This window comes from Sciurus carolinensis, chromosome 11 (assembly GCF_902686445.1).
Source record: "Sciurus carolinensis chromosome 11, mSciCar1.2, whole genome shotgun sequence".
Lineage (NCBI taxonomy): Eukaryota > Metazoa > Chordata > Mammalia > Rodentia > Sciuridae > Sciurus > Sciurus carolinensis.
The window spans coordinates 121393585-121667728 of NC_062223.1; the positions used below are offsets into that span (position 1 = coordinate 121393585).

The 274144-nt window shown below is 41.9% G+C and overlaps 2 protein-coding genes and 1 non-coding gene across 4 annotated transcripts; all 3 read left to right on the forward strand.

Annotated features, from left to right (window-relative positions):
• Positions 1–72141: 72141 nt before the first annotated feature.
• Ubash3b (ubiquitin associated and SH3 domain containing B) lies at positions 72142–212170 on the forward strand. Of its 2 annotated transcripts, none has more exons than XM_047516592.1 (14): positions 72142–72682; positions 179228–179281; positions 180010–180196; positions 182323–182521; positions 186459–186628; positions 191685–191893; positions 196189–196321; positions 197973–198093; positions 199361–199483; positions 200753–200845; positions 201921–202065; positions 207395–207501; positions 210130–210239; positions 211799–212170. In XM_047516592.1, exons 1-14 carry the CDS (start codon positions 72522–72524, stop codon positions 211934–211936), a joined length of 1950 nt encoding a protein of 649 aa, XP_047372548.1. In that variant the 5' UTR covers positions 72142–72521; the 3' UTR covers positions 211937–212170. The 2 variants fall into 2 exon arrangements, with proteins under 2 accessions (XP_047372548.1, XP_047372546.1); XM_047516590.1 differs by lacking the exon at positions 72142–72682 and adding an exon at positions 111679–111965.
• On the forward strand, positions 75478–75551 carry Trnaa-agc (transfer RNA alanine (anticodon AGC)). Its single transcript has one exon. It is a non-coding gene; the product is annotated as a tRNA-Ala (tRNA).
• Positions 212171–223671: 11501 nt separating the features above from the next.
• Crtam (cytotoxic and regulatory T cell molecule) lies at positions 223672–256268 on the forward strand. Its single transcript, XM_047567667.1, has 10 exons — positions 223672–223846; positions 235122–235268; positions 237438–237590; positions 239378–239521; positions 242439–242600; positions 246799–246879; positions 250157–250240; positions 252041–252187; positions 253973–254059; positions 255883–256268. Exons 1-10 carry the CDS (start codon positions 223801–223803, stop codon positions 256011–256013), a joined length of 1182 nt encoding a protein of 393 aa, XP_047423623.1. The 5' UTR covers positions 223672–223800; the 3' UTR covers positions 256014–256268.
• Positions 256269–274144: the final 17876 nt, after the last annotated feature.

Below are 274144 nucleotides of genomic sequence, written 5' to 3' on the forward strand. Positions count from 1 at the left end.
TACTTGCCCAAGATCACATGGTTATCATGAAGTTATTAAGTTGGGTTTCAAACTTAAGAAATGTGACCTGTAGCTCACTTCTTTTTTATATTAATTTTTTGTTTGTTTGTTCTAATTGGTTATACATGACAGTAGAATGCATTTTGACACATTGTATACAAATGGAGCATAACTTCTCATTCCTCTGGCTGTACATGGTGCTGAGTCACACCAGTAGTGTAATCATACATGTATACAGGGTGATAATGTCTGTCTCATTCTACTGTCTTTCCCATCCCCACCGCCCCACCCCACTCCCCCACTCTCCTCTGCACAGTCCAAAGTTTCTTCATTCTTCCCTACTCCCCCCTCCCCACGCCCACTACAAATCAGCAACCACTTATCAGAGAAAACATCTGCCTTCGGTTTCTGGAGACTGTCTTATTTCACTTAGCATGATATTCTCTAATTCCATCCATTTACCTGCAAATGTCATAATTTCAGACATAGCTCACTTCTTAAATTTTATTTTTCAGTAAAAATATTGTAGTCATTTCCAAATAGGTCTTGCACATGGCTTATTAATTTTAATGTTGAGAGAGCTCATTTGAGGAGTTATTTTACGGCTGGAATTATCTTTCATTTTCATTTCCAAATTATGTTATACAGATGTATATCATTTGTACTTATTTAAAATACAATTAATTTATTCATGTATATTTATTTAAAATCCAATCACTTTACTAAATTTTCTTATTAGTGCTAACAATGTTTCTGATTTCCTTGGAGTTCCTAAGAAAACAAATGTTTTTTACCCTAATAAGAATTAGTCCATCACTTCCCTTCGAGCTATGAAGCTCCATATTTCTACTAACTATTTCATCTCCTCTACTACAGCCAGCATTTCCTCGGGCACTGCAGTGTTGTTCAAAATTTCCAACAGAATTCAAAGGGGAGACTGAGAAAGACCTTCTGTAACTCAGCAGTTTCCATCCCAAAGGAGGGGATCATTGAACTGGAGCTTGAAGAGGAAAGATGTGTCCATGTGACGGGGAAGCAGCTGAGTCAGGACTGGACCTGAGGGAGATGACAACTGACCCAAATATGAATACTCTAAGGTGGACCAGAGCTGATTCAAGTAAACTGAAAGAAGGTTCTGGAAGACCTGAAGTGCCATAGTGTGGAATTACACCTCCATATAGGGAAATGATTCATGAGTTTTGAGTAAAGAAATGAGAAAATATACATGTAAGATGGGCTCCAATGGGAAGCTCCAATGTGCACAAGAATCACAAAGGGAATGAGGTGGGGGAGAAAATGGAAACTTTGGTTAGTATTTTTTATGTTATATTTAATGCAATTCCATATTGTATGTTTATAATGCCCATAAAGCATATTAATACATTTTGCACTTCATAAATACACAGGTGCTCAGGCTCAATTTATAAAATCAACATTTAGAGAAACGAGCAAACCCCAGCAGCATACTGTGATAGCCCTGGTAGGGCTCAACTCACTCCCAAACCAAGGGAAGGGGGGACGAACACAGGAAGCCCACAAGAATCCCCAAGACTGAGAAACAAGGGAAATAACAACTTTTTTTTTTTTTTTTTGTACTGGAGATCGAACCTAGGGTGCTTTACCACTGAGCCAGTCTTACCACTGAGCCACATCTCCAGCCCTTTTTATATTTTTATTTTTGAGACAGGTCTTGCTAAGTTACTTAGGGCCTTGTTAAATTGCTGCGGCTGGCCTGGAACTTGTAACCTTCCTGCCTCAACTTCCCAAGTGGCTGGGATTTCAGGCATGAGCCACCAGGTCCTGTATTACAACCTTGTAAAAAGAAAATATTTGTTTGAAAAAGGACATTAAAAACAATTTTGAGTATGATCATTTAATTTCAATTCTCTTTACTGAAACATTTAAGAGTCCCCAGATATTTATGAAATATTTGTATGAAGCATTTTATGCCAGTATATCACACCGTCAACCCTTAGACCAGTATCAAACCTTGATAAATTTTCCATCTCTTTTGTAACAGACTTATAAAAATTAAAAAAAAAAATTAATGATGATGATTCCTCTAAACTAAATAGTTCATTAAAAGGGAGGGTCTTCTTTTCTGAGAAAATATTTTCTTTTTGGGAGTTGCTCTGGGGCTGGGGATGCTACCCAGTCCTAGAGTACTTACCTAGAATGCTTAAGGTCCTGAGTTCAATACCCAGCTCTGCAAAACAAAACAAAACAAAAGTTTAAGAAGTAAGACGTGGCAGACATGGATGCTATTTTTAAATATTTACTTCACAAAACATGAAACTGGCAACCACACATTGGCCTTATTTATTTATTCAGAATTTTTATAGAGTTTTGTTGTTTGCTTGTTCTCTTGTTTTGCTTTAAAATTCATAGAAGTCTGGAAATCTGAAATAGTTCACAGACTGTAGGTGCCACATCGCCCACCAGATGGCAGAGCAGTTCCATCCGCAACTTCTCGAAGCACCACCTTCCGGTTCTGCCTTTGTCCTGGCCAGAGCACCAGTTCATCTTTCAAGAGATATAGATCTATTTCTTCTTGTTAGGATGTTTCCCTCAGTGGAATATTTTGAGCAGAACTATTTTACATTTCAGCCTAAAAATGAAGTTCTTGGCGGTGCAGAGTTTAGGTTTGCTCTTTTTATTATCAGTTATTATGATAACTGTATTAATAAAACAAAGACTGTTTTATTAATATAAAGCTGTTCAGACATACGAAGAGACACAGAAGAGAAGGAGGAGACAGACTGATCCTAAAGGTTTATCACGCTCTTTTCCAAATCACCTCCAACTAATCGCGCGCGCACACACACACTCACACACACACACACAGTTGACTGTCCAAACGTGCAAGGACAGCAACACAGGGAGTGGAACAAAAAAGACAGGGTGACTGGACGGTCAGAGGAATATGATTCCTTAGGACCAGAAAACACTGCTGCTTAGGAGACCCAAAGAGGAGCGTCATACTGCCACCCAGTGGTGCGAACTGTTTATTTCTAGACTTCATGCAAACAACCTATTTATGCTTTTAATGGTGGTTGAGCCATCCTCTCAAAGGACTGTTACACTACTCTCTGTTCTCACCAGGACCTGATGCCCGCCGGTGCGAGGTCAAACCCAAGCGGTCAGTATATCCACAGACCTTAGTCAGAGGATCCTGGTCTTGTCTGATCCAGGGGCACATGAGCACTTGCTCTCTATCCTGGCCATCTCACAGTTCCAGGCAAAATCCCCACAGACCACTGGGAAATAATTACCCAAGGGCCTCACCCCTATTTGGACAAAAGACTCAGGATGACTTGGTCAATATTCTCTAAAATCCATTTCAAAAAACTTTAGTAAATCTGTGATAGTGTGATAGCTCCTCAAATGCTCTGTCTTAATAGAAACTGACTAGTTCCATAAAAAGTCTCAACTCTTCCAGCAGGCACTCCCCTGTCCTGGTCTCTGGGCCAAGAATGCAGAGCCTTGAAAAGAACTCAGGGACCCCCAGGGTTCAAAGAAGACAAAATGAAGGAACCATGCCTCCTCCTACTTTCACAGTTTGTCCAGGGAAAATGGTAAAGTGCTTGAACCTAGCTCCAAGCTCAAGCTTCCTTCCTTCCTTCTGTTTTTCTTCCACTTTCCAGAGCACCTGTCTTTTCAACTTTGGAATTTGATAGATGTGAGTTCAAATTCAGATGATCTTCCTTGGCTAGTTGGATGACATTATGAAGTATTTGGTGTGTGTGTGTGCGTGTGTGTGTGTGGTATGTTTGTTGTGCTGGGAATTGAACTCAGAACCTCGCACATGCTAGGCCAATGCCTCATCTACCACTGAGTTACATCCCTAGCCTGAAGTACTTGTTTCTTGACTTCATTTCTCATCCATGAAATGAAGATAAAAGAACCCCTCACCAACACCCTCCTGTGGGGCTCCAGCTAAGTCTAACTCTTCCTTAAGAAATACCTCTATGCTTCCAAACCATATGCTGTCTTCCTGCATGCAAAGCTCCTTTTTCTTAAATGTCAGGTTTTGTCAGTTTTGAAGAAAGCAATTTCAATGAACTAATTTACAATAATGGGAAAATGCTTCATAAAGAGCCACTCCTTCCTAGAGTCATATAATCCCACCAGAACTGTAGAACCACTGACTATCAGAAGGGGAGTGGTCTAAAGAGGTCATCTGGGTCAAATCTGTTATTTTTCAAAAGATCATCATCTGATCCCTGAAGTCATTAGCAGATGGCCTGAGATGCAGAATGGTTCATGGAAGAGTCTAGAGTAGAAGAAGACAGACCCAGGGTACAGGCCTCTGCAATACTTCACACTGCCTCTGGATTCTACTCCTGTCTGCCATTCTTGGCCTCTTCCAGCCGTCTACTCTGAACCCTTAAGTACAAGTCTCCTCTCTGCTCCCCTGTCCCTAATGATCACCATCTCACCCAGGGGTCAGGTGGGCTTCATTCAATTTCCAGTCTGCATTTAGAATGCCTTAGGGAGTGGTTCCAGTCACCACATCCAAGATCATTAAGTATGTAGTTATTTTGGAAGGACACGTAGAAGAAACTTCTGGAAGAGAGAAAACCACATGAGCAAAGGCAAATGGGTGTGGAAGGTTCACATCAATGAATCTAAGAGAGTAAAAATGACTTAACGACAAACCAAGGAAACAGAGCAGCAGCCTAAGTTTCAAGTGTGACAATGGCAAACTGGTGACGCAGGGAGGAAACCAAGTGGTTAAAAACTCAGCTGCGGGGTCTACTGAGTCTGTTGTGAGAGAGTAGCAGAAAACTAGGTAGCAGGTGGAAAGAAAGAATCCCCAGGAGGAAGTGAAGAGAAAACCACAGGACAACCGCTGGGCTTTATCAGGGGTTGTTTCTCACCACAGGCTTCCCTTCCCATCCCAACACCCTGGGGAGAGAGGGAGTGAAATGGAGTACAGATGCTCAGACCTTCTCTGGCAATTGGATCAGAACTTCTGGGGAGTGAAGCCTAGGCTTCACTGGTGATTTCTTCCCCAGCTCATTGTCATGAAATATTTCAAAGCTATAGTTGAGTTAAAGGAATTTCACAGCGAGTATGTTCATATCCACCATCTAACTTGCACTACTAATACTGTAATTTTATCAAATGGTAATATTGACTTCTTTGGGCACACAGGTCTTAGAATTTGAACCCATGCACACATGCATATAACCACCTCCTCAATCAGTAGACAGAACAGTTTCATATCCTGAAAATTCCCTCTTATAGCTTATCCTCTCTGCCCTTGCAACCTGACAACTGCTAACCTGTTCTTTATAACTATACTTTGTTTTTGAGAATGTCATATAAATAGCAATGTGCATTGCATAACCTTTTGAGACTGTTTTCATTCACATTTGAGATTCATTTGAGACTTGAGATTCATTTAAGCTGCTGCATATATTGCATTCCTTTCTATTGCTGAGTAATATTTCATCATATGCATGTACAATAATTTGTCCATTAACTTATTGAAGGAAATTTGAGTTGTTTCCAGTGTTTGATAATTGGAAATGAAGTTTCTATAAACATCTGTGTGCAAGTTTTATGAATGCATATATTTTCATTTCTCTTGAGTAAATAAATACTTTAGAATGAGACGCTAGGTCATATAGCAGGTATATATTAATTTTTTTATGTTATAAAGCTTTTTTATTTATTTCAATTTTTCACTTAAGCAATGACATCTCACATATATGATCAAACACACAGATACACAAAATCACCCAGAGATGTACAATCAGACCATCCAAAAACCAACTCCAGGCCTGGTCTTGTTCTTCTCTCTACTCAATGCTACAGATACTACTATGTCTAAGACCTGAGTTGACAACTGGAAAAAGGAGTTCATAATTCATCTTCAGGGCATTTTAAAACCTTTTCCTTTTTTTGAGTTATTGTTATAAAACATTTTATTTTTTTAATTCATTTTTATTGTAAACAAATGGGATACATCTTATTTCTCTGTACATGAAGTAGAGGCAAGGTATATATTAATTTTTAAGAAATTCCCAAAATTTTTTCTAGAGTGGTTGTAGCATTTTTCATTCCTAGCAGCAATGTGTGGGAGTAAAGTTCTTTTGGCACTTTAAACCTGTTCTGCCATTTCCATCTGCCTACATGGTTTCCAATGAGAAACTTGTAGTCATTTGAATCATTGTTTCTCTATTGTTAACATGCCATTTTCCTCTAGCTGATTTCAAAGATTTTTTTCTCAGGTTTTAGTTTTCAGGAGTTTGATCGTGGTGTGTTTCCACCGTGATTCTCTTTGGGCCTATCCTAATTTGAAGTTTACTGAGCTTTTTAATCTTTAGGTTTACATGTTTCACCATACTGCCGAAATTTTCAGCCATCGTTATGTCAAACATTTTTTCCATTCTGCAGTTTTTCCTCTCTTCTGAGACACAATGACATGAAAGTTAGACCGCTTGTTTTGTCCCACAGGTCCCTGAACTCTGTTAATTCTTTTTTATATCTTTTTAATATATATGTTGTTCAGATAGGCTCATTTATATTGATCTATCTTCAAGTTCTCTATTTTCTTTGTCATCTCCCTTCTGATATTGAGTCAATTCATTGTGTGTGTGTGTGTGTGTGTGTGTGTGTGTGCAGTTTTTACAATTTATTTGTTGTATTTTTCAGATCTAAAATTTCACCTTGTCTCTTCTTAATGTTTTCTATTTCTTAGCTGAAGGTTTTTATTTTCTTATTTGTTTCAAGGGTGTTCATGATTGTTTGTTGGAGTGCTTTTATGAAAACTACTTTAAAGTCTTTGTTCAGGTAAGTCCAATATTTGTGACATCTATCTCAGCATTAGCATCTGCTGCTTGCCTTTTTCATCTATGAGTTAAGATTTCCCTGGTTCTTCATAAGTCAGGTAATTTTAGATGTATCATAGACATTTTGGGTTTCATGGGCCAAATAACTGGTTAGATTCAGGTGGTAAGTTCCCAACTTCTTTATGTAGCCTATGGTTCCAACGTCAATTCTGTTTTCAAAGTCTTTATTTAATATATTCAGATCTGTCTTCTGTGGGTGCCACCTTGTCCTGAGGACCATAGCAATAATCAATCTCTTAGTTCCACTCAGAGTCATTGATCTGTTGTTGAGGATCAAAAACATGTATGCACAGACAATGAGCTCAAGATCTTATGAATAACTTCATGATGTCAATTTCCTGAGCTCCTATGATTTATCCAGTACTGCCTAGTTTTCTGGAGCTCCCTTCTCAGTCTTCTGTCCAGAAAGTTGGGATTTTAATTATCCCACCCAGCTGCATATTTTTGTGACTATGCTTATGTCTGGCAAATAGCAGGGGAAAGAAAAAGGTAACGGGGGTTTGCCTCCCTGTTTTGGGACCACAGCTCTACCAATCAGAGAAAGTCTTACTTCCTTAGAGTTTTGGTGGCTCCCATAGACTTCTGTCGCTGCCATTGTGACTGACAGAAAATTTCTTGGGATTTTGAACTTGAGAGAATAAAAATAAGAAGAAGAAATCAGGGTGGTATTTTTGCATTCTTTCTGATTTTTAAGTTGCCTGCTCTTCAAGCCAGAATCAAGATGCTGCTTCTGGAATCCTTTCTGTACTAGCTCATACTTCTGGATTGTGAGCTTTGTTACACTCAAGCCAAGAGCTACTGGAAGAAGAAACAAACAACAACAACAACAAAAAAAAAAAAAAAAAAAAAAAGGCAAATTCATTGCTAGTTCAGTGGTGCTTTAAATTCTGGTTTTCATGCTTGATCCACCTGCCACTCTTTACTTATCAGAATTCTCTAACAGCTGTCATGCATTCTATCCAGAATTTTAACACACATTCAGTGGGAGAGGTAGGGTAGAATGTGCTTGTTCCATCTTAAACAGAACCAGAACCCCTCCTGTTTTTTAAAATACTAGGCAATATTAATTTGCATTAAATTTGAAGTTGGAGGGGGAAGAGTGGGGTCTTCGTAGATCCCACAATTGTGTTGTACATGGTGGGGTATGTAGGATACACGTCCCCGTGATTGCTGTTCTTCACTTAATAAGACTCTATATCCTTAAGTGGTATGAGAGCCATCTAGGTTGGGACCCTTTGTAGGTGGGGTATTCACAGTATAACACAAGTTAATTACCCAATTTGCTGTAGGAGTGAATGTGCATGGGTGGGACTCGACATTACCACCCAGCTGTTCCTACCTGGGACCTGGTCATTGATGTTAAAAAAAAAAAAAAAAAAAAAATGGAGACAGTATTTGGAATAGAGGAAAACCTGAAAATGCCTGTAGAAGGTAGAGGGAAGAGACTCAGTAAGCAGCCTTCCACCTGTTGATCTCTTGATCCTGGAAACTTAAGACAGAAAGAACCCACAACAAGATGTTCTGAGGGGAGCCTCTAGGACAGAGACTCTTCATCTTCCACAGCGGATCTAAGAACTCATCTCAGGCAAAGATGAGCAACGACTGAAAAGAAGAAAGAAAATAAAACCAAGACAGATACTATAAGAAATTCTAAAAAGAAAAAAATGGTGAAACAACAGAAAATATCAACTAGGAGGGGGCTGGGGATATAGCTCAGTTGGTAGAGTGTTTGCCTCACAAGCCACAAGGCCCTGGGTTCTAATCCCCAGAATGGCAAAAAAAAAAAAAAAAAATCAACTAGGAAAAAGAAGATCCTACCCTCTTAACTCCTGGGTCAAAGATAATATAATTAACTGACAAAACTTTAAGAATAATTAAAATAACTATTAATAGAAATTAATAAATTAGAAAATGGGAAAATTTTGGAATTGATAAGTAAACCTAAGATCTAATTCTTTGAAAAACAATAAAAATAACAAAAAGTAGCTAATATAGTAGCTATATTTTAATAAATGGGCAACAAATATATAAAAACAGAAAATTATTGGAGAGAAATTTTCAACCTCACAGAGAAAATTAATATATTGTGGAGATTACTTTGCTCAAAACTATATGTATAATTTTAAGAAAATACATGAAATATTTGTTTTCCTGGGAATAGATTAATTGCTTAAACTAGCCTCATAAGAAATAAAAATCTGGGCCAAGTATGATGGCTCATGCCTGTAATCCCAGCGGCGCCACAGGCTAAGGCAGGAGGATTGCAAGTTCAAAGCCAGCCTCAGCAACAGTGAGGCGCTAAGCAACTCAGTGAGACCCTGTCTCTAAATAAAATACAAAATAGAACTGAGGATGTGGCACAGTGGTTGAGTGCCCCTGAGTTTAATCGCCGGTATCACCCCCCTCCAGGAAAAAAAAAAAAAAAGAAAAATCTGAACAGATCAGTTACCATTAAAAGATTAGAAATGTTTTAATATATAAACTCTAGATCTAGAGGTTTGATAGAAAACTTCATCAAAAATCTTGGGAAATCAAAGTTTAGTATGTAAAAGTGATATATTAAGAAATAACTGTGCAAGAATGTTACTTAGAAATATGGATGTCCATGACAGATGAGGCTACGGGTACAGTTTGGTGGTAGGACATGTGCTTATCATGCCCAAGGCCCTGGGTTCACTCCCCAGCACCTAAATAAATAAATAACAGAAGAAGGAACTAGAAGTGTTTGGTGACTGCTTCTTTGCAATGGACTCTCAAGGAAGGGCCTGGAGCTGAAGGTTTTCCAGTGGGAACTGGTCTTTTTTAACCTAGCTCTTTAGAATCATTTGATTTTTTTAAATACGAATATGCATTACTTGGGTACCTGCAATTAATTGTTCATTTGAAACAGGATAAGTACTTAGGTAACCTGTTATTCTGGAATCCAAACAAAAGGCCCTGGGGTGGGTCAGGTCCTCACTGTTTCAGGTTGAGCTGGCTCTCAGAGAGTAAGCAATGGACCAAGATCCTACAAAGATTCCCTTTGCTGAGAATATCCATGGAGCTGCTCTTGCAAGCCCTCTGATAGGCCTCACATAGCCTCCATTCTTTCCCACAGGCCACCTGCTTCAGCAAGGTTAATAATATGGTCTCTTTTCCTGCACATAATTTACCTACAACTTCAGGGTGTCTGAATAATGCCACTTTCTGAAATAACTTTCATGCCCATAACACTTCCCCCATTCACTTCTGTTCCAATAGAATCCAGAAGCCACTTTACCTAAGTGACTTCCCTGTGTGTCTTCACCTGTTTTATTGCTTTTCTCAGCACCTTATGAATGACTTCCTGCTATGCTTTGAATATGTTTTGTCTCCCCTTCACCCAACTCATTGCAGAAGTTTAATCCTCAAAGTCATATGTTAATGGTATAAAGAAACACTCTATTATTAAAAACTTAATCTGACTATTGTGTTTAGAAGTAAGGTCTTTGGAAAGTGATTGAGTTTAGATAAGGTCATTAAGGTGGAACCCCCACTATTAAATCCTGGTGACTTTATAAGGGACAGAGACCAAACACAGACACTCAAGCTATTCATCCCTTACATGTGGTGGTGTGTGTTGCCTCAGGATTTTGCCAGCAAGAAAGCCATCAACAGAAATGAGCAGATGCCAGCACCATGTCCTTGAAATTCCAAAACAGAGTCAATTAAACCCCTTTCTTTATAAAGTTAGTCTGCCTTGGATATTTTGTTATAGTAATGAAAAGCTGACTAGTACATTTATAGATGTATTCACGTATAGTGGATAAGTTTAACAGTTGGTAAAATATTAGGCAGCTCACTGGTACTTGGTAAATGTTTCTTGAATTTTTTTTCAATAAATATTCTTCTCAGGTGCTCAGTCTCACCATTTAGACTGTTGGAGCAGCTCAGGCATGGGCATCCTCTTGTTGCATCTGATCTACAAAGTTGCTCTGGCTGGTTTATTTAGATAGGATAAAAATGACCAATATGTTAATGCTATGGTCCTTCTGGGGGTACCTGGTGTCCCAGCTTTAATTTTCTCAAACTGTGAGTTACAGAACATTATTTTTGGAAATGTTAGTAGGTGTTCTCTAACATAAAAGGAAAACCATTTTGTAGAAGGCAGACTCTAATGTGACCCCAGTGATCCCTACAACTGGTACTCCTATCCTATGTGGTCTCCTACCATTGAATGCATCCTTGATTTTTTGATTGACACCTAAAGAATAGAACACAGCATATGTGATGTTATTTCCAAGATTAGGCTACAAAAATGCCATGTCATAAAAGAATAACAAAGCCAGAAAACTCACTTCTTGATTTCAGAACTTGCTACAAAGTTACAATAATCAAAACAGGGTAAGACTGGCATAAAGCAAGACATACTGGCAACCAGAAATAAACCTTCACATTTGTGATAAAATGATTTTCAAAAGAATGTTTTCTGTGATTGCATCCCCATTTTAGCTATTGTGAATAATACTATTAGGAACAGTATTCATAATGAGTAAAAAATAGTCTCTTTAACAAGTGGAGCTTGGAAAACTGGACATTCACATGCAAAAGAATGAGTCTATACCATTACTTTACAATATATACAAAAATTAACTCAAAATGAATCAAAGACCTAAACATAAGAACTAAAACTATAAAACTCCTACAGCGTAAGAAAAAATCTTCACAACACTTGATTAGGCAATGATATCTTGAATATAACACCAAAAATACAGGCAACAAAAGAAAAAAATAGGAGTAAAATTCAAATCCTTTTCAACCACTCTCCCAACAAGGTGAGAAAGTACTTGCAAATCATATATCTGGTAGAGAGGAATATTCAGAATATACAAAGAATTTACATAACTTAATAACCAAAAAAAAATTCAAAAATGGGCAAAGTTCTTAAATAGATATTTCTCCAAAGATACATAAATGACCAATAAGCACATGTAAAGATGCTCAGCATCACTAATCATTACAGAAATGTAAATAAAAACTACAATGAATACCACCTCATACCCATTAGGATGGCTATTACAAAACACACATATGCTGTTATGGTTTACATGTGAGTTGTCCCCCAAAAGCTCATGTGTGAGACAATGCAAGAAAGTTTAGAGGGGAAATGATTGGTTTCTGAGAGTCTTAACCCAATCAGTGAATTAATTCCCTGGTGGGATTAACTGAGTGGTAACTGAAGGTCAGGGTGTGACTGAAGGAGGTGGGTCATTGGGGGTCTGCCTTTGGGGTATATATTTTGTATCTGGTAAGTGAAGTCCCCCCACTTTCTGATCATCATGTGAGCTGCTTCCCTCTGCCACTCTATTCCACCATGATGTTGAACCTCAGCCTCAAGACCTGAGGAATGGAGCCATCTATGGACTGAGACTTTTGAAATGGTGAACCCCTAAGTAAACTCTTCCTCCTCTAAAATTGTTCTTTTCAGGTCTTTTGGCCACAGCAGCAGAAAAGCTGACTAAAACACATGCAAACAAACTAGAAAATAACAAGAGTTGACAAAGGTGTGGAGAAATTGGAATCCTTATTCGTTGTTGGTGGGAATGCAAAATGGAGCAAGCATTATGTAAAGTAGTATGAGAGGTCCTCAACAACTTAAAAGTAGAATTACCATGTGATCCAGCAATCCTACTTTTGGTTATACACTCTAAAGAATTGAAAGAAGGGACTCAAACAAATATTTGTGCATCCACATTCCTAGTAGCATTATTCACAAGAGCTAAAAGGGAAGCAAACCAGGTGCCCATTGATGAATGAATGGTGAACAAAATGTGGCATATACATACAATGGAGTATTGTTCAGTCTTTAAAAGGAAGGACCTGCTACGACATGGATGAACCTTGCGGACATTATGCTAAGTGACATAGGCCAGACACGAAAAGACAAACACTGTGTGATTCTCTATGAGATACCTTGAACGGTTAAGTTTAGAGGACAGAAATTGAATGATAATTGCTACCAGCTATGGGGGAGAATGGGAAGATATTGTTCAACAGGTACAGAGTTTTAGTTTTGAAATAACAAAAAGTGTTGGAGTCAGATAGTGGTGATTGCTGCACAACAATGTGAATGTACTTAAATCCACCAAACTAAAAATGATAAAAGTGGACAGTCTAGGCAACTTAAGAGACCTTGACTCAAAATGAGAATTTTTAAAGGTATGTGGGGGTAACTTAGTGATAGACCACTTGCCTAGCATGTGCCAGGCCCTGGGTTTAATCCCCAGTAACACACACACACACACACACACACATCTTCCATCTTGTGTGGCCTCCCTCCCCATCCGCCTCATCACCCACACTGGTAGAAGTCAACACAGATCCCTCCCAGTGAGGATTGAGTTTCTATAGCCTGGTAAGAGCCCCTGGGGAGAACCTCTTGATTAAATCACTCTCAAATTCTTGACTCACATTGTGAGACAATAAAAGTTTGTTGTTTTCAGTGTTCGATTTTAAGGTCAGTTGTTACAGCATAGATGGCGTGTTCAAGTAAATTTGGGAAATGTTCTAATATACCTCTTTTGTAGATCTACCAAGAACATTGACTTCTCTAAAAAGATTTTTCTGAAGAGCTAGCAAGATGGCAGAAGCAGCCGCAACCTTCCTTCTGCGAGTTTATGTATAACATGGACAGTGACCAGCTGCAGGACTCAACTGAAGAGCAGCTAGAGAAGCACACAGTGGTGGCCTTTGCACCTGTGGGGTGGGGGCTGCACTCGCTGCTGATGCATCTGTGAAAGACCAAGGAGGAGAAGCCAGGGGTGGCCAAGACCATGCACCTGTGGCATGTGGTCCTCTGCCAGAGGCGGTGCTCAGCTTGGTCAGCATCTACAACCCTTCAGTCAGATGGGGATCAAGCCCAAGTTGATGGCCACTATCTAGACAAGTTCTCCATCACCTACAAGCTGGTGAAGCACAACTGGTCCAGCATGGGGGTCGCTCATTCCTCCCACCTTACCTCCCCCAACCCCCAGAAGTAAACTGCCCAGCCAATAAAGGCACATGCAACTTAAAAAAAAAATGGTTTGAAGTCCTTCAACATAGTCATTAATTTCACTTACCCCACGTTACTCAAATTCACTTGAACATTGAATTCTTTTGGGGATACGTATCTGCAATTGAACTCATGGGCACTCAACCACTGAGTCACATCCCCAGCCCTAGTTTGTATTTTAGAGACAGGGTCTCACTGAGTTGCTTAGTGTCTCACTTTTGCTGAGGCTGGCTTTGAACTTGGGATCCTCCTGCCTCAGCCTCCCGAGCCACTGGGATTACAAGGGTGCACCTCCACGTCTGGCAACCGTGGAATTCTTTTACCATGGAATACCTCTTCACATTTCAACATCAAGCTATTCCAAGAATCATAAAATTGGGTTAAAAAAAATCTCATTTGCATTCAACTTGTAAATCCTTTCTGATTAATAAATCATTTGGGAGACCAGAAGAGAGGGTATTATATAAGAATCACTCACTTATAAAAACAAAACACTCAGATTTTAAATGATTCAATATAGGTTCATCTTTCTGATTTCACGAGAAATCTTGAGTGGGGCAGCTGCTGGCACTGGTTAGGAGTGTGATGGAGTCAGGGTCAGTCTCTGTGATCCTTCCTCTCTTTTTAGGGTTGTTGCCTCCGAGTGGCAAAGTGGATGCAGCAAATTAAAATAATTAATAATAATAATAGATGCGAGATCTGTAAAAAACAGAGCAAGTGAATCAGGGGAAGGGAGGAGAAGAAGGAAAGGAAAGGTACTGGGGAATGTGATCACTCAAACTGTTATGTGCACATATGAATGTTGCACAATAAATCCCACAGTTACGCTATTATGCATAATTATAAAGCACCAAAAAAAGATAAATTTTTTAAAATACAAATGGAAAAAAAGAAGGCTGTATGGATATATTAGTTTCAGGCATAATAACAATTGTAAACTTCAGGAAGAGACAAGTAACAGAGCAATGCCAGTTTTATTAACATCCCTTTGTATCACAAAAAGCAAACGTCTCCTGGGGAAGACTTTGACTTATTTTATTACCCAGAAATGTGTTGCCTGGCCACTAATATCTGCAGGAGAGGCTGGAAAAGTGACCATCTCCTGTGGAGCTGTGTGTATGTCTGTCTAGAACAATGGTGAAATATGTTAGCAGGCAAGAAGGGGTAAATGGATACTGCACAGGAAAATAATAGCGTCTGAGCAGAAAGCAGGGAGGAGCAGGAGAAGTCCACCCTTACTCCCAGAAGGACAATCCAAAGTTCCTGTGTCCTAGAGATGTATGGGCTCATGAAATATTTAAACTGCAAAACAGTAAAGAAGCAGAAATTAAAATATTTAAACCCAGCTGCTGTGGAATAGATATTTGAGAAGAGGACATAAGAAGTAATTGTGGGGTAAAGGGTTTGTGGTTGTAGGATAAAAATCTCTCAGGGATCACTCAGCTGGGAAATTGTCTTTTCCCTGCCAAAATTCCAACATTCAAAAAAATCCCTTCACTTAACAACCTCAGAGGGTATTAACAGGAAGCTGGAACAAATCCATTTGCATCTAAACAGAGTGTGCAATCAGAAGAACAGAAACTGCTGGCAAAAGGCAAACCCAGGTGGTGAGCTTGAACTTAAACAGTTTTGGGATGAATGACCAAGAACCTTTGTCATTAGTATGTCAGAGGTGAAGAGAAAAGTGAGGCAGGTCCTCTTGGAGCACACAGAAGGCAATCAGAGAAGCACCACAAAAGAGGAGGTTGGGTAAGAGGAACTTAACCAGAATCCAGACGGATTTCCCAGTCATCCCTGACCAAGAGATTTGTGAATGAAAACAGGTACCTGTATAAACACAGGGCAAGCATGTATGGGGCAAAATCAGTTCACGAAGCTATCATTGCAGAAGCTGTCTAGTAACAATCACTGAGCACATTGATTGACTAGAATGAGAATTGCATATTTCACTTACCGTCTTTGTTCTCACAGTGACTTTTGCACATAATACTATGTTTTTACAGTACACGATTGAAAATAATAATGTTCAGAAAAGTTTAGAAACTTGCTCAACATCACATCTAAGTGGCAGATGTAGGATTCTGACTAAAATTTATAGGTTGCCAAAGCCCAAGCATTTCCTTTCTACCACAGGGTCATCTTTTGTTACTATAATTCAGGAAATCTGTATCAATAATATTTTCTTATGTGCCGCTTATCTAATAGATTTTGACTGCTCAGTAAATTCAGTTCAAGCTAGTCTTCAACACTTTTCTATGTGGCCATTTTACTCTTTTAATTTTTTAAAAAAGTCTAATGGTATAAGAAATTATTAGAGATGTTAAGTAAGATCCTAAATAATCTATAGAGAGATTGTTTGTAGCACAGGCAATTGAATTCAGGAGCACTCTGTCACTGAGCGACATATATCTCCAACCCTTTCTATTTCTTATTTTGAGACAGGGTCTTCCTAAATTATCCAGGCTGACCTCAAATTAGCCATCCTCCTGACTCAACTTCCTGAATAGTAGGTATTATAGGCACGGGCTAGTTAGCAAGGTTTTCATTAGGTGATTATTAGAGATTATGCATTAACGTAGTCTAAACGTGCCCCCCTCTAAGTTCAAACACTGAAATTTTAATACCCCAGGGTAATGGTGTTAGAAGGTAGAGGTTTTGATAGGTAATTAGTTAATAATGACTCTGCCCTAATATAGAAGATTACTGCCCTTATTCCAAAGGCCCCTGTGAACTTCCTTATCCCTTTCACCATGTGAGGACATAACTAGGTTAGAAAAGATAAACCCTCATCAGACACTGAATCTGCCAGTACCTTGATCTTGGCCTTTCCAGCCTCTGGAACTGTGAGAAATAGATTTCTGTTGTTTTTAAGACACCCAGTTCATGGTGATTTGTTACAGTAACCAAAATGAACCAAGACATCCATCATCTTGTCTACCAAGACACATGACCAAAGTTTTGGTAGCTACAATACATTAGGGATGTTGAAAAGAGCTAAAAGACCAAAACCACTTGGTCAGACAATTTGTGGTATTGTATTTGCATAACACACCATGAATATTGGGTAAAATTTCCATTTCAGCCTAAGTCACATAGAAAGGCTTAAAGAAGTTTTACATTAACTTCCCCGTGCTCTCCTGTGGCACCTCCTATCTCCATGGAGAGCGAAAACCTCAGAGACCCACTGGTGCCATCTTGTAACAAGCTGCCATTTTAATGGGCTTCAGGCAAGATGAACAGACACAGAAAATTGCCTTGTTCTTAAGAAAAGTACTGGGAGTGTCTTGTGTGCCTTCCCAGGAGAGAAGCTGTAGATTTGCTACAAAGGAAAGAACATATTACATTTGCAAATTTCTTGTGAAAAGCTTGCCTTTGCCCAGAAGTCATACGTATTTGTTTTCTGGAGGTTTTTATTAAAGAATAGAAAGGAAAAGACTGTCAGTATCTAAATTAAATGCTTAACAAAGTTATCCCTATAAAACCTGCTCAGAATTATGTGAGATTTATGCTTGATTAATACAAGTGTCATGCAATTTCTGCACTGAGAAAAACAATAAAAGGGGTCAGAACACTTCTCTCCTTCAAGGTGGACACCTAGTTATAATGGCAGAAACATAGCTGCAGATAGCAGCCATCTCCTCTGTCATCTGCCTTCAAAGACCAAGTAAATTGAACCTATTCTAGGGCCCTGAACCATTTGGATGATCAAAGACAACCACCTTCAGAAGGAGGACAGAAACCATGCATAAATACAGAGGTATTTCCTGACACTGTATTTTGATGTCCTGATGTTTTCATCTCTTTATGATTAAAATAATCAAATTATGATTTGGACTAAACAGGATGCATCCCAAGTTTTGGTAGACCCCACACAAACTCACGTAAGAAAGTGACAGAAACTAGGTTTCTGTTTCCTTTTTGTCTAAGGGGTCTTACCGTGTCCCTTACTCTTCCAAAATGTATGAAGTCACCAATAAATTCATTTATTTCTCTAAAGAAAAAATAAAAACTAGCCCCAATATGTTATTATAGGTGAATCTGGTTATATTCAAGGAAATAACATTGGAGGGCAGAAAAGTAATATACAGGGAAAGGGAAAAGCACAAGAAGAACAAAAAAGTATATAATGCAAATGTCTAGTCATTCCTATCTTTTTTGCTGGAGGAGCTCAGTCTGAGAGTGTGAAGCAAGGTATGAAAGTTTCCTGCTTTGATAAATTATCAAGATTTTTTTCTGAATTATCAGATATTGTCAATTATATATCATTCTCTAATTAGTAATATGGCTCAATACTAATATAATGTATAATCAGGATGTTAGAACTTCAGATTCTCCCAGTCTAGCATATTAAAAATTTTGCTCAGCTATAAAGCTCATGAAGGAAGGAAGGAAGGAAGGAAGGAAGGAAGGAAGGAAGGAAGGAAGGAAGGAAGGAAAGAAAGAGGAAGGGAGATAAAGGGAGCAAGTGCAAGACTAAGTGGGAGAGAGAGGAGATAAAAGTAGTCAATACATAATACATAAAGCAGACAGAGGGGAACTGTTATCCCAAAGGAATGAAGGTAGCAGGGAGGAGAACTCAGTAAACTTATACCTTCTTCTCCATAAAAGCCTATGACAGTTCTAGAAAATTTCTTAGTCTTCTAGAACCAATCATTCTAATCCAACCTTCATTGACAGAGCAAAATTTGATTTGTGCAAAGCCAAAGCTAGAATTCAGATCTCCTGGCACCAAGTTCAGGACTATGAATACAAATTTTTCTCAATCTAACAGCCATGATGGAAGGATGATCCCCATAGGGTCTGCATTGAACCACGCAGACGTCTTGATAGAAAACATGAGATGAAGTCCAACCACAGAAGCAATCAGGCAAAGGATACTCATAGCAAGATAATAAGCAATAGAATGTGTGGCTAGAAGGTTCTGCTGACCACCCCACATTTTCTTGTCAGAAATGAGTTCCAGGAGGGATGGCAGTTACCCATTAACTTGCCTAAGTAGAATGTGAAACCATCTATAGCTCAGCCTAATACAGCCCTGCACTTGACACAGAAAACTTTCCCAAGTTTTTCCTCTGGGAGGAATGGTATTAGCACATAAAAACATAAGCTGTACTAGCATATAAAGAACAGGACTACACCACAGTCCTTTTGTGCTGTTTTTATGTTTGGGGAACTCAAAATGAGCCTACTGTGATTTATTTAAAAAGAATATTTTTGAAAGTTCAGCTGATAACCATGCAAGCTCATGGACTCTGGTGGTAGGTTACCACAACAGGTTTTCAGGGAATGGGGTGTGTTTGGGGTGAATTCCATACCTATCCATGGGACAAGAACTGTTTACAGTGATCACACACCAAGCACCTCCTAGAGTAGACCTCTAAGAGCACTTTCCATCAATGTGTGTAATTGTCACCACACACCCCTCATTTTCCTCACTTTTCAGATAAAGAAAAATAGAGCTGCTGAAGGTGAGCACATTTGCATATTTCTCAGAGGTAAATTAGAAAACCAGTATTCATTCATTTATTCATTCAACAAATAATGGGGGGGGGCAGTCAGGGACCTACTAGGGGCTAGAGTCATTATGGAACAAGGACAGCACATTCTACACTCGTAGAACTTGCAGTCCTGTGGGATACAGACAAGGGAATAATTACAAGAGTTTGAGAAGCTGACAGAGGCACCAGGGAGTGCCAGTGAGCCATAGGGGACCCCCAGGCAAAACGGTCACCAATGTGGCTTCCTGGTCCCAACAATGCTAAGCACTCTCAAAGAAAACCTGTGAAACCCAGGTAATCTCCCTAGAGCACCTAAGAGCCTTCTCTCTAGTCCTCTCAGCAAAAGAGCTTCAAGTTCAAGTTGTATGGGCTTTCAAGGAGAAAGGAGCAATTTTCTCCCTAGGCATGAGCAATAGATGCTCCTTGGAGAGGGCATAACCAAGCAGAAAGAATGCTTAAAATTTTATTTGAATAATAATTAAAGGATAAATTGTACCTAGTATATAAATTCCATGTGGGCAATTTGAACAATGTCACAGAAAGAATTCCCTTCTCTTAATTAGCTGTACAGAATGAGTCTCCCAACACAGAAATTCCCCAGAAGATCCCTACAGTGCAGCCACTGGTACTTTTACCTCACCCACCCACACTCCACCATATTTCTCAGGGATGCTATCTTCCTCCAAAACTTCCACCACCTTCTGGGGCATCCCAAGGCCCTTACCTCAAGAAACAAAAGCACCTTCTTCCAATAGGCACCTGTGAGGTGTCCCTCTTTCTTTTTCTTTTTTCTTCTCAGTCCTCCCCTCTGTGACTGGCTCTTTGCAGTGCCAAATCCGCGGGTATTAGTCACCGCCTGCAGCAACAATTGGCGCGGGTCTTTATCGGTGGTGGACTGGAAACGAACTGCTTCTATCTTTCTTTTAGTGGGCTGCTTTCTCGCTTATTCGCTTGTTCCCTGGGCTATTGAGGAAGAAAGGTTTTTCTTAGAGAGAGAGAGAGAGAGAGAGAGAGACTTTGCATAAGAGAGAGAGAGAGAGACTTTGTTTAAGAGAGAGACTACATTTTCAGAAATCTTTATCTTCTTAGTTCTGCTGCTTCTTCTTAAAGGTGCGTCCTGCATCCTGTGAACTAAGGGTGCGTCTATCTGAGGTGCTTTAGTGATGCGGCCCGCGTACTGCGATCTGCCTATCTGCAACCTAAAGATGTGTTCCCAGTTCTCCGCTCTGCGATCTGCCTTCCACCGCTGCCCCTACTCGCTGCTTCTATCTGCTTGCCGCTTCTTCTTCTTCCTTTCTGCTAATGGCTTCTCCGCTTCTTTCTGCTGGCTGCTGCTCTTACTTCTGCTCCTTACTCTCGCGCCCCCCGCCCACCGCCTGCTTATATTCCCTCCAGGAGGGGGAGGGTGGGGCCACGCCAGTTGCCATCAGGCGAGGAACCAGCTGCCCTATCACCTCAAGGGTCAAAACGAGCAGGCCCAAGCAGGCCCAAGCAGGCCCGAGCAGGCCCGAGCAGGCGAGCTCGGGAACACCGTGGACTTAACTGAATACGGCCAGTGATAAATCACCTGAGTGTGCTTATGTCAATTAACCTCCCCACCGCCGATGTGATCAGGCGCCCTTCTGGCTGGCACAGCCCCCAACACCCCTCACTCCGTCCTCTGTTACTCCTTCCTAATCATAGTCTTCTCCCTCTTTGTGCTTTCTTCACCTTGTATCTTTTACAGCTTTCTCCTCTTCATCATCCCCAATAAAATTAACCGAAAGGAAAGCAAAAAGAAAGGCCAACGATACCAATTAACTTTGCTCTATGTGCATGGGTCTCCCATCTCAGTGAATCACAAACCTGCTCCAGGCTGAAATTACTCAGAATCTTTAATAAACAATGGTACCAGTAGAGTAGAGGAAGTGGACCAGCGTCGGGGTGGGGAAGGGAGGTACTGGGGAGTGAAATGGAGTAAATTATGTGATGCACATGTATAAATATGTCACAATGAATCTCACTGTTATGTATAATTATAATGTATCAATAAAAATTAATTGAAAAAAGAGGAAAGAAACACCAGCACCTGTCCCCACCCAGACAAGCTTATCTAATGGAGCATCTGGATATCAGGATTTCTAGCCGCTCCTGGGTGATTCTCATATAGGGCAGACTTGATGGACTACTTACTGCACCATGTGGTTCTTTGTCTCAGGCATGACATGTAAGCACCCACACTAAATATGGCCTTCTGTCCAATGGCAGTTCTGAGGAATTTGGAGTAAAGAGGGATACATTTTTAATATTCACAACCAGGCCAATCCCTTCAGAACAGGCTCTTATCCCTTTTGCTAGTCTCAAATTTAGATTGTCATTCTGAAAAGAATATAAAAAAAAAATGGGATTAAGTGCAAGTTAGACAATAGCCTGAGATGATCAACAACAGGGGGGAAATGAGCTTGACTCATGATTATATCAGCCTGTCACGAACCATCCAAAAGACAATTTATTATATATACAGATGTCAGCTCCAACTAATCAAAATTGCATCATCCCGTATCATATCTTTCTCTCCTGGAAGGCAGCAGTGGAATATATACTCTGAAAGTGATCAGCCTGAAGTTCAGAAAGGTGAAAGACTATTCCATGGTTATTTGGTCAATTGATGGTAGATACAGATATAGGAGAACTCAGGTATCCTTTGAAAATGCGTAAGCAGTCAAAATTGCCATTGAATTTCTGCTAACATTATTATTACCACGTTAATAACTCAGTGCTAGAACTAACTTTGCAGTAATAATTTCATGTGACTCCAACACTGCCCATAACCAGAAAACAATGAAGATTTCCCCTCTCCTTATAGAGGCACTTACACTAACTTCCATCGATACCGCACCCCTTGTAATATCTGACTGCATTTCCTCTTGATACCACAGACCTCTCACTGGAAAGCAATGCATTATCCTGGTGACTGGGTGGTCCCTGAGAACAGGCACAAGGGCAGTCAAGGCCATTGTTTTCAAGCACAGAGGGAAGAGCCCTTCTGCTTACTTTTCCCAAGTTCCTGAACAGTGACTGACAACCTGGTGAGGAAAGAAACTGGTCAGGGGCCAGAAAAGAGCTGGAATTCTGGCTCTCCACTGACAAGCAGTGTGGTCTTGGCCAGCCATACCAGCTCCTCATCTGGAAAATGATGGTCTTGGACTAGACCATCTCAAAGGACACTTCCAGCTCTCAGATTCATGGATTTCATGATCTGACTCACAGAACAGTCATGCAACAAGCTGCAGAGCCAGGCAGATGTGGAAATTTGCAGTTCCCTGGAGTTACATAATCTTAACTGAATAAGCTTCTTGGAGCGAACTTGAAGTTGTGGGAATTCTATGCCTCGTTTGATGACAGGCAAACCTATGTGTGAGCAGAGGGGTGACTTAATTATAGAGAAACCAAAAGTTCAGATTTTCTAAGACATTTAAGATTTCAACCACTCGGTCTTATCATCCCCATAAAGACATCTTACATGTCAAACTGTTATCCCTGATACTTAGGCCAGAAAACACAGTCTTGTTAATAAATCTTTTATACCTGTGCGAGGCACTTGGATTCTCTGAATCTTCTGTGACACTCATGAAGCAATTTGCACATGCTTTCTTCTTTGGTTTTATTCTGCACAGATGAAAGTTTATGTATTTTGTCTCAAAATAATGCAACTTGATAGAGTATTTTCACATATAATGTTTCCATTTATGGATTTGGGATTTTTTAAATCCATCAACCCTTTAAGATTGGTGAGATTGTATGTTACCCTATTTTATAAATGCTAAAATTACAGCCCAGGAAAGCTAAATATTTTGCTAGCAAATGTCAAGCCCCTGCCAACTCAACTCTGGTCTTCCTACTTAATTTCTTGTTCATTTTAAATTCAGAACAAAAGCAACTCAGTTACTACTTGATTTTCCATCTCAGATTTATTTGTCAGGTATGAATTAGGCTTACTAGAATGAGGCAGGAAAAAATACTGGTTCATGGTCAAGGTCAATGACTACAGACTGCACTGGAAGGTTAAAGGTTTGACTTGGGTCTCAGCGAACAGGCTCGATGCACAAATAAATCCTGGGCCCACAGATACTGACCTTTCTGGACCTCTAATAGTTTACTAAGGAACCGAATGTGGCTATTGCTCATAGAAGCCAGGCCTTGGGTTTGGAAGCAGCAGTCCTTCAGAAGGACTCAAGATGGAATGGATCTATATTCGTGCTGTTCCTGAGTGTTCCAGCAGCATCAGTGTCACCTGAGAACTGTTAAAATGCAGAGTCTCTTCTCCATTCCAGATGCTCTGAATCGGAATCTGCATCTTAACAAGGGTCCTGGGTGGTTGGTGTGCACACTGGCGCTTGAGAAACACTTCTCTGAACTCCTTTCTATCCTTGGAGATATATGGGCAAGGGTTCTATAAGTTCAACTTCCTGTTCACGCTAGCCAATGGAGGCAATTAGTGCAAGTCCACCCCTGGCAATCTGGATATAGAGTGTGCACACACGAGTCAGCAGATGCCATCAGAACGACCGTAGAGCATCCAGCATGATGCAAACTGCCTGGACCACTCAGAAAGCGACTTGTTGGTCCACCTCATCCGGAGAACAGTGGAATTCCCAGGTCTTATAACTTTCCTGAACTCAAACATTAGAAGGTGAGGGGTGAGATTCAAAAGCTGATGACATTGAACTTTCCCCTCACTGCCTGGACTCAAAAAGGAAGCTGGTTTTCTGCCTCTGTCCGCCATTCTTCATTTCTGTTTCTCCCTTGCCTCTCTCTGTTTTTCTCTCTTCGCCAGCTGGCTCCCCAACCCCCAGTACACACCATATATACACACACACATACTCACAAAGTTGTATTTTCAAAGTTTAAGAAATGCAAAGATCATCTCTTCAGAGCAGGGCCCAGGAGAAAAGCTTCTGCAAAGACATTTGCATTAATTACCACATTAATTTCTTGTCCCAGGGAAAGCTCAGCAAACCAGAAAAGCTTCCTGCAGGCAAACACCTGTGAGACCTAGCAGTGGACTGGGGGCCCTGGGTTAGGGAGGTGGCAGTGAGAAGTCTGGAAAGGAGCCTGCTGACGGCTTCCGTGCAGGTGTTCAGCTTAATAGGGTGTTAATTGGGTAACAGGTGGAAGCACAGAGGGTGGAGGGAGCAGCAGAGTGAACAGGGCAGACTGACTGCCGTAACCTAATTTTAAACAGAGTGGAATTTTCCTTCTCCTTACTTCAATTTGAGCTCCAGAAGCTTGGTCACAATAGAACTGAACAGCAATCGTCATATATAACAACTAATATTTATAGCTGCTTGGGAGTGCCAGTCCTGTGCTAAGTACATTGCACACTATATCCCTAATCTTAAAAGCAATCCTGTAGGAGAGGTTTGAGAATCTTAATTTTAAATATTCAAGAAGTCAAGGCTCAAAAGGAGATGAATAATTGCTCAAGGGCACAATATAGTATGTGGCAGAGCTGGGATTCTCTGGCATGTGTCTATGCGTGAATCCACTGCATGGTGCTATCTTTCTTTATCTGTGTTCTTCTTTTTCTTCCCCACATTTAAATAATTTTTTTTAGTTGTAGATGGGCACATTACCTTTATCTTATTTACTTATTTATTTTATGTGGTGCTGAGGGTCAAACCCAGTGCCTCACACATGCTAGGCAAGCCCTCTACCACTGAACCCTCAGCCCCTTCTTTCCCACATTTTATGATGGGTACATTCTATTTGTGTTCTTATGAGAGGGGAGAAGCCAATTGGACTGTGTGTCATCACCCTCATCTGAAATGTTGTCCTCCAGATTGATCAACCTGATGAGAATCTAAAAGCACTTGAGAATTGGCTAAATCACAGATTAGCAAACTAGCACCCATCCATCCTCCTTTTGTAGATAAAGGTTTACTGGAACACATCTATGTATTTACACGTTGTTTGTGGCTCCTTTCATGCTCCTGTTGCAGAACTGAGTATGTTAAGTCCCCCTTAGCAGTGGGGGATAACACCTAAGACTCCCCAGTGGAGGCCTGATGATGTTCCTTTCATATACACCTTTGATAATGTTTAGTTCATAAGTTAGGGCCCTTAAGAGTTTAGCAATAATACCTAACAGTAAAATAAAATGGTTATAACTTTATACCAGAATAAAGATTATGAAAATGTGGACTCTCATGAAAAGATATTTAAAAAATAGTAACAATTTTGGACCACAGATGATCACAGGGAAGCACAACCATGGATAAGGGGAAACTATTGTAGTTGCACCGGAGACTGCGACCCGCAAAGCCTGAAGTACTTGCTATCCATCCATTTATGGTAAAAGTTGCTCACCACTGGGCTAAATAAACCATTGCCCCTGAGCCTAATTGCAGGGACTCTGTCCTGAATCACTACTTGATGCTGTCAAAGAAACTAGGGGCATTTTGCTTGAAACAAAGAAAATTCAAGAGTGCATACTTGATATTCTGAAATGGGACTGTTATGGGGCGCAACTTAAGAACAGACCGATCACCACTGAGAAGTCCAAATTTGAGTCTTTATTAAGCGGGTCGACTGACTGTCTCACACAATGTCCCCCAAAAATGGCTATTGGGAGAACAGCCCCGACCACAGGGTTGTAGGGGTTCTTATACCAAAAATCACATCAATCATAAGTGTCTGTTGCTATGATTCGAAATTACACATTAACATCATGAGATCATCCACAGAGGGGGAAGTGGGTCAAAATGACCCTTACCTAGGTATAAACTAAAGAATGGTTTCTAACATCCACACAATCACTGTTTACATGGTACATTGTTTAGGAGCAATAGGAATCAAAAGAGAGCAATTCTTTATTACATAGGAGTTGCCATTGTATATTATTAAACATGTCACATCAAGTAACTGATGATGGGCACAGAGGCGGGGTGTTCCCATAGGAGAAGCTTATTTCCTATATAACATGGAGTCTCAGAGCAAAATGGAGTCTGTTTAGCCATTTCCCTTACAGTCTGGCCTAGAACATTCTCATGGAGTCAGATCTGTCAGCCCATCACAGGCCCATGGTAGAAAATTTCAGGATCTGCCTTTTGACCCAAACTAAAGAACTTTCTGTTCCTAATGTTTATGAGTTAACTTGTCCATTAATGAGCTCTTCATTATCCCAAGTATTCAAATAGTCAGATGAACCTTCATCAGAGATGTCAGAGAGATCTTCCTACATGATCTCTATGTTCCTTTACAACTTCTATGATCATATAACTGTGCATTTCAATATCACTGAAGAGCCATGGGATACTTTCTTAATTCTCTGTGTCCTAGTCTGCTACTTCGTCATCTCCCCACCATCTTGGGCCATAAATACAGTAGCACATACTGTAAGGTGTCAAGCCTCAGTAGAGAAGCTATATCTGCACCCAGTTAACTGAAATTTGACCTGTGATCAGGATGCATTTACCCTTAAATGCTCTTTTGTTTTCCAAACTCAACAATGAAAAATTATTTTTAAAGTCAAAAAGACAGAGCTGCTCTCAAAACCAAGATTAATTAATTTAGCTATTTGATAAATATTTATTGAATAGGGCCAATATGAGCAGGGTCAGAAGTGTGGAAGCTGAAGCACAGGCCTCTGGGTCCTAGTCCAGAAACAGGCAGAGGTGGCTGGGGATCCAAACCCTGTGGGATAACAAGGAGGAGAGGGGACCGGAGTCAGGGTCAGCAGGAAAAGGAAACTGGAAAAGTTGTGCAGCCACCTGGGGCTGTGGCTTGTGTAAGATGTACCTGTGGTCAGGCCACAGGAAACAGAAGAGAGACTGAGAAGCACACAAAGAACATGGGCCAAGGTATCACAGGGCCTGAGATAATTCCCCTTCATCATCAATGGGGAGAAGCCCTGAGCCACCTGCACAAACCTGACCTGCAATCCAGGGTCCCACGGGCACTGTGCAGCAAATCACAAAACCACAATACAGGGACCAATGACAGCAGAAAACGGGGAAACTCTCACTCCAGTGCCCTCATCTTCAAATTATTCCAGGATTGTTCTTTTATTGACACTTTTTGAAAAGCGAATTCAGCTTCCTAATATTGATTTTGTTGGCCATTTTTCAAAGCAAAGGAGTAAAATCTACACTAAAGATGAAGAGCCCCCAAAATGAATCCTAATGAAATGTAAAGAATGGAAGCATCGTAACATGATTTTTACTTAAAACCTCAAAAACAATTGAAAGGAAACATTACTTTAAAAAAAAAAAGAATAAGAGATTTATTAAATGAAAGCATCAATGAAGTTTATCTTTTTGTGGGAGAGGGAAAAAAATAGATAAAGCTCATACGTGTTGCCTAAATGCTTCCTCCCATAATTGCTGAAGGTTTTGACTGAGTTCAGATGTATTTCCATTTTCCGCGGAGGCTCAGACCTGGCCAGACCCAGTAGACATTGTAATGCCAAAATGGACAAAAGGAGGTTAAACAGACAAAAGAAAAGTATAAGAATCTGCAGGGACCAAAGCTGGGGGGTAGAATAAAAAGGAGGGGCAAAATCTGCCTGAGGAAAGTTATATGAGGTTGGGAAGAAGTTTTTCTACAATCTACGTATTCACCATCATGTACATGAAAAATGGAAATGACATACTCTCATTTTAAAACTGTCATACTGGCTCTTGTGTATCTTTTGATCATAGAACTTCCCTGAGACTGGACCACAATGATTAGAGTATTATATGCATATAACCTTAATTTATTTATGTTTAAATTCATTTGGCAGAAATCTTTTGATATGTATTACAAATGTTCCTTTTATTAAACTAGATAGGTAATAACTTAACCTCTGTCCGTGACTCAGGTTATATTAGAAGTGTTTGCTCTTCAATAAGAGAACCTGTCTTCATGTTGGGGTTTTACCCTGTTTCCTCAGTCTATGCCATTTCTGAAAATCCCACTGTGGGTGACATTCCACTTCCATCTCTGCAACAAGACACCAGACAACCAAGCTGACACTTAGTTTACAAAAACAGTGTGGGTATCAACAGACCTGAAGGTGATTCTGTTGTCTGTTAAATCAAAAAGTAAAGCATCCAGGCATACCTTGTTTCATGGCAACCCTGTCTGTGGCAAGTCCACCAACACCATTTTTCAATGGATCAGATAATTGTTAGACTAGTTTAGCAATAAGTTATTTTTCAGTTAAGGTGTATACACTCTTTTCTTAGCTATAATGCAACTCCAGAGTTAGTAAGCCATAGTATAATATAAATTTAACTTTTAAATTCACTGGAAAACCAAAAGATTCATGTTACTCCCATTATTGCAATATTTTTTATTGCAGTAGTTTTCAATATGTTAGAGATAGAACTGCACAAACTTTCTTTTTCTTTCTTTCCTTTTTTTATAGCAGTACTGGACCTTGCACATGCTAGGCAAATGTTCTACCACTAAGCTACATCCCTGACCCTATACAAGCTTTTTGCAATCTATTTTCTCTCTGCTTTGCATTGCTTTCTTTTAAGTGCTTTCTTCTTTCACAGTTACACTATGAACATTGAATGTTACTATTTAGATATGAGATGTCCCTAAAAAGCTTTTGTGTTAATACAGGAATATTCAGAGGTGAAATGATTTGATTATGAGAGCAATAACCGGATCAGTCCATCCTAGCTTGAATGGATTAGCTTGGTGATCATTGTCGGCAGGTGGGGCATGGCTGGAGGAGGTGGGTCACTGGGCATGCCCTGGAAGGGTTCATTTTTCATCTTCCCTGCAGCCCCTCTCCTCCCTCTCTCTGCTTATTGGCTGCCATAAGCTAAGCAATTTTCTTCTACTCAACACTTCCACCATGATGCTCTGCTTCATCTTGGGCCCAGAACAATGACTTGGTGACCATGGACTGAACCTCTGAAACCAGGAGCCAAAATAAACTTCCCCTCCTCTGAGTTGTTCTTATCAGGTATTTTAGTCACATTAACAAAAACTAACTGGAGAAGGCGAGAAGTCAAAACTGGATAAAGGGAGCATTCCTATAATATAAGGAGCTAAGTATGAATTGCTGGTCAAAATTGACAGTTTCATTCTTTTGTAATGATGGCAAAATGAACACATTCAACACTTGAGAAAAGAGGAAAGTCCCCTGAACAATCTCCTCCAAATCTATTTCAGACCACAGCTGAAGCTCAACAGTGAACTAAACTGTTGAAGGAAAGGTGCACAGATTGATGCTGTAGGCACCCAGAGATTCCCTGGTGCATATGCATGGTACCCAAACAGAAGCTAAGCAGCCAGCAAGAATCACTTCATTTGGTCTGTGGAGTCTGACAGCTGAAACCCCCTTTACCTTCCACTGCCTCTCTTATTTCATCCTTCCTATGAAAATTCAATTTGTTGACATTTACTATGTGCCCATCACTTTAGTAGGCACTGAAGGAACATGATATGGAATGGGCACATTCAATTTTTTTCATCTGGGCACAGTGGCACACATCCATATTCCCAACTACTCAGGAGGCTAAGGCAGGAGGATCTCAAGTTCCAGGCCAATCTGGGCAACTTAGCAAGACCTTATTTCAAAATTTTAGAAGTAAACAAATAAATAAAAAGGACTGGGGATATAGCTCAGTAGCAAAGAACCCCTGAGTTCAATCCTCAGCATTGCCCTCCCCACAAAACACACACACACACACACACACACACACACACACACGCACTTTTTTTTTTCAAAGTACCCTCCATTGAGGAAAGGAATACTTAAAAGTAAGAAGATTACTAAAGGGTAAGACAGCAAAAGCAGCAATGGAGATGGAACAACCTGCTTTTGAATAGGAGACCAGGGAAGTCTCACAGAGGAGATGGCATTGGGGTCTGATCCTAAGGATTAGGGAAGATTCCAACTCACATTCAACAGGGAGAGAGTCATGGTGAACCAAGGAAGTGGCACAAATGGAAGCCAAGGGGTATGGAGCTGTGTGGACACATCCAGGACAGTGATTGTGGGCTGCAACCTCTGGCTCAGGGACAGCTGTAGAGACACAAGCAGTCGAGAGACTTGGGTGCTGCATGCTAAGCTCATGGGGGATCCTGAACTTGATTCTGAAACATCTAACTTATTCTCCAGTCAGTGGAATTCATGGCTCACCTTTATGGGGAAGGGGAGTATCAGCTCTCCTGACAGCCCAGCTGTGGCGACTGTACATGGAGCAGGGGAGAGGTGAGGCCTGTAGGGGTAGAAGGGGATTCTTTCAGGGGTCCTTACATGAGGAAATTCATTAAATACTGGAAACTTCCCTCTGCTTCTTCTATTAGATAAAAGCTCTTGAAAGAGTCACCCACCTAATAGGAAGCAATAAACAAATACAGCCTAGGAGCCATGCAGCCTTGACAAAGACCCACCCAGGCCTGCTTGCCCATGTCGGACCTTGCTCTGTTAATTCTGAACTCTTCGCTGCCTGGAATGAAGTTTGTTTCACATCATTCTAACCAATTCTGTTCACCTCTGTTGATCATCTCCTCATATATACAGTTTTCAGAACATAACCATAACCAGTGCTGCGTAAGGGACTATTGTCTGGATACATTCTAGATTCATTTTTGCCTCCTGTGCCTGAAAACCTGAGTCCCCAGTTATGGGCTGCAATATGCCAGTAAGTTCCCAGGCTAATCCAAATAGTCTCTGATCTATGGAGTCTATTGGCCCAATCATTTAGGCTCAGGGACCCTCAATGACTGGTTTTTCTTGCATTAAAATAGATTTTCAGTAAGCCCATAGATGGAACCACTCAGTAGATGAGTAGATGACTCTTATAGGACATGGAGACGCCCAAGTCAGGAAGAGGCAGTAGTTTGTCCAAGCAGCTTCCAAAGTCCCTTGGCTTGAGAGTTCGACATTTATTTCCCATATAGCTTGTGTAATTTAAAAAAAAAAAAAAAACCCTCAAAACCAACAATTTCAGTGTTCTATTGTTATTCCTCAGAGGGCTGGAAGTGAGCTGAGCTTAGCAGGACAGTTCCGTTTTGGGTCTTGCATGGATGCAGGCAGACAGTACCTGGGTCTGGGGTCATCTAAAAGCCTGCACACTCCCATGACCAGTTCCTGGACTGGGTCTCCTTGGGAGCTCTTCCTACCTTTCTGTGGTCTCTATTCCTGGTCCTCTGTATACCAGCTTCAAAACAGTCAGACTTCTTACATGGTGGCTTAGAGCTCCAAAGGGAAGAGTCCAAAAGAGAGCTAATGAGGAGCTACATTGCCCTTTGTAACCAAGCCTTGGCAAGCATTGCCATTTCTACCACTTTCTAGTCCATAGAAATGAGTCACTAAGTCCAGTCCACCTTTAAGAGGAGGAGAATTAGACTTCACCTATAGAAAAGAAGAGTGTAATAGACTTTGCAAACACACATGAAATGATGACATCGTTTCTTTACTAGCATGCTTCAACTGTCCCTATCCCCTTTCAAGATGAAACTCAAGCCATTTGCAGGTTTCTGGAGTCCTTCCTGATCTGGCCTTTTGCACTTCCATTTCCCTCTTCTCAACACCTTAAACCCAAGCTCTAGTCATGTCAAACATCACTCACGCCCCCAGTGAGTGTCCAAGACCTAGCTGCCTCCATACTTGTGTACGTGGGATCCCTCTGTCTGGGTGCTCCCATCTCCAGCAACTTCTACAGCTTAGTACAGCCAGGGACCCATGAAAAACAGGACCCCTTAGGCCTAAGGAATAAAATATCTCAGGGAAAATGGATGGCCAAGCTAGCTCCTGTCTTATGGGTTAACAGCCCTACTAAAAAATAAATAGGAATTTAAAGGTGAACTAGTCTTTGAGGCTATGGGAGTGACATAACCCACCAAAGGATGGGAGACAAAGAGTGTCACATCAGCCTTCTGAGACTATGTGCTCAGCAGAAATGCCAGCTAAAGCCAGACAAGACAGGGTCTATTCTGAAAATAATATTCCAGCACATAATAATGATGATAAGGGCAAATTTTTGATTTGCTAGAATAATTGCATAAATACCACAGTTACCCTTACCTTATTAGCATAGCAAAACTCACCCCGCTAGGTGAAGACCTAACATGGTGTGGGACATGCAATGCAGGAAGAAGCATGATGAAGAAGAGCGCTAAAGTCCCACCTCTATACGTGATGACATCAAGAGACACAGGTCCTGCCTTCCCCATAGGAAGTTATTCCCCTTTGTTCTTTGTCAGCCTGGAATTTCTCTCTCCCATGTGCTGCCTCCCTCTGGCTAGAGTTAAAACTCACTGACCCCCACCCCCCGCCCTTGCCTGTGCTTAAAATCTTCTGAGTCTGATGTTCGATTCTACAACTCTGGATCCAAGAACCCAAGTTCAGTAACGCGTTCATTAGTAATTGCTCAAGATGCAACTTTGGAGAAGCCTCTCAGGCATCATGCTGTCCACTGGGTTCAGGGCCTGCCCTAACTGCCCCATTATATAAGCACCTACGTCTACCCACACTGACTTCACTGCAACCTGTCTGCCCCATGTCTGTCCCCATCCTGTGCTACACCGTGGTCTCCTGGAGCATATGGAACAGGTTTTCTCACCATTGTCTTCCAGATCTTAGCAAATCCAGCATATAGGAAGCCCTCAATTCATGATTAGGGAATGAATAAATGTCAAGGACCTTCAAAAATTCCGCCAAAGCCCCTAAAATTTAGGCTTATCTTTGTATATTTATTCTTACATATGGAAAAATGCTTTCTGAAAGCTGCTCAGACATTCTAATATGTACACAGCAGAATTTAGTCAAGGTTCCCTAGAAGAAAGAGCCCAATGCTTTATTTGTGAGTTGCAAACCTAGGTCAAGAACAGTGAAGAAAGGAAAAAAAGATAAGGAAAGACTTAAGGCAATCTGAATGGGTCTCTGGCCAAGGACAGCAGGGGGTAGCCTCCCAGGCCAGTATCTGGATGGTCTGGAGGCATCCCACCCTGTGGGCCAGGCAGCTCAATATGAGAAGCAGATGGGGGAGAAGGATCCAGACTAGATGCCAAGGAAGTGTGCCGTGTGCATTGACAAGGAACTGCAAAGTGTGCAATAGAACAGGATTTCTTGAACATCTAGTGAAAGGACCAGTTTTTAAATTTTTTCCAGTCTATCATAGATTTGTTTCTGTAACATATAACAAAAATGAATTTTTTTGAAAAAAAGAATTTTTTAAAAAACAAATACTCTGAGTAGTATTGCTACAGAACATATGAGTCACTGTTGGTGGAGGCGGAAGGGTGTTTATGGCCAGATGAATTCGAAAAACACAGCGTGCATGCCGTCTGCTCCTCTCTGGGAGTCTCTGTCTCAAGTTCTGAGATATTCTGCAGTCAGGAAACATGTCCCCTTGCTTGAGCAGAATTTACAAAAATGTATTTGATCACAGAACACAACTCTTGTAAAATTAAGAATCCATTCTATTTTGTGGATTTCAGGCTTATGGCATCAATAGTCTAGAGATAGTAGTTTGTGAGGTATTTTCAAAGAGTCAGTTCAGACCATCTGCAAGTCAATGCTAAGCAGAGTAGAACGTGCCCAATCCTGGTGGGCACTGTAGTCATTATAGTCTAATTAGGAAAAAAGAGTGCTGTGTCTGAAAGGTTTTAACTAGGGCAGCTGGGCTGGGGATGTGGCTCAGTGGCAGAGTACTTGCCTAGCATGTGGAAGGCGCTGGGTTCCAACCCCAGCACTGAAAAAAGGGATGTGGGGCACAGGATATAGTGCCTTAAGAGGATTTAAAAGACAATAGAAAAAAATTGAACATTTTATCAGAGCTTCCCATTTACCAGTAAAAGGCATGAGATTAATAGATTGCTGAGAAAATCAATTAGTAAAGCCATTATGGAAAACTGTACGAAAGTTCTTCATAAAATCAAAAATAGAACTGTCACATGATCCAGCAATCCCACTTCTGGGTATTTTTCTAAAAGATTTGAAATCAGTATGTTAAAAAGATGTCCGCAACTCATTGCAACACTGTTCACAAAGGTTATAGAACTTCAGTGTTCACCAACAGATGCACGAGTAAAGAAAAGGTGGTGTATAGACACAATGGAATACTACTCAGCCTTTAAAAAAAGGAAGAAATTATGTTATTTGTAACAACCTGAATGGAACTGGATAAGTTTAATATAAGTGAAAGCCAGACATGGAAAGATGAGGGAAAGTTGTTTGCAGAGACAGAAGGAGAGGGAGGAATGAAGAGATGATGGTTAAATGGTACAAAATCCCAAACAAGAGGAATAAGTATTGTTTAGTTTGGGAGATCTACTGCACAATGTGCTGAATATAGTTAATAATAGTGTATTAAGCATTTCAAAGTTACCAAGAGAATAAATTTCAAATGGTCTCACCACACAGAAAAGTGGTAAGTATTTAAAGTGATGGAAAATGGATTAATTAGAATGATTTAATTATTCCACATGATTAATAAATCATGATATCCCTCTGTATCCCATAAATATGTACAACTGTAAGTTATCAACTTATAATAAAACTTTCACAATTTAAATAAATAGCACTAGAACCAAAACAATTGATTTTCATAAATGTTTAAGAAACAGAAAATTTCAATATTATTAAACTATTCCAGAATATTAAACAAAAAGAGAAAATTTCTGTAATATTTCTATGGAGTTATCATATATTGGTATTATACTTAACAAATATGTCACAGTAGTGTCAAAATGTACAGACTAATTCATGAATATGGATGCAAAACACCTAAGTAAAATCATTAATAAATATAACCCAGGAACTTCTTAAAATGAAATATACCAGGCCCAAATGGGATTTAAACCTGGAGTAAATGGCTAAATATTGAGAAATCTATTTACAAACTTAGCCTATTAATTGACCAAAGTAAGAAAGTGAGTTATATATTCAGAGATCCTACAAAATTAATTGATAAAATTAAGCATCCATTTTTTTAAATTTTTTTTTTTTTTTTGAAACAGGGTTTTCTATGTTGGTACCCAGGCTGGTCTTGAACTTTAGGATCCAAGCAATCCTCCTGGGAGCCAGGGATGTGGCTCCAGTGGTAGAGAGACTTGTCTACCTTGTATGAGATGCATGAGGCCCTGGGTTCAATTCCCAGAAGAACCAAAAAAAAAAAAAAAAAAAAAGCAATCCTCCTGCCTCTCAGCCTCCAAGTAGCTGAGACTGCAGGCATCTGACACCATAATCAGCTCTGTTCTTGATTTTATAATATCTCTATCTACCTTTACAGCTATATAAACTCTTAAGTTAAAGTTAAGTTTCCAGTTTAACAGTGAAATGCAAGTGTACAAATCCCATTATTATGTACAACCATAATGCACCAATATAAAAATATGGGGGAAAAAAGAAAAAGATATTCCTTAAAAATTTTTAAAAATTCAAAAGGGAATTCAATTAAAGTAGGAAACTAGATAAGGTTGTTTATTATAATTATTTCTATTTGACATATTTCTGGAGGTACTAGCTAAGGCAATTAGGTAAAAGAAACTATACATTGTCAAGAAAGAAGCAAATTCATTTTTTGCAGGTGATATGACTATGCATAATTTTATCAATAAGAACAGCTTTCTTATACAAACACATAACATATTTTTTCCTACCAAACAGCAATCATGTTTTATTCTACTTGCAAGCTAAAACTTTAGCCTGCCAGCTTCATGGATGCTGGCAGAAAATAAGAGACTCCTGAATCAGAGACAAAGAATTTTATTCCTCACAATAATCAAGTAGCCAGAGTACAGCATTTTCATATAACAACGTCCTGAGCTCTAGTTCCAACAGAGCAGGGCAAAAGAGAACCAGGTTCACGTGAATAGGTCCCATTATTGGAGAAGACACAGCTTAGGGAATCTGAATATTTTATAGCAGACATTGAGCATGCTTGCCTTTTGCTCCTAGAAAGACATCATTTCCAACTTTTAAGGCTGTTTGCTATACAAAAATCCTAGAACAAAGGCAGAAACACAAGACACACAGAAACCTGAGAGATCTGTATAGAATGGTCTCCCAGCACTCCTACAGAGAATTTTAAATGCTTCTTAAAGATATAAATAAAGATTTATACGAATTGAAATATTTGGTTAATACCATTAAATATAATGAAAAGTCTAGTAACTCCTAGGTCTAAATATCTAATGCTATTCTAAATACTAACAGGTGGAGCAAAAGGAATTCTCATTCATTGCTGATAGGAATAGAAAATGGTGCAGCTACTTTGGAAAACAATTGGGCAGTTTCTTAGAAAGCTAAACATAGTCATACCATATGATCCAATAATCATATTCCTAGGTATTTACCCAAATGAGTTGAAAACTTATGTTTACACAAAAACATGAGCACAAATGTTTATAGAAGTTTTACTCCTAATTGCAGAAAATTTGAAGCAATCAAAATGTTCTTCAATAGACGAATGCAAAAACAAAATGTGGTAGACCCACATAATGGAATATTATTCAGCAATAAAAAGAAATACGCTATCAAGCCACAGAAAGACCTGGAAGAAACTTAAATGCAGATTGCTAAGTGAAAGATGTCAGTAGGAAAAACTGTATACTATGATTCTAACTATATAATAAGCTAGAAATGGTAAAACCACAGAGATAATAGTAAAATCAGCTATTGCCAGGATATCAGTTGAGGACCAGGGAAGAAGGATGAGTGGTAAAGCACAAGAGTTATTAGGGCAGTGAAACTATTTATTCTGCACCATATTGTAAAGATAGATACATGCTATTATGCATTTGTCAAAACTCATAGCATACATAACACAAAAAGCGAATCTCTGCAGGGTATGGTGGTACACATCTGTAATCTCCACTACTTAGGAGACCCAGGCAGAATGATTGCAAGTTTGAGACCAGGCTGGGCAACTTATTAAGCCCCTGTCTCAAAACAAAAAAATTAAAACCTGAGGATGTAGCTCAGTGGTAGTGTGTTTGCCTAGTGTACAGGTGGCCCTGAGTTCAATTCCCAATACTAAAAAAGCAAAAATAAAACAAACAAAAAATCCTAATATAAATCATGGTGTTCAATTAATAATAATATATCAGTAGTATCAATTTTTAAAAATTCATGACATCAATATAGGATGTTAGTAATAGGGAAAACTGGGATGGGGAGGAGAAAGTATTATATGGGAATTCAGTACTTCGTGATCTAATTTTCTGTAAAATTAAAACTGCAATTAAACACATAGTTTCTTTAATCTCAAAAATGAAAAAAGTAACAGGCACAGTTGTTAGTATAACACAATCTGATTACAAAACTCAGATGAAAAAATATACATGCAAGAATAATCCTGCACCAGGCGTGGTGGTGCACACCTGTAATCCCAGCAGTTTGTGAGGCTAAGGCAGGAGGATCCCAAATTCAAGCCAGTCTCAGCAATTTAGTGAGGCTCTAAGCAACTTAGTGAGATCTTGTCTCAAAATAAAAAATAAGAGGCCTGGGGAATGTGGCTCAGGGGTTAAGTGCCCCTGGGTTTAATCCCTGGTACCAATAAATAAATAAATAAGAATAATTCTGCAACCCAGAGAAAGAAAATAATACCAGTGATTAAAATATATTACAAAACAACAGCAAATAACATAATTTAAGCATAAATACTGAAACAGGGAAACAAATCACTAGAATGTTATAGATTATAGAAATAGACTCCAATGTGTTTGATAACCTGATACCTGAGAAAGTAGCTCTTCTAATCAGTGGGGAAATGTCGCCATTGAACACAGCTAGTGTCTGGGGCAAAAGCAAGACGTATCCCTGTTTCCCACTGTACATAAAAATAAAACCCGGATGGACCACAGATTTAAATGTAAAATTGAAACATACAAAGTAGTATCTTAATCTTTCCAAGCAAGAACCTAGACCTAGAAATCGTAACATTTTATCAAAGTATTTTACTTTTTTTTTTTTTTTGTAACTGGGGATTGAATTCAGAGGTACTTAACCATTTAGCCACATACCCAGTCCTTTTTTATATTTTATTTAGAGACAGGGTCTCACTAAGTTACTTAGGTCCTCATTAAGTTGCTGATGCTGGCTTTGAACTCAAGATCCTCCTCTTCAGTCTTCAGAGCCTCTGAGATTACAGGCATGCACCACCATGCTGGACCGAAGTAATATATTTTACATTTTTTTAAAAATCTGCATTAAAGAACTCCTTAAAGTTGAAAGACAAAATACTCCTGGGGAAAAATATTTTCAACTCATATCATAAGCAAAGTTTAATTTATTTAATAGAAAATAGACATTGAATAAAAATGTAATTTACAGAAAAACTACAAATACCTGCTATATATTTTGAGGTATTTATATATCTTTATATATTTTTAATATATACAAAGTATTTTAAAAGTGCTTAAATAACTACAATTCCATTGCATTGTATTTTAAAATAGACTAAATACAAGTTAAAACTGTAAGAAACCATTTTTCATTTATCAGATTGGCAAATTTTTTTTTAATGGATATACAGTACAGTGGCAAAGAAACTGGACTTCATATACCTTGTTGAAAGGGTAAATTGATATAACCTCTTTAGAAAGAAATTTATGAATATCTAGCAAACATTAAAAATCATATATCCCTTGATCCAGTATTTCAATTCTAGGGTCTTACCCTTAGACATACATGTGCCCATCTATGTGTACAAGAATATTAAATCTTCTTTTACACCACAGAAGATTAGAAACGGTTACAAACACGGTGATAACACCATACAATGAAATATCACACTTTTTTTTTCTTTGCACTAGGGGAACGCCACTACTGATCTACACTCCCAGCCCTTTTTACTATGGTGATTATTTATTATTTTTATTATTATTCATTATTATTTTTATTTTATTTTGACACAGGGTCTTGCTATGTTGCCCAGGCTGTCCTTGAATTTGCCATCCTCCTGCCTCAGTCTCCCAGGTAACTGGGGTCACAGGTATGTGCTACCAACCCCAGTACTATACAATTTTTTAAAAGAATCAGACCAAGGTCTGGGGTTGTAGCAGCAGCAGGAATCAAGTTGTATCATCAGTATGACTGGAAAATTTTTAGAGATGCAATATTAAGGAAAAATCCAGAAATAGACTATGCAAGAAACCACCATTATTGTAAAAAATAAAAAAAAAAATAAAAAGAGGGAGGATGCATGCACATGCTCCTGCATAATCATAAGAAGTGTCCATGGAAAGAGAACTGGTGATAGTTCTTGGACCACACACTGTATGATGGCAGGACTTCTGTTTTCCTCTTCACCATTGCTTTCCACACCCTTGGGTACAGTAGACACTCAACATGAACTAAAATTAATGGAAAGAAATGAATAAGGAATAATTGAAGACTGAATGACTATTACCAATCAGACTTTCTCTGTAGGGAATGACCTTCCTTAGACCGAAACTCTATTTTCCTCTTCATTTTTCCTGTGTCCTCTGGACACAGCTTCTCTCTTCACCTGAATTTACAGAGTATGATAGTACCAGGCTTTGGAAATGCCACAGATGAGTTGGACAACCCTCTTCCACTAGCAAAATGACCTGCCCCTCTGTTTCCCATAGTGCACCTGTTCTTATTTTTGCTACAGTAAGTCTGAGACTGTCCCTCAGTCCCAGGTACGCCCCACACAATTCCCTAAGGGAATCCCTAGTAAGAACCTGCTTGCGGGGAATCTGACACCACTGACCCATCTCGGCCACCTTCTGAAACACAGGGTGAGAGCCACCTGCATCGTCTCACAGCCACAATCCTTCATCGAGGTGAGACCCTGAAACCAATGGGCTCACAGAGATTGTTTCTTCAGGTAGGGACAGAAAATTATCAAAAACAGCTGTCATTCTTTTGTGATGCTGGTGAGCTTTTCAGTTGAAACAACAACAACAAAAATCCAAATGCTTTTTACCATCATAACAAAGACAATTGTTTAAAGACAGACACAGAATCTTGATAATAGGGGAAATAATCTTACCAAGATATGAATTTGGATGATATATTCTCTAGAAGATACCTAATATCTGTCTTCAAGAGATGTGCTTATTTCACAAGTCAACCCAGAAAGAAGTTGGCCATAGCAATGCTCACTGGTGGAAAGATTGGAAATCCACTGGGCACCTACAGTCACTGCCAGTCATAGTACCCATGTTCATCCTTTCCCTAAAATATGCAACATTAAGCAGACATGAGCTCACTGCCCATCTGGCTGAAGCCTCAAGTGGCACAGAGAAGGCAGGACTAGGGAAAGAGCCAAGGAGTAACACCCTCTCCTGTGAAAGAAATGGGCTTTCCCTAGTAGATCTCTGGACAGTGACCTTTAAAATTCCATACACATCAACTGGTTTTTGCCTTGGGCAAAATTATAGATCATAGCACCAAGATTCATAAGTAACTCAAACAAAATACCAATATTTGTTTCCTAAACTCAAGAAGGGGACAAACCAAAAAATCAGAATCCAATAAAATACTTCTAACTTTTCTACATCACCTAGTCTAGTATAGTCCTTTGAATATAATAAATATGCAATACTTATTTGCTATGGGTTTCAGCTAAAGAGCTTCCCCTACCAATGAGCATTAATATGTCTGGTTTTGTACTTACAGCAGATCTCCTCAGTTAAAAGTCCTGGATGAAAATTCTTTGAAAATGTAAATAAACATCATTAAAATTTCACTCCATGGCTTTCAACTCTCTGAGGTCCATCCTGCCAATATTTTTCATCTTTAGTTAAAGTACAAATTAGCTCTTAGATCAGATGGCTGCTGAGGCCTGTGCTCTTCCTTTCCAGAAAAAAAGTCTTTTAACTGTGATTGGAATAAGCATAGAGGCTGCTACTGGAAGGGGCGGAGATGCAGAGAAAAGCTGTGAGGAGGCTTTGTGGGTTGGCAGATGCTCTGATTTTCCTCTCGGTGCCGCAGTTGTGTTGAGCTATATGTTTTTGCATAGACACATTCCTTTGGCAAACAGACTGTTCTTTTTGATTTATGCCTCCAACAGACTGGTGGCGTCATGTGCAGAAAAGGAGAAGCATGCTCCTTCAGGAAGAGGAAACCAAGGCTGCCTAGTCTAGTCAGAGCCAGCCACAGAGATGCAGCGCCTGAACGAAGCCACAAGGCGTCGCTCTTGTGCACCGGTGAAACCGTATTTAAAGACAAAATACCCCTGATAATGTATAGGCAAGAAGCCAGCTGGAAATTTGTGTCTCAAGATGTGAAAAGGAAAGACTGTTTGCTGTAAAGTGACTAAGCCAATGAGGCCATGCATATTGGCTAGGTCTTTTTTGAATAGAACATGGCCACTGAGGAACTTTAAAGAAGGAAAAAATTAACTGCCTCCTTGTAATATTGCTACCAGATTAAAATGAAAATAGCCTCCAATCAAAAACGTGTAAAAAATTATTAAACAACCGGTTACTAGAAAACTTTCAGAGAAAAGTTCATATAACTTGTTCTGTAATAGAACAATGAATGAATTCCCGGCTGTCTGGTTTGTTTTGTTTTGTTCTTCTGCCTAGAGAGAGGCATAACATTCCAAGAGATGGGTTCTGTTACCCTAAGAGTTAGTGGTGGGTAACCTGAAATCTTCCTGAACCCATGCTGGACATGGGCTCACAAAAGCATCAAGTCTTGCATGCCACTCCCCAGTGGTGCAGGCTCCAGAGCTCAGGGACTTGCTCAAAGTGTGTCTTATCTACCAGTGCTGAGACCATGAACTCTTTTAGAAAACAAACCTAGTCACATTCTCTCCCACTGTTGCAGCGTGTCTGCAAAGGTGGCCATCAGCATTTCCTGCTAGCCCACAAAGAGGTAGATTGTAGTTCCCATCCCCAGGCTCAGTTGGTCTCCAGTCATTTCAGTCACACCAGTTGGGGCAGCAGACCTGTGAGCAAGCCTAGCTTAGGTCCTGCAGACTTCCTTGAACTGTCCAGCAAATACCACAAGGAGTAGACATGAGCCATCCCTGCCAAGCAAGGCCCAAATTGCAGAATCGGGAATAAATTGTTGTTTCTACCCACTGAGTTTTAAGGTGGTTTATTTCACAGTAAGAGATAATTGAACATACCCTTTCCCACCCACCCCAGCACAGTGCCTGTCACATACATAGCAACAGAACAGGGGCTGCCTAAACGCATTACCTCCTCCCAGGAGCCTCCCCAGAATTCCATGCCCCTTCTTTAAAACGTGCTAACATCCTGTGCAGTGCTCTATCCTAATTCTTACAGCACTGTCTCATAATAACTGTGCTGCACATGTGTCTCTCCCAACCCATTTGACTCCAGGACAAGAAAAGTGTTATATTCATATATATATATATATATATATATATATATGTATATATTCAATGCCTTAAATTTTTATGCAAAGAATAAATAAATGGAAAATGAGATATAGGCCAGCATGCAGACACCTCCTGATACCACTATCCTACAAACCTTTAACTTTGTAAATCAACAACACAATCAGAAACAATAAAAATCCACGAGTAATCAAAACCAACAGCATCATTCTTCATTCCCCAAGAATCTGACTAGAGCCCTTCATCCACGGAGACTTGTGTTTCTATCTTCTTTCTCAGCTTTCCTCTCGGGAGGCAGCTAAAGAGCTGGGTGAAGACCAAGATGCACTGAAGGAAGACGTGAGCTGCGAGCAGGGGCCGTACAGGCTCAGGACAGTCAGCTCCTGGAGCTTGCTGGCCATGCTGGATCCAGACAGGCAGAAGTGATAACAGGGTCACAGCCAGGAACTGTGTCACCCATCTTTGTTGACCCAGATGGTGTCACTAGAACATGCCTCTGCTTGCTGACGGAACCTCAGTTGGTGGTAGGTACCTAAATCAGTATTATTCTGCCTCAAAAAATGTATTTCTGTAGGTGAATGGATAAACACAATGTGGTATATCCATACAGTGGAGTATTATTCAACCTCTAAAAGGAAGAAAAATTCTGATACATGCCACAATATGAATGAAACTTGAAAACATTATGCTAAGTGACATAAACCAAAAACAAGTACTGTATGATTCCACTTTACATTAGATACCTAGAGAAGTCAAATTCAAAAGACAGGAAGTAGTGACTGGAGATGAGGCAGTTATTCTTTAATGTTTCTAAATACAGAGGTTCAGACTGGGAAAATGAAAAAGTTCTGGAGACAGATGGTCATGATGTTCCCATAGCAATGTGAATGTATTTAATGCCAAAGAATTATATACTTAAAAATTATTAAAATGGAAAATTTCATGTTATATATATTTTGCTACAATTTTAAAAAGTGGCACATATTTGATAATTTAATGAAAGAATCTCCCTCTCTCTTTCTCTCTCTCTCTCTCTCTCTCTGTCACTATTATTTTCCTTTTCTTGCATCTCATCTCACATTTTCCTTTAAATCTGACCTTTGGCGTGTGGGTGCCACTTAAAGTACCAGATGTAGGTTAAAGATATCACTAAAAAGAAAATGAAAATCTCACTACTTCCCAGTATTTGCAAGGTGGCAACCCAATGATAAACTTTCTAGAACAATATACTTCCAGTAGAGAAGTCCCTGAGGTCAGCCTAACATTGGCAGAGGAGCAGGCTATTCCTGCCAAGTGAATCAGTTGGGTTGAAAAATGTTAATTATTTGAATAGGCATTTCAGGATAGCTCTGGAGGGGGAAAAATCTATGACTTAAAATAGGTCAAAAACAAAACCAAAAAAACCACTGATTCCGCTATTTTTATTTGGACTTGCCCAGTACCTTTAGATAATCAGATCGGACTCTGAGTGGGCAATTCTGCCCTAAAAATCAGAGTTTCTGTTACCCTTTCTTTGTGCACAGTCTCTTTCCCAAACCTCTCACTCAGACCCATTGAGTATTCTACTCCCAATCTCTCTGAAGGCAGACCTTGAAGTCTCATTTTCTCATTCCACCATTGGATAACACCATTGGATAACACCATTGGACAACACCATTGGACAACACCATTGGATAACACCATTGGACAACACCATTGGACAACACCATTGGATAACACCATTGGACAACACCATTGGATAACACCATTGGATAACACCATTGGCATCACTTTTATGGCTTTGGCATCACTTGTGGGGTTTGATTTGGGTTTCACCTTTTTGACCACAACTTAGTATTTCTCCCAGCATTTGGACACCACAGCCTAGACTTGACATTTCTGCCAAGGAACTCATAAGTAGCAGCCCGGTGGACACCCCCAACACTACAGACACCTTCTGGCTTCATGTATGTCTTTGGCCATAGCTATTCTTCCAGTATTTTCCTCTCCCTACATGAAGTTTCCATTGAGTAGTGGGTATTAAGGATGTGGAATAACCAAGATATGTTCTCATGAGCTTAAAGAGAGAGAAGGATGACAAATACATAATATAATTTAAGATACAGTTAGCAGAGAAGGAGAATGCCCTGTACCAAGTATGGAAGGACTTATGCAAAGATCATTTTTAGCTCAAAAATACCCCTCTGAAGGTGTGATATTTGTGCTAATACTGAAAACATCTGAGGAAAGAATATCCTTGGCAATGAGTGAAGAGACTTGAGGGCAGAATGTATTTGAGGAGTGTTAAGAAAGCAAGGAAGAGGAGAAGGGTTTGGGGAGAGTATAGGACCAATGTATGAATCAGCTTGCTGTCACTGTGATGAAATACCTGAGAAAATCAACTTAAAGGGAGGAAAGGTTTATTTTGTTTGGTTCATGATTTCAAAGGTTTCAGTCCTTGGTTTCTTGGTTCAGTCACTCTGGGCCTGTAGTGAGGCAGAACATCATGGTAGAGAACATGTGGTAGAGTAAAGCTGCTCATCTCATGGTGGCCAGAAAGTAGAGAGAAGCAAGTTGGGGGGGGGGGGGGGAGGCAGGATCCTAATCACCTCCCAACAGCAACTCAGGCTGGCAACTAAGCCTTTAGCACATGATCTCTGGGAGACTTTTGAGATCCAATAATAATAACCACGTTAAGGCTTTTGTTATTCTGGGAGACCACTGGCGGTTTGTGAATAGAGAGTGAAGTTTCCAGATTAACCTTTCTGAAGGACCCTTCTGCTGGTTATAAAATATAGACTTGGAGTAGGAGCAGTTTTAGAATAGAAGCAGTCTTGTTAAAAGGCTATCGCAATAGTCCATGGAAGAGATAATAGTGGTCTAGAGGGTGTTAGTAGGGCTGAAAATGGGGCTAATGACAAGAAATGGTCAGATTTGGAATGTATTTAAAGAGAGATGACACATATTTTAAAGGATCTGCTGATGGACTGTGAGTAGAAGATTGGGAAAAGAATAAAACCCACAATTCTAGGTCATTTTGACCTCAGAAACTAGAAAATGGTAGAGAGATGTGGTCCAGTTGGCATCCAATAGACAGTGATATAGACAATTGGCCTTGAGAGTCTGGTGATCAAGAGTGAAGTCCAGAACCTGTAATCCCAGTGACTCAGGAGGCTGAGGCAGGAGGATCACAAGTTGGAAGCCAGCATGGGCAAATTAATGATATCCCATATTAATATATATTAATATATTAAAATCTGTATAAATATTATATACACTCACACACAGGAGAGAAGTCAAATTGGTGATATAAATGTGGGGGGGTGGCCAATGGAAAGATCTCATTGAAGAGAAAGGAGCCCGAAGGAACCCAGATGAGCTTCCAGGTGGTATTTTTAAAGGGTGGAATTCAAGGGGATGGAGTATCCCTGAGGCCAAGTAAGAAAGAGTACAAAGTAGAGGGAATTGCAAACCCTGCTTTACAAGTTGTATTTATAAAGTAGAAGAAAAGTATTGCCAACTGTTTCAGTCTCCAAACCACCTGTGAGTTTACCAGAACACCTGGGATTTAAAGAGAATGCTAAGCCTCAGAGAATCAATCCAATTTCCCACACAAACGACAGACGTTCAGATCATCTCAGATCCAGAAATGCAAACGTAAATCATGTCAGGTTCACAAGCGTGAAGCCACAGCCACATCACCTTCAGGAGAGCCCTTCTAGGAATTCGAGAGCAAGTACTTCCAGAACCAACATTGGCTGAAGACAGTGAATAGTTCACTACCAAAGCAGGAGAGTATTTTTGTTTTGGGAACAAGTTTTTTTTTTTTTTTTTTTTTCTTTTTAACTCTAATAATTCTCTGAAATTTAATATAGGTTGTTCAACAACTTTGTGCTGAAGGCTTCACACAGGAGGAGACTGTGTGTAGTGAGTCTCAGGAGGAGGCCCTGGAGCTACGGGACAGCTGAGAAGAGGTGGAAGCCCACGTCCTTGTTCCTGCTGGTCTTAAGGTATATGAGGCATCTCAGTCCACAAAAGGCACTAGTATTGTGAACACAATTTCCCAACAAAGCATTTGAAACTGGGTTTACTTCTGAAACTTCAAACTGAAGTTTAAAGCTGAAGAAAATTAGTTGAAATATAGTTTTCAACAAGTTCTCACTGAAGGACTTGATTTTTTGTGTGTGGGGGGAGAAAGCTATAGCAACAAGTGGAATTTTCAATTGAGTTAAGGAGAGTATTTCTGAGAACACACTTTATTTTCCTCGTTGCCAAGGGAACTGGAATTCCAGTCCAACCAGCTGTAGGTACATGCTGTGTGGACTTTAAAGCCTGATCTTTTGTATATAAACATGCTTCCATCTGGTCTATCATGTAGCAATGACTGTGATGGGTAATATGTCCAGAGGTGACTTTAGCAAGTTGGACATGTCACCATGCAATCCTAAAAACAGTTTTTCTAAAAAGTTAAAGAACACAGAAGAGATGACCTCATACCAGATGGGGCAAGAAGAATGTCTAAAAGGGGGAAAATATCAATCAACATTATAAGTAAGTAGACTTCTTTACCCACAAGAAAGGAAATGGAACTTGGGGCAGTCAGGCAGAGTCCAGTCCAGATTATCAATAAACTTGGAACTAAACCAACTAAGCCAATTTAATTTGGGAAGGCAATATACCATAGTAGGTATATACATGGCTCTAGGAAGCAGACATTTCCAGATTCCAATCCTAGCTCTGCTGGTTACATTTTGGACAAAGTATTCATCCTCACTGAACCTCAGTTTGCTAATCTATGGTAGTAATACTCACCTTACCAGTTAAAGAAAACTAAAAGAGACAACAGAGAATTGTATGCAGAACTTTATGCATCATAGTACGCAGCAAACAGCAAATTTTCAATTAATGAAAATACTGATAATTAGAATTGACTCCAAGGAAGGAACCAAGTAAAAATTCAATAAGAGAGATTTGGATGACAGAAATTAAAATCATATCATATAATGAACTGAAGTTTTTATTGTAAAAAAAAATAGATTCAAGAGCTCTCTTTGATTATGTAATGAACCATCATGTGGAAAATGAGTTAGAAAGTGTTTTATTTTCCTTCACTGGGGAGATTTGAGATCACAGACAAAGGCTACATGGAGACAAACAGTAGTTCTGTCAACAGAGGACTTTGCCTGAAATGCCTGCTTGGTACGCAGAGCATCCCAGGGTGAGAAGTGCTCCTGCAAAGGGGGAGTGACATTTGCAGGGACCTTATCAGGGCCTGAACTAGATGCTGTTTGAGTTTCCTTGCAGCCTTGCAATCTTAGTCTGCTTTATACCATTGTTTACTATGAACATCATCATGTTTTTATTGATCATGTCTTGAATATCATAGTGAGATTAAAAGAGAGGAAAATGGGGTACAAAGAAGTAGAGACTAAAGTTCCTGTCTTTGAAATATTTCCAGTATACTTAAGAAAAGCAAAATCTTGGGGCTGGGGTTGTGATTCAGTGACAGGGCGCTTGCCTAGCATGTGCAAGGCACTGGGTTCGATTCTCAGCACCACATATAAATAAATAAATGAATAAAATAAAGTTCCATCGCCAACTAAAAACATTTAAAAAAAAAAAAAAAAGAAAGAAAAGCAAAATCTCAATTCACCCTAATTCAATAAATATTTATTAGAGCTGACTTTGTGGTAAAGCCTATGCTTGTCAATAGAAATTCAAAGAGGAGTTGGGATGGTCCCAGGAATCCCGGAGATACATGTATTAGAACAAGATGTATGCCAAGGGACAAGTTAAATTCTTAAAAATCTATACAAATTCAGAGTAAGGATAAATCTTTATTTTGAGAGAGAACATAATTATGTACAATCAGTAGTGAGGACTTTGTATCCAAGAACCTTCCTGACTAACCCCAATAAAATGTGTTTGCATTTTCAGCTGAGAGCTTGCAGCAAGCAAGGTTACGAGGCAGAAGAAGCAAGCACCTCCGGAAGGTCTCCAGCCTTCCTGAGTAGGGACAGTGACAGCAGGGAGATGCAAAAACAGGAAGCAAGGAAGGGGTCTTCTATGGTGCGTAATGGTGAGCTAAAACAACATCGATGACGAATGTTCCATTTCTTATTTGATTGCTTTGCAATGATGCAAGTAGCTGAGTGATTATTCAGTCCTTTTATAAGCTGACAGCACATCCGATTTGCCTCAGTTACATCTTTCTCTCTTTCTTTACAAGAAATTCTGCCTTAGAAAAAGAAGAAATGCAAAGGAGTTTAAGGCAGGAGGACGCAAGTAAGAGGCCAGCCTGGGCAACTTAGCAAGGCCCTGTCTCAAAAGAAAAAATAAAAAGGGCTGAGGATATAACTCAGTGGTAAAGGGCTTTGGGTTCAATCCCCAGTACAGGAAGAGAAGAAAGAAATGCAGGGAGGGAAGGAAAAAGAAAAGGAAAAGAAGAGGTGAATAAGAAGAGTAATATTTTTAACCTCTACATTAGAGATTTTGGATACATTATCCTTTCATCCTTTTATGTCCTGAAAATAATAATGTGAACATTAGTGTCACCTCCACTTAATCAATGAGGAAACTGACATTCAAAGGTGTAAACAACTTACCCCAGGTAATAGTGGGAAAGAAAGAATTCAAATTCAGATCTACCTCGCTTCACGGCACTTCGTTTGAACTAGCCTAGAGTTTTTCCACCGTGCTTTATTGCAGACGCACTGGGTGGGGATGGTGGTGATGCTGAGGAAGAGGATGTTTACAATGCACTGGTGAAGTCAATTACAGAATCACTTCCCGTGGATCTAAGAAAGGGAAGCCAGACAATGTTACCAACCAACACAAGAGGGACCTGTAACACCAGACTAAAGGAAAATAGTTTCTAAAGAAAGACAATCCACTCCTGAATCCCAGGAGAGAAGCGAACCTGGCAACACTGTTGCTACCTCCTATACAGCCCATTTGATATTGGGTTTCTGTCCTCAACTAATCTAAAAGTCAACTATTATCCTTTGGCTAAGTCTAAATGTGCCTATTAATAAGACTTTAAGATGGAGTTTTGTTACTGGCTTCAACAAAAATGATACTTGGCTTAATCAGCAATGATTTTGTTATTTTATCTAGATTGATTTGTTATTTAGATGACATACAGAATTTTCATAAAGAACCATTTTTATGTAAACAATCCAAGACATTTATTATGAATGGAAACGAGGTACTTTCTAGTTTAATCACAGGAAGAAAGTCAGCATTCTCATTGAAACAAAGTTAATCCAGGAAGGTCAAAAACTCCCCCATGAGCCATATGTTCTTAGGGGTGGGAAGAAGAGTAGGGAATATAGGAAACCAGCAAAGAGAAGGAAAGAGAATGAGAAACAGATGGTCTCAGATTTCCATACTGGAAAGTTTCTCTCTCTCTCTCTCTCTCTCTCTCTCTCCCTTTTTTTTTTTTTTTTTTTTTTTTTTTTTTTTTTTTGTTGTTGTTGTTGTTGATTGGTTCTTTACTGGTTGTAAGGTTGTAATCTGAACTGAAAACAGGGAACATATACAACTGACTTCAATGAACAACTCACAAAGCAATGGTTGGAAGTCATGCCAGCAATCTCCCCTGGGTTGGAGCCTTGGACCCTTTGCCCCACCCCATGTGGCCCTGGGTCCTGATGACCAGTGGAGCCTTCCAGTCCCAGGCTTGGTCCAGACTGGCAGAATCTCTGGTCCTAGAGAACCAACCCGCATTTGGGCTCTGCGTGTGGCTCTCATACTCAGTCCTGTCTTTAGTGGGATGGTGGCAGAGACCCCCATCTCCCACATGTCCTGGGGTGGATGTTCTGGTTCTGAAGGCCACAGCTAATGTCCTCCAAGACCCAACTTTGCATTTCCAGCTTGTTGCCACTCCATTTATTTAAAAGTGCAACAGATCCAAAATTAATTTAGCACCCCCACTCCCTCCTGCCCTAAAGCTTCTTTTCTTGAGTAAACAGTTTCTGAGAATGGAGTTTCTATTCCTCTAGGCTCAATTTCTCATTTACTTCCCATAGCTAAGTCATTCCTGATCCTACAGAAAGGACACATTTACTTCCAAAATATCTCTTGAATTGAATGTTTCATATTCAACTCTACGGCCAACATCCTACTCAGTTTCCCACCTGGGTTTTGGCAGCATCAAAATCAGTCCTTCTATATCCCTGAAAACAGCTTATGCTTTATACCAGAGTTTTCCTTGAGAAACAAGTGGATACAATTTAAAGAGGCAAAAATAAAAATAAAACAAATAAACAAACAATCTCTTTGGCCCTCCAGGATTGATGTAATTTTATTTTTTATTATGATCTTTTAAAATCCTCTTTCTAGATTGTAACTTTTTAAGGGAAAAGCTTTGAGAGTTTTTTGCTGTGTATTCCCTAGCAAATTTGGCACACAGAGCTTTGCACAATTACTTTCAATAAGTGTTTATTGATTAAGCAAGGCTAGGATAGGTTGGTGTTCTCTCTTTACCTTCTCTATTTTTCTCTCTGTCTCTCTCTCTCTCTTTCTCTCTCTCTCTCTCTCTCTCTCTGCTCCCCCCCACTCTCTGAAGGTCATAGTAAAGTCTGGTCCCTGCCTATCTCTAGTTTCATATCTTATTGTGTTAATCAGTTTTTTATTACTATAACAAAACACATGAGATAGTCAATTTGATAAAAAAAAGGAAAGGTTTATTTTGGCTCCCAGTTTGGGATGTTTTATTCCATGGTCAGTTGGCCCTCTTGCTTTTGGGCCTGTAGCAAGACAGCACATCAAGGGAGATGCATATGGTAAAGGAACCTGTTCACCTCATGACTGGGAACAAAGACGAGAAAGAGGAAGGGTCTGAGATTTCGCTACCCCATCAAGAGCACAACTCCAATCACTGGAAGACCTCTTACTAAGTCCCACCTCTTAAAGTTCTTACCACCTCCCAATAGCACCAAGCTGGGACTAAGTGCATGGAACCCTGGGTGATATTTCAGGTCCAAACTATAGAATTCCCCATCTCATCAGCCACTGCTTCATCCCCCGTTTTCTGATCCTTATTTTTCTCCTTCCTTTGCACATTCCTTTCCTTTTGCTAGAAACTGTCTCCTGCCCCTCTTGATCCCTTGTGATCATCTAGCTCTTCTCTCAGATACCACTCCTTTGGGGAAGCTTCCATTGATCTCCTAAATCTAGGTGTCCTTCCCATGAGTTCCTGTGACACCAAGAACTTCACTCTCATGCTGCTTCTTTCTCCGCACTGGAATTGCCTTTCTTTCTAATTGCACAGGCCTTGATGGCCGGAGTGGTGTGTCACTCACCACCATGTTGAACTGGAGCTTAGAGTGTGTGAGTTACTGCTGGTGATGGGGCTGTAGAGGAGGGACTGCAGGACGTGAGGTCGTAGTGTGGAACAGAGGCTGCAGTGAAGGGAGCCTTCAGCACCGCGTCAAGGAACTTCACTGCATCCTGCAGGCGATGGGGAACTCTAACAAAGCGCTTGTAGATGGAGAAAGGTGTCGCTACATTTATAGTCAGGCTTTAGATAGTGTACCTGACCTACAGTAGAGAAGAAGATCAAGACTAACTTGCCTACCGACCCCTATTTATCATTCTCACTAGTCTTGCCCTGCTCTTGGGAGCACTTCACAATCTAGATCTCTCCTGATCCCTAGCCCTTTGCGGAAGCTGCTTAGCCCTGCGACCTTAGGTTCTTGTTCTGTTACCGCGGTTCCATATCTAATCTGTTAAGTGTGCTGATAGGCCATAGACAGTTGAGTTAGTCCTACCAGGTAAAGACACAGGTGCAATGCACACGGTCTGGAATCAGGACCCTTTATATTAATTTTTATTTCAGATATAGCCAGCCATGGGACCTTCGGGGAGACACCTCTGGTACTGACCTCCAGAGAGGTTGAAATGAAGGTCTAAAGTAAAGTAACTTTAGGTTTCAGACAAAAGACAGGTTTTTTCAGCTGGGGAATGAGGAGAATTAGGAAAGGTTTCATGGCATAAATAGAATCTGAGCAGGGCAAAAGCTCAAGAAATTAGGGTGTTTCTTTTTGTCTTTTTCTTTTCTTTTCTTTTTTTCCAGTGCTGGGGATTGTCTCCATGGCCCCAAACATGCCAGGCAAGTGCTCAACCACTGAGCTACATCCCCAGCCTTCTTGTTCACACAGGGTCTTGCTAATTCACCCCAGCTGGCCTTGAACTTGCAATCTTCTTGCCTTAGACTATGGAATAACTGTCAGGCACATACCACCATGTCCAGCAAAACTGGGGTGTTTTTGAGGTTTTGTTTTCAGCAAACAGAAAATAAATATTATCTCAAGGATAGGCTTGGAGATCCAGGTGAACAAAATTGGATCTCAAATTTTGATCTCAAAGTATTTGTCCTGCAGTCCAGGATGTCCTGATCCCCAGAAAGGGCTCAATTTCTCTCAGCAGAATCCTTCTATGAATATACTATTATTTGCAAGACAATTCCTAATTTGATAGCACAATGTTCCTTTTAACATTAATAACCCTCCAGACTCTGGACCCATATTCTGTATTAGTACGCTTATCTTAAAGTGGACTGACTTGTGGGTTAAGCTGCCATTTGTTCTATTAGGTTCTAAGCCAGTGATAATGTTTTATAATTCTGTCCTTTTATTTGGGAGAGGGGAAGGCACTACCCCATTTTGAACTCATGGACCTTTACAAGTCTCATTCTCTGAATTGGGCTAAGTCTGAAAGTCAGACACCCTCATTTAACTTCACAAATAGTTTTTAAGTGTTTCCTTAAATACCAGAAGCAAGGAGGAAAGCTGTGTGATTTTTCCAACTGTGTGATTCTGAGTTCCCTTGAGAAACTAGTATTGGGCAGGGTTAGTGTATTGAAATTTGTCCACTATTTCATAGATAATTCCTATTTTAGTTCTGTTAAGGTGAAGCTTTCCTCAGAGAGTCATTCCCCTTGCCCCCTACACGTCCTCACCATGTTGATCCCCAGACAGACATAGAAGACAGAAGAAAGGTCCACGATTTGGTTGGGGTCCAATTCCAAGGATCAAGTTCCAAGTTCAGCACTTCCATGCTATATGTCTGTGAATCAATCAAGTAACCTCACTACTCCATAGTTTCCAGTTGTAAAATGATGTTACGAACAAAAGGAAATTCTCTGGAACAATCATGTGGTGTCATGGATCTGAAACAACTCCATAAATTACCATGTGGTATTCAAGTGCTCAGGAAGTTATTATTTTTTCCTTTTTCTCCTCTTGGTTTGCATAACTGAAGTGTAGCTGAGTTGAGAAGAAGAAAATAAAGGACTAGGAGCCCGGGGCAGCTCATGAGCGGAGGATGGAGGTGGGGTGCTCACCAAGAAGAACAAATAAAGCAGAGGCTACAGTAGGGCAAGTTAAAAGAAAATCAGCTTCTTCTTTGTTCCTTTCTTCCTCTCCATTGCCTCTCTTGAAGCCTTCTATTTAGCCTCACTTGAAGCAAGGTGTCACAAATGGAGTAGACCCTCTCTTGTCCTCCCGTGCCTTTCAGATAAGGAGAATTGGAGAAGATGTTTTGCAGAGAGGAGCAGAGCAGTGGATGGCCCTGCAGGTTGGCTGGCATTTTTGGAGAATCTGATGTCCATGGATCTGGAAATGGCTGGGAAATGCAGGTGGGCTGAAGGGCACAGGGGAAAGGTGACAAACCACATGTGCTGCACTGGAACACTGCCCTTCTGGAGTCCTCTTCCACTGTCATTCCTAGTAGTTCTTTCCAGAAAACCCCAAGATTGGCTCTATGTGTGCACCTTCCAGTCTACAAAGCATTTCAACTAGGTTGTCATTTCATTTTACAGGTGAGAAATCTGGGGACTAGTGCTTAAGTGACTTGCCCACAGTCACCTTACATGAAAACACTACAATAAAACCCCAAACACCAAACCTGGCAATTATTGCAGGATACTGGATCTTAAGAGTGATCTGAAACTCTTGGATTAGCAAATCCCTGAGGGGAGGGGAAGGCAGTCTGTCTTACTCATCCTACCATCTCCTTTGCTCTTTTCTTCCTCCCAACTTTTGCTGTCTCTCTCCAGAGTATCCATCAGCCCACACCATCTCCCGCCAGCTGCAGTTTTTCTTCTGACCACAAAACACTTCCCACTTCACATCCTGCCACAGATCTACAAGTGCAAACACCACTGCACCAAAAGGAAGCTGTTAAAGGAGCCCATTCCTGCCTTTTTTCTCTTCTCTCTTCTCTCACCTTTTCCCTCCCTCCCCATTGCTCTCCTCCGCTCCTGCCTGTGAATGCAGCAGGCCTTTGAAGCCACTTCAGACTAGTGCAAGGGACAGCTCTTAGGGGGCTTCTTGAACTGGCTTCTGTCCCCTCTGTTGAACCCAGAAGATTTGAAATTTCAAAGCATTTCAGGATATTTACTCATTTCTATTCCTTACAGATCATTCCTGCAAAACCTGCTTCAGCTCTCATTCCATAGTTGTTACCCCAGGGAGATTAGTAACAGGCAAAAGAACATCCTCCAGGTTTTAATGAATGGCTAGGTGCAGGAGAATGCAGGCATTTCAAGGTGGATGTGCCTGGACTATTCGTGTACCTGCACTTCTTTGTTTTCCCTTTCCCTGTCTTCCCTCCTGTTCTAATCCCAGTGTTAGAAAGTTCCTTGTCACAGGCCCTTCCACAGGGACGGATCCTCTTCACAGCACCATATGCTCTTTAGGGACTATCTGAATCTGAATACTGTGCCTTATTGTCAGACCATGTAGCTGACACTAGGTTCAGAAAATATGGTCACCTCATTTGTAGGTGGCTGCACACTGTCCCCAGGGGTATAGCAAGGCCTAATTCTCACCAGGTGTTTCTTGGGGAAGAAAGCCAAGTTGGCTGTCTACCTGGTCTTCATTCTTTTTTTTGGATGGGGGGAGGTGGTACTGGGGATTGAACTCAGGGGCACTAGACCACTGAGCCACACTCCCAGCCCTATTTTGTATATTATTTAGAGATGGTGTCACTGAGTTGCTTAGCACCTCGCTTTTGCTGAGGCTGGCTTTGAACTCTCCATCCTCCTGCCTCAGCCTCCTGAGCCTCTGGTATTATAGGCATGCACCACTATGCACATTCTTATGGTATGGACTGAACATCCCCTGTGAGTTTAAAGGACTTTTAGCAAAGAGGAGAGGCTAAGACACCTGCATGAACATCCACAACCTTGTCGACCTGGCAGTGGAAACAGTCACATTTAATATAAAGGGGAATCATTTGAGGTACATCATTAAAGGTGATTCCCAATTTCCTCATCTGAAAAAGGGCAACGATTCCCAATATTATTGTGAGACAATCTGATCCCTGAAAAAACCCATAGGAATGAATGAATGGATACACGCATGAATTCATGCAATGCTTTGTTTCTGGTAAGAACCGAGTGATAAGCTATGTCACTTTTGGTAGGGTATTCCAGTCTGCATCCCACTTTTATATACTACCTTCTTTAATCTTACATCCCAATATGTAGGATAGTTTGTTGACTTCCTGCTGAGTGCTCAAACCTGGGCTTAAATATCACCCCCACACCAAGGGCCTCCCTTGGCCAGTCAGCCATAGTGTCCTCTTCCCCTTCACTTTCTTTCCTTTTCACCTTTTTTTATTTTCTGCACCTCACTTAACATCATGATCTGATATCATCTTATTTGCTGTTGCTGTTTTTGAGTCTGTAAGCTGCTCTATGTGCCTTCTGTGCTGATTTGACGTCCATCATTGGATAAAATAATCACAACAGACTAATGAACACAGTATCACTTTTCTCTCTGTTTTCCCTATGCAGAAGCTGAAGTTTCTAGAGTTTAAGTAACTTTCCCAGTTGAATCAGTAGTAACAGTTAATCTAAGTGGAAGAGTTCAGATATCTGATTGTAATAGTCACACTTTCAAATACAGTCAGCTGTCTATATCCTTGGGTTCCAAATCCATGGATTCAACTAACTGAAGATCAAAACAATTTGGGGAAAAAGAAACTGTCTGTACTAAATAGATACAGACTTAATTCCCTGAACAATACAGTATAACAACTATTTACATAGCATTTACATTGTATCCAGTACTATAAGTAACCTAAAGATGGTGTAATGGTTAATTTGAATTGTCATCTTGATTGGATTAAGAGGTGCCAATGATTAAGAGGCTTCTGGGTGTGAGAAGTGCATCTAGGAATGATTGGCATGTGGGATAGTGAGCTAAAGTGGAGACCCTTCTAAGCCTGGGCAGCTCTGTCCAATAGGATGGTGTCTTGGGAGCAAAAACAAATTGGAAGAACAAGGAAGTAGCAGTAGATGCAAGTTTGATGCTTCTTGAATGGGTTCTTGGTTGCTGCTGTGATCACCTGAGGATATCAGACTCTTGTTCCTTCACTCTTCCAAAGTGGACTCTGCCAACTCCAAGGAGTTTCCAGAAGCCTTCCATCTCATATTGGGGTAGCACCATTGATCCCTCTTGTACTGAGGCTTTAGCCTCTTGGACTATGAAGCTCTCCAGCTTGCAGATGACCATTGTGGACTATCCAGCTTCAGGTCATGTAAGCCAGTCTAATGAATCCCTTTTTATAATCATACTTCCTGATGAGTCTGTTCCTCTAGAGAACCCTGACTAATACATATGGGTTAAAGTGTATAGGAGGATGTGAGTAGGATCTAGGCAAATATTATACCACTTTATATAAGGGACTTGAACATCCACAGATTGTGGTATCCAAGGAGGGGGTCTTAGACCAGATCCCCAAGGATACCAAAAAATGACTGTATTGTGCTAGCCTCCTAACAGTGCTATTTGATTATTTCTTAGGAGTATTAGTTTTATTTAAGAATTTTTTTTTTTTCAGAATCAATGTATGTGTAGCCATGTGCGGTGGCACACAACTGTAATCCCAGCAGCTCTGGAGGCTAAGGCAGAAGGGTTGCAAGCCCAAAGTTAGTCTCAGTAATTTAGGGAGACCCTAACCAACTTGGCGAGATGCTGTCTCGAATTAAAAAACAAAAAGGGATGGCGATATTGCTCAGTGGATAAGTGTCCCTGGATTCAAACCCTGGTACCAAAAAATTTGTAACATACTAGAATCTACGAATTTCTGAAGGATTGAGGTTTACTGAAATCAATAATTATAATTGATGGGTGCAATAAAGGAATGGTTCCAGTTTATTTTTCAGACTAATAAAAAACAAGCAGCAGTTGAGCCTTATTAATATTTGACTTGAAAATTTACATTCTCATTCTTCTCAACCGATTTTACAGAAAATCATTTTACCGAGAGCATACAATACCAGTCATGAGGAGAAAACCAGATGTGTATTGGGAATAAAAAGAAATTAACAGTTTAAAGTGTATGGCCATCACTTATCAAGCAAATAATAGCACTGAGTATGAATTACTGGAGATAATAAACCATAGTGGAAAAGGCTTAGATTTCATCTTTGGATACTAACAGTATGTTTAGGGCAAGTCTCAGAATACTAATACTAATACTAATACTAATACTAATACTAATACTTCTAAGAAATAATCAAATAGCAAGTCTCATTGAAATTTGCTTTTCTCATCTGTAAAATGAGGAGAAAAATTATTTTTTACAGGGATATTATAAGGATTCAATGAAACAATTCACATAAACTACCTGATGTGCAGTTGGTGACGAGCAACCTTTAGTCTCCTTCCACTATCCCTTGTCTAAAATTATTTATTAGTCCATATATGAGACATGATTATAAAATAAAGGTCAAGATCGAAATTGCAAGTTATCCACTAGAATGCAAACTTCGAAGTGAACGCTGGCCCCCGCATAGCAGCACGTCTTGGGAAGCTACCCACTTTGCCTAACTATGCTGTGTTTGCTCAAAACATTTTTGGAATGCTTGTCTCTACCAGTCAGACCCTCATACAGAAGCCATTGGCAGGAAATGAAATCAACTTGTTATTCATCCATCACAGACTATTACTCACCCCTAACAAGTAAATGAGTGATTCTTTTCAAAACAGACCCAGAAAGCCACAACACTAACACCCCTTTACAGAGTGGCCATTCAGCTCTGGGATCAAGTATCACTCAGCTCCACAGAACTTTTTCTAGATAAGCTCTGAGAAGCACTTGGCAACTTCACCAGGAGCCACTTTCTAAATGGGGAAGTGAACTGGCTGTGAAAAACAGGGAAAATTAGTCACAGGAGGTGAGGGACAGTGGCATTCCTGAAAACAGAGGGGACCAGAAATAGAATTACAAATATCTAGGGCATGCTTTTCTCTAGAGAGTGGTTTAAAAACACTAGCTTTAATAGTGATGGCTGTGCATATGTAATAGGGCGAATGTGGGAGGAGACAAACCCATTTCAGAGACACACACTGCCCCGGAGATGGTCTCAAGAGACCTCACTTGAGAAAAGTTTGCTTCAACTGTAAGCATCCTGAAGAAGAGCCACTTTATGTAGATTTCAAATGTCTACCATATTATGCTCTTACCTCATGATTACCAGCTGGATCTGTGGATTTATGAGATGCCCTTATGGTGATGTGAAAGAGGGTAAGTCCAAGAACCAGAAACCAAACTGCTCAAATGACTCTGGGGTCTTGAGGCACTTGCCACCTGGGCAAGACTCTCCTAAAAAGAAGACTCACATCCCTGATTTTAGTTCTAACTCAGAAGCCCTAGACTGTCCCCTGCTCAAGTTCAGCATCCTTTTCCCTGCAAATGCATCACTATTCCTGAAGAAGAATCTAAGGACCTTTGTCATTTGAAAGACTTAACTAAAATTCCTTCAAAAAAAAAAAAAAAAATCAAGCCAGGCGTGGTGGCACATAACCGTAATCCCAACAACTCAGGAGACTGAGGCAGGAGGATTGCAAGTTCAAGACCGGCCTCAGCAATTTAGCAAGGCCCTAAACACTTAAGTGAGACCCTGTCTCAAAGAATAAAAAGGGCTGGGGATGTGACTCAGCGGTAAAACACCTCCAGGCTCAATCCCCAGTTGCAATCTCCCAATCAAACATTTTCAAACCCATTGAAAAGTAAAAACAATAATATAATGAATATCCCTATGTATCCCCTCACCTGGATCACCAACTGACAAGTGCTTGCCACACCCACCTCACTTCACTCTCTCTGTATTCACACCCCATACTTTCCTAAACCATCCAAAAGTGGACTTCCAAGATCATGACATCTCACCCTTAAACATGTCAGCCAGGAGCCACTTTCTAAATGGGGAAGTGTTGGCTCTGAGAAACAGGCTCTGCATCTGCCAAGGACTAGAACAGTCTCTGACAACATCACAACACCATAATCACATCTAAGAAAATCAGTATTCATATAAAAATAACATCTGACATGGAATCCACATTCAAGTTTCCAAACTATCCCCAAAGTGTCCCTTATTGCTTTCTTCTGCCATTTCCTTTCTTTTTAATCCAATTGAGGTCAAAGCATCCCATTTGACTGTCTTTCTAGCTTTCCCTAAGGAAGAAAGCTCAGCCACTTCCTTCTGATATTCATGTCATGGCGTCCTTAACAGGGTCTGCACTAGTTGTTCAGCAGAATGTCACACATTCTGGATGAATGACTATTTCCCCTGTTAGCTTCAGGTAACATTTCTTTTTTTCTTTTTTGCGATGCTGGGGATTGAACCCAGGGACTCATGCTTGCAAGGCAAGCATTCTACCAACTGAGCTATATCCCCAGCCCTCAGGTAACATTTCCGACAAGAACATCACATAGACCATGATGGGTGCCTCCCCCTACACCTCAACTCAGAAGTCACACTTCAGGGCAGCCCTGTTGGCAATGCCAAGCCTGAGCTCCTGGTTAAGTTGGTGACCACCAGATTGTTGCCTGGTGAAGGCATTTCCCCTCTGTAATTAATAAGTAATTTGTGGGGTGATGCTTCAAAACAATGTGAATATCCTAGGCCCAACCATCCTTTTGCCAAAGGCTTTCATTTGGTGGCTCTTAATTGAATCTTCCCTTACATCAAGGGTTACAAAAATAGATATTTTCTAATTCTATTATTGTTTCTGTATTCATATTGGGGCTTTTTTGTGAAGAACAATTTTCCCTTTCCTCTCCCCCTTTTTCACTCTCTTTTATAATTTCAAATATCACTATGGGTGGGCATGGTGTCACGCACCTGTAATACCAGCGACTTAGGAGGATGAAGCAAGAGGATCAGAAGTTGAAGGCCAGTCTCAGCAATTTAGCAAGGCAGACCTTGACTCTAAATTTTTTTTTTTTTTGCAGTACTGGGGATCGAACTCAGGGCCTTGTGCTTGTGAGGCAAGCATTTTACCAGCTGAGCTATCTCCCCAGCCCCCTTGACTCTAAATTAATACATTCTAAATTAACACACACACACACACACACACACACACACACACACACACACATATATAGAGAGAGAGAGGTGTGGCTGGGGGATGTGGCTCAATGGTTAAGCACCCCTGCATTCAATCCTTGGTACAAAAAAAAGTATTCTCTGGATTTATGGAGGCTTTTTCATTTGACCTGTTATAACCCAATAAAATCATTTTATAGGAGGAGTTAGGGAGCTGTTTAAATTGAATGTGGCTATGGGAACTCTTTCAAGCTGGCTCCTGTGTCTCGTTTATATGATCTACTTATTCCTGGGGGCAATTCCCTACTTTCTGGCATGACAAATTGTTCAAATCTTGAACTTTCTTGCCTCAGTCCTGGAGCCAAAAACTCTTTGGGGGAGCCCTGGTTCTTTTTAGTAGGCTATAATATTAGAAATCAGAATCTAAGTGCTAAAGCGCTTGAAACTACTGTTTTTCAAGGCAACCTTAAGTCACTAAACTTCTCAACCTCTGTTCCTCATGCCTGGGATCACTGAGTCATGACAAGGGTGACCAACAAAGCAGCAGAGTCCAGAGGACAGTTTGCCCAGCATCCGGAAAGGCATTCAGATGCCTTTCAGAAGCCGAGGGCTTGAAGTCTTCACTTGACCTCGCCCAAGAGACTATGCTATCCAAGGAACCTGCCCTACCCTCGTTACAGTAACAAGTCATAACGCACTTTTGGACCTAGCCCCAAAAAGGGACAACATTACCAGTAGAGCTTTGATTTCTGAAAACTTGAACTTTTGAGTTTTTTTTGTTTGTTTTTACAAAGTAGGATTGAAACCAGGGCTTTGCATACTGAGTGACATCCCCAACGTTTTTTGTTTTATATTTTGACAGAGGGTCTTGCTAAATTGCTCAGTCCAGCCTCGAACTTGTGATCCTCCTCCTTCAGCCTCCTGAGTAGCTGCAATTATAGCTGTAGGCACCACAATGCCTGGATGAAAACCTGAGTTTAAATATTGACTTATTCTTCATCACTGTATTATCATGGGTAAGCCTCATGATCTTGCTGACCTTAGTCTTTGTGTTTCTTATTTGTTTTTGGTGTTTTTATTTTGTTCTGTTTGTCCTGAATAAGAATGTATTTAAAGTAACTTCCTCATATCATTTTGCATTCTTAAGGGGGTAATAATTAAATAAGATACTATGCCTGAAAGTGTTTGAAAATTATAAAAAAGCTGTGTGAACACTAAGCAGAACCAGAGGGTGACATTTTAGGTGGACAGAAGTCCTACAGCATCAAAGTCCCCAGCTTTTTAATTAAAGTCTCTAAGGGGCCAACTTGGGCTTGCTTTTCCTCTTCTCTCTTGATTTCCCTTTACAGGAGCTGCTAACAAATGAGCAGAGAACAGGACGTGAGGAAATTTCTAGGAGTGGTCTGGTGGCTTAGTGGTCTGGACCTTGCTCAAGGGGGACACTCAATGGAGGGACACCCACTCTCAGTCTAGTGGGAGAACAATGACTAATGTATAGTCAGAACAGAACAGCTGAAAGTACCGAGTCTCTTACCATCTAGGGACATATGTTGTTCAAACCACACTTCCCATTGAACAATGGAAATTAGCTAAAATGTCACCTCTCTTCCTGGTTCAAACCAGCCCTCTCTATGAGGGTCATTTTCCTTCTATATCCCCCAACCGGCTTCTAGACACTGTTTGTTGTTCCATTGCTAGTGCATGCCCTTTGGACAGACCTCTCAATGACTGGCTGTAAGGGGACCCACTTTGGGGTTCCTCCCAGCACTCTGTACATCACAGACAAGAGCAAGGACTGAAGATCTGCCTGGTCACCAAGGAAATTGAGAGAGTGAGACGAAAGATTCTCTGAACCTGTCCTGCCAGGGTGGAGATCGGGGATGGGAGAGAGAATATTGACTTAGATCTCAAAACCAGGGAGGAGAGGAATACAATTTCTTGACACCTCTCATCTCAGCTGAGATGCGATTTAAGTCCATTCAACAGACATTTATTAAGCACCTGCTGGGGGCACAGTTATGAGTAAAACTTATGAAAAGAAGGTTTACATGAAGCCTTACGGAGTACATTCTACCCTATAGATAAGCATTTAACTAAATGAAGTGCCTTCACTGTGTTAGGACTATGTTACAGGGGCACAGAATGCCAGGGGTTAGAGATTCCCTCCATGAAACATGATGTGGGCAATGTGAAATCAGTCCAAGCCTCTAAGAAGACGTCAGAAGAAGGAAGAGTTCTAGGCAGAGGTGACAGCATGAAGCGAGAATGACCTTTTCCAAACAGGGATGAGCAAGTGTGATTTCCTGAGTCATTTCCTGCCCCTCCCCATCATCTATCTTCTCCCCTTAATCCAAATCATGAGGTTAGAAAAGCTTCTAGACCATGAGCCTCTTCCAGGATGAAATTAACTGCTCTAAGGAATACTAGTGTAGTTGACCAACACGAGGTGGCAGATTGCAACCTGTAGAACTTGAAAATGTTACCTGGTAAGGAAAATAGGGATTTTGAAAATGTAATGAAATTAAGGCTCTTGAGATGAAGAGTATCTTGGATGATGTAGGTGAGTTCTAAATGCAATCACAAGTGTCGTTAAAAGGGGAAGACTAAAGGAGATTTCAGACAGACACAGAGGAGAAGGTGATGCGGATACAGAACAGAAAGACACTTGAAGATGCTGTCTTAAGATTGGAGTGATGTAGCCACAAGCAAAGGAATGTCAGCAGCCACCAGAAGCCACAAGAGACAGGACTAGATTGCTTCTAGGGCTTTTGAAAGAAGCCCAGAATTCCCAGCACCTTGACTTTAGCCCAGTGGTACTGATTTAGGGCTTTAGGCCTCCAGAACTGTGAAAGAACAAATGTTTGTTAATTCGAGTCACTTATTACAGCAGTCATAGGAAACTCATACAATCACATTCCTCCAAAGGGCAAGCCTATCTTTTGCCCAGGGGTCTTTGGAAGAGGGTAGAGAAGAGAGAAAGAGGATGATTTGTTCCTTGTTTTATTAATTTTGCTTTTATTTTTATATGACAATCTGGTCACCGATCCCCAAGAGAGAGGATGCTGGCCAACTCTGATGGTCTCCACTCTGAAGAGACACACTGTGGAAAGGTTTGGTCTAGGTTTTGAAACTTACCCAGTCAGAGCACAGACTTTTACAAGCAAACCTACCTCACCGTACTCCTGAGTCACATGCCCTGTTCCCAACCAGCTGAGAGTTCATAATCCATCGAGCCTGAACCTGAAGAATGGGCAATCAGAGTTTTGTCCTTGGACCTAAGTGGTTTGGGATTGCTTATCTCATTGGGCAGTGTTACATTTCTCAGCAAGGCTTGTGAAATTGGACAGACATGGTCAGGGAGACACGACCTGTACAGAAGTCTGGTTCTGCAACTACTCAAATCCTGCCACACTGTAGCAGTATCTGAATCTCCTTCTGCATTCCTGAGCCCTCCATGCTCCTACCACATGCGTCATCAGAAGTGACTTGGTCTCTCCAGTGTCTGGCCTTCACATGTGCTGTTTCCTCTGCCTGGAACTCGCTCACTCTCCTCTTCCTCCTCAATCTCTCCCAACTGTTTTCATCTAGTCGCCTTCTATTCATCTTCCAGTGTCCAGCTGAGACGTCCTCTGTCCTGGGGAAGTCTTCCTGTCATCTTCCCACCATTTGGCCTCTAGAGCAATTTGGGCACACCACAATGTCTCTCAAATATCATGTGCTATCATGTCCTGGTTACTCCTGTCTCCTGTTAGACATCTCGTGACTTCAAGTCACCCCTATCATTGAGCCCAATACCCAGAGATAGTAGTTTTCCAGTTATTGTAGAAGTAAAGTGTGGGAGGGGGTAGAATTTTATTTGTCATTTACTTGTTATTCATGGGAGGATTTGATGAGTTTAGTAAAGATCATTCACACATCTTCAGCAACAGTCTTGGCCTGTGGGTTCAAGAGTACTTTGGTTCACTAACTAGCATATCCAAACAAATTATCTACTGAAATGAGGTCCCTATTAAAATATTTTAAAATATTAATTAATTAAACTCCATTGCATAGTACTGTGTACCTGAATTCAAGTATCTTAGTTTCCAATGCTGTTCTACCACTTAGGAGCTGTGTGACCTGATCAGGTTTCATAACCTATCTGAACCTGAGAAGTTTTTTTTTTTCCCCCCTTTCTTTTCTATCTTTCTTTCTTTTCTTTTTTTTTTTTTTCTATAATGGGGATCAAACCCAGGTCCTTACACATGCTAGACAAGTGCTCTACCCCCGAGCCACACCCCAGCCCTTTTAAAAGTTTAAGACAGAGTCTTGCTAAATTGCCCAGACTGGCCATGAATTTGGGATCCTTGTGCCTTGTTCTCCCTAATATCTGGGATTATAGGTGTGCACCACCATGCCTGGCTCTCATAAAGTTTTCAGTAAATGGTTTGTGTAGATATCTGTTCGACAGTGTTGCTGATGGTATGAGATAATATGTGAAAGTCCTAATGTAGTGGCTGCTCCACATGTTTGTCCTTTTTCCTCCCAGGATTGCCATGAACAGGTTTGGAGGGAAGCTAGGGAAGGAATGCAAAAATTGGGAGAAGTAGGCAAATTCATTCTTCCCTAAGGATCCATCCTCTGCGTGGTGCTGTCCAAGTACCAACTCATTTAATTCTCATAGCTGCTCCCAGAGATCAGCTAACGCTGTCTCACCTTTCAACTGCATCTGTTCATTAGTGTGAGCCCCCTTCTCCCACCCCAGCTCCCAGGGCCAGAGGGAAGAAGCCATAAGGAAGCATTTGCCAATTTCCATGGTGTAAATATTTCCACCTCCACTGATTCCAACTGCTGACCCTCTAACAACCAGTTCTAGGTACTCTGAACTTTCACCCCTGGGCTCTCCCCAGTCACCCTAGCTGCCCAAGGCAAGCCTCCTGCCTGTCTTGTTCTCCCATCACTCACCGCTTCAGCTGCACTGGCCTGTTTTGTTCTTTTGAGCATTCTCTTCCTTGGATCCCTTGTACTGTCTGTGCTCTCTGCCGAAAATTCCCTCCCACTTGCCTCATTTGCCTGCCTCCTTATCATCCCCAACTTCATTTTCATGTTACCTCCAAACAGGGGGACCTTCCACCTTTGCTGAAGTAGCTCCCCATCCTCAGTTATCTTTAGCACACCAGCCTGTTCCTTTTCTTTGTAGCACTTATTGTATGATATCATATTTATTCTTTTACTGTCTGTCTCCCCCTACTAGAATGTAGGCTCCTAAGAAGCAGATACTTCATCTCATTCACTTCTGTGTTCCCAGCACAGAGTAGATGCTCACTGAATAACCGTTGAGTGAATAAGTGAATGTGTTCATGGTCACGTGGAAAAATAAAGAGGAAAATAGATGTCAAACATAGAAGCCCACACTCTTGAACTCAGTCCTCAAGTGGCCTATAGAAGAATCCAGATTGTATAGCTACATGCAACTATAATGCAGAGATCTCTTCTGTGCTGTTGGTGGGAATAAAAATTGGTATAACTACTTTGGTAAACCTTTTTTTATTCCTTTCTAACATGAGGGTGACCCACAGTCCTTCCAGGGACATACAAAAGAGTAATTCATTGCACATGTGCAGGTAAAGACATGTAAAGAATGTTCCTAACAGGATAGTCATAAAAGTAATAACTTGGAAATAATCCAAACTTGCATTAACAGGAAAAGTGAAATATTACATATCTAACAACGAGTGAACTACCCAATATTCAGCAGTATGGATACACCTTAACCACATACCATTAAGCAAAAAAAATGAGATCCCAAAAGATTACAAACAGCATTATATGCTTTTATGATATTGAAAGCATCTTTACAAGTTTGGTGTGTGTTTGAGGACTATGTATAAATTCAATATAACTATATAAAAAGAAAAACAGGATCGGGGAACATAGGGTACAGGATAGGATATCTGGAATGCTGGGATGCAGGGATGGACTTGGGGGAGGTATCATCTGGATAGATATTGGTTATTGTCAAGTACTTTTATGTAGGTGAAGTGTTTGTGGGTGCTTATTGTATTATTAAAAATGGACTGATTGAATAACTAGCTAAATAAGAATGAGTAAGTCATGTATGAATAATCTAATTCTGTGGCTACAAGTCCAAGGCAACAAAGAAACTGCACAAATATCACGAGAATGGGAAGATGAATGGTGTGTCCAGAAGAAAACCTCGCAAGGTCTTTGTTTGACACTTTCACATTCATGATTCATTTATCACAAAACCCTTATGAGGTAAGTATTGGTATCAATTTAAAGACAAGGAAACTGAGATGAATTATTTTGCTTATTTTCCCAAACCTATAATCCAACCCTAGAATGGAATTTGTCATTAAGAATGGGTGAACATTTTCTAGGGTGGTTTTTTGGGTAGGGGATTGAGAAGGCTGTGGATAAGGGAGGCAGTAACTGACACTTTTAATTTTTCAATTTCTAGAATGAAGATGGAAGAAATATCATTGGATAGAGTTCCCAGAAATTCTACCTATGGCTTGGCAGAAAGAAATGTTCCAATTCATGTTTTTATAGGCCAAATGTTATTTGTCTTCACATTATGTATATGATGAATTGGAAAACTATATCTAACTACAGTGTGCATGGTTGCATGGAGGTTCATTAAAATGCATTTTATAGCCTTTTAAAGTAAACTTAGATTTAAAAAAAATTGGATACTAGATCTTGCAACTCCAGAGACTACTCTAAAATTTTAAATGGTGAAAAATATTTTTACAAGTATCTTGTTCAGTGATTATTGTTCCAAGTCTTTTAAATGAAAGAGGGTTTGTGTTTGTTTGGTTGGTTGGTTTTTGTTTTGTTTTGTTTTGTTTGCCTCATCCTTAGATTTTTTTTTTATAGCTACTCAATTTTAATGTATTTCTTAAAAATAAAATTTACTCTTCCGTTGTCTATACATTTCCTTTTGTATACAAAAAGCAAATTGTATGAGAAAAGCAAATTTCCTCCCTTTTTAGCTTGTCCTGTTTATTTCACAACATATCTATTGTTATATGGCAAACTGTGGACAGAGACCCAGGCAGTGGCATTCAGGATGAGCCCTTTAGGAGGAGGAACGGGGACAATGCTGGTCTCCGACAAGGATTCCAAAGTAGATATGCTGGGGTTTTTGTTCAGAGATGGCAAAAGCCCAAAACAAAACAAAAAGTAAACAATAAAACAACAACAACAACAACAACAAAAAACTCCTCCTTCTTTCTTTTGCAATTAAGGGAATGATTTTAATTTTTCCCCTATATGAGAAAAATATAAGCTTTCTACTGGTTTAGACTGATGCTCCAAACTTTTTTTTTTCAACCTTGGCCTTTCCTACTGTGTAACTTGGCTTTGCAGATTAAACAAGCAATCGGTAATCAAACACAGGCCTCTGTGAACTTTCTACATGCTTAGCACTATGCTGAATCTTAGGGACAAATTTAAGAGATTGAACTGGCCACCAGTTCCAGGTCCTTAGGTCTGGTTCAGCTGTGCTTGGGGATAGCAGAGGACTGACCTGACTTTGTGCAGTCCACTTCACTCCAACACTCCCTGTGTGGCCCTTTTCTTCTCTCCTCAACCCAGTTTTCCCTTATCCTTCCTTCCTAGAAACCTCTTCCTCCCATGGCCAATCCCACTCCATTTCCTTTTGCTTTTCTTGTATTCAATCATGGTCTGTCAAAACTAAACTGGGCATTAAAAATTCTCTAGTTCTGTGCTTTAAAATTTATTTCTTCCAAACTCTTCTCACAGAAAATCTTACATGAAACTCCCAAGAAGGAAAAGTGAAAAAGTATCAGCTCTAAAAGAGCAAGAGAGGATGTCATGCTTTATCCACCTGACTTGCAATTGGGAAACCCCTGCAAAGTTCCTGAGTTCCAAAGTCCTAGTGATTGTCAGCCCAAGTGAACACCCTGATGCAGCAGGTGAGGTAAATGAGTGCCCTCATGTGGCAGGTGAGGAAACCTAGACACACAGAATGGTAGGACATGGCTTCAACATCCTCTGGCCATGAAGAAATCCGGGAGTTAAGGTCATTCCCAGAAGTTCAAAAACTGCCCTCCTTCACCAAGGAGAGACCCCAGTCTTCAGAACTGGAAACATCCTGTGGACTTTACTTTCTGTTCTTAATGCAATCACTTGACCTATTCTCAAGGAAAAGACACAGGACGCGCTTCAGAATGACAAGTTCAGTCAACTGGGTGCATGCTGGGCATCCTTGTCGTCATTTCAGAAGGGCTGCTATATCAAGAAAGTGTCTAGGGTCATTGGCATGAAGTTGAAGGGCGCTGAGATGAACAAAAGTGCTTTGTGGTCCAGGATGGATTCTGACATGAGTGGGCAGGGGACATGACAACTTGCTTTGCCTCCCTCTCAAGGAAGCAGTTTAATGCTGATGTGTCAGCGCCATTATTGTGTAAGGCTTCCCTCCCACCTCCTCCCTCTCCACTGCTGTAAGATATACTGTCCGATGAATAGTCATTCTTCTTCTGTCTTTGTAACATAACAATATGGATGTTTATAAAGCTTCTCCCAGTTTTTCCAAGTCAATAAATTAAAGCACAATGCATCTTAATTGCCAGCCCCTTAGCCCTTACAGAACAAAGGGTAGAAGTCCCAGGAAAACAAACTCTGGCACTGAACTGAAGAAGGGTGGGGAAGCCACGCTGGGATCTCTGTAAGAGTGCCCAAGACAAAATGGTTTGCATCTAAGATGGTTTCCCATAGTGCTTTTTCCAGGCCACCTAAAACTATTTTTATGCCCATAATTTCCTCTGTCTCACGGTGTGCCTGGAGGCAGGGACAAAGACAATTAATTCAATCTTTCTGGAGAAACAGAGCTTCAGCAATTTTATGTCAAGGGGCATAGGAGGAGTCAAAAAGGCAATCACAATCAGCTGTCTTAAAATTTGGCATTCTCTTTGTTATCCTAACAATGGCAACACTAGTTGTTTGGCCAAATGTTATAAATTCAAATCCTTACTGTCATTTGATCTTGGACAAGATACTGACCTCTGTCTGTTTCAGCATCTTCCTCTGTAAAGAGTCTGATAATATGGCAGTTGCTACCTCATAGCTTTGTCAAGGAATTAAATGAATTACACACATAAGAAGCCAAGAATGGCACTGGCATATAGTAAGTGCTCAGTAAATTTATGATTTGTGTAGTGCTTTGTGGTTCACTTCCACAGATATTATTTTCTCTTGATTAGATTCCAGACCATTTGACTCTCAGCCAAGACATTTGGAAAGACTTTAGAATACTGAGTAATGTTCAGCATGCTTTACCAAACACATCCAAAGAGGTTAGAATACCAGGTATGGTTTTCCCAGCTCCGGTCTTGTCTTTTTGTTCCATGACCTGCAAAAGTGTTCTGCAAGGTCTCCAGGGCATCCCCTCTGCTCTGGAAGAAATATGAACTGTCCCATCCAGGAAGTAAGAACTGTCCCTTACAGCACCAGAAAGAATTATGCACATTGTTGCTGAAGCACCATATGTCTTAGCTCCCCACTTCCAAAGACTGCTGGATATTTTGTAGAAAATCCATTGGTTGAGGGGGAGTCACTCAGGAAATGAAGCTGTATCTTTTCCCCCTGTCAAACCTTTTCCCTGGTCAAAGTGACATCAAAAAGCTAGTCCATGGGAGCTGGTCCCAGCACCCCAAGCAGGGAGGGGAAAGACTAGGGAGCTGCTGTTTCTGGACAATTCAGCCTGTACAATACTAGGTTATTATGATCCATACAGACAATGAGCCAATGGACTGTGGAAGGGAGAATAACTTGCCCCAGGCACCACAGCGGGTAAAAGTTCTAAGCTATGCACTTATGAGCTGCATGATCTTTCTTGGGTCTCAGGACTGAATTTTCTCATCTATAAAACTTGGGAAATAAAACTACACACCTCATAGGGCATTATAAAAATTCAATGAGTTAATTCACTCATTATACTTAGCACAATGATTAGCACATCCAAGAGTCCAATAAATGTTAAGTTTTATTATAATCCAGAAAAGAGGATCTGCTTGGGTTATTCCATGCCTCTTTCATTACACCAAGTGGAGCTCTGTCCCAGACTGAGGACAATGTCTGTATCCAGATGAAATAGCCCTGCTCCCTCAGCCAAATTCATGATGTGGGGCATGAAGCAAGGGTAATCATGACTTCCAACTGTGAGGTGGGTGGGAAGCATTTAGTCCAACCTGTGGTGCAACTCATTTGTGTTGCTGTGCAGCTCTGATTTTTTTTTTTTTTTTTTTTTTTTTTCTAGTACCGAGGATTGAATCAAGGGGCACTTAACCACTGGGCCATATCCCCAGCCTTTTTTATTTATTTAATTATTTAATTTTGAGAGATGGTCTTGCTAAGTGACTTAGGGCCTCCATACGTTGCTGAGGCTGACTTTGAACTTGCAATCCTCCTGCCTCAGCCTTCTGAGTTCCTGGGATTACAGGTGGGCCTTGCTATGCCCAGCTGATCCAGTCTTTCTTCAAATACTTTTATTGACAGGATACTCACTCCCTCGTGAGAATCAGACCGTTGGTATAATTTTCCCTCTCCCTCTATCCTCTTTAGCCTTCCTTCTCTCCTCCTCCTTCCTCCTGTCTTTTTTCCCTTCTCTCTTCTCCCTTTAACCCTGTCCTCTCCCCTCCCTGGTTCAGCCAGTTCCAAAAGCCCAAGGTTCCACTTTTCCCCAGAAGTCACTGTCCAATCACAGTTCACTCACGGAGATTGTGGTAGGTCTTCAGTGTAAGTAGACCTTGGCTAGCTGATGAGAACTCAGCCTCCAACGGTGGTAACAACTCTCTAGGTTTTGCAGGATCGTTTAGAGGCAAAACCTTTTACCTGGGCCTTACTGGTCTTGGCTTCTGGTCCATTAACGTCATTCCTCAGTGCATCCGATTTCCACTATTTAACCCCATCAAGAACCAAATGAAACTTAAAATGGGTTGATCTGGAGTCTGGAGACCCAGTAGGTCGATATTCAAGACAAGGTGGGCCGCTGAAGTGAAGCTCCGAACCAAAGCACACTGGCAACCTAGGTCGTTGGGACACTGTAACCAGAGGCCGACCTACTGAAGTCCCAAATCCAGCTGCGAGTAGCCTGGGACAGCGCTGCCGCTTTAAGAGAGGGGCGGGGCCCGGGTACAGGCCAGGCAGGGCCAGCCCACAAGGCTCCTTTTCCTTTTTGATCCATTCAAAAATTACTCATTGCAAATTCCCGGACTGCTTGCCGAGGAGAAGGAAAGGGGCGGAGTAGGGAGGGCTACCGCAGGCGCAGCGCTGGGAGCACCCGGGGCCCGCCTGGCTGACGGCTGGTCCCGCAGAAGCTTCTCGCCGGCGTCTGACTCGGGTGGCCTCACCAGGAAGCGTCAGAGTCTCGACACCAGGGAAGCTCGGAGCGCCGCCTCCGCTACCGCCGCCACCCGCCTGGCTCGCAGTCGCGGAGCCCCCTCCCCTGCTCCCCGGCCCGGCTCCCTCCTCCTTCCCGGACCACCGGCTCCGGAGCCTTCCCTGGCAATGGCTGGCCGCTAAGCCATGGCTCAGTACGGCCACCCCAGCCCGCTCGGCATGGCTGCGAGAGAGGAGCTGTACAGCAAAGTCACCCCCCGGAGGAACCGCCAGCAGCGCCCCGGCACCATCAAGCACGGATCGGCCCTGGACGTGCTCCTCTCCATGGGGTTCCCCAGAGCCCGCGCGTAAGTGACCGGCGCGCAGTCCCGGCGACCTCTCCCGCCCCGCACGGCGGGCCCTCGGCTTCGCTCCGGCTCGCCTCCCTGCGTCTGCCTGACGAGCGGCGCGCTCCCCGCTGCCCACGACCTGTTGGGGGCAGAATGGGCGCGCGAGCAGCCCCGGACTTCTCTCCGGGCCCTGGTACTGGAATAGCGGCGAAGGAGCCCTGGGTTGAGGGCTTGCTTTGGGATGTCTAAAGGTGGGAGGCACAGGTACCGTGTTCGAGTCCCGGGCAGGGTGCTCAGTACCCAGCGCGCGGGCCCTGCGCGTGGAGCTAAGCGGTTCTCAGGCGCGCTTCCCGAGGTCTCCTGCGTTGAGTCCCTGAAGAGTAGGGGCCCCTCGGAGGACTCGAGCAACCTCTCCATCCGGGATGCTGGACTGGCTTGAGACCCTCTGGTGACTGGGAAGGGGCAAGGGACTGCGGGACAGGGAAGCTGGCGCCCCCACTGTAGCGTCTTCCAGCTCCGGATGTCGGTCTCTGGTTCGGTCTCCCTCCGGAGTAGGAGGAGCGGGAACGTGGGTGTTGCTGCGTGTTCATTGATAGGGAGGATGGAATGAGGGGAAGTGATTCCTGCAGGAGACCTGGGTTCTCGTCAGTGGTGACAGCAGTGCAGAAATCTGTGGGTGCCTGAAAGTAAGGAGGGGGAGCTGTCCTCCTTTTTCCTTCTTCCTCCCAGGGTGGGCTAGGGAAGGGCAGAGAGAGCGCAGGTGGCTGCCGGGGCAGCCAGCTGGGTGAGAAGATGCCTGGTTGCCAGCACCTGGGCAGCAGCAGCAGGAGCTTTCTGAAGCTGGTCATCTCGAGTCTGAGGGCTGGAACTCTGCCTAAAAGGAAGCCAGACGCGGTGGCCAGATCCCTCTCCCCAGTTGGGGAGGTGGGGGCACAAAGCCTGGGCTCTTGTCCGTTGCTGTTCCTTTACATCTTTCAGTTACATCACCTGAACAGGAGAGTTGAGCAAACTTTATCAGAAAGGACCAAGTAAATGAAAATTCTTTCTTTGCTCCCGCTTTTTTCCCTCCAGGTCCACTCTAGGTCTCCCTTCCTTGTCCCTGGTGAACTTTATTCTTTACTAACTGGACTGTACCCTAACCTCTTCATCAAAGCAAACTCCTGGATTTCTCATTCCAGGTTGGAGTGCTGTTGACCGCATTTTGTGGAAGGTCACAACCTGGACCAAAGGTTTCTGCCTTCCATTGACTTCCAAGCATGAAGGCTCCAATTGTGGATGCCAGAATTGCAGGGAGAAGATGTGGTGGTCTCTGCTGGGGTGTGTCAGGTGTGAGTGCTGCAAGTTAGGTCCTTCCTAAGGACGGCAATGTGCATAACTCTTCTTTAGAGCTGGAGGTAGCATCTGAGAATGCTGCAGAATTAGCTTAATCCTAGCCTCACTCTTTTCTAAAATGAGGCCAGCATTAAAGACCTGAGTTGCTTAATTAAGGGAAAAAAATACTTAGCTGAACTCCTTACACTGTCATATTTGCTATTCAGCAGGCTTTAAGGGAACATTTTTTCCTGTACTGAATCCAGGAGGCCTTGCCCAGGTCCTTGATACATTAGTGTGATGGTCTAATTTTAACTGGTTCTACTCCGGGAAATCTCATAAGAGCTAGCATTTATTGGATACTTACTAGATACTATTCTGAAAACTTTTTCTTTATTACCTATTTCATTCCCTCACAAGTTAATGAGACAGGTACTATATGCCCATTTTATGAATTGGGAAACTGAGGCTTGCAGAGGTTATATAACTTGCTTAAGGTCACAATAGTAAGCCATGAAGCTGGAATTGAAACCCAGGCACTGTGTCTGCACTGCTAGGCCTCACATCTAGGGACAAAATGTGAATGATTAAATGTAGGTACAATGGTCAGAGTAGTTCCTGGTACATAGGAGACAGTCGCTAAATACTAGCCGCTGTTATTAGCTTCCTATGGCTACTATAAGAAGTGACTTAAAAATTGTGTAGCTTAAATCAACAGAAATGTATTCTGTCAGGAGTCCACAGTCAGTATCTCTGGGCTGAAATCAAGGTGTCAGCAAGACCATGCTTCTTCTGGAAGCTCTAGGGGAGAATTCATTTCATATTTCTTCCAGTTTCCGATGGCTGCCAGCGTTCCTTGGCTTGTGGCCACCTTATTCCAATCTCTGTTCTTATTGTTATATTGTCATCTCCTCTTTGTTCCAGGTCTCCCTTTGCATGTCTCTTAGAATTATGCATTACATTTAGTTCATATTAGGACTTGAACCCAGGCCTCCTGCATCCCAAGAAAGCACTGTACCACAAAGCTACATCCTCAGCAGTCCCCACCCACTTTTTTTTTTTTAAAGAGACAGTATCTTGTTAAGTTGCCCAGGCTGACTTTGAATTTGCAATCCTCCTGCCTCAGTCTCTTGAGAAGCTGTGCATGTGCCCCTGCACCTGACTGTATTTATTTGCTACTGGGGATTAGATCCAGGATGCTTTACTACTGAACCACATCCTCTACCCTTTTTGTTTTCTGTTTTGAGAGAGGGTCTTGCTAAGTTGCCTAGGGCCTCACTAAGTGGTTGAGGCTAGCCTTGAACTTGCTATCCTCCTGCCTCAGCCTTCAAAGTTGCTGGGATTACAGGTAGGTGCTGTTGCACCCAGCTATTTTTTTAACTGATACATAAAAACAAAAATTATGCATATTAATGGGGTAACATGTAATGTTTTGATACATGTATATGTTTAAATCAGGTTAAACATATCTATCACCTCAAACATTTATCATTGTGGGGGCTGGGGTTATAGCTCAGTTGGTAGAGTACTTGCCTAGCATGCACAGAGGCCCTGGGTTCAATCCCCAGCACCACCAAAAAAAAAATATATATATCATTTACCTATGGGAAAAATTTTAAAATCCTTTCTTCTAGTTTTTTGAAATATATGGTATATTATTGTTAGTTATAGTCATATATATACTATGCAATAATAGCACACTAGAGTTTCTTGCTCCTATGTAACTGTAACTTAGTACACATTGATCAATCTCTTCCTATTTCTTCATTCCTCTACTCTCCCTGGCCTCTGATAATTAATATTTTTCTTAACTCCTTTTTTTTTAACTTAAGTTACCCATGAACCTTTATTTTATTCATTTATTTATATGTGGTGCTGAGAATCGAACCCAGTGCCTCACACATGCGAGGCAAATACTCTACACTGAGCCACCACTCCAGCCCTTTTCTTGACTCTTATGAGATAACTTTTTAGATCTCACCTGCAGTACTTGTCTTTCTGTGCTTAACTTATTTCACTTAACATAATGATCTCCATTTCTATCCAAATGGCAGAATTTCATTCTTTTTTATGGCTGCATAGTATTCCATTATGTATAAGATGATATGTGTGTTTGCACTCAGCCTACTTGGGTAATCCAAAATAATCTCCCCATCTCAAGATGGTGAACTTAGTCATATTTGCAAAGTCCTTTCTTTACCATGTAAGGTAGCGTTCACAGGTTCTAAAGGTTAGGTTGTGGCTATCTTTTGGGGAGTCATTATTTAGTCTATCACAGCTACTATTATCCTTGTTCCTAGTGCTGCCTTTCTTTACCAAAGTTGACACAGAGAAGACCTGGTGGGAGGGAGGTGGGGTTTTCTGTTCTGTCTTTCTTAAATTCTGCGTCAACATACCCAGGACTCTTGGAGATCATCTGATCTAGCTCAATTCCCTGCACAGGCCTACATCTTCTCTACCTTACCCCAGAAAGGCCAGTGCAATTGACTTTCCCCCTCAATAACTTAACTCATATCCATAACATGAGGGGTCAGATTTCAGAGAGCAGACTTTTAACTTCATTCTGAAGAACTGAGAAGAAAGATTGCAAGGACATCAAGCTTCGCTGATGAGAAACTTCTTTCTCAAGCCTTCAGCTTTGAGGGAGGAGCAAGATGAAAATCCAAAGCAGGAAAGAACAGTGATGTCTCCCAGGCCCAGGAGGACATGGCTAGATGCCTTGGGAAGGGATGAGAATGATGTCCCAAGCATGGCCCTTGGAAGAGTGGTGGCAGCACAGCCCAGGGGTTTCCTGGAGGTGTAACTGGGTCTGGAGTCGTGAGAAGCAAGAAGGGACACCTTGGCTGGGCTCTGGGTGGGTTGCAGAGAGGCCTGGAAGGCCCGGTCCCATTTCAACCTATGCTGTGCTGTGCTGCAGGCTTGAAGAGCCACTTAACCCCTCTTGGGAACATGCTCCATGAGTGTATGCTTGTTAAGTGTTGACAGAGCTAAAGGGCAGGATTGCAGGACTGAGTGAGCCCAAGCAGGGTGACGTGGCGTGTGCTCTCTAGCTCATTACTCCTAAAGCTGGGCTTGGACTTTTTCATCCCATAAGAACTTCAAGCCAATGCAGACATCGTTGTAGAAGAAACTGCACGTGGAGAAAGGGGGACAGTGGCCATCTCATGGGATGCATGTGTGTGAGTGTGGGGCAAGGAGGTATTAGGGACGCACAACAGGAAGGAAACTTTCAAGGGGCCAAAATGGCCTATCCCTTCCTTTTTCTTTCTATACTCATTAGCACTTCCCTGTTCCAAAAGTTCTAAAAATAAAAGTCTAGCTTCCTCCAGGCGAGTGAGATTGTTGGAAGGAAAAGGTCGAGTGGACGCATGGGCAGAGGCCCCAGGAAGTGGAGGCCTCAGCCAGGAGAGGGGCTGAGTATGACGCCTGAGAAGGCAGGACAGGAACTCTGATAAGAGCTGTGTGGTGTGCACCCCGACTTCCTGCAGAGCACCAAGGTCCCCTCTGTCCTCTGTGGCCTTTGGGGGACAAAGGCTCTCATGCTTCTGTAGCCTGGGGCCAGCTGTGACCCTTAGAGCAAGACACTAAATAATTGAATCTTAGGAGTCTTTGCTGGTACAACCCTGACCTGTTTTCTTTTTTAATTTTTGAGGCTGCCTATGGCTGGAATTTTCTTTGACTATAGCAAATGACTTCGGTATGTTTCCTTAATGAATGGGAGATACTAATTTTGGGTGCTGGGGCTCTGGCTCAGTAGTAGAGTACTGGCTTAGCATGCAAAAGGCCCTGGGTCCCATCCCTGGCACTGCAAAAAAATAAACAAATAAAAATGAAAATGAAATAGTCATCTTGAGAAAGGAACCGGCAGAAGTTTGGGTTTCCCAAGTTCCAGTTCAGCTTGATACTTGAAAATTAGGTCTTGCATTTAACCTCTTTTTTCCTCAGTATCCTGATTAGCTTCTGTGTGTAGCAATACCTGCCCTGTTAATTCAGGAGGCTTTGCAAAGACAAAATGGGAAAATGGATAGGAAAGGCCTTGTAAATTTACAAAATAGAATCTGAACACTAAACATTATTATGCTAGACTGGAAGAAAATCAAGGAGGGGACATGGTAATGGAGGTGTCTGGTGAGGATTTACATGAATTATTGGATTGTCTTTTTGTTTTCCAACTGAGACTATTTGAACAATATTCAATGTTAAGGAGCAAAGCAGAAGGAAAGAGCTGGAATAAGCGCCTTCGACTTGGCTTTGGACAGTGAGCTCGGTTAGCTATGCCTCACTGCCCAAAGATAAAGGCAGCTCGAAACAAGCTCTAGGAGGAATTGAGAAGCAACCTGCAGGGCCCGGCAATTAAAGGATCTAGTTTCTCTGGCTTTCTCCAGGGTACCTGTTGGTTGACACTGGATCCTCCAAAAGCACTTGGTCAAACCAGCATCTCTGAAATGCCTCTGACTCTGGCCTAGGATCTGTGACCCCTTGTGACTCCAGTGGCTGTGTTGGTTAAAAAGAGAAGACAAACGGGGGCCCACGTGGGGATGAAAGGCAGGGCAGGGAAGTCTCTCGGTGGGCAGGTCCTATAGGAGGGCATGGCATGGAGTCTAATCTATCTGCCATAAAACCATATAAACATGCACACTTACATTTGTGTGTTTTTATGTAATTTAAAAATTGCTCTCATATGCATTAAATATCCCCCTCCATCAACACAACAGTCCCGAAAGTTTGATGGTTGAATACACTTTGTCTTAAAGATGAGGAGATTTGAGGCTCAGTGGAACTTAGGAACTTGCCCAGGGTCACACAGTTAGTACTCAGAGACTCTGTTGCCATTAACAGCCTCAGGCTAAAACTTCAAGTCCAGAGAACTTTCTAGGCTACACAGAGGTCCTGATTTAAAAGGAAAGACCCTTTATTTTACTTTCTTTCCTTTTTCTTTTTCATGGTACTGGGGATTGAATCCAGGGCCTTGCTCATGATAGACAAGCTCTCTAACACGGAGCTACACCCCCAGATCTCTTTATTTTTATTTTTTTAACTTTTGAGACAGAGTCTTGCTAAATTGCCCAGCCTGGCCTTGAACTTGCCATCCTCCTGCCTCAGCCTCCTGAGTAGCTGAGATGACAGGCATATGTCACTGTGCTTGGCTGAAAGGAAAGACCTGGACATGCTTTCTTTTTAAGTTTATTGAGGTAAAACTTATGCACAATAAGTTAAACCTACTTAAAATTGATGCATTTGGTCAAATGAGTGTACCACGTAATCACCAAAATAAGACACAGCACATTCTTTGCCCCTAAATGTTTTCTTGTATCCCTTTGCAGTCAGTCCTGGGTAACCTTCTGTCTGCTTTCCATCACTATAGATCACTTTGCATTTTCTAGGCTTGCAGGCAGGAGTCACACAATACAACACAGAACCACCTGGCTTCTTTCCTTCAACATTATTATTTTTTAAATTATTATTTTTTTGGTGCTGAGAATTGAACCTGGGTGCATTTTAGCACTGAGCTACATCCCCAGATCTTTTTATTTTGAGAGAGGGTCACTAAGTTGCTTAGGCCTCGCTAAGTTGCTGAGGCTGGTTTCAACTTAAAGTCCTCCTACCTCAGTCTCTCCAGTCATTGGGACGACAGCATAAAATTTTTGATCCATATTCCCCATGTATCAGAAGTTTGTCCCTTTTGATTGACTTTGAGGTTTCAGATGTGCTAGTAGCATAATTATAACCCCTTGCACACAGCTTCTATGAAAATTCCCTGTTACGCCCTAATTTCTAATAATACCACGTTAGAGATGACAGAGCGGATTCACATCCATAATCACTATCAAGTCTCACTCATAATTTAACGAGGAAATGGAGGGTCAGAAGATTAAGTGCCTTGAAGGTTGGAGAGCATCTTGTCTTCTGGCTCCCACCCCTGCCTCAGCTGCCTCAGGCTCCAGCTGCCTGTAGACAGTCTTTGCGTCCCAGAGGCAGCAAACCTAGGGAGTTTTATGTCCTGCCAACCCTGCTGCAGCTGGCCATGGCTTGGTGGTGCTGTCAGTACCTTCACCATCCTGGCAGGCATGGCATGTAGGGGCTGTCCCTCTACGGGAACATCTGGGAACTGAAGAGCCCCATCTTTATCTGTCCCATCCCTCTGCACAGAAGTCTAAACTCATGGCAGTGGTTCAGACAGTGGGTTTAAATCCTAGCTCTGCCCCTCACCAGCCGGGTAAGCCTGGGCAAGTTGCTGAACACACCAAGCTTCTGTTTTCCTGTCTATACATTTGTTTTTGAGATGGGGGTCTGTCTCACTATGTGGTCCAGACTGGCCTTGAACTCCTGGGCTCAAGTGATTCTCCTGCCTCAGCCCCCTGAGTAGCTGGGACTACAGGTGCCTGTCACCATGCTCAGCTCTATCTCTAAAATTCTGGCAATATCCATGCTGACCTCAGAGAATGTTTTGAGCATTCAGAGGGTCAGCTCATGCAAGCATTAGGGAGTGCCTGGGTTTCAGTATTGAGGGCAGCTTCTCCTGCCACTCAAGTGCTGATATCTTGCATGGCTTCCTTTGTGGCCTTGGCTGCCCTCTGCTTTTCCTCGGTCCTCTCTGAGCTGGGGACACAAAGTAGTGAGATGGGGTAGAGGCCAACATATGCATTTCCCCTTAGTACTGCATTCTGCTCCCATGTACCTCTCTCTCTCTACAGAGGGTCCTGACAGGGTGCCAGGCCTAAGCAGAAGCAGACCCAGAGTAGAGCCACCCTGCCCAAGCCACTGACTGTAATAAATAGCCAGGCTTGGGGACTCAAAGGGATACCATATGGTCGTCTTCTGATTACTCTCAAATGGAATCAGAGTCAAGGCCTGGAGAAAGAGAGAGAGAAGCACGCCCAAGAATAGATCGTTTGCACTGTGATGGGCACAGCCCCAAGCAGGACACAGAATCAGTGCCAGGAGAATGATGCCCGCGGCCCTCTTACGGACTGAAAGCCCTTGTTTACTTCTCTGAGGATTCTCCCAGGGGCCACTGGGATTTTGCCCAAAGACTTCCGGGAGAATCACTGGTTCTTCTCCTTTCCCTAGAGGATGGGCGGATGGATGTAACAGTGGCCAGAATCCTCTGCCAGGAGCTCAGGTCACGTGATAGGTGATCCCTTTCTTGTTCCATCTTGCTAACATCCCCATTTTCCTGGTGATGTTGCAGTCATGCTCTTTGCCATCAAACTTCTTCCCTAGTGGTCCTCTGAACAGTATGTTTTCTAGGTCTGAGGGAATACAGATTTCCAGAATGTCCAAGGCTCTGGACTCTGTCACACCCCACAGGGAGCTCAATGGTAACACACCATGAAGACAACCTAGGTTACCTTTCTTTCAGACCTTGACTTTGTGTCCTATTAGTTGTTTGGACTCATATACATCATTTTCCTTCCCAGGCCTCAGTAGTCCCAACTGTAAAAGGGATTGAAGTCAAGCACCTCCAAGATCCTTTGCAGTTGTGATTACACCAGGTGACAAGGACAAGGGTTTTTGGAAAGCAGGAGGATGTTTTCACTGCATCATATATTCTTTCTGTTCTGGAAATTTGGCCTTTCTGTATTTGTTTTTGTCTCGTTTTCCATGGTGCTTTACTATCAAATTCATCTTCTCGTCTTTTAAAGAAAGCTCTCAGGACTGTTGATATTCCAGAGAGTAAATAAATGGAAAGAAAGAAAGATATGGGGCAGTTACACCAGTAGGGAGTCATTTAACTAGCATGCATTAGAATAATTTTCAAATTGGTACATAATGTGCTTTCTTGCAAAATGCAACCAAAGGGCTGGTTAAATAAGAGAGGAGGTTAGTGCCTTAAACCCAGCACCTGTAGTAAATAAATTGCTCATGGACACCTTTTTAATTAAAGGGACATCTTTCCTTCCGTGGAGTCACCAGCTGTTTGTGTAACACTTCCCGTTGTGTTCCCTGGCCCCTCTGGAAACATAAACATTCTTGTACATAAAGCAACCATGGCGGTGAACTCCACCAGGGCCAGGGCTGTTCCCGCACAGAGTGGGAAGCTGAAAGAAACTCCAGCATAGCAGCTCACAGCAGTCCGGAAAATGCCACAGGGAAGCTGACAGCACAGATGGCCAGAGGCAGCCGAATGTTCTCCATTGCTTTCAGATTTTGTTAGAGGAACCCTTTCAGTGAATCAGGTATCAGGATTGTTTAGAATCCTACTTCTGTGTGGACTGTGCCCTGTTAAAAAATATTTACTGAGCACATTCGCTTTCTAAATGTTTATTCTTTGATCCTGGGTCGGAAGCTCTTAGAGAATGGGAAAGAAATCTGCCTCCATGCTGCCTTTGTGTACACTGTCTAACCACACACAGACTCGTGTGCAGCTACACAGGTTGCTAAGTCTCACACAGCGGCATCTGCAGTCTATTTCTCAATCAGCTTCTCCTTGAACTGCCTGCCTGTTCATCTTTTCTCTCTCTGTCATTTTTTTTTTTTCTAATCAGATTTTCTCCACCTTTGAGAACTAGTTCAGACATACCACATTTGGCTTCCCTTCGCTTTGCTTCCCCCTTCTCTCTTTTCTCCTTTTCTGTCTTTTCATCTCATCTCCCTCAAACCTCATTAAGCATCAATAATCCCCCGTGAAGCAAGCAAGACAAAGGGGATTATCCCTATATTACTACAAGGATACAAAGTGATCTGCTCAAGGTCCTCAGCCACTTTCTGCCTGAGAATTTCCCTGTGTAATGCCATTAAAAAAGAAAAAAAAAAAAATAGAGAGACATGTCACTACATATTCATTAGCAACTATTATAGCCTGTGAGTACAGGACTTGGGAGCCCGTAGGTAATAAGGTGTAGTCTCTGTCCTTGGGGAACTGACAACCCAGTGTGGAAGATGGAAAGTTGGGTTAAAGTGTGGTAAATGCAATGCAAGAAATAGAAGACACAACTGTATGAGAGGAGGAAGAAGAGAATATAACCAGACTGGGAGTGTTGAATTAAATCCGAAGTGCAAATACCACAGGATTAGTATTCTTCAGGTTGCAAGGAGGAGTTTGAAAAGACCAGTAGACAATTCAAACAATTTCATACTACAGGTCAAGCATCCTTAATCCAAAATTCCAAAATCAAAAATGCTCCAAAATTTGAAATTTTGAGCACTGACATGACACCACAAATGAAAAATTCCACACCTGACGTGGAACAGGTAACCATCAAAATCAGGCATACTGAAAACTGTATAAAATTACCTCCAACCTGTGTATATGAGGTTTATATGAAATATAAATGAATTTCATGTTTTGAAATATTCCAAAATCTGAAGAAAAAATAAATCTAAAATCCTAAGCACTTTTGGTCCCAAGCATTTTGGATAAGGGATACTCGACTTATATATGCAAGTATAAAATACTGCACTGGGAAAATCCTCGAGAGGTAGAATCTTGGACATAGAAGTACTATTAGAGCTTAGCTAATGCAACATGCTATTTTCAAATTTAAGTAAAATGAGACTAGCAAATGAAGTGAATTGCAAGATTTAATAACCAGTCTGTGGCCAAATGGAAGCGTGGGTTGCTGACCCACAGTGTAGACCATGATTTGTTTTTTCCATATCAGGCTACCCTGAGTTCAGGCTCTAAGAAATAGACTTATTTTAAGGTTTGACTCTGCTTTCTGAAAGCATGGACTGATCTGTTGTTTGGATTAGCCCTTTCTTATTCTTTCTTTGTCTTTTCTTTTCCCTTTGCTTCTTCACTACTGCTGGCTATTTGTGTGCATCTCAGCTGATAGAGGACAAAACTCATTTGCCCATAGGTCAGTTGGAATGGGTATGCCTGAGAGAGAGTGGGATGGTTAGGTGAGGAAGTACCTGTCACACAAGAGAGTGGAGGATGTGTTAGAGGGAGTCTATAGTTGTCTCAGTCACCTCCCAGGAAGGTAAGAACATGCTGCTATAGGGGAAAGAATATTGGCTGGAGAGACAAAAGACTGACTCTGTTACTTTCGAAGGGTGTGGTTTCGAGCAAGTCATTTCTACAGGTTGGATGAATCAAAATGAAGCATGGTATGAAAGTAAAACCTACAAAAAGTCATGCACACACAAAGTGATACTATTATTTGTTATCAGCAGTTGGGTCCTGGTACTTTCGGGCTCTCCTAAAAACCCTATGAGCTGTGGTTCTGTGTGATGCTGTGTGACCCTCACAAAGTGTGTTTGTTTCAGAGGCTAATCCCTTTGGGGTGAGGAGCCAGTTGCCCCAAAATGAACACTTCCTTCTGGAAGCTTCAGTTTTCATTTCATCTCTTTTGAGAACTAGAGACATGAATCATAAGAAGTTAGCAAGTGGTTTTTGTGAAATAGGAGAGGTTTTTTTGAACTACAGCAAGTATGAACAAAGTCATGTGTAATAGTATCTTTGTGCCACTATAAAAAAATTTCCACAAATTCAGTGACTAAACCAACACAGATTTATTCTCTTACAATTTGGGTATCAGAAATCCAAAATGGACTTTACAGACTAACATCAAGGTGTCCACAGAGCTGCATTCTATCTGGAGGATCCAGGAGGGACGGTGTCCTTGACTTTCCTAGCTTTTGGAGTCCCCTTTGTTCCTGGGTTAGGGGCCCATTCCTCCACCTTCCAAGAACATTGCTCCAACCTCTGCTTCAGTGGTCAACACTCCTATGCTGACTGTCCTGCCTCACTCCTTCCCTATGAGGACTCCTGTGATTGCATCTCCCCAGCTTAAGGACACTAGCTTCATCATATCTGCAAAGTCCCCCTTGCCATGTGAAGTGATATACTCACAAGTGCTAGGAATTATCACATGGACAGCTTCAGGAGGCTGTCATTCCATCAATCACAGCACGTGTGTGAGCAGTTAGCCTGCCTGTCTCCTTAGCGTGTGACACTTCTCACAGGAGACGAGTCTACTAGGCTCACCTTGTCTCATCACCCTTACTGTTCCCAACTCAAGCACTGCACATTTGCTGAGTGCCTATTGGATGCTGACAATATTTTAAACACTTCTTGTGTGTATTATTTTGTTTATTCTTAATAATAAACCTAGGAGATAGGAACAGCTATTATCCTCATTTTAAAGATGAAAAGACTAAAACACAGAGGTTTTAACTCTCCTGAGATCACACAGCTAGTAAGCAGTAGGAGCAGGATGCAAACCCCAGGCGGTCTGTCTCCAGAGTTGGAGTTCTTATCCAGCACCCACATTATTGACATGTGGCTTGTGTCTAGTGAAGCTTGATGAATAACAGAAGGAAGGGAACTTGAGGTCCAAAGAAGTGACGTGATGTCCCTAGATTACCCAGAACTGGGGTCAAGAGTGTAACCTGATTTGCCCCTTGGTTTGGTCTGTTTCTGGGCTGTAGTAACTGCAGTGTGGTTGGCTGTCTAGTGATGTGGTCTGGAATCAGGATGATGTTATCTCCCTTTCTGGAAGTCTGTCTGTGTGTGTGTGTGTATGTGTGTGTGTGTGTGTGTGTGTATACCATCCAATTCAGCTCCCAAATGTGGGAGGACTGGAACAGGGTTGTACTTGGGAATCACAGCTGGGCATCCCAGCTTCTGCCTGCTGCTGCCAATTGAAAGAGCATGGTAGAAACAGGAAGCATGCTCCCTCTTCCATGTCCTCAATGAGAGGTTCTGAGGGCAGAGTACATGGTGGTTTGTCTGGTACTTGAGTTTGTGCTCCGACTGATGTACATTCAAATGCCTACTCCTCTTTGGACAGCTTACAAAATTCTTCTAAGCCTCATATTTCTCATCTCTTAAATGACGGTGATGCTATCTGCCTCAAGGAATTGTCAAAATGACTAAAGGAGATGATGCATATAAAAACAGGGTAGGGCCTGACCTGTAAGTGCAGAATAAATGGTAGATGTGGGTGGGGAAGGTCCTGATCTTTGGAATCACTGTGTTGAGCAGGGTGCAGAAGGGAATTCTAAGTGTAACAAGTTATTTCCAATCTTTGGCAGGAGTGTGTTTCTAAGTTCCCTCTCCAACCTCTTTAAGGCCTGGGTATAAATTGTGTTCAGTCAATTTGATAGGCATGCGGGGGAGGGATGAGAGATGAGGGAGCTGGCTCAGGGCTGTGGAATGGCTGCCTTCCTCAATGTACCTGGGCGCCACACCCCGCTTTCTGCCTGGCCTCCCAAGTGCACAGAGCTGCTGTTCTCTTTATCAAGAAGAACCCATGACACATTGTAGTCTGGTAGTGATAATGACGAGGGGCCCTGTGGGAACCAGCTTGTAGGTAAACCTTGAAAATCAACTGATCCATTAAGATGAGCCTCCTGGAGACCCCAGACCTTCAGCAACTTTGGTGCATTTGGATCAAGGAAAATGTCTGATGTGCTTATCTTGATCCAAACTGAAGCTCATAGACCCTCCTGTGACAGGCTGAAAGATCGCATTGCCCCCTGGCCATCTGACCACGTCAGGCATCACAGAGCTCCCAGCATCACTTCATCCATCAAGCCTCGGCAGGATGGTGACAAGGATGGCTGTTCTGTTGTAGCCTGCAGCTGCCAACCCTGCAGACCAGTGGAGCAGAGAGGCAGCCTATATAGAAGGAGGGTCTGCACACCAGTAAAAGCACCCTAGCAAGATGGCCCATGTCCTGCTCAGTGAGTGCCAGAGGCTGTGGGGCAGGGTGACTCTCAGGGGACCTCAAGTAAACAGAGAAGTTTGCTCTTTGCTAGGCAGCTGGCTCTGAGGATGTGGAGGATGAAATCTCAGCATGTCAAGTTGTTTTGCTTTTTGTTTGGTTTCTAAAAATTTTTTCCTCTCCAACTGCTGTAGTCTGGGGAACTAGTCTCTGCTTTTCGGAGTTGTCCTGGGAAACAGTAATGTGGGGCTGCGTATGTTTAGTCTGGAGAAGACTCGATGAGGTAAGGAAGATGTTGAGGCAGGGCACAAAAGGGTTCGGTTTCGTCAACAGAAATTTGCTGAGAGATGACTGGACCAGGCACCCAGGAATTTGCTAATAAGTTTTAGAAGCACAGAGAGCAATAAGACCCAGTGCCTGACCACAAGGAGTTCTCTGCCTCTCGGGAAGACAGTCAAGCAGATGACTTTGACATAAGGTGCTAAGGTAGGGAGGGAAGTTATCTTCCACTAGTATCTGAAAGATTGTCATGTGAAAAGGGTATGATTATTCTGTGAACTCCAATAGGTGGGTATAATTGCTGAGGACAGGACCAGATTTGAGTTCATGTGGAAAAACAACTTTTGGAAATCAGCGACCCAACGCCACATTGCTCTGTGTCCTGAGGTCTTGTTTTCTCAGTCTTCTCATGATCAAACTCAGCTGAGCTTCTGGTCAGTGCCCCCAGAAAGTGTTCTATTTGGAGTTGGAAACATGTCTGATGTCACTGAAGATCAGGCTGGGACCTGAGGCCTATGAGAGAAGATGTGGCATTAAAGGGTATCTCATATGGATCAGCTTCTGGGTAGCTGCTTCCATGTGTATGATTCCCAGGGATTAGGAAGGGTTCAACCATGCAGCAGGGCTAAAGGGGTGGGTAGTGATAAGCAGATGGGAGTCCCCCAAGAGCCTCTGGAGAGGCCAGCTTTGACCATGCTCTTGCTGGGCAGCTCTTTACCAGTGTATACCAATCCCTGCTTGGGTTCTGAGCCTGTAACAGTGAGTCATGCCCATCATGTTGGTACTAGAGGGTTGGGAGTAGTATGGGTGGAAGTTTATAGAGGCATCAGAAAAAAGATGGCAAACCAATCCAGTGTAACCAAGTCAGAAAACAACAACCACCCAAAGAAGGAAGAAAAAGAACTCTGGAGCTGGACAGGAGAGGAATGTAGGCCCTGGGGCTTCTGAGCATAGCTCTGAATTTGTAATAGAGTTAGGAGGCTGGAATTTTTAGCTGTAGGTCAGCCCTAAAGGGCTGTAAGGGCTGATTCCTTACAATAGAAAATTCCAGAAGGGCCAATATTCTTTCTGTCATCACTGTAGTTTCTGGGATGAGGAGACTGTATATTGCAACACATCTTTTTTTTTTTTTTTTTTTGGCTAAGAACTCCAGTCTCTTTCCTTGTTTGGCCCTCTTGGCTCTGGAATGGCTTTTCTGTAAAGGGAGTTTTCCTCTCGCAAAGAGAAAGAAGAAGATCATGCTAAAGAAAGAAGAAAGCATTTGCTTATGTCCTCAACCTTCTCAGCATACACTGACTCCTGCCACAGTAGTGGAGTGTCACCTTAGAGATGCATGCCCAGGGTTAAGGATATGTCTCTTTCCTCTTTCTACTAATTTCCTGCTTAGTAGGTTCCTGTACTAGGATCAAAAGAAACAAATATGAATAAGAAATGACCTCTGCTACCTTGGCACTCCCTGTCTGATAGGGAAGACAAATGCAAAATAAGTTAAAATTATAAAAAGAAATGAAAAATAAATGAATAAGTAGAGCACACTTTATTAAGTGCCTAGAAATAAAGAGATATAAATGATGCTATGGAATCACACAGATTCTAGTTAATAACTCCACCTTGGCACTGTTAGTTCCACCAAAGAGCAGGAAGTGAATTCATACAAGGTCCTCAAAAGTGTTGGTAATAAATACCTTTTTTTTGCGGGGGGTAGGGTTTGCTGAGGATTCAACCCAGGATCTCATGCACGCCAACCATGCACTCTACTACCAAGCGACAACCCCAGCCTCATTTAATCACTTTTTTATGTACCAGTCACTAGCCATCGTGCCTTATAAACACGATTCTATCCTTCCCCGCAAACCTAGGCAGTTAGCATGAATAAACCCACCTACAAATGAGCAAACGGAAGTTGGAAAGAGTTGCCGCACATGCACTGTGGATTAGGGGCAGAACTGGTTTCTAACCCAAGTTCTCTTGACTCCAAAGGCTTTGTCACTGGACCTATGGATGGGATGCCTTGGTTTCTGCTTGCTGGTTTATTTTCATTCCTGGATTGCAGCTTTAAACTCACAAGCTGAGCTCTAGCACCCTGACTGGCAAATAAATGTTCCTGGCAACGAAGGCAGCTGCTGTTTCCTGTGTTTAGAGACCACACTGCAGGGAAGTGTTTTAAGAGTTGTTTTGAGTGTTGCGTCTGCTCCTCCATGCAAAAGTGTGGATGCTGCTTCTGAGAAAGAGGAAGGTGACGTGGGATGCTCAGTGTTCAGTGGCAGTTGCCATTTGCTGGGGGTTTGCAGAGGAATTCATATGTCACAGGATGAGATCTGAACCTTTGTTCTGTTTGGTCTGAGAGCATGTGGTCTATGAAATCAATGGACTGTGAGGTCAAAGTTCTAGTGTTAGCTCAGCTGTTGATGTGTCCTGGAACTTGGGGTGAGACAGTTTATGTCTGCCTTGCCCATCTGTGCAATTTAGTTCTCCAAAGTTGCAAGGAGCATTTCTAATGAGCCAAGCACAGTATAGGTCGGTGGACCCCAGAGATAAACAATGTGCCTCCTGGACACTGTAACCCCTGCAATTAGGAAAGACACAGACACATAAGTGGTAGTCACAGAAGAAAGTATGTTGAAAGAGGGGCTATTGGTCTGGTTTTCAAAGGACCAACTTGGAATGGCGGGAAATTTGGAACTTCTTAATTAACTAAAGACAGTGAAAGCTTGCTTACCCTTACTATGTTATTGTACTCTTCTCAATCCTGAGGAATATAGTAAGTAGTATTTCTGTTTTACAGACGAGAAAACTGAGACAGAGACATTAAAAGGGTTAACCAACTTGGAAGTAACTCCACAAATGTACTCAGATTTATCTGGGTTTACAGCCCATTGCCTTTTCACCTTACCCAAAAAGCCCTTTGAAGATTTCATTTTATTGGGGGAACTGAGTGTGTTCTGGTTGTTATTTTTTTTTTTCCCAGTGCCGAGGCTTGAACTGAGGTCACTGCTTGTATCCAAGGAGTGTACCACTGAGCAACACCTCCATCCCCTCAAGATTTCATTTTATTTGCTTATTTATTATTTTTTATGTTGCTGGGGATTAAACCCAGGGCCTCACACATACTAGGCAAGTGCTCTACCATTTAGCTCTGTCCCCAGTCCCTTTTATCTTATTTTGAGATAGGCTGGCTTTGAGCTTTGGACCCTTCTGCCTGTAGCTGGGATTACAGGCATGCATAGCTCAAGATTCCATTTTAGAGTTTCAAAATACTGACAATCTGACATTCCTCCGCTATAGAGTTGTCTTCCATTTCCTTCCCCAAGGCTCTTTTCTATGTGTCTGAGGATCATGATCGCTGTCAATCAGGAGTTAATCACAGTCTGGCTGCCACTTGCCTTTCCACCCCTTCTCCTCCACCCCCCACCCCCTGCAACCATACCCTCTGTGCAGCTCAGCCCCTTTGATTTCTTAAGTGGCATTTTCAGTACCTTTGGGTCTTGCTCAAGTTCATTTATCAATCAATGAATGTTTTCTCCCTGGGTGCATTTTTATCTCTCAGGTGAGATCTTTTTTTTTTTCCCTACTTTTTAAAAAGATTTTAATTTGTTCTTTTTAGTTATACATGACAGTAGAATGTATTTTGACATATGCATACGTGGAGTATAACCTCCCATGCTTGTGGTTGTACATGATGTAGAGTTACACTGGTCATGTATTCATATATGAACATAGGAGAGTTATATCCAGTTCATTCCACTGTCTTTCCCATTCCCACCCCCTCTCCCTCCCCGCCACTCCTCCCACCCCCATCCAACCCAGTGAACCTCCACTTCTCCCTTCCCCTTGCCTATTGTGCACCAGCATTCACATGTTGGAGAGAACATTTGGCCTCTGTTTTTTCTGGGATTGGCTTATTTCACTTAGAACGATAGTCTCCAGTTCCATCCATTTAATGACAAATGCCATAATTTCATTTTTCTTTATGGCTGAGTATTATCCCATTGTGTACCATATTAGGTAAGATCTTTTATATCCTTTTAAAATATTCTATCTTTTGAGAAAAATCTTCGGATTGCATTATTTATTTCTTACTTCTCTACCCACCTCTCTCTGCCCCCAGAACGTACGTGTGTGTGTGTGTGTGTGTGTGTGTGTGTGTGTGTGTTATACCAACACATTGTGTATACACCATACCACAACTCTGGTGCGCCACTTCTTGGATCACATTGTCACACTTGGCTTACATCTCTTTCTGGGACTAGGTTGTGACTCATGAAAGCAGTGTCGGAGAGTTTTCTATTTCCCTAGGCCTTCGCCTGCTGCTTAGTACATAGTAAGAACTCAGTTCATTCATTCATTCCTCTATTAACATATTATTAATGTTCATGATACATGGGTCCTTTGCTAGTGAAGCAATGGTAAGCAAAACTGGACTTGTCTTCATGAGCTTAATAAAAGTTTCCTTCATAAAGGGAAACTGAAATGTATCCACTCACTTGTAGAACAAAGCTACTGTCTTAGCAAGGGCTTTTACAACAAAGGACCACAAACTGAGATTTTGAACAACAGTCATTCATTTTCTAACAGTTCTGGAGGTTAGAAAGTCCAAGATCATAGTCTAGTAGGATTCAGGTTCTGGTGAGGGCTCTTTTTCTGACTTGCAGATGGCCACCTTTCTTTTTTTTCTTTTTTTTTTTGCGATGCTGGGGATTGAACCCAGGGCCTTGTGCCTGCAAGGCAAGCACTCTACCGACTGAACTATCTCCCCAGCCCTAATGGCCACCTTTTCATTGTGTTGTTAGAAAGTAGAAACAGTGAGAGTAAATGAGCTCTGGTTTCTCTACTGTCTTCTTATAAGGGCACTACTAATCCCACCATGAGGACCCTACCCTCACAACATCATCTAAACATAATTCCCCAGAAGGTCCCCTCTCCAAATACCATTGTATTGTGGGTTAGGGCTTCAGTCATGGATTTTAGGGTTACACAATTCAGTTCAGCCCACGGTGGCCATCAGTAGGCTTCTAGAGAGAATATTGACATGAATGTAATGGTAAGAATCTGATGTCATGTTGAGTGGGGGGCATTTTCAAGGCAGGATAGGACTTCTTCCACATGGGGCCTCCTACTCTCCCACCCCACCCTGCCCAGCTCTCTCAGCTAGCAGGGGGATGGTGGGGATCTTGCTCTCTGCTCTTCTTTCTACTGTGGCTCTTCTCAGCCTACATCTGCCTGGCTGACCCACATTCCTGTGAGTCCAGATGACCAGTAAGGAAATAGAAACCACAAGAAGTGAGAGGGAAGTGCCTGCAGCCTCTGGGAGCAATGCGGTGAAGGCTGATTCTGTTTCCCAGGCCTTCTCACTAACCACTTTGCACAGTGTCCGCGGTGGCTCCCATATGACTCACTGGTGTGGGTGCCCATCCTGCCACACCACCACCATCAGCTCCCCAGACCTGCTGCTGGGAGGCTGGGAAGCCCAGAGCTAGGCCTCAGGACCTGACCCACCCTGGGCTCAGGAGTTCCCTGTGCTCCACACAGTGCACAGCCCTGGAAGAGGCTGTTATTCCCAAACTTTCCAAGAGTCTCAGAGCACAGACTGAGCCTCCCCGTGAAATGCAGAAGGAATTCCGCTCAGGCAGGACAGAGGGTATGTGTTTTTAGGCACAGCCTGGAGAAAAGAAATCACACAACAGGCACAAAAAGTGTGGGCTCTACTTTGGGCTTTTCACTTACTTTGCTGGGTGATGCTGGGCAATCATTTGCTCCACTCCAAAGAGCATGCATTATCCCGTGTGGTGTTGTCAAGAACTGTGCTTGGCAAGTGGGCACATGGGAATAAACAAGGCAACACTGCCTTTGAGTATCTTCGTGTCTTAACCACATCATTCAGGCTACGAAGAAGGACATAAGGCACTAAGGGGCCTCAGGAAAGTCCACTTACCCCGTCTTGGTGACTCCAGGATAACTCCTTTCAAAGAGATACCCCATGAGCATACTGAGGGTGGAGAGGTGGGTTGAGGAAGGAAAATTCCAGACAGAAGTCATTATGTACATAGATACAATGAATGAAAAATCTACACCTTGGGGTGGGTGTGTTTGGTGTTATAAGCATGAGACTATTGGTGGAGTCTGAGTTTATTTTGAAAGCTCTTGAAAGACACCAAAGGATATATTGAGTGAGTTTGTGCCATAATCAGATCTGAGAGAGCCTACTCCTGCGACTCAAATTGTGGTCCTCAGACTGGCAAATTTGGTACCACTCAGGAGCTTATTAGAAACGTGCAAACTCAGCTCCACCTCAAATCTACTAAATTACAATACTCACTCTAGTGAGATCTCTGGGTGACTGGCATGGACAGTGGACCCCTTGTCTCTTAAGAGTTCTGCGTGCCATGGACTCAACCAACTATGGATCAAAAATATTCAGGAAAAAAAATGCATCTGCATTGAATATGTAGACTTTTTTTCTGGTTCTTATTCTCTAATCAATACAGTATAACAACTATTGACATAGTATTTATGCTAGACATTATACATAATGTAGAGGTGATATTAAGCATATGGGAGGATGTGAGTGGGTTTTATGCAAATCCTACACTATTTAACCTAAGCATCCACAAATATTGGTATGTCCAGGTCCCTTCAGATACTAAGAGACAACTATACACAAAATTTGAGACACCTTGACTTACAGTAAGGATCAGCAAACTGTAAAGAGCTAGTGAGTAAATATTTTAGGTTTGGCAAGCCATGCGGTCTCTGTGGTGACTATTCAACCCTGCCGTTGTAATGCAAAAGCAGACATGGGTGATATGTACACAAATGTGCATGCCTGTGTTCCAACCGAAGTTTATTTATGGACACTGAAGTTTGATTTCATGTTTCAAGTATCACAAACTATTATTCTTTGATGTTTAAAAAAACATTTAAAAATATAAAAACCAAGCTCACAGGTTGTTCAAGTGCAGGTAGTGGACTGGATTTTTAGTTTGCCAAGCCCTGAGCTATAGGATTCCAGATTCTCAGCTTTCAAATAATACCCCTTGACCTATATGCTTCAGAGAGTTATTGTGAAAATCCAGCAAGCTTGTCTGAAAAGATGAGGAAACCAAAGACTGCAGTGGGAACACAACTTGCTCAAAGTTATAAAGCTCATTACTGGCTAGGACTCAAACAGGCCTGCTGAATTCAAGCAGGCTCTCTGCCTTTCCTATGTGCAGTTGATTTGAAAAGAGAGCTAGAAACCGAGCAAGGTAACACGTGCCTATAATCCCAGTTATTTTGTAGGCTGAGGCAGGAGGATCACAAATTCGAGCCCAAACTGGGCAACTCCATGAGACACTGCCTCAAAACAAAAAGGGCTGGGGATGTAACTCAGTGATAGAGCATCCTTGGTTCAATGCCCCTGATGGTTAGTTAGGGGCTTTTTAATGTCAAAACTGCTTTGTGGAAGCCAGAATGCAGTGAGCAACCTGTCCTGGAAAAATGTATTGTGCAAAGCAAGACCCAGGTATCTCAACACCTGAAATAAGACACTAAAGCTCTTTTTTATTTAACGAAATAAACATTTAATTAGATGTTATTCTTCCAACAATTAGTTTTTCTATGAATTATTTAATTTATACCTGTTTTTTTGTTTTTTTTTTTTTACCACTTTTTAAAAATTGTAAACAAATGGGATACATGTTGTTTCTCTGTACATGGAGTCAAGGCATACCATTTGTTAATCATAAATTTACATAGGGTAATGTTGTTTGATTCATTCTGTTATTTTTTCCCTCCCCCCCCCCCCCACCTGTTGGTTTTTATTGAAAACTCAGGGACTGGGAATGTAGTTCAGTGATAGAGCATTTGCCTAGAAGGTAGGAGGCCCTGGGTTCTATCCCCAGCACTGCCAAAAAACAAAACAAAACAAAACAAAACAAAAAACAAACACGAAAATAACAAAAACTCCTGCCGGTGCAATGGTGCAAACCTGTAATCCCAGCAGCTCAGGAGGCTGAGGCAGGAGGTTCCCAAGTTCCAAGTTAGCCCCAGCAATTCAGGAGACCTGAAGTAACTTGGGGATACCCTGTCTCCAAATAAAATACTTAGAAAAAAGTAGGGAGCTGGGGTTGTGCCTCAGTGGTTGAGTGCCCCTGAGTTCAATCCCTGGTACCAAAAAGAACAAAACAAACTCCTTGCTTGTTTTTAGTAATTTATGTATAATCCATTGTAATATTTATTTAAAAGCATAATAGAATAAATCAATCATCCCACTTGTTTTCTCTTCTAAAACTATAGGGTATCTGAGTAATTATTTTAGCAAACTAAGGCAGTAGATTTTTGTTTTTAAATCCACCAAAAATTCCACATCCTCTATATATTATATACATCTCCAGCACTGACCCTTTTTGTCTTGTCCTAGTCCAATTCCTCAAACAGAAACACTTCCTCACAAGGAAATTTTCCTTCTTATACTTCTGCTTTGCTTTTCAACACAGAAAGTCAATGGGGAGATTGAGAACATAGAACATAAGCCAAAGTAAACAATGCTCTCTGAAATCACATACTCAAGAAGGACTTACTAAGTAAGAGTAGGTCTTGGGAATCAGGGTCTGGCCATCCACTATTTGGATGTCCTCCTTTATTCTTCCACTGTGCCACCCGGATGGCACACTGCCTACTGAGGTGATGGGTTTGGATGTGTATGCATTCTCCTGTACATGTATGCATACACAGGTACACACATATGCACGTGCTTGTGGACACACAGACACCCCTCTTAGTTGCTTGACTCCTGCAGGGTTTGAAAATAGTGTATTGCTTCCACTTGGAGGCTGGGAGAAACCCGTGAGGTTAGGAGTACCCTTGATGAGGGAACACAAAGAGACAAGTCATCAGTTGCTACCATAGAACAGCCCGTCAGTCGGGTCTGCCATGCTCTGCTTGGGCTTGGTAAGCCTTGTCTGCTGAGCACAACAGCAGCTAAGCTGACTCATCACTGCCACCTGGGTGGCCCAGATGTCAGAACAAGATTGGCCCATTCCTCTCTGTTCACACTGCTTTGTCAAAAAAGCTACCAGTTGTGAATCATCTGCCCATATAGAGCCAAGGGGGAATCTCAGAGGGTTAGTGGGGAGGATGGCAGAGTCAAATTCTTCTCCTGTGTAGGACCCTGCTGAGTCACTTTGAAGCCTTGAACAAATTGCTTTTTCCTAAATAATTGACTATGACAGTTTTCATTTATTTAGTAGTTGACGGTGTGCATGGTCCAGTGGAGCCGATAGACTCAAGTCTCATCCCCGACACCCCTCAGTCTCTCATCTTCCCTTATAAAATCTCCTAGCCTAGCAGTTCTGACATAAATGATAGTGATATGTCCATTTTGTAGATGAGAATATTGAGGCACAGGGAAGTTCACTTATCCGAGTTGAAGGAGTGCATCCAAACTGCCAACTCCAAGTTCCTTTTTCTTTCCTGGGCTTTTATTTTTCCATATGAAAAATTGAGAAATACTTCTTTCTACTTCCTTTGGTTTCCAGAGGCTGAGGTACACATCTTTGTAACCAAGAGTTTGTTAACCAGGACACCAGGGATGGGTTGTGTGTCTGTGTAGCTACCCTCCCACTCATCCTTCTCTGACTTCTATTTGTAACTTTCTTGTTGATAACTAAATCATGTGTCTATAAATTCCCATAATTTGGTTTATGCTGACTGCAGCCCCAGAAGGCGTGGGACATCAGTTTCCTATAGTTATTTATAAATTACTAGTTAGATGAAAAGCAAAATATCATTTGGATCAAAACCTCACCTAACCAAGATTCTTTCTAAGACATCACATCTTTTTAGGAGAAATAGGAAAATTATCATATAGGCTGAGATGAGGCATCTGACCTATAGGCCAGCTTGTACAGTATGTTTTGGAGTGTGGGTTCACATTAACCCATCTAGTAAGTCAATTCTTGAAATTAAGGCAGACCACTGAGAAATGATGTAATGAATAAGGATTTATTGATTATGTACTGTCACCATAATACTCAGTATTAGGGATTCAAAATCAAATAAGGCCCAGAGGATGCTCAACCTTGAACGAGGGACAAGCCAGTAAGTCGGAGGTGATGATACACAGTGAAAATGCTTTGTGCGTGAGTTCACAGATGCTAGAGCTGAGGGGAACAGACCCTATTAACAGGTCTCTAAGAACCGCTGGAGGAGATGACATTTCATGAAGAATTGAATATGAACAGTTTTAGAACTGAAAGGATTTGATCCAGTTTCCTGCATTTGGAAAAGTGGAGAGAAACTCAAAGCACTGCAGGCTTGAGTTCAGTTTTTAAGAAAGATTTTCAATGAGGATTACAAGCAGAGGCTTGAAATTTGCATAGAATTGGAAAATCATTTGTCCAGAACTCTCATTCTGTAACTTTTCTGGACCATCCACTTATTTTCATATGCCTGGGTCTGAAACTATGTTTCTTGTCTCAGTAAAGGGAAGCTAACATCTTTCTTTTACCAATTCTGGGTCTTCTCCTTGGATTAACAGTTTGCAACTATTTTAGTCAGAGTTTTTTTTTTGTCACTATGACCAAAAGGTTTATCAAGAACAATGTAGAGGAAGAAATTTTTATTTGGATCCATGGTTTCAGAACTTCAGTACATGGTTTGCTGACTTCATAACTCTGGGCCCATAAGGCAGGACATCACAGTGGAAGGGCTGGCAGAAGAATCAGCTCAGGACATGACAACAGGGAGAGAGAACTCCACTCACCAGGGGCAAAATATGGACCCCAAAGGCATGCCCCAGTAACCTACTTCCTCTAGCCTCACCCACCTGCTTTCAGTTACTGCCCAGTTAATTGGTATCAGTGGATTAATCCACTGGTTAGTTTACATCTCTCATAATCTAATGATTTCACCTCTTGAAAAGTCTTGCATTGTCCCACACATGAGCTTTTGGGGGACATCTCGTCCAACCCATAACAGTAGTCAGTATTCCTATAGCTTCAGAATAGCAAAATAGCGAAGGTAAAAGTCTATTGTGCCCACAGTGGAAGAACCTTGTCTGTCTCCTTCATCACTCAGATTCTCAGATTCTGGTCTAGAAGAGTGCTGCAGAGCAGATGCTCAAGAAATTCTGTAATTTGATTAATTTATTCACCTTGGTTCACTCCCTATCCTTACCTTGGCTAGAAGTTCCTTCTGAAACTTTCCTCATTTGAGTCTTCCAGTGCTAGGGTTTGAATATAGCTTGTCCCCAAGGGTTCATATGTTATAAACTTGGTCCCCAGTGTGGGACCCCAGGTTAAGATGTGGTGGAAATTTTAAGTTAGTGGGGGCTTGGTAGGAGGCCCTTAGATTATTGGGAACATGTTCTCCTGCGACCCTGAGTTCTTGAGAGAGTGAATTGTTAAGAACAAACTCAATCCCTAAATCACTTTGTTACTTCCTGCATAGTGATGCTATCTTTTATTCCTTTACACTTACTTCTACCATTTTGGTGTCATCCCTCATGAGGTGATATACTAAGAGGATCTACAGCTGGCACTATACTGTTTGACTTTCAGACTCCAAAACTGAACTAAAACTTTTTGCTTTATAAGTAACCTAACTCAGGTATTTTGTTATGATAATGAAAAGTAGCACATCCAGTTTATCAGCAGAGGTGGACTTACTACAATGCAAAGTGTTATAATAAAACAAAACCCCGTGATAATAACAGCACTTTCCATTTTTTAGCACATCACAGTTGACAAAGCACTTCCATTTCTATGGTCTTACTTGTACTTCACATTAGCCTTGTCAGGTTGAAATCTGAACAAATAGTGTTACCACCATTTGTTGATGAGGAAACTGAAGCTCTGAGAGGCTGAGTGAGTTGCATAAGGCAATACAGTGAGGCAGGAATAAAGAAGGCATTGAAACTAGCCTACCTGACACTCAAACCCTGGGCCTTGTTCCTTTGTCTGCTCATGGAAAATTAAGATCAAAATGGAGCAGATTTCATCCTGAAAAATCCTCTGAGGAGTCCTTTAGGGAACATAGTATTTAGGGCTTCTTAAGTGCCCAACAGAAAATCTGCCAGACAAAACCCAAGTGGATCCCACAGAAGCAGACTTTCTGTTCATTGAGCTGTCATGTCAAGGAAGAGACAGATGCCTAAGAAGGAAAAACATGTAAGTGAACCGGTCGACACATGGCCAAATGTGGAAACAGCAGGCTGGTGTCCAGCTCTTCAGTGAGAAAGTCTGACTTGGGGCTTGGCGCCGGTGGCATTGTCTCTACAACAGTCACACAAAGATGCTGTGGACTCTGAAGTGACAGATGTATAGGAAAGGTTGAAATGGTGCTGAGATGGTCTTAAATGTTAAGAAGGCAACTATAACACATGTCTGGGAGTTGGATCTATGAAGGGTGAATAAGGCCTTTGACCATGATGTGTAGGAAAAGAACAGGACCCTGGAGGAAGTCCTTTCAGGGTTGTGAGTAGAGCTCGGGAACAGCAGAAGGGAGGGAGACCAGAATGTACTATCTCTCTTACCTGTCCTGCCACAAATGGCTCATTTAAGTAGTTAACTCAGCCTTGACTCTCCTTTCCCTAATCCCACTTTTTTTCCACCTCCACTACAACTGATCTCAGACACATAGAAGGATCACTCTGAACCCCACTTTTTTCCTAATATGAGGCCATTTCTATTTTGTTATATCTCCAGTGAGGTGAGATGCAACATATATAAAAAGTTGAAGGTCTATCATAAGCCACACAAAGTGTAGATGGTTTTTATACCATTACCTTAGATACTTTAGGAGTGTCTAATGAATATAAGGTCATAGAATGTTCAGATATGCAAAAGATGGCAACTTGCCACCTGTTTGGGATCCTGCCTCATTCTCATTTAGCATGATGGCTGATGAATGGCTTGGCATTTGATTCACACCTGCCATTTTAGATGGACTCTCACAGCAGAGCTTCAAATGGGAGGTTTTATGCTACTCACCTGTGAAGAGAAAGGTTCTAGAACTTGAGGAAGATGGAGAACAGGTATGTTGTGTTGGGGGAGTACAATGGTTTGGATCTGAAATGTCCCTGAAAGTCCTTATGTTAAAGGATTGATCTCCAGCCTGTAGAGCTATTGGGAGATGGTGGAACCTTAGGGGGTGGGACCTAGAAGAAGGGGGTTAGGTCATTGGGAACTTGACCTAGAAGGGGATATTGGGAGCCAGGACCCTTTCTCCCTTTCTTTTTCCTTCCTGGCCTCCCTGAGGCAAAGACTCTTCCTCCACCTGCCCTCCTGCTGCCATGATATACTATACAGCCAAAGGCCCAAAGCAACAGGACCAAGTGACCATGAACTGAAACCTCTGAAACCAGGAATCAAAATAAACTTTTTCCTCTTTTAAGCTAGGTTTCTCAGTTATTCCATTATAGTGATGGAAAGCTGACTAACAGAGGATGGTTGGGGGGGGTGTGCTGGAAGGAAGTTATTGAGCACCTACTGCATGTACCTACTATGCCACATGTTTTACATGTCATTTTTATTTCCTTTAATAGCCTCCTTATACCCATTTTACAGATAAGAAAGTTAATTTGCACACTGCTGCTCACTCAGTAGATGAGATCAGCCTGCTAGCCCAGGTGTGCCTGAAGCTAGCTTACATTCTTTCCTCCACATTTGGTATCTTGCCACTTGTGTACTTCAGCTTCTCTTGTGCTCCAGTGCCTCTAAGTTTAGAGCATTTGTCAAGTCATGAAGCCACCTGGTGCTCTCTTCTTCCTAACCTGAATTTAACTAATAATGTTGATGATGACTTTGATATATAATGGAGATAGCGTGCTCATGAATTTTGTTTTGTTGCATTAGGCAAGTTTATTAACTTTCTGTCACAAAATAACTGAGATAACAAACCTTTGAGGAGGAAAGGTTCATTTTGGTTCACAGTTTCAGAGGTTTAATTCCCTGGTCACTTGGCTCTGTTGCTTTGGGCCTGTGGCAGCAAAGGGAAACATGTGGAGGAGGAGATCTGTTCATCTTGCAGCAGCAAGAAGCAAAGACAGAGAAAAGGAGGGGCTGGGATTCCAATAACCCCTTTCTTGGACATGCTGCCAATGACCTAACTTCCTCCCATTAGGCTCCACCTCCTAAAGGTTCCACCACTCCCAATGGCACTGTGGACTGGTGACCTAGCCTTTAGCATATGGGCCTTTTGTGGACACTTCAAATTCAAACTATTTGGGGTTCTCTGCCTGACTTCTTTAGGGCATAGAGGTCTGGGCCAGCTGGCATGATAGGTGTCCAACCCTCACAGAGACAACTGTTCATCTGCTTTTGAAATTCCATCCCATCTCTTGCTCATTCACTGCATACCTTAGGAATGAAGGAAGCAGCTGAGGGGGCCTCAGTTCTATTGGGGAGACATCAATTGTGTAGAATCTGAACACATTGTATCACCTCCTCCAGGATTCAGACACCAGGAGGGATGGACATGGGCTTTTGTTATTTCTGATGGGCCTTTATGTAGTTCCACAATTTAAAAAGTAATATATGCTTATTCTGTAAATTTTGGAAAATATTGAAAAACACAAGAATAAACAAATACTATACCTACCCAATTTCTATCTATCTATCTGTTAAACAAAGTTAGGGGTATTACTCAAAAATTTGTTTTAAACACTTTTCTGTTTCATAAATTATTCTCCTAACATAATTGCTCATGCATTCCTAGTGTGCATTGTATAATAATACCATTTAATCAGCTTCCTATTTTTAGAAATCTGGGTCATTTTGTTGAGATTAATATACTTACACATAAATTTTTGTGTACTGCCCAGCAGAGTGAGAATAAAAACCTTAGTGTTTTATAAAATGGAGATATAAAACTACTTCAGAGACCTGTGATAAGGATTATAGATAATAAGTCATATTAAGTACTTTGCACAGTTGTCTTGTGCACAGTCAGCTGTGTATGAATGGTAGCTATTGCTGTTAGCTTACTTTTTATGTCTGATTATTTCGTTAAGAAGTAGAATTATTTTCTCATGGCTGTTTTCCGTCACCCTGCTTCAATACTGGGGTTGAAACTCAGGACCTCTTGCATGCTAGGCAGATGCTCTATCATGAGCCACATTTTCAGCCCTATCTGTGATTTTTGAAGCATGTGTTAGCCTATCCAGAGGTCAGGTGAAATGGGAATCCTCAGCCATGACTTAAGCCAACCAGGTGTGGCAGCCCTGGGCCCAGAGATGGCAGATATACTGCTGCTGCCCTGAGCATCCCTGGAAGACCTTCTGGCCTTCAAATCCACTGTGTCACAGGCCCAGCAAATTTAAATACATAACCAAGAAAGCTAGGGAGAGAGCACAAAGCTGCCTTTCCCTCCAAACCTCATGCTAGTTCACATCTTTCTGCTTGATGATAGGAATGTTGGCTGAGGGTGGTGTGCTAGGCTCAGTGTGCTTATGGCTGCTACTGGGAGAGGATTCACCTTAGGCTGTGACCCTGGAAAAATGTTCAGATGTGCCATCTTGCTCTCTGCTATCATAGGATTTCAGAACTGGAAGGAAACCTAGGGATCTTTGGGTAATGGGCCTGGTCCCCTCCCTTCTCCTGTGAAAGGCTGAAACCAAGAGTGTTTAAACAGTTTGCCCACAGCCATGAAAGAAATAAGTGGCAAAGCCAGAACCAAACCCCAGTTCTTCCGGTTCCTTCCCCCTCTCCGGGGTTTCTCCCCCTGGATCATGTTCATTTCCAGAAATGAAAGGTCATGGTTAACTTGTCCAGATATGTTTGCCTCGCTCCAAAATGGAATGTTTTTCCTGAGAGTTTCATCACTGGAAAAATGAAACCACATGGTTGCGTGTCCCACCCTGGGCCTTCTGCTGGGCCTTTTAGAGCATTCTGGAATCATCATCAAGAAGCAGGATGTAAGGGCTGGGGATATAGGTCAGTAGAAGAATACTTGCCTACCATGTGCAAGTCCCTGGGTTCTATTCCCAGCACCACAAGATTAAGAAAGAAGAAAGAAGGAACTTTTATAAAGTGGCTCTTATTTCTTTTCTCCCCTCCCAAATTTCATCTGAATATTTGGAGATGGTTTTTACAGAATAAAGTCACTCTTTTCTGGAGAAAAGTTTCAGCAGCTAAGCAAGCAGCATTTCTCTCACTTCTTTGGGTGCAAGAAGAAACTGGCCTTCATTATTGCAGTTGCTTTCAACACAGACTCTGAGCAAAGAGCCCAGCTGCAACTCTTTTCCTTGTGCAGAGTAAAAATTTTATCAGTATTCTTTCTCCCTCTGGGGTGCTGCTAGACTCTCACAAAACTCCTCAGTCAATTTAAGGTTTAAAATCTTTTTGAAAAAGTGTTTTTATTCAGCTTTCAAAGACACTAGTTCATCTGTTATTGCTGTAGCTCCCCACCACTTGCAGGAAAATCCCAAAATGTCAAATGGTGGGTATTTTACAAATGAAAAAATACACTTCTAGAATCAATGAAAAGTCTACTTTGGTTTGCCTTCTGCTGGGTGAGCACCATGATTTTGCTGAGTCCCATGTCACTTAAGCAAGAGGCCATAATTGCCATGTGTGGCAGGGTCCTGTGCTTTGGGCTGGGTGTGCTTAGTGATTTAATTGTGCTCTCAAAGAGTACAATCAATGCCATCTGCCCAGGATTTTGCTTCTGATCATGAAGAAGAGCGGTAGATCAGACAAAATAAGTCATAGACCAGGCCAGAGGGTAGTTAAGCACACTGGAAGTTTTCAGGCCCAGGTCCATGCCCTGTGATGGAACCTTGGACACGTGGCATCATCTCGCTAAGCCCAGATTTCCTCATCTGCAAATTGGCAACAATAGAAGTACCTATCTTACAAAGGTCGGGATAATTAAATGAGATCATCTTCACAAATTACCTGGCAGGTAGTAAACACTCTATGAATGTCAGCAATCAATTTGATATTTTATGTTTTTCCTGAGCTCAAATCCAGGTGCTTTGGGGATTGATTAAAGAAGGAAAGTAAATAGCAAAAATATTTTTCTCTTTAATGTATCCTTCCTTCTTTTAGATAAATGATACTTATTGATTTCTCACTATATTCCAGGTACTTCCTAGACCTTGGGGACACAAAAAGGAGACACTCTTAGTATACCAAATCATAGCGACATAGAACAGAAGAACTGTACTGGGTGTGGTGGTGCATACCTGTAATCCCAGCTACTCAGGAGGCTATGGCAGGAGGTTCATAAGTTCAAGGCCAGTGAGACCCTGGACCACTTAGCAAGAACCCTGTCTCAATAAAATAAAATAAATTAATAAAAAGGGCTGTGAGTATAGCTCAGCAATAGAGTGCTTGCATAGCACTGGGTTCTATTCCCAGCACCACAAAAGAGAGACCAAAAGAAAAAGAAAAGAAGAAAAGGAAAATAAAGAACTGCATTGATATGGGATAAGGCCTATAATAAAAGTGATATATGAGTGTATGATGGGAATAGAAGGGGAAAATACTGCATTTAGCTTGAGGAATGGGCTTAAAAGACTTCTCATCAGGAACATGGAAGGGAGTTTGCATATCATCAAGGGCATTCCAGCAAAGACACAGTTTGTACAAAAGGGAAAGGCTGGGTGGTCTGGTACAATAAGAGCCTAAGGGGAAATATGTAGAGGTGCTTCCGTTTAACATCATTGATGGAGGATCAGCTAATGCCAGACACTGATGATGGAGGTGAAACAGTTCCTTCCCTCAGGGAGTCTAGAGACTGGATGAAGAGAAAGGACAAGCAAATTCATGGTTATAATGTGGTAAGTGCTATAACCAAGGTTCCTGTGTAGTGGGCAGATTGAGAAAGTTCTCTCTTCTCAGCCCGCAGTGATAAGGAGAAATCATTAAGGGAAGATGACAGAATCTAACACTTGAAGATGGTAGAGTTACCAGTTGGAGGAAGTGGAGGGAAAGGGAAAACATTCCATAGAGGGCACAAAGGCTTGCAGGGATATGTGGGCAGGGACCATATGAGGAAAAACTAGCCTATAAGTGTGACCAGCATAAAGAATGATGAGGCTAAGCTGCACACTCATTCACTCAACAGATACATGCCGAGTGCCTACAATTCTCCTACATGATATCCTAGAATCAGGATGCAGTGGTGGAGACCCAGTCATTCAGAGGACTAGGGAGCACATCTGGTGTTGGGGGACCATGGGCCTGATTCGGGTGATATGCAGACATGACTTAGGAAAACAGCGAATCACATAGTTAACCATGACTTCTTTTCCCATTCTGATTACAAAGCTGGGAGGGTCTCACTTCAGAGCTAGTTGGCCTACAGTACCTCTCTAATACTTGTTCACCTCTTTTTATCGAAAGGCTATTGGCTTTGGGCTCAGAACACTGACAGACCAGAGAATCTAACTAGAATTTGGTAAGAGTGCTTGGTGTCCAGGTTTTTTGTTTTGTTTTGTTTTGTTTTGTTTTTATGAGTTTTAATGAAAAATACATAAGTATCATACAGATGCAGAAAAAGCAAAACTAACAAACTGATATGGAAATGGCTGCTATTGATGTCCAGAGGCAGTGGAGAGAGGGTTTTAAGCACAAAGAATGAAGAAGACCTGGACAAGACTTCTTTGGGCTATGGGCTCCTTGAGTGCAAAGTTTAGTGTGTCCTGGTTTTTGAGACCCTTAACTCTTAGCATAGAGTTTGGCACTTAACATAAGCTTAATTTGGAGTATTCTAGAGCATGCCATTCACAATGGATCTGCTTTAAAACCTAAAACCTTGCATTTATTGATTCTACTTCTGTCATCACTCAATTGCATGGATGTTTCAAAGGAGCTGGAAACTGGCACTATCTGTCAAGAGCCTGTACATGGATGGAGGTTTCTAGTACCAAGGCCGACAAGTTGGTGCACATGCTCCCCTGGGACCTCTGCAAATGTGCTGAGTCCTCCCAACTCTGTGTTTCAAAAATCCTTCAACCTTTCCTGGGAATATCTCCGTGGCTCCTATGGTGGTCCCTCCATTATTCTCAGAGAGATGACAGTCCCAGATAGTGAATGCTGATAAGCTTCTGATACAATTACCATTTTAGTAGCTCTTGAGAGACTTTGTGGTCTCTCTTTTTATCACTCTTTTTGCTATTCACAAATATTTATGCATGACATGTTTCATGCATTATAATTCTCTAAGTGCCTTGGATATGTTGCTTAGACCCTCGTTTTTACTGTGCCTCACTCCCAAGAGGTCCTATAATGCTCAGAAAAGACAGAGAAGAATTGCTTGCAGGATTTTTACAGTAGCTCATTGGTTCCTGTGTCTAATCTATGCAAAAAAGAAAGTGTTTGTTTAGGGCTACTTGTGGTAAAGCCATTGGGAGCTTACTAAATAGGCACATTGAGCTTATGATTCCATCTAGTCTAATGTTTTTATAATTTCTGAATTCTAAACAGGCATAATTTTTTAATGATGATGTCTACAGGGCACCAAGTCACTAAATGTCAACATATTTTTAAAAACTTTTAGTAGAAAACAGAATCAGGAAGTTGCATGTATGTCCGAGCTGCTGCCCAACTTTCCTTGGGCCATGGTTAATACCAAATCCACATCAGAGCAGCCTTGCACGTGAGTGCATGGTCTTTGGCTTCCTGTCTGTGCAAAATGCTCACAAAGCAGCCTGACTATAGGGAAGGATCGGTGCTGTTGACAGACATATTTTCTTATCTTGTTTTCACATCGGTAGCAGCATGATTTCTGTTCAGAGCAAGCGTAGGTGGGGGTTCCTCCTGCCCTGCCCTGTGTTTAGCTGTTAAAATAAGAGGATACTTTATTGCATTATTTTTCAAATAAAGATCAGGCCACCAGGAGTTGGTGACTCCAATGGTTCACTAAAGTGATTTGTTTATAGCAAAGAAAAACCAGCCCAGCTCTTTTAGAGACACATTAACAATCCATGTAACAGCGATTGTAATTTGAAGATTAGGGTTTGGGGAAGTTTGAACTTTTGCTAAAGATAGAAAGATAGCTCCTAACACTTAAATTACACTTTCAAATTCAAATAGTTGGACTTTTCAAATCCAACACCAGGAATGGTACAAATTGACTGCTCGTATTCCCAATTGCACTTCCAGTTCACAAAAAAGTTTTTCTTGATTGTTCTCGTATGACGGATCAAAAAACCAAAGTTCAGAAATATTAAGAAAATTGTGTTTGCTGACCAGTATCTGACGGGGCTAGAATTTGAACCTGGCTCCACTGCCTCCCAATTCTGGGTCTTTTTCCCTCCATCATCTTACCCTTGCTTTTGTCTTCTTATCCAAATGGAATTGTCCATTGGCCACTTCAATGCCCAGATAAATGGGAGGACAGTGTAGTTAGTTGAGTTAAAGGAGATTGAGTCATTGTATTGCCCCAAAGTCATAGGTTTACAGCAACTTAAAGACAGAATAAAGGAAAGAGATGAGTACTGAGTAAGTAACTACTGTACTGGGAACTTCACAGACCCGACACTGCAAGGGGGAATCCTTATATACCTCAAAGTGCCTCTGGAGACACATTTTCTCATCCCCACCTGACAGATGAGAGGTCTGAAGTTTGGAGACATAAGACAACAAGTTCAATGTTGCATATTAAATAAGTGGTGGAGCCTGAACTTGAATCTGGGTTTGTTTGATTCCAAAGCCAACTCCCATGTTCTATTGATGAGGAAACCAGAATGGCAGGATAGCTGCTCTGTCACATATCAGGTCAAGGGCAAAACTGGGTCTCAGCAGTATGAACCCAGTGCTCTTGCCAGTGAACCTGGCAGACCAAACCTACTCTTACAGTCAGGATTCCCCTCTGCCTCAGCAGATGAAAAGTTGCTCCCCACCTTCCAGAATGTTCCCTGCCCCTCCTCTTGGCTCTGGCAAAAGTTGTTCACGTATCACCCCATTTAAACATTTGATTTTTGCATTTTCTTCCTAACTTGCAACAAGGTAGTATTGGATGACTCATGAGACTATAGAAAAACAGCGTGGCATAAAGCTGAAGTAGAGAAAGAAGATAGGGGCTCCCCTTAGTGAAAACTGCACTCACAGTATGGGAGAGCCTGGGTTGAATGCCAGGTAGACACAACTGAGCCGATATTAGACACCAGGCTCAGAATGCCTCCAGGGCCCTGTGTGGGGCTCACTGTGTTGCTATAAAGACCAGCGCCCCGATCCATTCCCACAAACCTCCACCTCCCACCTTCCTTAGACTCCTCACCCATCTGAAAGTCTGTCTGCCTCAGCACTGGCACTGATATTTGTTTTAACCTGAAGTTGTGTGTTTCAACATGTCATGTACGCTAGCCACGTGCTGGGATCAGCTCTAAATCTCTTGGTGCCTGTTGGGGCCCCAGGAACAGGGGAGGCAGAGCAGTAGCACCTATCAAGTGCCTGCTGTACACATGTTATTTCATTTCATCCTCAAGGCACCACTCTGAGGTGGGGGTTAATCTCATTTTACAGAGGGAAAGACTCAGAGGCTCACAGTGAGCTCAGAGGCTCAGGGTTTTCCAGCTAGCAGGTGGCAGACCAGGGTCAGTAATGGGGCATTCTCTCCAGAGCCCATACTATTTCCACTTTACCGAGAACCAGCTGTCACAGAGCACAGACATTCAACATCTTCCAGAGGGTAGAACAGCATCACCCCTGATTTCAAAGATCTCACAACTGAAGAGTGTGGCACACGGAGCCACAGAACCGGGTTTGCGTCATGACCTGGCAGTGCCCTGTGTGTTCTTGGCATTTCCTACAGCTTCCTCAGTGCCAGCTCCTCTTCTGTGAAATACCTACAGACAGCGGTGTCTGCCTTTCACACGCGGACTAGGTGAAACACACCAGATGACAGTGTTTTGTGATCTAATAAGCTCTACGTAAATGTGAATATTTACTTTTGGAAATCAATCAAGGAATTGACGGTAGCACCCCCAGGACGGCAGCAGAACCAGAGGCAGTGTTGTCCGTGGTTCCCTGTCAGGTCGCCCCCTCAGTAAGCAGGTTGCAGTGTGAGAAGTTAGAGGTGGGCAGAGAGAAGGCCCAGGGTGCTGTGCACCCGGGATGCCAGGAGAAGGTGACAGCCATCATCACCCTTACCAGAGCCTGCTGGGAGTGAGGGAAAGGTCATTCCCTGGTGATGAGGGTACGACCTAGAAGGTATTTTTTACAGATCTGGTTCAAGACTTTAAGCTGGAACACAGTTTCCAGAACTGAGTGGACTGGCTTAACATCCACAGCTTTGTCTCTTCCTTGGTTTGGGCTCTGACCTGAGTTATGGACACTGAGTGTATATTTTAAAAAATCATTTCCCAAATTTAGGATTTTGTTAAGCTCTATGTTTGGTGGATAAACTTAACATTTCTTTACTAAACACCATTACATTTTAATTTTTTTTAGTCTTAGTTTTTCATATTGTAGTTTCATGTGTTCATTTTGTTCATATCATAATTTACTTCTGGTCCTGATGGTAATAGTTTGGGTTGTTATTAAGAAAGGCTGTTAACCAACAGATGAGGGGACACTTCACCTGGGTAAACAAAGTGCCCCAGACAATGACCTGCAATGGAAGTCTATAGGTGCTCAGAATTCCAGGAGATTGGTCCACACTTAACTAGAATAACATGTTTCATCACAAAAAGCACATTAGCGCCGTGGGTCATGGTTTCTGTTTTGCATTAAGAATTCTCAGCCCCCAACCTTCTGATTCTGTCAAGCCTCTGGGCTGGTGCTAATTTGCATGGTTGTATGATTCTGCTTCATCTGCTTTGAATTTCTTGGCCTCTTTGTCAGAGGGTATTAACAGATCCAGTTGTTTCTTGGGAGGGTCCAAGGATCATATTGATTGATTTTTGGATAACAAAGAAAAAGACAGTGGGAAATGTTCTAATTGGGTCTTTTTATTGTGTGCCATGGCTGGAAGTCCCCCAGGGTAATTAGCTTGAAGTGCAGAAAGTTAAATATTCCAGTTGAAAAAGACCATGGGAGAAATTACATAGCATGGAAATGATAAAATGAACTCTTTATTAAGGAGAATGATGCACTCGCGGTAGCAAGTTCGGCTGGTCAGCCTGTTCAAGCCTCTTTTTGGATAATACTCATATTTTCCAACATCTGTGGGCTTTTCAAAATGAGCCTGTTCTTCCTCCAGACTCTCATGGCAAGGCCCTGAGCTACATGGTGAGCAAGGTCTGCTCAAGATCACAGGACCTTCAATTGCATTAACTGCTCATCAGCCCTCTACTTCTCACCAGGAACTAAGGGTATTCAGGGTAGAAGTGATGGAGGCCTGAGGATAGGACCAGTTCTCACCCCACTGTTTTTGTATTTTGGGGGGTAGAACACCGGAAATCCTTCCCTTTTGTCTCTCTCCTCAAGATGTCCTTGTTGTGGTCTGAAAATCTCTCCTGACAGCATTTGCCCACAACGAACCATCTACTTCCTCTGAACTCCTAGGCCATATATTGGCCACCTCCCCTTTGAGCCCTTGTACTGCCGTTGTTTTAACCTTGACTTCCAGTGGAAACTATAATTTCCTTGGGGACAGAGGTTGTGTCCTTTACTTCTGTGTGCCTACACTAGTTCTAATACATGCCTTTCAAGTACTATAGTGTGTGCTTCAGAAGGAGGGATGATCATCAAACACCCCATTAGAAGTGCCTTGGAAAACAGAATTATTTGTTTTAGCAACACATCCAAGTCCAAGATAGTTATGTGTAAAAAACCAAAAATACTGATGATGTCAGTGTGGCGAGAAATGTAAATCTTCTCAAAGTACTGAAAGGAAGGCAGAATATCATCACATAAAGTAGAATATAGGACTCCAACCCCCAAAGGCATAAAGACCCTTTTGCGTTCATCATTCAAGATCAGATTGGAGACCTCAGAGGACCTAGCTTGCAAGAGAGTCCAGAAATCAAAAACTGTTTTAGGGAACAGATGAACCATTTAACAGGACGAAAAATCATCAGATTTTTAACTCAGGAAAAATGTATGTTGTCCTCACTCTTCTTTGCAATTAAGTGAAGTGGAGCTCCTACAAAATTTACCACTAATCCTGAGTCTGCTTTCATTCATCGTTCATTTGTTTATTTATTTATTCACTCTTTGAGTGAGTCATGTGCTTTTCAAAGTCATACTGTGCCTGGATCATTTTGGGGATGTGCTTGTCTGTCACTCTGCCAAGCTCTACCCATGGCAGGTACTTAGTAGATGCTCATTGAATTAGGTTCATCGTAGACATGTCACATACATCTTGGAAATTTCTTTTTCAAAATAAATAGTAGTGAAATGATACTTTCCCCCTTAAGAATATGGAAAAATCTGCCTAAGAGTGACAGATTAGGCTTAGGAACATAGGTAATTTACTAATTTCAAAAACAAGTTCAGATCATGTCCAAAATAATAAGTGAGAATAAGTGAGTTGAACCCTCAAGGATTTTGCACTATAAATATATAAAGGCTATAAATGTGCAGTAGTGTCTTATTGTTCTTTTGAACCCCTTGTTTTGTGTGGATAAACATCCCACCTCCTGTGACACAGGAAATGATTGACTGAGGTTCTGAAAGAAAGAGAACATGGTGACCTGGCATTGGTTTAGTGGTTAGCTGAAAATGACATTTTTCTAGGGTAGAAAAGAGAATAATAATGACATGGGGCATGTACTCTAATGGTCTGGCATCCTTGAAATGTACCTGCAGACTTTGGAGTGGTTGTTCCTTCTTATCTTTTTGTAGACAAGAGGACCTCTTGGCTCTAGGACCACTGAACCCTCCCTGCAGTCAAGGCCTCAAAGATGACTCACTTGGACTTGGAAACCAGCTTGACTTGCTCAAGGTGCCTGTGGCTACAGGTCTCAGATAGGCCAATGCAGAGTTCTGCAAGTGCTTTGTAGGCTGCGTCGGAATGCAGAGAAACCAAAGCTGGTTGACCTTTTATTTATGGGCTGAGTCCTTGGCATGCCAGTTGAACGGTCATATGGAGCATCTGAATCACAGCCTCCCAGCATCCTCCTCTAAGAAGGCGTCTGGAAGAAGTTCACATTTCTCAGCTTTGAAACCACCTTCTGCTCTTTACCTTGGTGGGTCATGGCCTTGTGAAAGGTCACACGGGCCAGCCAGGTATGAGAATAGTTTCCAGGGAGATCTGAGCACAAGGGACTAAAGGGGACATTTGCAGTACACAAGTAGAGAATTCCCCGAGTCTAAGGCTGGGGGCATATTACAGAGTCATTTTCCTCAGAGAGGTTATAGATGGCTGACTCTGGAAATAATAATAATAATAATCATTATTATTTTTAATATAGAACTTCATTCCTGGATTTCATTAAGGCCTAAACTTTCTAGATTTGACAGTGGGTAGAAATAGGCAATTGTCTTATGTTTCCTTTATTTATGGGGTTAGAAGAAGAGAAAAGAAGGCCATCCATGTGAAAAACCTGGGGTTAATGAAGGATTTGTTTGGGGGATCTCTACCTCAGAACTTCAACTACAAAAGGGAGCTTGTCTGACCTGACCAAAATTACATGTCTGAACCAGATTTCAACCCTGTCTCTGCACAGAGAGATGCCACCTCCATGGACACAGGCTGCCTTCCTAGCTGCCACCCAGACTTATGAGTCCCAAAGGGAGGGGGCTATGACAACACTCCCTGAGCCCACAGTCCACTGCCTGAGGCCAGTGCCCTTCCTTTCCTTTACACATCACGCAATGTCTCAGAAAGTCTTGAAGCCAAGCCTGCTTTCTAGCCTGACTCAGGGGAGGCGACTTTCCCATCACAAATGTGCTTGTGACTCCTGGACTTCCTCACCAGGGACCTTGAATCTCACCACCCAGAGGGGCATCCCCTACTGCTGCACACCTCCTGTGTTAACTAGGAGGCAGTGAAGCGTTGTGAGCAGCTGAGTGAAGAGAAAATGACTGCAAATGAATTCCTTCCTGACCTTCTCCTCTTCACCACCCAACTTCATCCGGGGGCTTTGTTCCACCCTTGCTCTGCCTAACTCAGTCCTCAGAGGCTGATTTCCTCCTTTTCTGAGGAAAGTACTTGGCCAACCTTGAATCCTGTGATCCTAGTAAAGTGTGGCATCATTCTCCACGAGTCACACTGAGACTGTGGGTCACATAGCTAGTGGCTGACTGGGTCTAAATCTCAGGTCAGCTCATGCCCTAGTAGCTGCTCCTTAGGTGTCAAAATATCCAAGAGGAGATACAAAGCATACTGTCTTTATTTGCCAAAGCTTTGGTTGTTAATGCCATTGCTGGATTCAGATCTAAGGCTTAGGACCTTAGAAAGCACAGGTTGTTTGGAAGAATCAATATCCTGTTTTAAAAAAAAAAAAACATTTTTGAGAGCCTTCTCCTCAACTATATACTTATGGTGGCTTCTATAATCTGAGTACTCAGAAGGTATTCAGAGGTCTTGTTTGCACATCTGACTAACTGTGGGAAAGTTCCTCCCTTAAAGTTCTGGAGAATTGGCTTTGTTGCTAACAACTTGTGTTGTTAAGGTAGAAAGTGTACATTCTGCATTTTCCTCCAGTACCCGGGATACAGGATTCCCTTAGGGAGTTAGTGGTCTTGGTAACTCAGTGTATAATGGGAGGAGGGGGCCCATGGATAGCACCCTGAATAATGAGTTTGAAGCTTGTCACTCTCCTTATATTAGGATCTAAAATGGAATGAAAGACTTTTAAAGGAACTATATAGATGGATGATTATAGAAATTTTTGGTTAGAAGGGATACCAGGAATTTTCATATATGTATGTGAAATAATAACTTGTAGCTTGGTTCATACTTAAAAGGGAATGTAAGGCAGAGAATTTCAGGTACCCATTCCTGTATTATCACACGTATATACCAGCAGGAGATGGCACCATTTCAGGTGAAAATTCTCTCTATATCTATCTGCACTCATGGATTGTATTCTTCAGTTGTGACTTGGGCCCTAAATCCTGTCAACCTTATCATTAGTCCACAATGAAATGAAAAAAGTAAAAAGAAATACTGGCCCAAAATTGCCAGGTGATCCTCTTTGGAAGGAAGTATCCTTTATGCTGAGATTGTATTCTTCCTATCTTTTTCATATTAAAACATCCTTCTTTGATGGACTGATGGTGATAACTGGAAGTGGGGATTTGAGATTCAGATTCTGACTGGAGAAAATTAAAAGTTAACAAATCCATATGATCCACTGGCTCCTATTTTCACAGAGCATTAATCCATAGAATCCAAATAACTGGGACCAACTAGTCTACCCAGCTCTTTGTGTGCCATCAAACAGATGATACTCTCCTGCTGCTTTTCTCAAGAGAAGACTCTACAACACTACTCTGTCAGCTTTACCAATATTTTCCTCCTTCCCCTGACAGAAAAACCATAAATTTCTTCTTTTTGGGGGGCGGGTGGGTGCTGGGGATTGAACTCAGGGCCTTGTGCATCTGAGGCAAGCACTCTACCAACTGAGCTATATCCCCAGCTCCCACAAACTTCTTTCTAGCCGCACTTTCTCTGTCTGGTGCTCTCCTTCCTCATCTCTTTCCAATAAAGACTTCTAGATACCTTTGCAAGAGAACTAACTTGCTTCCTCCCCTTCTGGCCTGCCCAGGTACCTTGTCCATACTTTGTCATTAGCACTTAATGTGATTAAAGAGAATTATTTAAGTAAGCCTCTTTCTTACTGAACTATGAAGTCCCTGATAACTTTCCTTTTTTCTTTCTTTTTAACATAGTGCCTGCTACATTTGTTGCATGAATAAGTATCCTAAATCACAACTTGCAGTTAAAGCCTACTGTCTCCTTTGTCTCCCTCAGTAGCAGTAAGCAACTAATTCACAGAATAACTTACTATGCATGAATACTATGATGGAGTTCCTCTTTGGTCATCTCTTCCCTTGACGTAATAATACTAGTAGAAAAGCACTGGGTCAGAAATCTGCAAACTGCCCCAAGCCACTTATTTTTTGGAGACGCAGTTTTCTATCTGCAAAAGATAGTGATTGAGAGTGAGTATCTCGAAAGTTCTCACCATCTTCAACATCCTGTGTAGGAAAGTGGGGAGGGAGGGAACCTCAGAGGTGACATGCTGACTATTCTCCAGGGAGTTTCACTAAATTTTGAACTTTATTTTTGTTTGACTTTTGGTAACTTTTCTGGGGAGTGGAGGTACTGGAATCCAGGGTCTCACACATGCTAAGCATGGTACTTTGCCACTGGGCTATACTCCTAGCTAGTAGCTGGGAGTCGAACCCAGGGCCTCATGCTAGGCAAGCACCCTACCACTGAGCTATGGCTCCAGTCTTGGCATCTCCAAATTTGATATTAGTATGAGTCTTGGCTCTATCTTCTAGGAGCCATGGAATATGGAGCAAGTTCCCATTCTGGGCTTCAGTTTTTCTCAGCAGCTGAATGTTTATAAAATCCTTCTGTCATATTTATTGAGAAAATGAAATGAGAAAGTGCATGTAATGTATCTAGCCTGGTGCCTGGCATACAATAAGTGTTCAACACTTAGCCATTTCCCATCATTTCCCTTTATCACAGGGAGCAGTCCCATGACTACCCAAGACCCAGCCAACTTAAACAGGATAAACTCATTCATGCTGTGGTATGAGAGACTGGAAACTCTTCACCTTCCTTTCCCCAGTCCCACCTTTATGTCTGCTTTGTAAAAGAGTCTCAGAGGGAGGACCAATATCTATCCCACAATAAGCATTTGGTAATGAAGGAATTTCAAGAGCCAATTTTGGAGGAGAATGGAGAGTTCACCAATTTTAGACCAGTCCCCATAGAAGTCAACCAAACAAGTGTAAATGAGTGATAAATGAGCTTTAACTTTACTAAACATGAGGAGGGGAGGACATGCGTGGTGTTGGTATCCTAAATGGAACCATCTAGTCCAAGGATTTTTGCAAATGGGGAATTTCAGTCACCACCTAGCTCTTTCTCCTTAAGATCTGGGAGAGATTATCATAGAGTCCCAGAAACTAGAACTCTAAGCTGGTTTTGGTGTATGTGTTCATGGGTTCACTCATTCATTCATTGAGTTGCAAAGGATTGAAAGAATATTCTCAGCCATGGATTTAAAATAATGGATAAAAAACAACAGGACTTTGCTTCCAGGTTCCTGCAATAGGAGGAAGATAAAGCCAACAGAAGTAACTTAGAACTTATAATTAAATGCAATTTCCAATTTATAATAGGAAAGGCATTCAGGAGGAGGAGAAAGAACAAGTCCTGGAGTGTTCTGGTAGTTGGGGAGATGATGGGGCCAGTATTACTGTGCTTGTTTATTACATGCCAGGTGCTATACTGCCCTTTGCATATATTATCTCACTCTGCATAACAACAACACTGGGTGCAGGCCATATAGCCCATCTCGTAGAGTGCCTGCCTCTCATGCTGGAGGCCCGGGTTCGATTCCCCTGCACTCTGAGATTGTGGAAATAACAAACAAACAACAACACTGGCAGGCTGAGTCTCTTCCCATTTTTTTCTAGAAGGTACAGATCCATTAAGGACTATACCTGATGTCCCCCATCTGAAAAGTAGTGAAGGCAGAAGTCAAACCCACATCCATCTGATCACAGTATCCCCAGTGTTTCTTTCCAGAAGAATGTGATCTTGAGCTGCAATTAATGGTAGCTAATCCCAATGTGGCCAAAAATGAGAAAGTAAAGGTTCCAAAGCAGAACTTGTAGTGGGGGTGGAAGTTACCCAGGAAGGTCGTGCTGAGGAGAATTGATGGAGGTAGAATCGTTGGACTGTGGGAACACAGAAAACCTGTACTGCCATCACTTCCTTGGAATTTTGTACTCATCCCATGAGGAGAGAGACCCTAGGTTTGTAGTCTATGACCCAGGATGGATGGGGAGGTGGGTAGAGAGGTCATGGGAATAGCTAGGCTGGGTTTTCAGGGATAATTTTAATTTAAAAATCATCCATTTCATTGACAGGTCCTAGACAAAATACTGCTTTTGACTCTTGTTTTAGAAAACGAAGGTTTCCAGGAAAGTCATAGAGTTAGGAAGTATGGGAGCCCTGTTGCTGAAGATTGTTGGAAGCAAAGTTCATAGAAGGAAGTACCTCTGAATCCAGACAGGATCCTGTCAGCCATTTCCCCCAAAGGGACCTCCATTAAACTGTGGCAAGGAAGCTTCTCAGCCACGCAGTCCCAAGTACCCAAAATCTCTGCAGGAGATTTTTTTGGGGGACCCACATCCTCTGCCCAAACCCTGAAATTCTTACTTAAGAACTTCAGAAAAAGAGAGATGAGGCAATTAGATCCCATTCAAAAGTCTATTTCTTCCTTCCATTTTTCCTTTCTTTGCTCTGTAACCAGGCAGGTCCCATCCTAAGTCATTCATGACAAGAAGGTCACCCTCATCCTCTGAGTCCTAGGGAAGTTCACAATGCACAGTGGGTCTGAGTGCCAGCCAGGAAATGGAATTGGTGATCAGGTCTGAGTGGAAGGCAAGGAAGGTTGAACACCAGCAACCCCTGTGCCTTGCAAGGGCATGTTCTAAGAATAATTAAGCCTATAAATCTGTTGAGCATGCTTGCTGAGTACTTTGACCTAGGCTTAGCCTCATTTCTACTACCTTATTCTGTGTAATGGGCACAGATGCATTTGGGAAAAGAACTCAGGTTTCAGAGCCAGGCGTAATGGTGACACGCCTGTAATCCCAGCAACTGGGGAGGCTGATGCAGGAGGATTATGAGTTCAAACCCAGCCTCAGCAATTTATTGAGGCCCTAAGCAACTCAGTGAGACATTGTCTCTAATAAAATAAAAAAGGGCTGGGGATATATATGGCTCAGTGATTAAGTGTCCCTGGGTTCAATCCCTGGTACCCACCCCAAAAAAAAGAAGAACTCAGGTTTCCTAACAGAATTGCTATCCTATACTTAAATTTGAGCAAGTCAACTGCTGTCCTTGGCCCATCCTTTTTCTATCTTATGGAATACCAATCCTGCCTTTGATGTCCCCTGGTCCAAACCCCACCCCAAAGATACTGTGACAACAAGGGAGTAAAAGCAAAGAAAAACTCCAGGGTTCATTTTGTCCATTCCTCCACCTCCAGCCCAGTTCTCTACACAACAAAACCCATACCAGACAAAAGAATGTGCCAGGGCTTAAAGACCACCTAGGAAAGGGAACCCCCAGCTTCCCCTTGGTTTGAAGCCAAGTTGGAAGTTGTTTGCCAGTTTTTTTGTTTTGTTTTGTTTTGTTTTTTTGCCCCTGAATTTCTACTCATCAAGTAATTCAGGGCATTTGGGGGGAAAAATCTTCTCTGGAAATGAGGGAGTGATTTGCAGCATCTGTTCCTTCCTTTTTAATTGAATCTGTTCTCAGATACCAGGAGCAAGTGCCAAAGTCAGCAGTGGAATTCAGCTGTGTACATTTTGAAGGAGCTGGAAGATAAATTCATGTGCACTGTACGGATGCACATTGTGCAGAAACCAGATGGCCAGACTGTCCTCCAAGTCCTTGGGAGAGTGGTGGCCAATATAAAGCTCTGGGGTGAAGAGGTGGGAGGTCAGTTCACTTTCCTAAGGAGCTTCCTGGCAGATACTTACCCGGGTAAAGAACATTCCCTCCAGAAGGGAAGGGAGGTCACATGAGAGAGGCTGTCTCAGTAACCCAAATGGACCATAAGGCTCTCGTGCTTCCTTCCATCCTGCCCCTGAGGGACAGTTTGGCACTGCCAGGGTCTTGATGGCCTTAGCTTTTTTTCTCTTACATTCTGCAGCCTTATTGAGCACCAGGTGGGCTATCAAGGGAGGCTATGGAATTTCCCACCCCAAAAAGTATCCAGATAACCTGGACTAGAAGGATCTGAGTGCTGGAAGGCAAGGGGAAGACTCAATGGGCTTCACACGTACCTTCCGACCCATAGTGTTCAAAACTGAAATGCCCAGAAAGATAAAGTTCCACTGGTCCCAATGCAGCTTTATTATAAAAGCAATTAAGCTTCCTGGAGAAGTGGGAATTTTGCTCCAGGGTGAATGAGTGAGGGCAGCACATGGATGTGTGCTTCCAAACTGAGCCTAAAAGTTGACTGATGTTCATCTTTCTTCTCTGAGAGACCTTCTTTCTGAGCCTTCATAATAAGAACTTGGAGATTGTGTTGTACCAACTTCTCAACCTCTCTTGGCTTGACAAAGCAACCTGGTACTGGTTCCTCATCTTCAGGCAGGTAAGTTGAGGTTCAGAATGGGGACCAGACTTTGCTTAAGACACACGGACCCTCAGAGCAGTGTCACAAGAGAAAGAGAGGCCTTGATGAGGGAAGGGAAGATTCAGCTGACAGACTGACTGTGGCATCAGATGAATGCACAGGAAAACAGGGAATCCACCCACGGGAGGAGGGAAGGCATGGATCTTTCGTGAAAGCCCCTGGAAAGGAACATCTGAAGGAAGTGGAAGGAATATCTTAGCTTTAGCCTCTGAGGAGTACATGTGATTTGTCCAAGGGGAAGCTTTCTGTTAGGAGCTCTAAAGAAACTATGGGCATCTTGCATTTTTCTGAAGGTTGGACCCAAATTCCTAGTAAGAGTTTTCCAGAGAATCATAGTATTTTGTCTTGGAGATTTTAGAACATATTTATCCTTGTTGTTCCCAAATCTGGCTACATACCAGAACCTTCTGGGGAGTTTTTAAGAATAAGATTTTCAGGATGCACAGTGGAAGATTCTGACCCCATAGTTCCTGAGGAACCTGGAATATGCATTTTTCCTGTGCTCCACTAATAATTCAGATACATGGACCGTGTGAGAGCCCATTACTGTCCAGCCTTCTGTCAGAGGCTTGTGCCTCACATCAGAAACTACCTCTGGCTAAGTTAAGCAGAAAAAGATTTTAAGTAGCTCACAGAACTGACTAGAGCTTGGGGAACCAGACTCTGAAAACATGTGGGAAGTGGGGACACTACTCCCAACACTTGCCACACCCTCTGCACATTTGGTCACTGCCTTAAGGTTTCAGGTCCTAAATGGGAGCAGTTGGTTGACTTAATCCAGGTCATCTGCCTGGGCATTGTCTGCCAGGAAGCTGAAGAGAGAATTGCTTTTGTGGTGCACCCCTCTCACCCATATTGAGGTTCTGGAATATTCTCACCATATTCTCCAGATACTGGAGAGCCAAAACAGCATTTGCCCTCTACAGCATTGCTACTAAGTGTTGGTCAAGACTGCTTGACCTCTTCCATGGTTGGGGAGCTCACCTCGTTCCAAGGTGGTACATTGTCTCTCTTTGGACACCTCTAATGATTACTAGGAAGTTCTTCACATGCAACCTAAATCTGCCTTCCCAAAATTGCTTCGCATTGGCCATTAGGCTCAAGCCTTTTCCAAGTGCTAGCTAAACATACTTATGGTGCATTTAAGAAGAAAATCTTCTGAGCTTCCTCTTCTGTCTTTACTTTAAAATCTGAACCAACTGAGAGGAGACCCCTTCTTCCAAGAATTTGGTCCAGGGACAATGTGACTGTGCTGCTAATTAGTTGTGTGACTTTGGACAAATTGCTCAACAACTTGGGACCCTCTGTCGCCTCATCAGTCAAACTGGAGATACTACTACTGGTGGTGGGAAGTAAGCTTGAACACCTCACAGTTGTCACTTCCTCCTTCCATCCTTGCTCACAGCAAAGCAATGTTAGCTGATGATGGGAAGGCAGGGTAGCATGGTGGCTACAACAAGAGGTGTCAGGCAAACTTAAGTTGGAGCTTGGGTTGCACGTACTGTTAGCATAGCCTCATACAAATTATCACCTCCTCCTTTGCTCAGGGGTAAAGTCAGTACCATAATAGTACCTATATCACAGAGTTGTTCTAAAAGTAAATGAAGTACATTTTATTTATTTATTATTTTTTAAAAGTTTTTATTTTTAAAAATTATTGGTGCTTTTTAATATACATAATAATAGGATTTGTTATGCCATATTTGCACATGCATATAACATAATTTGATCTATCTCATTTCCTGGTACCTTCCTATTCTCCCTCCATTCTATTTGCTCTCCACCACTGATCTCCCCTCTATTATTATTATTTTTGTTGTTGTTGTCATTATTATTTTAATTAGTGCATTGTAATTATATATGTAAATATATGTAGGCAGAAATCATTGTGGTATATTGATACATGGGCATAGCATATTTTGGTAGATTTTGTTCACCAGTACTTCTCCATGCCCTCTATTCCTCCTTCCTTCTCGATCCCCTTCCAAGAAGATGTATTTTAAATGCTTACATAGTGCTTGGCACATAAATAACACTCAAGCAAGGTTATTTCTTGTGATTATTGACTGGCAGCTGGAGGTAGACCTCCATGGTCTGGACAGACCTTACATGGCTGCCCTTGAGGGGAGGTGGTTGCCTGGTTCAGAACAATCATAGTGCTGTTGTCAATGTCCATTAAGAATGTGGTTATACCTGTGCTGCTTTACTATGCATCTGCATATACCAGCTGGAAAGCTTCTGAATCAACAGAACCTCAATGACTCAATGGCATGTCTTTTAGGGTCATTGCTAAAATTGCACACAGAAATTGCTGGAGAAACACTAATGAGAAAGTCCCTAGTAATGACTGCTGCTCTCCTCTTTCTACTCTCCCCACCCCATCTGTTTCTCCTTCACCCTTTCAAAGCATACACACACAGCATACCCCTTTTTTCTTTCTCGAAATGGAATAATTACAAAACCAAAATCCAAACATCCAGCAGAAGTTTATGCTTAAGTCTCAGAACACAACATATGGCCATTACCAGGTTCTGCAAACCAGAAAGGGGTCGTGAGGCTCCCCTGTGACCCTTTGCCCTTGGGACCATTTGCTGACACAGGCAGCATCCTTCTCCCAAAGACTAGGGGGTCATGGAGTTCAGTTCCTTTAATTTTATTACATTTTCCTCCCTTGAAAATGTTCCAGAAATAGAAGAGATTCAAATGCTTCTTTTCCTTCTTCTCAACATCTCAGCACTCTCCTTTCAGCCTTGGATTTAGAAGCAATGATGACCATAGAGAGGACTTGGAGGTGAAATTTTCTAGTCATGTTTTCTTGTCCCTCTGTAGGGGCAGAAAAGTTATGTGGCTGCAAGCTGGGCCTGGTGAGAAACCCAGAGGACAGGGAATTTGGGAACAATAGTAGGGACTTGTTCTGTGTGGGGAATCTCTGTCCATTCTGCTGCTTAGGACATCTGGATATCCTTCATCTTATGTGACCAGTTTGCCTCTAGGGAACCTTGCTCAAAGCTTTGGTCTGATCTAGGAGGAGGTTTGAATTATAAATGTGGGCTCTTTCCATCTGTGACATAATATTGTCTATTAAGATAAAATTCCTGAGGAATCCAGTTTTCCAAATCTTGAGCACCAGGCCAGGCTGATGAGGGAAAGCCTCAGAGAGGTTTGCTGAAAGGAAGAGAGGGGGAAAATCCTTCCCTTTTCTCCCAGTAGAAGACCCTGAGCATGGCTACCCTGGCCTCATGATGTGTAGATCACAGAGAGACTCATAGATTATAGTCTCATCTCCCCTTCTCCTTCCCACTCAAGTATTGACACAGAGGGGCACCTGGATTTCCCACAGCACAGCCAAGGTCAAAGAATATCCAGCTGAATAAGACTTGACCAGCAGTTCAAGATCAAGGCTACTGGTCAAGCCCACTCTCCTGGGTTGCTTCAGGTCTTCCTCTCCGCCTAGGCTTGTCTGCTGCCATGTGGCAAAGACCCCTTCCTCCAGGTCTCAAAAAGTATCTCCAGACTCCCTGGAGTCTCAGCATAAGATAGCAAAGCCCAGGGACAGGGAGATTCACCCTTCCTCTTCCATCCAAGGCCTGTCATCCAAATCCTCCTTGACTGTCCCAAGAACTGCTACATCCTAGACTGGCGACAAGAGTGCCAAGTCCCCCTCTCTGCTCCGAGGGAAGTGATCCTAGCCTACAGTCCCACCAGAGAAGCATGCCAGCACATAATGGACCTATACCCGAGGAAAGAAATTTCCTGGCAATAGCCTAGATGGGTGTCCTTGCCACACCCAGGCTGCCTGGATCCTGTGGTTGCCACCACATGCATTAGGCGTGGTTGCAGCTATAGATCAAGAGAGGGAGAAATGCTTCAAGCAGCTAAGGCACTTGTCCAGGGCAGTTGCTCTCAGTGGGGGTTGGGGAGATGGGTGCTATAATTAGCTTCTCTGGTACCCTATGTTCTGCAAAGGAGGAAATAGCCCCTCGAGTGTACACATTTTCCACTGCTGTACCCATGCCATCACCACAGGTGCTTTCTGGCTGACCAAAGCTTCTCATTCTCCAGGAACTGCTGTGACTGTCGGTGGCTGCCGCTCTGAGAAGTTTCAGGGGGCTTGCTAATCAACCATCATATGACTTCCTGTTGCTTTCCCCTACTCTCCTCCACTGACCCGGCCCCCATGACACTGGGCTGGTGCTTGTATGGTGAGAATAAGCTCAACTGTCAGTGAATTTCTCACCCAAGTTATAAACACACCCAAGAAAGGAGAGGCACACATACCTGATCTAATATCGACCATAGGTTCAGATTGAGTTTTTCTTGTTCCCCAACTACCTAATGTAAAGACTGAGAGTCACAAATTCCTGGCAGATCACCAAGATTGTATGTGGCATCAGTGTTTAGTGCTGGGAGGATTTGTGTGGTGGCCACAGACCTGAATTTGAACCCCATTTCTGCCACCTCCAGCGGTATGACTGTGGGCAAGTCATTTAACCTTTGAGTGCCAGCTTCCTGATCCAGAAAATGGGACCGTTAATTTGCCCAAATGATTACCTCTCACAGCATGTGTAAATGCAAATTAACATAGTGCTCAAAAGGGTTTCCATTATATATTATATTAGTGGCAGTAGTATGGGAAATAAAGAATTCTTCTTTTCCTTCCCTCATCACAATTCTCTTTCCCTCCTTCTTTCTTCTCTTTTTTTCTTCCTTTCTTTTTGCCTTCTTACTGGCTTATGTGAAATTGTGGGAGTTGACATTAGTAATGGAAAACAAATGGTTTCAGAAACTTAACCAAAGTTCTACACTATTCGCTCCTTGTCTTTTCTCTTCCTCCTCTTGAAAATCAGTCTTTGAGAGGAAAAGCGTGTAGCCTTCTTTTTTTTTTTTTTCTTTTTTGTTCCAGGGATTGAATGTAAGGATGTTTAACCACTGAACCACCTCCTCAGCCCTTCCATCTTTATTTTGAGACAGGGTCTCGCTAAGCTGCTGAGGCTGACCTTGAACTTGTGATCCTGCTGTCTCAGCCTCCTGAGCTGCTGGGATTATAGGCGTGTGCCCCACATGCAGCAGTAGCATGACTTCTGAGTTGGCCAAACTCAAGCGTCTATCCCTCATACAAGCCTGGAATTGGCCACTGACGGTGGTGACAGACTTAATTTGAAGGATCATTTCAACTGTTTCTCTCCTTGCGAAACCTAAACCATTAAAACAACTTCTTTAACAATAAAACTTCTCAAAGAGAAGAGTCGTCTGTACTGGCTGTTTCCGCTTCCTCTCCCCTTCTCTCTTGAAGCCTAGTCAGGCTTTTGTCACCCCCTTCACCCAGACGGCTCTTGTTAAGGTTACCAGTGGCCATGGCACTGCGGTATCTGGTGGTCAACTCCAGCCTCCACCGTCAGCATTCGATGCAGGTCTTGGCACCTCCTCTCTTGAGGATTCCTTGAAGTCACCTCCCTTCCAGGAGTCTCTTCTCTCTTGGTCATGCTATTTCTGTAGCTGCATCTGCTCAGACTCCTTGGCAGGTCCCTCCTCTTCTCACCTCCAAATATCGGAGGGCTCCAGGCTGAAACCACAGACCCCTTCTCCTCTCTGTCCAAAGTCACTCCCATGGCCTTCGCATCTGGATTCCTGGCTCTCAGTAGCATCCATATGCCAATGACTCCTGCATTTATGTTCAGCCCAGTCCTTCCTCCTGTTTTCCAGTCTATTCAACGTCTCCCTATGGTTGTCCAACCAGCTTCTCAAACATAGCTCCTCCCGCTGATTTGTCACCCCCAGGTAGGATAACTCCATTCTCCCAGATGTTCAAGTCGAACACCTCGCAGTCATCCTTTTTCTCACATCAGCCCACCAGCAAATCTGTCAGCCTCTCTGTTTCCACCCAGTGCAAGTCACTAGTGTCTCACTACACACATCATGTGTGGCCCCCAACCTCGTGTGCTTGTTTGCGCTTTTGCTTTCCTGTAGTCTGTCGTTGTCAACCTATCCAAGAATCCTTTCACAATGCAAGGCAGATTGCCTTCCTACTCAAACTGCTCTAGTGTTTTTCTCATTACAAAGTAAACTCCAAAAGCCTTCAAGTCCCTACTAGTGTGTCCCTTGCTGCCTCTGTGGATCTCATTTCCTATTACCCTCCTCTGCTCAATCAATTGAAGCCACATGGTCTACTCATTGTTCCTTGAATACAATAAACATGCTTCTGCCTTGGGCCTTTAGTGCTTGCTGACCTTTAGGAATGCTCTTGACATTGATATCCATCAGCCTGCTCCCTCCCTGACTCATTTCTACCATATCTGATCTATGTAAAATATGAATCTCTTCCCATCTTTCTTGCTTTATTCTTTCCCAAAACACTTATTGTGAGATGCATATGTTTATTTATTATCCATAGTTTCCCCTTGAATATAAACCGCATGAGGATGAAGAGCTTTGTTAAGTTTTGTACACTGCTGTATTCCTAAAGCTAAAACAATATCTGGCACATAGTAGATGTTCAATTAAGATTTGTTAAAAGGATGAATGACTCTAGATGTGTTTTGACAATGGGTTCCAAAATACCAGCCAAGCTCTTTTTGGAATTTTGTTAGGTTAGAGTTAAGTGAATCTTAATACACACTATTAAAGATCGAATTGGGAGTGTCATGGCTGAGTGAACCACCAGAAATTACTTTTCCATATGATAGTATTTACCACACCAGAATTTCAGCTGTAGCTTAAAACTTGCCTGAGGATATTTGTGGGGGTGAACTTGCCTGAGAGTTCAGTGATTCCCAAGATGATTTCCCTGAAAGGATCCTTGTTGGAACATCATCTCTTTAAAATTCCTTAATCCAGACTGCCTGTTCTGCAGACATTCTCAGATGCATTATTTAAAGTTATTTCCAGTGGTGTGTGGGCGGGAGGTGGGAGCTACATTTGTTACTTAGTGGTTTCAAAAAACCTTCCAGGATCTCTTTCCTTTTCTCCCCAGTTTGCTCACTTTTTAACCCTTCTCCAAATCACCTAACATAACCTCACACTTGGTAGCTCATCAGCAGATCTCCAAGTGCACTTCATCTGCTGTGGGGTGAAATTTAAAGGCACACTACTCCTTTTTTTATTTTTTATTTTTATATTTTGGCACTGGGAATTGAACCCAAGGGTGTTCTACCCCTGAGTCATATCCGTAGTGGGTTTTATTTTATTTTATTTTATTTTTTTACTTTGAGACAGGGTCTCTTTAAGTTGCTGAGGCTGGGCTCAAATTTGCAGTCCTCCCGCTCCAGCCTCCCAAGTCACTGGGATTGTAGGCATGTGCCACCACATCTGACTTGCTGTTCTCTTCTCTTAGGAGAGGAAGCTTCTTTTCCCTGAGAAAGCAAAGAATGATATTCACAGAGTATACTGTTCATTGGATGAACCAGTCGCATAGACTTTTTTAATTCTTTGGAGAATGTTCTTTTCTGTGGTATGATGCACTGGCCATCATACTTTTGAAGAATAAAAATGTTTCATTGTATTTGCGTGGCCTTTCCCAGTGCCCTGCAACCATTCACATCTGTTATTTTTGTTTGATGCTTGGAATGCTTCCTGTAGTAAAGTTGTGACGACATTACAGATGAAAACAGAAGGGGTAGTGAAGGTGCTGGCTAGCTGAGGCCTCTCTTGGTTGGTGGCCCAGTCACATCTAGATCTCAGGACATCTGCTTTTACTTCCTGACCCTGAAGGACTTGCATTTCTGCATTTCACCTCCTCTAATGATGGATAGGTATCCCTTCGCTTCTCGCCTGCACTCCAGGAACCCAAGGACTGGCCTCAAATATTTGGTGATTGTCTTTTGCTGTGGATTCCATGTATGATTTGACATTTTGCTTCTGGTTTCCCTGCTGCCAGTTTCAGAAAGAGAGAAGGGAAGTGTCAGCATTTCTGTGTTTGGGGACTGTTCTTTCTCTAGGAAAATATTTAGTGGCAGAAGGAACTATTTATACCTCCATTGGAGAGCTACCATCCCTAAGCTCATGGTGTGTAAGCTCCAACTCCCTAGGGAATTGGGCTTCTTTTCTTGACATCCACAGTGAAGTTGACATCCCTTGGAAATTCTCCATTTGCAGGTCAGGCAGTTCTAGATGTTACCCTTTAAACATAATACTGGGGCTTGGTATGTCTTTCACCATGGAATCATAATAATACCAATTTTATACAGTGCTTTTGAATTGTGGCTGTGCTTTGGGAGCACCCAGAAGTTTCTGCAAATACAACCCCTTCCTCTGGAGATTTTAATTAAGTAAGCTTATGAAGGATCCAGAAATATATAATTAAAAAAGGAAATTCTTTGGCAATTCTGACAATTAACCAGGCTTGGAAACCACTGTTTAGATTACAAAGCCCTTTTGTACATAATATTTTATTTGTTCCTCACAGCACATGGGGAAGCTATTAACCTCCTTTGCAGATATGACTCAAATACGGTAAATAGCTTATTTTAAGTCTCCAAGTTAGTGAATAGCAGAGCCAAGTCTCCAGCCTAAGGCTCTTGTCTCCAAACCTGATTCCCTTTCCACTACAGTCTCCCTTGGAGACTCCATCTCTCAGTTATCCTAGGGCTGTTGATTTTCATATTCTGATTGTCCACCAGCAAAAAGCCAGGGCTCCAGGGGAGCATTTGAAGCTACACATCCATATCAGTTATCTGGAGCCACCAGGCAACCTTGACAGGTAGGCCCAGCCTCACGCTGGAGCAGGCACAGCCTTCAGACCATGGCTGGTCAGCCTGCATGCCCAAACAGATGTTTCAGCCCAGTTCCAAGAAAAAGTTCTGAAGAATAGAGAGCAGAAACCACTAGACACCAGTATGGAGAGTTAGTGGCAAATCATTCCTCCTTCCATATGCATCGCTTTGGAGCCAGATCATCACAAGAAACCTCAAAATCTCAAGTTGCATTATAAGAGGAAGGATGCAGGCTGGCTCTGGGAAATTGTGATGTTCTGGGGTTTTCTGGATGAGGCTGTCAGTATGCTCTTTTCTTCTAGCTGGTCCTAGGCCATAGAGAACTCCTAGGCTTGAAATGCTCATGGTGATTTTGGAGGGTGCCCTCTTCAGTCCAGGTTTCCCAGTGGCTGCTATTTGGGAATTAGTACCCAGAGAACCTTTGCCTTAGCAATGGCAGTTTGAATTCTAGTTATTTCATTCATTCATTTACTGGTAGATGCCATTATGAAGGTTTAAAAGCCTATACCCTGGAGAAACACTACCTGGATTCAAAGTCTGACTCTGCCACTTTCTAGCATTATAGTTCATGTTACTGTGCCTCAGTTACTTAGTTGTAAGATCAGAATAGCACTAGAATCTGCTTCCTGGGGTTTTGGTAAGCATTTGATGAATTATGAGTGGAGCACATAGAACCAGGCAGGCATGGAGAAGATGCTGTTTTTAGTACTGCCCCTACTATTTAGCAAACATGAAGTCCTGACTTGCAGGATCACAGTTAACAAGGAGACAGATCATTGCAGTGTAAAGCTGCAGTGTGCCTTGGGAACAGCAATCAGAAAGGAGCACTTGGGGTGCTGTGGGAGCTCAGACAATGGGCTGGTCGTGCACCTGAGCTGGAGGAGGTAGTGGCAGTTGATCTTAAAGTTGTCAGTAGGAATTCACTAGCTGGAGGCAAAGAAAAAGGCATTCCAAGGAGAGGCAACAGCACATGCAGGGCCAGAGAGGCATGCAAACTCTTGCATGTGCAGGAAATGATGCAGAGCATGTGATGCCCAAAGGGGAGATGGGAGGTGAGACCCCTCCGGTCAGCAAGCGTCATCAGAACTGTCCATGCTGAGCGATTTGAACTTCAGCTGAAGGGAGGGCACTGGGGACTCATGGGAGCATTTGTGCAACATCTTTGAGTTTGTATTTCAATAAAAATCACTGGCTGCTGTGAAGAGCATGGCACAATGAAAGAGAAAAGGAAACAAATGAAGCTGATAACTTGAGTCTCTCACCTCATTAAATGGGAATATAGGTCATGTACCATTTCAGAGAGAACCCAATACCACGCATGGCCAGGAGGCAAGACTTGAGAGAATCTGGTGCCAGTCTTCCCCGGGACATTCAGGATGACCTTGAGGGTCCAGACTCCCAGTTGTTCTGTAGATGCAAGGGGGACTGCATGCTGCCTCTCCTATATCCTCAGCTAATGGAGGAGCAACTGTTCTCCTTTCCCCCAGGTGCAGCCTACTTAGAAGTAAAAGTGGGGATCAGAAGAATTCATTTGCATTTAATCGACTGCTTAATAGGTTACATTCTTATGGTACAAAAGGCGAAATGATAGAAAAAGTCATTCTTCAACATAATTTTACTCCTCCATCCTGTTTTCCCCAGGCACTCATTCATTTCTTGCATATCCTCTAGCATTTCTTTGTGCAAATATGAAGAAATATAAATAGAGATTCTGACCATAACCCCTCCCTCATAAGAATGGCCACTTTGGGCAGGGTGCAGTGGCACATGCCTGTAATCCCAGCAGCTTGGGAGGCTGAGGCAGGAGGATCACGAATTCAAAGCCAGGCTCAGCAACTTAGCAAGAGCCTAAGCAACTCAGCAAAACCCTGTCCCTAAATTTGAAAATATTTTAAAAGGGCTGGGGATGTGCCTCAGTGGTTGAGCACCCCTGGGTTCTATCACTGGTACAAAAAAAAAAAAAAAAAAAAAAAAAAGAAAGAAAAATAGGCACTTTTGGAATATTATATCAGCTATATTGATACCAGTTATTACTTCTAGAATGAAACAAACACAGAATATTTGCAGTGATTTTTGTCTCCCTGTTCTGTATAATAGGGACAATGCTGTCTGCCTTGGCTTCCATGTGCGAAAGTTGTAAGCAATTTCACATTCATGCACTTCTTCCAGCTTTCCAACAGAAGGGATTCTCAGACTGGGGCCATTTTGATGATTTCTCAGCCAAATACTTCCCCCTTGTTCACTTGTCCCAGGACTTATTTTTAAAGAAAGCATTTAGACTGCTAATTGTTAACAAGTAGTTGGGTTTTTTTTTTTTCTTCCCTGAAGCTCTTCCTCCCTAAACTTTGGAACCTTAATTGGCTGCCTGATCTCTGCCAGGGCCATGTGTGTCTGATTTGAAGCTGCTTTCTGCTGGAGACTCCTGCTGTACACATGTGGCTACAAGTGCTTCCCCAGTATCTGTTACAAAGTTCTTTATTTTTTTCCGCCACATGTGCTGAGCTACACGGAAGCTTTAAGATTCCAAATCGCAGCAGTGAGCCAGGGCTGACTGTAATTAGCTAGAATTGCAAACTCCTTCTGATCATAAAGACATTGTGGTCTTTGCTTACTGTAGAGAATTTCCTGCATTCTCCAAGGGTCGTTGGAGAGGCTCAGAGGAAGGAAGTTGTGCATGAAACAGGGGAAGGGCTGGACTAGATGATCTCCAGGATGCCTTCAGTTCTAAAATTACACTTCTTTGGCATCTTCTTTGGGGACTGTCTATCACAACGTGAGGAGTTACCCATGACCCACCATAAGATGCACAGTGATGCTTTTGCCTGCAAAGCACAGAACCTGGTTAATATTTTGGAAGGGATTTGGGTTCTGTTTTACTGGGAAGCTTCCTGGAAGTCTTTTCTTGAGGCGGTGTGTCTTGGTTCTTGTAGAGCATGAGGCCATTTTCTCTCAGATGTGGGCTTGGCAATCAAGAGCTTAATTCTGTGCTGTGATTCAAAACTTTGCCAGCTTGGTAACCTCAAGAAATCCTTGTCCCACCCAAGGACCCCAAGAGACTTTGAACAGCCCTTCCACCCTCCCTGTACAACCCAGAAAGATGACCACCAGTGGCGTATTCCCCACCCTAAACTAGAGCAAGCACTTCTAAGTAGAGTCCCTCTCCTGCCCTGTAGTTTGGGCCCACTTTGAAGCGGAACTATGTGGTCATCTTAGGTGGATCTGCACACCATCTTCAGGAAGATGCAGTCACTGAGTTCACTTAAGGAACATGTAGCAGTCTCCTTTACTCTCATGGACTTTGCTTTGGACAACTCACCCTGGAAAGGACTCTGGATGCTAATTAGGAGATACTCCTCTTTGTGAATTGGCATCGGCATCTTTCTGCCCTTTCTTTTTGTTAAAGCCACTTTTTACGGTGTTGCTGTTGAAGTAATTGGGGCCAGGAATGTGGGGTGGGTGTGTGAAGCAGAGCTGATCTTGGGATTTCAACTTGAGGAGCAGAAAACCCATAGATTGAAGCCACCAACCCCATGTCTTCAAGTCTGAGCCGTTAAGACCCATAACCACTTCTCTTAAGTTTCGAGAACTTTCCTTTTCTACACTACAGCTCCCTATTTAAAGGTTAACCTCTCCGTGACCCCTAGACTAGCCCAGTGTCTGGCTCTTTGTGGATGCTCCAGAATTGGTTTTTGGATTAGAATATCATGCAGCAACATTTATGGAATGCCTACTATGTGTCACACTGTGGCAGAATCTGGCAAAATAAGAGAGAGCCCCTCTCCACATATAATTTTGGAGGAGAGGCATCTGTGAACTCCCAACACCTAGCATGATGGCAGAAACATCGTGGTCACTTGGTAGCTTTTGAGCTGAGATTCATACATTGTCAGAGCTGGAGGGTCCTTTAGGCATTGCTGAGTCCCTCCCTCTTACTTCAGAAATGAAGAAACTGAGTGGTAAGAGACTTGCTCAAGGCCACCCAGTCAGATGGGGGCAGAGAGTGTGTAGGTGCTGCTCTCTGATCTTTGTGTCACCCCATGCAGCTCCTGTTTGGCCTTTAACTGGAAGGATCAAATCGTGAAAAGTGGAGGCAGTACCAGACAGGGCAGGAGCCACTTTTATTTCAGGTCTACTGTGGCTCAGTGACCTAAATCCTGTGAGTACTGAGAAGCTCTGGACCGTGGTTCTGGGACTTGAAGTGCAGAGCGAGCTACTCACAGGCAGCAGGGGCCCAGCTGCCTGCAGTGGCCACTGGGACTTCATTCACAAGAGGAAAAATTCAAGCCAGATGCAGAAGCCTCATTGCTTTGACTCTGTGGCTCTGCTCTTCTTTAGGATGAGGTCTGTGAGAGGTTCTCATACTTGAACCACAGGCAATGACTTTCCGTCCTGCTAAAATCAGGCCAGGACATTAGTTGACATGAATTCAAATTAACTAAGTATTAAAAGACATCTTTTTTTTTTTTTTAAGAAAATCAGGAAAAAATAAATGTGAACTTGATATTCAATTGTATTGATGAATGAGGTTAGATATGATAATAGGAGTAATTATATTAGAAAATAGGCCTAACCAAGGAGAGATGTATACTGATGTCTGGATTATTTTAAAATACTCTCGACCAAAGGAAAAAAAAAATCATTATAAGTGTTTTGAATGAGAGGTATGATAGCTGGGATTTGCTTAAAATATTCCAGAAAAAAAAAAGTTGAAGAATACATGTACAATTCAACAAAAAATTAACTAATTTTTGAGGCAGGATGATGGGTATAGAGAGTTTATTATCCTGTACTCTCTATTTTGTATATGTTTGGAAAATTCCAAAATAAAAAGTTTAAAAAGATAGGGCTGGATCTGGTGTCTTGCCCTGTATACCTCCCAGAAACCCATCCAGGCAGGGTGGAGACTTGAACTGTAGTGACTGACCAGGTGAGGATGACGATGCTGAGGCCCCTGTGTCACTGACCTGAGTCCCTGTTTTCAAAGAGGGTATATGGAAGATCTGATATGCTGCATGTGAATATGTTTGTTTAAGGCCCTGTATGATGTTACCCAATGCCCTGTATCCCGTCCCTGTCATGTCTGTGGAAGCCACTTCCTCTGCAGCCAGATGGACTCAGCACCACCCTGGTGTTTTCCATGCACATTGCTGATCCATCTCTGTTTCAGGCCAGCCTCTCCGCACTCACCCAGAGAGGCCCATTCTCCGCCAGATCCACTGCATAGCTGTTCACAATGACTTTGCCAACGCCACACATCACCACACATCTCTCTCTGCAGAGCTTCTCTCTCTAGCCCACTTGGATACAAACATTTTCATCCTTAGTCACCCTCTATGTCTGTCTATTTCCCTCTGTTTTCTCCCTTCCTGATAGTGATACCATCACTACATTACCCCCTAACGGTTCTACAAATAGATAGCCACTGCAGTAGAGGGATATTACTATGACTAGTCCATTTCACTGAATATCTTACCATGCTCATTTGTGAGGTTTTTGTACCTAGCCAAACAAGGCCATGGCATGCCAACTAGGGCATTCCATTCTGGTTTTCTATGGCCCTGCCCTTTACACCTTTACAGAATGAAGAGTCCTCGAAGGTTTTTGTTTGTTTGTTTGTTATGAGAATGGTGGGGATGGTCTCACTTCATTGGCCTGGCTTTTCTCGAACTCCTGAGCTCAGATGAAGGTCCACCTGCCTTAACCTCCTGAGTAGCAGGTAGTACAGAAGTGCACCACCACACCCAGTGGAATGAGGAGTCCTTAAATTCAAAGATGTGTTCTGTCTGGAGCCTGCATTCCCTCTACCCCAACCCACCCCTAACACACACACACACACACACACACACACACACACACACACCATGTTCTGGATATTAGAAACCCAAATGACTAGGGATCTGCTTCCTGGGTCGCCCCTATCTCCAGCCTCCAGAAAACAGATACCCCTTACCTTGATCAAGGAGTAGCTACATGTGGGGGTGTGAACAGAACTTTGACATGTCCCTGGGGTATCACTACACATGCATGTTAGGGCTCCCTGGAACCCAAAGGAACCAGGATAGAGCGGATAGCAGATAGAACTGCCATTGGCTTTTCCCAAGCTGCCATATTCTAACACAGAACACCAAGGAGTCTGAGCATTATTATTATCCTGCTTTGTTTTTTTTTTTGTTCTTTTGTATTTTTTATTTTTGTTTTGTTTTGTTGGTGCTGGGTATTGAACCAGGTACACTTAACCACTGAGCCACAATCCCAGCCCTTTTTATTTTTTGTTTTGAGACAGGATCTTACTAAATTGCTGAGGATGGTCTTGAACTTGTGATCCTCCTGCCTCAGCCTCCTAAGTCACTGGGATTACAGGCCTGTGCCACCATACCCAGCAGGAGTCTGAGCATTCTTACCAGGTGTTTTAGTTAGTTTTTTCACTGCTGTGACTAAAAGACTGACCAGAACAATTTTGGAGGAGGAAAAGTTTATTTGGGGGCTCACAGTTTCAGAAGTGTCAGTCTATAGATGGCTGGCTCCTTTCTTTGGGTCTTGAGGTGAGGCAGAACATCACAGTGGAAGAGTATGGAAGAGGGAAGCGGTTCCCAGGACAATCAGGAAGCAGAGAGAGACTCGCCAGGTACCAAATAGATGCCCCAAAAGCTCACCCTTAGGAAGCTGCCTCCTCCAGCCACACCCTACATACCTTTAGTTACCACTCGGTTAATCCCCATCGGGGTATTAATCCACTGATTGGGTTAAGGGTCTCATGATCCAATCATTTCTCTAAATCCTCTTGCATTGTCTCACACATGAGCTATTGGAGGACACATCACATCCAGACCATAACACCAGGCCATTGTAAAGGCCCAGCAGTCAAAATGGGAGATGAGGACATATTCTACCACATCTATTTGGTTCACTCGACATATTATTTTTAGACATTTATGCATTGGGTATGTGGGTTCCCTTTATATTCTTGTCCAGGTGCTGTACATTTTAGGTATTCTGTTTCCTACTTGAGGCTCAGGAATTTTTCCCTCAGCTGGACTTTATCTTGCCTTAAGGAAGGCCTGTGTTCTTCCATGGAATTTCCTGCAACTTGTAAAATACAGCTTGTAAAGTCTTGTTGTAGTACCGCTTGTTTCCTGTGTTTATAAGGAGGTGAAATCATGGTTTGTCTTTCCATCTTCCCATACCCAGTGAGCCTCAAGTGCATAAACTAACAGGTTATTTAAATTAGCTTTAAGCAAAGGACATGTGTGTGCCACAGCTTTACCATGAATAGATTCCTCTGAAATTTCCTTTGCTCCAGGGGTCTTCTCTCTTCATTATATATTAACTATAAGACACCAAAACTGAGCTATTTTTGAAATTATAGTTTCCTAAAATGGCCTCTTCTGCTCAGATAGCAGAATCCCACCTTCCTTTCCTTCTTCCAGTGAAAAGTTTTCATCTATTTCAGTGAGTTCAATTGAAATTCCTGATTTATTATGGTGTGTTCATCACTATACATATATAATATTAAAGGTTTTGAAGACATTTTGGGGTATCAGAGCAGAGGTCTCCCGCCCCACATGGTTTATGTAATTGCTCCTCCTCTTTTTAAAGATACAAAGCCCTCCTGCTAAACAGAAATACAAGAGGACTTTGGATGAACAAATAAGTGGCTCCATATACAACAGAAAATGTGTTCCTGTTTTGCTGTAGATGACCAAGCTTAGCAGTTTCCTGCTTACTCCATCTCAAAACCCAATTAAATTTTAATCTCATCAGAAATACAAAGTGCTTGGTTCAAGCTCCATTATTTCTGGAACTCCCCGGTGCCCAGTTTAATAAATGCTTCAGGGAAAGATGTCTGGCAGTGACTTGGATGAGGGCATCGACTTTGTAAAGGGGAGTCTTCACTTCAACCAACATGTCAATGATAAGTCACTCAACTCAAATCCCATTCATTCAATTTGTTTGTTTATGTGGCTCAATTGCCTTGCACCCAAGCTTGGCCCAGATCCAAGTTTCACATTGGTAAGTCCTACCATTCCATGTTTTGATTTTTGTCTGTTAATTGGTGTTGACAGACAGAATCTACTTCCCACAGTCCTCCTCCTTTCTGACCTGCATTCATTCAGACATTCCATAAACCCATGTTATGTAGCTTGGGAGTCCTTGCCTTCCAAACACCCATGGGTGTGTCAACAGATGATCATAGCAATGACAAGACTGTGTGATAACAGAGATGTGAATAGGACTGGATAAATTCAGAAGAAGTAGTGTCTTGCCGCCTGGTTTAAGTATGATATCTTAGAGTCGGTTTCATGCAACTTGGATCATGAATGAATCACAGAAGTGATAACTGAATTGGGCAGTTGAAGTGTAATCTCTCTCTCCTGAGATTTGCACTTCAAAAGCTTTTGACTTTCAGGATTATAGAAGGAGGGCTGATGTCCTGGTGATCAACCGAAGGCCTTGTCAACAGTTATGGGTGAGGAGAGAGAAAATGGCAAAGAGCTTGGTATGACTGAACCAAATGAATGGGGGTTACCAGTAGAAAGGCTCAAAAGCTGTCCCACTGTCTTTGAACCCCCTCTTTGCCTGGACAGTGTTCATGGATTTACTAGTCATTGCTGCTTACCAATGTGCCGCTGGGGTGGGAACCAGCTGTCCAGAACGGCCAGCGTGGACAGTTGTCAGCACTGCTGCTTCGTCTCTGCTCAACATCCTAAAAGATGTGGCTGCTTCACATGCGAACCTCACTGCACCCTCAGCCTTGATTCACATCTTGAAATAACTCCTCATCACTGGATGGAGTATTTTAAGATGCAGCTTTCATCAAGAAGATTCCATTAAAGCAATTCCAGTAGAGTGAATAATCAACCCCCACCCCATCATCAGACATGCTTGTCTTATAGAATTATGATGAGCTCAATTCTTGCTTTTTTAGCCCTGTCTTTAAAAAAAAAAAAAAAAAAAAAAAAAAAGCCTCAAATAAATGATCCTGCATCTGTGTCAAAAAGTTTCCCTCTGCATTTTCAGATCCATCTTTTTCTGGGTCAGCATTTCTCTTTATGGCTTTTCTTATCATAGTTTTTCCTAATTTCCTGTTTCCTAGCAAGCTTTATATAAACTCATTTTGTCTTTCTTGAAGCCATTTGGGACTGAACTTTTCCCCTTTTTGGAGGTCAGTCCTTTCCTTACCTTCTTATGCACTGTGCACATGAAGGTCACAGTTATTCCAAATGTTTTGACAAGCTTCAATTATTTGCACTTAAGAGGTTGAGTAGAGAGTGGAACTGCATACATTACCAGCAAAATGGCATTAGAGCAATCACATGGATAATACCCAATAGCATCTCCCTCTTTGGTTTATCTGCCCTTGGAATGTACTTACAATCTTATTTTTAGCACACTAAACAGCTTCATTTGCAATTATTATGCATATAACAAATGGGCACAAAATTTACAGTGGATAGCTCAGCAACATGTCGGTAACAGAAAGCTAGAGTAATATAACCCTTCCCTAACAAGAACAGCTTTTTACAAAGACAGGCCAAAGGTACAATCTTCCAGTTAGGGAAAGAAATGAAAAGCTGGACAGACAGGAAGACCTGTTCCACCAACAAGACTCACATAGACCTAGACTTTATGCCTTTAGTTGTTCAATATTTATGGAGCACCTGGCTTGGGCGCCATCATAGAGCACCTTGGATGCTATATGAAAGGATTTTATACTGTAGGTTATAGGGGTCCCTGGAGGATTAAGCTGAGAGGATATGGCTAAATGTGAGTTCTGGAATAATAATTCCAACAGCAATGTGGATGGTGTATAAGAAGGAAGAAAAGATGGAAACCGAGTAGAATTGCTAGGTGAAAAATGAAAATATGCTGGTACAAGATAGTGGAGGGGCATTTGGAGCACAGGAGATATAGTCTCGCTCTACTTGCTTTGGTACCTGATAGAGGAATATAAGGAGGAAGGTGGGAAAGTTGAGAATCCTACATAATTTCTAGTTACTTCAATTAGCAGCCCATTTTTGAACAGCCCCTATAAAAACATCTACTGCTGAAATACAACTCCTGTTGTTTCTCAATGTTCCTCCATCTCCCATCAGAAATGGGTAACTCAGGGCTGGGGATGATATGGCTTGGTTGGTAGAGTGCTTGCTTTGCAAACACAAGGCCCTGGGTTCGATCCCCAGCACTACAAAAAAAAAAAAAAAAATAGAAATGGGTAACTCATTGAGTTTTTTTCAGAACACACTTCATTCTACAAAACAACTCTTTTAGGTCTTCTTTTTTTTTTTTATTTGTTTGTTTATTTTCTTTTTGTGGTATTGGGGCTTGAACCGAGGGGCAATTTACCACTCAGACACATCCCCAGCTCTTTTTATTTTGAGACAGGATCTCACTACATTGCTGAGGGTCTCATCAAGTTGCTGAGGCTGTCCTCAAACTTGTGATCCTCCTGCCTCAGCCTCCTGGGTGGCTGGGATGACAGTCAGGCACCACTGCACCTGGCTCCTTCTTTAATTTAGCATACCTCACTTGCATCATGCTAGAACATAAGGCGTGCGGAATGAAGACCTGGTCTTTTTCTCCAAGAAGTTCATAAGCTTATGGGAGAGAAAAACAGATACATTTTAAATACTAACCTGGGCAGTATGAATACACAGGGACCAGGGACCAAAGAGGGAAGGCTAGGAAGAATTCAGGTGTTACATTTCTAGAAGGGGGTGCTTGAACGAGGCTATTCATTTGTACTCAGCATTTGCCACACGTTCATGCCCTGTTCTACACTTGACTCTGGGAATAGCAGCCTAATATACACACAGTTAAGAAGGAAGACAAATATTAACTAAGTCATTAATTGCAAGCATAATGAATCCTGGAAAAGAGAAATGCAATTATGACAAGAATGTGAAACTGGGAAATTAGTGTCGGGGATGAGGGAAAATACACAGAAGATTTAAACTGAGATGGGAAAAGTGGGCAAAAACATTGGCATGGGGTAAGAGTATCCCTGAGGAGAGAACCGTGTTCCCGTGCTCCGTGTGAGAAAAACAGGAGATGTTCAAAAAATGAAAGAAATCTCATGTGGCCAGAACATATAGAAAAGGAATAGCAGCTACAGGAACAGGAAGAACCCTGAAAGTTGATCGCACAGATTTGTTAGCCTTGTTACCATTCAGGAACTTTATCCTGAAGGTCTAGGGAGCTACTGCTATGTTGATTATTGTGTAATTGGAGATGCGTTAGAAAAGCCAAAACTGAAAGCCAGGGATCAGGCAGGAAGCAGTGGGATAGTCAAGGTGACGGTGGTGGTGGCTTAGCAGAGGGAGGAGACAGGAGTGAAGGGAACTGATGCATGGGAGGCAGACACGGATTTAATGATCAATCAGAGGTAAGAGGTGAGAGAAAGAAAGAAATCAAGGATAGATCTTAAGTTTCTGACTTGGGAAATTGGTGTGCATTAACCAAGAGGAAAAGCATTAGGAAAGAAGCAGGTTTGGAGGAAAAGGAGTGAGTTAAGTCTTTTGGACCCATGAAATTTAGTGCAAGCAAGATAGTGGGGATTTCCAACAAGGAGTAGATTATGGAGACTGAAAGGTTGAGAGAAATCGATGGGACCTAAAGATTAGGACTTCGTTAGGTAGCGACTGAGATCTAGAAAGTGAGTAGGACATGAAGAGTAAGACTGGGCAGATCTCTGCAGAATACCAGCAATGAAAGGCCCGGTAGAAAGATTAGCATTTACAAAGGGAAACTGAGAAGGAACAGCCTGAGAAAATCCCAGAAGAAAAACCAACAGAGTATCATGTCAGGGAAGTAAAAGCCGAGAGCAAAGAGTGTCCATCATGGGAAATGCTGCAGAGAGGTCAGGTGAGGATGACTTTCAAAAAGCCCTTTGGAGAGAGTGCAGGGATTCGAATTCCCCCTGCAACTTGCTCGATGACCTTAGGCCTCATCTATAAATTGGAATGATTGATGGCATTTAGACCAGCATCTAAATATTCAGTAAATATTAGCAATTATCATTCAGTGACACGAGTAACTGTTAGGGGACTTTAGGAGAAGCACCAAATTAGTGAAGTACCAAATTAGGGCAACATTTTGTCAGAGGGAAAAGGGAGATTGAGTGTTTAGGAGAAAGTGTTTAAATGTAAAGGAGCAGTTCTCTGGGAGGAGGAGAGAGGAGATGTGGGGTGGCTTGGCCTGTAATGGCAGTGAAGAAAAGCATCACCAAAGGACAGGCTTGAGCCAAGGAGCCTGAAGTGCAGAATTAGACAGAAACATAAGGGCTATGTTCAAGTGATGGTGGGGAAGAGACAGAAAGAGGTGGGAGCTGAGCCCGTAAAGAAGGTCACATTAATGTCTGAATATTTGAAATTATCTTCTGTGAGTATAGAGGAGCTACTGGCAGTTCTAAAAGAGTAGAAAGTTTATCTTGATTGTTTTAGGAAAGCTAATCTTGGTAAAGAGAAGGATGGATGAGAGGGGAGAAAGATTTATGTCAGAGCTGTCCACTCTGTGGTTCCTGGAGAAGGAATTTTACTATAGAACAAAAAAGCACTTGTCACCATTTGACCTTGTCCAGTTCACTTACCTCATCAAGACTCAGTTTCCCATCAGTAAAAGGGGGCTAATAATATTTATCTCTGAGGTTCTTTTGAGTGTTACATTTTATCTTAAGTAACTAGGATGGAGCTTGGTATACAGCAAGTGCTTCAGTTAGTCCCATTCTCCATCATCACTGTCCTCCCACTCTATCTTGCTCTCCTAGGATTTTCAAGACATGTAAATTGGTTTCCCAACTCTGTTTTGCCAAAGGAAAACAACAATCTTCTCTTCCAAAAAAAAATTTCCTTTCAAGAGTAGGGATCAACTTTTATCTCTGCTCACTCTCTGGTTTTGCAACTTGACATCATTTTTTTCCTATGTATCAGATCATCTTAAGGCAAGGGTTTTGGGGTCTGGGACTGGACAGTGGCAAAAAAGCATCTCATTCCCATTAAACCTTTAAGGCAGGTAGATAACACATTTTTCCTGGAAAGAGCAAAATCTTGAAGCCATCCCCCCTCATTTCTTCTCCAACATTCTCCTTTCATTCTGTCTTCCACGATAGCTGATTTGGTGAAATTTTTTTTTTCCACCCAGAAATAACTGGTTTCTGGAAAAGCTATAAAATGGATTGTATTTCTGTAAAGCCATATGCTCCATACATCCCCACATTCTCGCAGATGCCATTTGATTCCATTTAGTTTTATTCATTCGATAAATATTTATCGAGTGTCTGCTTGGTGCCTGGCATCTTCCGTACAAAGAAGAATAACATTCAGGTCAGGCCAGCACTCTGAATGCTCCCATATTTTGTGGCAAATGATCCTAAAGACTGTGGCTAGGTTAAATAGGAGCTACCAACTAGCTTTAAAGTGGGTTGGGAAGACCCAAGGGAAAAAAAAATTCAGTAAATCTGGCATTCAGACTGTCTCAAAGTATGAGTTGGGTTTTTTCCCAGGTGAAGAAAATGGGGTGTTCTTGGGGAGGGGGTGTCTTTCCTGGTTCATTTCCTGAAGAAATAACACATACTGGAAAGAGAATGGCTGGCTCTAAATGAGTGAATCCTTCACTGGCCCAGCATTAGAATGCCAGCAGCTGTTTACTGGTAACACAGTACAGTCTTCCTAGTGTCCATGGCAAGCTGGTTCCAGGATGCCCCGCAGGCACCAAAATCCAAGGGTACTCAAGTTCCCTTTATAAAATGGTGTGGTATTTGCATATAACTTACACACATCCTCCCATATACTTTAAATCATCTCTTGGTTACTTGTAATTCCTGATACAATATAAATACTGTGTGACTAGTTGTTATACTATATTGTTTAGGGAATAATGACAATTGAAAAAACTACATGTTCTATACAGATGCAATATGTTTTGAGTATTTTTCCTTCGGCAGATGATTGAATGGAGAACAGGGAACCCGTGGATACAGAGAGCGACTGTCTTTGCCATGCTAGTGCTCAGTACTTCCTGTTTTACTTCATTTTATTCACTGAACAACTATGAGTTAGGTCCTATTATCATTCTTATTTTACATTGAACATAACTGATGCTTACAGGTGAAATAATTTGCCCATGATCACACAGCCATGAGCGAGGGTTTGAATATAAGCCATCCTATTACCTAGAATACGTGCTTGAGAGCCACCCCAGTATACTAGATGCATGGGAGCCATGCTCCAGTATGCCAGAGTGGGGGTGGGAAGTCAGCTGAAGGCAGAAAGGTAAACTGAGGCCAACTCAAAGCACTGAACACTAAGGCAAGGGTTGTTATGGATAAATATCTTTACGTTTATTTTTTTATAATCTTTAATTGTATTATTTGAAAGTGAGTTAGAACCCATTATTTAGATCATGTTTTAGCAGGTGTCATACATTTTGGGGGGATAATAATTGTGTAAATTAGACAAGGGGATAGTGATTAGTAATCTAACTTTAAAAATTGTTCTTACGGAATTTGATTACTGCTTAACTTTAGAATGCATCCTCACATATTAATGGATTTTCCGTCATCAAAGTAAACCCCTCACTCAAATGGGAAAGTACTTCCAAGTTATTAGTCCTTTTCACCTTAAAAATGGTGAAATTTATTTTCCATTAAAAAATTAAGGACTTCAGACTGACTTTAACTTCCAGATAGCTTAAGGACTGTGGTTGTGATATGATTCAGATTTCTACAGGAACCTGCAACAGAATAAGTTATCTATTCGATTTGCTTTCTATTCACAGAACAGTTCCATGGTCTGTTTTTTCAACAGCAAGTTGTAAAAATTTCCAAGTTGATCCTAGTACAAATAGATCCATGAAGTATTTCTACCAGTAAAAATAAATGCAAACAAGCAAAAAAGATACAAATCCACAACAGTGACACTCTTGTGTTGGTCTCCGAGTAAATGAACATTTGAGTGCTTATCAGAATTCAGCAAGGAGCCTAAGAATTACATCTGCTTTTTTTCTAGTCCCTCACTGTAAGACCTAAGTCAGTTCATGTAGTGGTTGTCCAATGTCCCACTCCATAGGACCTGCAGAAGTCATTGAATTTTGCAAATCGAATATCTTCTGGTAGGAATGCTGACCCATTTACACTGTGAAGCCCAGGATGCTTAGCTTGGAAAAACTCAAACCCATAAGCAAGGAGTCTGCTGCTCCCCTTCCCTTTCACAAGGCCCTAGAATCATGAACTCTCTGAACTTGGGTGGCCAGGCTGCTCAGAATCAATTCTGGAGTCAGCAGACCCATTTCCCTCTGCCTCTCTCCCTCCCACAGCTTCTATTTCCTGGACCCTTTTGCTGACCAACAAAACAAACCTTGAGCAATTCCTTGGTGTTTCACCCCAACTAAGCAGTACAACTCCCTTGGGACAGCCCTCTTCCCCTTTGCCAGGTCTCTTCAGGAACCTAGGCCACTTCTGCCTCCACAAGCCCGGAGTTAACCTCGCTAGTCTGCTAGACTGATGGTGGAATTGAATCCAGAGAACCCTTTCCCGGCCTCCCAACAAAAATAGTACAGCAACCACAGATGCTCCAGAGTGGAATGGGATGGGCTCCAAGGTCATCTCAGGCATCTGCTTCCTGCAGATTCTTCCTCTCTTGTCACTCAGCGAGACTCCATCATCACAGTCTCTGACCTCAGAGAGCATTCAGGCCTGAGGGGTCAGGAAGAGGCCTTTAAGAAAAGGGTCAGACTTGCAGAAAGAGGGAAGATGTGGACAGTATTCCAGATAGGAGGAGGAAAAACAAGCCAAGGAGAAGAGCAAGAAATTCCCCCAAGTGGAGGAGTCTCGGATTTCAGACCTGATCTCCAGGAAGGCAAATTCCCGGGCTTCCCCTGGGTCTAGCCTAACCCCTTTTCCTGTGATTTCTGCTGTCCCAGAAATCCTGGCTCTTAAATAAGTGAGAGCTAAAAGGAAGAGGTAGTAAAAAGAACTTATGGTTTGACAGGGGAAGTGCTAGCCTGGAGGAATAGTCCAGTCTGCTCTCGTTTTTCAGTCCCCCCCCGCCCCCGCCCCCACCCCATCTCCTTCCAGCCATGTGCATGGTATCCTGGGCTGCTTTGGGAGGGTGTCCTGCTGACACTCCTACTCCACCCTCCAGAACCCTCTTTGACCGGAAAACAGCAAAGGGGGATCCCTCTCAGCTTCAGAGCATGGAGGCCCATTTCCTTTGGAAGGTCACTGCTGACGGAAAATGATTTTAATAACTTTTCTCAGAGAGAGAGAGAAAGAGAGAAGTTCCAGAAATGTCATTCACCCCCAGAGATGTCATTTTACCTTGGCTGCCCCTCAACTTTTGTAGGTTGTAGAAATCAGTTCCAATTGCCTCAGGCATTCAAAGTACATAAATGGAGCAGCCAAACCTCCGGAATGCTAGCCAGGCCAGCCTCACTTAATTTTGTGTGTGTGTGTGTGTGTGTGTGTGTGTGTGTGTGCGCGCGCACATGCACATGCACGTAGTGGGGGTACAGGGTGGTATGGGATGAAAGCTACCTTTAGTCCTGTCTCCTTTTCAGCATCCCTATAGCTATCCATTTTTGCTTTGGCTATCCTGACGTACCTGGCCATCTTAGGCATGTCCTGTGTTCAGAACCAGGATGACAGACACAGATTGTGACAGTCTTAAAATGGAGACTTGGTCACTAAATTATGCTTCTTGAACCCTGGAAAAAGTGAGTTAATGTCTTTCTTCTCAACTTCCTCATCTGTAAAATGGGTATGCTATTATCATCACAGACAATCTTGTCTTAAGGATCAAAGGGGAGGCTGGTTATGAATAAACATCGTACAACACAAAATTCTGCAATATGAGAATGCAGGTCCCTGGTCAGGTTCATTTTGGAGCAGACAGGGGCAGGGAACAACGCAGAATGTTCCCATTGTGAGGGAGCACAGATGAGTAGGGAGGCCTGAGGGGCGAAGTGGAGCAGCCCCAGCAGTAGTCCAGGGGGGCTCTGGGAAGAGAGTTTCCAAAGGAGAGGTCTACCTAGTGGCAGATGGGAAGGCATAGGGTGTCCCCTTCTTCCTCACAGAAAACCCCCAGCTGAGGGACAGACAATTTGGCCTGGGTGGCTGCATCAGAAGAGCTAATCAGACAAGATGCTCCTGCACGAACCTGGGCCAAGCCAGGACTTCGCTCACCCAGCCTTTCTGTCTGTGTAAGATACAGGCACCAGTGAGACATCCCTTTAGAGTCCGGCCCATGCATCTGGGTCCCTCTCAGCAGCTCTCACTTCACCAACACCTCCCCTCCCCACTCGGGCTTCCTGTTTTGAAACCACCAATAGATGGAAAATGTGAGTGCTGCTGCTTTAACGACTCAGGCTGGGTCTGGGTGTGAGGGTGGGAGCTTGTGCTGTGTGAGTAAGCTTGTGCATGCATGAGTGTGCATGTGCAAGTGTGGGTTTGCCCGTGTGACAGCATGCATGTACACAGATGTGTGTTTGGGTACACATGAATGAACGTGTGCCTGTGGGTGACTATGAGTGCGTGTTGTGTGAGTATGTGGGCATGCATTGTGTGTGTATAAGTGGTATACGGTGCTGCTGTGTGTGTGTGCATGTGATCAAGTGTACTCAGCTGTGTGTTGTGTGACTGTGATGTGATTGTGTGTGACCTTGCATTGTGTGAATGTGATCACACGTGACTGTGTGATCCTGTGTGAGACTGAGCACGAGTGTGCTGCACAGCTGGGGAAGGGCAACTGAGGCCAAGAGCTTGCCCCTTCAGGGGAGGCGGGTTGCCTGGTGGGAAGCTGTGTCCTCCCAGGGACCTGTCTACCCAGTGGCACGAGGGAGGAACCTAGCTTAAAGATCAGCTGCAAGCAGGGCAGGAAGGCCGTCTCATGGATTGTTGAGGTTCTTGGGATTTAGTGTGGGTCCCAATAAAACCTTCCATCCTGGGTACTGTGCAGTATTGGGGGAAGACAATCACAATCCTGTATATACATGCAGAAATGTGTCAGGTACTGTTAATATTGGATGAAAATGAATTCTTTTTTTAGGCTCTTACCATAGCTTTTTAGTGGAGACTCACTATTTCTGGCTACCAGTAGAGGGAAGATCATAATCAATATATCTTTTCTTCTTTTACAAAGGAAATATTATTGGCCCACAGATTTTTGAAACAAAAATTTTTCCTTATTGAGAAAAATCTAAATGATGAGTGTCCTTCATCCTGCCATGTATCTCGGCCCCCACCGGCCACATCGTAGCTGCTTCTTGCACCTTTAGTCCCTGCCCACTCCATACCTGCTGTTCTTCTCTTGTCTTGTCTTGTTGGCAAAATTCCACTCACTTTGTCAAGGTCCAGCCCAAACCCTGCTGGCTCTGTGAGGAGCATCGACTCTCCTTTTGGTGATCCGCCTGTGTGCTTACGGTGGCCAGCAGAGTACATATCGCAAGTGCTGGGATCATCTACTCCATGTTTGTCTCCGTCTCAGCTGAGCTCTTAGAGGCCACAGACTCTGTTAGGTCTATTGCTGAATCTCCCAGAGCCTGGCACAAGGCCTCATCCTTAGATGCTAAGCGCGTGTGAGGTGGATGGATGAATGGATGGATGGGTGGGAGGGCAGGTGGATGATGAGTGTAATGTTCATTTGCCCACCTTTGTGGACTGAAACACACAAAAGAGGTGGCAGCCCAGGTTGAAACCATGCCAGGGATGGAATTTTAACAGTGGCTGATATTTAATCGGGGCTGCTTTTGCATTTTTATAAATGATCTGGAAGAGGAACCTCAGAGTGACACCCACATGTCTTTGGGTGACAGAGTTCTTTCAGTAGGGGAGTTCCACACCAATAGGGTAGACCCAGGAGGATCTAAGATCTGAGTGGGCTGACAAGTGGAAGGTGGCTGCAGAGTGGCTGAACTCAAACCACTGCTTTGAGGCAGCTGTCAAGATATTGCCTCTGGGTGACTGGCATTGGCAGAAAAGAGCAAGGACCTAGGAGTCGGTTCATTTAATCCATGAATTAAACACCTACTATGTGCTGGGGTTTGTGCTCAGGGCTCTTCTTCCTGCCCTTGCCGATCCCAGTGTGTGACGGAGAAGAATGTTCCCATGTAGTGGGGAAAATGGACCTAGAAGGAAATGATTGGGGATAAGACTGGCAAGGGCTAAGAGAAGAATATTCTAAAGTGCTGTGACTGCAGGCGGCAGCGGCTCTGCTATCTGGGGGTGGGGGGGGGAGGATTCATTCATTCCATCCTTACGCCACATCTCTTTCAGAGCATTTTACTGTGCTCTCAGTTCTGAAGGCACAAAGTTGAACAGACGTAGAGCCTTATCTCCAAGGAGCTTAAAGTCCATTGGGGGATGTAGATAAGCAAAATCTGGGAGGGGTGGTAGGGCAGATTTGTGATTAAGAAAGGAAGTTCTGGAAGTCTTCTGCTGAGGAGGTGAAGTCTTGACTTAAAGTCATCCTTTAATTTGATGAGACAGAAAAAAAGGGTGTGGACGATCCCAGCAGAAGAGGAAAGTGGACAGAAGCATAACAGTGAGAGCAGCAGGATATGAGTGGACAGTGGCAGAGGCTCCATGTTGGGGTGGGTGTCACAGCGAGAGAGGCAGCCAGGGATGTGGGAGCCTCTGAAGGATTTTAGGCAAGACTGTGGCATGATCCTCTGGCCCCAGTGGAGGATGGACTTGGGGTTGGAGCATGGGAGGGAGGGTGAAACCAAGCAGGAGCATGTGCCTGGGGAGTAAAATGAATAAGTGAATGGACCCAGAACCAGCAGGATGAGTCTGATGAGATCAGCCTGCAAGATCTGGGAAATGTCCTTGTTCTGCCATGCAGGGCACCCTGAGGGAACCAAGCAGAACTCAGGACCAAGAATCGATATTAGGGAGGAGGAAAGAAAAGTACCCTGGAGTCATGAGTCCTGAGCTGAGTGGTGACTCTGTGACCAGGAGCTATCCTCCGACCTGCCTGCTGGAACCTACATCAGGTCTGCTATGAGAATAAAATGAGATAATGCATTTTTTAAAGTTCTGTATAAGGATTAGGGTCAGAAGGCACCTGCAGGGATGTGGGGTCGTTTGAGTTCCTGCACAATAATAGAGAAAAACCAAGGCTAGAGAAGGTCCTGAGAAAGGCCCTGAAGCCATGACAAGATTGGAAAGATTTCTTTATGGAGACACAGGAAAATATGAGAGCAGGAAAGAGCAAAGGGAGGTTGCCCAAGTGTAGACTTTATAGCACAGGAGTGCAGAGGGACTCACTCAGGTCAGACTGCTGGCCTTCAAATCCTTAGTCTGCAACTTCAGAGTCACAAATTGCCTTAGGCAAGCAAGTAGCTTCTGAGCCTCAGTTTCCTCATTTGTGTAATGAGGGTGATACTAAGGAGCTGGCTGTGGTGAGGATTTAGCTGGCATAATAGTGATCTAATTGTTGCAAGGATGAAATGACATGATGCAAGTAAAGAGCCCAGTACAAGGTGACCCAGGGCTAAACAATCAGGCAGCAGGTATGGAATCATTAACTGGGAGGGAGGTCTCCATTCTTTGTCTCCTAATCCTGCAAAACTGGAAGCCAGTAGACCCGCCCCGTGTGTGAGGACATACAGGGCGGCAAAGAAAATGAAGAGCAGCCTCACACACTGACTGGAAACTGATGCACTCCCTTATTCCAAAAAAATCAGGATGGGCCTTTCCAGATTCTCATCCTGCATGTGAGCAGTAGGCTGGAGCTGAGTAGCAGCTGTCTCCTTTCTTTCATTGTCTTACTGTTTTATTGTGGAAATTATCAAATATTCACAGAAGTAGAGAGAATAGAATAATGAGCCCCTGTGCATCCTCATCCGGCTTCAGTAATCATCAACATATGGCCAGTCCTGCTTCATTCCAGCTGCCCCTCTAGATGGGGCCTTCACTGGCCCGACTCTGTGCAGCAGCCTAGTTCTCCATGCTTGTTCTTCTCTGGGTGAAAATGGACAGTGCCTCTTAGGTGTCATTTAATCTCGGTTTAGCTTTCTTTTCATTGCGCAAAATAATTTAAGCCTATACAACTTATTAGCACCAAGCATCTCTTGACATTTTTACATTCTCTGGAGTCTTCTTGGAATACTTCCATTTCCTCCCTGCCCATAGATTTTAAACCCAGAATGAGAGTCTTGTGAAAGGTCAAGCTAAGGATCACAGTGATGTGAAGGTGAAGGTAAAGTTAAGACCCACTCCCTACCTAACTACAAGCTCTTAGCAGCCCTGAATCATGTCCTTGTCCCTGGGCCCCTTGCACACAATAGTGTGCTTAATACTGATCTGCCGCTTAACAAGGCTCTGAGCTGTCAATCAGGGATCACACCTGGAGGAAAGGAAAAAATGGAGAGGAGATCCCTCAATTTTAATTGTGTTTATATGGAGAACATCTTCATGGTCAAGAGAGCCCAGGATGGTTATAATGTTCTCCAGGTCCCACCTGCAGTTTTCCTGCAGCGTGCACCCTAAACCACACATGGCAGTATGTCTGTTTTAACTGTGAGAGGAAGAGCCTTTTGCTGACACATGAAAGTACTCAGGTTGAGTCCCTTGTGGCTTTTGCTGTCATCAAAACTCCTCCCCTGAGATATAGCTGAATCATGCACTGCATGTCTTTAGTGGGTGTCTAATCTGTGGGGCTGGCAGCCTGGAAATTGCAAATGATACTAATCTCTGAACTGAATTCCAGAGTGCAACTACTTCTATGGATGCCATAATTATGCATAGCAGATAATTGTTATGCATTTGCTGTATGCAGAGCGTTTCATGTATTTGCAACACTTTCCCACAGTCTAGAAAATAATCACAATTGTTTGCATTTGCATTTCGTTTTGCATCTTTTTTTTTTTTTTTTCCCCTAGTACTGGGGATTGAACCCAGAGGGTCTCTACCATTGAGCATCCCCAGCCCTTTTTACTTTTAATTTTGACACAGGATTTTGTTAAATTGCCCAGGCTGCACTTGAACTTGTGATCCTCCTGCATCAGCCTCCTGAGTAGCTGGGATTATAGGGATGTGCCACTGCACCCAGCATGTGCTTTGCATCTTCTAGAATATTCACAAAGAAAGTTTATTGAGTGCCCTGTGCCCCAGGCATGGTGTCAGTAAAAACCTTCAGGTAACACTCTAGTGTTGTTATCACCCTCTGTGTGAGATGAGGAACTGAGGGTTAGCCAAGTTTAGTGAATTACCCAAAAGTCACACAACTTGTGAGCAGGGGAGTAATATTTAAACCTGGGCCCATGGGTTTGACCACCCTATCTTCTAACTCTAATGATAGTTTGTGAATAATCATTATTATTCATGTTTTACAGATGAGATTCCAATGGCCAAAGAGATTTTCCCTAAGTCCCAGTTAGTAAACAGCAGAGCCAAGGCTCAAAGTTCATTATTCAGTGCATTTGTTACTGCAGCTCCTGTCCCTCAGTCAGAGGCTTTCTGAGCTAAAGGAACAGGCTCACCAATATGGGTGCCCTTTGCTGAGCTGGGACCCCAATTGTAGGATGCCAGCCTTTCTTCTTTCCAGGCATATTATTCGGGCTGATTGGAGAGCAGGGTGCTTTCTATTTCACAGGATCTAAACCCCCAAAGCTACAGAGGCCTCCATTCAGCCAGTGCTATGTGGGTTAAGAGGTCCTGATTAATAATGGCATCATCCATGAGGTAAGGGGTCAAATCCATCATCCTTTTGTAGTGTCGAGAAAGAGAAAAAGCATTCTTCCCCAAGGACTTTCATGAAATGACTGAAGAAGCTGAGAATCCAGCTCTGCTGAGCTCCACTGGTGATGGCTCTCTTGGGTCTGCATTTCCGGACTATCCACTCTCAGCAGAGCCCTGAGATTCGCCCAGAGGGCTTCAGGAGGATGGCTATAATTGCTTGAATGTTCAGATCCTTGTCCAAGCTCTTCCTCTATTGTCTTAGGGGAGCTGGGGACAAGTCAGCTGAACATATTGCCCCTATGCCCCACCATTGTGATTCCAATGCTCACCCTTCTTGTCATTCTCTTAGGAAGGTCAAAGAAACAGACAACCATCTGACCCATGCTTTGAGGTCTTAGGGAGAAAGGTACAGAAACTCATTTCACTACTGGTGTCACTGAGAAAGATAAGTGCTGCCGGCGTGATGACTGAGGTAGAGTTCAGGGAACATCAGTAATTTCATGCCTGGCCAGAAGGATGAACACCTACAGGTACACAGGACTCTACGAGGAGCCTGGGTTTGGTGCCTTGTTGCTCACAATGTTTCCTTGCCTCTCAGTGTTTTTTGAAAATACATTGTCTATTTTGGTGCGTGGCCAACAGCAAAAAGCTTTTTTAAGTTTTGCCTGGCAAGCATTTATCATCATCATCCTATGAATTAGATATTATGACTCTCTGTAGATGAGGCAACCAGGTCCCCAAAAAAGTGAAATCCCAGTTCTCTTGCACCAAAGAGCATTGTCTCTCTGTAGTCTTCCCCAAAGCTGCCTGAGTTCCTTGGGAGAATGTTCCCCATAGCCCTAGGATAAGAAGCAGTGAGATGTGCCCAGCTGCTGTCTGCTGTCCAGAGCTTCTAGCATCTGTCCTCATGGGGCTTTTTCCAGTCTGAGATCAACTGTGGCTGGTCCGGGAGAAGCTGGCAGCCTGGCTATCTTCTGGTGTCAAGGCCACCAACAAGTCCCCTCCTGACTCCAGTCTGCCCTGAAATTAGGTGTTTTGATTGGGTAATCTGTTGTGCTGGCTGGGCCTCACATCAGCTGTGCTACCTGGCTGCAACCTGCTCTCCTGAGAAAATGGTGTTTATTATGAAGAGGATGGAGTTTGGCCATATACCAGGCCTTCTGCAGTGGATTAGGAGCCTGGGCTCATCTTTTTTGGATGATCTTGTCTAATAACTGTGCTTCCCATTTCCCTGGGATGCTATTTTTAAGTCACTGGGCTCCACATCACACACATCATTGCTGTAACTCATTCTAGACCCATCAGCCTTCTCCAGACAAGGTTGATGTTTAAATGAACAGTGAGGTCATAGAGGTTTGATCCAGGGTGAGACCAACTGCTGCAACCAATAGGAGTTCATTCTCTAAATTAAAGCCACAAGCAACTAAGACTTTGTGTTCCTTTAACTGGACTGGAATTATTGTCAACTTAAAGTATAAAAAAAAGGGAATGAATTCTTAATGAATTCATTAATAATAGTAATAATTATTATTAAATGCAAGTATTTGAAATTTTTATACTAAAACCTGGAATCCATTGAATGATAAGTATAGTCCACTTATACGAAGCTGTCTTTTCAAATCTAGTTTTCTTTCTAGTTTACGTCACTCCACATTTATCTGACCCCATTTAAAATGTCAATCTACAGGCCAATCACCCTGCCTCATCCCTAAGTTACCATCTTACTCTATTTTCTGGTGCTATAACGAAATACATGAGACTCGGAAATTTATTAAGAATAGAGGTTCATTTAGTTCATAATTCCAAAGGCTGGGAAGTCCAAGAGCATGATGGCAATATAGATGCTCAACATCTATGAGGATTTTCTTGCTGCATCATAACATGGTGGAGGGCTCACATGGTGAGGCAAAGCAAGATGCTAGCTGGAGGCCCCCCTTCTTATAAATTCACTAATGCTATCACGGGAGTTCCACCCTTTCATGTCTTAATCTAATCCTATTTACTTCCCAAAGACACCACTCCAAATACTATTAACATTTGAATTTGAGAATTAAGTTTCCAACTGCAGACTTTGGCAGGACACATTCAAACCATCACAGGTACACAGCACTACTTGAGAACCAATCCTGCCTTTGACTGTTGTTCAATGTTGCTAAGGAGGTAAGACACACAAAACAATCAGAGAACAAACCTGGCTGGGAGAACATGTTCTAATGTGCAGAGTTAGATGAGCATAAGAATGGTAGGGTTGTTGGGGGCTGGAGTTTCAGACAGGGCAAACTCAAGGGAGAGGGTACCATTTGGAGGCGTCAAGGAAGGAAAGGCCAGCATGGGACGGGAGCACATTTGTAACAGAAGCAAGGCTTCTTGCCTCAGGAAGGTCCTACCTCATCATCGTAAAATAGGAGCTTCCTAGTGTAAAGTACCGGAAGGAGGCTGGTCTTGATCTTTGAGGCACTGAGAAGCCATTTCAGCCTTTGACACATAGAGGCATGATGATAGTGGTCTTGTTGTTATCAGAAGTGCTTCCTTGGAGGGGTGAGTGATGGACTGGAGTAATCATCCCAAGGCAGGGAGAATGGTTGGAAGAGGCAGCAAAGTATCCTCAAGCATTATGACTGTGGAACACAAGAGCAACTTGAGGCCAAGGTCAATAACACAAACACCTATCCCTGTCTAGTCTGTCAAGTGCTTCATGTTATATTATCTCATGTGAGTCATACAAATATCCCCTTGTGGATGGTATCATTATTCCCATTGACTGAGACTCACAGGGACTTAACTGGCTCACTCTTTTTTTTTTTTTTTTAATTTTTTTACTTTAATTTTTTATTAAATTTTTTAATGTTTTTATTTCATTTGTTCTAACTAGTTGTACATGACAGTAGAATGCATTTATACATTTTGATAGATCTTACATAAGTAGAGTGTACTCTCTCATTTTTCTGATTATACATATTGCAGGATCACATGGGTCATGCAGTCATATATGTACATGAGGTAATCATGTGTTTCACTCTACTATCATTCCTTCCCCAATACCCCTTCCTCTCCCTTCACTCCCCTCTATCTAATATAAAGTAACTCTATCTTCCCTATCCATCCCTCCCATTGTGAATTAGCTTCCACATATCAAAGAAAACATTTGGTCTTTGGTTTTTTGGGTTTGGCTTATTTCACTTAGCGTGATATTTTCTAACTCCACCCATTTACCAGCAAATGCCAGAATTTCATTCCTTAAAGCTGAGTAATATTCCATCATATATATATATATATATATATATATATATATATATACACACACACACATATATACATATATATACCTACACACACACACATATATATAATATACACATACACACACACACACACACACACACACGCGCGCGCGCACTACATTTTCTTTATCCATTCATCTGTTGAAGGACATCTAGGTTGGTTCCATAGTTTAGCTATTCTGAATTGAACTGCTATAAACATTGATGTGGCTGTGTCACTGTAGTGTGTTGATTTTAAGTCCTTTGTGTATGAACCGAGGAGTGGGCTAACTAGGCTCACTCTTGCTTGCTCTTCTGTTTGGAGCCTGGTCTAGAACTGTGCCCTGGGTCTTCTCTTTCCCAATTCTCTGTCCCTTCCAATACATTTGATTGCTTCTTCCTTTATCATTTTTCTATGTCTTTTTTAGCACCCAGCCTAGGGAAGTGCCAGTGGATGCTCAAAAACTTTGAGAATGAACACCAGGGGCAAAAGCAGAACAAGATGAAGCCTGAGTTTCTTGGGAGAAACCTGCTGCATAATTCTATATTCTCTGCACGACTGGACTGATACTACAGTACTCTCTGCCCTAACTGCCGAGCCATGAATTCGATAAATGTATTGGCAAATTTAGAGCCAATTACATGCCAGCCATTGCACTAGGTACCTGATGAAGGCAAAGTCTCTGCCCTGTGGGACTTAGGTCTTAGCTTGTCACTGTCCAGCTGAGTGTTCTGCGGTAGTGGGGGGATGACCAGCGTGACAGCTGCTAGTATCAGAAGTCTGACTACCGTGATGAGGAACTGAACTTTTAGTTTTATTTAACTTGCGGCCAGTGATTAGTACACTGGCCGACACTGCTTTCATGGAGTGGTTTTGCAGATAAATAGTGAGAGGAATGCCAAAGTTTCCCTCACTTGCAAAGACAGACCAACCGCAGTGGGAAATGAGTCTTTTCCTGAGTATAATGGAGGCTGGCTTTCTAGCATATCACCACCACTGCAGAAGTGAAGAAGGGTCCTTGAGCCGTCTCGCTTCTCCTCCTCCGGCAAGTGATCTTCCTACTAAGCTAAAACTGGCACCTTGTTTTCCTGAAGAATCATTCTCCTAAACCCAAAAAAGTACAGTCAGCCCTCTGTGTCCACAGATATAAAGGATCTGTCCGTGGAGTCTATTGATCGTGGTTTGAAAATATTCAGGAAAAATAATGCACCTGTACTGAAAATGTACAGACTTTTTTCTTGATATTATTCCCTAAGCACTACAGTATGACAGTTATTTACATAACATTTACATTGTGTTAGGTGTTATAAGTCATTTGGGGGCGATTTAAAGTATTTGGGAGGATGTGCATAGGTTATATGCAAATACCATGCCATTTTCATTTTTATTTTTCCCCTTCTTTTTTGTAGTACTGGGATTGAACCAAGGTGCTCTGTCACTGAGTTACACCTTGCTTTCTTCCTTTCTTCCTCTTCTTATTCTCCTTCTCCTTCCTTTTTTCTTTTTGAGACAAGGTCTCTCTAAATTTCCCAGGCTATTCTCAAACTTGCTGTCCTCCTGCCTCAGCCTCTAGAATTACAGGCCCACAGCACTGCGCCAGGCTACAATGTCATTTTCCTTAAAGGACTTGAGCATCTGCATGTTTTAGTATCTGGGGCTGGAAGTCCTAGATCCAATCCCCTAAAGATAGAGGGATGACTGTAACTGGAGTAACCTAACCTGCGTTGCATCTGGGAGAACAGCTGGAAGGGTCAGACTGTGTACATAAGCAGTTTGGAGAGTTTGTGGTCCCTTCCAGCTGTGACAAAGCAGAGTGAGAGGCATGAAGCTATCACCTTGCAGAGGGGCCCAAATCTGAGGTGGCTGCTTTACCTAGACTTTGGTGCCACTTCCGCTTTGGAATCTGGCATCAGTTCCCACCAAGGATTCTCCATGACCCCCCTCACTTCCTGCAGCCTGCTTTTCATGATCAGGCTGCATCCGGCCCCCACCTCTGTTTTATCCATTCATTTCAGTCCAAGATTAAGGAAATAGCCCAACTTCCTCCCCCTGGTGGGTGGAAGGAGAAGAGAACCCATAGTGCACAGAAACTCACATACTATTAGAACAGGAAAGGGCCCTTGAGATCCATGGATTCATTTTCCACAATCCCTGGAAGGTTGGGGGACTCACTCAAGGTCACACTGTGAGTGAGTGACAGAGCTGGGACCAGAAACATGGGTGTATTACCGCTGTGCAGGAGTTGGCCATGGGAGGAAGAGAAGGCACAGGGTGGAGTGTTGCGGGGCCTGGGTTCTAGTGTCCACTCTGCAGTGACTCACCATGACCCGAAAGAAGTCATTCTTTTTCTCTAAGCCTAAGTTCCCTATGCTGTGCATTGGAGAAGTTAGATGACATGATTCTCCCCCTTCTGCTTCTCTGCAGGCTTCAGTGGTGCCCAACAGCTCTTAAGCATATTTAATAGAAGTTAACACCCATGGTCACTCAAGCCTCACACTCCATGGATTCAGCTTAATCCATCAGCAAAAGGACTCTATAGCTTTTCTCCCCACTCTCAGCTTCTCCACGTCCCCCCTGATCCATAATCAAGACTCAGATCACACCCAGGTAGCAGTTGGCCCTTTGGCTTACAGCCTTCTGTGGAAAGGACCAGAATATTTTAAGTGGCTGTGTTTTGTCATTTGGTGTTTCTGCGGTGCTGGCGATCAAACCCAAGACCTGGAGCATGCTAGGCAAGTGCTGTACTCCTGGGCCATGCCCCAGCCCAAACCCAGACATTTTGTACTTTTTAAAAAGGAGAGTGGAGGACTGGGAAGATAGCTCAGTCGGTAGAGTGCTTGCCTTGCAAGCACGAGGCCCTGGGTTCGATCCCCAGCACCGCCAAAAAAAAAAAAAAAAAAATTAAATAAAATAAAAATAAAAAGAAGAGTGGAAGTGAAGAAAGTGAAGATCATGTTATCAGTTGGGGAGGAGGGGCCCCTGTGGCATGAAGGTGTGCCACTTGGAGCGTCCATCTGGCCTGTGGGGCTTTACTCAGGATGCTTCAGAAAATCTTCCAATGTGAATGAAGATGTTTCTGCAGAGCAGGGCATGCCCTCTACTCCCAAATCCTACCCAAGTGGGTAGGGAGGCTTTATCAGCCAAGAGGAAGTGAGGCAGGAGGAAGTGAGTCATTAGGATCCTCCTCTGAACTAGGGACAGAACTCAACTTGGGCAGAACTCAACTCAGGCCCAAGGTCCTATAATTGTCAGACTGGATTTATATTTAGAAAAGAAAACAAGCCAGGCATAGTGGTGCACGCCTGTAATTCCAGCAACCTGAGAGGCTGAGGTAGGAAGATGGCAAGTTCAAGGCCAGCCTCAGCAACTAAGAGAGGCCCTAAGTAACTTAGTGAAACCCTATCTCAAAATAAAAAGTAAACTTAAAAAAAGGGCTGGGGAGTGGCTCAGTGGTGAAGTGCCTCAGGGTTCAATCCCCAGTACTGGGGGGTTGGGGGGATGGGAAGAGAAAGAGAGAGAGAGAAAGAGAGGGAGAGAAATAAATGAAGACAAACCAGAAAGTGCTTCTGGAAAAATCTCCTGGGTAAAGACAAACGTGGTAGAAACACAGGTCAGTTATAATCTGCTTTGCTTCTGGTCCTCACTAGTTAATTTGATTGTCTGTTTCCTGGAGCTTGGAGCTCATTACAGCAGTTTTGTATCCAAACATTGCAGTACCCTCTTTCTGCTTTATCATGGAGGGCACTGGGCCCAGGTGTTCCTGGGTAACTCATGTACTGACTAAAGAAGAGAGTCAATTAATTGAAACAGGCATACGCACCACCACGTGTTGGTCTAACCGGAATCTAGGCCCACTGCATTGAGGGGTGGCATTTGAATGCAGCAATAAGAATGAACTGTGTGGAAAATTCTCAAGAGCTTCTTGCCTTGAAACCCACACAAAGTCATCTAGAGCTGAGTCAGGTTCTCTTTGTACTCCAGAAATGTGGGACCTTATTTCCATAATTAAAGTCAGTGGCTAAGGTTGGATTGTGAAGCATGTACCTTTGTAAATTGAAGTCTAGTACTGCCTCTCTCTCTCTCTCTCTCCCTCTCTCTTTCTCTCTCTCTCTCTCTCAATGCCTATTTCCTCCTCTTTAAAAATCGCCTCAAAGCTCTGGCAGCAGAATTAAATCAGATATTATTACAAGAACAAAAGTGCCCACAATGTGTCCCTCACTTTTTTCTCCCATCCTTCTAGGGATCCTGGAAAATGGAAAGGGGCCGCTTACATGAAATCGCAAGGGTCCATTTCAGCTCTAATGTCCCTGTGTTTCTTTGTGCTGAAATTCTCTTCTCCTTCCACCCACCAAGGGGAGGAAGTAGGGCTGTTTCCTTAATCTCAGACTGTCCTTTCCTCTCTGCACCCCATTTATGTTCAGTGTCTTGTTCTTAAAACCAGGAAAAGGGCCATTTTGGGCTCTTTGCAGACTCAGATCCCTTCACATCCTAGATGGTCCTAGCTGCTCTGAAAGGTTATGGTGCCCCACTGTGGAGGGCTCTGGTAGGGCCTAGGGAGCCAACAACATGGAGGAAGTCAAAGGAGGAAGTTGGATCCCAGGCGGAAGTGCTATCTCTGAAGAAGGAACAATCCATCTGCCCAGCCATGACCACACGGGGAGCTGAGGGGTTTCTTGCTGCTCCTTATGAAGGGGGTCCCAAGGCCTGTCACTAAATTAGCACTTGCTCAGGAGCTCAGGAGGTTGCACTAAATCAAAAGGAAATGAAGCAGCATGATCCAAGAGGAAAAGACAGAGAGACAGCACTGTCATTCACAAAGAGACCAGTTCAGGGAGTTGGGAGACCTTGTTAGTCCACTTACCTCTATGGATCTTAGTTTCTTATCTATAACATGAGATAATTGAACTAAGGATTGAACTTAGTCTCCAAGTCCTGAAATTTTGTGAGCATTGTATCCTAAATATCTTAACACATTTACTATTATCAGATCCTAAATATCTTGGCCTACACACACACACACACACACACACACACTCACATTCAGGATACTGGGCCTTCATAGATGTCATGGTCTAAATGTGCCCCTCCACAAACTCATATATTGAAATCCTGACCCCCATTGGGATAGAATTTGAAAGTGGGCCTTTGGGAAGTGATTAGAATGTGAGGGTGGATCAGTGTCCTTATAAAAGACTCTAGAGAACTCCCTCACCCTCCTTCCACCAAGAGAGGATATAAGGAGAAGTGAACAGTCAGCAAATGGGAAGGCAGCCCTCACCGGGGCCCTGCTGGCACCCTGACCAGGACTTCCAGCCTTTACAACTGTGAAAAACAACTTTCTGTTGTTCATAAGCTGCCTCATTCTATGGTATATTGTCACAGCAGCCTGAACAAAGACAGTACATATCTGTTAAATCTAGAGAATCCAGGCTGTGTGTTTTATCCCAATGGAAAGACAAGACCTAAATAAAAACTCAGCCATTCCTCAGAGCCCCCAGTCTGCAAAGGACATTAGTGTGTTTACCACACACCGGAGCTCAAGATGCCTGCGTCCCAGAAGGAAGGAGAGGTTGTGGTAAGCGGGGGGTGGGGGGGAGCGGGGTAGTCCACTGGACTGGCCAAAAAATGGCTGCAAGGAGGGTTTGGACCCCTCTTATTTCCCGATGTGTTTGATAAGGTCCCGCTGATCAATACCAAGTGCCCCCATAAAGGGGGAAACTGCACATCATTTCAGGAAATTGAGGCTGACCTCCCTTAGCTCAGCAGTGTTAAAAGAGGCCAGGTGGAATTTCCTAGGGTTTCAGCTGGAGAGTAATCCTCCAAAGCATTCATTAAGAACTATTCTGTTGGCTGGGGATCTAGCTCAGTTGGTAGAGTGCTTGCCTTGCAAGCACAAGGCCCTGGGTTCTAATCCCAAGTACCACAAAAAAAAAAAAAAAAAAAAAAAAAAAAACAAAAAAAAAAAAAAAAAAAACAAAAAACAAAAAACTATTCTGTTAATGCACCAATAAAAAAAAAAAGTGTGGGGGGGAAAAAAATAACTATTTTGCTAAAGGGTTCCATCCAGGATTGTCCCAAAGCAGGCATAATCTTAGTCTGGAAAGTTGCGGAGGGCAGTGGTGGGCTGGGGGACAGCTGGGGTCTGTAGAACACAGGCCCTGTGCTAGGCTCTGAGCTAGCACCTCCTTACTGCATTCCACAGAACCATGACACTCTGTCCTCAACCTTAGTGTACACCTGTGGGCACCTAGCATAGAGAAGGTAGGTGGATAATTCTGAAGCCTGTGTCCTAGCCACTCTACTCTCTCCTCTTAAGTCACCAAGCTGTAACTCTTGGCCTAGAGTGACCTACATCAAGTTTTCACTGGTAGCGGGAATGGGATGAAAAGAGTTCATGATGAATAAATCAAAGCAGCAATTTCCATACAAACCAAGCACGGTGTCACTTGCCACTAATCCCAGGAACCTAGGATGCCAAGACAGGTGGATCACAAGTTCAAGGGCAGGCTCAGCAACATGGTGAGACCCTGTCTTAAAATGAAAATAAAAAGAACTGTTAGGGATAAAAGTAAAAGGACTGGGGGATGTACAGCTCAGTGGTACAGTGCTATGCATTGGGTCTGGGGTTGGGGTTTTTCAGATCCTGCATTAAATGCCTAATTTTCCTATAATATTGAACTTGGTCATACCAGCTCATACCAGCCAAGGATCAATCAAATGTTCTTTTTCTGCCCATTTCTCCTGCCTGAAACTCTAGGTGTATATGCATTTTCTATTACTCAGCACTAAACTTAGTTGCTAAAAACAAACCCATTTATTATTTCATAGGTGCTTAGGCCAAGAGATCAGGCATGGCTGAGATCTCTGCCTGCAATCTCCCAAAGTCCTAATCAAGGTGTCTGTCAACTGTGTTCTCACCTGGAAGCTCGATTAGGATCCATTTCCAAGCTACTTGATGATTAGGATTAATTTCCTTTTAGGTCCCAGCTTTTTGCTTAATGTTGACTAGAAGCTTCTCTTGGGTCCTACAGGCCACCTAGAGTCTGCCACGTGCGTCTCTGCAGAGGCAGTACACAATGTGCTGCTGCTGCAAGGCCAGCAGGAACATCAGTCACTTAGAGCCTCACGTGTGTCTTCTAATGGACTCACAGACCTACCATCACCTTTGCTATATTCTGTTGCATAGAAGTAACTCATGGTCTTACCTATGCTCACAGGAAGTCATGAGTGTCAGAAGGCAGGAAGTCATGAGTGTCAGAAGGCAGAATTACAAGGGTTCCACCTTAGGGGTCTGTTTGTCACGCTGGATACATAAACCTTTAACATCTTCGCGAAGGTCACATTTCTTAAAGCTATCACCTACAACCTACCCAATCCTGTGCCAGCTACTAGAACTACAAAGAAAATAAACAATGATCTCTTCTTCAACTAGTTCACAACTGTAACATTAAAACATTACATATGGGTGCAGCTACTGAATTTGGCAGGTCAGTGCCTATAGACAGTAAAGACATTCTCTTTATATAAGATAGCATTTATTTGAGTAATACTAGGGAAGGAAAGAGCAAAAGCAAAAATGATAGGTGAGAGAGAAAGAGAAAAAAATACATCACTAGATCAGGGGAAACACCAACACCTGAAGTCATGAAGCTGGGGAATCTTGGAGCAGCTTTTCAGGGTCCCAACTGGGAAGACCTGGTCAGAGCATCCTCCCCTCTCCATGAGTGAGACTCCAAAGTCTCCATGGGTTTCCTTAAATACAAGTTAGAACAAAGAAAGCTCTGTTCTAACAACCAGTGTGACCTAGTGATAGCCTTGAGATAAGTAAATGACTGAGTTCTCCTGAGTGAGCCAAATCCACTGAGAAGTCAGCATTCTTTAATGATCCATCAAGGATGTGCAAAGGTCACGGCAGGCACACGAACAGGGAAGATCTTCAGCATTTTCCTTATCCCTTTAACAACCCATTGCAGAAGACATCATTTTAATAGCTTTTGGAAGGGGCTAGGATACAACAGGGTGGTAGGAGTGCCCAGATCAATCAGGGACAGCTTCCTAGAAGGGATAAGACCCAAGTAAATATTCAAGGATGGACAGGAACTGGCCAGGTGAGTTGATCTTGCAGAAAAAGGAATCAAGAGGAGAAAGGTTTTCTGTATAAGACAAAGCCTAGGGGCAGAAGGCTTGAGGGTGAAGCTAAGGAGATAGACTAGAGTAAGGTCCTGGAGGACTCAGTGTGCCATTATGAGGAGTTTATACATGTTACATGTTTCCAGAGGTGACAGACTTCAAAAATAGGATCTGCTGAGCCAGGGAACACACTGTGATCCCAGCATTTCAAAGACTGAGACAGGAGGATCACAAATTTGAGACTAGCCTAGGCAACTTGCAGACCCTGTCTCAAATAAAATTTTTAAAAAGGGCTAAGAAGCTGGGCATGGTGGCACATGCCTATAATCCCAGCATCTTGGGAGGCTGAGGCAGGAGGATCACAAGTTCAAGGCCAGCCTCAACAACTTAGTGAGGCCCTAAGCAATTTAGCAAGAACCTGTCTCACAATGGGCTGAAATGTGGCTCACTGGTTAAGTTCCCCTGGGTTTAATCCCTGGTTACCTCCCCCCCAAAAAAAGGGATCAGGATATAGCTCAGTAGTAATGTGCCCTTGGGTTCAATCTCCAGTAGACTACCCCGCTTGAGTCCCCAAAAAGGACTTGATACTTGTTGTTATATCCTGGATGGCAGCAGGTGTCTAAACCAGCCTGTCTGCTTTACTTTGAATCCCTGCAACATGAATTCCTCTTTCTTGCTCCCTCATACCCACTCATTACTCTTCTGGTCATCTTTCCTACCATGAACTCAATGACTTTCCTTTTTTTTTTTTTTTTTGGCTAGCCTGGGTTTTATTCTTTATGATTAACTTTTGAGATAAATGACGAGCAGAGTGGGATTGATTGTACAAGAGTTTTTAACCATGCCAGTCAGTATTTCCTCTGGCAGAATTTGACTTACAGTTTGATTTGGAATAGTTTCAGTCTTTTCCAGAGTGTCACTTGGCAGGATTGAAGCGGTGGTGGATGGCCTCTCTTCAGTGGCATCTCCACTCTCCTTAAAGGCTCACCGAAGAATCTTAGGACTGTAGCTCAACCTCTTGCTAGAAACTCCTCATCTTAATTCTCCAAATTCAAGTTCACTTTTTTTTTTAAAATTAATATATCTTCTTTTGCTTTTATTTGTGCGTTATGGTTGTACGCAGTAGTTGGCTTCATTTTGACATAATTGTACAGGCATAGAATTTTATTTATTCCATTTCAGTCTCTGGTGCCCCTCCCCTTTTCCTTCTCTCCAACTTCTTCCTCTTCCTCTACTCTACTCACCCACTTTTCCTCTACCCCAGACTCACTTTTACTTACTCACATTGACTTCAATCATTCTGTAAAGAAAGGCGGGTCGGAGTGGGTGTGCCTGACAAGAACATGGGTTTAAAAGCCAGATCTGGTTTGACCCCAGATCCCTCGCTGACTAAAGACATTGCCTTGGACAGTGTTCTTGATCTTTTACCCACAGTTTGCATCATGTGTAAAACGAAGGCAGTAATACCTACCCCACAAAACTGGTTTAAGAATTGAGACAATACCCGTAAGTGGCCCAGCACACAACAGTCATCTCATTAATGTCAGCTCTTCTTCCTTCCTTGACCTGTTTAAGTGGTGTATGATGATTGCCCTTAAGGGGCAAGAGCCGCACATTTCCCTTGTCTGTACATTTGCAGCCCTTAACACAGTGTCTGGCAAAAGACGCTAGTTCAATACATGCTTGTCCAAGGAACGTGTAGTTGAATGAATGGGTGATTGGACGGTCTAGTGGTGGACTGAGAGGCAGCACCATCATGTTTTATAGAAAGTGCAATAGAAGAGCATCTCTTCACCTAATATTATCACCATTCAGAAACGAAGCAACCTCTGCCAGTACTGACATTTATCTGGCCCCCTGTCTCTGGAGGAAATGTGGCCCAGTGCCCAGTGGCTTGGCACACATAAGAGAGCATATCCTCCTCATTTTTTTTTTTTTTTTCCCCAGAACTAGGGATGGAACCCAGGGCCTCATGCATGCTAGGCAAGTGCTCTACCACTGAGCTACATCCCCAGCCCCACCCCTAGTCTTCTCTCTTGAACTGCGCCACCTGATCAGGTCACACATAATCTCTCCAGGCCTCTCTTTCCTTAAGAGTTCACTGACTGAGGGAAATAATGGCACCTTCTCAGAGCACTGAGTGTTTCATACAACGCCTGGCCCTAGTAAACTCCAGACGCGTTAGCCATGTGATGCAAGAGGTACGGTGACTTATTTATTGGGTAGAATTCCAGGAGCAGGACAGTGGCTCCGTCTGGTCTGTGTGTTTTCTCTGACCCACCAAAGCCATGAGTTAGACAGAGCCTCTTCTGCCACTCTGAGCTGAACCCAGTTCAGAAGCACTAAAAAAATGCTTTTAAAAAAGCGTTTAAGTATTTTTAGCTGATTCTAGTGGTTCAGAGAGTGATGGGGTGGAGACGGGAGAAGAAAAAAAAATTAGTCTCTATTGCCATCTGCAACCTGAAATGACTCCTCATTATCATGTGTTTCTCTCAGAACCTTTTATTTTTTTTTTTATTTTTTATTTTTTGGTGGGGTGGAGTGAGGTGGGGGCTATTCCCTCTCCCCTTTTCAATCCCCCTTGCCAATTGATGGTTGGTGTTGAGGTTAATTTCATGTGACTCCCTGGAGCCCTGTGCCTTCAGCCCAGTCAGATCTCAGACTCTGGACATGAGGGAACAGAATCCAGGCACACGCTTGTCCTACACTGAGAAAGACTGAGCAAGTCTCTTCACCTCTCTGTTGCCACTTTTTTCTCTTCTGTGCAATGAAAATACCCCCAATGCTCTACAGCTCGCGGGGCTGTTCTGAGGAGTCACCGGAGTGATTATATAAATGTCTTTAGTGCAGCTCCCACACTACCACAGCACTGGCGTGGCACTTGCTCATGAGTGAGCGCCATGCTCCTCCTGCCTCAGGGCAGCTACTGCTTTCCTGGTGTTCTTCTTCTTCCCCCAGAACATTTGCCACCTTTGCATCCCTGAGCCTTTCCCCCATTGAGCTGCTGGCCTTGGAAGGTGTCTGGGGATTTCCATGGCTCTGCATTAACCTCCCACCCTCCATAGTGCCCCACAGGGACACCTTTGCCCCCAAACCAGCTGAGCTGCCCTCCGGGAAGTTGCAGCAACTCTGCACAACAGATGCTGTTGCTCCAGGGGGCCTGATTTCCATGGTGTTCTCCAGAACCTGTAACCTAGAAACAGAATCTTCTGGACTGACAAGGAGTCAGAGCTGATGCCTCAAACGTAAAATTGAACCCAGTGACTTGTTAGAGGACTAACCCACGTTCTGCTCTCAGAGATCTCCCAGGAAAGCCTGCAGAAATGGTACAGTCCTGGGGGCTGGGGAGATAGCTCAGCTGGTAGAGTGCTTGTCTCAAAAGCACAAGGCCCTGAGTTCAATCCCCAGTACCGCAAAAAAAAAAAAAAAAAAAAAAAAAAAAGAAATGGTACAGTCCTGGAGAGGATATAGTCCTAAGAATATGAGCCATGGCCATATTTATGGGCAGGAGACTGTGCTATGAGAAAACATCCATGATCTCATCCTGGGAGCACCATACCCCTGGCTTGCTGGTGTCTTTGGGCAAGACAGAGGCAGCTTCTGACCCTCAGTTGCTCAGGCAACAATACTACTTCAACGTGTACAATTGATTGAACTTTTGAAACCTATATGCTATTCTGCTATTCCCTTGGGAAGTGAACTCTGCAGAGAATAAAGGTCCTACAGGGAACTCTAGTAACTTAGGATCTAAGATTTTAGGGAGGAGAGGCAGCCCTAGCAAGACTTTCCCCGTTGCCTGATGACTGTAGCCCCCCAGCTCACAGCCATGCTGCCTCTCTTTGGATCCTTTGCTGGGCAGAGATTCATATCCTCCAGTGGCAGCCTGGATGACTGTGGCCATGGTCCTGTTGTCCTTCCCCTGCTGCTTGCAGCTCCTCAGTCTCTCCCTACTTTCTTCCTGACCCAATCTAAATTTCCCTGCTTACTTACCAATAATCTGTGTCATCTGCCTTCCTCCAAGTAGACTTCCTGTGCCGCAGTCACCCTTCACTGACTAGTTTCCACCTCTGAGCCTTCCCTTGTGTAATTGCCTTATCTGGACATCTTTTCCTCTCTCCCCAAATCCTAAACACTCCTCAAGACCTTCCCAGATGGTCTTGGATGGCTTTAACAGAGAAGGAATCTGGGTCACTCACTGCCCAGTCTTGAAATATATTTGTTAGCATGGAACTTGTATTTATTCTAGGAAAACTGCAAAGATTGACTAGGTAATGTGCATAGGTATATGTGCAATATTCTGTTCAGTGCCTAATGTATGCCTGACACTGTGCCGAGCCGAGCCCTTCAAATACATTGTCTGCTATTAACCATCATTCTACCTTGCAAGGTAGGTGTATTATCCCCATTTAAGAGATTGGGAAAACAAAGTCTTAGGATAATTAATTTGTCCACAGCTTTACCATTAGAATTTGGCTCCAAAGAATGTACTTTTTTTACGCTGCAACACTCCCACCTGTGCCTCTGTGCAAAAACACATTGATCTTGTGAGGAGGAAAAGAATTGTCTAGATCTGAGAGAGACTTACAACCGAGGCAAAGAGAAATGTGTTTTATTATGTCACCACCCATGGTCTAATGGCTGGTTTCCCAATTACAAACTGCTGCCTCCCTGTAGCAGAGGCCAGAGCTCCAGCCCCTTTTTAGCAAGAACAAAACAAGGCCTCCCATATGGGCTGCTGGGCCCCACCACATAAAAACATCAGGGAACCTAAACAGCATTTTCCCTGCTAACCACCCCCTGAGGAGATCTGCTTAATAGGCCCTTTATGGTTGGAAGAGAGAGTCTTGTTGATAGGGATGGGGGTGGCTGCAGGTTGGAGTTCTTCATCTGGAAGACCTGCTTAAGCCCCCAAATAGCTCAGTAATTTTTTCTTCTCTGATTAGCTTTCTAAAATGCATTTTCCTTCCTGTTGGCTAGCCTTAGGGGTAGCGGCCCCGGCAGGCTTGCTATTCCATTGATTGTTAGATGTGCAGATCTCAAACAGGCCACAAAGGCTGAAAGCAGAGGCCATTAACCCCAACTCACTGAAAGGGTTCACCGCCAGGAGACTGATTCTGAAACTGGGACTTTAGGATCAATATATCTTTCTCCATTAGGTTCATTTCCTCCAAAGGAAATGGGTAGGACCATTATGGTGGATGCTTATTGACAGGCTTTGCCATGGCTGTCTCTCTGCCTCATGGGGAGAAGGCCGGGGATGGGAGCAAAATGTGGGAAATAAGGTAGTTAAAATGAACTCCTTGGACTCTTGGCAAGCCTATTTTACTGGCCTTGATGGCAAATTGTAGCTAGAATTCCTTGTGTGAAAGTGATAGAATAAATTGTTTTTATGACATCAGTATAGAAAATGGTGGCATGAATTTGAGTACACTTGGAAGGAATTTGGACCCATTGGCAGAATTTTCTGAGTGTGAGAGCCATTCAGTGATCAAAAACCTTTGTTGGGTCTCCTTCTCTCAACGTCTGTAAGAAAAGCAGAGGTTTCCTTCAAAAATCTAGGATGGTCTTAAATACAATTTTGTCTGGCCATAAGGAGGGATGGGAAGGATTGTCTCAAGATACTTTGTAGTCAAGGAATTGCTGTCTATCATGTAAGGTTCCTTCCGAGGACGTCAAAACACATTATAGATATTATATCTTTCTTTCTCAACCTCCCTTGTTCATCACCTCTTCTCTGATGACGAACAAACCTTTCCTTTGGAGAAAGGGCACCTGAAAACCAGTGTCCATGCTCTACACCTGGAAGGACCTGCTAGGGCCACAGTATTTTACTAATCCTAGATTTTACTGGGACTGGTTTGGCTAAATGACCACTGCTGCTCTCCTTGGTTTGTGTGGCTCTTAGCTCATCCTTAAATGCTTCTCCCACACTCTTATCATTAATTAAAAGTGGAACAGAATCTTATTGGCCACTGGCAGCTGAGGGTGACCATATCAGAAACTGAATTCTCAATGAATGGGCATTAATAGATGAGAGGAGCTGAAGAGCTTGAAGTTAAGGAATTAAGTTGGCTGCTTGGCAAGTGTTATGGTTTAGATACTAGGTGTCCCCCAAAAGCTCACGTGTGAGGCAATGCAAGAAAGCTTAGAGGTGTAATGATTGGGGTTTGAGAGCCTTAATCTAAGCAGTGCATTAATCCTCTAATAGGGATTAACTGGGTGGGAACTGTAGGCAGATAGGGTGTGGCTGGAGGAGATGGGTTGATGCGGGCATGCTCTTGGAGTTTATATTTTGTCCATGGTGAAGGGAGTCTCTTTCTCTACTTCCTGGTATGATGTCAATTGCTTACTTTTTGCTTCTTCCACCATGATGTTCTGCCTCACCTCTGGCCCCAAAGAATGGAGTCGGCCATCTTTGGACTAAGACCTCTGGAACCATGAGCCACAAAATAGACTTCTCCTCTTAATTGTTCTTGTCAGATTTTGGTCACAGTGGTGAAAAAGTTGACTAAAACAACAGGCTTCTCCTAGCATTGGCCACTGGAGTTCATGTGATCACATTGGCTCTGTATCTCATATGCACTTGCCCTTTCTCATAAACAGTTGCTCTGCACATAGGGGAAGTGCCATTCCTGGAACCAACCTAAACCAACAAGAGAGAAAAAGGAAGCATGCTGAATATAGTTTTGGGTGGTACTAAACCTTCATCCATGGACGAAGGTAAAATCCAGGAAGAATTGGCATGAAACAAAAGCCAGAGAAGCAAGTTAATTCCAATTCATAGAAAAAATGGTCATGAGATCTTCTCCCTTTTAGATAAGCTGAGTTTGTTTGTGTTTTAGTCATAAAAACCTTTTTCCTGTCTAGACTTGCTTTTACAGAGAATAGGTTTGGTTTTACCCACTCTTTTGGAAGATAAGAGAGAAGGCCTCTTCTGCTATGACTAAGATAAGTGTGGGGCACCAGCTTACAGACCAACCAACACTAAAGTTCTCCATATCCCCATCCCTCTGTTGCCAAGAAACCCTGATCCTACCTGGAAGTCATGGGCTGGGGATATAGCTCAGTTGGTAGAGTGCCTGCCCCGCAAGCACAAGGCCCTGGGTTCAATCCCCAGCACCGCAAAAAAAAAAAAAAAAAAAAAACCCTACCTGGAAGTCACCCCAGGAGTCTGAAGTAGGTCCCCATGATCACACACAATAAAAAATTTATTGACCATCTCTCCCCTGGGTTTCCAGAGAAGGGAGAACTGGGAGTCCATTAGCCAAGACACTTCCTAGGGTTTGGGCTCCGTACTTCCACACTGTTAAGTGGGGCTCTTGCATGGAGCTAAGACTCAAGGATGCCAGCTCATCCAAGTCCTTTTTTTTTTTTTATTAAAATATTTTTATTTTTACAGACACATTTTGATTCATTGTACACAAATGGGGTACAACTTTTCATTTCTATGGTTGTACAAAAAACAGTAGAATGAAACATATATATGTATGATTACATCAATGGCGTGAATATACATTGTGTACAATCATCCAAGTCCTTTCAGGGACAAAAGGGAGGAGAAAACTAGTGAGACTACTTGCTCATGACTCCAAGATTCCAGGACTCAGCATATCCAGTTTGAGTGTTCCTAATCCAAAATTTGAAAACCTGAAAAACTCCCCAAGTCAGAAACTTTCTGAGCTATCCACGACACTCAAAATTTGAGGAGTTTTGCAGCATTTGGGATTTCAGAAATTCAGATTCAGATGCTCAACCTGTTACTAAACCCAAGTTTACTTACTTGCTGCTAGAAAAGACCCTAATGAATAAAGGTAACATAGTTTCCTGCAAGGAAAAAGATTTAGTAAGCCAGCAAGACCCAGAAGATGGTGGAATGCTGTCCTAAAAGACCATTTTAGCACAACTTTTAAGCTCCTTTTACCTTTAGGAGGAAATGATTGATGAAACCTGGTAACTGACAGTCTGTTGACTTACATCAGTCTTGAAGCAGAAGGAATGAGACTAGAGAAGTTTCACATAAATCGACTTTATGCTGCTAGTTTAGATGATTAACAAGATTGCATACTCAGGGAGGAAAAGGTTTTTTCAAGCAAAGATGACCATGAAGCTAGCTACAAATGTAATATCTATGCAAATATCCCAAAAACCTAAAAAATAAATAAATAAATGTGAAACATTCTGGTCCCAAACATTTTAGATAAGGGATATTTGATTTTTATTTTAGAAGAGAAATGACAACTTTTCCACTTTAGAGGAGGAAGTTTATCAGACTAGAAGTGTTTGATAATTAACTAACCACTTTGGTGACCCCTGTTTGATATGGCAGCCCATTGAATTACAGCATTCTTCATCTGTAGACCTTATCTCCAAGGTCTGAGTCATTTGGAAACTCTGGGAGCTCACATATGTTTAAGTCCAGGATCTCACACCCAGGCTGCTCCTGGGCTAGTATGTGGCGTCAGTGTCTTTACCCTCACTTCATTTGGCTTCTCACAAGGTCACCTCACTCGCATGTCACCATCCGTCACCACACTAGACATCTTCTCCTTCTCCATTTAGAACCATAGCAGATCAGGCTTTATCTGCAGAGTGAAGACTCCCTTATTAAGCACCCCCTGTGGCTGGTACACTGTGGGAGGTGATGGCCTCTCGCTAAGACTTCCTGTCTTCTGTGGCGAAAGAGAAAAGTGAAAGTAGCACCTTTCATGGAGGGTGGTAGGTTTGCATAGGGTGTCTAGAGTCCTTCTCAGCAGAACTGAGAGGACAAGAAGCATCTCTGAGTGACACTGTAGCCTCAGAAGTCAAGAGCTATCATGAACTGTGGATCCTGGTCTGCCATGGATATAGAAGCAGGAGTCAGTTAGAAGAAACATGAGTGATATAAATAGCATATAGTAATAGGATGTTTTTAATTGGTACTGGCATGCATTTGCATGGGCTTATTTTAATTCCCTCTGGACTCAATCATGCTTCTACTCTCCCCACCCTCAACCCATGTCCCCAACCCCTTCCCTGAAACAATTCTGATGGTAGTCCAGGGTCAGAGTCAAATGTGAGTATGGAAGAGCAGAGACTTCTAGTAATCTTTGGCAGAAATAATTTTAAAACAAATTAGGAAATATCCTTTCCCCCACAGCTTTATTACTTGACAGATGCTAAGAGCTTTGTTCAAAGCCCCAGGATCCTTATGCTTTCTTTATATTTCAAGGCAGTTTGGGTGAGGTGGTGGAACTTGACAATAGAGAAGCAAATAACTTTCCCCGAGTCATGCAACATGGAAGGATGGAGAATGAGATTTTCAAAGCTCTGACTGTGATCAGGTCTCATTGGGCGGCAAAGGTGGTCTGCTGAAGAAAAGACCTGCCTGTGCTGTGGTGGCAAGAATCTGGTTCTGGAGTCGGTATAACTGAGCTCCCAATCTGGGGGGAGGGGAGGGGAGGCGGTGACTGTCTATTTTTTTGCTGATTCATGACTTTTAGTTATACCTCCAGAACCAACCTTTGGAATGGGACAGTCACAGATATAGATGCCTGGGCATCTGGCTCTCTGGGCCAAACCACCCAGGTGCAGTCAGGCCTAATAGTATGGGCTTCCAAGTTTGTGATGAGGGTTTATTATCTGTTAAGTCCAAGGTACATAAATATTTTCATCACTATGAATGTCTCCATTTTTCTTCTACTAGAGAAACAAATATGTGGAGGGTTACATACATGTTTGTCCTTGATGCTCAGGTGGCTGGAGCCTCAAGATGGTACAGATCAGCCTATGAAGATGGTCTATACTGAGCAGGCAATTCAGAGAGCACAGAAAAACCTCTGACATTTCTATCTAAAATTACCTTACAAAAAAGCATTGTTTTTCAAGTACACCCTAAAAGAATCCCTCAATTTTCCTTCATGATACCAGTGGCCTCTTTGTGTAGCTGGATGTGCCCACCATGAAAAACAGGAGTTGGGTTCTATCTAAGTCTCCCATCCCCCAGTCCGTTTCGTCCTGTTAAGAGCTGATTTTGAGGGAAGAAAATGAGTCATCTCATTAATTAGGCCATTTTAAAATTGAATTAAAAGTGTTAGGTGTGGAAAATTGCGCAACTGGCATCCTGAAGGTTGAGGTCTTTTTTTTTCTTAAATCCTATAGTTAGTATTAGAAATTCAAAATTTTGTGATGGTCTTGGCTACATAAAGGAAACACATAATTTAATTTTGGTTTCATAGGGAGTTTTATTCACTTGGAGGATTACGTACCTGACCCTATGTATTCTCTTTTCCTCACAAATAGGTCCTCGGTCACAGGGAACCAGTGCGTAGAGCAGATGGCATGCAAGAGGCCAGGAGTTAGCATCTGCCAATTCAAAACCAAAGATAATACAACTTCAAGTACAGGTTGAACATCCCTAATTCAAAAATCTGTGGTGCCCCAAAACTTTTTGAACACCGTGATGTCTTTCATTTTCAACCATGTCAGGCTTCAGATTTTCAGAGTAGGAATGCCCAAGAGGTAAAGTGTATGCAAATATTCCCAAACCCCCAAATCTTCAAAATCTGAAACCCTTCTGGTCCCAAGCACTTTGAATAAGGGATACTCATCCTGTAATTGGAAAGCTTAAAAAATTAGTTTTCTACTTAATTGCATCAAGGTCTCACTATTCTGAGAGAATATATGTCCATTTCCATATATATATATATATATATATATATATATTTTATATAGCCTATTATTTTTTACTACAGGTATCAGACATTGAAATTTTGTCAAATGGCAATAATATAAGGGAAGGACTCTCCTTCTGAAAGCACATGAAGGTTCATGCTAGAAAAGCAGGGGTCATACCCACCTGTGTCAGGGATGTCTTGAGTATTTATTGGTCTCAATATTAAATGAGTTGGGAGCAGATTCCTTAGAGAGAAAGTAGGAACTCAATGGTGGCCCAAAAGAAATGTTTGGATCGCAAAAAGAATGGGACAAGGATTCATAGTCAAGATAACATCCCAGGAAGGAGATGCCTAGCAACAAGGTGGATCTATTCGTCACACCTGAAGCAATAACTACCATCAGCCACCCAAACCTGCCCAAACCTGCACTCTCCCTCCTCTGAAATGTTCCAAAATCCAGAACTTCACCGTCCACACAGATAGCCAAGCTGCAGTCCCAGGACAGCCTGTAAATGTCACTCCATTCATGATCCAGACATCATTCCAACGTCCCCACCTCCACTGCTCTAGTGCACGCCCTTCAGGCGCCCTTCTGATCTGTAGTCAGGCCTTCTACAGTCTCCCGCCACAGACAGGCTTCAGGGAGCTTATCTCCCTTAAATTTATCCCTCAGTGCAAATCCAAGCATGCCACTCGGGCTGAACATCCTTCTCCATTGCCCACTGCAGATGCAATCAGGTGGAGCTCTCTAACAGAGCACGTGAGACCTTTGTGAGCTGACCCCAGCCTACCTCTTCAGCTTCATCTTTACCCACTTCCAGTGTTTCAGTTTTGCCCTAGTATCACCTCATTCTGATTTCCCTCTCCATACAGTACTGTCTCTGACCTTCCTTCATTTGCTTACAGCATTCTTGCTCCTTCAGAATCTCTCTTCTTCCCCTCTATCAAGCTAGCTGCATCATTTCTTCTAGGACAAATTCCAGAACTCTCAGGTCACAGCACAGTTCATGTGTCAGTAATTTTTACACAGAACCTGCAGTCCAACATAAATACCTAATGGTTCTATTTATTTAGTGAATTCAAACACCTTAGCAAGTATTTATGTCTGAATAACATAAGAGGAGTCATTTGAAAAAAATAACCCATAAATTGAAAAAAATAGTATTTTTTAATTCTTTAATAACCGCCACTATTTATTAATGGGATGGGTGTATTTGTTGGGCACTGTACAACTGCTCAAACCACTGCCACTCTCACTTTCTGTATCACATGGATTTTTGTTGAGTAATTGCTGCTTTATAATATAAATATATATACGTATATTTTTATAATATAAATATATATACGTATATATACATATATATGTACATATATATATTAATCATACATAATAGTGGAATTTGTTGTCACATTCTTGTACATGCTTTCTACTACTGCAATTACCAAAACCCTAGCTTTGCAAAATAGGAAATCAAGAGGAATGTAACACAATCAAATATTGAAATTTGAGCTGGTTCCAGTGAATGGTGACTATTGCATTGTTACCTCAAAAATTGAAAAGATCTGTGGAGCACGGTGGTGCACGCCTGTAATCCCAGCAACTCGGGAGGCTGAGGCAGGGGGATCTCGAGTTCAAAATTACCCTCGGCAAATTAGTGAGGCCCTAGGCAACTCAGCAAGACCCTGTCTCTAAATAAAATATTTATAAAGGGCTGGGAATGTGGTTCAGTATTTCAAAACTCCAGGAAAAAAAAAATTAATATATATATATATATATATATATATATATATTGGAAAGACCTGAAGGCACCTCTTTGTGTTTGCCTTGTTGTCCTGGCTGAGGGAGCATTGTATAAAATATGAGAAGCCCAGACCTAGAAACTCTCTACCATGGAGTTATAACCCCTATTCTGGGCTCTCTGGGCCCTCGTGCAGCTGACCTGGCCCTTCACATACTGCATTATAAGAAGCTGCTCATGTGTCTCTTCCTCTATGTGGACCCTCTCTGAGCAAGGCCCAAGCTGTCCTCTTTGTACACATGGCTGGTGTCTAACAGACAGGAACTCAACCAGCAGGAGGGCCAGAGCCACAGTGGAATGCCAGAGAACCAGGGTGGCTCGGAGGGACTCATCCTGCATGAGAGTTAAACAGGTGATTCTGTCAAGCTCAAAATCTGTGGTTCTGGTGGAGAAGAGAATCCTGCTGGACCTGGAAATAGCACCAGCCTAACTCAGGCAAAGACCGTGGCTCTTGTCTCTGAAGTGTGCCAGCCAATCAGAGTGCAACCCAACGAACTCATGATTTGGTTTTAGGCTTTCATTTGGTTTCCTGGTAAGAGTTTCTTAAGAGTAAATGAAAAAAGGAAGGAAAAAAGGAGGAAGAAGAAGGAAGGAAAGAAAAATAGAAGGGAGAGAAAGAAAGGGAGGGAGAAGGATTGGAGGAAGGGATGCTATTTATCTCTGGCAAACTCAGGGGAAAGGGATTTGTTCTTTCCAAACTGTGTTCAAAGGCACAGGATCATCTGTGTGACCCTGGGACAAGACCTACCTCCAGTACTAAGATCACTGGAGCTGAGAGATCATAGTGGGAGGAACCCCATCAAAGCCAACAAGGCCATCCATAAGTGTGGCTGGTTCCTCCCCCTTTGGCTAATTTCCTCAGTTACATGCCTGATTTTTTGACTAGCCATTGTTTTTGTCTTATTTGTGCTGTTTTTCCCATCCCTGGTAGAGATGAAAGTTTGTATTATTTTCTTCATAGTCTGCTACAAATGAACCCTAGACATAACTGAGAAAGTTAGGACCAGGATCAGAAGTCAAATTTGCATTGCATGTCAAAGAATTTACATGATTCACACAGCCCACTGATCTTAACCAAGGAGATCCCATTGAAATTGTCCATTACTTTAATCCCTTGCTGTAATCTGAGAGCAGGGCTCCTGGTATCTCAGTTTAAAGAGATGTCCTTCTAGCTAGACTCACTGACATATGCTTGTAATCCTGCTGACTGGAAAGACGGAGGCGGAAGAATTCCAAGTTTGAAGGCTGGGGAATTTACCAAGACACTATCTCAAAATAAAAAATAAATAGTGTTGGGGATGGCTAGGTGAGGTAGTGCATGACAGTAATCCCAGTGGTTCAGGAGGTGGAAGCAAAAGGTTTGCAAGTTCAAAGCCAGCCTCAGCAACCTTGAGAGACCCTGAGCAACTTAGCAAGACCCTATCTCAAAATAAAAAATAAAAAACAGACTGCAGATGGGGCTCAGTGGTTAAGCACCCCTGGGTTCAGTACCAGAGAAAGAATCTTTTACCTGCTTGAGGTCTCAGACAGTCTCTGAAAAGAATCCTCAGCCAATTTCTGAGTCACTCAGAGGGTAGCAGATGTTCTGGCTCGGCTTGGGGTCTGGGGTCCACCCCACACACTCCCACTCCTCTCCGCATGGCCCCAGTGGATGTCCGTGGAGGTGGTGCTCTATGGCAACAGTCTTTCTTCAGCTGGGTGGAGAGGAGGAGACTTGTGCTACTGATTCCAGTGTTGGGTCTGTTCTGTGGGCAGAGCTCTGGGAACAAACAACCCAAATCCTCGCCAACCCAATGGTGGGTGAAGAGGCTACAGGGTCTGCCTAGGGCTCGAGGGAGAAAGAAATTTTACCCTTCTTGCATCCTGTCTAGGAAATTTTATTCTCTTATTTCAGATTGGTAACTACTTTCTAGAAATTTACGTATACATTCAGAAACATTCAAGCATATGAGTTCCAGAAAGTTCTTTCTGGTAGCTAACTCAAGCCCTTTGTCCTGTAGCCAACACTTATTTTATTTTGGCTGATCCTCTCTAGAGCGGGTACATCGGATAAGATAACTCTCCACAAAATTAAGGCCCTTTCAGACTTGTCTTCTTTAGAAAGAATCTGGATTTCCTTAACCTTTTACCACAGCCTTATCACACCTAAACCTTTAATTATCTCTCAATTTTTTTCTTTGAACCCTCTCCAAAAACATGTCTTTTGAGTTACAAAGCTCATAACTTAATTAGATCTTTCATTTCAAGAGGATTCTCCTAGTTCCTCAGAAGAAATAAATTAAGTTTCAGTCAGATATATTTCATTGAGGAAAGGGCGTAGGAAAAAGAAATTGTATAGTTTATATAAATAGCACATTGCCTGTGCCACAAATGAGTTTTGCTTTTCCCAATTGTTTTTTAAACAATGGGTCCTTTTTTGGGTGAGTTTAATCCGGCGGAGATTCTAAACTTTAACAGATTGTAGTTGGCCTGCCTATGTGGCTTCTCTATTGACAGAAAGGAGGTCCCTGGCCTCTGACTGGTGCAGCTGGGCTGTAATGAAGCACCTTGTCAAGACGGGGGAGTGAGAGTGGGGGTCACTGTGCTGCTGTTCCAGGGTCTGTCTTGCTTTTGCATAACTTCATCTTACTGTGAAGCATTGCCTTTTACAATGCTGTTCAAACTCACTGTCCAGATGTCTTTATCCTGATCTCTGGGTATTTGCTCAGATTTTCATGGGGGCGAAGGAAGGTCTTTGAATGACTTTCAGCTGTGGAGCGGAGCTGCAGAGCCTGGCCTTCACCCAACTGTCACTTAACCAGGCTGCTTTTCAGCAAGTTTCTTCACTTCTTTCCACCTGAGTTTTTCCTTGTGTGAAATGAAGAAGCTGGACTCATAGATGATCTCTGAGGTCCTTCCCGCCTGACCCGGAGGTCTTCGCAGCCTCAGTCATTCTAATTGCTCCATAAAGGGTATGAAAAGGAAGGAGGGTTGAGTTCTAGAGCCAAATGGGAAAAGGAGGCTCCGAAGGAGTGTCAGTTTAATTTGGATTCACTCCCTGCTGTCTCCCTCCTGAGGACCCTGGGTCAGTAGAGTGTAAGGGGGCAAGAATGATGTTTGCCAATCACCCACGACATGTGGTCACTCCAAAGCTCCACATCCATTAGCTTGTTTCAACTTTCCGTCTCACCATAGGGTAGATGTACTAGGTGTCTTCCACCATCACAAACCAGCAAGCAACCCCACCCACCCTCACTCAGATGAATCTACATCCTTCAGGTCTCATTTGAAATGCCACTTCCTCAAAGTCACCTTCCCCAACCAGAGATGAGACAAGATCTCCCCATGGCTCTCTGTGCTTCCCCTCCATTGCATTTACCCACCCATGTTATTAAACAATTAACCATACAATGAATGTCTCATGCCTACTCAACTAAAATCTTCATGAGGGTAGATACCATATAAATCCCATTTCTTATTGTATTCCTAGCACCCAATATTGTCCCCACAAAAACAGTTGAGGCTAGGATGGAAGAAGAACAAAACTGGATCTGAACCCTAATACCTGACTCCTGCAGAAATGTCTAAAATTTCAGAAGACCCCATTTGTAAGCTTGTGCACAAGGGCCTCATTATTACAACCATCTTGTGACTACTGACCCACCTACTGGTGGTAGTAGGGCTTTTCGTTCTTCCTCCCAACGTGGGAATGTCAGTGTTGCTTTGTCCACACTCTTCCCCAGTGTAATACAAAGCTGCTTCCCTGCCCTTTCCATTGCATCACAACCTAGCTTGTCAGTCTAAAAGCTGCTCTCCCCGCCCTTTCTGCTGCACCCATTTTCCCCGCCTCCCAACCACTTGTCAGTCTGTGAACATCCTAGCTAGCTATTGTTTCATCAGTTAACTTGCAAGTATCCTTCTCCATTATTGGTCCCCTGTTAGCTCAGCGGAATTCAACTGCTTCAGAGTAGCTACCCCGCCATCTTTTCTCATGCTTTCTCTTCCCCCTGACTCACCTTCTTTCTCCTCCTCACTTTTCCACTCTCTCTAGCACTCTGCCCTTTCTCTTTCCTTTCTCTTTTCCTCTCATTTTCTCTCTTACCCTGCAGGGAGACACTGTTTGCTTAATAAACTCCCTTATGTGATTTCCCGTGTCCTGCGTGGTTTTCGTGGGTTTTCTTACACCCAGTGCTGTTTCCAAAAATGTCTGTAAAATAGTCCAAGGAGATGGATCAGGCTTTTGGTGGTGGTGGTGGTAGGAGAGGGATGAAAGTGGATAATGACTTTATCCAACCCAATTGTCCTGGTAGGCATTTAGCCCCACCCCCATACTAGGGATTGATCCCAGGGGAGCTCTACCACAGAGCTACAACCCCAGCCCTTTTTAAAAATGTTTTTTTAAATTATGGCAACAGGGTCTCACTGGGTTGCCAAGGCTGATCTCGAACTTATGATCCTCCTGCCTCAGCCTCCCAAGTAGCTGGGATTACAGGCATCTACCACCAAGCCTGGCATAGCCCAATGTCTGAATAACCTTCTAACCCATTCTGCCAATGGACTGCAAATAAGGATCTGCTCTGTAGGGGATTTGGGTCAGTAAAAAATGAGTGGGTGAAAAGGGAGGAGGAAAAACCAAGACATGACAACTTTTAGGAAGCAAAAATAAAACTCTAATGTGGAGACTGCTGAAAATAGACTGCTTGGGTGTCAGGCTGCATGCAAATCCAATGCTAATTACATGGAAATTAGTGACAAGTCCTAACTTCCATGGGCCTTGATGTGACCCTTGGGGAAAACCTGCCGCAGGTGTCTCCTGCACACCAGAGGATGGAGTGGGACGTGGGCTTTGATGTGGCCTCCTTCATCTGCTCTTGTCACTGCATTGAGGAAAACTGAGAGGTTGCTAAAAATACTAACAATAGATATTTGATTTCTTCTTCCAGACAAAAAGCCTTGGCATCCACGGGAGGAAGAAGCGTTCAGGCGGCATGTGACTGGTTGGTATGAAATAAATAAATTGAGAAAATAGCATATAATTAACTCTTAGTGTATGTGGATGAGTGGAGATGTGCAGGCTTTCTCTAAAAGACCCTTCCAGGGGGGAAATGAACCAGAATGCTGTGTGACAAGCCCATTTATCAAGTCAGTTGCCTCCTCTGCCCTGGCCTCAGGGTGTGATTCTCCTTGGAGCTGTTTAAAGACATCCAAAGTCTTTCCAAGTTAGTTCCCTCTCCCAACATCTGCCTTCCTCCAGCCACTTAAAGATTCACTTTTGGTGCATAGATGCTGGGCAAATAAATTTAGAAAAATATCCTTCTTACCTTCGGGATATCATTTCCCAGGGAAGACCCTACAAGGTGACCCTCCTGGCAGTTTCCTTGTTCCTGTGAGGCACTGTGGGCTCAGAGACTAAGAGACAGGATGCGTTGGAATGGTACTGGTGGAAAGGGAAAAGATTTGATGTTAATGCGAGAAAGCTTCCTGAAAGAGCAGCTTTAGGGTTTTTTTAGGGAGTTGTGGGGTAACATGCAGGAGAACAGAAGTTGATGCATCTAAGAGTTGGTCAGCGTGAGATTCGAGAAGTGTTTTTTCACAGCACAAATGAAAACCCTTCTCCTTGTGGTGCCCAGGGTGGGGAGCACCATGGAGGGGGGATCTGTCTCAGCTCTTTCTTCCCTTCCATTATTCTCGGGTGAGGCCTCCTGGGCTTTCTTCTCTCTTCCAGGTTGTTCTCCCACGTCGGTGACCCCTTCCTGGATGACCCCCTGCCCCGGGAGTACGTCCTCTACCTCCGCCCCACGGGCCCCCTGGCTCAGAAGCTTTCTGACTTCTGGCAGCAGTCGAAGCAGATCTGTGGGAAGAACAAGGCGCACAACATCTTCCCCCACATCACCCTCTGCCAGTTCTTTATGGTGAGCTGCCCCTCCTCCCTGGGGGAGCCTGGCTCCCAGTTTCCCAGCCAGTCCTTGAGGACTTGAAGAAAAAGTGGGAGTTGCTCAGGAAGATTGGAAATAGTCCTGACCTTCTGCACGGGGTGGAGCCCCCAGGGATCAGCAGGGCCCACCGCCAGGGTCGCGCCCCATTCCTCTTCCCTTACATCTGCTGAGGCCCAGGAGTACCCTGGGTTTGGAGTGGCTCCTCAAGACCCTAGGGACAAGCCTGACCCTCTGTGGATGACACACTGGCCTGGAAACCGGAGCGGTCACTGATACTGCTTCACTCTTGCTCCTTGTCAACCCTCTGCCTCCCATGACAAGGACGCAGAGCAGGGAGCAAGTAGTGTTGTCCACAGACTGGCAAAGCTATTTCAGCCTGTGGGCACTGCCACTGGATTTTTTCACTCAGTCTTTCTAGAGAAATCAGGGATAGCTTTCACCTGCCAGCGGACCTAGTCCATAATCCTAACCATCAAGAAGCTTATTCAATGATTCATTAAATCTCCATTACTATGATAGACTTTAAATACACGTATCTACTTCAGCTTTCCAGGGCAATGGAGAGCAGTTAACTCGTACACATATATTCAAGACAAAGCAGAATGGGAGCATTTCAAGACAATTTTTAGAAAATGTTTTTTGCTTTGTTTCTTCCAGATATTCTCTCTCTCTCTCTGAGGTAAAAAACATGTTCCTAACACCTTCCCTTTTACCATTTACTCTGAAAATTAAAGTAATTATCACTTCCTCTTAGTCATCCCAGGATCTTTCTTGAAAACATTCAGAGGTGCAGAGACACTCATTCTTCCTTCCAATGCTCTGAAGAGGGTAGGAGGAGGATGTCACAGCTCTCAGAGCCTCGCTCTTCCAACTACCATGGGGGTGGAGGGAGAGACTACTTTGATCATCTAAAAAGAACAGAAAAGGTACAGATGATACAAAAGAGTACAAATACACAATTTATCCTGGGATGCTGTACTCTTTCCTGTGATGTTCCTCCTGGGTTTTTTTTTTGTTGTTGTTGTTGTTTTGGTTTGGGGTTTTGGTTTTTTGTTTTTTTGTTTTTTTTTATTTTTGCTTTTGAGCAAAGGAAACTTGTTTTTGGTTCCAGGTACCAGGGATTGAACCTAGGGACTCTCTACCTCTGAGCTAAGTCCCCAGCCCCTTTTGTTTGTTTATTTATTTATTTATTTATGGTACTGGAGATTGAGCCTAGGGACACTTAACCACTGAGCCACATTCTACAGCCCATTTTATTTTTTAGTTTTGAGACAGGGTCTAACAAAGTTGCTTAGAGCCTTGCTAAGTTGGCTGGCCTTGAACTTATGATCCTCCTGCCTCAGCCTCCCAAGTTTCTGGGATTACAGGAGTATGCCACCACACCCAACAGAAAACTTTCCTTTTAGTTGACAAATAAAAGTTGTATATAGTCATGGAATATGGCATAGTGGCTTGATATATGTGTACATTGTGCAATAAATAGTTAAATCAAGCTAATTAATATATGTGTTACCTCACATACTTACTATTGGTGAAGCACTTAAAATCTGCCCCTCTATGTCTTTTTTCTTTTTTTTTTTTTTTTCCTTGCTATGCTGGGAATCAAACCCAGGGCTTTGTGCATGCCTGTCAAGCACTCTAACACTGAGCTACACCCAGCCCCAAAATCTACTCTCTTAACAATTTCCAAGTATACACTACATTGTTAATAACCACAGTCACCATGCTGTACAAAAGCTCTCTTGATTTTATTCCTTGCATCCAAATGAAATTTAGTGTCCTTTGGCCAAAATTTCTCCAATACTGACCCTCATTCTTGCTCTCTGCTTGACCAGTCCTGCTGCATTTTGGTGGAGTTGACAATGTCCAGTACAAAGCAAAGGAATGAGGATAGAGGTCACACCCTCCCCAGCTTAACTTGCTGGATAATCTGTGTCCAGATAATTGGGAGCCTGCAGTTCTTGTTCTGCCACACAGAAAAGAGTATGGTTGATTGCATTATCAGCCTCCCATCTCTGGGAAAAGGATATCCACCATCAAGTGGCAGCAGCCCTCTCTGTCCCCTAGACTCTGAACGAAGCCTGCTTGTTTTCCCCTTCCAGTGTGAGGACAGCAAGGTGGACGCCCTGGGGGAAGCCCTGCAGAATACTGTCAGCCGCTGGAAGTGCAAGTTCTCAGCTCCCTTACCCTTGGAGCTCTATACCTCCTCCAACTTCATCGGCCTCTTCGTGAAGGAAGACAGTGCAGAGGTCCTCAAAAAGTTTGCTGCCGACTTTGCTGCAGAGGCTGCTTCCAAAACTGGTGAGCACACACGACTGCCAGCCCAGCCCTGGCTGCTCATATGTAGAGTTGGGAAGGATAGGGATGGGAAATGATTATTAGGTTTTCATTGCTGTCACAAAATACCTGAGAAATCAATTTAAAAGGAGGAAAGATTAATTTTGATTCATGATTTCAGAGGTTGCTGTCCATGGTTGGTTGGCTGTGTTGCTTTTGGACCTGTGGCAAGACAGAACATTATGGCAGGGAGCACATGATAGAGTAAAGCTGTCCATTCAATGGCAGCCAGGAGGCAGAGGGAGAGGGATGACCAGAGTCCCTCTATCCCCTTCAACATGCTCCTAGATCTAAAACCTCCCACTAGGCTCTGCCTCTTAGAGGGTCCACCACTTCCCAAAAGAGGGGGACCAAACCTTCAACATATGATCTTTGGGGCACATTTAAGATCCAAACCATAATAGTCATAGAAAAGCAGGCTGGAATTAGGAAGGAGAAGGCTGTTCAGGAATGGTCACACATGGCAAAGATGCCCCACGACACTTTGTTCCCTTGTAAAAATGTCTACTTCAGTCTGCTAACCTCCTGGAGAGATCGTCCAATGCTTACTCCTGAACACCCAGGTTGAAGGTGCACAAATGACTACTCAATACTGAACTATAAATCATACTTCTGTACTATCCACCACCTCTTCCCGGTTCGGAAGTAAGGAAGCTTCCTTTCTTGCTCTGCCCTACAGGTGTTAATCTGGATCTCACCATTTACTCTGTAGCATAGGACATAGAGTAGACCCACTTCATAGTATACCATAATAAAGTCCACTGAGCCAATACCCATCAATAGGGTGAAACCTATTAGAGGAGCCCCTGAACCTCAAAAGTCTGTCCAAAACTGTAACCCCTTCAAGATGTTTCCTGATCTTTTCATGGAAGCTCCAAGTTAAAACCAATTGGTTTCCTGTGAAAAGATTTATCTTCTAGGGGTATTCAGGATGTTTATGGACAAGAGGGAGAAGTTCGCAAAGTTCTCCCGTCTGACCGCAGAGGCAGACAGACTCTCTTAGCCAAAGACAGTCTTTTGCAGTAGGGGATGGACAGACAATCCACAGTGGGAGGGGGCTCTTGGCTCCCCTCAGAATGAAATCACAGTCAGCAGATTTTTATTGGGCATGTGTTTTTATGCAACAGAGAAGAGAATAAGTAGTGGTTTTCCCTAGCCAGAAGCAGTAGCACCTGCCAATCCCAATGACTCAGGAGGCTGAGGCAGGAGGATCACAAGTTTGTGGCCAGCCTCAGCAACTTAGCAAGGCCCGAAGCAACTTAGTGATCCCCTATGTAAAAATGTTTAAAGGATCTGGGGAGTGTAGCTTAGTGGTAAAGTACTCAGTTCAATCCCCAATACTCCTCCCACCTCCCCCATAAAAAGTGGTTTTCCCTGAAAGAGACCCAGTCAGGAAACCTGATTCAGGCACTATGTGATACATGGGCACTGAGGAGAGAGCGACACTGCAGAAGAATGGTTCCATCTTCAGAGAAGAAAGGGAGCTGGGAAGATGTTGATCAGGAAAGTGAAGGAAGGGCCCTTCCAGGGGGCAGGTGGCCCAAGGGCTGGCGAGAAGGAGAAGGGTGAGGGGAGCAGAGTAGGGGGGGTGTAAATGGCACAACTGAATCCTCATGTTGAAGGCAAGCTGGAGAGACCAGAGCTTGCCAGCTCCCTCATCCTATGGAGGACCTGGAGGAAAAGGCCTCAGCAAAGCCACCAAGTGTCAGCCTCAACCCTGCACCATCCTCACCGGCCTCTGTTCCTTGATGCTTATTTTCATCACCAACTTGGGCCCTCTTGCTTGGTGTCCCTCTTTACCACAAAAGCCCCACATATGGCTTGGACCCTGGGAAGAGTGTGGTCAGGGGTCACTGCAGGATCTCAGTACATCTCTGCTATCAGAAGCAGCTCCAGGCCTTAAGACACTTTCTCAGGGCTCAGTGGTAGGGCATTTGGCTAGCATGAATGAGGCCCTGGGTTCGAGCCCCTGGGTTCGAGCCCCAGGGCCTCCTGTACTTTGGTATCAAGCCTCCTTAGGCTACCCCAACCTTCCCTCAGGCACTCCTTTCCTCCCAGGGACCAGCCTTGAGTTTCTAACTTCAATGTCTGACATTTCACAAAAGCTGGATATTTCAGAGAAACAGCATAACAGGGAGGCAAATTATTTCCTGCTTTTTCCCTTGACCTCAAGGAAATGTCTTTTTTTTTTTTTTTAATCCCACAGTAGCTATTGTCAGTACCACTAAATCCCCACAAAAACCTAAACTAATGTTGTACCACAAAACCTTAATCCTTCAGAAAAGCGGGCTTCAGCCAGGCCTGTGGCAAATTCTTAGAGTACATATGGAATGAGAGGCAGTCAAGGCCCTCACTTTCCACATGGGAATAGGGGAGCGCAGTCCCTCTCCAAGAATCTGCTGTCTCTCTAAGAACTTGGCCCCCTTCATTTCTCTGCCCTTGTGAGGCCTCCTGGTGGTGGTTGGGGGATCTGCATGTCCCTGCCCCACATGGCTGGTCCTGATCTTTAATAGCTGGTCTCTGGAAAGCAGGTCAGCATATCTTTGCCCAATAACCCGGCATCCTAGAGTTGTTGGCACACCTAGATTCCTTCAGCCAATGGATTGTCATTCTCCACTCTGGGTAGCTTAGGGAGGCTCACCAACAGGTACTGAGAAGGTGGATAGTACAGCAAGTGGAAATACAGAGTGGACAAGAGGCAAAACACCTTGTCTCATGGGGTTTACTCCACAGAAATATCATGCAGGCTGGACACGGTGCTGCATGCCTGTAACCCCAGTGTCTTGGGAGGCTGAGGCAAGAGGATTGCAAGTTCAATGCCAGCCTCAGCAACTTAGCCAGGCCCTAAGTGACTTAGCGGTCTATAAATAAATTCTTTTTTGAAAGGGCTGAGGATGTGGCTCAGTGGCTAAGTGCCCCTAGGTTCAATTCTCAGTACCAAAAAAAAAAGTAAGAAATGCCATGCAGTATAACAGGAAAAGCACATAAAACCTAAAGACAACCTCTATTTCTACCTTAGCTACGAATTCTCTGTGTGACTTGACCTAGCCCCTTATTTTTCCAATTCCCTAATTTCTTCCAGTTGCATCTTCTTCATTATTAAACTTGGAAAGTAGATGTATCTCCCTCAATGAAAGTACAAAAATAAATTAAACCATTCCCACATATATGTAGGCTTGTTTTGTTTTTAGGGTCTCTTAAAATGAGACATACTTTAAATTAGTGGTTTATCAACCAGGGGTGATTTTGCCCCCCAGAGGACAATTGGCCATGTGTGGAGTCATTTTCAGTTCAACTCAGGTGATGCTACTGGCATCTAGTGGGTAGATGCAAAACACTGTAATACACAGGATGCCCCCTAAGACAAAAAATTATTCTATTCAAAGTGCTAGAGAAACCCAACCTTAAACTGTAGAGGTGTCCTCCTCTTTTCCCCCGCAATTCTCCACAAGACTCACTCACTCAGAAGCTAAGAGACTTGATCCCAAAGTGAAGGCAATGCCGCCCTGGGAATCGCACAATTACAAAGCATGCTCTGTATTTCTACATAAATTATTGTATCCCTTTAGCTCTCCATTTCCTCATCAGAATGGCAGGGCTGGTGATAATCAGCTGGAATTGTGAGGAGAAACTGGCCAAAAGGATTGCCCCTCAGCCAATCCATAGCTCCTGCAGAAAACCCTTATCTCTTGATTAATGGGTCGATTCAGTCTGTGACCCCCTTCCCATTTACTCTGGTGTTTTGAAGGAAAGGAAAAAAATGGCTTTCTTCTCACCAAGGGACTCTCCATTATTTGGGAAGCAGAATTTATCAGGGTACTCATCTTTGTTCTTTCTTTGTTCTTGACCATTGCTAGGATCCCCACATTCTCCTCACTGACCTTTTTCCTCATTTTTCCAGAAGTACATGTGGAACCTCATAAGAAGCAGCTACACGTGACCCTGGCTTACCACTTCCAGGCGAGCCACCTATCCACTCTGGAGAAACTAGCACAGAACATTGATGTCAAGTTGGGTTGCGACTGGGTAGCTACCATATTCTCTCGGGACATCCGATTTGCTAATCATGAGGTAACGTCTCACTGCAGCTCCTGATGCTGCTGGGTACAGGGTTCTGATCAGAACCAGTCGCACTTGCTGCTGGCTACTTCAGGGAGCTGGGTGCCAAAGGGGAACAGGAAGCAAGCATCTGACCAACAACCAGTTGACCTCGGATTTTGTCCAGGCTCTGCAGACTCCTTGGGAGGCTTTGGGGATGCATCCCTCCCCTCGAGGTCCTAAGTGGTTCATCCAAGTAACATTCTCAGGGTTCTTTCTGCTTTGCCAAACATATTGGAGGAATATAGAAGTAAAATAGAGAACAGATAGAAGATTTGGGAAAAATTTTAGTTTTATATATAAATTCTTGATTTTGATAGAAGACAAAATGGACAGTTGTTTGCTGATGTCTATGGCCTGCAAGGTATCATGGAACATACCAGACTTTTAAATGTAGTCCTGCCCTCAAGGAGCTTTGAATTCAGCAGGGTAAAGAAAGACAAATATGAAAAAAAAAAAAAGTTGTAGGAGCATTTGTGTGTGTGGCAATGGGCAGTGAAAGTGGGACAGCTGATTTCTGTTCTAAACAGATCCTAGCATCCTTCTCCTGAGGAATCAGCATTGCTTTCCACTTAGACATGTGCCATGTAGAAGAATCATATTATCCTTTATGTCCTGAAGGAGAACACGACATACAGATCAAGTTTCTGATTCAAAGCTAAGGAGCAATTGAGAACCAGAGCTGAATTCAGAGCCCAATAAAAATAGGCAACCCATCCAGAAAAGATGCTACATACCGTAGTCCCCCTTCATCCTCTGTTTCCTTTTCTTTGGTTTCAGTTATCTGAGATCATTCGCAGTCTGAAGTCATCAAATGGAAAATTCCAGAATTAAACAATGTGTTTTAAATTACTTTTATGACAGCATATTGGTTGTGGTTTGGTTTGGTTTTAGTTTTTGTGACAGGGTCTTGCCATGTTGTCCAGGCTGGTCTCAAACTCCTAGGCTCACGCAGTCCTTGGTCTCATCTTCCTAAGTAGCAGGAATATGGTTGCAGGCCAGCATGCCCAGCTTACAGCGTATTGTTATAGTTGTTCGATTTCATGATTAGTTACAAGTATTGATCTCTTACTGTTCTAAGCTATGAATTGAACTTTATCACAGCTATGTAAGTATAAGAAAAAATAGAGTTGACATCAAGTTTGGTACTATCTGAAATTTCAGGCATCCACTGGGGGTGTTGGAATGGATCCCCCATGAATAATGGGGGATTCATCTAACTCTAGTTAAATGAAATATTTGTCTTCCAATTTAACATTTATTAAGCAGTGTTTACATTTTCTCCCAATTTTTCAACAGCAAAAAGAACTGAGGCTTTTGTTACTTTACATAAACTTTTAACATCTCTTAGGCTTTAAAAAAAAAAAAAAAAAAACGTGAAAAACAAAACATCAAGGTTGAAACCAGGCAACCTCTTTGTTTTGGAAGTATTGGGAAGAGCCTGATCCTTGAATCAAAGCTTCAGGGCAGGGTGTGGTGGCCCATGAGTGTCAGGGACTCGAAGTTCTGCCTGACTTTGCTGATCAGAATGTCATGTCCTCCTTTCCAGTCACTTGATGCAAGTTTCTGTAAAGATGAATTAAGCAGACTAGGTCTGATCCTCTTTAAGAATTCTGACATCTCTTGGGATCACTTAAGATCGGCCCTAAAGATGAAGAGAAAGGTGTGGCTGATTGGAGACTTCCCAAAGACAAAAAAAAGTCAAGGGTTGCCTGTGATGGCCTCTGAGAAGTCACCTTCCTGAGAGGAGAAGGTGGCAATGGAATTTTACAAGGCACATCCTCTAATCAACACTGCCCTCCAGTTAGCTCAAAGGGTAATTGCTTTTCTGCCTGACCCACATTCTGCCCAATTGGCATGAAAAGAAAGAGGCAGCAAGCGCCCACATGAATTATTTTCTAAAAATAACTTGGCCTCTTTTATCTCTTATTTGTAAAAGCTCATTTATTACTGTTCCTTCTGATAAAACACTCCTGGTCTCCTTTGACTGGACCCTCCCTTTGAAATCTTTTGGTTTTACCTGCAGACTTACCTGTGCCTTTCTGTGTATGCAAAGCTCTTGCCTTCCTCTTCCTTCACTCTGTCTCCAAGAGGCAGATTTGACTGACTGTTCCAATGAGCAAACAGATGCCTAAAGAAGGAGATCAGCTTAGCGAGGACACTTGGCAAGGCACAGTGAAGCTTAGGAAACTTGCAAGGTCTCATCCCTCTGCTATTTTAGATTTTCAACTGATTTAGTCTTACAAATACCTGTTTGTACTTCACATGGGTTCTTCTTCATTTGTGATGACATTGGACCATACAACTTATATGCACCACGTAATAGAAATTAGAGGAAGGACAGGGTTTTATAAATGCATTAATTTTAGAGCGTAGCATCCCTGGCTTCAAACCTGACTCCCTCATTTCATCGGTGGTTAGATTCACTTTGACAACTTATATAACCCTCCAGTCCTTGGTTTTCTCATCTGTAAAATGGTGATAATGTTTTGCTGAACTGTTGCAAGAACTAAATAAGAGGATGTATGGAAAGACCCTAAGGTAATACCTAACAGAGGGCAGATGCAACAAAGAAAGTGCTGCAGCTATTATTGTTCCTAAAAATAAAAAGAACTCCAAAGGCAATGCTGTTCAGTTTTTATTGTCACATGAAGCTGAGATGGCCCTTCAGTCAGCTAACTTGGGGTTTAATTTCAGCAAGGAAAGAAAAACATACCCAAGATAGACTGTAGAATTCTCAGAAGCAGATGTGAAGCATAAAAGAATTAGTATAATGTGGTACAAGCTAGGCATGTGTCCTAATATCTTACATTTAGACTGTTTTTGTGTCCTTTTGGAAAGTGGGAAAGGGCAGGGGGATATGGGTCCCAGTTGTTATTTTATTTTTTAATTTGATGATAATGATGATGGTGGTGGTGGTGCTGGAGATGGAACCCAGGAGCTAGCTTGTTAAGCACACATTCTACCACTGAGCTACATTCCTAGCTCCACAGTTAAAATTTTAGATTTGCTGCAGTACCTTAATTCTTATTTCATTCATTCCATAAACCAATATTGTTCAGCAACTGTACACTTTGGCTATATTGTCCCCAACCTTTCCTGTGCCTTGATTTTTCTGAGGAAATCCTACAGATAGAATACTCAGCCCTCTTCCTGATGGGACAAAGGAGGAGTTCTCTGAGTTTCTTCAAGCTTTTCTAAGGAAAGGCACTGCTGGGCTAAGAGGATTGCTAGCCATGCCTGTGCCGTGCTGAAACAAGAGAGGCTGAGTTTAGACTTGTCTCACTATGACTTGCCACCTCTCTCCACCATGGTTCAGGAAAAGGAATGTTGCTTTCTGAGGGGCCTCACATACCCAACTTTGAAATTTGATTTAAGAGATTCCTTATAAATTCTTCTTCCTTTTTTCTTCCCCCTAGTACTGGAAATTGAACCCAGGAGCTCTTTACCGCTGAGCTTTCTTATTATTTCTTATCTCCAGTCTTTCTTATTTTTATTTTGAGATAGGATCTCACTAACTTGCTGAGTCTGACCTCAGACTTGAGATCCTCCTGCCTCAGCCTTTTGAGTCACTAGGATTACAGGCTGTGCACCTCTATGCCCGACTTTAAAATAAATAAATAAACAGCCCAGCAGAAACCTTCCTGGTTTGTTTGGAAAAGCGGCTTGAGTATATATAAGGCAGAGGAAGCAGGAGAAGGAGAAAGGAGGCAATCTAGATGGAAGATCTAGCCCTGAAAGGAGCTAGAATGATACTTAGGGAAACAGGTGCCTTATGAAGAAAGCAGTGGTGCAAACAAGTTCCCTTCATCCTCAGAGACAAATCACTTTACTGGCTCTTTCTACTGGAGATTTCCAATAGAAAAATCTTTCTGCAGTACTTGTTCCAGTGACTCTTGTACCACTGAGCTAATCAGCTCACAGGCCTACCCAGTTAGGGCCCAGAGGCCAGGGTAGGCTGCAAGGAAGGGCACTACTTGGAAGATCAGGCTCATGGTCTAGTAGAAACAATTAGGCCCCTTCTGTGTACAAGGCTCCATCCTAAGGCATTTTTTTAGATTGTCTCATTTAACTTTTATAGTCCAGGTATTATTTTATAGATGAGAAAACCAAAGCCAGAGTTAAATGGGAACTAGAATACATGGTCTATCACTAACAGTGTTGGGACTGCTGGAGGGAAGGTGGGAAAGCATTTACCATCTTGCCATTCCCTGTGAAACAAACAGGATAGAGGATGTTTTCCTTACTATTGAGGTCTCCTGCTGTTAATTTAAAAAATCACTAATGTTTTCTAAAGTACCTTCAGGCCTATCCCTATGATGTTAATATGGCAGGAAAGGAAGGCCCCTAAAATAGAGTCAGCCAGCCACGTGGCATGACTCTGTGCTCAGAGAAGGAACATGTGGTCTCCAGCTGCTCCATGATGACAACTAGTTATACACCAAGCCACACACTGATGTCTATGAAGAATAGTTTCCTTTCAGGGTCTTTGTTAAAAATGTAGGTTTAAAGAAAGCTCTTTGAAGGCAGGAACCAGGTCTTGTTTGAACAGCTGAGTCGGGGAACCCTTCACTCCCAAGTCCTTCCTATAGGAGCAATTCCCCATCCAGCCCTTCTGTGATCCCCACTTGCTTTCTATGAGCTGAGTTTCACGTCTGCTGTAGTGTATCCCACAGCCGATGGAGCAGGAGAAACTGGATCCAAGTCCATTGGTACAGCCATTGACTGGAGAGCCTTCCAGCTTTCAGATAAATTTCCAGAAACCATGTCTGAATTCTGATGAGAAGTGAAGACATGCCTGAAGGAAAGTCTGGAACCATATAGGAGCACAAAGTGCCAAAAACATTTTGATGAAGTGCTTTCTGATTAGAATCTAGGTCTGCTCAGAGCCGGCCTGTCCCCGGGGTCTCCTGGACATATCCATACCCCGGGTGGTGTGTGCTGTTTATACAGAATGCTCAGGCTTGCCCTCCAGACACTCAAACAGTGGGGAGACATGGGTCTCACACACCCTCTCTTTCTCTTTCAGACATTACAGGTGATCTACCCCTACACCCCACAGAATGACGATGAGCTGGAGCTGGTCCCTGGAGACTTCATCTTCATGTCTCCCATGGAGCAGACCAGCACCAGCGAGGGCTGGATCTACGGCACCTCCCTAACCACTGGCTGCTCTGGCCTCCTGCCCGAGAACTACATCACCAAGGCTGACGAATGCAGCACCTGGATATTTCACGGGTAAGCAGACTCCAGGACCTCAGCCTGCTGTTTCTTGAAGAACGTTGCTATGGCAGACTCTAGGAAGTGGCAGGGAAATGGACTTGACCTTGGACCCATAGGGTGGCAGTGAGAGCAAATGGTGCCCTTGGGGAAAAAGACTCGTTTGTTCCACATTTCCAGGAAAGGAGCTGACATGGGACTTGAGAAAATGGAGAAGCGGATTGCTATGCTCACTCTCCTGCCCCTTTTGATGCCGATGAATCTCAGTCTGCCTAAGGATTCATCTCTCTAGCTAATCTAGTGCTATCTCTTCATTGCTTCATTCATTTGCTCTGTCTCCTTGTCCTGAGTCATTACCCAGGACAGCCAGGTAGATTCCTACTATGCCTACCAGACCAGTAGTGGAAGGGGATTCAAGGGTCTGGAGCCCTAACTATGCTTCTTACTTCCTAGGTGACCCTGAGCAAGTTCTCAGACTTGGCACATGCATTACCTAGGCAGCAGAGAACTGAAAAAGGGCACATTGCCTGCCTACCCCATTCTTCTTTATAGTGATGACTTCTACCCATCTCTCACTACCGCCCCTCCCCCATACTGGTCCCATGTTCCGAGTGGCCTGTGTTGTATGGCCAGCTTTGTCCTAATAGAGAAAAAAAAAAAAAAGGAACAAAAGTTACCTTCTCTTTGTTAACCCAAGCAGCTCAAAGGCAACCCTTCCCTGGCATGCCTGGGCATCCAGCCCAGAGTGTACATGCTGGTTTGTTGTTCTTCTGTGTTGTTTTTGCTGGGTGGTAACAGGGGCTGAGAAGCGGAAGCCCTGAGCGCCAGCTGCCTGGTGGCTAACACTATTATTACTGCCATTGGAAAAAAAAAAAAAAAAAAAAAAAAAAGGCAGAGAAGGGTGATTTCTCCAAGTGTTTTGCCTGGAGGGAAAAAAGAAAAGAAGGCGCCCTACCCTGGTGAGCAACAACCAGACAAACCACAAACCCAAAGATGAGAAAGAACATTTTCTTCCTCAATAATCCCCACCCAGCAATTCCTTCCTCTGCCTTACATTCTCTTCTTCCACCCCAGCCCATGAACATCGAGCCTTAGAAAGTCAAAGTTGTCTCATGTTCCCCAAAACATTTGCTTTTTCAGAAATGTTTCTGAAGATCAAAATACGTGAGTTGGGTTTCTAGAGTCACCATCTCATCTCTATAAAAACAGGGAAGGTAAAGTAGAGTCGGGCACCACATCATGTTTCAGCTAACGATGGTCTGCGGATACGACCTTGGTCCTGTAAAGTTATACAGTTTGTTCAGTGACACTGTAGCCTGCTTAGTTTAAATACACTCTGTGATGCTGCACAGAGACCAAGTCACCCAGAATGCATCTCAAAATGCATCCAGTGACACATGGCCTTATAGATGAATAAACTTGGAGCTGAGAGATTATTTGCTTGATAAAGCACAGTTCCCAGGTCTCTTTCTTCACAGTAGGGCTATGTGTGGGAAAAGAGTATATGTGAGAAGATCTGCTAACCTGTTTAAGATCCCTCCATTCAAACCCATTTTTCCCCCATTAGAGCTCAGGCCAAAGCCCAGGTGAACCCAGGTGACTTCAGGCAGTGGGTCACACCAACATCCATGTGTCATCATCTCCTTTTATTTTAAAGGTTACTAGTGATGTTATTTCCTAGGAACTGTGTCGGAAGGTCACCAATCATCATCCACAGCCAACCCTGCCAGAGTGGAGAAATATTAATGTTAGGCACAGAAACACTGTAATTAAGAATTCTGGCTTTAATTGCAATAGTCTTGGACTCCCTCTTACCAGCTCTGTGACCTTGGCTCTGTTACCTTACCTCTCTGAGCCTCTGTCTGCTCACCTATACCATGGGGATAATAATCACACTTACCTCATGGGGTTGTTGTGGAGAGTGGAAAGCACTTAGCTTGATACAGATCAGCACTGAATATAAAATAGCCATGAGAGTTATGATTATTCTTTTTTCTGTCTTATGTTTAAGATACTTATCAAATCTAATGCCTCTTCCACAAAGGTGATCCTCTAGACACAAACTTCTCTTTGCTATTTAACTCCAGAGGTGGAAATGACTCAAGGAGACAGAGCTCCATTCTAAGAGAGGCCTTCCCTGGCTCCTAACCAAAGACAGATTGGAGGAGGTGGAGCCACAAAGTGGAGGCTCCAGCACAACCTGGCTGGTTGGTGGGAAGTTACAGAGGGGATCCAGGCAGCAACTGGAGAGTTGGCATCACTATCTTTCTCACCCATCCCCACCAGGGGACTCAGTTCTCTGGGTCCCTCCTAAGGAAATGTTTTCTCACTCCTGTTGTGGGACTGTCTTACCTGGTTCTGAGTCCCCCTAGGGATTTTCCAGTTGATGAAGCACCAGGGTATCTTCTACAGTAGGCTAGCTGCCTGGCCCTTCTGAGCCTACCGCAGGCCCAGCGTATTCTAGAGAGGAGCCAGAGTTCCCTGGTGCTTCAGAAGAGGTACCAGGTGTCATGCCCAGGCCCCTCTCTACCCTGTTCTTAATATAAAGCATCTGTTATTCTTTTGGAATTGACAGCCCCACACCCATCTCAGAGAGAGTCAGGTCCTTTGGTTCCAGTGACAATTAAGAAGGGAAGAAGGCTGGCATTCTCCTTGGGAGAGAAGGGATCCTGTCCATGTCTTCCTAGGTACAGTAATTAGAGACTGGGACAGGCGAGATGTCAGCATGATTCCAGAGAGCCAGACATTTCAGGCCCTGAAGCTTTGATGAACCAGATAGGAAAACTGAATTTTCTTCAACTGCATAATGTTCAGGAGAGTCTCCATTTAAAATACAGGAGAGCAGCTGGCCTATTAGACTGTGTGAATGGCACAAGATATCCTTGAGCTACAGTTACTTAAGTTTCCCCATAACATGTTTCTTTTGACTGCACGTCAGTCTTACTGATACAACTTTGTTAAACTATAGGTTCCTGGTTCCCACCCCACGCCCACCAAGTCAGGTCACAATCTGTGAGGAGTAGGACCCAGGTGGGGGGCAGGGATACTTTTTCAAGATCCCCTGGTGATTCTATTATGCACAAGGTCTGAAAATTACTTCTTCAGGGCATGAGGTTTCTGAGACCTTTGCTTTTAAATAGAATGAATCTATCATTCCTGGTCTGCAAAGGACCACTTCTCAGAGTAAAAGGAGTCCCAAAGTATTTAAATCTTATAATTTTTTGAAAAATAAAATTGACTTAACACCTGGTTAGCTTAATGATATTGGGGAATATAACAAGTCCTTTTCAAAAATAAAATTTTCATAGTAATGCTATGCTAAAAATGAATAATCCTGAACAGGTACAAACCTGGACAGATTGCTGGGTCCACAGGCATCAATCAGGAGTCTACTGGACACAGGGGGGCATATTGCCACACACATTGTAAAGATGTGAGAAATCTGATTTAAATGCTCCTCCTTAACACTACCCCATGATACAGAGGGAGATGTTTGTTGGATTTGCCTAACCATACCTAAATAATAGTGTTTATTAGCTAAAGCTTTTGGAGTCTTACTAGCACAGTAATTTAAATGCTGCGTGTTTTGACAGGCTTCCCTTTAGCAAGATCTCTTTTGGGCCTCTGTAGTTACAGTGGTTCATGCAGAAAGGAAAGTTCTTGGCTCACAGTTCTAAACATCTGGTGAGAATGGTCTCCTCTGAAATACGACTATCCTTAATCATCTTGTCAGTTGAGGTGGGAATAGGGGTTGGAGACTGAAGAAGTTAGAATAGTACAGGATAATGGCCATAAAGTTTCATTGACCCTAAAGAGCTGCTGGCAAAGTGGTGGAGATGGTTAAAACTTTTGAAACAATTTTTCAAAAAATTCTCATTCTTTCCTTCAGATGGAAATTGCCATGGAAAAGATGAAGGGCAATGGGAATTGTTTATTTCATTTGAACTAGAAAAATAGCTGGAAACAGTGGTACATAATTGATACTCATTATTGTTTAACATGCCTTTGGTGCCAAGCATGCCTGTGGCATCCTGATAAGCACAAAATCACTGGACCCCATCCCTCACCAGGAGGATGGATGCATTTGTTCTGGGCACGAAAGTCCATCTGCTACAAATTTATTAACTGCAGGACTTCAGTATTTAAAAAAAAAAAGATCTCCTCCCCAGGGATGGGGGCCCTGTGCTCATGTTCCCCAGCCACTGTCCTACCCAGAGTGTGATGTGCTAATTCCCACTTCTCGTAGGCCCCCAGGTCAAGGGCCAATGACTCCTGGCCAAAGTAGTTAACATCTTCCTCATCTTCCTTTGCAGTTCTTATTCCATCTTAAATACATCATCGTCAAACTCGCTCACCTTTGGTGATGGAGTATTAGAGAGGCGGCAGTATGAAGACCAGGGACTGGGGGAGACCACACCTCTTACCATCATCTGTCAACCCATGCAGGTAAGGCCAGTAGTTATGGTTATATCCTCCAGGCTAGTCAGGATACACTGAGAACCTGTTTATTAAGTATGAGCATAGCCCTTGCTGCCCCAAAAGGGTCCCTAATCTCTTGAGGAGAAGCAGGTGCACAAGATTATAAAATATGGCCAGGTGTGGTGGCATGCATCCGTAATCCCAGCAACTGGGGAGGCTGAGGCAAAAGGATCGTAAGTTTGAGGCCAAACTCATCAACCTAATGAGATCCTAAGCAATTTAGTGAAACTGTCTCAAAATAAAAAAGATAAAAAGGACTGGGGATATGGCTCAGTGGTTAAGCACTCTGGGTTCAATTTCTGGTACCAAAAACAAACAAAGAAAAAAGATTATAAAATATATTCAGCAATTCAAGGCTGCAAGAGTCAGATGAGCGATGCTAACAGTGACCATCAGCATGTGAGTCTGGCCTATAGAGAGAAGAGGAGATTTTATCCCTAATACAGGAATAATACCCAAGTTGTATTAGCTTTGTAGATTGACATGAAGACCAAAGGAAATAATAAAATAAGACTCTTAGCACCATAATTGGCATATAGTGAGTGCTTAAAATATGGGAAGTTTTCCAAGAAAGTTTGGAGGTGACAGGAAAACAAGAGTTGTCATTCAGTATTACAGACAGAGTCCAGTGGAAAGGTCGAGCTTGCTGATCTTTGCAGTTTTTATTTGATCTTAAAAGAGATCAAGACAGTAGAGCACTTAGACTAGAGCCCAGAGTTTGAAAGAGGGAAGAATAGGAAAAGAGATGGGGAAGTCTTCATCTTCAATCCACATATTAACCTTGTTAGACCAACTAGAAGCTAATGAAAAGTGCTGGCTAATGTGAACCTGGCAGCACTGAGGAAACTGGGAACAGTGGATGATATCAGAAAGAAAGAGTATAGAAATATCTAGAAGGATCCACCAGCATTTATACAAACCAAAGTCACTTGGACATGCCATTGATGAGACTTGTCTATTTCATCATTGAGAAGTGACAACTGTCCTCCCTGAGCCATTTCTGAGAACACCAGATGACCCACATGGTCAGACCAGAGCCCACGTGATTACTGGAATAGATAAAGCAGGAATTTCCTGCTGGAGCACAGAGCACTGACTGTAAAACCGCATTGGCATTAGGACTCTTCCTTTTTCCTATGGGACAATGTGGTCACCACACATTTTAGATGTGAGATGGGCACATTTGTGACAAAAGAAGACTTTGCTCCCTGAAGAAGCTGATGAAGCATCCCTTTTCGGGAGAAAGTTGTCCTGGCTCTTCATTAATGGCTAGTTTCACCTCTAAGCTGTAACTGAAGTGACCTTGATGTTTCAGTAGCTGCCAAATGCTACTCCCACTAAAAATAGCACCAGCACCATGAAAATACCACTTTCATGACCCTTCTTATCTCACAAAGCACCTGCAATTTCTTTCATTTGAGCCTCAGAATAACTTGTGAGGTGTACAGAATGAGTCTTACTATCCTCATTTTACAGTCAGACCAACCTAAATCCAAGGCAGTTAAGAGGCTCGTCCAAGTTATGTGTTAACAGACTTGGCCTGGAGCTCAGTGCAGCTGACTCCATATACTCAATACTGTGCCATGTTTCCTCACTGTTCACTTCTCTTCCTCTGCAGCCCCTGCGGGTCAACAGCCAGCCTGGGCCTCAAAAACGATGCCTCTTTGTGTGTCGGCATGGGGAGAGGATGGATGTTGTGTTTGGGAAGTACTGGCTATCCCAGTGCTTTGACGCCAAAGGTGAGTCCATTGATCCCACTCCCCTTTTTCCACAGTTTCTCTTTCTTTGGTTTTAGTTGACCACAGTCAACCATGGTCTGAAAAGATCAAGTGGGAAATCCCAGAAATAAATAAGACATAAAATTTAAATTACACTCCATTCTGAATAGTATAATGAAATCCCAGTGTCCAGTTCCATCCTGCCTAGGTGAATTATCCTTTGTTCAGTGTATATACACTATATATGCTACCCACCTGTTAGTCACCTAGTAACTCACTTGATTTCCAAATCTACTGTCATAGTATCATAGTGCTTATGTTTGAGCATTTCTTACATACTAGCCTGATGCTAAGTCTCAACGGCCACATCTTTCACCTCACTTTACTTCATCACACAGCTATTGTACCATTTCACCTTATAAGAAGAAGGATTAATACAATACAGTATAATAATTTTATGAGAAACCACATTCATGTAACTTTGTTTACAGTATATTTTTACAACTATTCTACTTTATTATTAGTTATTGTGCTTGATTTATGAATTAAACTTTATCCTAGGCACGTTTGTGAAGGACATAACATAGGGTTCAGTACTATCTGTGATTTCAGGCATCCCCTGGGGGTCTTCTAACATCTCTTGCCTATAAGGTAGACTTGCTCTATGTAGTTGGTTGACCTGCTTAGCATTGGCATACCTATTACGGCCTCTAGGGGGCATAGTCAAGCTATGTAACTTATGTATATGGAGTTATGTATGGGTTTGGATACTATTGAAAAATGCATGTTATCCATAAGTCCTTCCTGATTCTTGAATTTTAGGAAAGAGGTAAGTGTTCTTGTCTCTACTCTACAAACGGAGACAAGAGTTCTAAAGAGTAAATGACTTGCCCATGGTCACATGGCAATGTCTGTTCAAGAAACATAGTGATTCCGCAGCCAGAGTTTCCTCCATTAAACTCTGCAAAGTGCAAAGTAGGTCTTTCTCTTCTGTTTCCGTTTTCATTTGAGTGACATTTTGAGTTAGGGACTTGCCTGTCAGAAAAGTCCACCTACTTAGAATGTCTAGTTGTTATCATCACTTAGAAACTATCTCTTGTCACTTCTGTTAACAGAATGGAAGAGTGGGTTCCAAGCCAGTTTAATGAAGAGAAAGTGTCAATGTTTTCCTTCAGCTCCAGAGAATTCAGAGTCTTTGACTTAGGAGGATGTACCAAGATCAACAAGGGAAGTCCTCAAGAAACAAGAAACTCATGTAGCCTTTATTTGACCTTTTTATTTTCCCCAGGCCGCTACATACGCACCAACCTAAACATGCCTCATAGCTTACCTCAGCGGAGTGGTGGCTTCCGGGATTATGAGAAAGATGCTCCCATCACTGTGTTTGGCTGCATGCAAGCAAGATTAGTAGGTAAGAGTCCTGGGGCGATACATAGTATTTCCTGACCCCTTCTTCAAAAGACTAGTACCAACTATATGCTAGGACACTTCCTGGGATTTTCTGTAACTTCCCTATATGTGATCTATTTCCTCAGTTCAAAAGGGATTTATTACATAACTCAGGATGCTGGCTTGATTTACCAAAGTGAAGAAGACATGGTCCTTACTGAGGAGCATAATAAGAAAGGTCAAGCTTGCTTTACTTACATCACTGGTGTGGCAGACAGGGCAGATTCTAGTTTAAGACAGCAGCATTTGCCAACATAGCTGTAAAAACAGGGTAATAGTGAGGAGGGAACCTTGGGGTTGCTGAATTTATAGGGGCCATTTGATGCTTTGAAGGCTGTTTGCAGGCCTATTCTGTACTGACTATGCAGAGGCAATGCTGTGTTCCGTTCTTTCCTTTAACAGACATTTATTATTTAATGAGCTAGGTGTTGGTGACCCATGTGTGAAAGTCCCTCACTCTAAGGGAAACCAACATATATGGATAAGCTATACATCAAGTATTGTGGGAGCTCACACACACACACACACACACACACAGAAAAGACATAAAAGAAGTGAGCTGTGATACAAAGTGGAAGTTGCCGAGTAAAGAATCAGCAGGAGGAAGAGAAGGACATTCTTGGTAGCCGGGACAGTGTAAACAAAGTCCCAGAGATTAATAGCATCCACAGTGTGGGGGAAACAAGCTGTCTTGTTTCCAGAGCATAAATTGAGAGGCAGGACGAGAAGTAGACTGGCAAGATTAATAAAGACAAGTTCACAGAAGACTTTTGACCATTGTATTAAAGTGTCTAGAGTTTGCCTAGAAGAGAAAAGAGGTGGTTTTCATGAGTAAAGAGTTAAAGCATCAGATGTACTTTATCCGTGGTGTGCAAGAACATGGCCAGTGGAGAGACTGGTTAACACAGAGTGACATGGAAGCAAGGGCAGTCCTCCCCCTGTATCACAAGGTAGAGGTTAGAGCACCATCCTGTTCATAGGTCTCTCCAAGGAGAACATTTTACAACTTGTTGGCATGAGGGAGAAGGAAAGGAAAGGCCAAGAAGGGGACAGCCTGTTGCTTAGCCTCTTCCACACAAACACTGATGAGGGGGTTTGTTGGAAACAGGGATGACGCTCCTGGATCTACGGGAGCCCCCACTAGGAAAGAGAGCTCTCTGGAGTCTTCCTAGCAACCAAGTGAAAGTCAAGTGACTCTGTCAGGCTGATTCTCCTCGGATTTTCTTTGCAGGTGAAGCCTTATTAGAAAGTAACACCATTATTGATCATGTCTATTGCTCCCCATCCCTACGCTGTGTTCAGACCGCACACAATATCTTGAAAGGTAAGACTCTGAGGTTGAAAGTCAACTAGTCCATCCTTCTGTCTCTAAGCACCTAATTATCAGAGGATAATTATCGTTATGGGATATTCACCAATTATAAGCTTTGAATCTGAAATTTTTAGCAAAGAATCTTTCACGAGATGACTGATCTTGCGCAAATCACAAAAATCAAACTGGGACAGCATAAACCAGATGAAACAAAGTTTACCAAAAATGTTTTTCCTGAGAATTTAAAGCTCTTTTGTTGTTGTTGTTGTTGTTGTTGTTTTGGTTTGGTTTTTGGTATCAGGGATTGAACCCAGGTACACTTAACCACTGAACCACATCCCCACACTTTCTATATTTAGAGACAGAATGGACTGTATACTTAAGCTAAACAAACAAATGAACCATAAATGGACAAGCCAACAAAGAATTTGACACTATATTTGAGTCTAATTCTTTAACCTAAGTAATCCTTCCCTGCACTGCCATGAAGCATTTATATATTAAGTTTGCATAGAAAAACTGGACTAAATGTAGTATAAAGAGAGCTAAGCTAATAAATAGGGACAATTCCTGAGAGTAATCACACTACAGGAAAATCCAAGACTTGTGTACAGGTACTTTTAAATATTCAATATTAGATTTTCTGATAGGAAAAATGAATAATTTACATGATCTTAAAATTCAATGGAAGCTATTGTATAGTAGGGGATGCTAAAAGAATATCTGCAGTTTTTAGTAACACAATCATGGAATTTATTTTGGAAAGAGGAATTACAGTAGTCACAGAATTGAACAAATTACATGGATAATGGCTTGTGGTTTTTGCTCTGAAATCAGACACCATACATCCTTAAAGCCAGCATACGTTCTGGAGGTGCAGCCAGAGCATTAAACTCATGTGTCATTAGAACACAAAATTTATAGGCCTTGCCTAAACCCACAGGCTTCCACTTCTTCAGCTACCTGTAACATCTGGGGAAAAGAACAGTTGCTTTAACAGAGTTGTGTGATAATTTGGCCTATAACTTATTTTTCCACTGAGAACATAATAGTACTTCCTTCATCTTCATTTTGTTTTACCTCCAAGGTTTACAACAAGAGAATCACTTGAAGATTCGCGTCGAGCCTGGTTTATTTGAATGGACAAAATGGGTTGCTGGGAACATGTTACCTGCATGGATACCTCCTTCAGAGTTAGCTGCAGCCAACCTGAGTGTTGATACAACCTACAGGTAACCCTCTAAAACTGCTGCTTCCTGAAGCCAGTGTGGAAACACTTTCCATGCTATCACCAGACCAGGCTAATCAAGCCGATGAAGGGCAGGCATAGCCTGCAGGTAGTTTGTTCATAATGGGGCAGACAAAGCTGTGAGTTGAGAAACCAAATCTGGAGAAAAGCCAGCATTCCCTTGCATTAGGTGTGTTCGTAATTTTCTTATCTCTGTGATTTAAATACCTGACAAGAACAACTTAGAAGAGGAAGTTTATTTTGAGCTTGTGGTTTCAGAGGTTTAATCCATGGTTGGCCAGTTCCATTACTCTGGGCCCCAGGTGAGGCATATCGTGGCAGAAGGGTGTGGTGAAGGAGAGCTGTTCAGTTCCTGGAAGCCAAGAAGCTGAGAGAGAGGAAGGGACCTTAGACAGATATAGTCCAGACCATGCCCCAGTGACCTGCTACCTCCAGTCATGCCCTCCTTCCTACAGTTACCACCCAGTAGTCCATTCAGTGGATTAATTCACTGATGAGGTTGCAAGTCATAATCTCATCATTGCATCTCTGAATATTTCTGCATTGCCTCTATTAAGAGGAGCTTTTCTAGGGACATTAATTCAAACCATTGCACTGGGGTTGTGGCTCAGTGGTAGAGCGCTTGCCTGGCGTTTGTGAGACATCAGATTTGATTCTCAGAACGGCATATGAATAAAAAAATAATGGTTGATTGATAACTTAAAGAGTATTTAAAAAAAAAAAGATTCAAACCACTAACATTAGGATAGTGTGAATTATAGTCTTCATCCCAACCCATGTTAGATTTTCCCGACTTTATTATGCTTATTTCAGTATAATAACAAAACCATTTTGCATTCCAGGAACATGTACCAGCTAATGGTAATGCAATTCAGAAGGTTGTTGGGAAATAAGGGAGGTGACAATGTCCCACCTTGGATTTTCACTTTTAACTTTCCAAAGCATTTATTATTCTCCCTCTTATGTTCACTTGTTAGGGATATCACCCTAGAAGGTTAGCAAGTCACTTTTTTCTTTTCTTTCCTATTTTTTACAGTTTTAGAAATGGAAGGAATCCAGACCTTCACACATGCTAAGCAAACCCTCCACCATTGAACTACATGCTGAGCCCAGCAAGCCACTCACATATGAAAGAGTTCAAGTGGCTTACCTAAAGTTATATATATAGTGACTGGCCACACATAAAAATAATGATGACAACTAACATTCACTGATGAAATTCTACATACCAAGTACTATGTACTCTTTGCAGTCATTCTTATTCCTATTCTGTTGCTTTTGCCATTAGTCTGGCTGTACTGAATTTTTTTTCCTTTAAAGTATTGACTGCTTCCAGCTGATAATTCACATGCACACTTAGGAATCAATCAGTGAGTCAGGCATGGTAGCACACGCCTTTAATCCCAGCAGCTCAGGAGGCTGAGGCAGGAGGATCATGGGTTCAAAGCCAGCCTCAGCAATTTAATGAGGCCCTAAGCAACTTTGTGAGACCCTGACTCTAAATAAAATATAAAAAAAGGCTGGGGATATGGCTCAGTGGCTAAATGCCCCTGGGTTCAATCCCTGGTATAAAAAAAAAAAAGAATCAACCAATGAGAGTATAGTTACATTGTCTATTAAAAATTCACTCAAGCTATATAAACTCTCTTTGAGGAAGGACAAAAGGCACAACCATGATAATGGGAAATTAAACTCATATTTCTTAGAGCAGAATTTGGAACAAATGACCAATATTAATGCCAACTCTCTTCCCTGTGATATCTGTTGAAGTTTCATTTCAAATACCTACCCATACCACCAATGAAGCAATGTGAGTTTTTCTGGCTAAGGTAGGAGAGGTTATCCTTTTTCCACACTAATATTTTTACTCTGCAGATAAGATGTCAGACAACCCCTTCTTTAACTGTGTGATACTTCTTGCCTTAAAAGAATTAGTATTCCTCAAAAAATAAAGTTACACCAGGAGCCCTGGTGCACACTTGTAATCCCAAAACCTCAGGAGGCTGAGGCAGGAGGATGGCAAGTTCAAAGCTATCCTGGGCAACTTTGTGAGGCCCTCAGCAACTTAGACCCTTTCTCAAAACAAAAAATAAAAAGGGTTGAAGCCAGGTGCAATGGTGCATCCCTAGAATCCCAGCAACTTGGGAGGCTGAGGCAGGAGGATCATGAATTCAAAGCTAGCCTCAGCAACTCAGTGAGAACCTTTCTCAAAATTTTTAAAAAATTAATAAAAACGGCTGGGAATGTGACTCAGTGGTTAAGTACCCCTGGGTTCAATCTCTGGTACTATATAAATACATAAATAAATAACAAAAATTAAATCAACAGTCTGCTCCCCTACCACACTTGACATTTTGTTCTGTCCCCTCTCTGGTCACTATTTTTCTATCCTTCAGGCAGCAGCGGAGATTGCAAGCCTTTGTCTCTATGTCAACAGCCATCATCCACCTAGTCAGAAAAGAAACTTTGAGTTGCTGCCAACACTGGTGAAGTGATTTTTGTCACACTCCATCCAGCCCCAGCCTGGCTTATTTAGGCCATCAGTGTCCTCTGTTTCCCCTTTGGTGTGTTCTGCAGTGTTTCTCAAGCTGACCTGCAAAGTTCTCCAAGGTCACTCTAGCTGAGCCTTCTATGCACTCAGAGAAACACACCCAGGCACCCACAGACAACACAACCCCATCAGCAGTGCAAGTAGGATGAAGGCCAAGAATTTGGAAATCAGGGCATGGTCCCTATTCCAGATTTTTCTTTTTCCCTTTTCAGCAAATCAAAGTTCAATCCAACCATTTTCTGTTTGTCATGGGGGGAGGGAGATGAAGCCTCTAATTCTCAGTTGTTTGAGAAAGCCAAAATTATAATATGTGAAAGACACAACCCTCAAGTTGAACTCCCCGGGAGATTAATGATGCCAAATTGAACAGGCCTTTTGAAGCAAGTAAGTGAAACCCAAGGGACTAAAGACACCGTGACAAGAAGAGAAGCCCTTCCTGGGAGTCAGGGTAGTGTAAGTCGAGAGCACTCAGCAAAAAGCCCTGTCACCTTGCAACAGGGGCCAGCAGTGAACAGGAGGGAGGGGAACTGGAAGCCAAGTTAGGGGAACTTACTAGACTGGTGAGTCATACCTAAGCTTCATCCCTGGGCAGCAAGAGCAGCCTAGAAGGTGGGGGTGGCAAGCAGCCCCCGTCTTAGCAAGCTGGGCCAGAGCAGCAATGCAGGAAAAACAAAACGCATACCAACTGAGCAGGTTCAGAGCAGGGAACAGGGCCCTGACACCCGGGAAATGGGATTGGAAGAGGGCATGAATCTGGACTGCTAGAGAGGCAGCAAATCAAGATTTGGTGGGGCCCAAGGTAGAAGCCTGCCCTACAGACTGGATCAGAGCAGCAGGGAATTGGAGAGTTGATGAGGGAGAATGCTGTTCCAAAGATGCCACCCAAGAACCTGGAGCACTGAGTTCCAGGTCCACTGGATGGTTGGAAGCCATGAGTTCAGGACCCTGCAGGTGTGGCAAACAGCATGATAGGTCCTGCTGACAGGAACGAGAAGTCTTCCCATACCCAACCGGACGGGTCAGATAGTGGAGCCATTCAAAGGTTCTACTTCAAGGTGCTGGGAGAGACCACAGGCAAGAACCAATCAGGAGAAACTAGATCCCAGCATCTATCCTGGCCTTCACTCACATAAATCTCACACATCACAACATGATCTAACCCTTGAAGTGACTCCTTGGGCCGCATGAAGTGGCCTGTTGTCCCAATGAAGGGAAGGAAGCAGCTCCTAGGAGAACCAATGATGTGAATGGTAGTGGAACTGAATGAGAGGTGGGGTTAGGGAGGAAGAGGAAGAGAGATGGTTCCAGAATAAGCAGGTCTAGCCCTGTCAGTGGTGATTTGTGTCTCTGCCAATTGCCCAGGGTAGGGTGAGACTGCTGCATGCTGGGAGATGGTTCCCTAGGGGCAGGTTTCCTTCAAACGGAACCACAACAACCCTGACAGTAAGGCCTGGTGCACAGAAGGGCCACCTTGACAAGGACACTGTCGGAAGGTCTCCAGTGTGGAGAATATGCTCACAGACCAGGTCTGAGACCCAGGTTGAAGTCTAGGTTCTAAGAGTTGTTAACAATCTGAGCAAGTCGTCTGTGGCCTTTTTGAGCCTTGGTTTTGTCATCCAGAAACTTGGGATTTACAAAAGCATTACTGGAAAGATTATACTGAAAAATACAGTCAGGATGCTTGACAGAGCCTGACACCTGGAACCCCTCAGGAAATACTTGTAGTACTAATGGTTGTAATTCAGATCAAGATGCCATACGGGGGTTGCAAAAGTAGCTCAGTGATAGAGCACTCGCCCAGCATTTGTGAGGCTCTGGTCAATGCCCAGGAGAAGGGAGGGCGGAAGGGAGGGAGGAAAGAAAAGGAAATGCCATGTGACTTCACTTTGAGAGCTACCACCATCTGTACCAGGTACAAAACACCCATCGGTGAAAAACAAAATAAGAACAGAGAAAAAATAAAGGGCATGGTCATATTAAACTTCTCATGGACCAGAAACTCTGAATAGTAAAGAGAGGTGGGAGCAGGTGGAGGTGGGCCCCAAGGGCATTGGATGACTGGGTCACCAGGTCAGGCACTTTGATCTTTCTTTTAAATGCCTTTGTAGATTACATCATAGTTATCATTTGCATCAATAGCCTTCCCACCTAGTTCACAGAGAGGTATCCTCAAGCCCAGAAATTGAACTTTCCTCATCTTTGTGTCTTCTGGGCTTCTCCTAGTGCCAGGTATATGATCTACATCTTAAAATAAGAAGCAAAGAGAAGGAAAAGGCTGGTGGAAATTTTACGAGGTCACAAATCAGATGGACTGAACATCTGCTTTTAAAACCTGTCCTTGCAGCTAATTGTGTATAAGTCTCCTAAAGAGAGGCATGGGGCATCCTAGTGATCTGAATAGGTAGTAAAATCTAATCTCACCTTGCTTCCTATAAGGTATATAATTAGGTCCATTAATGGCCAATAATCAGTAAAAGTAATCTAACCGTGGGTATGTCATCCTGTGCATGAAGCATGAACTAAATATCTCATTTTTCAACAGGTCACTGTGACACCATACAGACAGTTTTTGTTTCTGTACATTTCAACCCCATGTCCTTATAGTGGGAATACTCTTCTCTTTACCTCCCTTCTTTCTAGGGTCATGGATAGATATATGGGAACTTTAGAAGGGTCTTGAAAAAATGATTTAGAATGATATCAGTTGCTTCATCCCAAGATCCAAATGTTTTCATTTCTTTTGTTCATTCTTTTGTTTCAGACCTCACATTCCAGTCAGCAAATTAGTGGTTTCAGAATCCTATGACACTTATATCAATAGAAGTTTCCAAGTAACAAAAGAAATTATAAGTGAATGTAAAAGTAAAGGTAGGTGGTATTACTTTGGACTCCATATTTAAATATATCACCATTTCTCCATCATGGTTAATAGGGCTACTCAAGATGCTTACAGTTGCTTTGACAGACTTGTTCAATAGAAAAGAAATATATTTCTGACTCTCTTCTAGATTCTTTGACATTGAATTTGTAACATTGTCTGAGTACCTAAAATAGTAGGAATTCCAGGGAGCACACTAGATTTAATTACTAATACTTAATAACTTATATTCTGCACTATAGCTTGTCATCTTGCACCCTATGAAGAGGACTCCCTATTGCGATTTCCAAAAGGTCTCTAGAATAACACTGTTTGCCTACAACTGATCTGAGAGCATGGACATCCACGCATAAAACCATCTACACAAGCTGGGCATAGTGGCACACACCTATAATGCCAGTGGCTCAGAAGGCTGGGGCAGGAGGATCACAAGTTCAAATCTAGTCTCAGCAAATTAGTGAGGCCCTAAGCAACTCAACAAGATCCTGTCTCTAAATAAAATATTAAAAAGGGCTGGAGATGTCACTCAATAGTAAAACACCCCTATGTTCAATCCCTGGTACCAAAAAAAAAAAAAATCTGCACACATACTAGCCATGCTGCCACCAACCAAAAGAAGGGTGTGTAAGGCTCATGTCCATTTGTTATTACGTTTTCCAAAGATTGGGCTCAAATATTTAATGATATTTCAAACTGACTCTTGGCTATAAATTTTAAGTTAGTATATTTATAGTCATAGAGCAAAAACTATAGTTATGTGCACAAAAAATGTTGATAGTAGCCACATCAATGTTCATAGCTGCTCAATTCACAATAGCTAGATTGTGGAACCAACCTATATGCCCCTCAATTGACGAATGGATAAAGAAACCATGGTATATATATATACAATGGAATATTACTCAGCCATAAAGAATAATAAAATTATGGCATTTTCAGGCAAATGGATGAAATTGGAGAATATCATGCTAAGTGAGATAAGCCAATCCCAAAAAAACCAAAGGACGAATGATCTCGCTGATAAGCGGATGATGACGCATGATGGGGGGTGGGAGGGGGACAAGAATGGAGGAAGGAGGGACTGTATAGAGGGAAAGGAGGGGTGGGAGGAGTGGGGGAAGGAAAAATAACAGAATGAATCAAACGCCATTACCCTATGTAAATGTATGATTACACAAATGGTATCCTCTACTTCATGTACAAACAGAGAAACAACATGTATCCCATTTGTTTACAATAAAAGTAAATTTTAAAAAAAATGTCGATAGTAGTTAGCCCTGAGCAACAGTGGATGGGGTTGTCCATCTACCGTTCCAGTTGTCACTCATCGGCTGCTCACTACCATGTTAGCTTGTGCTAACAGCCAAGAGGTCTCCAGTGCTCACAGTTCTCTAGTGGCAACATTTAACTCTGCATTAGAAGGGTTGGCAGCAGGGGCCCTGTGGATGTAGATGAGCACTGCCTTTTTTTCTTTTTTCTTTTTTTTTTAAATTATTTTATTTTATTTGTTCTAATTAGTTGTACATGACAGTAGAATACATTTATACATTGTGAAAGATCTTCTTGATTGTGGTGGTGGTTATACAAAGTCACACATGTGGGAAAGCTACACAGAACAATGTACTCATACACTGTGAGTGCTTCTCAGCCTGTTGAGACAGAATAAACCAAGCAGATTGTAACAGTGTCTGTCTCCTGGTTTTGATAGCATAGCATAGTTTGAAAGATGTAAGCACTAGGGAAGGTTTCAGGAGACCTCCATCTGTATGTATGTATATATGTGTAACCTCCTGTGGATGCATCTATAATTCTATAATATTTTTTCTTTTTTATCCTTCTTTTATTTAACTTATTTATTAATTTATTTGGTACTGGGAATCAAACCCATAGTTATGTGCACACTAGGCAAGTATTCTGCAACAGAGCTACCTTCCCAGCCCCTTTTAAATTTTTTTAAAATTGACATTTAATTGTATTTTTATGGGTTATAATATGATATTTCAATATGTATATACAATGTACGATGATTTAATCATGGTAATTAACTTCTCCCCTCTCCTTAAACATTTGCCATTTCTTTGTATTGCATACAATTTTTTTTCTTTCTTTTTTTCTTTTTTTTTGGGGGGGAGGGGGATGCTTGGAATTGAACCCAGGGCCTTGTGCTTTTAAGGCAAGCACTCTATCACCTGAACTATCTCCCCAGTCCCTGTGTTGCATAAAATTGTGTGTGTGTGTGTGTGTGTGTGTGTGTGTGTGTGTGTTTTAATAGATTTCCTTATTAATGAAAAAGTTTCAAACTATTGCTTGGGCAAATGGCCTTTTTAAAATTTTTTTCAGTGCTGAGGATTGAACTCGGGGTGCTTTACCACTGAGCTACATTCCCAGTCTCTTATTTTGAGATAGGGTCTTGCTGAGTTGCTGAGGGTCTGGCTAAGTTGCAATCCTCCTGCCTCAGCCTCCTGAATCCCTGGAGTTACAGGCTTGCTCCACCATGCCTGGCTTTGTCTTCTTTTTGAGAATGTGTTTCCCTCCTCAGAACATGAATCTTCTAGAATTTACAAAGTTCAATATATCTTTATAGAAATGGTCTTCCCATTCTTTGCTTTTGTCCCCAGGAAATAACATTCTGATTGTGGCCCATGCCTCTTCCCTTGAAGCATGTACCTGCCAGCTTCAGGGCCTGTCGCCTCAGAATTCCAAGGACTTCGTGCAAATGGTCCGAAAGGTAATTCAGTCTTGAACTTATGGGACCCATGGTGCCTAGTAGTTTAATAGCAGTTTGGTGACTGGCCGATAGCTCATTTATTTGAAGCATGTATTTATGCTGTGCTAGGAAGATTCACTTATTGATTTACTCAGCCAAGATGTATTGAGTGGGACTCTGTAAGGCACTTTATTAGACCTTGCGTGAGAGAAAAAGATGTTTTAACGACAGTTCCAGCTTCTCAAAGCTAAAATTTAGGAAGCAGCTGAGAGTCACAAGGAATGAGGGACCTCAGAGTGGATAAGGAGAGGTGACTCCAGCACAGCTGTCAGCTTAGCTAGATGGTGTTTCTAGCAAGCCAGCAGGCCAAGGAAAGCAGCGAGTGACAGCGATCAGGCTGCGAGGCAAGCCCAGCAACAAGGCAAAACCCCAGGAGGTTGACCTTCACGTCTGGATTCTTCCTTTCCATCTTATAGAAAGGGTTTTGGGTCAGTCCCCTCCCACACAAGGCAGCTACTTCCTTTCTGTGCCACCAGAGATCTAGTTCAAATTCAATTGCATTCTCTTCTCATTTTTAAACAGTTTACTTACGCATCTGTCCTTCCTATTAGTCTTTAAGCTGCTGGAGGGCAGGGATTCTTATAAATGTAGCTCTGGACATATAATATGAAAATAAATTTTTAAATTGCCATAACAACTGGTAATAACAAGGGTAGAACTTTTGCTTTGAATGTCATGGATATGTGTGCCCCTCCCCAAGCAAAAAAAAAAAGATAAAGCAAGGGTGGGACAAATTATTAAAACTTAAATGATCTTTCCCATTGTGTTCAAGTATAATTTCAAAAATGTTCAAATAACAAAGAAAAAAATGTTCAAGGTGCCTTTTTAACTTGACAGTATGATTGGGGATTGATGTGTAAATTAAGGATTAACTCCTAGCACCTCAGCCTCCTGGTTGCCCCCACTTATCCCAAGTTTCACTTTCTGAAGTTGCAGTTACCTGTGACCAAACACAATCTTAAAATACAATACTGCACAGTAAGATATTTTGAGAAAGAAAAGGACCACATTCATATAACTTTTATTACCGTGTATTGTTCTTCTATTTTCTTTATATTGTTGTTAATCCCTTACTGTGCCTAATTTATAAATCTAACCTTATTATCTGTATGTACATATAGGAAAACAAAAAAACAGTATATAGAGGGTTTAGTATTATCTAAGGTTTCAGGCATCCACTAGGGGTTTTGGAATATATCCACAGTGGATAAGGTGGGGGTGGGGGAACTACTGTATACTTTTTGTTCTCTTGTCTCCCACCCTATCAAGCAGCAATCTATAAACAATTACTTACAGCAGGGGAATTCACTGTTTGATAGATACTTCTGATGAATCCTGCTGCACTGTAAATACTCTTCCCTCTCATTTATCAATTCTATTCAGATTTATCGACTTTCAAAGAGGATGTATTTCTACAAAGCCCCTATTCTAGAGCCACCAGCATATCTTTGTGTCTAGGTGAAAGTTTAAGCATTGACCTTCTATCCTCTCTTTTCCTTTTTTTACTACTTTTACTTCAGATCCCATACCTAGGCTTTTGCTCCTGTGAAGAACTAGGAGAAACTGGAATATGGCAGCTGACCGATCCCCCCATCCTTCCCCTTACCCATGGACCAACTGGGGGCTTCAACTGGAGAGAGACCTTGCTTCAAGAGTAAGCCGCATGAGCAAGTAAAGAAAAGGCCTTTTGGATAAGTCCTTGGGGTGTTTAGTAACAGTAGAAAACTCCACACCGCATTCTAAATGGACAGCTCAGAATAATCTAGCATATTTCCTTTCATGCTTAAGGTTCTAATGATGAGACTGTGTAAATGAAAGAAAGACATGATTCAGGGAGAAAAAAAAAAAAAAAAAAATCCATTCTCTCTGGACTCTTGCCCAGCTAGCAAGGCTTTGGAGAACTGTCTTCCTAAATTGGGGCACCCGCTGCAGCAGATGCCGTTGTCCCCCTTCTGCCTATGCATGGCTAAGGAGCCTCACTCCTCCCCGAAGGAGCTGCCAACCTGCTCTCTGGAAGGATGCAAGAGGAAGGAGTATGTCCAGGATGCAGTCCGGGATGGGATTTTCTTTGGAACTTCATTTTCAAGATAGGCAAAGCCAAGCTGAGGAATCCTTTTAAGGTTATTAAAAAACATGCCCCACAGAATGGTCCTTAGGTCACACATCAAATTCCACCCCAGCAGACCCGATACACAGCGTTGCCGGCTCAAGACAACTGCTGGAGGACTCTAACGTTTACCCTGGTACTGCCACCTTTTCTCCAGGGCAGCTGGACCTTCTTGCGTCTATCTGTGAAATGGGGAAACAAAGCATTTTTGCTCTCAAAGTGCTTTTATTTCAGGTGAAAGATAAATAAAATGTGTGACATATTCAATGGTAGGTGCAGAAAGCTTGCAATATATAAAGCGAATTGGAATTCCCATACCATAGCCTAACGAACCACGGCACTTCTAAATCACAAGACTTGCTAGTCTTTGCCCCTAGACTTTAGACTGTGCTAACTAGTTGAGGATGTTGACATTTTGAAAGAATGTATGTTCAATAAATTATTTGAATAAGCAAGAAGCTCATTCTGTGCAATATGAACATGTTTATAAACCATACCAAGGGTCAGGTTGTTGGACACTTAGAGTACACTTTAACTATAACATGGCAGATAACCAGTTATACCAGGGATGTATAATGAAGTCAGGGAACTAATTTAAATGCTGACAGTCACAATGCACTGCTGCTTGTGCTGCCCTCTTTTTGTTTTTCTATGGTAATTTAAAACCTATAGGAGGTAGACCCACTTGAAGAAAATTGAAGAGCCACATCCTGTGGTTTCTCATTACACCTACTTCCTATATTTAAAGGAAAAATAAATGACAATCAAACCGAAACATCAATTATCAATGTCTATTTAATTGTGTGAATAGCTGACTGTTAGGGCTGCAGACAATGATCTGGTATGATATAGTTGCTTGTGTAGAATTTGTGTACAAAATGAAATCCCAGGCATTTGAAGGGACCATTAGTGTAAAGCAAATCTATATATGTTGTAGAATAAGTTTTAAAACCCAGACACATCAAACATATGGTATGTAAAAATAGACCTAGGCTGGTAATTAAAATTGGAATTCGATGACCCCTGGAAAGAAGAGGAAGTGAAAAGTTGCTAACTATATGTGTTAATCAGGGAAAGGGTTAAGGTTGCATTTTTAAAAGACACTTAGAGAAATATGTCATGAATTCTATATTTGAAGAAACAGATTGTGGTTTCTTTTAGCACTGCACAAATGCCTATTGAACTTTTAGACATAAAAATAACCCTTTGCTGACATATTAGTGTATTTTAACCTTAAAACATCTGGGAGGGACATATCCCATTACAGGTCTTAAAAGAAAAGTCACACTAGAGCTAATGTAATATCCCTGCCATTCATTCTTCTGGTATTTGTAATGAAGCAAATCCACCATTTAATCAGATCTGTAATGTTTATTGAATTCACCACAAGTTTTCCTGGGCCTTGAGTGTTCAGAATAGTACTTGAACACTTCACATCAGATTTTCTTGACACTTTGAAGTGTGTTCTAGACAGTGTCTGCACTTGTGTAAAATTGAGTTCAGGATAGGTTATCCTCTCCATCTCTCTCAGTTGTCTTAGTCCCATAATGTCCTGATAAATCAGTTTGACTGGGCTGCATTCCAATGTCCTTAGTCCAATACAGACACAGCCTAAGGCAACTACCTACATGAGCCAAAGGAAGCAGAGATCTAAAACAATTTTCTGAATAATTTAGGTAGAGAACCCTTAGTATAAAAGTTTATTCCTCTACTTTAATTATCCAAATTGCTTATCAAAATGGCTGAATGATCTGAATTCACATTAAATTCTCTTTGCACAGTAACCTATTAAAAAATTTAACTGTGGACTCCAACTTAGGAATTCTTTGAAAATCCTATTGAATCTATGTGTAAGAAAAGAAACAACAGTATTACCAGATTTCACATTTGTACAAAAGTTCTAAGTTGACATTACAAACTACAGTTGAAGCTGGTTCTTTTTAATCTCAGGTTGATGTTTATTAAAATTAATGACCTGTGAGGGAAAGATAAATAGAAAAAAGGAAAGGATATGCCAGAAAAGAAGAATCAAATGGATTTCTTACACAGAGGAAAAACAAATTTTTTTAATGTAGAAAGGTATTTGAAATAAACTAGGGGAAATGAATTAAGTAAAGGATTTAATCTGGGATTGCAAGTCTGAAACAGTTTCCTGCTTCTACAAATGTGTCACATCAATCTGCTAATGCCCCTGTATTATTCATAGGTAGGACTTTGTTTTCTGTGATTTTAAAATGCCACATCTATTCCTCCATGGACTAGAATAATTGGCACATTTTAATGCATAAACTGAGGGCTCCGTTTTCCCAGGCTCTCTCCACTATCACTGCTTTCCTAGTGAGGAGCCTCTTGCCTTGCCCCAGTATGGAGTTGAGATTACAGTGTTGCCCATTACATTTAGATTCATGGAATCTGAATGGCCGATTAAATAGCCAGCTGATGGCTGAAAGAGGGGGGTATTTTTCACCCTGTTGAAAGGCTTGGAGGAGTTTCTACTTTTTATTTCAATTATACTTTTAACCAAAGAATTGTTTTAAAGTTATCTTATATTTGAAAGATGATTTTGCAAAAAATAAAAAATAAAAAATATACCTTCTGGAGTGATATCAGTTTGGTAAGTCATCATTGATCATTTTCTTGTCTGTAGTGTTCCAGACGCATACAGATTGTCATCCCGTTGTGCATAGCATTACCATAAATGTATCTTTTCCACTTAACTAGCTGTATTCGTATTAAAATGAAGTTTCTTATTTCAATTACCTAGTGTCACTGAGAACTAATTGAACAGCTACAGGAAGAGAAGTTCCTATCTGTTGCCTTTGTAGAAAGGCTTCCCTGTGTGGTAAAAGGAAAACGTTCCTCCGTAACCTAGGCACTTGGCGACGCCAGTGTTTAATTTAAAAGCAGTGATGAATTGCTCTTTTGAATTTACTCTGAGTAATGCATGTGCTGGAATACAGATGAACCTCCGTTTAATTTTCACAGAAATCAGCACAGTCAACTGTACCGAATCTGCACGAAGTTAGATAATGAGGCTGGGATGATTTGCATTTAAATTGTAATCCAGCACATGTGTGAGAAAGAAGAGGCACTCAGCTGACAAGGCTGCTAAAGGGGAGGAGAGACAGGCGGAGGAGGGCAGGAAAAAGAGCGATTTAACATCTATTTAGGTGAACGTTCGTGTTACAAAGGTGATGGGGATATTTTGGTAGGTGATGGCAGATGGTTTCCATTTTTAAATGTAGGATTAAAATTGAATTTACTTCTCTTTACTATTTCAATATACTGAATTTTCCTTGGAAAGTGACTAGCTTTAATGAAAATTCAAGGAAAGGGGGAAAAGATTTCCTCTAAATACAAAGAAAATAGCTTGATTTTAAATACATGTAATATTAGGTTTGGTGTAAGTAGGCTTAAAATTATAGTGATGAGTCGTCAAACGTAATATACAGTCATTCCTTACAAATATTTTATCCGGTACCACTTAGCTGCCATTACTCACACAAAAATCAGAATTTTGCAGCTGTTCAACTATTCATGGACTCTGTACAGGATACATATGTATAATGAAAAATGTGTACTGGTTCTTTCTCTGATTGCCACTCAAGATGGGAGCAACATCACAAAGCCTTTTTGTCAATGCATAGTCCATCCTAAACCTGCTGTTTGGGGGAGGCATTTGAGTTCTTTCTCATTTATAAAACTATTGTATCTTTTTTTCTATGTGATTCAGGTGTATTTATTTGAAAAAAGGTTTGTACTTATATTAAAAAAAAAAAAAAAAAAACACATTTAACTGTATTGCCAACTTTCTTGTCCACTACCCATGGCACTACTGCTTTGCTGGCTGAGAGCTGTCCCCTCTTGATACAGCTATGGCACTGTTGTAATTAGTTCTTTCTATTCCAGGAGCATCTCCGTTGAAATGGTTCATAGATGATTTAATAAAAAGAAACTGTGTCCTCAGTCAATCCAGAGCAATCTCATATTAAATTCTGAGTGGTGTCTATTTCTATCCTATTCTCAGATGTTATTGTGGTTTATTTCAAAAGTGTCCATTAAGAGCGTGATTCTTCTCTCACAGGGCCTTGGGGACACTTGCTGCTAACTGACTGAAGGGTGAACATGCTCCAGCAGCTCTGAAGTCTCAGGTCCCTTTTGGTCAGGCTCTGAGTCATCCAGACTGGCGAGGTGAAAACCCAGCCATGAATGAAAAAGCAAACTCCAATATGCTTCTTCTATAGCCTCCAAATATCTTTCCTTCTACAATCCTAGGTTCATGGTCGAGGACACTTAAGTGAAAGGCAAATTAACAAAAGAAAAACATATAGGTTTATGTTTTCAACAATATGGAAACTTTATGAGGAAATGAAGAGCCAAAGAAATTGTTAAGCTTGAATATTTTTATGCTAAGTTTGACGAAGAATGGGTGACCATGAAGAAACATGATAAAGAATATGATCTAATGGTAACAAACTTGGAAAAACAGTAATGCCTGTTTGGATTCCTCCCAGTGACCTTTTGTCTTAGGAGATAAGTGTGCTTCTTTCAGCCAGGTATAGGGAGGACACCTCTTACATGAGGGTCTTATGACCTGCTTCAGGGGAGAAGAACAGGAGTGGGTTAAGGGGGTGTCAAAGGGACCTTCCTGCTTCTTGCCATTGTGTCAAATTATTTTAACTTTAAATATACACTATACCTAGGTGCCATATTTTGGGGTAGCGTATCCTGAATCCCATGGGAATCTTCATTCCGCTCCAACAGCCACCTCAAGGGCTGATTCATAGAGCAAGAATTTGGGTAAGAGAGAGGGCAAATCCAACTCAAATTTGGTTCTACAACACTACGATCCATAGACCCCATAATCAACGTAATAATATGTAGAGCTAATAAGATTTTAAAATAAGCCTGGAATGCAAATTTTTATCAGGGACATGAATACAGATTTTCATTGTCATTACAACCATCTACTGCCCTGGCAGGGTTTGCTTCCTGAGGAAACATAACAGCTAATGCTGGTGTCTGACAAAAGACCAGACTGTGTTTAGCCTTCTGGCTAGTTCTCAGTCATTCTCTGCTTGATGGATTCCCAAACTCATTTCACCCTTTCGTAATGTACGTAAAGGCTACTTACACATCCGGAGAAAATCAGTCGATGTACTTTGAATTTGTTTAAGCTTAAAGTAGCAAAATGTGTTGTGTTGTTGTTCTGGAGAGTTGTTTGAAGACAAAGAAAAAAAAAAAATATATATATATATATATATATGTTTCCCCTGAAGAAACAGAATACTTCAATTTACCAGAACTACACATGTGGAATGCAGATGACTTGCCTCTGGCCATGGAGAGATGTCATTGCCTACTTAACTTTCTGGCTGCCATTGTGTTCTTAGGGCAATCCACAGGGCTGTGTGTCTCTGGAGAAGAATACCATGTTGTAGTGAGAGAACCACTCCCAAATCACAGAGCTGGGCCGTGATCCCGGCTTGGCTGCTTAGTACATGCCTTCCACTCATTTCACCTGTAAAATGGGCACAATATTTTTTTTCTGCCAGTGTGATTGTGAGAATCAAGTGGGATAATGAATATAAAATACCTAGTACTACATGCTAATACTAATAAAAGACTACATACTTATAAGTAATTCATGTCTTTGCTAAGGTCAAGATAGGATCTCACATGGAGCCATTCCATTCAGCTATGGGGAATATCAGGGAAGAGAAATAAAAACGGCTTCTTTCATATGGTTGTTGCTTTACTCTTTTTCACTTAAATGAGTTTCTGTAGTAAGAGAAGAATGGTAACACTGGGTGTGTGGGCTGAATTCTATGGTTTGTTTAGAAAGCAAGCTGACTGATTAGCCTTCCTTTTGTATAACTCTTTAATTTAAAAAACAAATTGTTCATTTGATCCTCATAACTTTACAAGGTAAGAAGACCAGGTATTATTAACTCATTCTATAAAAGGAACTAAGATATTGAGACAGTGGACTTGTTCATCCTTCTGTGATCTTTATTGGATGCTGTATCTTAGCAGGCGGGGGACTGGAGCTACAGTGGCAAAGAAGAAAGCAGGGTGCTTGCTCTTATGGAGGGGAGACATGATTTATAAATGAACCATATAATCGTAGATTTTCATAGATGCTGTTTAGGAAGTAAATGGGTACATGATAGAGAGTAACTTTGGAAGGGATGGGGCAGGGGGAACTCCCTGGGAGAGGATGGTCAGAAATGGGGTCCCTGAGAGGTGACCATCAAACCAGCTGAGCGGGAGCTAGTCATGGCAAACTGTACAAGGAGGGTTTCAGGAAATTATAAGTGCAGAAACTCCCCGGTCTGAAGGAAGTGGCTGGGTTAGAACAGAAGCGGTTGGGGACCTGAAGCTTAGTGAGCATGACAGCAAGTCAGGAGGAGACAAAACTAGACAGGTGGGCTGATCCAACGACATGTAGCCCTACAGACCAGGGGCTGTAAATTGAATCTCACCCCGGAGCAGAATCTGGCCTATAGCCCGTCTTTGTACAGCCCACAAGCTAAGAATGGAACAAAAGAACAAGAGTATTCATGCCATGATAATTATATTACATTTGAATTCTAGGGTAGTTTTGTTGGAATGCAACCTTCTTCATTCATGGCCACACTGCCTGTGTCTGCTATGAGGATACAAAGACATAGTATTAGAAATATTTAAAATATTTACTACTTCGCCCTTTACAGAAAGAATCTAATGCAGACCATGATCAAACATTCGGATTTTAGTCTATAGCCACAGAATCTGAACACAAACCAGCTTACCTGGCATAACAAATCCATAGATTGTGGGTGTCTAGGGACTAGCACAGTGACAGCTAGCACTTTGGAGCACTTGTATTTATCAGATACTTAAGTACTTTGCATGTGTAAACTTTGATCTTCTTGACAACCCTATTCAGTTGATACTAGTTCCTGATTTATGAAAGAAGAAACTGAGTCTTAGAAAAATTCGATAACTTGCTCAGAATCTCATGACTAAGAAATATTGGAACTGAGACGCCAATTCATTGACCCGGATCCAGAGCCTGAAGTAGAAGTTTAAAATATTTTTAAAAGAAGCTGTCTATGGTGGTGCACGCCTGTAATCCCAGTGACTAGGGAGGCTGTGACAGGAGGATGCAAGTTCAAAACTAGCCTCAGCAATATAGTGAGGCCCTAAGCAACTTAGCCAGACCCTGCCCTGTCTCAAAACTAAAAATAAATAAAGGCTAGGGATGTGGCTCAGTGGTTGAGTACCCAGGGTTCAATCCCTGGAATATATATATATATATGAAAATTCATGAAAATATTGCAAAAGATTGAAGCATCTGTGAAATGCTTGGGTTTTTAGAACACAGGTATGAAACCCAACTTTCTTCAAACCCCCTCACTTACAGAGAAAGCCACTAAGGTTGGCCACCTCTCCAGGCAGAGCTCCATGAGCTGGTACCCAAAGGTGGTCTTTGCTGTTCTCTGATACAGTCACCTGAACCACAACTTCCTTCTGAAATCATTTATTTTTTTATTTTTACAGACTGCATTTTGATTCATTGTACACAAATGGGACACAACTTTTCATTTCTATGGTTGTACACCATGTAGATTCACACCATTTTTGTAATCATACGCATACATAGGGTAATAATGTCTCTCAGTCCACCATCTTTCCTTCCCCCACCTCTCCTGCCTCATTTTCCTCTACACAATACAAAGTGCCTCCCTTCTCTTATCCCCGGCCAACCCCACCCCATTATGTATCATCATCATCCACTTATCAAAGAAAACATTCAGCCTTTGGTTTTTTGGAATTGGCTTATTTCACTTATTCTCCAACTCCATCCATTTACCAGAAAATGCCATAATTTTATTCTTCTTTATGGTTGGGTAGTATTCCATTGTTTATATATACCACAGTTTCTTTATCCATTCATCTGTTGAAGGGCATCTAGGTTGGTTCCACAATCTAGCTATTGTGAATTGAACTGCTATTGATTGATGTGGCTGCGTCACTGTGCTAATTTTAAGTCCTTTGGATATAAACCAAAGAGTGGGATAACTGGGTCAAAATGTGGGTCCATTCCAAGTTTTCTGAGGAATCTCCACACTGCTTTCCAGAGTGACTGCACAAATTTGCAACTCCACCAGCAATGTATGAGTGTGTCTTTTTCCCCACATCCACGCCAACACTTATTGCTTAATAATAGCCATTCTAATTGGAGTTAGATGAAATCTTAAGGTGGTTTTGATTTGTATTTCTCTAATTACTAGAGATGATGAGCACTTTTTCATATATTTGTTGATCGCCTGTATATCTTCTGTGAAGTGTCTGCCCAGTTCCTTAACCCATTTATTGATTCAGTTCTTTGTATTTTTGGTGTAAAGTTTTTTAAGTTCTTTATAAATTTTGGAGAATAGTGCTCTATCTGAAGTGTATGTGGAAAAGATTTTCTCTCACTCTGTAGGCTCTCTTTTCACAGTGTTGATTGTTTCCTTTGCTGAGAAAAATCTTTTTAGTTTGAATCCATCCCATTTACTGATTCTTGTTTTGATTTCTTGAGCTTTGGGAGTCTTGCTAAGGAAGTCTGGTCCTAAGCCAACATGATGAAGATTCGGGTCTACTTTTTATTCTATTTGGTGAAGGGTCTCAGGTCATTTCTTGCCCGAATTGTTTCCAGAATGATTCATTTGATTAGATTACAGTTTCCCTCTTCCACAAAATTCCAGGTTCACAATTGTTGGATTTTTAGGCAGAAGCTTTAAGAGCAAAAAACTTTAGTTGTCTCTTTCCTTTTCCAGAAAAATCCAACCTAGCATGGATCCTGCAGGGCTGAGATGCTATCCAGCCATCTAGGTCTGTAGATTTATGTAGGCTCCTGTATGTACCACACAGCAGGGTGCTCTGGACTATATTAAATTCAAACCTCCCAGTCACCTTAGGCTGTCTACCTATTTTGTAGATGAGGAAGATAATTCTAAGAATTAAGTGATGTGCTAAGCTACCCAGCTGTGAGAGACAAAGCCTAGGTGACCAGCCCATCTCTGCTTCCCACACCCACATTTATCCCACTAAGTTTTGCTGCTCATAGGAAAAATTTTTTTCTGAATCAATAACTAATTTCAAAAGCTGCTGGTCTAGCTTAGAAACTCCATTGTAAATTTTACAACAGTGCTCAAAGAGTCCCACCCAGGTGCAAATTAGCAGCAGCATGTGCTGGGAAATGAGGTGAGTCCATCTCTCTCCCTGACCTTGGGAAAGGCCATGATTCTCCACAAGAGCCATGAAAGGTCAAGAAGAAAGTTGAGACCCCTCTTGTAATTACAACAAAAACCCCAGTGGCTTCCACACATGGGGAAATCCCCTATTTGTTCTGACCCTTAAAACCGTGCATCTCTAGCCTATTTAATAAGTATCTCCTTTTTCAGTTTTTCCCCTCTGGTAACCCAGGTGGACCAGAGTGACCATGGGAAACAGGACATTTGCTTCTTTCTCTAAAACATGACCTTCTTCTACCAACAACCAACTGATTTCCTGTTGGTAAAAGAAACACAAGAATCTCATGGAATGGGGATCAAATGACAACTTGGCAGTCAGTTGAAGGGTAGCAGAATATGCCACTCGTAAAAAACGAAAAAAAAATGTGTATTTACCAAGGTGTCCTTCCTCCCCTCTCTACCAAGGACAATTTGGTACCAAGGATTACTGGAGTTGATTTTAGACCTTTATTAGTCTGGAGAGGGCACCAGAGAAACCTTCATAGCAAGATTTACTAATCATCCCTTTTGGACCAAGAATTTCCCAACATATTTGCCTTCCCCAAACTTGCGAGGTCCTTGTCCTTTGCCCAGCCAGAACTCCACTGCTCTTTACTGAAAATGCTACATAGACCAGAGGTCTAAGCCATTTCCTTAAGAATTATTCACTCTCTGGGTATCTCCCATGCATAGATGAAATATACATGATAATAAACTTATTGTTCACTTTTTCTCCTATTACTCTACCTATTGTTATTGAGGTCCCAGCTAAGAATTCATAAAGATAAAGGGAAAATTGTTTTTTCTTTCCCTACAGAGTTATGAGAACTTCCACCTACAAGGTGGTCAGTAGACCATTAGAAAATAGGTCATTCTCTGACCACTGTACTCCAACCTCATCTTTTCTCTCCACCTCTGGGCAGCCACAATCTGCTGTCCTCCCCCGTTGAACGCACTGTGGGCTGCAAGCTAACAGAGTTTAATGAGAGTAGGAAGGACTGTGCAAACCACAAGTGCCTTACAGCACTTCCCCAGGGTCTGCTTTTAATCTCAGTTCAATGGACTATTGTGGCTTTAGCCAAGGTTTTCAACCAGTTGAATATCATACCTGTAGGTGAATGAGATACACTCACCATTGACCAAAATACAATTTAAAGTAAGATCTTCCTTAACGCTCTGGAAAAATGATAAGTCAAACAACTTTTTAGAATTCAGAACAAAAAGAGTAGTGTTTACTTCTCAAAAGGCAAGTCCAGGGCTGGGGAGATAGCTCAGTTGGTAGAGTGCTTGCCTTGCAAGCACAAGTCCCTGGGTTCAATCCCCAGCACTGATTAAAAAAAAAAAAAAAAAAAAGAAAAGAAAAGGCAAGTCCATTCATTCTTTCATTCACTCACTCATTTCAAATGAAAAAAGGGATAAAGTCCAATTAATGAGAATTAAATGAGCACCAAAATTGTATTTATTTTCTCACTCACCAGATCATAAAATCCTTATTTCTAAAAAACAAGGATGTTAATCTTTCATATTTGATCAAGTCTTAGGTGCACGCTAGCTGACTGAATAAGTTGAGAAATGGATGGACAGACGGATGAATGGATGGATGGATGAATGGATGGGTGGATGGATGAATGGATAATTATGCAGATTTCAAAAATAAGTAAATATGTGAATGAATTTGTCTCCTGATAACCATTTGAAATTGATGCCATATTTAGAAATATAAATTATTTACAAAGATTGAGTAAAAATTACCTAACTATAAATATCTGATGAATTAGAAAAGTAAAAATAAGGGTGATATCATTACACAGGGACATTTTAATATCTCCCCCCACACATACCTCCAGCCCCTGAAGTCTTGCAGTTAGTGAACTTACCAGTACTACCCACTTGTGGTAGAATAATTTTAATCACCAACACATCACTCACACCTCTCCACAATCAGGTGACAAATGTGGTCCCCAAAAGGTTCCACCAGGAGGTGCTTGGGGGCAGCGAAGTAGGAGGGGGCTCCTAGAGAAGACAAAGGAGTTGACACCATGAGGTCACAGAGCTACTACCTCTCCCCCTTCAAAAGAAACTACTCTCCTGCTTTACTTCAGAATCTAGAGGAAGCTGACAAAGTGTTACAGCAGCACGGCACAGGCACAATATGTGGTGGAGAGTCCTCAGCTTGCTGTCTTGGTTCCACTTGCGAGGTAAGGACTTAGAGTGAATGCTTTTATTGCTCAGCTGACTTAATATTTTGCCAAATCTACCTATCAGTCTGTCAACTGCGTGCATCAGGCATCTAGTGTGAAAGACAAGTAAGTGACTTTGCTAAGGCTTTTCAAGCCACACCCAAATCACAAACCCAAGGAATATTATTACATTTGTTGAATCTCTTGTTCAATTGCTAATGTGGACAGAAAAGAACATGTTAGTATGTGTCTCTCTGGGATCTGTCATGATAAAATATAACAAGCTTACTAAGCTCTGTTTTTAAAGGGCTTACCAGTGAGAGAGCATTCGTTTTGGTTTTAAAGACTTCCTGGCTATATAAGTCCTAGTAAAATAATTTAATGTCTCTAAAACTCTGTTTCTGCATCTTGAAATGAAGATGATAATGATGTTTGATCTATCAAACTCCCTGGATTGTCATAAGGATTAAATTTCAAATGTGAAAGCACTTTGGTAAAGGACTACATAACTTATATTTACTTTATAGATAATAATGAGCCCCATGTTAATATGTTTGTTTTTTGAGTTTAATTTTAATGTAGCACTATGAAAATTAATTGACATATTCCATAGGACACCTGTGCCTGTAGAGAACACTGTTTAAAAATAGATAGTACAGCCTGTTTAAAAAAGAGTAACACAGTTACCTTTTTAGCTAGGGTCAAATTATTCCTCCCCAAAAGTGGAGCCAAAGATATAGGACGTGGCTCCTGGTGACCCTGAGCCTGACTGTACCTTGTATCAGATGCATGCAGAGGAAATCCCTTATTAATCCATCATTTTATGTTTATGTGTTTGTTTCCAAATATTGAATCTGTAGTTCTGTTTCATGAAACACACTTACCCCCCTAAATTTGCATTCACTGCAGAATGGCATCTGAAAGATGCTGTTTCAAAAAACTAGATTCCCTATTTTACATAGCATTTCAATTCCCTGTTTTATGCACTTCAATTTAGTGCCTTCTTTTTTGGTCCCTTTACCCTGAGGCACTAAACAAGGATTCAGTTTAGTAATGAATAATATTAGTTTCTTCAATAAGTGGAATAAAGAAGAACTGACAGATTTAGAGAGAGTACATTTAGACAGCTAAAATTAGAATGATTTCACTTATTCCAAAGTTTAATGGTCTTTAATTGATCTTAACTTTTTCAGGCTTCAAGTAATTGCCTCATTTAAAACCTACCCCATAAAAGTAAGTTTTTAAATAAACAGCAAAAATGGTGTATTAAACTAAATCTGGTACAAGTTTTCTAGAATATAAGCTATTCAAATACTTTTTATATGAAGAGGAAAAAAATTTATGTGTCACGCACAGTGCTAGGCACATTGTATTAATTACATTTAACCTAGCAAAAATACTGAGGTAGGTGTTTCCCACTTTACAGATGGGGAAATTGAGGTTAAAAGAAGTTAAATAACCTGCCCAAGTTTTCATGGCCAGTGAATAGTAACATAAATATCAACCTGTAAAGCACATAGTAAACATGTTATCTCATGACACTTTAAATGAAGGCGTGTGTGTATGTGTGCACATGTGTGTGTGTGTGTTGTGTTGCAAGAGAAAAATGTGCTCTTAATGTGGATTGAAAGTTTGAAAGCTTCCTACTTGCACAATTTGAAAGATTCAATACTGAAAAATATCCCAGTTTGAAGAGTCATTCAAGGGACCACCCTGAGGCACGGAGGCTCAATGCATCTGAACACTTATTGTTCACCCTAAACTCAGTCAAGTCCATCAGAGTTCCAGAGAGGGAAGTCGCCAACCATGCTTTCTTGTCAGCGAATCATCAATTTTGGCAAAGCTACCCATTGTCAGCCTATTTCAGCAAATTAAGTGATGGGAAGATCACCATGGCTCTTTCTACTGCACAACTTCTATGACTGCCAAGAATTTTTAGACCAAAAAAAAAGTCCCATAATCTTGAACCCTACCTTCTTATCAAAGTTACTCCCAGAATAATAATATCTAGGATGGACAAAACACAATAAGAACAAAGCTTTCAAAATTAATTTCACTTACTTGCATTGTAGACAATGAAAATATCAAACGCATCCAATATTCATCAGTCTATTCTGACTACTTAGTGTAAGGTAGGCTGCAGGAAATGTAAAGAAAAATTGCAAAATGGAAGTTATTTTGTTCTTTTGTGGTTGAGACAGCTTCTTTCAAGCCATACTGGAAATAATTTGATTTTGAAAAGTCTCATTTTTTTTCCACACTTATAGTTTTCTCTATTGATTCCATCTGAAAATAATAACAATCTCTTTTTGTAATGATCTGAATTGAAGCACATGTTTGCTTAATACTTCATAACAGTCATGTAAATAAGATTCTGGTTTAAGAGTTAACTCCTTGTATATTCCTGGTTTGAATTTAGTTCTAGTGTCTATTATTTGGTATAATAATTACAGAACAAAATTAGCATCCTAGGGCTGGGGTTGTGGCTTAGTGGTAGAGCATTTGCCTTGCACGTGTGAGGCACTGGGTTCGATCCTCAGCACCACATAAAAAATAAATAAACAAAATAAAGGTATTTGTCCATCTACAACAACAACAACAACAACAAAGATATAAAGAGCATGTGCTTTAAAAAAATTAGTATCCTAGTAAAATATTTACTTCTGAAGGTATCCATTTATTTATTTTTACCCATACACTCAACTAATATCTGAAATCTTATTTTGTTCTCAGCCCTATGATATAAAATGGATGGGTAGCAAACAAATTTTCCAAGAAAGTTTGTAATCTATCCAGAGATGTACCTGTAATCAAATTAATATAAAGTAATGTGCCAAGTGCTGTAATAGAAGTATATGCAAAGTTTTTCAGCATCCAAAGGAGAGAATGAGACATGGTGAGGAGGAGAGAAGCGAAGGACTGGTTGGAAGTTCTGATAAAAGTGGTGTAATGTGAGTTACAAGCTGATTCTTGGAGGAATTAAGAAAGGCATTTTAGGCTAGGAAAACAGAACAGACAAAGGTAAAGTGTCTTTGGAGCCTGGAAATTTCAGGACACAGTAAGTGACCGTATGATTAGAATATCTGGAAGAAAATATCTGCAGATGATACTGGAGGAGATCACAGGAGAAAAGTCCTTGGGAATTTTGTCCTGATTCCTATAGGCAATGGGAACTATGGCAAATATTTTAATGAAGGAAGAAAAATCATCAACTTTAAGATTTTAAAAGGTAATTCTAGAAGCAGATGAGGATGATGAATGCGAGGGAGGAGAGAGTTAAAAACTTGTGATGGCCCAGTGATGACAGCCCAAACTAAGACAGCAATGGTCGTGGGAAAAGGGGGAATACATGGATTAAAGAGGTGTTTGGGAGAGACAAGAGGTGAGGGTGCCTGCCAAATGTCTGTTTTGCAGTGATTGGTGATGACATCATATAATATACGGGACTGTTGCTCCCTGTTAAGCATCAAAGTCGGATGTGTCTCCTTAGGGCCCGCCCAAAGGAGAATACGGGCCGAGCAGGATGATGAGTGTCGCAGGCTAAGGAACCACACCAGAGCCGGGAGGTCTGTCAGCGCACGTGGCAAAGTAGGAACTCGTTTATTGAGGAGGTTACACAGGTTTTACGTAGGATGGGGGCTAGGTGGGAGCTAATTAGCTTAAAAATTAACAAGCCATGGGGGATTCATGCTGGGGAGAGTTCCATAGGACTATATGGCAAACACGAGTTGGTCACGTTCGCAGAACTGCTTCTAACCAATCCCTGACAGTAGGAGGTGGAGATAAGCAGACCAACCAGGGAGTGACACATAACTGGTTGCTGGGTAAGAACATACCTCCCAGGTTTCAGGGGAGGGCGGCAGTGCAAGGAGGTCTGAGTAAACTGTTAGTGAGTCAGGCAATGCCACGTATGAGGAGGGGGTCACCATGAGGGTGCAGTCGCCGTTATAGGGTGTGTCCCCTATAAGGGACCACTGGGTCAGAGCAGGTGATATATTTTTATCAGGTATGGGAGAACACAGGGGGCAAGAGAGAGAATGAGTTCCAATTGGAAATGCTTCTCTGCAATGGTTTTTAAATTTACTACATGCAATAATCATACTATTAAGGCAATATAAAAAGAATATTTTATTCTTTTTTCAGTCTACTATGATGACCTATCATAGAGGTAAAGATCACACACAACAACTCCCAAAATCTTGGGAAAGACCAAGGACTCTTCAGAGTGTGCTGGTTTTGTCTGTGTGTGCTTTGGTAGGTGGCTGTGACTGTTGCTTGCCCTTCTGCTTGAGAGCTGGTCACTTGTGCTTTGGCATGAAGTCATCCACTTATAGGATGGGATAGGGTGCAGAGATGATGGTGAAGGTCACAGCTTCCATGTCCATACTGAGTTATGCATCACATAATGATGTTTTGGTCTATAACATATATAATCATGGTTTTATAAGATTAAAACATAGCCTAGGTGTGTAGTAGCTATTCCACCTAGGTTTGTGTGAGCACACTCTATGATATTTACACTATAATGAAATCTCCTGATTCTTTTCTCAGAATGTATCCCTGTGTTAAACAATACATGACAGTAGAAATAACCCCAAGTTCAAATAGAAGCCTCCCAACACATGGCCATGCAAGGCTGAATGCACCCAATCATAGAAATAACAACCAAGCCCCAAAGCCAAAAATCCACCCGGTCAACATGACCTACCTGTAAGAGGTGGTGACCTCACAGGAGAGACTCCACATCATTCATTATCAAGTTCTGTGTGGAGCCATGTATGGAAAATTTGCAGGTAGGAGCTCTGAAGCTCAGGTAGAGAGGACCAGGAAGTAGGTGTGTGGCACTCAGGGACTACATAAGAAAGGCTCAGGGTGAATCAGGATACCGTACAAAACTCTAGAGTTACAGAGGAGGAAGTGGTGTACACAAAAAATACCTCACACCCCAAAAAAGGTGAAAGTTGGACTCCAAACTTAAGTGAAAGAAAACTAAAAAGACAAATTATAATTTAGTCTCCAAAGGTAATGAGAGAAACATGGGGCACTCTGCCTCAGAAGAAGAGTTGACCAGACATAAGCACGGCACCCTCCTCTCCCACCCTTCAACAATACCTGCGCACACTGAACAATATTTTTAAACACTACAGTTAAAGGAAAGTTGGGTGGGCCTGTGGCTTCTCGGTGAGGCTATTCTTTCTTTCTACAATGATTTCCTGTCGCTAAATCACACACAGGGTCTACATGATAAGACTGTAAGTATATAGGCCTGTATAGCCAAAAGCAAGCCTTGCAGCAAGGTGTTGAGGAAACCTGTAATATTCTCTGCTTCAAACCCAGCCCCTTCCATGTGCAGCATAGGTATCCATTGATGTGTGCAGTCTCCTTGGCGACCTGAGACTAAATTCTCAACAGCCAGAGCAAATATTAATCCTAGGATATACTGCACTTCAGAGTATGCTAAAAAGTCATACTGCGTTTCATCACGATTTTCAAGAGTCAAGAAAAGTCAGGCTCAGTGGCACATGCCTATAATCCCAGCAGCTCATGAGTTCAAAGCCAGCCTCAGCAACTTAGTGAGGTCCAAGCAACTTAGCGAGACCTGTCACTAAGTAAAATATACATTAAAAAAGGGGGGGCGGGGTTGGGGATGTGGTTCAGTGGTTAAGCACCCCTGAGTTCAATCCCTCACACACACACACACACACACACACACAATTTAATTCCTAAGCATGCATCCAAACAGAAAGACTAATGATACAGACATCTTTAACCTGGAAGACATTTATTCCTAAACAGGCACCTATAAATTACACCACTCTCATACCAAATGCAGAATTTCTGCATGCACATTTTATCAAAGGTAACATTGGCAAAAGTTCTAAGTACCTACTTCTAGACCCAAAGGATTAAATTAGTGCATGTTTCTTAACCCCAGTTTTAATTCTATTGTTAATTCAATGTGTAACTTTCTTCCAGGAACTTGCCTGTTTCTCAGTATTCTTTTTTAAATTAACTTTTAATTGGAGCATTATAATTATACGTAACAGTGAGATACATGTGACATATTTGTACATGCACCTAACATATTTTGGTCAATTTCATCCCCTAATACCTCCCATTTCCCTCTCCTCCAACTTCCCCCAGTCCCTTTCCTCTACTCTACTGGCCACTTTTGATTTCATGTGTTTCTCAGTGTTCTTATTAACACAAGAGGGCAAAAATGTGTGCATTGCCTGCATTATAGTGACATGATGAAAACTGACATTACTTTTCAAGCTACACTATAATAGTTTCTGTAAGGAACTAATTTTAGAGAAATATAAAACATTCATAAAAAAACAAATACTTCAGTGTGTTTCTGGGAAGCAAAACTATAAACAAGAACTGTGCACAAGAATCACCATAACCATCATAATGTAATGGAAGTTAGTTCTAAATTCAAATCTTGTCTGGGAAGCCACTTAGCCTCAGAATTTTTTTTTTTTTTTTTTTTTTTTTTGCGGTGCTGGGGATCGAACCCAGGGCCTTGTGCTTTCAAGTCAAGCACTCTACCGTCTGAGCTATCTCCCCAGCCTGAATTTTTATTTCCTGATCTCTAAATTGGGAATAATGACACTTTCTCCAGAGTTATTGGTTTTGGCTTGAGTATTTGTTTTTGGACTTGCTATTTGTTGATTGGTGAAATCTAGAAGAACACATTTCAGGGGAGAAAATCAAGAGTTTGCTTTGGGAGTGTAGTTCAGTGGTAGAGTACTTGCCTAGCATATACTAGACTCTGGGTTTGATCCCTAGCACCACAGGAATAGAAGAGAAAAAAGAGAGAGAGAGAGAGAGAGAGTTTAATTTTCACTTGTTAGATTTGAAACACCTTTTAGAAATCTAAATGGAGTCACTAGCAATATAATGAGACTAGATGAGATGATCTAGGGAGTAAGTGTAAGATGGAGAAGAAATCTGAGATTTGACCTCTATGTGGACAGGGCAGATGGATGAGGAGAACGCAGGAATGGAGAATAAGAAGCAGAAACAGCAGTAAGTTAGGAGGAGAATAGGGAATCCGAGTTCTAGGACCCAATACTGTCTAGGGAGCAGCGAGTGGTCAGTTACAGCAAAGGCACAGAAGAGGTTGGAAAGGTAAGTTCTGCTAATGAATGGTTGGTTTTGACGAAAAGAAGTATTCTGGTGACCGTGAAAGAGCAGCTTCAGTGGACTAGTGGGCCTGATCACAAATGGAAGAGTAGAATGAAAAATGTAGATAATTCTTCAGAAAACGTTGTAATAAAAGAGAGGAAAATAGGGCAGTAGCTGGAGAGACAGGTGGCATAGCATTTTGGTTTTGCTTTATCATATGGGAGAAAAAGCTTCTTTGGGTGCTGATGAGAAGGGTACGATTATAGAGAAAAAAACTGATGATACAGAGGAGAGGTGGGGCCACGCAGGAGGGTAAGCCTTCAGCAAACAAAGAGGGATGGAGGCCATGCCCAAGTGCAGGGTCTCGGCCAGTCCTCCCCAGACCCCCAGTGACAAGGCAAGTGGAATGCACAGTCTAAAATTTTTGGATTTGATTTGGTAGTGGGAGCAAACAGAGGTTCCTTGGGTGAGCAGTACATTTTTAGAGCAATGTTGGCACACAAATCTGCAAATACATTTTAATGTTTCCACAGCAAAAATGTATGTGATAAAGAGAGGAGAGAAGTGGAAGGGAATTTCATGATTTGATTATTTCACAGAGTTCTAATAATGTTCTCTCTCTCTCTCTCTCTCACAGACACACACACACACACACACACACACACACACACACACCTTTCCCTCTTTTTCTCCATCAAATAATGATAGTTTGCCATGCACTAAATGATAGCATATCACTATATGATCCTCAAAATCCTTAATCTTCCTGAGCTGATCCAGTTACAACAAACATATTGTCACTCTAATGACTTCTTTTAACATCTACAGAGGACTCCAGAGTGTGTAGGAAGGAACAATCCTGAAACATTTGAGAAGGAGGTCTCAGGTGAAGAACTGCAGAGCTACAAGGCTTTGTCTTTTGACACTGACCCTTTCAATTCTTCTTTTTAAAGCAAGAGTCGAGGGTCACCTCAGCTCCTCTACTACTTATTGGGAACTACCTACAAAATAAAAGAAGTACATGATGCATACTATGCACTTGGTACCATTCTATTTTCTTTACACATCACTTGAAAATCTCTACAACTCTATGAGATGAATAATATATTTTTTTAATGGTAAGAAACAACTTGCCCAAGTTCATACCGTTAGTGGAGAAGCCAGGGGACCAAACCTAGGGGACCAATGATAGATGAGTATCAAGAGCTGAAATGTTCTCAGAAAGTTTGAACTCTCAGTCCAAAGTAACCAAATAAACCTGACTTAGGGAGAACGTAAAATCTGAAATTTGCTTCCGAAGTGAAATGTATCAACACTGCTGAGAGAAATTTGCTGTGACCACAAGTTCTCTGGAAGAAATCTGAGTGTTTTTGATGACCACAGACTTGGCATGAGACTGGCAAGGTGTTAAACTTAAGGGCAAAGCACTGGGCTTAATAGTAAAAGGGAGACCAAGTGCTCCATGGTGTGGCAAGTGGAAGTCCCCCTGGGTTCTGGCCAGCTCAGAGGACATCTGAGTCCACTCCTGCGAACATAGAGTAATATTTGGGGGGGGCACATTGACAAACCATGGTATAGTTAGGTGTGGCAGATGGGAAAAGGTAAAGAAATGATAGAGAAACTAAAGACTTATCTTCTTTAACTATTTGGTCATGCCATGGAAAAGTCAGTAGACAAGTTTGTCTTCAGAGGACAGAAAGAACCAAGATTAAAGTGTAAAGTCATAAAATGACAGGTTCAGCTTCTTGGTACTACCACCCACCCCACTCCAACCCCAATTCTGTCTTAAGACAGAATTGACTTCAAGACCAGGGTCTTCCTTTTCCCACTTTTCCTTCGTTGATATTATATTCATATCTCTATCTTTAACATGAATGACATGGTGACATGGTTATGACACATACTCAGGTGTAACTCAGTGGCAGAGTGCTTGCCTGGAATGTGTGAGGCCTAGGTTTAATCCCCAGCACTGAAAAAACAAAAACAAAAACAAAAAGCAAACACAAATTCTCGGTCAAATTGCCTGGTTTGGAATCCTGGCTCTTTAACTAACAGTAAGAACTTGGGCAAAGAGTGTGTCTTGGTTTTCTTAACATAAATACACACACACACACACATATACATACATATATATACATATATATATATATATATATGTATATATTTCATCTCATAGAGATGTTGAGATTTTTCAAGTGACATGTGAAAAACCTAGAATAGTACTATAGTACTAAGTACGTATGACTTCCCAAATTTTTATTATCAACAAAACTCCCTTCGGTGAAATTCCACTGTCATTTCAAAACATCTCTATGAATATTATCTTTATTACTCAATTATGGGTTGATTTTATAAATGAGAATATTTCCAAATAACCAATGACCAAACCTAAGCAGAATTTGCTTTGAGGCCTCAATGCTTTTTTTTGAAAACACAATTCATTCCTCCCCCCCCCACCCCATTCCACACACCCTAGGAATAGAACCCAGGGCCTCTGGCATGTTAAGCAGGCTTCACCCCCATCCCCATAAATATCTTTTCATTGATTCATTGTTCACTATAGTATTGGCTGGCATTATGGATATTTTCCATTAGGACTCAAGGAAACTGTTTTCTCATGAAAGTCAACATGAATACAACAGAGTAATTCCCGGTTATTACTGCTGGAGGCTAGATGGAAATTCATGACCTAGCAATGGAACACACAAAAGGGCTGCACCAATTAATTTCCAGAGCTCCCCAAAGCACTTTTCCTATACTTAAAATCTATCACAAGGCAATAAACTCCTTTCTTGTTTCTTTTTCTCTTTGGGGGTTTAAGATAATGCAGTAAAATATGTTGTATTTGTTATTCATCGTTTATAATCCTATGGTATTCTTCAGCTTATGAAAATGTTTTATACCTTCACTGATAAGAATAGTTCTCAGAAAAAAAGTGTTCTTAATTTAAAATGTGAAGAAATAATTAAAGGCGAGCCCGGTGCAGTGGTGCATTCCTATAATCCCAAGGACTCAGGAGGGGGAGGCAGGAGGATCACAAGTTCAAGGCCAGCCTCTGACACTTAGTGAGGCCCTAAGCAACTTAGTGAGATCCTGTCTCAAAATGAAGGGGGTAGGCTGGGAATGAGACTCAGTGGGAAAGCCCCTCTGGGTCCAACTCCTTGTACCAAAAAAAGAAGAAAAAAAGAAAGAATGAGAGGAAATATATGCATTATATTAGCAGTAAAGTCAGCTTATTTCGCCATAATTTTCTTTCTGGGGGGATAAGTTTGCAGCTACTTAGCACTAATTGTTAATTATTTTCTGGGGCGTGTGATTCAGAGAAATTGGATTCTCGGGTTTACCTGTAAAAAGTGCTGCTGTAGCATATTGAATTGGAGATCTCAGAACACCCTTCCTCTGGGTAGAACCCCCCTGGCAGGTAGGGGGTTTGCCTACTGTCAGTGAAGGGCAGCTCCATGATTCACGATAGCACTGGGGATCCAGTGCCCTGCCAGTGCAGGCCAGTGCCCTGCCCATTTTAGGCAAGCTGTACTCCCATGGAGCTACACCCCAACCCCGGCATTTGTTCATAGAACTCTAGAAAATGTGACTTACACTTGAAAATACAAGTTACCCATTTTATAAACTGAGGCCAAGGAAGCTGAATCTTTTTGGGTCTCATCGCTTAGAAAGAACGACTTAGCTATAGATACATGTATTTTGATATCTGCAGCCCTGGGTACAGAGTCCAGTTCCATGACCTCTGTGACCTTGAACTTCTCATACCTCATCTGTAAAGTGAGCAAAACAATTCTTCCTTTATAGGGTTAGTTTGAATATTACGTTTTGGCACTATAATCTGGCACGGTTCCCAGTCTGTGACATAGCAAGTGCCCAAAAACAGTCATCTAACTTCCCTTTCTTCCTGTTAAAACCCGATTCCTCCTCAGTTCTGACCCCACTGCAGCGCCCCTCCTCTGCCAGGCGTCTCTACACTTCCCCCACACGGTGCTGGCTCTCTCCTCACACTTGTGGGTATTTGCTTGTATTTCCATTTCTACAAGAACATGCAAAAAATGATTGAATGACTGAGTGTGGTTGTGTGGAGACGAAATCCCTGCCTCCGCATGGTGTGGCCAGGCACTGACAACTTGACCATCTAGATTCTCTTCCTCCACAGAGGCCTTTCTGACAAACCACACAGAAACCATTGCCTTGGAGGAAGGCCAGACGCTCACTCTGAAGTGTGTCAGTTCTCTGGGGAAGAACGCCTCCCTCCAGTGGCTGGCCCCCTCAGGCTTCACCATCTTTTTAAATGAACATCCTGGTAAGCAAATGAAAGAAAAAAATAAATTGAAAAAAAAAAAAAATATATATATATATATATATGTATTTATATATATATCACCAGACCTTGACCTAAGGGATTTTCCAGCTTGGCAGGTTAGTGGGACAGAAAGCTTCATGAGTCACCCTAAGGGTGAGCTCAGCCCACCTACTGCACACATGAATCACAACTCTGAAGCCCATCATATGACACATGGCTGCTTTTCTGGGGGCAGGAAGTCTGAAATGGAAACCCCACCAGAATGGTTGTTAAAGGGGGCTCAAATTACAAAGGGCCTTTCCGTATCCCCACCTCACCCCCACATCACTTTTTGACTCTTGGTGACCATAAAACACCCACAGCCAAATGAGAAACAGGCAGTGGATTGACTTGAGGGGTCCTAGGCCTCATGTAGCCAACATGATCACCCCACATCTGAAGCCAGCTGCTTTGTTATCCATCTGAGCAATCCAAAGCCACATTACAAAGCCCCCTTTCAGAGATCTCTTTTTCCTCCTATTGGTCTGAACATAAAATCAAGATTTCTAAGCAGTAGAAATCGACAGCCATTCCTCTCTTCCCAAGCACACATTCAATGAGCACTAGATGCCTGGAATGAAAAGCAAATCTCAAAACTCTATTTTAATCATCTCTTGGACTTCAGACAAGATTTTACTAAAGCCTTCCCTTCATCATGAGACCATATTATGTCTCATTTAATATTCCTAATTGCCAGATACTTGAAATAGAGTCTAAGACAGCAAATGCCACCATTCTTGCTTACAAAGCAGAGGCCTTCAAAAATACATATGCTTTGAAAACATGAAATATTGATACATTAAATATAAAATAACCAAATACATCATTTCAAGTTAAACCAACTATTAATACCAGATTCCAATAGAATAAGAAAGTACTAACTGTTTTTTGTTTTTCTTTTCTTTGTGGTGCTAGGAATCAAACCCAGGGCCTTGTGCTTGCAAGGCAAGCACTCTACCAACTGAGCTATCTCCCCAGTCCAGAAAGTACTAACAGTTAAAAGTTCTAGAAAAATTAACTTTAAGTAGAGATGCTTCTATTAAATAATGCTTTCTGGTGTCTGGTTTGATTTTCCTTTTGGGAAACTGGGAGAGGATGGCTGTTCTGGGATTTCTGCTGCAGAAGGTCTTGATCTGTCTCCATGGTCCTACACCTGGAATGGTCGTGCCCTCCAGCAGACTGGACAATGTCTGGAGACAGTTTTGGTTGTTAGAAAAAGGGCAGGGGGTTGCTTCTGGCATCGAACAGGTGGAGACCCGGATGCTGCTGAACATCCTACTATGCACAGTATAGCATCCATCACAAAGAATTATTCACTGAAATATCAACAGAGATTGAGAATCCCAGAATTTTAGTTCAAATAATATCAGCATCCTAGGACACATGACCATTACCATTGCTCCAGGTAAACAATATCTTTCTTCAGCTATTCAAGGTTCAACTATTTTAGGCTTGTTCATGTTATGTATCTCAACAGTTAAAAAAAAAAAAAAAAAAAAAAACACTCCTTTCCCTAGTCTCTGTTTGTTAAGGGATCTGACTTCAGATGGAAACCCCAGGTCACTCATAGTCATGAAGAGAGCTTGTTATCAGTTGGAACTTCTTAGGGCTTCCTTTTTTGCCATTGACTAAACACCTGGAAGAACTAAATCATAATCTATGGGAATCTTCAAACAATAATGAACATTTCTAAATAAAAAAAAAAAAAACACTTAGCTTTAAGAAAACACTTAGCTGATGCATTTATCAGTGCATACATCTCCATTCTTGAATTCACTGTGACAATATGACCTCCAATGAATCAAATTTCAAAGAGGCAAATCAGTGGAGCACTTGCCTTAGAAAAACAATAAAATCCTCCTGCAATCTGAATCTTTCCTAATCCTTAATTTCCTACAAGCACAAACAAAGCAATTTGTTTATTTCACAGATTCACATCAAAATATTTTATTTCCTAAACTATCTTTAAGAAGCACCCAGCTGATCACACTAGAATTTGGAGGGCGGCTCAAACAAAGACAAGACACTTGTTCCTTTAAAGTGTGAAAATCAAAAGCTATTCCTGTGAATGATCAATCTGTATTCATCTGACACCTTTTCTCATAACAGCTCTATTTTCTTCTTGTACAGCTTTAAAAAATTCCAAATACCAGCTTCTTCATCACTCTGCCACCCAGCTTTCCATCAGCGTGCCCAACGTAACCCTGCAAGATGAAGGAACATACAAGTGTTTACGGTACAGTGACTCCGTGAGCACAAAGGAAGTGAAAGTGGTTGTGTTAGGTGGGTACCCCAGCAAGTAAACCCAGGCAGGGGTGATACCGTTACCATTGTTAAAACTTAACATTTTCGTTTAAAAAGCATTTCTAATAAGAAAACATTTCCTGGGGCACCTCTGCTATCTTTTGTTAAAAGAAAACAAAATAGAGCATTTTGAGTGGCAAGCTCTAGATTAAACTGTGAACTTGTGAATTTATTTGCCTTTGGCATCAACTGAATTTTCTTTCCAGGAAACTAAAAGGAAAAACAATTAAAACTGGATAAGCTGTGGCTATGTCCTGGGTGCCATGTGAGATTCTAGGGGATTCAAGAGGAATTAGGTACAGCCTCTGCCTATAGGGTTTGCACTCTACTTAGGATGGTAAACAAGTGTAAATAAAGTAGAACCTGGTGACAGTGAAGCCTAAGATAGGAGGGAGTCATGTATAGTTGCACTGGATGATCTGCTCCATCCTCTCCCAAAACAATTCCTCTTCTCTTTTGGTGGGTGTGTACAGGAAGTGACAATCTCCTGCTCATCAAGGACTAGCTCAGTCCTGCAGATGGTCAGTTGTAGCCAGTATATGTCTTACTGCCTTTTGGTGGCAGAACAGGTCAATTAAAAACCATTGCTTCATATAGATCTCTAAATGACATAATCCCACAACTCACATAAAAGAATTCCCCAGACCTCTCTTGTTGAATTACAGGGCGAAGCCTGTCATAAGGGAAAGGTATGGTGGGTAAGTAACAGAAGGAGTAACTCTCTGAGTGCTTGGAGAATCAATGTGACTCAGCTCAGTGTCTTCTCCCTATGTGACTGGCCACCTGTGGTGCCAGCCTGGTTTAGGCTGGTCATGTGACATCTGGGCTTTCAAAACTTTGTTATCATTGCCCTCAATACATAATCTATTTTTTTAGTTTTATGGAGCTGGGAATTGAATCATGGCCTCACACACACTAAGCACCTGCTCTACCACTGAGCTACAACACATGATCCTTTAATTAAGAGTTTAGGGGCTCAGCGCACCACCAGACTGTTAGATCCTCAGAAGGCCCTATCTTTTTCATCTTTGTGTTGCCAGAATGTTACACATCCAGCGCATGCTTGGAGCCCATAAGTGCCTTTACAGTGCTTCGATGGCAGATAGATAAGTTAAATAAAGGTAGAAGAGCACAGTTCTGGACCAAAGTAGAAGTGGGATAGAAAAGAAGAAGAAGTAAGCCTAACTAAAAAATATTTTCAAAACAAAAGCACAGAGAAAAAGGACCAATGGGTCCTTTATAAGAGAGATGTGCCTTTGATATCAGGAGGGGACAGAAGTAACTGACTTTGAGGTAAATCATAGGCTCAGGAAAGTTTAGAGCCGAAAGAGCCATCTCATTAGTCAACTCCTTTCTGTCACAGGTGAGAAAACACTGGTGTGTCAAAAAGCTGGGGGACTTACCAAAGTTCTTACAACGGGTCAGTGATAGAGGCAGGTCTAGAATCCAGATCTCTCCCTCGCCTGGTGTCTACCAACCAAATACAGTAGTATATCACATTTGAATTGCTGTTGTAAAATCATCTGTTTGGGAATTTTCGGGGACTAATTACACCCTGAGTGACAAACATTCTGACTTCATTCAGCTAAAGGAACTTGGCAAGCACATAACAGCCCTTCAACATGGTTGGATATAGGGAAAGATAAAGTGAAAAATGTGCCCATGCATTGGACTGTGTCCTACAACAATCCCTACAGAATCTTAGGCTCTGTGCTTTGCTGAGATATGATGACCAACTAAGCATAGAAAAATCTGTTTCCTTCTAGCAACTCCTGTGAAGCCAACCCTGGAAGCTTCAGTTATCAGAAGGTTGAATAGAGAAGACCATGTCATACTTAAATGCTCCACTGTGAGAAGCAAGCCCCCTCCACAGATAACATGGCTAATGGGAAACAGCATGGAGATACATGGTAAGGAGAGAAACAGGTTCTTTGTTTTCCTTCCTACTTAGATTTCCGGTGAAATTTTTAAATGTTCTGGCGCCCTCTGGTGGCAGGAGGTGTCAAAAGATACCTTTCAATAATTTATCTATTCTGTTCCCAGAGAAATTATTCTTATAACCAAACCAGTGTTGTCTTGATGCTGAAAGGCTAATTGCAGATAATAAAAATGCTTTTGCTTAAAACAAGGTAGAAATAAAGCGGAATATTTATAATATTCCTAAAATTTGACAACAGTTCCTAAGGTAAGGGGTGTAATATAGCTATTGTTTCTAAACAGAAAGTTTTTTGCAGGCATAAAGTTGAAAATATAGTTTATAAATGACGTACATGAACAGTATGGAGATTCCTTGAGAGACTAGAAGTAGAACCATCGTAAGACCCAGCTATTCCACTGTTGAAAATCAGCATTCTATAATGATACATACATACCAATGTTTATAACAGCACAATTCACAATAGTCAAGTTATTGAACCAGAGTAGGTGTCCATCAAGAGATGAAGGGATGAAGAAAATGTGGTACACGTAGACAATGGAGTTTTAATCAGTCATAAAGAATTAAATCATGTTATTTGCAGGTAAATGGATGGTATTAGAGCACATCAGAAAGTCAGGGGTCAAATGTTTTCTTTCACATACAGAAGCTAGAGGGAGATAGAGAGAGAGGAGGGAAAAAAAGAACATTTAAAAAAAGGGAGGATCTCACAAAAATCAAAGGAGAACCAATAGAGTAGAGGAAAGGTATCAAGAGGGAGGGAGGAGGAGAGGGCATGGGAACATACTAGGGAATTAAATCTACCAAATTATGCTCCTTATATGAATGTACCGCAAATAATCATATATAATATATATAATCATATATGTGTATGATTAGAATACACCAATTAAATAATGATAACTACTAGAAGGAAGGTCAGTAGAGCCAGCAGATTAGGAAAGGGAGGAGGGGAGGGAAAGGGAAGTTACTGGGAAATGAGATTGATCAAATTATGTTGTTTTCAGGTATGAATATGGCATGAATCCCACTATATGTTTAATTATTAATGCAATAATTAAAAATGGTAAAAATTTAAAAATAAATTCAAACTAAAAAATAAAATAATAAAATATATATATGGATGCTCCTTGACTTACCATTGGGGTTACTTCTCAATACTTCCACCATAAATTGAAATTATCTTAAACTAAAAATGCATTTAATACACCTAACCTATCAAACATTAATCATACTTTGAACACTTACATTAGCCTACCCATGAAAAAAAAAACCAATACAAAGACCCTTTTATAATAAGTGCTGAATATCTTGTGTAATTTGATAAATATTCTACTAAAAGTGAAAAAAACAGAATGGGCATATGGTATGCTTTCAATCATTGCAAACATGAAAAATCTTAAGTCAAGCCATCATAAGTCAAAGACTGTCTGTATTTGGAACAAATAAGATCTTCCTTATATAATGTAGTACCAAGACACACTCACAATGACAGATTAAAAATATTATGAGAACAAAGAATCTAAACTTTGGACCTTTAACTGAAACAGGCTAACATTAACACTGTGGTCTTGGGAACTGAAAAGCACCCACACAACCAACAACAGAGGATGCGGGAACTCACGCAAAAGATTTTATTAGGCAGACAAGCAGAGTGTCTTCCCTGGGAAGAGAGGGGGAGAGAGAGAAAGGGAGAGAGAGAGAAAGAGAGAATGGTGGGGGAACTTCCAAAAGAAGGTGTTCAGGTTTGCTGGAAGAGCAAAGATCAAGTTTAGTGCACAAGAAAGAAAAGACTTGAAGATAAATAATCTCTTTCTCCTTGAAGATAAATAATCTCTTTCTCCTTGCCCGCTCGCTCACAGAAGTTGTATAAGTCCTGGGGTCCAGGGTACCATTAGTTGGCCATTCTGATTGATTATCTAGAGGATACTGTGGCCAAATATTACACAAGCAAATAAGTTTTGATGGCTCTAGGTCAGGGATCAGGTGAAGGGATTTAAGATTTTCTAGTAAACATCCCAAGGGTGAATCTGCCAGAATGGAAGACCTAGATTCCATGGTGGAGACTAAGAAGCAGCCAAGTCAGTGTTCAAAACATCCTGAGGTCACAGACTAGTTGGCTGAAGATGAGGAGGCAGCACAGTGATCGGGTCGTCACCCGACCATCAGTGTGTGCTGAGCAAAAGCCCAGAGAGTTGAGGACCTGACGTCAGGAGTTTCAAGAGAGAAAGTGAAGAGGAACCTCAAACCTGAGAGAATCTCCACCGTAAAGATCGGGGACCCACCCGTCAGATAAGGTCAACTAAGGGAGCCAGCCCTAACTGTAAGATGGGAGGGGTGGAATAGCTGTAGCGAAAGGTCAGGGCAGCGGTAAATGATTGCAGCTTTATATTATGGGAACTACTTACAGTTTGCTTACATTTTGGTGTACATTGCCTTTCATAGCTAAGTAATCATACATCCTTGAGAACTGTGAGGACCCCACACAGTTGAAAATGCTGAAGGTCAAATAGAGTTTTAGAGAGAAAAGACCTAAAGCCCAGATCTGATTCCCAGTCCAGTGCCAATTCTACTTTATACAGCTTATCCTTTAATTTGCCTTATTCATACAACCTGAGTAAGCTCCTGGTCCTTGTATCCTTGTGAAATCACTGTAAGTTTTGAATTTTTCCCCCAGCAGTGAAGGTTTAATAGACACCCATTTTCTCTTGTTCACTGTTCCCCTTTGTGACCAGAGCCCCACCACACAAGGCAGCTGGCAGAGGTTAGATGGACTTCAGAAATTTAACATGTTTGCCACAAAGTCTAAGCCATTGGTCTCTACCAGGACCAAATCCATCCAATAGCATTAAATAAACAAGCTTTTTATCTCTCTTTAATTTTCTACGTAGGCAGAACCCACCATGAATTTGAAACTGATGGGAAGAAGTGCAACACGACCAGCATCCTCGTAGTGCACACATATGGCAAAAACTCAACGGTGGGCTGTGTTATCCGACACGAGGGCCTGCAAGGGAGGAAACTGGTTGCATCCTTCTGGTTTGAAAATTTGGGTAAGGGTGAATGATTGTCTTCAATCATTTTTAAATTCACCTTCATATTGCACTCTCAAACAAAATGAAATGGAGTGGGCAAAGTCCCTCAGAGTGAGATTACTGTCCACAAAGCTCCCCTTAATAGCATGTTTCTGTGATGATTGAAATTTCTCCAGCTGAGGACAGGACTGTAAATTTTCTAGTGCCCAAAAGAATTCCAGCTGGGCATGAGGCCTAGCAGAGAGCCATATGCAAATAGCATCATTCTTGCTGTTTGATAATGATAGCTAACATAACTTGACTACAGGTAGTTTTATTGCAGTTGCATTGTTGGAGAGACCCTGTGAAGCATATTGCATCTTTGTACTTGACCCAGAAGGAGATATGAACTGAAATTTATCTAAATCTGCCAATATCATATTATGTTCTTACAAAATACTTGCACTGTTACATTGAGATGATTGCTCTTTATATTTACTTTGCTGTGACTGTTTTAATGATTTCCCCAAAGTCCTAGAAATAATTAAAAACCCCAAAACAACTCTTTAAGCCAAAGATCCTATAAGAAGCTGCAGGGAATCACAGGCCAGTCAGTAATGGAACTCTGAGCTTCCTTGTTTTAGAAGGTACTTCTTGCTGGAAAAAGAGATTCCTGAGTACGAGGAATTACATAAATGGAAGAGGAAAATGTAGGATGAGGATACCTTATTGAAAAATCTCTTTTTTAAATGAAATAATTTATAACAAAAGGCATTCGCTCAGGGCAAGGTTGCTTAGGAGAACCTTCTAGGGAAGGTTGCCATGCTGGTCCGCGTGGGCTGTTGCTGTGATCAACACACCTTTTTCAAACTGCCACATGCTTTCCGTGGGCCCCTTTCTCACCATACTGAAAGCAGTTTATTGAGGAAGCTGCAGTAGAAGACTCAAGGACCCACAGACTGGATTGCACTGTAATCTCGTGCACATTCTCCTACCCCTGGATGATTCCTGTCCCCACTTCCCCCTCCACCATTGGAACTGGAGCACAGATATGAGACTTACAGACATTCAGATTCTTAAATAAGAGAGCCAGCAATGTTGGGTGGGACCATATTTCTACTTTTCAGCAATGGTTGAAGCCACCTACAAAATTTCTTTCTTCCTTTTCTGCTATAGTTCTATATGTCTCAAAATCACATTTATAAATATTTATGATAATAGGCTAAAATGACTTTTATTTGTGATCTCTTTTATTTGTGACTATCTAGCACCATAGTCAGATCTCAAAGAGGGCTATCAGTGTCGGCTGTGGGTGGCTTTCATTTGTTGATCACCTTCTTTCTTTGGTGAGTTACGTCTAGGTTGACAAACGGATGTAGCAAATATTTTGTTCATCCAACGAGGTTAAAACATTTACGAGATGAGGATGCTTTAAAACACATTTGCAAGTTAGAGTTTTGACCCTTTCATCTCTGCCCTCTCTGGGGGTGGGACCCCTGGGGAAATGAAAATGGTACCCTCACCATGTCCTCCAGGTGCCAGGCTAGCCGAGAAGAACTCTGGAGTCGATTAGACTCTTCAGAACCACTTATTTCATCTTCTTAATATTCCAAGTAAGGAATTTTAATTTCCTGTTACTTATCTGTGGATTTTTAAAAAATTGAACAGTTTTCAAACTTTTTACTTCAGCACCCCTCTACATGCTTAAAAATAATTGAGGTCCTCAAAGAATGTTTACTTATTTAAATTCTATCTGTTGATATTTACCTATCAGAAAGTAAAGCTGAGGGCTGGGAAGATCGCTTAGCTGGTAGAGTACTTGCCTTGCAAGCACAAGGCCCTGGGTTCAATCCCCAGCACCACAAAAAAAAAAAAAAAGTAAAGCTGAGGGATCCAAAATATGTATTCATTTATTTAAAAATAATAAATCCACTATATGTTAACAGAAATGACATGTTTTTATTTTAAAAACTGTATTTTGTAATACCAAAAATTAGTTTAAAATGGCATTGTTTCACTTTTGAAAATCTCTTTTATGTCTGACTTGATAAAAACAATTAGGTTCTTGTAACTTTTGCATTCAATATGTTGTTTTGCTTGAACTACACATAATTCAACTTTACACAAATATATAATTGGAAAGAGAAGAGCTTTTAATAGGCTTTATTATTTTTATGATTGTGGATATTCTTCTCTGAGGTTATACCAAAACTCAACAAGATGTAGCTTCTTAAAGGTTATTTGCTATGTTGACCTTGGATCCTATAAATGAACTTTCATACTCTGTTATATTAAAATTCTTTGAATTATTTTGCATTTTGAATGAATCTTTTACCTGGGCATGATTTTCATAGCATTATGTCTTGGTCATTTGGAAAATACTAAATTACAGAGTTATACAGTTCTTTCAAACATTGCCACATTTCAATATCAAAATCATGTTCCATAATACCGTCACTGATCTCATCAGAAGCCTTCAAGTATTTGAAAGCTGCCAAGTTCACAGTAGCAGACATGAGTTGTACAGAATTCTAACTTGAAAAGCAACTAAAGCAACTGAGGAACAACATTTTAAGTACTATTTAACTTTAATTAATTAAAATTTTAAAAGAAGGTGCAGTTCACGGATACCACAGTGCAGAGCAGAGGTGTATGTCATTCTGGCCCACTAGGGAGGTAAATGTGGCTACAATTAAAACAACAGTCTAAATACAACTATCCAGCAGACACTTTAGTTTTAAATATATATCAATAGTTCAAATATACACATATGCAAGTTATACATATATAACATGCACACAAACACATAATTATCTGAATTCACATAGTAATTACTATGTTAGAAGACTTCCATCATTCTTGATAAATTGTGTTCTACATGTCCCCAGTACTTCCCACAGGATCCCACTCTTATCATATCCTTCCAGCATTTCTGTTTGACTAGATTTCAAGCTTTTGCTTCTTTCCATTGTCAACAGCCCTCTTCTATTAGACTTAGAGTGTGTACAACAGTCCCTTGTCTGTGGTTCTGCTTCCTATAGTTTCCGTTACCAGTGGTTCAGCAAGAAGGCTGAGTACAGTAAATAAGATATGTAGAGAGAAACTGTATTCACATAACTTTTATTATAATATATTGTTATAATTGTCCTTTTTTACTATTATTTATTGCAATGAATATCTTCCTGTGACTAATTTATAAATTAAACTTTGTCATAGGTATATGTGTGTAGGAAAAGCCACAGTACATACAGGGTTTGGTAATATCCACAGTTTCATCCACTGGTGGTCTTGGAGCACATCCCCAATGGATAAGGGGGGACCTGTAATACTAGTTCTCTAACATTTCCTTAGTAATTCTTTCTTTTCCCAGAGTTCTTAGGCATAACTCAGGTTTTTATACTTTCCAAAAAATTAGACATATTTGATTAATAAGGTACATTTTCAAAACCACAGAAAATTCCTTGATTAAATAAACACTGAGAAGCACACAAATTTCATGGAGACATTACCCACTTGTCACATATTAGTAAATTGACAGGTAGTTGTTACATACTTCCTGGATGTGGGCCTGTTCACTGATGGGTGAAATCCATCCTAAACTGAACCTTTGGAAACATCTCACAGTAATTCTTAATATACAATAATATTTAGTAAGCACTGTGCTCCAAAAACAGCAAGACTTTATACTAGGTTGTTGAATGAACTTCTTAATTCTTATAAAAATACCCAAAGAGGTAAATGCTGCAGGATTTCCACTACTCAGAGAAGAAGAAAAAAAAAAAAAAAAAACCTGAGTGTTACATAAATTAAGCATCTTGTCCAGCAAATAGCAGCACTGGAATTCAACCCAGGCTTAGGGGGACTCCAGAGCCACCTAAGTGATAAATAGGAAGATAAATGTGTGGCTGGGTAGACATATGGACAAAAAGGTAGAGGGAATGAGAGATAGGTAGATGGATACAGAGAGAGGCAGTAAACACCCTTTACCCACTACTGCCAAGTGCATCCATACACAGAAGTCCAGCATGCTGTATTTGCAAGCTGGTCAGGTTAACAGATGGACGACCAGCAGGGTACAGATTCAAAAAACAGAGCAAGAGCTGTGGAACACACAGCTCTGAGGTTCCTGAAAAACCTCCTCAAGCAGGTAGCAGGCAAACACATTCTGTTTTTCTGAGTACCATGTGGGTAAAATTGCTCTCTGTAGTTGCAGAATTTTGTTTTTCCCCTTTTGTAGTTACTGATCAAGAGACAGCCTCAGATGCTCCGGAGAAAAGCTCACTCTCCTCTCAAGACCCTCAGCAGCCCACGAGTACTGGTAAGTGTCAAAATCAATGAAACGTGACAAAAGATTGTGCCTGCTTGGGAAGGTCACTATTAAGTTTTAAGAATATTTTTATTTTAATTTTTAGTAAGACTACACAAGACCCCTCCCACTGGCTCCAGTTTTGTGTTGTCCTGAAATAGGGCTACGTCAGGAGGGCTGACTTAATGGAGGACCAGAGGGCCACAGGATGCTTTGACAATTCAGTCCTATTTTGCTTGAGATGTCATGCACACACACACAATTGCACATGCGATAATGAACTTGAATTTCCTCTGGGATAAACGACAAGGTTGAATTCATTTATGAGGAGACTCATTCTTTGTTTTCCCCACTTAGAACAGAGCAAACACAAAACACAGATTTGATTTCATTCAACACAGAGCCCAGAAGTAGGAGCTAGGATCTGGTGTTATCACAGAATAACGAAATCACCTTTGAAGACACATCAATTACCTGGTTGTCAAAAACTGAGGTCATTTTTTTTATGACAGCATTGAGCTATAATAAGAATTTAGATAGCCTGGATCACAACTACAGTTTTTATTTTTAATTTCCAAATTTTTAGACAGTGAATCCAGTAGATGCTTAAATTGGGGCAATAATCATATGTTTAATTTAGCATTGTATTTTCCTCAGTATAGTCTCTGGCTAAATAGCAGGTGCTCAGAAAATGCAGAATGAATGAATGCTACTTAATGGATGGATGGATGGATGGATGGATGGATAATTTGTTTTGGTGTTTTGAGCAAGACAGCCTCATTCAGGAGGTTACAAATTCCTCCATGATCCCTTTCTATTTCTTGTGGTGTCTCTATAATAATTTCATTTGGTAAGATAAGTGCTTTCAGATCATTATCATGTTCATAGTTCTGAGTATCAGATCACATTTTTAAAAATATGTATCTTGAATAATATTTAAAAGCAAACGTTTGGGAGTTTTAAACACTGGTAAATACAATATGTAACCATACAGTTTTTCCAGGGCAATGGAAATTGAAAATATTATGAAGTGGAGCAGCCACATCACTTGCTTTAATAAGGCAATATTTTTAAACGTGTTTAGAATCTAGTTGTCTTTAAATTGGCTTGCACCACTACTGAGCAACTCAATTTCCTGCTCTGCGTTTTCTTATACAACATAGGATTTAAGAAATATGGTCTCTAAATTCCTTTCAGCTTCCAATTTCTGTGATTTTATTACTGCTAATAACTCCCACGTTCAGGGGCATGGAAGGCTTCATTCCCCTAGGGGTCCACACGGTGGCGCTGTGCAATGGGCTAAAAAGACTTCGAAAAGAAAAAGCAGCAGGGAAAGTGAAAAATTGCAAAAATATGCAACAAAATCTGAAAAATCCATCTTTTATTTTTATGATTTGTCTTATCAGGCAATGTCGCCATAGCACTTCTTATTTCTAAGGCTTGAAGGACAACTGAGGCTTTTATTTCAACAACAAATAAAAGCATTGTTTTTTGCATTTTTGGATTGTTGGTTCTTATTCAAAAGCTTGGGATGCCATTGCCCCGTGTTTCGCGATTATTTTGAATCATCCTAAGAACCTTCTTCCTAATATTCCTGGTCAGGAAGAAAGTATGAGATCATGGTGTAAATTTGGGGTTCTAGGGTTCCACATACCATTTTGATATTGGCTCTGCCACTTATTTGCTGCAAGACCTTAGGTGATGTACTAATTTCCCAAAACCTTATTGTAGTGAGAAACAAAAGATACCAAGCACTCAGTTCAGGCCCTGGTATGTGGTAAGTCTCCAATAAACGTCTGCCTCGCCAGGTGCAGTGGTACACTTTTAACCCTAGCAACTCAGAAGGCTGAGGCAGGAGGATCACAAGTTTGAGGCCAACCTTGGAAACTTAGCAAGGCCCTGCCAAAAAATACAAAGAGTTGGAGAAGTAGCTCAGAGGATAAATGCCCTGGGTTCCATCCCCAATGCTGCAAAATAAATAAGTAAAATAAAAATAAACTTTTGCCTAAAAAATAATAATAAGGCAAAGGGAACCTAGCCATTTGCAACTATTTTTGCAAGAAATAGTAGTTCCAAGTGAAATAAGTCAGACACAGAAAGGCAAATGCTACTAGTTCTCTCTCGTGTGTAGTAGCTTAAAAATTTGATTCAGGGCTGGGGATATAACTCAGTTGGTAGAGTGCTGGCCTCGCAAGCACAAGGCCCTGGGTTCAATCCCCAGCACACCCCAAAAAAATTGATCCAAAAGTAAAAGAGAATAGAATAACAAATACTAGAGACTAGGAATGGGGCTAGATGTAGGTTTGATTGCAGGCACCAAAATACAGTTAGATAGTAGGAAGAAGTTCTAGTGTTTCACAGCACAGTAAGATAACCATGGTTTATATTAAACTATTATGTATTTTATGAAGAACTAGAGGAGAGGAGTGTGAAGGTTTCAAACAAAGAAATGATGAGATGGAAATGCTCCCATGATTTGGTCATTATACACTGTCCTATAAAAATGTATAATTATTATGTTAGTTAAAAAGAAAATTAAAAAAAATTTAAATTAGTTTTTCAAAAATGAGCTCATTTTTTAAAAATGAGGACCACTTAATTTGGCTCTCAAACTGCATTGGCCAGAGTATATATAGTGACAGTCTCTGTTTATTTATTTATTTATTTATTTATTTATTATTTATTTATTTTGGGTGCCAGGGATTGAACTCAGGGGCACTTGACCACTGAGCCACACCCCCAGCCGTATCTTGTATATAATTTAGAGACAGGGTCCCACTGAGTTGCTTAGCACCTCGTTTTCACTGAGGCTGGTTTTGAACAGCCTCCTCCTCCTGCCTCAGTCCCCAGAGCCGCTGGGATTATAGGCGTGCACCACTGAACCCAGCTCACAGTTCATTTTATGCTGCTAAAACAGAATGCCATAGACTGAGTTATTTAAAATGAACAGAAACTGATTGGTTCACAGATTGGGAGGCTGGGAAGTCCAACAATGAGGGGCCACATCTGATGAGCACCTTCTTGCTGTAGACAAGAGAGTACAAAAGAGAGAGAGAGCAAGAAGGGCAAACCCACTCACTCCCTTGCACTAATGGCCTCAGTGCATTCATGAGGGTGGAGTCTCCACCATTCAAACACCTTTTGAAGGTCTCACCTCCTTACACTGCGGTGGCAACTGCATTTCAATATGAGTTTGAGAGGGGCAGGCATTCAAGCCCTAGCAGTTATATGCAAGAATCATGAATACATGATATAGGTATATAACATTTCTTACTTTCTTTCACTCTAGTCTCAATCATGGAAAATTCTAGTATATCAGAGATTGACACGGAAGAGAAAGAGCAAACTACTCAGTACCTTGACTTGACCACTGGTAAGTATCACCCACTGCATTTAGAAGAAATACTTGACATTTTAACCTCTTACTAGAAAAATTCAATGGCCTTCTCCAGTCCTCATTTTCTTGATCCTTCTGCCCTTTATGACACAATGAGCTAATCACTCTCTTGTCCCTTCTTGACTTCATTGTCTCCTGCCTTCCTTGACATCTTTGCCTGGTCCTGTTATTTTTTGCTAACCCCAGTTTTTCTATATTCATTAGTTAACTCCATTTCCTCCTGACTTCTTAAATGTGGGTATACTTCTGATTTTACTGCTTTATGTTTTGTTCTTAATTCTTAAAGAGTTTACCCCACCCCACCCCCACTCCCGTGATTGTTCCTGTTGCCTGTAAGAGGAAGGTTTCCATACCTGTATTTCCAGAACATTCTTCTGAGCATTAGTCCCTGATCCATTTTCTATCTCTAACCTAATTTTCTTTCATCTCCTCGATATCACTAAAAATCAAATAACAACTTTTCCCACAGCTTTTTCCTCAACTTGTCCAAAGTAGAGCCCCAAATCTGTGTTATCCTTTATAATTGTGGGTATACAGATTCAAACACATACATTTGTGCATATCCACCCCCCAGCTTATATAAAAACAGCCTGTTTCCAAGGAGTTTTGAGTCTTTTCTTTTTCAGGTATGTTGTCATTATCACTGCCACTCCTGAATTTAGAACCTTAAAATCTCTTGTATGCAATATTATAACATTAGTTTCTCCTCCTCTGCTCCATGTTTGGCACTGAATGTCAAAACATTCCTTTGCACTCTGCACACCTGTGTTCTGAAAACCTTTATGGCTTCCCAAAGTCTACAACACAGAGTTGAGCTCCCCCATCCTGTAAGGTGCACCCCATCCTACCTCTGCAGTCCTGCCTCTAAAGAATCCCTGCAAGATGCACACATTTCTCTGAAAATATCATGTTCCAGTCACACTCCCCTCGTTTATCCTAACGGCCCTGATTGGAAGGAGAAACTGCATCCTTATTATCTTGCTTCTCCTGCAAGGCCAGTATCTTCCCTGAAAACGTTCCTGACCAATTCAGCCCTCAGCAACCACTCTTGACTCTGAATCCCAGAACACATTATTGTATCAACACATGTGGACCTAGAATTTTGCAAAAGATATCTTACTTTTGTTTGTTTTATTAATTAATTAATTTATTTACATATAGAGAAAACTACCTCCTCAGTTATAGGAATCGTGTCTTAGGAAGCTCCAAGCATGATATTCTCCACATGGCTGGCACTCTTGAATTACTTATTGGGTGAGATGTAGAACACTGAGCAAAATTATAGCCTATAGGATCAGAATTCTAGGTTTAGAAACACTTTTTAGGGCCCATGTAGTTTATCCCCAAATGCCTTCATGAAGAGCCATATTTAACCCAGCCAAAATAAGTGAATTTCCATTTGATTTAGTTAGTTCTCCAATCTTCTTAACAATCTCTTTTGCTACTGACTTCATTTTGCTGAAAGCCATTTCTTATAGCTAATTTGAATCCCCTGACAATAAGTCAATATTCTTACATGCTTTCCTCTAGAAATGAAAAACAACTATTTCTATGTTACTTTAAAAAATTTTTTTTTCAAATCATCCTAGAGGATTGCTTTGTTGAATTGCTTTGTTTGCAGAACGTGAATAATGTGTGCTCTTTACCTTCAGGAGTGAGCTCTGCCCCATCTCTTTGTTTTGCCTATATGACATTGTGGAAGTATCGTATATATCCCTCAATAATTGAAGGGCGACAAAAAGAACAATGCTTAAAATCATCTCATTTCCCTTGTAGAAGCAAATCCTCAGTATATGGGATTGGCAAGGAAGAAAAGCGGCATTCTGCTGCTCACGCTGGTGTCCTTCCTCATCTTCATCCTCTTCATCATAGTGCAGCTCTTCATAATGAAGCTGCGGAAAGCACACGTGATATGGAAGAAGGGTGAGTGGGCAGAGAAACTGATGGAGGCACAAGATATCCAAATCATCCGCTAGAAAAAAGAAATTCTGTCAATTAAAGCTCTCCTGTGAGTTCTTGCACCATCTAGTTGATAAATGAGGACTCGAATAAGCAAATGTTTGTTTTCCAGTAATTATGGCTTATGAATCTCCGTGACTTCAGTCTGAGAGCACATGACCAACAGAAGCTGGAGTTGCTCTGGGGATGGCATTAAACTACACATACTTCTATTCACAAAAGGATGCAAAATGGAGAGCTAATACATTCATTCATTCAATAAACATTCATTGAGCACCTGCTGTGTGCCAGGTACTGTTCCAGGCACTAAGGACACATCTGTCCAACAAGACAGAACAGGTCCCTGCTCTCAAGGAGCTTATATTCTAGTTGTGGATGAGGGTTGAATGTAATAGACTGTTTTGGTCCTATTGCTACTTTACACGAATGCATTCATCCTCCCTCAACTATAATATATTAGTAATTTTCCCTTAATTGTACTAATTAAAAAGTTACTGAAAGCAAAAAACATTATTTTGCTAGTATGGGAGATACCTATTAAAACACATAGACTCTGGCCAGGCAGAGTGGCACACTCTGGCCTGTAATTCCAGCAATTTGGGAGGCTGAGATAGGAGGATTGCAAGTTCAAGGTCAGTCTTGGCAATTTGGAGAGACCTTCAGCAACTTAGATCCTGTCTCAACATAAAAAATAAAAATGGGCTGCAGATGTAGCTGGGTAGCAAAGTACCCCTGGGTTCCATCCCCAGTACCAAAAAAAAAAAAAAAAAAGTAAATAAATAAGTTATAAAATACATAGATTCAACACATATCAGAGTTAAAAGAAACCCTAGAAATTATTCAGAATAATTGTCTATTCAATTTATTCCATACACATGGAGCAGGATTCAATCCTTTCCTTCCAAGGGATTATCTACACCTGTGCCATCCAGTACAGGAGCCATAAGATGGCTACTGAGCCCTTGAGGTGTGACTAGTCCCCAAGGAGATGTGCTGTAAGGATAAAATACACACCCAGGTCTGAAGTCTCAGTACACAGGCTTGTACACTCAAGCAGGAATATAATGTACCTAACAATAATATTGTAGATGTTCTGGTCAAATAATATGTTATTAAATCAATTTTACCTGCTTCTTTTTACTTCTTGAATGTGGCTAGTGGAATTATTTAAATTACATGTGTGGCTTCTACAGTGCTACTGAACAGTGCTGATCTAGCCACATACGGCCCAAACACCTCCAGCAACAGAGAAGTGCGTATGCCCCAAAGCAAAATACTACAACTTTGAAGAGCTCTGGCTTTTTGCTAGTTTAATATCTTCTCTGGACTGTTAGTACACTAATATGCTCATTCTAAGTAAGCTTTGAGATAGGGCCTGACTTTTCATTGTACCTGGGCCTGCCCAATAGGCCAAGGCCATAGTATTATCTCAGAATTCCCTATTAACTATTCACCCCCATCTTTCTTTTAGGGCTCCTACATTTGTTTCTCTCTGAAGAACAGTATTTGCTTCTATTCTGCTGTCATTGGACTTCGTGATTCTTATAGTGCCTTGTACAGTGCCTATAGGAATCCTAATAAAGACTAAAAGTCACATGTTGACTTAATGAGAATACGGAGTACAGCAGGGACATGATAAGACAGTTATTGATCTGTTACCAAGGCATCAGCTTATTCTAATAAACATTTCTGCATACGAACCATGTCCAAGGTGCCAGATATTAACAACTCAATTTTTGTTTCTTGCAGAAAAGGAGATTTCAGAACACACCATAGAAAGTTACAGATCAAGGTCAAATAATGAAGAAACATCTTCCCAAGAGAAAAATGGACAAAGTAAGTCAACTGGGTAAACTGATGTTAGAAAAATGAGATTCATTTGTCCGTTCCCTTTAAGGAGAAGGAGGGAATATCAAAGCTTAATCTTCAGAACTGGAAAATCAATGTCTCGAATCACTTTGAAGATTTAAGGAAGTGCATCATAAAAAAACAATCAGGCCAGGTGCAGTGGTGCATACCTGTAACCCCAGAGATCGGGAGGCTAAGGCAGGAGGATCACAAGTTCAAAGTCAGCAGCTTAGGGAGACCCTAAGCCACTTAGCAAGACCCTGTCTCAAAATAAAAATTAAAAAGGGGAGGGAGATGTGGTGGGCTGGAGATGTGACTCAGTGATTAGGTGCCCCTGGGTTCAGTTCCTGGTATCAAAACAAAAACCAATCAGAAGATAAGGTCCTGTTATGGAAGATATTTCATGCTGGCTCTGTCACACACTGGGGTGCTGTGTGCCCTTCCTGTGCCCCAGAGTGTACTACATACACCTTTGTTAATGAAGCACTTCCTAGACCATACTGTGATTTCTGGTGATTTGATTTACTACCACGATATTCTTTCATCTTTTGAGTAACTGAATTTATTGGTATCCTTGGATCCTAGCACAGGGCCTCACACAAATGCAGTGCTTGGTAAAGTTGTATTGAATAAATGAATACCAGCTTTAACTAATTCAAGCAGAACTGTTTCAGGTCTTTTGGGGTAGCTTCATTGTGATTCTTCAGGCAAAATAAGTAGAGAAAATGAAAAGAATCTAAATGGGAAAGAGGGCAATGGGGAGAATAGGGGTGGCATTCGATGAAGATTCAGTAGGCTACTTCTAGGGGAAAAGAGTGAGAATTGTATACTTTTCAACTATTTTATGTCCTCCATGCAAATTACTTTATTCTGCCTTCCAGAAGTTGCAAGAAATGCAGTGAGCTTTGTCTCCAGATTCTCTTGGTTTAACTCAGGTTTTTGTAGCAAACTGGTCTTTTGTAACACCTCTGCCTTTCCTTTTGTTTTGACCTAGTAGAGTGCAAATGGAAAGAGAGAAGAGATGTGCTAGTAAAAAGAGAGACTCAGTGAATTGACTCTGTGAGAATGGTGGGGGAGGGAGGGAAAAATGTGTGTAAACTACATCTGACAATGGGTGACAAAGCATGGAGAATGATGTTAGTATAATGTGTAAACTGGGTTGCTTTCCTAGGTGAGGGAAACCAAACAGTGGGAAGAGAACTATGCCCTTTAGCAGGAAAAAAAATATCCCTCAGCTCAGCTGCTGAAAAGCAGAACCCCTTGCAGTTCAACTTAAAGGAATTTTTAAAATGAGGACCTGCACCGACAGGGATATCCCTGGGATTTACCAAGTTCATAGGAGGTTGCGCTTTCTTTTGGGTTCAGATCTCTTTCTTCATCCTCTCTGCCTCCAGTGTTTTTGCTGTATTTTTTTGCACATTTAAAAGACATCTCTACAGTTGTCTCTAGCCTCCACATTCGGTTGCATAGGCTTTGAGGGGTCTTCCCCCATCCCTATATTTTCCATAAGCCTTGTTATTTTTAATATGCAATTGTGCTGAAAGCAATGTGCTTTTTTCAGCAACACACATGTTATATTACAGCATAAATGTCAATATATTTCATTTCAGGTTTTTTAGTATGTTGTTTAGGTAACAAGACTTAAAATTAAGGTATAACAATGCATTCAGACCGTTTATGTGTCTCAGGGAATCTTCAGTTTTATAAAACATTAACATATGGACCTTAAAAACGTGAAGACCCCTCAAAGCGTTTCAATAAATGGGTGCACGGTAGTTCAGCAGAAATGTTTTTCTATCATTGTTTTTCAGCTTCTCACTCTAAGCGCTGCATGAATTACATCACGCGGTTGTACTCAGAAGCAAAAACAAAGAGGAAGGAAAATGCAGAACACTCAAAATTAGAAGGAAAGCACACTCATATCCCAGAGAGCATTGTATAGTGCTCCCTGAAATAGGAGATGATTTCCAGTCAGCCACGCCATCAGCAGAGCAGCCTGTGGGAAGGAGCATCATTACCGTGACATGAAAAGTATCCTTTGAGTGCAGTGTGAGGTGGGGTCTTCTGAGTCAGGGCAGCAACTTGGGGACCAAACCATGGACAGAAAGCTCATAGTTTAAAAAAAAAGAAAAAGAAAAAGAAAAGCAAGGAAGCAAGCAAGAACCTATTATTCCTGATACTACTTCAGAGCTCCTGAGCCTGTGGATCAGGGTCAATGTGACCAGCTAATATCTTACCTTGAAGAGAACAGGAGTTTTTAGATACTGGGCTCCAGTAGAACTACTTTTAAAAAAGAATTCTTTAAAATATCTTTTCTTCTGGTCACAAAATAAAGATCTTTGAGATGAGAAGTACCTAAAGAAGATCTCCGATCCTAAGAGGTTACTTTCTAGATGGGCTTTAAGAAGATATAATCAACACATGAGCAACAGGGAGGAGTCATGCATCGCTATGAATGAATCCGGGATGGACACAAAAGCCCAAGACACAAGCAGTGAGCTCAAGAAAGGCCCAAGGATTAGAATTTCTTAGACTTTATTCCTAAATTACTTGAGCTGACCTGATAGACAAAGGGTCTAACCTGGTGTTTCCATGTATAAGAGAAGGTAATGAGTTCAATTGACTGATTGTTGACCTAATGAATGGTTTTTAAAAATCCTTTAAGACAAGCACAGAGGCACATGCCTGTAATCCCAGCAGTGAGGAGGCTGAGATGGAAGGATCATAAGTTCAAGGCCAGCCTCAGCAACTTAGCGAGGCCCTAAGCAACTTAAGACCCTGTTTCAAAATAAAAAATAAAAAGGGCTGGGAACGTAGCTCAGTGGTAATGGACCCCTGAGTTCAATCCCCAGTGCCAAAAATTAAACGTTTTTAAAAATTATTTAATAAAGAGAAGAATGTATACTTGTTTTTCTAATGATTGTGATCCAAGTTGCACTTCCTGTTTTCACATATAAAAGTGACATGTCTTTTTATTTTGTTTCCTATCGTTTTATTTAAGGCATAGTGAACTGGCATTATGTAGAATATTTCTCAGTGTTTGGATGTGAATAAACCAATTTTAAAATAACACACAAGCACACCTATATACGAGTTTGTAATTTGTTACAGGGGACAGATTCCACTGTGCTGATTTTCAAAACTTTTTAACAAACACAAAATTTCAGAAAAGCCTAAAGGTAGCATGAAGCACAACTCACTCTACTTAAGAGTGAGTTGACACAATGCCCACCACCCGGCTGTCAAATACCTCAGTGTGTGCTTCCTACAAACAAGGATGCTCTCCTCTATGACCACAATGCAATCAAAATCAGAAAATTAACATTATGTTTCTGTTAATAGTCTTCAGACGCCATTCAAGTTTCTCTGATTATCCCAATTGTCCCAAAGGACCCAGCTCAGATTCACACTTCATCTTTACCTAATTCATTCTGGAACAGTTTCTCCATCTTCTCTTTATTTTTGTGACCTAGATATTTTTGCAGGATACAGGCTAAGTATCTTGTAGATCATCTCTTAAATTGTTTTTTCTTTTTTTTTTTGCGGTACTGGGGATCGAACTCAGGGCCTTGTGATTGCGAGGCAAGCACTCTACCAGCTGAGCTATCTCCCCAGCCCCTTAATTTGGCTTTGTCTGATATTTATGCATGATAAAATTCAAGTTACACAACTTTCATTGGATTGTCAAGAAGCCACTTTATTTTATTGCATTTTATTTATCCCATTCTATTGATCGCACTCATTCTATCATTTGTTTCATATAGTGTCTGCCAATTTCTCCACTTGTAAAGATACTTTCTTCTCCTTTGAAAGTCAGTGTTTTGTGGGGAGATACTGTGAAACTATGCAAATATTTTGTTCCACATCGAACTTTAAAGTTAGTCATTTATTTGCCTATGTGTGTATGAATTCACGGTTTCCTCTGATACTCCACCCATTATAATCTGCTACTGTCAAGTTAGTCCATTGCTAATTTCATGATGGAGCTGTAGAAGCTGCCTTCTATGTCTGTCCAAAATATTCTCCTCAATCTTTAAGCACTTTCTTGCTTTCTGATATCAGATTTTTCAGGTTCATCTTCAAACATTTCCTGCCTGGCTCTGGAATCAGTCATTTCTCCAGGAATTTCTGGTTCCATTCAGTGGCAAATGGTATTGAGAAGCCAAGATCAGGGCTAGGTGTACTCATTGCTTTTGGACTGTCATTGTTCTCAAGACTTCTCAAGAGCAGCAGAATATGTGATAAATTACATAGGGGTGTGTGTGGTTGTATGTATGTACATATATACATATGTGTATATATTTGTTTATATTTATGTCTATCTATTGAAAACCACAAATTTATTCTAGTTTTCTCCCTTTATGTATTTCTAACACCCTTCTCTGAGAATCTGGCTTTTATTATCCATAATAATTTCTTATTCGATAAATACCCCAAATGAAGATCATCTCTCACCTCTGCTATCATCCTGTTCTCCTCAAGAAGTCTTCCTCTTACTTCCCAGGCTCTGACTTTCCATTCTGTGTTCCTCTCTCCACCCCCACCATGTGGATGCTCTGCTCACCATGCTTGGGCCCTGACCCCCACACCAGGTGGCGCTGCTGTATGGAAACCTTGGTGCATCTGCACACACATGACTGCTGCATGTCAATCCTTCTCACCCACTCAGGCTCAGGTATAGCATGCTGGGCAGCTCACCCAGGGGCACTGCCTCTATAGTTTTCCTACTGCCACCACTACCATGGATTCCTGCTTTGCTCCACCCCATCTAAAGACTTTAGGGCTGAATTGTTTGGTAAAAGAAGTAAAGGAGTTGGGAGATGGGGAATGAGCCAGGTGTCTTGCTTTTCAACAGAGTTTTAATGTGTAAAGACATCAAGGTCAGGCATGCCATTTATAGTTTTGTAGTGGCTCTGAGTCAGAAATCATTCACAATACTATCAGTATTCTATGAACAACCCAGAGGGAAGAACACTTCCACTTCAGAGTTGGTGCTTGTCATGGCTGATTAAACCTTGCTATTGTATTGGCAGACTCTGAGTCTATGTTTGCAAAGAATCCTCCCAAAGGATGTTAAATGTGACTGCTTCTATTTCTCCAGTTCCAACTCAAGAGACCAGACTAATGTGCCAACATTTCAGTAACATGCAAGGCAAAGGTAATCAGTCAGTCAGTTGTCAGAATTGCCCAAGAGGATTTCCTACAAGAGGGGTCCCCAGGTTTGTTCCCAGTGATTGGTCTCAGGAGACCTGAGGTGAAGTTTTAGAATCTGCGTTTTCTAAAAACTTCTTGAGTAATTCCAACAGGCTGGGGAACCCTGGCATGCGTAGCTCTAACCAAAACTTTTCAAAGCATAGATTCATCAATGTTATTTTTAAGGTGACCGTCATTTACCAGTGATCATTGTAAGGGGTTCATAGTGTCCTGGAGACAGAAAGAACAACGTAAGTGTCATCCAGTCCTACCTAATGTGGAACGATATCCCAAAACACAAGTCAAACACATTCTGTGAATAAAAACCCATGTTAGTGTCTCCATTCATGTTTGGCAAAGAGCAGAGGGAAGACAGGAAAAGAAAAATGACAATTGTTGAAAGACCTCCTATGAATCACATGATTTTTAGTGGGCATTCTAATTTAATCCCCATAACAATCTTGCATGGTAGGTCTTAAAACACACATTTGATGCATAAGAGATGCTTTAAACTCTACAAAATGACTTAGAAGAATTCCAAAATTATATAATTAAGGGTGGAAGCAGATGCTGATCCAGGTGTGTCTGGCTTCCATGTTGTGACCCATCTGCCATGTCGAAATGAGACTCCAGGAGAACATTTTAGATGGAGTGAGATGTTAGAGAGCTGTGCTAATAGCTTCCATTTGTCTTGGGAGACTGACACTTTGGGTCTCATCACTGGGCTCACTTGCCCTCTCTCTGGTGTCAGTTGGGGAATGTGGAGAACCAGCAGGTGAGCAGGGAACACCTGAGGCTCAGGGTTGCTGATACTGACTGTGCCCCAACTGGAGGTCACCACTCAGGTTAGGCAGTCCTCTCCATCTCTGATTCCAGAACCTACCTGCTTCCTTCACCTCATCAGGCAAAGGAGGATTCTACGCTCACTTTTATAGTACACCCAAATTTTGAATCTAATGTTATTAAATTACCTCAAACTGCCAGATTTAAGGATATCATCTATGACCTGCAGAGACCCTGACCAGGAAAACGACTACATTTACAGATTTCTTGCACCCCAACAAAACTAGAATCTAATTTTATAGGTAATCATAGAACATTATAATTAGAACGGACTAAGAATTTGTGTCAAGTATTTCCCAAAATGCATTTTGAGGAACACTAATAGCCTACAAATATTACTAGGTATTCTATTGGGGAAAGAAAAGCTTTCTGGGCTCAAATAAGTTTGAAAAATGAACATTTTATCTCCTTATAAAGGGACTGCACATTAACAATCATCTCATTAAGGAATCTGTTTTGCTTTGTTTAACCCCACACTGCTCAGACTACTTAGCTATATAGAGTCATCCCTCAGTATCTGTGGGGGGCTGGTTTCAGGACCCCCATCCCTCCTCCATGATACCAAATTCTCAAATCATGAGAATTGTGTAAAATGATGGCATATTTGCATGGAACCTAAGCAATCCTGCATTACTATAAATCATTTCCAACTTACTTGTAATACATAATACAATGTTAAAGCTACGTAAATAACTGTTAAACTGTATTGTTGATGTAATGATGAGAAGAAAAATGTCTATACATGTTCATTGAGAAAGATTTTTTTTTTCCAAAGTATTTTCCATCAGAGACTGGTCAAATCCATAGATGTGTGTGAGACTCAAGGATGTGGAGGACCAACTGTGCAGCAATTTGTGATGTGCACCTACTGAGTACCTTCCTCCTTTCTAATGAACCGATGGTTTTCTTCCAGTATCCTCCCACATTGTGTAGTGATGTACTCCAGGGGAGGCAATCCTGTCCCCAACCAAAAAGAGAAATCTTCTGAGTCTGTCACAGTGGTTCTGTTCCCCTTGCTGATGGTCAGCTGAGGCCTGGGCACAGCAAGCAATGCTGCCATTGAGATAGAAGTGGAAGATCTTAGGGGGCTTCTAGAAAAAAAATTTTCCTTAATGATAAAAAGAGAGACTCAGAACCAAAACATCCTCCTTCCCCTAAAATGTTGTTATAACCGCCAACCATGCCCAGACCCAGCATTTTATCACAACAGGGGTCTGAACTGCTGCCATAAGGACACCATAAGAAAGAGACCCTGTGAACCTCAGTCCTTGGTGATTTTGTTAAGCTGTCGAATATTTCAGAACTTCTTGGGAAGTGAGCTGAAGATCCCACATTATTATATAAGCCAGGTGAGCGGGGTTTTCCATTACTTTCAATTCCCAAATGGAGCCCCTTTAAACTACAAATCAGTTGTTTTACAGAAAATCATTCTTCCAGAAACACTCTCTCAGAACACCACTTGGAATCTGGAGCAAATTTTCTGTTTCATGACTGAAAGAGTAGAGTCCCAAGGAAGTTGAGTCACCCACTGAAGACCACATGAGGGAGCAAACCAGTGGGAACAGGTGGTGCCCTGGCTCCTAAGCAGGAGTGTGTCTCTGTTCTTCTAAGCAGTGTGCATCCGGGAGAGCGTTGCAAGCTCCTGCTTATCGACAGGTGGAACAAAGAACAACTGATGAACCTCTAGTTAATGAGCCTCTCAGTGCTGCCTTTTAGGAACTAGGTTAAGGGAAGCTTGTATTACTTTTTCTCACATAACAAAAAAAGGAAAAAGAAAAAGAACTTTCTGACTTCAAGTGTCAACTCAAAACAACAGAGAGAGATGATAACAGCTGACAACCGGGGCACCCACCAAGCTGTGCGGCCTCCTGTGGATGAGGAAGTGGTTTGAACTGCTGGTCATGAATGAACCTGCTAATCTATGCTGATGGCATAATCTCCTGTTACTTCCCAGGTTGAAATCATGGTAATTTGCTATACTTATAATGGGTTTTGATCCAGATGAAATGTGGTTCTATTTGTACAGTGCTGCATCTCCTAAGGGAGAAACCCCCATCCTTCCTATAATGCATTCCTTCCTGAGCAAATTCTTCATCTCTGATCATTACTCTAGACCAGCTAAATTATGCTGATGTTTCTTACCTTTTCTACTCTCTGTCTCATTTTCAGATAGAACAAAAACTAAGGCAGCAAGTAAACACAAACATGTTTTGTAGTTTATTTTTTTAAAGAATCTATCTTTTTTTTTTTTTTCCAAAAAGCAAGGGGGGAAATCCTCTCCCCTTTCATTTTTTTTTTTTAATTCATTCTTAAAGAATCTATCTTGACTGATTCTAGGGAGACCTAACTTTGGGAGGACATATGTACTGATATTTAAAAAAAAAAATAATTCTGCTAGATTGTTTTCTCACTCTAAGAAACAACAGGTCACAATCTTTAATTAAGCCAGGAAACCTCTTTGGAAAAAAAAACCCTGTGGAACAAAAAGTTGCTTCTTAGGAAAGCAGAAGTCCCTTAAGAAGATAATTGGAACTCTGTGACTTGTGACTTGAGGAAGATTAGTAAGACTCAGTTATCCAGACCATTATAAAATGAGTTTTTAAACATGCTATTTACAATGAGGGGGTGCTCTCTCTTTTGCTTCCTCATAATTTCTTACTCCCAAGTTGTGACCATTTGGATTTGTTCATGGAATAACCTCTCTTGTAGCCCTAGTTTTCTCATCTGTAGAATGGAGATGACAACCCTTGCCATACAGGATTAGTATGAGGGTTAAATGAGATAATATAATGCAGGCCAGTATTAAATATGAGTAAGTGTGTGACTGTTTTTCTCCACCTAAGATTGACTGTTTTCTCCTGAACTAGTCTAAAACAACAGTCTCCAGGCTACTAACTTTATTTCCTGAGAAAACCCTGATTATTGGATTGACTGAATTTTAATTTCAAAACCACTAGGGTAAGTAGACACTACTATTAAGGATTTTATGGGAGGACTCAATGGGTCTGAAACCTTTTAATGAACTTGATCATATCATTGCACAATGATCTCACTAACGGCTATAGGAATATGTTTCAATAATGATCCCATAAAATTTTTAAAAATGTATATGAAAAAGGTGATTTCTTAAATCTGTGAGAAAAGAGCAACTGTTTCTTGACGGGCCAGTGGAAGTTCCCAAAGGGTATACACAGATGGGCTTCTGGGTCCTTTGACACGGAAGTCCCAGAAACCTCTTTAGTAGCCATATATAAAAAAGTAAACTTGGATCTATTGTTCGTATTATAAGACAAATAAAATCCAAAGCATGCAAGATTTAAATGTATAAAATGAAACCATAAAAATAACAATAAGAAAACAAGTTAATAGCTTTATATCCTGGAAGTGGGATCAACTTCCTTAATAATGACTCAAAAATTCAGCAGCAAAAGGGGAGAAATGATTAATAAATTTGACTACATAAAAATAAATGCCTTCCCATAGCAAAAAAAAAAAGTAATAAATGATCATTTCAAAACATGCTTTGTTTGCCTTGCAAGCACAAAGCCCTGGGTTCAATCCCCAGCACCGCAAAAAAAAAAAAAGAAAAAAAAAAAAGAAAAAGAATGCTTTGTAAAGAAGTTTATAGGAAAACAAGTGCTCTCATGTGTTTGTATTGTTGTTAGGAATATAAAATAGTAGGACCTCTCTGAAGAATTTGTCAACATCCAGCAAAAGTACTTCAGCACTTACTTTTGATCCAGTCATTCCACTTTTAGAAATCTATACCAAAGGTAAACAATAAAACTGTAATTTGACATATGCATAGGGCTATTCATTCCAGCACCATCTGCAACAACTCAAGTATCTATCCCTATGGGGTCGTGGGTGGCCACATGATGGAGTATTATACAGCCATGAAGGAATGATGAGGGAGTTAATTTCAAGTCTATGGAGTGATCTTCAGGATATATTATTGGGTGAAAAAAAGCAAGTATGTATTAGATTTCCTTTATCCTGAGAAAAGGATACATATTGGGATAAACTTCTTAAAATGCAACACTAAACTAAAGGCTAGCAAAAATCATGACCTATATAAACTGAGAAAGAACTGTGTAGAGGGAATGAGGATGGAAGTTTGACTTCTCTAAATTTACCTGTCTTTGTCATTCTAAATTTGCAACAATGTGAATTATTTACATGAAAATTAAATAAAAATAAATCAAAATTTAAAATTCTTTTTAAAAATCCTGAAATGCAGGGAAGAATTCGTTCAAGTTACTTTTTAAAAGACACAGAATGCGTATACCAGTGTTATGGTTTAAATATTAGTTGTTCCCCAAAAGCTCATGTGGAAACAATGCAAGAAAATTTAGAGGTGAATGGATTAGGTTATGAGAGTCTTAACCTAATCAGGGAATTAATCCCCTGGTGGGGATTAACCCAGTGGTAACTGAAGGCAGATAGGGTATGGCTGGAGGAGGTGGGTCCCTGAGGGTGTGCCTTTGAGGGATATATTTTGAATCTGGTAAGTGGAGTCTCTCTCTGCTTCCTTATCATCATGTGAGCCACTTCCCTCTGCCACACTCTTCTGCCATGATGTCCTGCCTCACCTTGAGCAACAAGGAATAGAGCCAGCTGTCTGAGGACTGAGATCTTTGAAACTGTGAGCCCCCAAATAAATTTTTCCTCCTCTAAATTTGTTCTTGTCAGGTCTTTTAGTCACAGCAGCAAACAAGCTGACTAAAACAATCAGTAAGGTATATCCTAATGACAAAAAGGAGGGCAAATGAATCCTAAACTGTTTTCAGTAGTCATAATGTCACAATACTAGCATAGAATCCAAGCACAGTGGCACACATCTGTAATTCCAGCAGCTTGGGAGGCTGAAGCAGGAGGATTGCAAGTTCAAAGCCAGCCTCAGCAACATCAAGGCACTAAGTAACTCAGTGAGACCCTGTCTCTAAATAAAATACCAAAAACAAAACAAAAGCCAGCTGGGGATGTGACTCAGTTGTTAAGTGCCCCTGAGTTCAAATCCCAGTACCCACCCCCAAATCTAAATAGGAAACAAAAGTATGCACTCAAAATTTATTTTTCTTTTTAAAAAAAAAAAAAGAAACAAACAAACAAACAAACAACAAAAGAATTTTCTAGCTTTTTCCACTGAAAAGGCCTAAGGCCTAGAGACAATAACCTTTCCTGTAGCAATAAGCAATAAGCAAAAACAGCCTTAGCAGCCACAGTGTGGTCTGCAAGTATTATTATTACCAATAAATGACCCAGATTCCTTGGGGAAATGGCTAATTCCAGGTTTGGGAAAGAAATGTACCAGATGAGTTCAGAATATTTTATAACAGAAACCAAGGAAGCTATCAAGGATTCTTCTGGGGCCTTTACGTTAAAGGGCCCAGGAGCCAATCTATGTATACTTCCACTAGCCTGCGACAGGACAATGGAGCACAAAAAAGAACAAAGACATATTAAATAAATTAAAATTATGAATTCATAGTAGCACAAATTCATCAATCACCTGGAACATGTTAAATATATTAAAGCTCAAGAATCATATGATATTTTTAAGATGCAATGATAACCTTTAAAGATTGCTCAGACATCAACTCTAAAAATGACATTTGATGCAAATCAAAACTACACTAAGATTCCATCTCACCCCAATTAGAATGGCGATTATCAAGAATACAAGCAACAATAGGTGTTGGAGAGGATGTGGGGAAAAAGGTACACTCATACATTGCTGGTGGGGCTGCAAATTAGTGCAGTCACTCTGGAAAGCAGTGTGGATATTCCTTAGAAAACTTGGAATGGACCCACCATTTGACCCAGCTATCCCACTCCTTGGCCTACACCCAAAGTACTTACAATCAGCATACTACAGAGATACAGCCACATCAATGTTCATAGCTGCTCAATTCACAATAGCCAGACTGTGGAAGCAACCTAGATGTCCTTCAATTGATAAATGGATAAAGAAACTGTGGTATATATATATATATACAATGGAATATTACTCAGCTATAAAGAATAATAAAATTATGGCGTTTGCAGGCAAATGGATGAAATTGGAGAACATCACGCTAAGTGAGATAAGCCAATCTCAAAAATCCAAAAGGCAAATGATCTTACTGATAAGCGGATGATGACACATAATGAGGGGTGGGAGGGGGGCAAGAATGGAGGAAGGAGGGATTGTACAGAGGAAAAAGAGGGGTGGGAGGGGTGGGAGGAAGGAAAAAATAACAGAATGAATCAAACATCATTACCCTATGTAAATGTATGATTACGCAAATGGTATGCTGTTACTCCATGTACAAACAGAAACAACATGTATCCCATTTTTTTACAATAAAAAAAATATCAGTTATGATGAATAAAAAAATAAAAAATAAAAATAAAAATGACATTTGAAATGTCTCATTAAAGTCACTGTGTAATACAAATGGCTATGAGCACATAAAAAGATGCTCGCTCATTGCTTTAGTTTGGGTAAGTGTTAAAGGCTTGGTCACCCGCCTTGGGTGTTACTGGGAAGTAGTGGAACTGTTAGGAAACATGGCCTAGAGGAATGACATTAGGTCAACAGGGGTGTGCCCTTGAGGAACTATTGGCTCTCTCTTCTCTCTCTTCTCTCTCTCTCTCTCTCATCTCTCTCTCTCTCTCTCCTCTCTCTCTCTCTCTCCTCTCTCTTTGTTTCCTGGTTGCCATGAGGAGAACAGGCTTCCTCTACCATGCACCCCTACCAAGAAGTACTGTGCCACAATAGACCCAAAACTACAGGATCAAGCAACCATAGACTAAAACCTCTGACACTCTGAATCAAAGTGAACTTTTCCTCCTTAGAAGTTGATATATCTCAGGTATTTGTTACAGCAATGGAAGGCTGACTAACATGCTCGCCATAAGGGATGCAAGTCAAAACCACAATGAGATACCACTTCACACTGACAAGGATAACTATGATTAAAAAAAAGACAGATAATGAGTTTTGGAGTGGATATGGAGAAATCGGAACCTTCGTACATTGCTAGTGGGGATGTAAAATGGTTCAACCACTTTGGAAAACAGTCTGGGTGGTCTTCAAAAAGTTAAATAAAGAATTATCAGGGCGAACTAGAGGGCGGCTGAATTTCATGTTGCTCCAGGACGCAGGATTCAAAAGAGGAGATAGTGAGAGGCTTGGGACCAACTCAAAGCCGCCGAGTGAGTCTCTCCCTTTGGGGAGGCATCCCGGATGGGGCGGTAGCCCCGGAACGCAGGGAATTTGTGAAGTGGAGTTGCTCGGCGAGACGCCCCTCCCCCCACAGGAGTGGTAAACACGGACAACTGGGATCATCATAGAGGAGGCGGCTCAGCACAGCGCTTGGACTCGAAGCAACCACTGGGGCTCCGGGCGGCTGCCAGAGGAGGAGCTGTGTGGCGAGCTGTTTGAACTCAGAGCAAGCGCTTCAGAACACCGGTGGCCTGCCTGGAGGAGGAGCGCAGCAGGTCGCTTGGTCTGGGAGTGACTGCATCAGAGCCACAGGCGGTTGCCAGAGGAGGAGGCGAGTGGTGAGTTGATTGGACTAAAAGCGACCGCTCCTGAACACCGGTGGCCTGCCTGGAGGACGAGCGTGGTGGGTCACTTGGTCTCGGAGCCACCGCCCCTGAACACCCGGGGGGCTACCCCGAGGAGGAGGAGGAGGAACAGGGCGGGTCACTTGGACTCCGAGTGACTGCCTAGGGCTACGGGCGGTTGGCGGGAGGAGGAGACTCGAAGTGAGTTGCTTGGACTCCTAGTGACTGCGTGGGAACACTGGGCGGCTGTCCGGAGGAAGAGGTGTGTGTCGGGTCTCTGGGTCTCGGAGCTATTGTACGGGGCTCCAGGTGGCAGCTCAGAGGAGGGGCTGCATAGCCAGGCGATTGGTGCAGAGCAGGGTCCCAGGAGCTAGGTGGCTTCTTGCTGGAAGAGCCGCACAGAGACACGCCTAGGGGCAGAGCGAAGTTTCCAGGACTGCGGGCAGATTCTCTGAGGAGAGGCAGCCTAAGGAGACTCACCTGCGGAGGGTGAGGCTCCCAGGCCCAGGAGGTAGGTCTGGGCCCCTGGGAACGTTGCAGAGGAAGACAGCCCAGCCCAGGCGGTAGTTGTAGATTGAGGGGAACCTCTAGGAGGGCAACTGACCAGCAAGACATCCCCACCGAGTGAGTCTTCCCTGCCGGGGTAGGTTTTCCCACAGGAACGGTAAAACCAGAGACACAGGCACAAACAGGACTTGCCTCAGCCCACAGCCTAGTTCCCCATTGGATGACCATTGGTCAACAAGTGGAGGCACCTCTGCCCACTAGCAGGGAATATACACCACCTGAGGGTTACCACCCCTAGACAGGCAGCTTCTTCGTGGAGCTCCGCATTATCAACTTCCTCCAAGACTTCAGGCTACTGAAGGATAAAAGGGGATATACTAGCAATCTTCAGGGACATTATAAGTCGATAGAGGAAATCTGCAATATCTTAATGACCCACTGATTCCTGAACAATATGAGAAAACAAGGGAAGAAAATACCCCAAACAAATCTAGATGTTACATCAATAAAATCCAATGACAGCATGGCAGAAGAAATGACAGAAAGGGAGTTCAGAATGTACATAATTAAAATGATTAGGGAAGCAAACAATGAGATGAAAGAGCAAATGCAGGCATTGAATGATCGCACCAATCGACAGGTAACAGAGCAAATTCAGGAAGCAAAGGATCATTTCAATAAAGAGTTAGAGATATTGAAAAAAAACCAAACAGAAATCCTTGAAATGAAGGAAACAATAAACTAAATTAAGAACTCCATAGAAAGCATAACCAATAGGATAGAACACCTGGAAGACAGAACTTCAGATATTGAAGACAAAATATTTAACCTCGAAAACAAAGTTGAACAAACAGAGAAGATGGTGAGAAATCATGAACAGAATCTCCAAGAACTATGGGATATCATGAAAAGGCCAAATTTGAGAATTATTGGGATTGAGGAAGACTTAGAGAAACAAACCAAAGGAATGAACAATCTATTCAATGAAATAATATCAGAAAATTTCCCAAATCTGAAGAATGAAATGGAAAATCAAGTCCAAGAGGCTTATAGGACTCCAAATACACAAAATTACAACAGACCCACACCAAGGCACATTATAATGAAAATACCTAACATACAAAATAAAGACAGAATTTTAAAGGCTGTGAGAGAAAAGAACCAAATTACATTCAGGGGGAAACCAATACGGATATCAGCAGATTTTTCAATTCAGACCCTAAAAGCTAGAAGGGTCTGGAACAACATTTTTCAAGCTCTGAAAGAAAATGGATGTCAACCAAGAATCTTATACCCAGCAAAACTTACCTTCAAATTTGACGATGAAATAAAATCATACCATGATAAACAAAAGCTAAAAGAATTTACAAAAAGAAAGCCAGCATTACAGAACATTCTCAGCAAAATATTTCATGAGGAAGAGATAAAAAACAAAGAAGCAAATCAGCAAAGGGAGGAATTATCCTAAAGGAACTGTGAAATAAAGGAGGAACCAAGATGTGTCAAAAATTTTAAATATGAACCAAATGACCGGGAATACAAATCATATCTCAATAATAACCCTGAATGTTAATGGCCTGAATTCATCAATCAAAAGACATAGACTGGCAGATTGAATTAAAAAGAAAGATCCAACAATATGTTGCCTGCAAGAGACTCACCTCATAGAAAGAGATACCCATAGACTAAAGGTGAAAGGTTGGGGAAAAACATACCATGCACATGGACTCAGCAAAAAAGCTGGAGTATCCATCCTCATTTCAGATAATGTGGACTTCAAGCCAATGTTAGTCAGAAGGGATAAAGAAGGACTTTTCATACTGCTTAAGGGAAGCATAAATCAGCAAGATATAACAATCATAAACATCTATGCCCCAAACAGTGGCTCATCCATGTACGTCAAACAAATCCTTCTCAATTTTAGAAACCAAATAGACCAGAACACAATAATACTAGGTGATTTTAACACGCCTCTCTCACCATTGGACAGATCTTCCAAACAAAAATTGAACAAAGAAACCATAGATCTCAATAACACAATCAATAATTTAGACTTAACAGACATTTATAGAATATACCATCCAACCAAGAGCGAATACACTTTCTTCTCAGCAGCACATGGATCCTTCTCTAAAATAGACCATATATTATGCCACAAAGCTAATGTCAGCAAATACAAGAAGATAGAGACACTACCTTGTATTCTATCAGATCATAATGGATTGAAGTTAGAAATAAATGAAAGAGTAAAAAACAGAAACTACTCCAACACCTGGAGATTAAACAATATGCTACTATATGATGAATGGATAACAGAAGATATTAGGAAGGAAATTAAAAAATTCTTAGAGGTAAACGAGAACAAAGAAACATCATATCAAAATCTCTGGGACACTATGAAAGCAGTACTTAGAGGAAGATTTATTTCATGGAGCGCATTTAATAAAAGAAGTAAAACTCAAAAAATAAATGACCTAACACTACAGCTCAAAGCCCTAGAAAAAGAAGAACAGACCAACACCAAAAGTAGTAGAAGACAGGAAATAGTTAAACTGAGAGCTGAAATCAACGAAATTGAAACAAAAGAAACAATACAAAAAATTGACAAAATAAATAGTTGTTTCTTCGAAAAAATAAACAAAATTGATAAACCTTTAGCCACACTAACAAAGAGAAGACGAGAGAAAACCCAAATTACTAAAATTCGGAATGAACAAGGAAATATCACAACAGACACGACTGAAATACAAAACATGATTAGAAGCTATTTTGAAAATCTATACTCCAACAAAATAGAAAATTTCAAAGACATCAACAGGTTTCTAGAGACATATGAATTGCCTAAACTGAACGAGGAGGACATACACAATTTAAATAGACCAATTTCAAGTAATGAAATAGAAGAAGTCATCAAAAGCCTACCAACAAAGAAAAGTCCAGGACCAGATGGGTTCTCAGCCGAGTTCTACAAAACCTTTAAAGAAGAGCTCATTCCAATACTTCTCAAAGTATTCCATAAAATAGAAGAGGAGGGAACCCTCCCAAACTCATTCTATGAAGCCAATATTACCCTGATACCTAAACCAGACAGAGACACATGGAGGAAAGAAAATTTCAGACCAATATCCTTAATGAACATCGACGCAAAAATTCTCAACAAAATTTTAGCAAATCGCATACAAAAACATATTAAAAAGATAGTGCACCATGATCAAGTGGGTTTCATCCCAGGGATGCAAGGTTGGTTCAACATTCGGAAATCAATAAATGTAATTCACCATATCAATAGACTAAAAGTCAAGAATCACATGATTATTTCGAAAGATGCAGAAAAAGCATTTGATAAAATACAGCACCCCTTCATGCTCAAAACACTAGAAAAAATAGGGATAGTGGGAACATTCCTTAACATTGTAAAGGCCATCTATGCTAAGCCCATGGCTAATATCATTCTAAATGGTGAAAAACTGAAAGCATTCCCTCTAAAAACTGGAACAAGGCAGGGATGCCCTCTTTCACCACTTCTATTCAATATTGTCCTTGAAACTCTAGCCAGAGCAATTAGACAGACCAAAGAAATTAAAGGGATATGAATAGGAAAAAAAGAACTCAAACTATCCCTATTTGCTGATGATATGATTGTATACTTAGAGGAACCAGGAAATTCCACCAGAAAACTTTTAGATCTCATAAGTGAATTCAGTAAAGTAGCGGGATATAAGATCAATGCACATAAATCGAAGGCATTTTTATACATAAGCGATGAATCTTCAGAAAGAGAAATTAGGAAAACTACCCCATTCACAATAGCTTCGAAAAAAATAAAATACTTGGGACTCAATCTCACAAAAGAGGTGAAAGACCTCTACAATGAGAACTACAGAACACTAAAGAAAGAAATTAAAGAAAACCTTAGAAGATGGAAAGATCTCCCATGTTCTTGGATAGGAAGAATTAATATTGTCAAAATGGCCATACTACCAAAAGTGCTATACAGATTCAATGCACTTCCAATTAAAATCCCAATGGTGTACCTTACAGAAATAGAGCAAGCAATTATGAAATTCATCTGGAAGAATAAAAAACCCAGAATAGCTAAAGCAATCCTTGGCAGAAAGAGTGAAGCAGGGGGTATCGCAATACCAGATCTTCAACTCTACTACAAAGCAATAGTAACAAAAACGGCATGGTATTGGTACCAAAATAGAAAGGTGGATCAATGGTACAGAATAGAGGACACGGACACAAACCCAAATAAATACAATTTTCTCATACTAGACAAAGGGGCCAAAAATATGCAATGGAGAAAAGATAGCCTCTTCAACAAATGGTGCTGGGAGAATTGGAAATCCATGTGCAACAGAATGAAACTAAACCCATATCTCTCACCATGCACGAAACTAAACTCAAAATGGATTAAGGATCTCGGAATCAGACCAGAGACCTTGCATCTTATAGAAGAAAAAGTAGGTCCAGAGCTTCAACATGTCGGCTTAGGACCAGACTTCCACAACAAGACTCCCATAGCACAAGAAATAAAAGCAAGAATTAATAACTGGGATAGATTCAAACTAAAAAGTTTTCTCTCAGCAAAGGAAACTATCAGCAATGAGAAGAAAGAACCTACAGAGTGGGAGAAAATTTTTGCCAATCATACTTCAGATAGAGCACTAATCTCCAGAATCTATAAAGAACTCAAAAAACTCTACACCAAGAATGCAAATAATCCAATTGACAAATGGGCTAAGGAAATGAATAGACACTTCACAGAAGAAGATCTACAAGCAATCAACAAACATATGGAAAAATGTTCAACATCTCTAGTAATAAGAGAAATGCAAATCAAAACCACCCTAAGATTCCATCTCACCCCAATTAGAATGGCGATTATCAAGAATACAAGCAACAACAGGTGTTGGTGAGGATGTGGGGAGAAAGGTACACTCATACATTGCTGGTGGGGCTGCAAATTAGTGCAGTCACTCTGGAAAGCAGTATGGAGACTCCTTAGAAAACTTGGAATGGAACCACCATTTGACCCAGCTATCCCACTCCTTGGCCTATACCCAAAGGACTTAAAATCAGCATATTACAGAGATACAGCCACATCAATGTGCATAGCTGCTCAGTTCACAATAGCCAGATTGTGGAACCAACCTAGATGTCCTTCAATTGATGAATGGCTAAAGAAACTGTGGTATATATATACAATGGAATATTACTCAGCCATAAAGAATGATAAAATTATGGCATTTGCAGGCAAATGGATGAAACTGGAGAATATCATGCTAAGTGAGATAAGCCAATCTCAAAAAACCAAAGGAAGAATGATATCGCTAATAAGTGGATGATGACACATAATGGGGGGTGGGAGGGGTTAGTGTTGGGGTTGGAGTTGGGTTTAGGGAGGGGGGCAGGAATGGAGGAAGGAAGGACTCTATAGAGGGAGGGGAGGAGTGGGAGGGGTGGGGGAGAAGGGAAAAAAATGGCAGAATGAATCAAACAACATTACCCTATGTAAATTTATGATTACACAAATGGTATGCCTTTACGCCATGTACAGGCAGAGAAACAACATGTATCCCATTTGTTTACAATAAAAAAAAAAGAATTATCATATGCTCAGCAATTCCACTCCTAGTAATATATATGAGAGAAATGGAACGCACCTCCACCCAAAAAGTTATACATGAGAATTCATAGTATCATTCTGCATAATAGTTAAAAGGTGAAAATCCAAATGTCCATCAACTGATGTATGGGTAAATAAAATGTGGTATATGTATAGTGAAATACTATTTGGCAATAAAACAGAATGGAGTACTAATACATCCTACAACATGGATGAAGTTTGAAAATTTTATGTTAAGAGAGGGAATATACACACAGCCAGCTGTAGCAGTGCACACCTATAATTCCAGCAGCTGGGGAGGCTGAGGCAGGAGGATCACAAGTTCAAAGCCAGGCTCAGCAGCT

Bases quoted from the DNA above. Each gene is read 5' to 3' on its own strand.
- Ubash3b (XM_047516590.1), top strand. From the start codon at position 111,751: ATGCAGAGAAACCAAAGCTGGTTGACCTTTTATTTATGGGCTGAGTCC. The intron at 180,197-182,322 runs GTGAGCTGCCCC...TTCCCCTTCCAG, and splicing joins CCCTCTGCCAGTTCTTTATG to TGTGAGGACAGCAAGGTGGA. The intron at 202,066-207,394 runs GTAACCCTCTAA...CTTTTGTTTCAG, and splicing joins AGTGTTGATACAACCTACAG to ACCTCACATTCCAGTCAGCA.
- Crtam (XM_047567667.1), top strand. From the start codon at position 223,801: ATGTGGTGGAGAGTCCTCAGCTTGCTGTCTTGGTTCCACTTGCGAG. The intron at 250,241-252,040 runs GTAAGTATCACC...TTTCCCTTGTAG, and splicing joins GTACCTTGACTTGACCACTG to AAGCAAATCCTCAGTATATG. The intron at 254,060-255,882 runs GTAAGTCAACTG...ATTGTTTTTCAG, and splicing joins CCAAGAGAAAAATGGACAAA to CTTCTCACTCTAAGCGCTGC.